General features: G+C 37.8%; 11 protein-coding genes, 3 long non-coding RNA genes and 1 other non-coding gene across 17 annotated transcripts; 4 read left to right on the top strand and 11 right to left on the bottom strand.

Moving 5' to 3' along the window:
• Positions 1-24,220: 24,220 nt before the first annotated feature.
• Positions 24,221-24,293, bottom strand: Trnaa-agc (transfer RNA alanine (anticodon AGC)). Its single transcript has one exon. It is a non-coding gene; the product is annotated as a tRNA-Ala (tRNA).
• Positions 24,294-98,233: 73,940 nt separating this feature from the next.
• On the bottom strand, positions 98,234-102,526 carry LOC135076272 (toll-like receptor 7). Its single transcript, XM_063970753.1, has one exon. The coding sequence runs from the start codon at positions 102,331-102,333 to the stop codon at positions 98,572-98,574; it is 3,762 nt and encodes a 1,253-aa protein (XP_063826823.1). The 5' UTR covers positions 102,334-102,526; the 3' UTR covers positions 98,234-98,571.
• A 2,586-nt stretch (positions 102,527-105,112) lies between these two features.
• Positions 105,113-119,284, bottom strand: LOC135076273 (UDP-N-acetylglucosamine--peptide N-acetylglucosaminyltransferase 110 kDa subunit). Of its 2 annotated transcripts, XM_063970754.1 has the most exons (10): positions 118,992-119,284; positions 118,598-118,808; positions 116,899-117,082; positions 115,186-115,254; positions 113,315-113,511; positions 111,584-113,225; positions 111,206-111,497; positions 110,180-110,360; positions 108,942-109,046; positions 105,113-108,123 (listed from the first exon to the last, which is right to left on the bottom strand). In XM_063970754.1, exons 1-10 carry the CDS (start codon positions 119,152-119,154, stop codon positions 107,964-107,966), a joined length of 3,204 nt encoding a protein of 1,067 aa, XP_063826824.1. In that variant the 5' UTR covers positions 119,155-119,284; the 3' UTR covers positions 105,113-107,963. The 2 variants fall into 2 exon arrangements, with proteins under 2 accessions (XP_063826824.1, XP_063826825.1); XM_063970755.1 differs by lacking the exons at positions 115,186-115,254; positions 116,899-117,082; positions 118,598-118,808; positions 118,992-119,284 and adding an exon at positions 113,941-114,043.
• A 3,340-nt stretch (positions 119,285-122,624) lies between these two features.
• LOC135076270 (protein inturned) lies at positions 122,625-132,118 on the bottom strand. Its single transcript, XM_063970752.1, has 13 exons — positions 131,899-132,118; positions 131,563-131,735; positions 131,327-131,475; positions 130,310-131,236; positions 129,948-130,189; positions 129,734-129,824; positions 129,321-129,504; positions 124,365-124,617; positions 124,039-124,132; positions 123,400-123,485; positions 123,061-123,243; positions 122,826-122,975; positions 122,625-122,751 (listed from the first exon to the last, which is right to left on the bottom strand). The coding sequence occupies exons 1-13, from the start codon at positions 131,997-131,999 to the stop codon at positions 122,646-122,648; spliced, it is 2,739 nt and encodes a 912-aa protein (XP_063826822.1). The 5' UTR covers positions 132,000-132,118; the 3' UTR covers positions 122,625-122,645.
• Positions 132,119-132,403: 285 nt separating this feature from the next.
• Positions 132,404-136,181, top strand: LOC135076274 (uncharacterized). The gene is made up of 10 exons (XM_063970756.1): positions 132,404-133,142; positions 133,229-133,375; positions 133,466-133,552; positions 133,900-134,115; positions 134,311-134,463; positions 134,555-134,780; positions 135,061-135,362; positions 135,441-135,567; positions 135,646-135,738; positions 135,920-136,181. Exons 1-10 carry the CDS (start codon positions 132,852-132,854, stop codon positions 135,973-135,975), a joined length of 1,698 nt encoding a protein of 565 aa, XP_063826826.1. The 5' UTR covers positions 132,404-132,851; the 3' UTR covers positions 135,976-136,181.
• Positions 135,967-137,975, bottom strand: LOC135076275 (uncharacterized). Its single transcript, XM_063970758.1, has 2 exons — positions 137,856-137,975; positions 135,967-137,768 (listed from the first exon to the last, which is right to left on the bottom strand). The coding sequence occupies exon 2, from the start codon at positions 137,706-137,708 to the stop codon at positions 136,875-136,877; it is 834 nt and encodes a 277-aa protein (XP_063826828.1). The 5' UTR covers positions 137,709-137,768; positions 137,856-137,975; the 3' UTR covers positions 135,967-136,874.
• A 440-nt stretch (positions 137,976-138,415) lies between these two features.
• Positions 138,416-159,601, bottom strand: LOC135076267 (exportin-4-like). Its single transcript, XM_063970751.1, has 15 exons — positions 157,162-159,601; positions 156,763-157,041; positions 155,652-156,479; positions 155,391-155,557; positions 154,920-155,078; positions 154,288-154,394; positions 152,574-152,730; positions 151,341-151,500; positions 150,484-150,653; positions 147,902-148,032; positions 143,708-143,859; positions 143,101-143,270; positions 142,808-142,907; positions 142,112-142,321; positions 138,416-141,154 (listed from the first exon to the last, which is right to left on the bottom strand). The coding sequence occupies exons 1-15, from the start codon at positions 157,210-157,212 to the stop codon at positions 140,681-140,683; spliced, it is 3,315 nt and encodes a 1,104-aa protein (XP_063826821.1). The 5' UTR covers positions 157,213-159,601; the 3' UTR covers positions 138,416-140,680.
• A 101-nt stretch (positions 159,602-159,702) lies between these two features.
• On the bottom strand, positions 159,703-162,486 carry LOC135076266 (acetyl-CoA acetyltransferase, mitochondrial). 2 transcript variants are annotated; one of them, XM_063970749.1, is made up of 4 exons: positions 162,222-162,486; positions 161,830-162,024; positions 160,383-161,401; positions 159,703-160,073 (listed from the first exon to the last, which is right to left on the bottom strand). In XM_063970749.1, exons 1-4 carry the CDS (start codon positions 162,279-162,281, stop codon positions 159,803-159,805), a joined length of 1,545 nt encoding a protein of 514 aa, XP_063826819.1. In that variant the 5' UTR covers positions 162,282-162,486; the 3' UTR covers positions 159,703-159,802. The 2 variants fall into 2 exon arrangements, with proteins under 2 accessions (XP_063826819.1, XP_063826820.1); XM_063970750.1 differs by lacking the exon at positions 159,703-160,073 and having other exon boundaries at positions 160,099-161,401; positions 162,222-162,470.
• Positions 162,487-162,719: 233 nt separating this feature from the next.
• On the bottom strand, positions 162,720-164,096 carry LOC135076268 (uncharacterized). The gene is made up of 4 exons (XR_010258230.1): positions 163,779-164,096; positions 163,399-163,691; positions 163,235-163,297; positions 162,720-163,030 (listed from the first exon to the last, which is right to left on the bottom strand). It is a non-coding gene; the product is annotated as an uncharacterized LOC135076268 (long non-coding RNA).
• Positions 164,097-164,699: 603 nt separating this feature from the next.
• On the top strand, positions 164,700-186,371 carry LOC135075991 (sodium-dependent transporter bedraggled). Its single transcript, XM_063970438.1, has 15 exons — positions 164,700-165,074; positions 166,437-167,511; positions 167,664-167,794; positions 167,874-168,155; positions 168,326-168,522; positions 168,949-169,086; positions 169,161-169,395; positions 169,797-170,014; positions 172,380-172,574; positions 173,016-173,394; positions 173,540-173,688; positions 175,132-175,199; positions 175,320-175,446; positions 179,988-180,175; positions 184,109-186,371. The coding sequence occupies exons 2-15, from the start codon at positions 166,484-166,486 to the stop codon at positions 184,536-184,538; spliced, it is 3,765 nt and encodes a 1,254-aa protein (XP_063826508.1). The 5' UTR covers positions 164,700-165,074; positions 166,437-166,483; the 3' UTR covers positions 184,539-186,371.
• On the bottom strand, positions 176,581-178,484 carry LOC135076269 (uncharacterized). The gene is made up of 2 exons (XR_010258231.1): positions 177,486-178,484; positions 176,581-177,305 (listed from the first exon to the last, which is right to left on the bottom strand). It is a non-coding gene; the product is annotated as an uncharacterized LOC135076269 (long non-coding RNA).
• Positions 186,372-186,453: 82 nt separating the features above from the next.
• Positions 186,454-199,833, bottom strand: LOC135075892 (cell division cycle protein 20 homolog). Its single transcript, XM_063970350.1, has 10 exons — positions 199,386-199,833; positions 199,176-199,282; positions 198,603-198,773; positions 198,285-198,378; positions 197,815-198,044; positions 197,281-197,427; positions 196,599-196,726; positions 194,176-194,323; positions 192,855-193,054; positions 186,454-187,165 (listed from the first exon to the last, which is right to left on the bottom strand). Exons 1-10 carry the CDS (start codon positions 199,684-199,686, stop codon positions 187,066-187,068), a joined length of 1,626 nt encoding a protein of 541 aa, XP_063826420.1. The 5' UTR covers positions 199,687-199,833; the 3' UTR covers positions 186,454-187,065.
• Positions 199,834-200,518: 685 nt separating this feature from the next.
• LOC135076265 (uncharacterized) lies at positions 200,519-204,930 on the top strand. Its single transcript, XR_010258229.1, has 2 exons — positions 200,519-201,546; positions 203,167-204,930. It is a non-coding gene; the product is annotated as an uncharacterized LOC135076265 (long non-coding RNA).
• Positions 204,931-204,969: 39 nt separating this feature from the next.
• Positions 204,970-241,119, bottom strand: LOC135076264 (apoptotic protease-activating factor 1). The gene is made up of 21 exons (XM_063970748.1): positions 240,949-241,119; positions 237,590-237,753; positions 235,381-235,608; positions 234,810-235,018; positions 232,798-233,098; positions 231,663-231,895; positions 229,823-230,384; positions 228,794-228,984; positions 227,665-227,782; positions 226,992-227,175; positions 226,357-226,537; positions 225,346-225,512; positions 224,739-224,997; positions 223,833-223,988; positions 211,730-212,009; positions 209,245-209,581; positions 208,378-208,697; positions 207,762-207,899; positions 207,067-207,323; positions 206,044-206,211; positions 204,970-205,126 (listed from the first exon to the last, which is right to left on the bottom strand). The coding sequence occupies exons 2-21, from the start codon at positions 237,725-237,727 to the stop codon at positions 204,970-204,972; spliced, it is 4,584 nt and encodes a 1,527-aa protein (XP_063826818.1). The 5' UTR covers positions 237,728-237,753; positions 240,949-241,119.
• Positions 241,120-274,868: 33,749 nt separating this feature from the next.
• Positions 274,869-279,744, top strand: LOC135076263 (toll-like receptor 6). The gene has a single exon (XM_063970746.1). The coding sequence runs from the start codon at positions 275,069-275,071 to the stop codon at positions 279,089-279,091; it is 4,023 nt and encodes a 1,340-aa protein (XP_063826816.1). The 5' UTR covers positions 274,869-275,068; the 3' UTR covers positions 279,092-279,744.
• Positions 279,745-288,358: the final 8,614 nt, after the last annotated feature.

Raw genomic sequence — 288,358 nt, 5'->3', positions numbered from 1 at the left:
TTCAGTCATTCATCAACCGTTTAGCATAATGCAAGTACCATCGTACATTCAATGACAAACCCACATCACTTAAAACTTTCTTAGATATCGAATGTAGATAGATATGATGAAGTGTTTCGTCACGGGCCATTGCTGCCTCTGAATGGCGGGCATTAGGGCCATTTACATCACTTACATTTAATGGATTGAGCTCATTATTCATTAATAATACACTAATGGTCGAAATTCCGGTACATTAAAGGTTTCTGAACGTATTTGGATTCGAATTGTTACGAGAAAATGTGTACAGAGTAAAGCCCCATTTACAACCAAAATACCAACGACTACCTAGTTAACATTCACAGATTTCTTCTTATAAGATAGATCCCCATAATTGATGTTTACAGTCTGTGATGTATTCCTGTCCTTATAAGTTACATAACCTTTGTTTTGTTACCTGTCAGCCGCTTTGCACTGGAGAGACGAATTCCAACATTAATTTCGAACTCCTCCTATGTTCTTCTGATTAATTTCGTTGCGAGTCCAATGACAGTTTAACTTTCCCCGGGAGCAATTTTTTATTAAACATTTCGGATTGAGTATGCAAAAACAGTAACTAAAACAAATGAATAAATCGTTGCACTACAGCAAACGTGGTCGCCCCAAGCAAACTTGGCGGCGCACTGTAAGAAAATCGGCAAAACCTGGTGCGAGATCAAACGCGAAACTCAAGACCGAACGCGATGGAGGACTGTTGTGGACGCCATTTGCCCCATCTAGGGGACATAGGACCTTAAGTCAAGACTACAACAATAATAAAATTTTATCTAAAGGTAGCAGTAGCCAGCACCAAACAGCTTAAAAAGACTACATACAAACGACACGGAGACGCTGCAAATCGCTCTTAGCAGCTGCTTGTATGCTACACGAGGTATTTATTTATTTAGCGAACGCCGATCCAAGCCAACACAATCGAGCCACAGCCCAATAAAATCAAAAAGCTCAGGTTGATTTAATAATAGGCAATCTTGAGGATTTTTCGTAGTCAAAGAAATCGTAGATAGTGCTTTAGCGGCTTTTTTTTTAAATTCTAACCATTAAGATGTTTTTTAGTTCGAAAGTACTTTAAAATGTGTGGGCAGGCTCCCTAATAGGTAGACCGATCTGGTGAAGGTCACGGGAAGAACTTGGATGCGGACAGCGCAGGACCCGGCGTTATGGAAATCCTTGTAAGAAGAGACCTCTGTCTAGCAGTAGTCGTCATTTGGCTAAAACGAACGATCGAACGAACTTTAAATAAAAATAGATTCATTTAAGAATCACTTGGGTTAGTAACTTTCCAACGTTGAAAATGCTGATCATAACTTTCCAACAAGGAGTAGAACTATAAAATCTTTTGGACAAATCTAAATCTAATAAATCTTTTGGACAATTTCACACAGCGCCAGCTAGCCCCAAAGTAAGCAACTTAATGCTTGTGTTATGGGTGCTAGCTTAACGGATATACTACTTATATATATATTTTTTATATATACATACATATTATACATAGTCACACCCAGACCCGTCACAGAAATTAAAATTCATCATTTCAATTTCTGCCCGGCCGGGAATCGAACCCGGGACCTCTCGGCATAGTAGTCCGTTCTGAACCACTACACCAAACGGCCGACACTACACCAAAAGCTTCATCGTTGTGGTTTAAACAAATGTAACACATTTTTTTAGGACTTTTGTATTCTGGACAAACTGATCTTAACTAGCTGTGACGTAGCCAAGCACTATCAAATGAACGTTGTGCTTTATTTGCGATGCTCTCATTTACAAACAATGCAATCATCCACCGGAGATCCCATCAACGATTATATCTGCAGCACACTTCTGGGGTTCCGTATAATTATTCGAGCTATCGATAAAAATCCAATTAACCTAATAATTACAGTAGGAAAACAAGTGACCGAAGAAATATTTAGTAGGTACCAAACGTCACAATTATCTATTGATAGATCGTATTCATAAGGAATAAATAATACTCGTAGCAGTTCCTTCGTGTTCTGTTTAATTACGTTGCGGCTCCAATGACACCTTAACTTTCCCCCAGGACAAAATTGACTTTCTATTGGTTGGGTTTTTTTTGGCGGTCAAGCGTTAGATCCTGCACAAGAGTTGCAACGGTGGGAACGAGAGGTGGGATTAGTCCCGTTAACAAAATAATAACAAAACTTTTCAGTCTCCTTCAAATCTCCAAGAATTCGAGTCGGCTATATCTGAAAAGAAGCAAAAATTTTAAGGATGGCACAAATGAATCTGACAAAATAAAACCCAAAAACTAACTGAAACATGCAGTAAAACCTACGGGACCCACAAACTTATTCGCAACCCATACAACTAAACGCAGTTAAATGAAAATGAACGTTTTTTATTATTTTCATTCATTCCATTCAACAAGGACGGTCAGCAGGCAAAAAATATTGAATGCAGTGTCCGCGTTGGTTTGTGAGAGAAAGCGGCTCTAATTATTGACAATAAGGCACAACAATAGCTCATTTGAGCCATAGCACACTATCTACGATCTATGACAGTGTGCGAAAACAATCATGAGATTAAATAGAGCAAAAATTATGCAACATTTTCATATAACAACATGGTTATATTTTTTTGTTTAACTTTGTCAAAATGTTGTGCAACAATAAAGATTGTTATTATTATGGATTAAAAACGCAAAAATATGGTATCTTGAGTACAAGATGCTAAGTCAGTTATAGATTATTTCAGATCAGTTATGGGATAATTCTTGGTTTTACTAGCTATACCTGACAAGGCGATGAATCTGTCAGTCAGCAATGTCAATGTCAACTTCTATGGTAAGTACCTACAGCTGGTATCATAAGCCATGCGGACTAAGAACAAGCCTTACCACCAACCATACCGAGGAGAAAATTTTGCCCCTACTGGGAATCGAATCCTAAGGCTAAGTTGCATCATCAAACTTTGACCGTTACTATAACGATAACCGGTGATTTTGTATGGAGTTTGACAGATTTTTGACGTTTGTTACAGTCAAAGTAAGATGATGCAACCCAGCCTAAGTCTTGCATAATTAATTCAAACTACACCACAGCAAGAATGTCATGTTGGCAATACTCATTAAAACATAAGCCAACTAAAAACATACTGCTTAAATACATCTCAGTCATTTTACCAAGAACCCTCAGAATACGGAACAAACCAGAAACCGTCAACGGGCGTAAATGTGTATTCATATAAAGTACTCCAAATCGCACTACTTTGACTTTAGAGCAATCAGTCAATGGCCGGCGCGCGCATTGTTTACATATCCGTCAGATTGACACTTTATAATTAAATTATGCCGTCTTGTGCCGTTCCAACATGTAAGAATGCTACTGGAATTACGAAGAAAGTGCATGGGATCATGTTTTATCCGTAAGTAGCACATTTCCAATTCATTTTAATTAAATAATAATTTTCAAAAAAAATCACGGTTGTATTTTGTAAGTGTTGCCACAGGTCAACGGAATATTTTACCCTACTTTTTTATATTGAATTACATTTGTCTACTTATAAAAAATTCACGCGTTAATTTTGTTAGCGTTACCACAGAATAATGGAATATTTTCCCCATCCTTTTTGTTTTAATTAGTTTTTAGTGTAATTTCATCCATGACATGACAACCTGATTAATTAAATTATAAGTGCCACTTGTGGTCTAAACTGAATAAATATTTTTGATTTTGATTTGATTTCAATATATTGAATTAATTTATAATATTACTCCCTAATAATGAGGAGATAATAAATTACTATCGTGAATTTCATACTTTCCCATTTATTCAAAAGTAAGGCATTGGTATCAACAGATCAGCAGCAGCAATATTTGTATATTTAATAATAATTTTAAGTAATTAATTATTGCTTACATACTTACTCTTATTTTTTTTCAGGATACACAGCCAGAGTTGCCTCGCAATCAAATTTAAGTATTGGTGATGTTTTTGATTTGGATTCTGTTTTTGACTCCAAGAAAAGTTAAACTAAAAGCACTACTGCGCCGTAAACAAATGTTTTGTTGTCGATATGTTTACATCGACGGCAGAAAGCGATTTTGTCGTATCTCAAAAAGTCCGATTTTACACCAGAGCAAAAAAAACTATTTAAAAAATTCATAAATCTTAAATTAAGAAAGTTAGAAAGCTGAAATTTTACATGTTTTGTCTACTAATTAAACTTTATTTAATAAAGGTGATTGGAATAATCTAGAGTTACTACTTCATTGACTTTTGACTAGTTACAGCAATTGATTTTTTAATATCGAGCTGCAGAAATGTTGTATCAGGAAGGTAAAATGTATGGCTTATTTAAGTTGAGTTCAATTCCCAGGCAGCGGATCTGCTGTATCTCAAAGAAACGATAAACTGTACAGGGCTATTTAGCTGTATGGACCTTATAATGAAATCACTTTCTACATTTGAAATGTTTTATCTACAATAAGAGTCAGAGATGTGAAAACAATAAAATACTGTATCTTTTTCTTAACTGTTTTATTTAAATTTTAAGAATGTAATGGCACAAAAAAATCAGTCTGTTTTTTAATTATAATAATCAGTCCGACAAAAATATTCTTCTTTATTAGTTTATCTCTCTTCTTCATTAATTTTAAGAAGCATACACTTTCTCTTTAAAAGTTTAACAATCAGCCTGCCATAGTTTTTCTTCTTCATTAGTTTCAACAATCAATCTGCTAAATTCAGTATTAGTTTTTAAACTAAATAAAAATAATCATCATGTTACTTTTCCTTCTTTGTTCATTAGTTACATAAATCAGTCTGCTATACTTTCTCTTTATTGCTTGCAACAATCACTTACTTATACTTTGTCCTGAGGTTTGCCATTTATTATTTTTAAACACGTAAACAACAAGTGCCGTGTGGGGGGGACGGCCATAAAGAATACTCTTCCCCACCGCCAACAGGAGGCGTGTCGTAATAGGCGACAAAATCCCTGCAGCACCGGACGGGCAGCAGCGTCTGCGTGCGAAACCTCACAAAAAAAAACTGCGATCGCTAACCCGCCTGCCAAGCGTGGCGATTATGGCAAAATCCCCTCATGAAGAGACACAAAAAAACACGGTCCCTAGTCCCCGGCGGCCCTACTATCCCGGGCCACGGTAGCGGTCACGGTAACGTTGGGGCGAGAGGTGCTAAGAATCACCGGGTACCGACAGGCTACCAACCCCGACGACCTCTGGCCCTGGCAACATTTAACACTCGCACGCTGCGGCCTGACGTGAGGCTCGCCGAATTCGAGGAAGAACTGAGCAGGTTGCGGTGGGATATCGTAGGATTATGCGAAGTCCGAAGAGAGGGGGAGGACACCATAATCCTGAAATCCGGAAACCTGCTCTATTTCCGGGAGGGCGACCAACAGTCCCAGGGTGGTGTCGGGTTTATCGTCCACAAGTCCCTTGTCAACAACGTGGTCCAGATCGAGAGTATTTCGGCGAGGGTAGCGTACCTTATACTCAGAATCACCAAACGGTATTCGCTGAAGGTCATACAGGTATACGCACCGACCACGGAACACCCCGACGACGAAGTGGAGACTATATGTATATGAGGTTATTTCCAGAGCCATACATAGCTCCCGGTCCCATTTTACCGTTGTGAAGCTCGAGAGGCGTCGACTGATGAAGTCTACGCTCCGCCCAGCGCCCATCCAACTCCAAAACCCCGAAAGCTTTCAGCTCGAGTTGCAAAATCGTTTCGAATGCCTGGGATTCTTGGGAGACTGCGAAATTGTGGACGAATACAATGACAGGTTCGTGGAAATTGTCCAAACGACTGGGTCTAAGTTCTTTAAAACGCGTCGTTCAAAAGAAACCAAAAAGATCTCTGACCTCACCAATAAACTTATAGAAGAGAGACGAAACTTGGTTCTGCAGTCCTCTAAAGATGCTGCTCAGTATCGGCGTCTTAACAGACAGATCTCCAAGTCTTTGACTCGCGACCTACGCCAATTTAATACAGATCGTATTAAAGAGGCGATTGAGCGTAACAAAGGCTCTAAAGTGTTCGCAAGGGATCTGTCTGTTGGCCAAAGTCAACTGACCAAGCTGAAGACCTAGGATGGCAGAGACATCTCGTCGGGGCCTGAGTTATTGGAAGAAGTTGAGAAGTTCTACGGACAATTATACACGAGTGTACTTCCCAAATCTAGCTGAAGACCCAAAAGCTAGATTCACCCGACACTACACCGAAGATATCCCGGACGTCAGTCTGTACGAGATTAGAATGGCTCTCAAACTGCTGAAAAACAACAAGGCACCGGGTGATGATGTAATCACGGCTGAGCTTCTGAAAGCAGGTGGAACGCCGGTACTAAAGGCTCTTCAGAGGCTGTTCGATTCCGTCATACTTGAGGGAAAAACGCCTACGGCATGGCACAGAAGTGTGGTGAAACTTTTCTTCAAAAAAGGAGACAAAACCTTGTTGAAAAATTTATAGACCTGTCTCACTTCTGAGCCATGTCTACAAGCTGTTTTCGAGAGTCATCACGAATCGTCTCGCACGCAGGCTCGACGACTTCCAGCCTCCCGAACAAGCCGGTTTCCGAAAAGGCTTTAGTACCATATACCACATACATACGCTACGGCAGATTATAATCAGCCACTTTTGCGTTTGTGGACTATGAAAAAGCCTTCGACTGACCTGGGCAGTGCTACAGTCTCTCCAACGGTGCCAAATTGACTATAGATACATCGAAGTGCTGAAGGGCTTGTACGAAAACGCTACAATGTCGGTCCGCCTCCAGGATCAGAACTCGAAACTTATCCAGTTGCAGCGAGGAGTGAGACAGGGAGATGTCATATCTCCGGAACTGTTCACCACCGCCCTGGAAGATGTTTTCAAGCTTCTGGACTGGAGCGGATTCGGCATAAATATCAACGGCGAGTATATCACCCACCTTCGTTTCGCGGACGATATCGTAGTCAGAGCTGAGACCGTGGAGGACCTAAACACAATGCTCGATGGCCTCAGTAGAGCCTCTCAACAAGTGGGTCTTAAAATGAACATGGACAAGACAAAATGCGTGGCCTGGATGCGAGCGGCGCAGGACCGGTCTTTGTGGAAATCCTTGGGGGAGGCCTTTGTCCAGCAGTGGGCGTCTTTTGGCTGAAACGAAACAACAAATAAAAATGTAAAATAATATTTATTTTAAGAATTTACAATTCTGCGTTCTCACTATCGGCGCTAACGCACAACTGCCGCGCGATCAGAATGGCGTATGACGCAGCGGGTGGAGGGGGTTTGTTTTGCTAGAGTGACGTATTACTTGCTGTACACAAAACAAGACTCTATTCTAATGATGTTAGTAAGATTTTCGCTATTAGATGATACGTTTGAAATGCAGTAACTATTTTATAAGTACTCACGTCAGTTCGGCTCATTTGCTGTATGTTCGACATCGTAAGATTTTAGGGCGGCTGAAATGCTGTATCTCCTTAAAAATCAATGTTCGACTCAGAAAAAGAGTGCTGTAACTGTTTAACATACTAGTAGTGTGGTCGTATCTATTTTATTTTCGAAAGTTGCGTTTTTTTGACCAGTTACAGCAATTGGTCAAGTAAATTGTAAAAAAACTGGAAAAAATTCTATGACGTATCTATATTTTTTTTCATCGTAGAAAGACGATACATACACCATTCGACGCGGCTTTTTTTTCTTAATACAATACAATTAAAAGTCATTTTAGCCAATTTTTGAGATACGACATTTCCGCTTTCTGCCGTCGACATAATAAAGAACCTTAAGTTTCTTTTTTGTTTTACTTGGCATTCTAAAATTTATATTCGACTTTTGTAATTGACTTTTAAATAACATATTATACCTACATAAAATATAGTACATATATTACACTATTTAATAGAAATAAATAATCATCTTACACTTAGTTACTTCGGAGTAAAAATTAAATTCATAGGTAGGTAGGTACTATCTATGCCTATGGCCAGTCATGTCGTCTCGTTCTATCGCAAAGAATCACCATTTGATAAGAGCGAGAGCAAAAACGGAAATGGATAGTTAACACTGGCCGTGTGTACTTATTTCACTTACTTATTTTTTACTTGTTTAACATCTCTTTAAAAAATTACATAATTTTACCCCAAAAATGGGGGTGTCACACGGCGCTAGTAACACTAAAGGGGGTAGAGGGGCGCGGGAGGGGAAGTATTTTGGACACAAGTTGCCGCGTAGAAATGTTATCGAACACTCCTTCTGGTTTGTTCTGTATTCTGAGCCAAGAACACGGCTCGTTCATCACAACAACAAACGAGGTTGGTCGCACTGGCAATATCTTCCCTAATTAATCGTTATTGCCCGAACCGGCTATGGGTGTAGACTTCTATGTAATACTAGACAGGCACTGAGATGGTCATAAAGGTCATGAAGTTGTTGCTATGTATCAACAACTCATTATACATAGCGAGATGAGCAGATGTGAGCCCACCAAGATGAGGAATTAACACTCATATCCCATCTCCATTTTGGCCGTGTGAATTTCACAAAAAATCTAATATATCACTCAGGAAAAATTTAGCTTTCTACTTGTGAAAGACTTTTCAAAGTTGGTTCAGTAGTAAATAGTTTCTGGAACTCTCCAGAAATTACTTCCTACAAATAAGTTACAAAGTTTACCTCTCTATATGAGTGTAAAAACCGATAAAACATTATTTTGTTTATATGATTTGTAGTTATTATTAATTGTAGTCCTAGCTTTAACACATTTTTTGTCCTAAACATCTAGTCTAGTATTTTTTCAGTCATTGGTGTATTTGAACCCAACTTAATCCAGACAAATCCACTCGCGACTTCAAAGCAAGCGTCACAAAGTTGATCCTTCCTTGACATCGCAATTTAATATCGTACAAACGTGTAGAACCGTAAACTAAAATAATGCCCGAATACGAGAAATTAGATTTTATGAAGGCTATTATTTGATTAAAATGCGAGTTATGAGCTTCCGTACCCAGCACGTGCGAAATAGATTAATTTGTACTCGTAATTGATTAATTAATGGCACAACGTTTTAATACCATAATAAGCGAAAGTAATCCTGTCTGAACTAATTTTGACGATTTCGAACTTTACATGGACATTCTTCGCATAGATTCATCATCATCATCATCACCATTTCAGCCACAGGACGTCCACTACTGAACATAGCCTCCCCCAATGACTTCCACATCCCCCGATTGGTAGCGGTCTGCATCCAGCGCCTTTGCTACCTTTATGAGGTCGTCGGTCCACTTTATGACTGGACGTCACACGCTGCGTTTTCCAGTACATTACATTACTGACCCGTCAATTCTCATAGATTTTAACTTGACGCATCTTAGAATAAGTATACTCGTACATATACATACTTGCCTTATGTTGCACATCCTACGAGTAAGAAGAAAAAGATTAATAGATAGCTTTATAATACGAAAACTTACATATTTTTACCTAAAACATTATTGCTACCTAGTTGCCTTTTGGTACTCGTTTTTCCTAAACAATTAAACGCTATCCACGGTCAAGGATCCTTCTAACAATTTAAGTTGATACAAATTGTATTGTACTACGCGAGGCCTTGGCTGCTTCACGTTATTGTAACATTATGTCATTCGGCTATAATGCCCAACATTGTATCTCAATTGTCCACGTTAGGTTGTTGTTTAAACATTCATTTTATTATATCACTACGTAACAGGGTTGGCACTTAATATACAAGTATTATTTCATTTTCTGCGCGGATCGACTTCTCGCACTAAGGATTGTCGAATGTTTAATCAAAAGTTGCATTATTTATTATTATAACAGTTTTTAGTCTACTCAAACAAAGTACTTACATAGTTAAACAGACTAGAAACTCATTAAAATAGTTTCAGAGCATCGCGAACTAGAAGTGATACAACTTTTAACAATACCTAATCATAAAATTTCCAATCTCTATTGTAATTATGTACTAACACTTTCGTGGTAAAAAAATCAGAGATGTGTAATTTATTTCACGCATTCATTCATTTACATCACCCACAAGGTGGACCGACGACCTCATAAAGGTAGCCAGGAAGGCGCTGGATACAGGCCGCTACCATTCGGTCATTATTGAAATCATTGCGTGAGGCCTATGTTTAGCAGTGGATGTCTTAATATGGCTGAAATGATGATGATAATGTGTTATTTGTACTTTGATTTATTTCTTAGATAATTTCATACTTAATCTACACTAATATTATAAAGAGGAAAACTTTGTTTGTTTGTTTGTTTGTTTAGTTGTAATGGATAGGCTCTAAAACTACTGGACCGATTTTAAAAATTCTTTCACCATTTGAAAGCTACATAACTCACGAGTAACATAGGCTAAATTTTATTTTGGAAAATAATAGGGTCCCGTAAAATATTTGGGATTTTCATAAGACGTGGAAAAGCGCCATCTATCGTCATTGGTTAAAATCTTCTTGCGCCTGACAAACATTTTTGAGGTACGTAAATATTCATGAAGGCAAAGCTGTCAAACGCCATCTATCGACGTCATTATTAAATTAGTAACTAAATATTACATGTACTATGAATAGCGCTGTTCGTAAATAATATTGAAAATTTAATAAATAAAGATATTTTATGTAATTGAACCATTCACTGTATGTACCTATTTGAATCATTCACTGTGTTTAAACGAGCAAATCAAAGTGTTAATTAGTGACTTTTTACAAACTTCCTTGCAAATTCTTACTATGTGCCGCCATCTACCGAGATGAATATTAGGGTACGGTTCAGCGGCGGACAAATGGGATGGGCGCGTGGGCGATTTTAGTTAAATAGGATAAGAATTACTTCGTTTTTATTTTCTGTATGTAATTTGTTATTTTTTTGGTAGGGTCTTTATTTTAATTAGGTACTTAGAATGGTAGGTACTTATTTAATTTTAATGATAATTACTATAGGTACGTATAATTTTTAGTAGAAAGAAAGGTCATTGAATGACTAAGTGACTCACTGACTCATCACGAAGTCTCAGAAACTACAAGCAAGTCTCAAAAGAGTTCTCATAGGGGTTAATGGTTCCACCTGGCTTTGATCACCAAGATGATCAAAGTGGACTCCAGTTAAATTATTTTTTTAGTGTTCTTTGATCACCTATAAATAAATCATACCTCTGAATTGTCACATACATGTCCAATTTGTTTATTGCGGTTTTTAGAAAATATCAAAAATGTTACAAAACAAAATATTATTATGTAGTACAACAATTGGACATGTGACTATTCAGAGGAGGTGTGATTTGTTTGTAGATGATCAAAGGACACTAAAATAATAATTTAACTAGAGTCTACTTGGCTCACCCAGGACATCGTATCCGTGGGTGATCAAAGGCACAGAATAAATTCAAAGGACACTGAATTATCGCTGTCCACCTGTACATTGTAAGTCCACTTTGATCACCTGGCTGATCAAAGCCAGGTGATCAAAGTGGAATACACCTCCTTTTAGAACGTAGGTAGTCACTAAGACGAAATTTTGCAAAATTCAACCCTTATGGGAGTTAAAAAGGGGGCTCGAAGTTTGTATTGCAGTCCTCGGTTTTTAAAGTAAGAGACTTGAAAGTTAAAATGTATGCTCACTATGATCTCTAGATATTGTGGAGGTGTAGGTACATATACTGTTCGGTACACTGTGGTACTGTGTACACATCGGTTTGCCGACGATATTGTGGTCATGGCAGAATCGTTGGAAGATCTTGGAACAATGCTCGAAGACCTTAATCGATTTTCCCAACAGGTAGGCCTGAGGATGAACATGGACAAAACGAAGCTTATGTCGAATGTCCATGTTGCGCCCTACCCAGTTTCAGTTGGGAGCTCAATTCTCGAGATTGTCGACAAGTAGGTATGTCTACCTCGGACAAACGATACAGCTAGGTAGGTCCAATTTCGAGAAGGAGGTCAATCGTCGAATCCAACTCGGCTGGGCAGCGTTCGAGAAACTATGCAACATCTTTTCGTCCAAAATACCTCAATGCCTGAAGATTAGAGTGTATAACCAATGTGTGTTACCAGTGATAATTTATGGCTCGGAAACGTGGCCTCTCACTATAGGCCTTATACAGAAGCTCAGTTGCACAGCGTGCTATGGAGAGGGCTATGCTAAACGAACCAAAGTCGCTGACATAGCCCGACGGATTAGCAAGCTGAAGTGGCAATGGGCAGGGCACATAGTTCGCAGAACTGATGGCCGATGGGACAGAATGGTTCTGGAATGGAGGTCGCGTTCCGGAAAACGTAGCGTGAGACTTCCACCTACAATGTGGACCGACGACATCGTAAAGGTAGCAGGGAAGCGCTGGACGCAGGCCGCTTCCAATCGATCAACATGGAAAGCATTGGGGGAGGCCTATGTTCAGCAGTGGACGTCCTATGGCTGAAATGGTGGTGGTGGTGGTGGTACATATACTGAAAATGTATCATTAGAAATCAACTACGGGGGCTAAGGAGATAAAAGAAGGGTTGGAAGTTTATAGAAAGTCCTATGTGTTTAAAGTAAGAGAGTTGAAATTTAAAATGTATGCGCTATAGATGCTAAGAGCGGATTTTACGAAACTCCACCCCTAATGGAGTAAAACGAGGTCCACGCGTACGAAGTCGCGGGCGGCCGCTAGTTTTAAATAAATCTAGCTGCAAAATGGCCTGTGTCAACCCTAGCTGGTATGAGAACGCAGCAGGCGCCAACGGCTCGTTTCAATTACGCTGACAATGTTATTTAGCTACCTACAATGCCCTAATAGAATGTTCTCCCTTGAACACTAGCCACTGTGTTAATGTAATATTGACAAAAGATTACGTCATCAACCATCTTACAAAAAATACTGCCACAAAAACTTCTTGACCATGCATTACGAAATTCGCAATTATGTAAAAAGTCTGTTTTTTTCCGAGGTCTATAATTAATTCAAATATTATTTTCATTCTGCAATACAGTTTCCAATGAGACCGGTAATTCTATAGACATTTATTCCGATCCAAACTGCAAAGGAAAGTGAACTAAGAAGAGGCAAAATGCATGGTTACAACTTCAAAGATGTTAATGTTCACAAATTGCCATAACTTTCAATATACAATATTATTATTGGGAAAGAAAAGTATTTTCCGTTACAGAGTTTAAGTTCAAATGTTTGCTAACCTGTGGCTTCTAATTTAGTCTTAATTGGTGCTATTTTCCAATGAAAACGTATACTTAGTCTAATACACAGTCTAATATTAGCAAGTGTACTAAAGTAAGCTATCATTACAGCAATGAAACGAAAGGGCCATTAGATACCTTCATTATGGGCTGTTGTCCAGTATCAAAGCAATTTGGATGTGAAACCTTACAAGTAAGTTTTATTTTTTTCCAATACAGCTGAGTCCTTTTACTGTCGCTCTTTAGGAGTTCCTAAAACATCGGTCGTAAAGGCATTACGGTATTTACGATATTAGTACTAAAACTAACTTATTGATATCTTTGCTAGTCCCATCTTTGATGGCTGATGCTTCTGTTACTGAAGGAAAGTGCGTTAACAACCAGTCATAGTCATTTCGTAAATAGTAATGTTCCTAGCCTGTCAGTTCGCTTTTCCTCAATTTAAAAACGAAAGGAACTAATGATAACTTAAGGAACCTCCTTTAAGCTCTTGCCATGTATTTGCCCCATGGAAATTGATGATCAGTATGGTGGAAGAGACCTTCACCCGGAATCCCTTAGTATTTTAACTTCAACTGCACTGTGCGTCCACGCGCATTGTGAGACCTCATGGTAATGTTTGTGAATACGAGCGTTAGAACAACCTACACCGTAGTGAGGTGATGAGACCATCTCAAGATGGTCTCATTTCATAGCTTCCGATTGTCAATAAAATTCAATATTTTAATATCATAACAAATTACAAAGGAGATAGGCCGACTTTTTGTCATGCCTACGAGTACAAACCGGGTCTGTTTGCCCATTTATAAATGAATACACTTACCTGAGTTTGTTCTACGTAACAAGTTTGGTGTTCCCTCGTCGAATGAATCATCCGACGTCCCATTTCGCGTAATTTAAGAGACAATATTTAACTTAACGACTGTTCCTTGAATTTAGCTGAGCCGGTTTTATTACCACTATAAACTAGCGATGAAACATATTAGTCAGTTACCGCGTCTCATAAATACCGATAACTCATACTTCGCTATGTGTAAAAGAACAACATTTGTCTGGACACTAAATTATTAGAGCTGTTTGTGTTAGCATCATTATAGCGCCATTTCTGTTTTGTTTTCGGATGATTTACGGTTTTCGTTTACGAGCGGGGTTCGTTTTATTTTACAGCGGAATTAGAGCATGGTGGCGTAAAAGAATCAAAGAGCTTATACTAACATTGTTGTGGATTGGGTTATAAATTCAAACACTAGGAAATTGCTTTATCTTTTAATTTATTATAGCGAGATTAAGTACACCTTTTCATTTCCAATATATCGTCACATTTTAAGTTGCATTTTGTTATCAATAGTCAATTATGTTGGAGAACCAGTGACGTCTTAAGAAATTATAATAGGAAAGTCCCTAATAGATCCGCTATAATTCATTTTAATGTCCATGTAAGCTTAATATGTTTATTAAACAAAACAAAAGCTACAAAGACGAACTTAAAAGTCTTTCTAGCACTTTTATAACTTTTAAAAGAGATTTAGTGCTTTTATTTAGCTCCGTCAGCACCCAACAAACTAGGTTTGTGATAATCTCGTTCCGAAAGAACTTAAGTCTTTATTAATTAATCATATTAAACTGATAAGGACTAGTCCTAAGTCACAACTTTTTTAAAGGATTTGCTTCTACTCTTATCATTTAGAAAATAATTCATCTCATAATGACATCGTTTCGTTAAAATCTATCAAAAAGCCGACTACGATGACTGATGCCCGTTTTCATCAATCCCTAGTTTTTAAGTGACTCCTATGAAAACAAAATTCCTGTTAAGTGTTACCATAGGGGTCACTTAAAATTAGGGATTGATGGTGAAAACGTGCATGCTTTTGTCTCATACCAAAGCTTTACACTGTGTAACTGTTTTGAGACAAATAGGAATACTTTCTATACTATTTTGTTATTCTACGGCTAGCCGTAGCATATACCGTAGTCTCAAAGAAAAAGACACACACATCACTCATATAAAAGATCCCATTTTCTCTCGTATTTTCCTAATAAACATCGTAAAAGTAACAAAATAAGGATTAAACTATTCACTCCGGATCAACACTTAATGCTATGAAAATAGCAAATATCAGTGGGGAAAAGCCGAGCGGGCTAAAAAGGCAGTAAGCCGACTTACCAATTTATACGGTGCCCATTCAGCCATACTTTCCCGGGACAGTTTCCGCAAATCCGATTGACCCACTTATAGTTTGGAGAACATTAGTTCGATTTAGAGGCCTTGTACACAGTCAAATGCGGTGTATTAACTGTATGCTTTTATTATCATCATCAGTTTACCTCATTAAGTACCTCCCATTTGAATAGATAGGAGGTCAGTGATAGGTTTTTCGATATATGGCTTTTTAAACTCGAGGAGTCCTTTTAATTTTATCATCAGATGAATCCTTCCTTTCCACCGTAAGAGCCTGACTCGCTCTTATGGAGGATTGGTCCTACAATTCTATACGATTGCTAGATGGCTTGGGATTTCCTCTCATAAAATATTAGAGAGGGTCGGGTGCCTGTCTGTAGTCCACTAAATGACCTGATGACGATGATGATGATCAAAAATGTCGTGCAAGCACCCATTGCACCCCCGCATTCGCTATCGTCCAGTTTGTAATATTCCCGTAAAGAAAGACACAGCGTCAGCATTTATTCGGAGCAGATCACATGAGTAAAGAAACTGTTAAACTTTTGTAATAAAGTCCACTGCTATCATTACGTCGTTTCCCAGTCGAGGCCCCTACATTTTGGTCCTTCGAGCCGGATTTTCTTTTTACTTTTAAGTGTGTAAGGGCTCTTACAGTGCATGTAACGGGAAACTATCAATCATACCGTGACACTAACAGTATAGACGTACACAGCGTATTCCGGTATTTACACCAGGGACCTACAAATGACATTAATCTTGGGACATAATCAGAGACATTAGCGGATAATGTACGGTGTGGGTAGATGCATACTGCTCCAGTTGTGTACTAAATTATTCAATTGTATATGGAGCGGAAATTTAAATGATCATAAATTAGTGGGTTTTGCCGATGTTGTAACTGTTAACGTATTGATGCGAAAGCTGGCATTATATTGCTATTTAAATAGCATCACCGTCTGTAAATAAATTATGCTAATAAAATATGTCGGCACCAGCTGATACAGATTATGTGGTCTCAAGCTATATTTGGGACGTGTATAAGTGCCCTTAAAATTGCCTACATACTCGTAGTAACAAATAATTTGAATCTTTCAGGAAAATCGACGATGAATAAGTATGCGGATTTCCGTAAATTTCAATAAAATCCAAACAATAAGTACCTACTTTAAAAACAAATTCTAGTCTAACTTGAAATAAAATCGTTTCATAATCTATTGTGTAGCAAAGACTTTAGTATCTTACATCCATCAAAAAATAAATAATAATGAATCACAATAAAATCGGCTTCCAATGTCAACAAAATCATTTGAACCTCATTTCCTAACCTCAAATTAGTTATCAAAAAATAACAATCAATAATCGATTTCACGGGCATTTCACCGCGGCGCGGAGCATAATTTTGCCGATACCCATTATAATCGGGATCATTGAATTTTTCCGGTAGTAAAACAAATGGCGCAACACTAATATGATCGCAGACAAACGGCCGACTTCTGCCCGCACGATTTCTTCGTTTATTCTGCAAGTTTACGTACCGTCTATTCGCATGCGTGGTGGAAACTTTTTGAAAATGGGTTACTCGGCCAGGGATTAAGATTTATATGGCCAGGAGGCTTTTTTTTGCTTTGGACTTTTTTCCAAAAATACTTAAAACTCTATCAGCACTTCCTGAAAGGAAAGCCACAAAGCAAGATCTGCTTTTTTCATCCAGCCAATGCTACCGTCTTGCGGTCGTCTGTCCATCGAGCAGGTTTTGTTTGCTGGGATATGGTTTCCATGCGAAGCAGTTTACAGAAATATAGAATAGGGGCAATTTTTTTTATCGTTAGACAACATTTAATTTACCCATACTTGTCTAGAAAACGCTTCAAAATAAAAAAAAACCTTATGGGGTTAAAAATAGGCTTTTAGTAGCACTAGCACAGCATCGCTTCCAAACCTACCCCGCTGTCCACAGACCTTATTATAACCACGAAAAACAAAACAAAATCGAATATCGCTCCGAAACAAAAGCATGTATGCATTAATTTGCCTTATTTATAACCGAGCCCGCTTCTGATACAGCGAACGTTATGAACTAACATTCATATGCGATTGTCGGCGGATAGGTGTCCTGAGAGAAATAAAAGGGAATTTAGGTCAGTGGAGACCGGATTTGAAGATGAGGGTTCTGTATGCTTATTGAAAACCGTTCATTGAGTTTTGGTATTAAATCCTCCCCGTTTATGAAGTTTCTAAATGAGTTGATTAATAAAATATTACTAAGCACCTTCTTTTTATACTGCTAACAGATGGTTATTCCTCTCGTTAACCCCTTGAGAATCCTAACGGTTTTACGCTACCGTAATAGCTGATTAATAAAAATCTTTTTAAACTAGCATTATTATTTATACTGTTGTAACAATAAAAATAAAATATTTTATATTAGACAAAATGCAATGATGACTCATCTGAAATGGCTATGAATGAAAGTATGCGGGTAGGGCAGGAGCGGTCGATATGGAAATCCTTGAGGGAGGATCCTTTGTCCAGCAGTGGACGTCATTTGGCTGAAACGAACGAACGAAAGTATGCAGTACGCGTGAAAATTCTCTCAACTTTGACTTGACAGATCATTTAGGCAGCATAGCAAGTATGCCTTTGCATGCTTTTCGCCTGGCGTATAAAAAAAGCAGGAGCTGAAAATGTGCAAACTTCAGCATGTTCAGACTACACATTAGATGCAAAATAGCACCTATCTCAACCACATAGAATTCCCCAGTGATAAACTTGAAGAAGGTTTTTCCATTCCACTACGGAACCCTTGCATTGTGTTGTGCTATGTCGGCTCAGCAGGGTGCCCTGTCAATGGCGCACCGCATTACCCGGCTTGGTTAATTAGAGTAATGCACAATTAATGTCCGATATGCAAATATTTATTACAATTGGTTACATCAAGCCAGATTTTGAGCTCGTGTATTATGGGTTTCACAAAAGGCAATGAGTTATTTGAGCAAGTATTTTACCCGTGGGCGGGCGGTGTATTGCAAAAAGGTTGCATTATAAATAAATTTAATTAACAATCAAAAATTGTTCAACATCTTACGTACATTTATAATTCAAATTATATTGCTTGACTTAGATTCTAATTTTCCACTACGTTTTATATTTTCGTTACAAACTTAATGTAACTCTATTACAAACATAATAAAATCATCTTCAATGTCACTCACTATTCGCTACCAAGAACTAGCGCGAATGCAATACAAAATACAGTCGCATTTCACTTGTTTGTCGAGTTCAATTTTATTGTAGCAGATAATATCTGCTATAGATGAACTACACTGAACTGTCCTTTATTTGACACTGACACCCCCTGTCAGCACCCACCGTCAATAGCGGATCGCTAGTTCATTCCACCGTGGCAAAAGTCGGAACTAGCCTAGTTCCGACTTTTGCCACGGTGGAAACCATAAAGTTGCACGAAGATGGTGGCGCCCTGCTGTCAATGTCGTCGGTGGGACATTTCAGTGTAGTTCATTTATACAATAAAATTGAACTCCGACCATTGCGACAGGCACAGGTGTTGAATTAAACAAACAGGCAGGTAACATGCAACCTTTACGTAAAATTAAAAGAAAGAAAATTATGCAATCATCGTTTTTATTTGATACTGGCCAGTGACAGCAGGGCCAATAAAAAAACTTCATTCATTTGTTTTTTGGGTTCGCTAAAACCACGGCATCATGTTCCAAATTCAAAAGTAAACACAGATTAAACGTCAAATACGCTGAAACTGAAATCTATCGCAAACAATAGTACGTAGTTAGTACAGTCGTCAGCATATTAAACGGCATTTTTGTCGCAAAATCGCTTTTATTACCACTTCATAAGATATTGACTTTAGTTTGACTGCCGTCCGTGTACGTTGTCCGGACCGGACGCGTCCCATAAATCAGGGCGTTAAAACCGTCCACTTTTACCGACTCTTTGATCAACTGGTGAGGAGTTGCAGGTGAACGGAACTAAGCACCTAACCGCTTGCTATTTCTGGGGCTTTGTTATTAAACAGTATTAACTGCTGGATAGCAAGTTAACTAGCTTTTTGGGCGATTTTCTGGGCGAGCACATTACGTCATAATATCGACAAATAAGTGCTTCTTAGTCTTAGTAAATAAGAAACTAGCGGTTACCTACGGGTTTCATTTGGTTTGTTGCTGATTTGCATTGATGTAGTGTTAGTGTGATGAATACAAGCAAATAATATCCGGAGTAAAAAGCTAATGTCATAGGTTCAAAGATCCTTTAATTTTTTTTTTTTGCTTATTTTTATTTTAGTATTATTTTGTTTATGTTTGTAATTAAAATTACTGGTAGCATTAAAGTAACAACTGTATAAATAGAGACACTTTCAATATTTTCAAAACAGATAATAACGCTTTTCTTAAAAAGTCACTTACCATCTTTTACTACATTCATCATTAAATATTTGGTATCATTTTATACGATAACATTTAATAACAAAGTGAGTTTGACTATCGAATCATTACTCCACATTTTAGACAGTAAAAAAGTGTACAAATACTTTGTACAATATTACACCTCCCCTCCCTAAGTATATTCAACTCTGCAAGTTCTGCAACATTCAAATAAAGGTTTAAATTGCTCGGACACCCGTTGACATTTAGCATTATTTTACGCATGGAGAGGAAATTTTCATCGCATGTTTTGACATTTTAATGTCCCATTTTGTAGGGAACCCGTTTAATGCCAAACGCTTTTGTTCGCGAGTGTCAAGCGATTTATGTTCCCCGAATAATAATTTATTGGGCCTTTTTGTGCCGACGCAAAACGCGATTGTATGTAGAAAAGCGCAGTTTGGATAAATTCGGACTAAAATTGTCAGGTATTTGTTATTGAGTGTACCTACAGCTACAGATCAGTGATTCAGTGGTATTTGTACTTGTAAATGTTAAATTCATTAGGTACAGTCACCCAGGATCATTCGTTTTGGTTGCAAATTAATACTCATGTTACAACACTTAAAACTGTTCTACTTAAGGTAAAAGTGTTTAGCTTAATGTTAAGAAATGGTGCCAGTTAACTTTTTCGACTTATATCGATATCGTTACAAACCTGTCAATAATAACATCATCACCATTTTCATGCTACGGCTGTCCACTGAGAGACACAGGTACTTCAGGATTAAGGAACGACATTGACACAAAGCCTACTTCACTATGAATAATATCTACTAGTGAAACAATCTTAGCAACATTTCACAACGCGCGAAACTACGCTTACGTCATCGCCAGCAATCCTGCATCGCGGTATCGAAGTTTTAGCGGCCGCGTACAATATATCTTTTCGCTACAACCATCGCTTCGGAGTCCGTTTCTACACAGTAAAGCAACTAGGTGCGGAGCTGCTTTTATTCCGCCCTCCGCTAAGGCAGGGGGTGCAAACTGTTGCAGTCGCTGATCCGTCTTTATACACGCCAGGGCTTCAAAAGACCGGCACACGGCACGCGGTCTCACCAGTCCTCTGCCGCGGGATTCATGATCTCGCCTAGCAAAACTTGGAAACCTAGTTTCACCGACTCGAGGCGGAGCGCCTCCCAGAACTGATGTAGTTCATTTGACTCCACCCTTTTACGTTAATTTTTTTTTAGTTGACAAATTGTGAAATTGTGATATTATTATTTTTATTTTTGCATTAAGTCGTAGCTCGTAGGTTTTTTTTATTAATAAAACTTTTGCATTAAAATTAGTTTAAATTGACATTTGGTATGGAAGGTTTTATTTAATTAATTTTTACACTCGGCTTGATTATCGAGCCGGCTCGTTCAAGAAAATTATTTCCCACTACCTGTTGATACGCTTATTATCGTAGTTTAAAATGTTTAAATACTCTTTTTTGCAAACGTACGCAGATTTGTATAAATCGTACGAGTGGCACTCGGGGCAGGTAATATAATTAGCACGGCGATCGATCGTGTAATGGCTACCTAATTGCGCGCGCGCCGCTTCAAATACATTTGGACAGTCGGCTGGTAAAATTGGTGGCCACAAAGACCGTAAAAAAAGCTGCATGCCGTAAAAAAAATGCAAGTTGGTCTCGCCGTAGTAAGTAGGTATGTTACTGGATTTCAGTTTTAAATTGTATTTTTTTATTTATTTTCATTTTCTTGCTACTATGGATGGATGGTTCCATTCCTTTCAATGTTTTTCGTGAGTCTTCCAAAGACTTGGCCCACGGCCCAAGTCGCTGAATTGAATTGTACACAGAAAAAGCATGCATATTTGCATAACATTTTTTACATTTATTGTAAACCGTACTCGTAGCTACTACAGACATAAGTCGAGACAGCGTTCATAGTTCATAGGATTAATTCATCACCCCAACCCAGTCTTCATTAATTTGGATTGTTCTATTCTTTTCACTCAACTTCTTCTAACTTCTAAACTTAGCATACCTAAGCTTCCCTTCTCTTTCAGAAAGCGAAATACCGTCAAGACTACTACTACTACAGCAAAAAAGAAGACCCAAAAATAATGACCATGTATTACGGACGAGGCAGACCAAGATCTCTTACATTTTTGCTGCCAACTATACCTGCCAGTGCATCGACCGTTGGTATTTCGGTGGCGGCTAGGGAATCCGCCATCTATCGTCGCTGGCACTTTGTGCACTAAATTTAAACCCCATTAGATATTAGAATTGGAACTAGATCAGCTATTACGGCAGGCACTAAGGTATTCAACTCAAGAGGACTTAAGACACTACAAAGAATATGTAATAAATCAATTAGAATAATCTTCTAATTTTGTTTTATTCTACTAGCTTTCTTTTGAGCTTCTTGACGGCCTATATCTTACTGAACATGATTTAGTGTCGGATATCGGATAAAACATTTTAATTAAATACTACGAGATTTATTTATACGTACGCACGTACGTAAGAAACATATAAAATAATCATGCACACTATTTTTTGTATGAAGCGAGAGCCGAGTATCGAACTTGCTATCTCTGAAGTAGCACTTAGTAGTAGCCAACTTCGCAACCATCACACCAAATGTAAGTTTAAGTCGAATAACATTGAATTTGATAATAATGATAATAATAAATGATTTGATACCAAATGGTTTATTTCTTTTGATTTGTTGTTAAATTCAATCTCACATCTCATATTTACGAAATTGCCGGAGTCTATTGGCGCGGACTATACCTTAACAATTATTAATTGGTGTCTTTATTCCTAAACGGCTAACGGAAGTCATTATATGCGAGGCTAAACAAAAAGCAGCCGTTCAAGGCACGCCCATGCCACAACCCATGCCATGGCTGTGACAGGGTTGCCAGATTTTAAAACAAAAAGCCGTTTTATTTTTTAAAATAGCGGCAGACAATGAACAATGTTTAACCTGCCAGCGACTCGCGTGCATGTCAATGTGTAAAATAAAATAAAAGTAGGCATAATAACTACATCTCCAGTACATTTTGATACCAAAACAAAGTGAAACGTATGTGTGATTAAATAATAAATTAGATTTGGCTCATTACAACAAGATTTCAAATCCACAAGCTGAGTAACCAGCAATCGCCATAAATAACTTAAAAAACTGGGCAGATATATTTTTTTAAATTAAATTCATAGCATAATTTTTCTTCGTGTAAAAATTGCAGTGGAAAATATTTAATAGCTCAGCTGGCAATACTGGCTAACGAGACAGTTTAAACAATTATTCAAGTAACAAAGGGTCTACAATGAGGCATTGTTCGGCGTCACCTGTCCCCTCGGACACAATTAACACTGATTACTATAATTACATACTTAATTTCGAAACAATCACCCACGTAGGACCACACAAAAACTTCCCGTGAAATCTTGGCGGCGACGCAGCATGCATGACAACTAGTGCGTTTTGTTAATTGCATTCAAAGGGTTAATTAACCTGCTTGAAGATAATTTTGTGACTTTGAAGTGACAGTTGCAACCGCCTGTAGTCCCACTTAGGCGCACACCGTTGATTTTTAGTTGGCCGATAGTTGTGCCCGATTTTAAATTGTATGAAGAATCGGCGGCGCCGCGGCGTAGTGTGCGCACTCCAATACATGCCCATTCTGATCAACTGCCCGACTAAACTGTCGGCCGACGAAAAATCAACGGTGTGCGCCTAGTCTTAGTGAGCGAGTTTAAAAAATGAAAATTTTAGTTTTTGAACGTTTCCCGCTAGGGGCGCTGTACAATCCGTCATACATCAATAATGTCATTTTTGACGCGCTCACTAGTGAGCGCATTTGATGAAAACTCACACTCAGCCCTCTGATCTGGGGGCGTAGTGTTTGATGTAATTAAACGCCGTCGCTAGTGAGCTCGTAAAAAATAACAATAAATGTAATATGACGGATTGTACAGCGCCCCTAGCGGAAACTTTCAAGAACTAAAATTTTCATATGTTTTTAACCCGCTCACTAGTGAGGACTGAGGACGTTTGATGTAAACTCACACTCATCAACCCTCTGATCTGGCATGGTTCTGGCCGCGTTCAACAAAACAAACAAAATTCCACAACACAAAGAAACTACAAAATTCCACCCTACCTACCTACTTTTTTTGCAAAAAAAAATTTTTACAAAAACAAAGTATTTCATATCCGTTAAGTATCGGGTGTCAATAGCACAAGCTTAGTTCGGGACTAAGCTCAATGTGCAATGTAAAAAAAAAGAATCGATATACTTATTTATTTCCAAGGGAATAAAAAGAGAAGAAAAAAAAGAAATATATTATTGGTAAACAACCTAAAACAAAACATCAGACGTCCTTCAGTATTTGGAGGCGCCGGGTATCGATCCCGGTACCTCTCGCATGCTAAGCGAGCGCTCTACCATCTGAGCTACGCCCCCGGTATGAAAGTTGACGAAATACTCGATATGTATCGACGTTTCGTATTTTGTAGTGTAAGTACGTAGTACTTATTATTATTCTGTGGTGTAAGTAGATTTATGACGTAACAAATCTCCGTCCACTGGACCACAATAATTATAAACTATTGTCACCTATTGTTGTGAAACGAGGGGTTAATGGGACTAAAATATGTGTTTTAAAAAATAGGATTGTTTAGGAATTACCACCTCTCAAGCTAAAAAAACATACATTCGAATTAAGCACCTCCTCCTTTTTTTAAAGTCGGTTAAAAAATAATTTATGGTAGAAAATGCAAGTGTAACATTAACCATACACTAAATTAAAGTTTTTGGAACTAAATAATAAAGGCTCAACTACAAAACCATATTTCTGATTCCTTTTAAAACTAACTGTATCTAAAATGTTGAAATCTAGGCGAAGTCGTAGGCAAAGGGCAGTCCGTTATAAAAGTCGACCTAAATAAAATAAAACTACTAATTAAACATCGAATATAAATGTAAAAGCAAAGCATTTTAATAAACTGTTCATGGAACGCAGTTTAAAATTATAACTTACTAGCGGCCGCCCGCGACTTCGTACGCGTGGATCTCGTTTTACTCCATTAGGGGTGGAGTTTCGTAAAATCCGCTATTAGCATCTATAGCGCATACATTTTAAATTTCAACTCTCTTACTTTAAACACAGGACTTTCATAATATAAACTTCCAACCCTCCTTTTATCTCCTTAGCCCCCGTAGTTGATTTCTAATGATACATTTTCAGTATAAGTACCACCACCACCACCACCATTTCAGCCATAGGACGTCCACTGCTGAACATAGGCCTCCCCCAATGCTTTCCATGTTGATCGATTGGAAGCGGCCTGCGTCCAGCGCTTCCCTGCTACCTTTACGATTTCGTCGGTCCACCTTGTAGGTGGAAGTCCCACGCTACGTTTTCCGGTACGCGGCATCCATTCCAGAACCATTCTGCCCCATCGACCATCAGTTCTGCGTACTATGTGCCCTGCCCATTGCCACTTCAGTTTGCTAATCCGTCGGGCTATGTCAGCGACTTTGGTTCGTTTACGGATCTCCTCATTTCTGATTCGATCTCGCAAAGAAACACCAAGCATAGCCCTCTCCATAGCACGCTGTGCAACTGAGCTTCTGTATAAGGCCTATAGTGAGAGGCCACGTTTCCGAGCCACAGTTATCACTGGTAACACACATTGGTTATACACTCTAGTCTTCAGGCATTGAGGTATTTTGGACGAAAAGAAAAGATGTTGCGTAGTTTCCCGAACGCTGCCCAGCCGAGTTGGATTCGACGATTGACCTCCTTCTCGAAATTGGACCTACCTAGCTGTATCGTTTGTCAGAGGTAGACATACCTACTTGTCGACAATCTCGAGAATTGAGCTCCCAACTGAAACTGGGTAGGGCGCAACATGGACATTCGGCATAAGCTTCGTTTTGTCCATGTTCATCCTCAGGCCTACCTGTTGGGAAAATCGATTAAGGTCTTCGAGCATTGTGTCAAGATCTTCCAACGATTCTGCCATGACCACAATATCGTCGGCAAACCGATGTGTACACAGTACCACAGTGTACCGAACAGTATATGTACACCTCCACAATATCTAGAGATCATAGTGAGCATACACTTTAACTTTCAAGTCTCTTACTTTAAAAACCGAGGACTGCAATACAAACTTCTAACCCCCTTTTTAACTCCCATAAGGGTTGAATTTTGCAAAATTTCGTCTTAGTGACTACCTACGTTCTAAAAGGAGGTGTATTCCACTTTGATCACCTGGCTTTGATCAGCCAGGTGATCAAAGTGGACTTACAGCGACAATTTAGTGTCCTTTGAATTTATTCTGTGCCTTTGATCACCCACGGATACGATGTCCTGGGTGAGCCAAGTGGACTCTAGTTAAATTATTATTTTAGTGTCCTTTGATCATCTACAAACAAATCACACCTCCTCTGAATAGTCACTCATGTCCAATTGTTGTACTACATATTTTGTTTTGTAACATTTTTGATATTTTCTAAAAACCGCAATAAACAAATTGGACATGTATGTGACAATTCAGAGGTATGGTTTATTTATAGGTGATCAAAGAACACTAAAAAAATAATTTAACTGGAGTCCACTTTGATCATCTTGGTGATCAAAGCCAGGTGGAATAGACCATTAACCCCTGAGAACTCTTGAGACTTGTAGTTTCTGAGACTTCGTGATGAGTGAGTGAGTCACTTAGTCATTCAATGACCTTTCTTTCTACTAAAATTATACGTACCTATAGTAATTATCATTAAAATCAAATAAGTAAGTAGGTACCTACCAACCTAAGTAATTAAAATAAAGACCCTACCAAAAAATTTACAAATTACATCCAGAAAATAAAAACGAAGTAGGTAATTCTTATCCTATTTAACTACGATCGCCCACGCGCCCATCCCATTTGTCCGCCGCTGAACCGTACCCTAATATTCATCTCGGTAGATGGCGGCACATAGTAAGAATTTGCAAGGAACTTTGTAAAAAGCCACTAATTAACACTTTGATTTCCTCGTTTAAACACAGTGAATGATTCAAATAGGTACATACAGTGAATGGTTCAGTTACATAAAATATCTTTATTTATTAAATTTTCAATATTATTTACGAACAGCGCTATTCATAGTACATGTAATATTTAGTTACTAATTTACTAATGATGTCGATAGATGGCGTTTGACAGCTTTGCCTTCATGAATATTTACGTACCTCAAAAATTTTTGTCAGGCGCAAGAAGATTTTAACCAATGACGATAGATGGCGCTTTTCCACGTCTTATGAAAATCCCAAATATTTTACGGGACCCTACTTTTTTCCAAAATAAAATTTAGCCTATGTTACTCCTGAGTTATGTAGCTTTCGAATGGTGAAAGAATTTTTAAAATCGGTCCAGTAGTTTTTGAGCCTATCCATTACAACTAAACAAACAAACAAACAAACAAACAAACAAACAAAGTTTTCCTCTTTATAATATTAGTGTAGACCAAGCATTTAAATGTCCATGTAGGTATGTTTTACAAAATGAAATTCCCCTTTACAGCAGTATTTGATATAGTCATAGCCATGACATGTTCTGCAATTACTATCGTTGTGATTGACAGCGGAAAGACATGAAACGATTTTTTTTTTCATAATAAAGTATTTTATATTTTCAGTTAAGTAGGTATCTACCTAACTATTATTTGCCGAATTAGTTAGCTTTCGTCCGACTGCCCTAATAGACTGATAGATTTATCACATTCATAACAGCCTACTCGTATTTTCATTTCATCAAAATCCGTCAATCAATTCACATTGTTATTTAAGGTGATAAAGCATCCTGCAATCGAAAACACTTAATTTCTTACCAATGACATAAATACATATTTTCAGATCCCTAACTTGAGAAATGATGATTGAAATAAAAGAAAAAAGTCCCTATTTCACCTTTTATTTACGTCAAAAAAATATCTTCGCTTAGGTAAATGGGCCTAAATTGATTTGGCGGATTAACCCTTCGATCAACAAGGATTAACCATAAAACATAATAACATCAATACCTGTGTCAATACCGATCTCTGAAATGATTATTATAATACCTTGTGGCATATCCTTAGGGCCGATTTTTCAATCGACAGATATCTTTTAACAGAAGAATAAACATGTAATTTTGACATAATTTTCCATACTGAAACTGTTAGGCTGAGTTGCACCACCAAACTTGGACTGTAACTATAACGATAACCGGTGGATTTTGTATGGAGTTTGACAGATTAATTGACGTTTGTTACAGTCAAAGTAAGATGGTGCAACCCAGTCTTAATGTGCCACAACTTATTCTTCAGTTAAAAGTTATCCGACGATTGAAAAATCAGCCCTTAATCATTTTAGCGGTCTTATTGTCGGCCATGAATAAAATTAAAAATCATCATACACGATAATCGCGCACATGCTAGCCCCAGCCCCAGCATTACTCACTGTCTAAAAGCCAGTCCACATACCCACATAGAATACCCCCAACATGAAAGTTAATACAAGCCCGCGATAAGTAATTTATGCCAATACACGACGAATGTGCCCTCAACACGCGAATGTAGTAAAACTTTATCCTTATAAAATCAGTTAAACCTGTATTAATAAAGCAGCGTTGCAATAAATCAGCTCCGTATCAAATCAACAATCTTTTGATTGACGATTTTCCAATTATACCCACGCATAAATATTCCATTTGTTTTGCATACAACGGAATTGAACACGTATTGGGTTTGGACCTTTCGGCGATGTTCAGATGTTTCGAACGGCCAAAGCGTTGTCTGCCACAGCCTAAAAATTCTAACACAATCTTTCGCCAAAACAACCAGACGTTAAAGTGTTAATATTGATAGTATTTTAGGCTATGTCTTATTCGGTTTGTAAATGTTTGTAATGTGAACAGACATTTATAGCGCTATTCAACGAAGCTATTCGATCGGATTGATTTACAAGCTACCTTTGAGTGGGCGGCTATATGACAAGGATATTTTGCCCTCTTAGACCTAATTTATTAACGCAACAACCAAAGTCATTAAACTTAATGCAACTGCGAAATGTTAGTTTCGAAACCAAATCAAAGTGTCGTGATTCTAAAGGCCGTTTAAATAATATTTAGAGATATTAGGTGAATTAGTTTTACATAAACTGAGGATAAATATATTTTAATGTTCAAGAACAAAATCCATATTATTAAAAAAATAATACATGTTAAAATTTCTCTTTTGGAAATACTTCCAAAGTAGATATAAAAACAAATTATTAAATTACCTGACTGTAAAACCTTTTTGTGGTTACTAACATTATCAAATAATAGGTAATTATAGAATTCGTTGATCATAACTTGACCTCGTCCTTTTTTTTCTATTTAAGTAAATCATGGTAAGTATTCAAATTAAGTACCACAATATCTTGCGGTTAAAAATATGTACCTACATAATATGTATTTAAGTAGGTATACATAATTAACCATGACACAAATAAAGCTGTCTATTTGTGGTGTTCAATTTGTTTTGCTTTGAAGCACCTACTTTTAAGAGATTATCTTATTAGCACCATGTATACCCGCAGTAGGATGCAAAACCGCAACTGCACGGGATCTATCGTCTTAAAATCATATTATTACATCATTGTATGAGCAGTACTCATTTACTGCTTAAAACTGTATAAAACATGTTCTTTAAAGTTTTCATAAGTTATACCTAATGTTTTTAATAAATTATGCGTGTTCTAAGATTTAATTTCTGTTAAATAAAATTTATCCAAATCAATTTGAAGAGTCTCAAAACATTTTGTTGTAATATGAACTTCAAATGTAACTCTTAGCTCGATGCAAATATAAGCATGTCTATGATTCAATTTAAATTCATGTTCAAGGAGCCCGTAAAAAAACCGTGAAAAAGTCGGCCGTTTGATGTAGTGGTTCAGAACGGACTACTATGCCGAGAGGTCCCGGGTTCGATTCCCGGTCGGGCAGAAATTGAAATGATGAATTTTAATTTCTGCGACGGGTCTGGGTGTTTTCTATGTATATTATGTATGTATTTACAAAAAAAAATATTTAAGTACGTTTATATCCGTTGTCTAGTACCCATAGTACAAGCTTTGCTTAGTTTGGTACTAGCGGCGCAGTGTAAAATGTCCAAGGATATTAATTATTTATTTATTTACATCAACATGTAAAAAAAATTAAACAAAAAAGGGAGACACAGGGCGACTTCAGTTAACAGCTGGAAAGACGTAAGATTTACACGTTTACACGTTACGTTACGATTCACAGCAACGGAGGAGAACGACATTTATGTCGGATCGGACACGGCGCGGCGCAGGCCGATGAGGTGAGGCGTTTGGCCGTCGGACCGACGCGACGCACGCAGCGCGACGCGTCGGGGCGCAACGCAGCAGTGTCTTCTGAGGACGAACTCCGAAGGCCACCGCTACGCTGCAGGGCAGAATTAGGGCAGCTCTACCCAACCACTGCTTTACTGTAATCTACAATATGGTACACTGGACTCCCCACTTTAGCACTGTATTGGCTGTATCTTATACTAAACTGGAAAAAAAACTTTGATATCGCGATTCAGGTTTCCGAGGGGAGTACGCACACGGCACGGCCACACGCACACATGTTAAGGAATGTGAGAATGGACCGCGCAAAATGAACGATAATATTAAGATTGTTTTTGATGATGACGATTTTTTTTTTTGGTCAACGGATATTACGGACTAGAATTTAAGTTTTGTGTTTTAACAATAAAATAAATTTTTACCGTGTGTGAAAAATAGAACTTCTGAAAAAAATCCAAAATAATAAAAACGTTACATTTTAAATTGTTAAAAACCTAGATTAAGATAAAATGTTGTTTCTTAAAATATACACAAAGATTGAAATAAAGATTTTTTTTTAATTTAATTTTTTTTAATACATACTTATGTACTAGGAGCTATGTCTATTTTTGCGTCTAGTTATAACTTCGAAAATTTTTAAAATAATGGTAAAAAACGTTGTATCTTCTTCCGCTGCGTGACCTTGCCTTGCATGCGACCGGTTTTTTAAGTGAACTTATCAATGGCCGGTGGCGGGTATTAGATCAAATTTTAGGCAAGCAGGAGGACCAACTACTTATTAATATAATCTAACATACCTACACATTACACGCTCATTCATATATGCCAAGGATTTCAGAACATAATTTTAAACTGCACTATTTCTTGTTTACTGTAATTATTGTTATTGACACTTTATTGAGTTTTATTAAACTTGAGAGAATTAAAAAAAAACACTACAATAAATTACAAATGACCAATTATTATACCTGCAGAATAATCAAACAAAAAGCATTGATTCTGCAACTTTCCCCAAGAGATGGATCTAATAAAACCTTTTCATACAAATTCACTTCCATACTTATTAGCTGTTTACTGATAAACAGCTAATAAGTATGGAAGTGATTTTTTTTTTTCATTAAGGATATCGGTCCTGTAGGAAAGTTGTTGCATTTGAATAGGACCTGTATAAAAATTTAAACCAAAACAAAAAGGAAGTCAAATTTGCTACTTCAGTGGGGCAAGTGCAAGCACTTTGTTAGACCATTGACTGTGCAATACAAAGGGTGGTTAGTGACACGCTCGACGAGGTATCAAAATCAGCGCACGCAGTGAGATGTCCCCCCAAACATCTACTACGCGGCGACTAGGGCAGTGTTAGAACAGCGCTGCCGTCACCACTGCTTCACTGTGTAGCAACGGACTCCCGAACGAGTCTCTAAATCACAATTTATATAACCAGCATGGATAAAAACTTCGTCACCGCGATGCAGGTTTGGTATGCAAAATGTACTAGTATCAGAAATATTTCTTCCTCTGTCATGCTTTTTTTATCAATTAAATAACAATTAATTAACGTTAACGTAGTGAAACAATTTTAAAGCAAAATCTTTTAATAATACATAAAAAATACACTTTACTGTCCTATTCTAAAATGGCTCAGTTTATAATACAGCGCCATCTGTCTAAAAATATATGAACGTAGCAAAATAAACACTTGTAAATATGATCATTGAAGGAAGTTATAAGTACCTAACCTTTAAGTTCTTACTAGTAATGATTACTTTTAACTGCCGGTCGGAAAAAATAATACCCATTTTCTATCAATTTAAACTAACGACCACTGGCCATTAACCAAATTAGTGGAAGTAAAACACCTTTTTATGAAAAGAGTGGCGATGTAGGGCGACGACGGCCCGTTTTGCCCGCTGACCTTGGCATTTGACCGGTTATATTGGCTGGCTAGGGCTACCATTGTTATCCTTTAGGTAATGGTAAAGTCCGCCCCGAAATAATTTTAAATCCATGATGACATAAAAAATCATGGAAAAAAATATTTTAATCTCATATTTTACCTATATTTTTGCTATCTTTTTTTACATTCTGTGAAGTTATCACATTGGAAATTGCTTATAGGTGGAAAGTAATGTTAATTTTTTGAATTTTTTACTGTTTTTTTAAGTATTTTTTATATGTAATATTGTTTATGCCTACCTATTAGATGATAAAGTTATTAGGGTAAATAATAGAATAGGTAATTGTTAAATTAATTGTAGATTTGTTATGTTTACAATTTCATTGACTAGCTATATTTTTAACTCACTTTTTCATTCTTATATTCTCAAATCACTTCAAAACGAACAAACAAAAACTTCCATCACCAGTGTCGAAAATTCCGTCTTGTGCTTGATAATCTACGACCTAAATACATAATTGTAGTTTGTTACATATTTCCGGGCGGACTGTACTTCAAGATAATAGCCTATACAAGTATGAATATTTTTCCAACCCTGCTAAACGGAATGACTTTCATAATACTTAAAATATTGGCCAGGTATTGTTTTAAAATAAAATTTTAATTTCAATGATATTTACATAATAATATTACAAAGTATTAAAACTTAGAATCAGGCCAATAAAATGTGTCAATTCATCCATGGGCACATGAAGTTTAGGATTATAACATACGTCATCAACTTCAAGAAAACATAAAGAAAATAATTTAAAAAATCAAAAAGGGAGTCAAATTTGCAACTCCAGTTGTATTTGGAGCAGGGCTCCATGATTGCTACCATTATGGTTATTAATATTATCAGTAATGAACATGCGCGCAGTGAGATGACAACTCACTGCTACTGCGCGTTGGCCGGGGCAGTATTAGAACAGCGCTGCCCCACCACTGCTGTACTGTGTAGCAACGGACTCCCCGGCTTTGAAGCCACAACGACCCTATTTAAAACAAGCTGGGAATAAAACTTCAATATCGCGATTGAGGATAGCGTTTTAACCCTTACTCGTACAAAAATGTGACGTCACATTTAAATAAAACTCTATCAAGTGCCACAAAACTTGCTTTTGCGCAGAGGGGACCACCTAATATACTTAAAACACATTAAAAGGGCAAATTACATCCTTGATGCTAAGGAAATAATGGTCAGTTTTGGTTGTACGAGGTTAATAAAGACAGACCACCCTAAACGAAACAAAGTAACTGAATATGTAGTGCTATTTTATTTAAACTTTTTTTTAATAAATACAATCTTTATCTCAATGTCCACCGATGGGTATTAAACGAGCGAACTCCTCTAGAAAATGGTTTTTGACCAAGATTGCATTTTAAATCATATTGAACTATTTTACAATGGAAGGCGTGAAAACTTTTTAATAATTTCTTTTAATTAAGTAATTATTTTCTTAGGCGTTCAGCATTCAAAGTATTGTAGTTAAAGTCATAGTATAGTCATTTATTCCACAAAAAATAACAGTAACAATAACAGTAAACCATCTACTACGAATGAATTTCGTAACTTGTTCAAATAACTATTTTGCCAATGCTTAATTTTTTTATCGACCTAGCTTTCTACAAAATCATAAATACAGTAGATTTTGGTAATTTAGTACACTTTCGGGGAGTCCGTCTCCGTTATTACTACATGGTCGAACAGCGGCAGAGGCAGCGTTGTTCCTCCGACACTGCATACATAATAACATTAACGACTAAAGTAGTAGACGCATTTTCTTGATAATTACTTGACAAAACTGATTTATCACTGAAAACTGAATCAATAACGTTAAAACAAGAATATTTAAAATAAATACAAAAAGGAAGTCAAATTTGCTACATCAGTGGGGTGAAGTTGTCCTTCTTTCCTCAAGAATGAGTCATCTGAATGAGTTAGCACGCGGCCAATCTGAGTTTCCAACGTATAGCGCCGGGATCTGAACGTGGTGCGATGGCCCTCCAAGCATCGACCTAGTAGAGACCGGGGCAGTATCAGAACAGCGCTGCCCTATCCACTGCTTCACTGTGTAGCAACGGACTCCCTGACTGTTGAACCAAGTCAACCGTATATGTTCCAAACAAGAAAAAAAACTTTGTCACCGCGATGCAGGAATGGTGTGCATAGTTTTGGCAATATTTTATTTTTAAAGTGTTTTGCTCAAAGCAGTTAACTTTTCTTTGTTTTAAATTATTTAATATCGATCAGTCATTATGTTTGAGCGTTAGTGTTAGAAAAAAATCTAAAATACGTCTTAATTTTTTAAATAAATGAGATGCATCAAAATTATAAGGCCTCATTTTAGGGGACAGCGCCATCAATTGTCACTATTAAGAACTAACATTGTAGAGAATGCTTTAGCAGGTAGAGACCACCCTTCGGACAGCTCATTGCAGAATTGTTGCTGATATGCGATTGTATGAACTGTGTCGTGAGTAATAGGGGTTATGTTTCTATCGATATTAATTTGAGCATCGACCCAAGAATCAACAACGCCATCGATTTTTGATGAAACGAACTAAATAAGTAGGTAGGTATGACACCTCTACAAGAAAGTACAGAGCAAGCACCACAAAATGATCTATCATCACGACTTCTGCAAAATAATTAAAATAAAAATTCGTAATAAAATAAGGAATCTGTCAGTACACAAATGATCTACAAAATATCCCCTACTTAAATAAATAAAATATCTGGAACATTATACATTTTTACAAAATAACATAAATGAATTTGGAAATTGGTGAAAATCTTGAACACTTGAATTATGATAGTACCAATTTTTCCTTTCCTTCTTTAATGCTGATATTTTCGGTTATTACTCGCGTAGGTTGGTATTACGTATAGATAAAAGGAAACCATATTTTTTACAATAAATGTAATACCACGACAGTGATACAGTGATTTTGGATTTTGTGGAAGATGTCTTTGTGTGGAACAGGTCTCAGAAAAGATCTTAAAACAAATAAATTGATCCAATTAGGAATAAAACTAACTTGTACCTTATCAATATCTACTGTTCTGTTACTACTGCATTCGAAAAACGAGCTAATGTGACTAGATATGTTGCCATGCAACCCCGTCATGCGGGTAAACCCTACCACCATTGCAGAATAATATATCGTTTTCAAGCCTTATTCATCTCAATTTGTGAGATATCCTTTTTCAGGCTCCAGTCTGTTATCGTAGGCGTAAGTAAGACCTTCATTTGTATATTTCGTCCCATTCACAATATTTGTATCATAATTTTTAAATTACTTAAACTGGTTTAGTTAACGATAACGACTAATGTCATTAATGATAATGCCTCATTACTTTGTTTGGCAATACGTACCTACAATACAATGAAATATAACCATTATTAGAAAGAACATAAAGATTAAACTTGTCTTTTGAGGACCTAGTACAATAAGCTGTCCCAACAGTCTCTACAGATTTTACAAGCGATGACTTTTCTTTAAAACTGAGCCCTTTTGTACTAGCAATAGAGCAAACTTTTAATTATTTCCAAAACATTGAGCCTGCATCGCGATGACAAAGTTTTTGGTCCTGCTTGTTATATATACAAGTATGCTAGGATCACAGTCAGGGAGTCCGTTGCTACACAGTGGAGCAGTGGCGGGGGCAGCGCTGTTCAGATTCTGCCCCAGTCGCCGCGCAGTGGCTGCATGGGGGGACACTCGCTGCGCGCGCCGACTCCGACGCCTCAAGCGTCGCTCTGGCCTCGTGCCGTAGGTACCCCGAATCTTTCAGACACCTCACACGGTGCTCGCGATTGAAACTAAGCCCGACCTAATCGTTGCTTCACCGCACACGAAGAAGTGAACTTCGCTTCACCCCACTTTGACTCCTTTTTGTATTTTTATTATTAATACTTAATCATAATTTTTGTTCATACATTAACATTACCTACCTTAAAATTTCAGTACAATAACAACTTAACAAGGATGATTTGTATTAATTATGATTCAATACGCACAATTGGCCGCATGTCTGAAAGCAATTCATAAAACTAAACAACCAATTAGTAAAATAAAGAAGAGTAGACTAAACAAATTATTACAGCTATTCAGTAGGGCTAGTTCTACACAAAGCAGAACTTGTAATTGTTCGCTCTTGCCTAACTTACCGGATGCATTTAAGCATCCATAGCTCAGGTAAAAAAAATACTTTAAAGATCAAGACAAACAAAGAATAAAAACATTGTGATACCATTGGCTTTGGAAATAAGAGTGATAACTTACTGGTGGCTCTATTTTTTTCCAAAATAAAATTTAGCCTATGTTACTCGTGGATAATGTAGCTTTCGAATGGTGAAAGAATTTTTATGAACGGTCCAGTAGTTTTTGAGCCTATTCATTACAAACAAAAAAACAAAGTTTTTCTCTTTATAATATTAGTGTAGATTAAGTATCTAATATTATATTCTTTCATTTTCATTTCAGATGATATTATGAAAAAACATTTAGTACCTATTTAAATTTTAATCTGACCCAGATTTACATCCAAAATAACCATTTTAAAGCAGTTTTAAAACCATTCTTAAATTACCTAGCCCCGTTACAGCTTAATTTGAGTTTACATTACCTAATATTTCACAATTTCTTTCAATACAAATCAGTAAGATAAAACCTACGCACCCTTGTGGTAACGCCACTGTTCTTGATAACTTAATAATAACGAAATAATTTAATAATTTCATGAAAATGAGAATATCGACCTGTAAAAACTTCTATGTAATTATTAGACAAGCTGTGCTGAATAAAAATATTGGTGAGATTACATAATATTAATTTGTCTTCCTATTAGAAGACAAATTCCCGACTTTACATTGGGCTAAGTTGCCGATCGTTATTATCAACAATTAATTTAATAGATTGATCATCGACAAAAATAATAATACTACGGCAGTGATACTCAGTGATTTATCTACTAAGGCACTACAATATTCAAACACTAGCTAAAGAGACAAAATATATTATCATGCAAGACCTTTAATTTGATGACATTAACAAGCCTTATTCGTCTCAAAATTGTGATTCCTTTTTCAGGCTCCAGCCTGTAATCGTACCTCATGAATTATTTTAGAAGATGTCCTTCAGTAAGTAAGGCCTTCGTGATCGTGCCGTAACTAAGCTATACCTACTATTTATTCTGTGCCTAAGCAGTTCTTTGAATATTTTAGCCCCATTCACTTTATTTGTCTTTTAATTTGTAAAATACCTAAACTGGTTTAGTTAACGATAATGACCGATGTTATTATTGATAGTACCTCATTGTTTTGTTTGGTATACGTACAATACAGTGAAATGTAACCATTATTAGAAAGAACATAAAGATTAAACTTGTCTTTTGAGGACCTAGTACAATAAGCAGTCCCAACAGTCTCTACCTGGTATAGATTTTACAAGCGATGACTTTTCTTTAAAACTGAGCCCTTTTGTACTAGCAATAGAGCAAACTTTTAGATATTTCCAAAACATTGTGCCTGCATCGCGATGACAAAGTTTTAGGCCCTGCTTGTTATATATACAAGTATGCTAGGTTCACAGTCAGGGAGTCCGTTGCTACACAGTGGAGCAGTGGGTGGGGCAGCGCTGTTCAGATTCTGCCCCAGTCGCCGCGCAGTGGCTGCATGGGGGGACACTCGCTGCGCGCGCCGACTCCGACGCCGCATGCGTCTCTCTGGCCTCGTGCCGTACCCCGAATCTTTCAGACACCTCACACGGTGCTCGCGATTGAAACTAAGCCCGACCTAATCGTTGCTTCACCGCACACGAAGAAGTGAACTTCGCTTCACCCCACTGATGTAGCAGCTTTGACTCCTTTTTGTATTTTTATTATTAATACCTAATCATAATTTTTGTTTATACATTAACATTACCTACCTTAAAATTTCAGTACAATAACAACTTAACAAGGATGATTTGTATTAATTATGATTCAATACGCACAATTGGATGCATGTCTGAAAGCAATTCATAAAACTAAACAACCAATTAGTGAAATAAAGAAGAGTAAACAAATTATTACAGCTATTCAGTAGGACTAGTTCTACACAAAGCAGAACTTGTAATTGTTCGCTCTTGCCTAACTTACCGGATGCATTTAAGCATCCATAGCGCAGGTAAAAAATGTACTTTAAAGATAAAGACAAACAAAAAATAAAAACATTGTGATCTGATACCATTGGCTTTGGAAATAAGAGTGATAACTTACTGGTGACTTTATTCAATACGAGTTTGTTATCTAATATTATATTCTTTCATTTTTATTTCAGAAGATATTATAAAAAAACATTTAGTACCTATTTAAATTTTAATTTGACCTAGATTTACATCCAAAATAAGCATTTTAAAGCAGTTTTAAAACCATTCTTAAATCACCTGGCCCCGTTACAGCTTAATTTGAGTTTAAATTACCCAATATTTCACAATTTCTTTCAATACAAATCAGTAAGATAAAACCCTTGTGGTAACGCCACTGTTCTTGAGAACTTAATAATAACGAAATAATTTAATAATTTCATGAAAATGAGAATATTGACCTGTAAAAACTTCTATGTAATTATTAGACAAGCTGTGCTGAATAAAAATATTGGTGAGATTACATAATATTTGTCTTCCTATTAGAAGACAAATTCCCGACTTTACATTGGTCTAAGTTGCCGATCGTTATTATCAACAATTAATTTAATAGATTGATCATCGACAAAAATAATAATACTACGGCAGTGATACTCAGTGATTTATCTACTTAGGCACTACAACATTCAAACACTAGCTAATGAGACAAAATATATTATCATGCAAGACCTTTTGATGACATTAAAACATTATGTATAGCCTGCTCTATTACCATCACAGAATAATATTATGTACATCGTTTTCAAGCCTTATTCGTCTCAAAATTGTGATTCTTTTTCAGTCTCCAGCCTGTAATCGTACCTTATGAATTATTTTAGAAGATGTCCTTCAGTAAGTAAGGCCTTCGTGTCGTGATCGTGCCCTAACTAAGCTATACCTACTATTTATTCTGTGCCTAAGCAGTTCTTTGAATATTTTAGCCCCATTCACTTTATTTGTCTTTTAATTTGTAAAATACCTAAACTGGTTTAGTTAACGATAATGACCGATGTTATTATTGATAGTACCTCACTGTTTTGTTTAGTATACGTACAATACAGTGAAATGTAACCATTATTAGAAAGAACATAAAGATTAAATTTGTCTTTTGAGGACCTAGTACAATAAGCTGTCCCAACAGTCTCTACCTGGTAATACCAGGTTATATACCAGGCTGGTATAGATTTTACAAGCGATGACTTTTCTTTAAAACTGAGCCCTTTTGTACTAGCAATAAAGCAAACTTTTATATTTTCCAAAACATTGAGCCTGCATCGCGATGACAAAGTTTTTGGTCCTGCTTGTTATATAATACAAGTATGCTAAGTTCACAGTCAGGGAGTCCGTTGCTACACAGTGGAGCAGTGGCGGGGGCAGCGCTGTTCTGATTCTGCCCCAGTCGCCTCGAGCCTAGGCCTCGAGCTGTGCCCAGATTCTTTCAGACACCTCACACGGTGCTCGCGATTGAAATTAAGCCCGTTCTAATCCTTGCTTAACCGCAAACGAGGAAGTGAACTTCGCTTCACCCCACTGATGTAGCAGCTTTGACTCCTTTTTGTATTTTTAACCGACTTAAAAAAGGAGGATATTATTAATATTCATAATTTTAGTCCATACATTACGTCATAACTACTTACCATACAATTTTAGTACGATAACAACTATAACTTGTATTAATTACTTTTGCTCGCTCGCGACTAACTTTTTGTTGTATTTTTTAAGCATCCAACACTCAGGTAAAAATTTTACTTTTAGGATCAAGACACAAAAACACAATCATTGGATGTAGATAAGAGCGGTGACCCATTATCGACTAGTGACTTTTTTCTATACGAGTTCATAGCCTATTTTTATACTATTTTTTAATTTTTATTTCCGAGGTGATAATATGAAAAAAAATTAAGTAGGTATTTAAATTTTAATTTGACCTATCCTTCAAAACCTTTCATAAATGACCTAGGTCCAAATTTATTACAGCATATAATTTCACTTTACATTAGCTAATACTATTATTATATTATTCACAGTTTGTTTCACTACAAATCGGTAAGATAAAACGTACGCTTCTTTTTTTGTAGTAACGCCATTTTACTTGAGAATGTAATAATAGTCATCATGTAATATCGACAGAACTTAATAATTTAATGAAAATGAGATTAATCATCCTGAAAAAACTTCTATGTAATATCAGACAGGCTGTGCTAAATTGAAATATTAGTGAGATGTGTATAAAATTTCTCTTCCAAGTCCCGGCTCTACGTTGGGCACTAAGTTGCTAATCGTTATTATCAACTATCAATGTAATAGTTTGATCTTTGATCGACTGCAGTAAATGCAAAAGGTAACAAAGAGATTTTTACCTCTTTTATTAAATTTTGATTTTTGACAAATTACTTCACAAAATACAAATAAATATATCGAGTAAAAATTAAAAAAGGGAGTCAAATCTTCTACATCAGTAAGTTATCAGTCTGCATTTGGGTTTTTACACTTAAGTTCCTAATATTCCTAATACTAGTACTAGTCATATAAATATTCATAGGACAGGTTAAGTTGATTTGTGTCCACTAGTGAGTAAGTTAGTAGTCAGTTCCTTTTTGCCTGTGTAGAAACGGACTCCCAAGTACACGTCGATAACGCAACCATTTATACTGAGCCCAAAAAAAAATGTTGATACCGCGATGTAGGTAACGTATCCAAAACGTAGCCAGGCTTAAGTTAAACTGCGATATTATGGGTTTAATTTCTGTGTTAAGTGTTAGTACATATTTCTAAACATTAATAATTTTTGTAAGCCCATTTTGTACAGTCTATCTAGACAATACTAAAAACATCTGCTTTTAGTGAAGCAACACCGCCATCCCTTGATCATTTAAGGAACTAACTCACCCGGTCGATAACGTGTGCTCAGGGTAGAGGGTTGGACCAGTTTGACTCACAAATCTCACAATAAATTAGCAGACAAGATCTCATACCATAAATTTACATTTTTGAAAAATATTGATCCCCATACTAACTAGCAATCAATTTTGCTTTCCTCTATCTTTACTATAATTTTATTCATCTAAATTGGTTCAGCATTTAATTTTAAGTCTTGTATAGTTGTTGTGGATACTTGTGTATACCCATCGCACACAAACTCACACACACACACACACTCTCTCTCACACACACACACACACACACACACACACACACACACACACACACACACACACACACACACACACATGCACGCACGTACACTTACAAACAGTGAGAATCGACCGTTATTTAAATATTTAAAAATTGTAAGAATTTGCTTCTGTAAAAAACTTCTACTGAAATCTAAAAAGATGATTTTATTTTGCATACTAGTGTTAAAGATTACCTATGTACTTAAATTATCGTAACCAGTGTAAGAAGAGCGGGGCCTCCTGCCACAGGTATATCCATATACTTACTAGGTAGGCCCCAGCCTCAGATTAATGTAAATACCTTCTTGTAAAAGTAAATAAAAAGATTTTATTTTATTTATTTTATTTTATACTGTTGAGCAAAGAACTATAATTTTGCGTTTATTAATAAAAATCTAATTACTAATAGCAAACAATGAGACTCGAAAATAAACTATTATACAAAATGATACCTAGAGACAATTTAGTAATTATTGTTATGAGGTTTTGGCACTTACACTGATCTTTTCGGTTTCTATAACTGATAAAGATAGACCTTGCCTTTTTGTGCTGTAAGGTAGCGCGTTATTAGGTTTTTATAGTAACGCAGTAATTAAATTACAAATATTTTACAAATAATCAATCTAGCACGACCTTTAAAAGACATTTAAGCATGATACATATTTTAAGAAACATTCATAATAATAAAAGACAAAACGAAAGTCAACTCTAAATATCATACATGTTAGCAGAATTTGTTTATAGTTAATACTACAAAAATCAAAATCAAAAATATTTTATTCAATTTAGACCACTGGTGGCATTTATGAACGTCAAAATATAGTAAAATAAAGGTAGCCCTTATGGGGCACTTTACATGTCTCCTTATCTTTTGGGCCCTACCAACAGTACAGAGATAGGCATCAATCGCGAGCGCTTCATAAGGCGCCTGAGAGAATCACAGTCTGCGCGCGCAGAAAGAAGTCACAACATCCAACAGCGCGCGGCGACTAGGGCAAAGTCAGAACAGCGCTGCCCCACCACTGCTTCACTGTGTAGTAGCATCGGACTCCCTTGACAAATACATACCAAAATTGATAGCATATAGGTAAATCGTTGCTCGATAATCGAAACAAAAATTCGAGTAACTATTTGGACCCCATTCTAAATAATTTGTACAAAATAAAAATGTTATTATGTTGGTATATAAATAACTTGGCAAATGCATACAAACGAAAATTACAGAATAAACCAATGAAACTTGTAGACTACTAATTTGAAAGCTTAACAGGATTTGTCTATGCAGTGATTTGTCAGTAAACATTTTCAGTATCTAAACGCCATCACGGCGGCATTAGTCAATAAAACCACAGCTTACTAATAAGTTAAAACGATGTAATGTAGAGTCATAACTCTTACATTACACGACTAATCGCGTGCGCATGAAGATTTCTTTTTAGTATTATAAAATAGTCATCGATGAAGTGAAGAGTGCTATTACAAGGAGTAGAAAGCAATTTACAAATAGTGTTTCTGTCTAGTCCTGATTAATTACGTAGAAAAGTAAGACGGAAAACAATGCAAAGTACATATTTTTCTTTATAATAGCAACATGGTAGAGCACAGAAAATATGCATTTCAACTGTTTAAATTGACGATTATAAATATAAATTAATTTAATAATTAATTATAGTTATCGTAGAAACAACACACAAACAAAGTCCTCACTCTCCCTTGGAACCCATTCCGCAATATCTTTTAGGTACTACTCGTATCTCAAACAAAAAGGTTAAGTTTCTGTTTCTGTTATACATCACACAGGACCTGTTAGTGTTATTAAACCTTTGCAGTAGTCAGCCCGCACTGGTTAATCCACATTCCCTCGTTTCGCGTAGCCGTTGTAGAAAGTCTGCATTCTTTAGTTCCTTCGATTGTCAAGCGATGGCGCTGTGCCTTTACTTTAAGGCCGTCAGCTGGAAAATATAGTAAAAAAAATATATAGAGCTCTGATATTCACATAAAATTACCTACAGTGTGAATATAATCGCTATTCGATATTAAAAACTTGTAGTATTACAATCCCCTTGCATTTAATCGTAGCGTTTTATACTAAAATCATGCATCTCGATATTGAAGTTTTTAATCTGGTTCAGTTTATATACGCCAGCTGTATACGTACTGTTGGGGGTCCGTTTCCACACAGTTAGCTATACAGTGGTAATATGGACACAACAGTTCTGAATTCTGTCCTCACCAAATATCCTGCACTTACTTCTAAGTAAATCAGTCTTATTAGAAATCTCATTAACGGGAAGCGAATCTGTGATGTAAACTTGATCAATAAATGAATAAGTAAATTACACTGATGTAGAAGATTTGACCCCCTTTTTTACATTACACCTGAATCTAGAGCGCAAAGATCTTTTTTTTTAAATAGCTTCTATGTTGCTACATAAGGTGCCAGTTTTTTATTTGGGGTTCGTAGTCCTGACAAGGAAGGAACCCTTATAGTTTCGATATGTCTGTCTGTCTGTCCGAGGTTTTGCTTGGAAACTATTGGCACTAGAGAGCTGCTATTTTGTGAAGGTATGTATGTATATTAATCACGCCGACAAAACGGTACGATAAAATTTTGTAAAAAAAAATTTTTTAGCGTAGCTCCCCTACATGTAAAGAGGGAATGAATTTTTATTCTTCTTCTACCCCATCGTGTGGGGTATCGTTGAATAGGTCTTTTAAAATGGCTTAGGTGTTTATAAGACCATTTTTCGATTTAGGGATCCGTTTGCAAAATGTTAAAGTTTCAAGTGCCAATTTTTGTTCGGCGTCCCAATCTAAAAACTAACCGGTTGGGTTGAAAATCTGAAAAAAAAACATGGTAACAGTGATTTTTATGACCTTTCAAGAAAAACTATAGCGATTAAGATAGATCAGTTAGTTTATGAGTAATAGTCGTTTTACTCATGTATTATAAAATTTCATACTTAATAAAATTCCTTAGAAGAAAATATTGAAAGTGACTTTAGATGGAGTAATTGCTTGCTGAAATATATTGTGTTAACGACGGACAACTACGCGTCTACACTGCGCGTGCACTACACGCACTTGGCTAGTTTATATTAGATTATGTCATCGTGCATACTTACTTTTAAATATGAAAAGAGGTGTAACACCAGTGTATTACTTGCGTTATATCAGTGTCTATGGGTGTTACTTGACTCTACAAAAAGTATAAAAAAGTTAATGTTATGTTTTACTCAGATAACAAATGGTGAAATACTTTTAGCCCACCTGTAACACAAGGGGTTAACATTAAACAATATTTTATATACAACAATAGGCATGCAAGTATTCCTTTAAACATAAAATATGTATAACTGTTTTATTTTGTGACATCTGCTAGCAATTATATGAAAAGAGTAAATAAAGTAAGAAAAACAGTCATGTACTTAGCATATTAGCATAGAATAATGTCACTTATCTACATTCACTTACAGCTCATAATGCATCGCTGTGAGATATCTCTACAATCAAATGGAGCGCCTTTCTCTACCACGTACCTGAGGGCAAGTCCATAAAACTACCTATAACGGCATCCCCCGTCTTACTTACTCACATGGGAATTTAGGGGATGCAAGCGAGACAGACGAGGCCCTTATAGGGATGCATTTCTAGTTCTATGATTTGTCAAGGGATGGCGTTGCCCTTGCTTTTGCATGTTACATCGAAATATATTTGACTATATACCCATTTTACTGATTAAATTTTGATGAAAAATATTATTATTACAATCTGATCATGAATTTAAGAGGATTCTATAGAAATACTTTTAGTAAGAAGTCATCAAAGGTAGTAATTTTGTCAATTTTGTGTGCGGACCCTACATCGCGGTGACAAAGTTTTTTTTCCGACTTTGTATAAATGCATTTGACTTGGTCGTACCTTCGGGAATCCGTCTCTACTCGTTGGAGCGGTGAGCGGGACAGAGCTTATTCGTATCTCTGTCCCATTCGCGACGCAATAGTTCCAGGCCCAGACTATTGTGCTCGCAATCTGACGCCTCTTGGTGTCAAAATTTGAAAGATTCTCAACCAAGAGTCTTTCTCAAGAGAGTCAATGGGGCCGATTGACTCTCACGGGTACCGGCTTACCCCTAAACTGTGCAATGTGGACTAACCTACCGACTTACAACTACATTAAATCACTGGATTAAACACTAGGTTCTCACTAAGTTCCAGTGGTGTGGACGACGCGATTCCCTTTTTGTTTTTAGCCGCAATAATTAATGAGAACAGATTGAGTCGTATTTATATTTGCTGACCGTTTTAAAAGATGTAAAATAAATAGTTTAAATATTATAATCTATACTCTATAATTAATATTGTAAATGCGAAAGTAACTCTATCTGTGTCTTGCTTTCACGCCTAAACCACTGAACCGATTTTAATAAAATTTGGCATAGAGATAGTTTGAGTCTCGAGAAAGGACTCAGGATAGTTTTTATCCCGGTTTTTGAAACAGGGACGCGCGAGATAAAGTTTTTTCTGTGACAGACAAAATTCCACGCGGGCGAAGTCGCGGGCGGAAAGTTACTTTCATAATAAAGAAGTGAAGCAAGTATAACTTCTTCTGCTGTAACATTTGCCCTTGGTGCGATTTGAATACGTAACCGCAGCTGACATTGTAACCCGCTACGCTAACCAACAGGCCAGGCGGCTGTCCAAATAATACTAAAGACTGAAACTCGTCATAAAAATAAAAATGATACTAATAAACAGTCATTTACGGCTCATAATGCTTCGTGAGAAATCTCTTCAATGGGACGTTTCTAACAAACTCTACCACGTGGCCTGGGGGTTGGTCCGAAGACAATAAAAATTATGTTCGGTTCTATCCGTCTTTTTCACTCTCTCTAGGATGCCCGGAATAAGAGCGAGACAGACGAAAACAATAAACCAAAAGTTTTGTGTAGTAGATCCCCTAATGTAGAGGGGTGCAACTCTAGTTCTGTGAGTTGTCAAGGGATGGCGTTGTCCTTACTCAAACAAGTACTTTAAGTAATATTTTATTACATTTTTTGAATATACAGGTATATTTTCAATTAAAAATAAAAATATACAAAAGAACTACCCACCTAAGAATATTGTCAAACAACCCAGTCTGTATTAAGTTCTTAAAATAATGTTTTCACCAATTTTGTATGCGGTCTCTACATCGCGGTGACAAAGTTTTTTTTCCGACTTTGTATAAATGCATTTGACTTGGTCGTACGACGTACCTTCGGGAATCCGTCTCTACTCGTTGGAGCGGTGAGCGGGACAGAGCTTATTCGTATCTCTGTCCCATTCGCGACGCAATAGTTCCAGGCCCAGACTATTGTGCTCGCAATCTGACGCCTCTTGGTGTCAAAATTTGAAAGATTCTCAACCAAGAGTCTTTCTCAAGAGAGTCAATGGGGCCGATTGACTCTCACGGGTACAGGCTTGACCCCTAAACTGTGCAATGTACTAACCTACCGACTTAAAACTACATTATATCACTGGGTTAAACACTAGGTTCTCACTAAGTTCCAGTGGTGTGGAAGACGCGATTCCCTTTTTGTTTTTAGCCGCAATAATTAATGAGAACAGATTGAGTCGTATTTATATTTGCTGACCGTTTTAAAAGATGTAAAATAAATAGTTTAAATATTATAATCTATACTCTATAATTAATATTGTAAATGCGAAAGTAACTCTATCTGTCTGTCTTGCTTTCACGCCTAAACCACTGAACCGATTTTAATAAAATTTGGCATAGAGATAGTTTGAGTCTCGAGAAAGGACTCAGGATAGTTTTTATCCCGGTTTTTGAAACAGGGACGCGCGACATAAAGTTTTTTCTGTGACAGACAAAATTCCACGCGGGCAAAGTCGCGGGCGGAAAGTTACTTTCATAATAAAGAAGTGAAGCAAGTATAACTTCTTCTGCTGTAACATTTGCCCTTGGTGCGATTTGAATACGTAACCGCAGCTGACATTGTAACCCGCTACGCTAACCAACAGGCCAGGCGGCTGTCCAAATAATACTAAAGACTGAAACTCGTCATAAAAATAAAAATGATACTAATAAACAGTCATTTACGGCTCATAATGCTTCGTGAGAAATCTCTTCAATGGGACGTTTCTAACAAACTCTACCACGTGGCCTGGGGGTTGGTCCGAAGACGATAAAATTATGTTCGGTTTTAGCCGTCTTTTTAACTCTCTCTAGGATGCCCGGAATAAGAGCGAGACAGACGAAAACAATAAACCAAAAGTTTTGTGTAGTAGATCCCCTAATGTAGAGGGGTGCAACTCTAGTTCTGTGAGTTGTCAAGGGATGGCGTTGTCCTTACTCAAACAAGTGCTTTAAGTAATATTTTATTATATTTTTTGAATATACAGGTATATTTTCAATTAAAAATAAAAATATACAAGAGAACTACCCACCTAAGAATATTCTCAAATAATCCAGTCTGTACTAAGTTCTTAAAATACTGTTTTCACCAATTTTGTGAGCGGTCTCTACATCGCGGTGACAAAGTTTTTTTTCCGACTTTGTATAAATGCATTTGACTTGGTCGTACCTTCGGGAATCCGTCTCTACTCGTTGGAGCGGTGAACGGGACAGAGCGTATTCGTATCTCTGTCCCATTCGCGACGCAATAGTTCCAGGCCCAGACTATTGTGCTCGCAATCTGACGCCTCTTGGTGTCAAAATTTGAAAGATTCTCAACCAAGAGTCTTTCTCAAGAGAGTCAATGGGGCCGATTGACTCTCACCGGTACTGGCTTGACCCCTAAACTGTGCAATGTACTAACCTACCGACTTAAAACTACATTATATCACTGGATTAAACACTAGGTTCTCACTAAGTTCCAGTGGTGTGGAAGACGCGATTCCCTTTTTGTTTTTAGCCGCAAAAATAAACGAATACAAAATATTGTTTAATTTGTAATTAAGGTTAGTAGGTACTCTAGGTATGTATAGCATAATGTATTATTTATTTCTTTCAATTTCATAATAAAGAACTTCTCGTGCTGTAACATTTGCCATTGGTGCGATTCGAATACGTAACCGCAATTGACATTGTAACCCGCTAGGTCGCTACGCTAACCATGGCCAGGTAAATAATAAACTTGAGATTGAAACTCGTCATAAAAATAAAAATGACGCTAATAAACAGTCATTTGCGGTTCATAATGCTTCATGAGAAATGTCTACATTGGGACGTTATCTAACAAACTCTACTACGTACCTAGGGGTTTGGTCCGAAGACGATAACATTATGTTCGGTTCTATCCGTCTTTTTCACTCTCTCTAGGATGCCCGGAATAAGAGCGAGACAGACGAAAACAATAAACCAAAAGTTTTGTGTAGTAGATCTCCTAATGTAGAGGGGTGCAACTCTAGTTCTGTGAGTTGTCAAGGGATGGCGTTGTCCTTGCTCAAACAAATGCTTAGAGTAATATTTTACTATATTTTTTGAATATACAGGTATATTTTCAATTAAAAATAAAAATATACAAAAGAACTACCCACCTAAGAATATTGTCAAACAACCCAGTCTGTATTAAGTTCTTAAAATAATGTTTTTATACATTTTTTGGGCGGTCTCTACATCGCGGTGACGAAGTTTTTTTTCCGACTTTGTATAAATGCATTTGACTTGGTCGTACTTTCGGGAATCCGTCTCTACTCGTTGGAGCGGTGAGCGGGACAGAGCTTATTCGTATCTCTGTCCCATTCGCGACGCAATAGTTCCAGGCCCAGACTATTGTGCTCGCAATCTGACGCCTCTTGGTGTCAAAATTTGAAAGATTCTCAACCAAGAGTCTTTCTCAAGAGAGTCAATGGGGCCGATTGACTCTCACGGGTACTGGCTTGACCCCTAAACTGTGCAATGTACTAACCTACCGACTTAAAACTACATTAAATCACTGGATTAAACACTAGGTTATCTCACTAAGTTCCAGTGGTGTGGAAGACGCGATTCCCTTTTTGTTTTTAGCCGCAATAATTAATGAGTACAGATTGAGTCGTATTTATATTTATATTTATATTTGCTGACAGTTTTAAAAGATATAAAATAAATAGTTTAAATACTATAATTTCATAATAAAGAAGTAAAGCAAGTATAACTTCTTCTGCTAATATTTTGCCTTGGTGCGATTCGAATACGTAACCGCAGCTGACATTGAGGCCCGTTTCGCTAACCAACAGGCCAGGCGGCTGTCCAAATGATACTAAAGGCTGAAACTCGTCATAAAAATAAAAATGACGCTAATAAACAGTCATTTACGGTTCATAATGCTTCGTGAGAAATCTCTACAATGAGACATTATCTAACAAACTCTACCACGTACCTAGGGGTTGATCCGAAGACGATAGCATTATGTTCGGTTCTATCTGTCTTATTCACTCTCCCCAAGTTGCATGGAATAAGAGCGAGAAAGACGCAAACAACCAACCAAAAGTTTTGTGTAGTAGATCCCCTAAGTAGAGGGGTGCAACTCTAGTTCTGTGAGTTGTCAAAGGATGGCGTTGTCCTTGCTCAAACAAGTGCTTTAAGTAATATTTTACTATAGTTTTGTAATATACAGGTATATTTTCAATTCAAAATAAAAATATACAAAAGAACTATCCACCTAAGAATATTCTCAAACAATCCAGTCTGTATTAAATTCTTAAAATAATGTTTTCACCAATTTTGTGTGCGGTCTCTACATCGCGGTGACAAAGTTTTTTTTCCGACTTTGTATAAATACATTTGACTTGGTCGTACTTTCGGGAATCCGTCTCTACTCATTGGAGTAGTAAGCGGGACAGAGCTTATTCGTATCTCTGTCCCATTCGCGACGCAGTAGTTCTAGGCCCAGACTATTGTGTTCGCAATCTGACGCCTCTTGGTGTCAAAATCTGATGACCATTCTCAATGGTCATCACTCGAAGTCAATGGGGCCTCATTGACCTTCAATGTGCGGTATAGCCTAAAGCCTTAGTTAACACAATAAACTGGTACACTGGTAATGACTAAGCTTCCAATGTTGTAGAAGACGTGATTTCCTTTTTATATTTTTTTATTAAATGCTGAATATTCTTGGCATCAAGTAATCAACTAACTTAATCATAAAACTGACAACAATAAAAATTAACATTCATTTAGTATGTAGGTCTGTAGGTACACAAAATTTATTTGGAATTTAGTGCTGAAAGTTTTGAGCTCAACATGACGTAGAGACATAACAAGGAAAACCGTTATACCCGTAGAACTTACAGTTTAGTTTCATAAGATTAGCCAATAGACTTTAATTTACAATATACATCTTCAATGATAGATTTTGAATATTATTATGGATACTTATTTGTTAAAATGGGGTCTTAGGGAATGTACCAAAATGATAATACAAATAGAAAAATAAATGTCATGATATTGTTTTAAACTTTCATGATCACTAACATTAGAATAATACTACATAGTAGCAATCCCGTTACTTACTATTATGTTATTAATAAATGTCATTAACCATCAGTGCTAATTCGCAGCTAAAATAGTATAAAGTAACGAGAGTCGCTGTCGCGCAATGTCAGACGGCAGTCACGTAATTGATCTATCCGCCTTTTTTTCAAAATAAGTAGTGAAAAATCTAAATGTCTACAGTCATAATATATACTGTTGTGTAGATGGTGAATCAAGTGTTACGATGGTGAAAACCGTGTTAAAAAATTCGTAGTGGTTATAAAGTTATGAGACAAAACAATTCAAAAATATAACATAACGTTATATTTTTGAACATACTTATTGGATCATTACGCATCGCGCGGCCGCCGCGGCCGGCTAGCGCAGCGGTTGCTGAGTCATCCGCCGCACGCATCGAGTCATCGCACGCACCATTGACGCGTTTGCAAAGCGGACACATTACACACAGCAACAAAACGGACAAAATTGGTGATCGAAAAAAAATTTTTTTTTTTGGCTTATTATAAAATTATATTACCAAGAAAACAATGGCAACAAATATGACGCAACGAATGAAAAGGACCCAAAAAACATCAAAAATTATCTGTGACAAATGTAAATCTATAGTCGAACTAAGAGGCACTATTTTGTGTAACTTATGCCAAAAAAGGTATGATTTTGATTGTGCAGGGATGTCAGAAAAATTGTACCAATTAATGACTAGCGAAAAGAAAACACAATGGAAGTGCAATACGTGCCTGAAGAAGAAAAATAAAAAATCTACGGTGAAGCCATCAATTTGCTCCAAGACGAAACCAGGCAAGGCACAACTATTGCCCAACATCTTGAGCCCGTCATCCTCTGGTTTAACGAACTCAACTCCACATAAAAGTGACGAGAGCATTTTTAATGTACCTGTTCAAAACAGTTTTGAGTCACTTTCTGAACCTGCTGAATCGGAGATTGAAGAAGAGGAATCCATGGTATCGCAGCCAGAAAGGCAAAATAGAAGCTGCCCGGAAATAACAATTAATTTGAGGGAAGATTTGAAGGAAATGGAAGACAAAAATACAGAACTGCAAATTAAATTGGATAGTGCAAACAGTCATATTGAGGAGTTATTACTGGAAAACTCAGCTTTAAAGAAACAAATTACTGATTACAAGCTAAGCATAGAAAATTTGAAACAATTATGTACAACAACATCACCACAGTGTAAAAATATAAGCAGCTTGAAAAAAAGACACAAGTCCACAAATAAACTGAAGGACAGCAGCAAGCGGAAGGAATTTGTTCAGAATGAAGCGGATGAATTACATGAATCACTTCAAGAAATCACAACAGCAACAACAAGTCTTCAGGAGTGTTTTCAAGACAACATTGACGAACAGCTCCCAAACGAGGCGAGGAAGCTGTGCTTATTGAGTAGTTATACGCGAGGGAAAATCTTACAAAATGCATTAAACATGATTGATCATACAGAATTATGCCATTACAGAAGTTTAGGTGTTGACATAAAACAGTTATTAAAAGGATTAGATACTAAGTTAGTTGATTTTACTCTTCGTGACTATTGTATAATATTTATAGGAGATGCAGATTTCTATAGAACTCGCAATTATCATGACATTATTAATTTTATAAGAATGACATTACAAAAATTTAATCATACAAACATCATTATTTGTCTGCCTACTTTTAGATACTCAGAACATATGAATTTGTTCAATCAGCGAATTGAGATGTTTAATAGGTTACTGTTCTTAGATAATACGAAATATGAATATGCTTACATTTTAGACTCAAATAGACACCTAAAATATACTTCTGATATGTTCACTGGATCACAGGGCATCTTAAAGAATCACTGTTACAAAACTATTTTTACTGATCTGAATGTATTGATAGCTAAAATTTCCAAATATAATATGCTAGACAATTATATATATCTTGACAACCGAAACAAGAGTCCATCCACAGAGGGAGAAAAAAGGGTTGAGAATTTTTTTCGAGACTAACGGACATTCCTTTCTTAAATTGCTACATCAGAACATTGCGGGATTTTTCTCAAAGCGGGATATATTAGAAGTAGCTTTAACAGAGTTGAATGAAACAGGCAAAAAACCTGACATTATGTGCTTCTCTGAAACTTTTGTGAGGGTTGGCAGTGAAAGCTGTTTAAACCTAACTGGTTATAACATTGCATCGGCGTATTGTAGGAAAAGTGGTAAAAATAGAGGAGGTGTATGTATAATGATTAGAAAGGGACTTAAGTTTAATGAGATAACTGATATCAAACAAATATCACAAGATAAAACCTTTGAGTGTTGTGGTATTAAACTTTTAGGATACAATATTTATATTATTTGTTTATATAGAACCCCAGACTCAAACGTAAATTCTTTTTTGGTATGCTTAGATGACATTTTACATAAATATATTAAAAATCCTAGGACCAAGATAATACTAGCCGGAGATTTAAATATCGATACTTGTAAATTATCAAATAGTAGGTACTAAATATCTTATCGACATAGTTAAAAATTATAATTTGACATTACACATAACTGAACCAACCAGGCTAAAATCCTGTATTGACCACTTAATTAGCAATATTGACGACGCCTTTGCTGAATTACATCATTTGTATCTATCTGACCATAATACATCACAAATGTTGCATATACCAGTACAATATAAGCACGAAAAATCAGTCCTATGTTATATAAATATGAGAGACTATAGTTTTGAAAATTTAAATAAATTTAGAGATCACTTGAAATGTTTATCATTCTCTGATATTGTAAATATGACTGATATGGATAAAGCAATGCTATCATTTCATGGCATTCTGAAAACCATGTATGATTTAAGTTTTCCAATGAAAAAAGTTAAATTAATCTGCAAATATAAAAAACCATCTTGGATAACTAAAGGACTAAGAAAAAGTTGCCAAACTAAAAGAAAATTAAGATATGAATACTATAAATCTAAATCAACAAACAAAAAGCAACAATATAGAATCTATTCAAAACTGCTTCGTAAATGCTTTAGTCTGTCTCAAAAAATATACAATCAGAAGCTAATAAATAAAGCTAAAAACAAATGTAAAATAACATGGAAAATTATTAAAAATGAAACTAACCAATTATCAAATGACATTATAATTGACAATATAACAATAAATAACAAAACAATTAAAAATCCAATTCGAATAGCCGATGAGTTTAACAATTACTTAATAAAATTAACAAATGAAAAGAAGACACTTAAAAACACAAATAAAATTCGTTTAAATAATAGTATATTCCTGGAACCATACACAGTTAGCGAAATAAAAACTATAATCAAATCTCTTAGTAATACAAATGCAACTGGTTATGATGGAATCTCTACAAAAGTAATTAAACATTGCAACGATGAACTTGCTATGCCACTCACTCATCTGATAAATTTATCTTTTGAGACTGGTTGCTTTCCTGAATTGTTAAAATTGTCGATTGTTAGGCCTATCTATAAAAAAGGAGAAAAAACATTGCTAGAAAACTATCGTCCTATAACACTAGTGCCGGTTTTGTCAAAAATCTTCGAGAAGGCCATGAAAGTCAGATTGCTTAGCTATATCTCCAAATTTGGCATACTAAAGAATGAGCAATTTGGATTCCAGGCAAATAGCTCTACAACTCTTGCCATGTTTCATCTGTTGCGTGAAATAAACAGGAATATAAATGCTGGAATACCCACAACAACGGTATTTTTTGATATGACACGAGCTTTTGATTTTGTTTCCCACGACCTACTGCTTCTTAAATTGGAAAACATGGGAGTGCGGGGTTTGGCTCGAAGTTGGTTAGAATCTTACTTGCGGAATAGAAAGCAGGCAGTTGAAATCACTAGCTTAGATAAAAATAACATTGTAATAAATAACAGATCACAGTTTTTAGAGAATGCATGCGGTGTTCCGCAAGGTAGTGTTTTGGGACCTCTACTTTTTATCCTTTACATAAACGACCTTCCTGACGTAACAAATCATAGATGTACACTTTTTGCAGATGATGTTTCGGTAGTAATCCCGTCCACAAAAAAGTCGGAGGAACATGAAACTGACATAAATGGTACAATTGACAAAATAATAACATGGCTAAATGATAACAATTTAACAGTAAATTTAAACAAAACTAATTTTATACAATTTGGGACAAATAGACAGACTAAACAAAAACTTAATATACATTATAATGATATAGACATTCAAGAAGCAGATAGTACTAAATTTTTGGGCGTTATCATAGATGATAACTGTGGCTGGAAGCAACAAATAGGAGCATTACGGGATAAATTAAACCGTTATGTATTTGTTCTGAGAAGACTGCGCTACACATCTACCTTGAATGCTTGTCTTGCAGCATATCATGGATATGTCGGCTCAATTCTGAGGTATGGACTTTTGGTTTGGGGAAATTCTACTGACATGAATTTATTATTTAAAGCGCAAAAAAAATGCGTAAGGGCAATTTGTGGTATGTCCCCTCGTCAATCCTGTGAGCCTGTCTTTAGAAAGCTACAAATATTGCCCCTACCTTGTCTGTACATCCTTGAGGTAGCTTTGTTTGTGAGAAATAATATTAATTTATTCAAAAAGCGAAAAGATGTTGTAAACTTCAATGTTAGAGATCCTAGTCATCTAGTATATGATAGCTTACCTAAACTTAAACATTATCTTGATCAGTGTGATGCCATGTGTGTTAAGATATACAATTGTATCCCGAACCATATCAAAAACCTACCAAATGCAAGATTCAAAAGGTCGCTTATAATATGGCTAAGTGACATGAATTTTTATAGGGTAAAGGACTTTCTTAATATGAGACATTGTAATAAGAAATTTTGACTAATTATTTTTGACATCATATTATTTTAATTGGAAATTGTATTTTTTTTGACATTAATAATTAATCTTCATCATTAACATTATTATTAAATTGTAAATATTTGCATGCCATTTATAGTAAGGTAAAACATGAGCACAATTATTATTATTATCTATCCACATATATGTATATCACCATGTTTTAAGCAAATAAATTTATTTGATTTGATTTATTTATTTGATTTAACTTGGACAATGGGACGCACTAGCGTGATAGAGCGCTCTAATGCTCTTGGCTCTACCACAACCTAACCCTTTTAGAAATTATTCGGATGGCGATGTGGAAATCATTGGGGGAGGCCTATGTTCAGCAGTGGACGCCCTGAGGCTGTAATGATGCATAAAATATTTATTTTCGAACAGACGACAAGAAACGTGAAAAATATGTGTGAGACAACCGAAGTCCGTGGATATTACATTATAGGTCATAATGCTAATTTGATTTTAAGAGGTTCTGCATCGCGGTGACAAAGTTTTTTTTCTGTCTTTGTATTACATTTGGTTTTTTCATACTGTTGGGAATCCATCTTTACTCATTGGAACGGCGAAAGGGGCAGAGTAATCACATCTCTGTCCCATTCGCGACACTATAGTTCTAGGCCCAGACTATCGTGTTCGCTACACGACGCCTCTTGGCTTTAAAATCTTGATGTCCATGTTCAGTGGTCAGTGGCTTGAAAAAGTAAAAAGTCAATAACACTAATTACCAGTACACTAAGTACATCACTGGTAGGTACTCACTAGTTACATTGAGTAGAGAGGGATTCCCTTTTGCCTTTTGGTATAACCGCGGAACAAATCGTCGTTTGTTTTTCTTTTCCTTTCCTCATTAGATTTTTATTGCTCGTTGTTTATATTGTTCAGGAATTCAGGATACATTTGTTTACATGTTTTGATATAATTTCTGATGAAAATAAATCTATTTTTGCTGCCTGTTGCCCATAGTAGGTTTTTTTTATTAAAAAAAATGAAATTGCTTATGAAACATGATTGTAGAGTAGTAAAAGATGTTATATGAAAGTACTAGCTTTTGCCCGCGGCTTCGTTTGTCACAGATCGTCATAAATTATAGCCTATATGTTATTCTGGGTTATAAACAATAATACAGTAAAGTTTCATCAAAATCCTTTTAGTAGTTTTTGCGTGAAAGAGTAACAAACATCCAGACATCCAAACGTTCGCATTTATAATATTAGTAGGAAGTAGGATAGTAGGATTTGAATTGAATGTGTTCTGAATAAGTCAATCCAAAATCACTGAAAAGACCCCAAATACGACGGTATAGAGTTCAAACTTGCCGTTCACAGCTGCCCAAAGAATAGCCCTTACCACGCCCAGCCTTGTGTCGTCACGCTGCACTATTGTATTTGTAGAGATCAGCTGTTTAGTTCCGTAGGGGCACGGGTGATGGCGCTGCCATACTTATTTATGAAAGACATTATTTACCTTTTTTTACAAACCAGAGCTTAGGGCAATCAAATTAATTTTTTTCAAAAAATTAATATTTCATTAGCAAACTGAAAACGATTCAATACCTTTATTTGTTCTGTAATCTGAGTTTGCGCAAGGTCTAAAAAATTAATTAGGTAATTTCAGGAACTGTAGGAATCTCAATTTGTTTAATTTAACATTTTCACTCATTGAAAGAATAAAAAATTGGTGTAAATAAATTATAGCACACAGTTTGCGTTATATACGGCTAAAGACCTAAAAACGAAGCGATTGATCTATTGAAACAAAATAAGTACTGTGCCAAAAGCGTTATCATTGTAATATTAGCATCATTCGTTCCCTAAGTTGCCAAGCGATGGCGTTGTTCCTTTTATCTCGCCCTAAGAATGTCACATCAAACAAAAATAATCATAAATAACACGATATTATCAATGCTCATCAAATTAAATTCCAATATTAAATACTGGCCATAACATTTGTACTATACGGACAAATAAAAAAAGCATCAACGATTTTTTTTAGGTCGCATTGTCTTTTTTTCCGTACAAATCCTGAATCGCGGTGACGAAGTTTTTGATCCCGCTCAGTATATATACAGTTGGATTTGGACTTCGAACGGGGAGTCCGTTGCTACACAGTTAAGTAGTGATGGGGTAGAGCTGCCCTAATTCTCCCCCGCCCGCGCCGACGAATAGTCCGGGTACATTCGCGCGCACCCCGAGGAGGACGGATGAGGTTAACCCTCAATCCTAATCAAGCCGAGAAGCCGCTCGCGGCTTAACACAGAAATGCCCAAGAAACCACGTTTCGAGGAACCGCGAAGTGGTTAGAGATCACTTCACCCAACTGATGTAGCAGAATTGACTCCCTTTTTGGTTTTATTTTTAAGTATTTTCTTTCATCTTTTAGAAGTTCTAAAATATAACCTACTAGGTAATTTATTCATATGAAACTTTTCGAGATGGACGGATGTTTGTAAGATTAACAAAATCTACTGAACGGATTTTGGTGAAACCTTACAATAATATTGTTTTTACATCATAATAAGATAAAAATGCATATTTAACACTAATAATAATTAATTCATCTTTTTGTTACACTATTACGAGTAGTGATAGTAAAATAAGGATTTTAGTCATTACTTTGGATTGGAAGATAAAGTAGAGACATTTTTTATTTTTGTATTTGGGTTAATTTGTAAAGATTTATAATTTTTATTTACACAAACTGAAAACCCCATCACTATCAGATACGAGATTATTCACATCTCGATGAGCAAATTGTGTGAGAGTTACAAACTGAAAAAAAAAACTGTTAAAATATTATTTGTTCTTTGCTAAGAAACCATGACCACATATTTTTTCCTAATAAGTAAATATTTTTGAACAGCATCATGAAGGTTTTTAAGATTAACCCTCCGTGTACGAGGTGACTAAAAGTTACGTCCCGTACCAGGTGGGGTATGACACACCCCAATATACAAAGTGATAAAATTTTCATTCAACATTTTTTAGGTGGAATTTAATATTTAATATTGATTATTTACGTATGCTAATTAGGTTTAAGAAATGCTCTGAGCTGAAAATATGTATTATAACATTTTTATCATAAAAAAACAAAAAGACACAATTTCCGTTGTTCTTGTAATTTAGGAATCAGTTTCCTATGTATAATTTTTAATGAGTGCCTTTAATTATGACAACCGTTTTTATTTAACAAAGAACAAGTATTTACTTATAATTTAAAAGTAAATTAAAAACTGGAAGGGCATAAATTTGTTTTTATCATCGGTTTTCAATTTACCACAATTCTGATGAAAGAAAATGAGTATGCTCAATGCATAAAATGGGAGCGTAACAATTTTATTTATTTATAAAATATGGTATTCCATTTCAGTAGCCCATAAATTGTATCACCAAGTATAAAGTGTAGCCCATAAGTGTATGTTCACATACATCTTTGGATCTCAGTACTAAACTTCCAGATTCGCACTAAAAGTCATCTTATTTGACTAAAAGTGTTTGAAAATTTCAGATACCGTAAAAATCACGAAAAATAATATTTGTATTGAATTTTATTCAATTGACAAAGCTAAAAATATATAAATTACACCAAAACTGTTAGATTTTTTTTAAAACTTTTTAACAACGTCCCGTACCAGGTGGGGTGTGTGACACCCACACGCACTTTAAAGGCATGTAACTCAGTTGGTAGTTACCGCTGGACTGATTTTGCAACGCTGATCGAAGCAGCAGTGTCATAATTCCAGCTACTGAGAATTTCAAATTCAGCACTTGCAATTTTTTAAAATTGTGGCTATTTTTAAAGGACTGGGGTGTGTCACACCCCACCTCGTACAGCGAGGGTTAAAGTAATCTTAACAATTCACATAACAAGGCCGTAAAGTAGCACACTCAAAAAATTACTAACTGTTTTGCCTCTAGTACACGAACAAAATTACACTAGATGGCGCTGTCTTCTGATTATGTTTAACCATGTTAACCAAACCTAGCCATTTTCACTTATTTTTATTCGTAGCTTACTCTAATTTTAAACATTGTAAGGCTTATAGAAAATTCAATTTTGGTTATTTTTTTAAAACCAAAAAAAACCTTTGAACTCCTTTGCGTATTCAAAGTATTGCCCGATTTTGTATGACATTCCTGAAACGCGGTGTTAAAGTTTTTTTTTCCAATTTGGTTAAGTATAAAGAACTGTGAGCCACATTTGGGAGTCCGTTTCTACGCATTTAAGCAGTTTCGGGCTAAGCTGTTCGAACTTGCCCCACACGTGGTTATTACCGGGTGTTTCAAAGGCTTAGGTCTACTAATAATCGTGTCTCGTTACGCGAACCCTAAAAGCAGGTAACTTCCCAAGGAATGATGTAGAAAATTTGTCTCCTTTTTGTTGTATATTTTCTATTTTTACATTTTTATTCTTCCATACAGCATACTTTATTTCTCTATTTTGCCATTTTGGTACTTTTACCCTGTAGTTTAGTTTTAGTTGTCGTTTTTTTAATACGTTTAGCTTGTGATATTTAATCCCTGACGCAAATGTAGAGCGTCAATTTTGTAATTTTAAGTACCTATCATAAAAAAAACATTCACAGCCTTTTTACGATAGTGGTATTAATAAGTAACAAAGTTGATAGTTTTCTTATAATGTTATGTTAATAGTGTATCTTTATAGTAACTCTAGTGTTAAATATTTATGAAATTATTTTAATTTACCGTATTATTATGGTAAATCAACCTTAAGTGGCTAAAAAAGTACAGTGGCCACAAAGGGAGTCTTAACCCTATTTATATTAAGTATTATTATATTAAATAAGTCAACAAATATTATCAGAAATGCCTGCCTGGGCTTTGTCAGCGTCTGCTGCCAATGTTTACGTGTTATTAAATATGAGTCAGCCGGTAAAAGTATAACGAATGAAATTATCATAATTACGTAGTGCATGCGTGCGTACAAAGATAAACACTTAATTATCCCTTATGATAATTTTCTATTGTCTCATTAATTTTCATGTTCCTGGTAGAGCTTTTTCACATTAGTTTTCATAGAAAATTGTTTTAATTTTACTTTTTTCTTGTAAAGGTCAAATACGTGCTGAGATTATCACGCACAGCATGAGTTTCTGGGAAAAAGAAGTATTAATAAGATAAATTAATTAAATACAATATTGTCTATAAAAATAGGATCGACAGGAAGCTTACGGGAACTTTAAACTTGCCTATACAAATGATACTATAATTTTATTTATTGTTTTTAGTTTGATGGGTGGGTGGGTACCCTATCTTATAGGCATTCAGTTCGTTCTAGAAAGAAATCATCCTATCTCTCCATTTATGGCTCTATCGGTACTCTCATACCATATCAGTTGATATCAACAAGTGAAATGATTGTCCGAAAAGGTCGTCGTCTCTAATTTTGTCTTAGTTAGATAGTTATTAGGCAAATCCTCATCCAATGATTTGTAACAGAAGCTACCTCACCACAAAGGTCTAACAACCCACAAAATAACAAGTACATAACCCACCAAAATAGATGGCAAACCAAGTGCAATGCCAACAGCAATATTACCGTCTGCTGTGCGATCGCTGCACTGCTGTGCACACAAGCAGTGCGTGTAAATCGACAGTTGCATTTGCACGCGAACCATGCAGGTGCACCGTTTGTAAGCAAATTGGAAGTTTAGCAAATGTAGCGCCCAAATGAATTGTTCTAAAGGTGAGAATGTAATGCAGTTGTTACAGCTTACGCTGAAGTTGTGTAAATACCAAACACCAAAGAGATAGGTAGCTTATTCTTCTCGTAAGCTATTCTATTAAGGCCCGATTCGACCAAACTTTTATCCGAGAATAACTCCTGGTATAATTGGCACATTGACAGTTTCAGTATGGGAAATATGACGATTTATTCTGAGAATAATATTTACTCTTGTTTGGTCGAATCCACCCTAAATGAATTTTAAATGAACCATGCAGGTGTACCGTTTGTAAGCAAATTGGAAGTTTAGCAAACGTAGCGCCCAAATGAATTGTTCTAAAGGTGAGAATGTAATGCAGTTACAGCTTACGCCGCCGGAGTTGCGTAAATACCAAACACCAATGAGATAGGTAGGTTATTCTTCTCGTAAGCTAATCTATTAAAATGATTTTGAATGAACCATATTGCAGGTGCACCATTTGTAACCAAATTGGATGTACCGACTACCGAACCGCAAACGTAGCGCCCAGCCCAGATGAGAATGCAATACTGTTGTTACAGTTAAGTACAGCTTACGACGCTGAATTTGTGTAAATACCAAATACTAAAAGATCATCATTGTTTCAATTATTTTCTGCATTCAGCTTACTTATTCGCCTAAAATACTGAAATGGACGACAAACACTGATTTTTAGTATTTCCTCAACGATATACAGCAATGGCGCAAATTCCATCTCTACTGTGCTTTAACAGTTGAGTAAGGACACTTACCTATTAACAAATTATACCTTTTACTGGTAACTTACACCACACAATCAGCGTTGACATCTAGTAGTATTTATTAATGATTGATTGTACATACTCTGTGCACTGTGACTCTGCAAGCACAAACAGAACCCAATCACAGTCTGCACTGTACATCATTTACACAACCCCAACGACCAAAACACACTTACCTGGGTGCCGGCCGTTTAGCTAGCCAGATACTGTGTGATCATTCCTAACGCAAGCATGTAAAGGTGGTTCTGCACGGCCACTACAATCGCACCGCCCCAAAATGAATACATTAACCCGAGTACACACGAGCTGTGTAGTACTAAGTTGCAGCGACTGCTTTCTAATCAATGCCCGAATGTACAAGCCGGGTGAGGCCGGGGCTATGCATTTGCATAGAAATTAACCGGCTGCCCGGCTAACCGACATTTCACACAGAATAAATAACTCGGCCAGTTTAGGGCTGCATGCGAAGAGAACCGGGGCGCGGGTGAAGTGTTATTTTTTAGCATGCAACCGGGAAAGGTCGTAAATTTGGGCTTTGCGGCGGATAAAAGGCTGGGGAAAGGCTAAATTATTTTCATGCCGCTTGGATTGTTGGTATTTTTTATGGTCTGAGGGGCTTAACTCTGTGGAAAGTAGTAAGTAACCTTTGTAGGAGCACTCATATTCTCTGGTTGTTATTACAGTGGAGGAGCTTCAATATACGCCTGTTGTTGAATGATGATGCTGTAAAAATGTAAAGAAAAAAGGAAGCAAACAAGGTATAAAAATTAAAGTAAACAAAAACATTACAAAACAAAACATAAACTTCAACATTTACTCATATTATGAACTTTTTTATTACAAACACTCCACCGCAAACCACTAGATGTAAAAGGGTTTTTTACCTCTCTTCTATCAACCCCAACAACATCTCCAATTTTTATTCTAATTATTCTGCAATACGGGCGGGGCACATAGCTCGTAGAGCTGATGGCCGCTGGAGCAGGAAAGTTCTTGAGTGGCGACCACGAGCCTGAAGACGTAGCGTGGGCAGGCCTCCCCCTAGGTGGACCGACGATCTGGTGAGGGTCGCGGGAGGTGCCTGAATGCGAGCGGCGTAGGACCGGTCTTTGTGGAAATCCTTGGGGTAGGCCTTTGTCCAGCAGTGGAACGAACGAACGAACGATTCTGCAATTAAAATGGATATTCTTGCGTATAGCTTCTAACCCTAGCCAAGATAACGGCGCGTGTAGTTGTGGCCTGCAGACAATGTAATCTGTTTGCGACACTAATTTATGGGAACGCGGTACACTGGCGGGTTCTTTAGACGTCACATGGACAAAGAATTTAATGATACCCTCGGAATATCGTTTTCATATGAAGTGCATTTAACTTATTAAACTATTCCAACGAAAATATTAATTCGTATGATGAAAACATTAAAGTTTTGATTTCTGATTCGCTTAATTTTGAAAATCTAAAAATTTGACCTCTAAAAGCCGAACCAAATCACAGTTTTTCTTATGAAACTACTTCGATGAATAAAAAGCAGTTTTCTTTCATGATTTCAATCTTGACCCTGAAATTAAGTTGCATTTATAAGCATACGAGTATTCGCATGACTGACATTGTAAAGACACATAATTTCAAAACTTCCTTTCCTCTGACTGAATTATCTAACCAAAATGCCCTACTAAAGCCTTGCTAACCGGCGTATGAACAAATCGCGTGTATTGTTCGCGCGGGCGCCGCGTGGACAAATTATGCAAGCTACGCAACACGCACATTGTTCGCTGCAGTTGCCGCAGTGAGCCCCGCCGCATCCTGTATGAGTAACTCGTTCAGACAAATACGAGTAGTAAACGAGATGAATGTAATTTTCTAGTTCAGAAGAATACTAATAAAGATTAATATAACTTCCGATGATAAATAATATTTACTAACAGATGGGAGTGATATTACCACTTACTAAACATGGTGTATTGGCAAATCTATAGTCTGCATGTGCTGGGAGATAAATTATTGGGAGATAAGTACGTAGTCTGGTACTACAAAGATTGTCACTATAATTTCAGAAAGTTGCACTCATATTAAATGCCTTTTACATGCGGATCTGGTCCGCATTAAGGCTGTCTGCATTTCATACATGTTTTTCCTATTACGCAGGCTATACGCACACGAAAACAGTCACCGGAAAAAACTTTTCCTAACAACGTCAAAAAATGTAATCGCTTTAGTTTTTTTCAGGCTTTCCATTTATAAATCTTTATGATGATTAGTTACACCGCCTGACTGCACTTATCTATAGCTGCTATAGACAGCTAGAATCTGCTGCCATTTACCAAACTAGGTCTCAAGACAATTCCACTTAACTGCATACCCTGTTAAGTGGAATTGTCTTGAAGCCTATTCATTTAAAGCAATTGGGAATGTTATTGTCCGAAGTGATGAAGCCATTCGTGCTGCAAGAGGTCGTTCAAGCTGACCATCGTGTTACTTGACTATGTGCCTGGTTAGTCTCTTAATTAAGTGTTAAGTAATGCAACGCATACGTACAAGTACATACGTAGATTCTGTAAAACAAATAATACGAGTATGTAAGTTTTTAAGGCGATTGGATTTTTTCAAGTTATCAAAAATTTGGTATGTATATTTTTACACCTTTATAATAATTATATATTCATACTTTATAAACCGAAAAGGTTTTTATAGATGACATTGCATAAGTAATTACTCGTCTCCTATATTTTAGATGATGTTAACATTTTTAGTGAAACACTAAAACTTTTTAGTAGTTTTATTTGCCTCTCATTCGCTTTCACCATTAGCATTTATACGGGTATGTACGAGTATTAAGTACTTATACAATTGCCGTTTGCTGATGCAGCTACATTTTAGATCAGATTTTTTTTCTGAAATCCGTGCGAAATATACGAATATAGATTCAGAAACAAATAAAGCGATCATGACGCCGTTTTCATAACCAGTTGACGTAAATTCTGAGCTCTATTGGGGGTCTAATTCTAAAAACGATACCGATAAATCGACTCTATCTCTCTGTCACTCTCGATCCAACATTTCAGGCTGTAAGAAAGCATATGAATATTAAAAGAAGCCGATTATATCGATACCGTATTCCAGAATAGGTCCCCTGTTGCTCAGTTGATAATAACTTGCGGATTTGTGTTCGATACGTGCCGACGAATAGAATGCGTGTAAGCACAATAGTTTCAGTCGGGGCCAGATTATACAGGACGTGTAATGAAATTCAGATATTCTTCGAAGTTATTTATACAACTTTAGTTATACAACTTAAATATTAATAGAGAAAAATGTCCGCTGAAATTCATTGAACCTATTTTTATGCAGAAAAAGATACATATTTAACCGCAAATCTGAAAAATGCCTGGGGCGATATATGTACGATAGCAAAACTACCCCTATTCTTAGCACGAAGTTAAATTATTTGATACCTCTTTGTTCTCTTTTTTCTTCTGACGGAGTGGTCGTGGTGGTCATGAGTTGTGTTTGATTGTAATCAGATGTTGCTTGGCTTATGATATTACCTACTCTATTGGTGTTGGTTGTCTCAGAAGATCAACAGCTCTAATATCAGCGCCCCAATCAATAAACCGATCCAAGTCGTGTGCCCGCACATTAATCGTGCCATCTAAACCTCATAACAATACAACGCGAACTCGAGTCAGCGCGCACTGATGAACCCGATGACGATATTACACCTCCAGCGATATAAGGTTGAGTGCAGGCACAAATCGACTTCCACGTCTCTATTCTGATCTTGAAACATCACCCGTCCTTGTTTCTTCAGACGTGTCAAAGAAGGATAGCGTCTCTGAAATGTCAGCAAACGTGTCTGAATCAGAATCCAGTTCAACATTACCGGAGGGAGGGCCCCATCATTTCTCTTTATCGGTTCGCGCTCCGCCATCAACACTATCTGGGCGCTCCGTTAAATTTTACGACAGGGACTCATTTGAGACTCGACTGTTACTCATTTTCGATGACACGATTCGTTTCGACCTCCCGTCCTCGAAGTTGTTTTGCGGAGTTATGTTTGAACGGATTTTAATAAATGGTGTTTACTCCCGATTTAATATAGGAGGCGTGCGTGCGAAATCTGTTTTGAATATAAATGGTTGCGTTACTCCATTTTCGAACCTGACTGAACAAACCAGCTATTACAAAGGGATCTGTCATCGCCAGTGTTAGCCAGCCAAACAGTAAATGTTAGCACTAATATCTTATTCCTGGAAACAATAGCAATACATTGTATGCAACTAAAATGCAAACCTAACATTATTTTATCTTTCCACTTGTAAACCGTGGAAGCATTAGCTTGATTAATACTAGAAAACATGGTAATAACAGTAGTTCACGCCACCGTATATCCTCTCGCGCTACCGGGCTGTATTCGATATCCCTTAATAAATACTAGGTATGTAAGTTTGCTTTAGATTTTTACTTCCCACTATCTCCAGCTGTTAAATAAACCTTTGGTAGATGTTATCTTTAACTGAGAACTGTTTTTGTAGTGATTTCCAATAAGAAAAACTATCAAAGAAGATGGAATATTATGGTGACTATCATTTACGAATTTGCACAACACAATACCTATCATCGTTAGGTAATTTAGTCTCTAGGAGCACGACCCTCTTTAGCTTACGAGGCAAATCGAGGATTTGACCTATACGCCCCTTCCTGGTCAGACGGATTGAAAATAACAAAGTACATATATTTATTTTTAAATTGAGCCCTTTTAAGGTCACATCGGTTTTCCTATCACACTTACACGTTTCCCTTAGATGTCCATATTGTCCATAAATAATAATAAAAAAGTTAATTCAATCAAGTTAAAAGAAAAATACCAAACATTTTTGTGTTCCAACATTGTACAAAAACTTCGCCAACCACTCAAAGTTGAAAGTAAACCGACTAATTATGCAATATCTTAAACTTCACAAGACAATTTGGAACCCTCATCGGGCGGCGGGATTTTCCCATAAATTCTTGTAACACTTGCTACCTAAATGAGTTCCCAGATCTTATCTATCTCCCATCTTTGGGGTCGTTACCGAATGTAAAGTAGGTCATGGCGATTCTGGTTACATTTTATAAATGAATAGCAAAAATAAATATACACCATTACAGTGTCAAATGTCATCGTAAAATTGTGAACTCCTTCAGTTTCTAATAATGTGTAAGATTATTATAAACTAAGAGTGAGTTAGTTTACATGAGATTATAATCTATCTAATTACGTTAGTTTATAAACTAGCGGAGATGTAGGTGTGGGTTTGAGGAATGCTGGATTGCAATGACAAATCATTCATAACTTTATCCTACAAGTAATTGCAGTCGAGGTCAAAAGACCAAAAGAGGTATCTAAAGCTAATGACGTTGCTGACCTTAATCTTAAGACAGTGTTGTATTTCACTTTAGAATCATTGCCTGCCTTAGAATAAAACCAGGAAATGCCAAGCATGGAAATAATACCGTACTTGGTCACTTTTGGGACCTTGTACATTGACTTTTAGCGTAAAATGTGGAGTGAGATACAAATGTCGAATGCGTGGGAGTGGTGCGTTGTAACAATACTAGGCAGAGTCCACATTGGAGACAAAGCTGTACATATTTTACCCATCAGTCGTTTTTCTATTTGCTATAGCTAAGTTTCCCAAGCCAGCGTTTTTCTCTATCGCAAATAACAGTACTCGCTGATGCAGCAATAATTAGCGTTTCTAATACCCATTTGCATGGAACTGCCATAACATTTGCATGTGTAGCTTCTGGGTAATTAATTTTCCGAATAAAACCCTTTTTGTACGAAGTAGGTACATAGAGATACACACTCTTTGTTACACCACACAAAACTGAGAAATAAAAGGAATATAAAATGAAACCGCATAATTTAGGTTTAATTCTTGATTAAAATTAACGTTAAAATAGTCAACAATAAGTTTAAAATTTAGTATCTTAAGGGTAAATAGGTGGTAATGAGACTGCGTTGTAGTTACTTGTGTTTTGATACATACCACAAATTATTACCAAGTTCATTAAATCAATCTCTAAATATTTTATACCTTTATTGTTAATTTTATCAGTGTTGGAACTATTAAAATTTTCATCGCCACCCTTTTTCTTTGTTATTTTTATTTATGTTTCTTCTGCTTAATGAAACAAAAAGTACACAACGGCACCTCAACCTAAACACTCTGGGATCTCATGTAGTATAACCGAGTGCATTTTTGAAAAAAAGAACAGTTACAAGTATCAGTTACCTACACTGTGCCTGCACCTTATGACTTCTAAAATTCAGACCATCATCGTGAGCTGGGACCACAATGTTGATTTAAAGCATTCGGTAGAGCTTGGGCGCGGTATACCGCTCACTTGCTAACTGGAGGGCGTGGACCAACTCCGAAAATGATTTAGCCGTGTCAATAGAAACTTGGACTACCGTCAGTTTTTTGACTCTATGTGTGCTGATGTCTTTATGAGAGATGATGTAAACAATAACGTGAAGGTGTGGTGTAGCAGTGTGCTTACCATGAGTTTACGTTAGGTGAGCTCGCTAGCGAATACCTACGTCAAAAAACTCTATGATGATTTTATTTCTTGAAAGTAGCCGCTAGGGGCGCTGCACGATATGTCATACATTTAAAATTTTAAATGTCATTTTTTTACGCAGTCGCTAGCGAGCACACCTAACGTAAACTCATGGTAAGCACACAGATCAAGAATAAGTAATCTTGATAAAAACAACATTGTTATTTGATTCTAAATCTCAACCACAATACCCTGTTGATGCCTTATTAACTTGTTTATTGCAGGTTTTATTTAAAAGTAAATATATTTGAGTTTCTTTGCAAAACTTAATAAGGTCTACTCAATGACAAAAGTAAATACATTACAATGCGAAAAAAATATAAACTTTATTAAAATGAGATCAAAGAGTCATAGCTAACTTAATATGGTTTAATAGCGCATGTTGGCTCATTAAATGTCTGTTTTTATTTTTATTAAATACTAAAATCCTACACAGCGCCCTAACGGCTGGTATTTGATTGTCTAGAGGTACTATAGTCATTGCAATTTACTTGTACGGCTGCACAACTTGACTACAATGATATTTTACCGAGGTCATTAACCTCTTGTCCCTCGCCCACACACAAAACATTGTGGACGCTAGTCATTATGCACAGAACTCATTGTTTCTATCAACTCTCTCTTAAGACTTAACAAACTTACCTCATGACTCACTACAAATCCACTTTGAGGAGTGACTCATCGATTTGATAATGAATACTTAAATTAATTGCAACATGCGTTACATTCGCAGTAACACGCATTTTGGACTCTAATCAGTTGACTTAGAGTCGTCTCTACATAGCAAATTGGGAAGGAAGGGATGCATGTCCCAACTCGCGGGACGTCACGCAAGTCAGCTAGCGGCCCTTGTACCTGTCCCTAATGACAAACAAATGAGTATTGCTACTACCTATTGCGTTTCTGTCCCTGTCAACCCGGTAGTGATAGAAGGAGAGATAACATTCGCCTTGAGTTAATCTATGGTGTTTTCATTGATTCAAACGGACCGGTTTATAGCGTGAATGTGGGGTAACCTTATGTTGGCAAACAATTATATGACGTGTCCCCACGTGTTATTTATGTCGGTGTAACTTAATCTTGCAGTTAGAAAGTTTTGGTTAGTTTGTCATGGTTTTTAGAACCGTTAGTGTTTGATTTATTGGCCGAACGCAACCCACGCGTTTGACCATAAATAAAATCCATCTCTACCTATTATTTTGTGTCAACTCTGGATATCGGTTAATTCTAATTTAAAAGCTTGTCAAATTTATGAATCTCTAATAGTTATGATAATAACAGAAAGAGATATTATGGCAGCGATTTCTCACGCATGGTTTAACTAACCAGTCGCTAACAAAGAAGTTGATAAATTGGGTTCATATTTTTTGATAATGGAATTGAAAGGGTTACGCAATTTAGCAACAACCATTCAAATAAAAACACACATAAGGTTTTAAGAATTACAAAAATACAAAATTAAAATTAGAGGAGGACTGGACTTTTCAAGTTACATACTTGGTAAGTAGTATTTAGTAGTTTCTTGTCCATTAACCACACATCGTATTGAGTTTGTTTACAGGCTTAAATAATATCCCCCAAAGATATTTTGGGCACTCTTGGGAAAATTCGCTATTCAAAAATTGTGCTTTAATGCTAAATTTAGAAAAGCCAAGAATAATGTTTGTTGCGAGCACGGATGTCAGCAAAATGGTACGCCCACGGCTATCACAATTGAAGCCAACGAAGTAGGTCTGGCGGTTGTTGCGGAAGCTGGGCTATAGGTACAAATGCTGGGCTATGCTGCTACAAATAATGTTACTGCTGAACAGAATTTAGTTGTTTCAATCATTTTCGGCACCATTATTATCACATTTAAGATGGTAACCGGAAAATTAAAGGCATTGAAAACAGTTTCTCTAGTTGACAAGGAAAAATATAAAATTAATACTAAACTACTTACACTACGAAATTTAAAAAACCTTTACTACTACAGACCCCTTTTAGTAATTTTATTTATTTATTTAAACTTTTAGCACACATACAGACAATGCACTGTGGCGGACTTAATGCCGTAATGTGGGCCTATGCTGAAAATAATTTCATTCGGTGCTCGTAGCCTACGGCTGAAATGATGATGATATAGGTAGGTAATAGCCATAATATTAAAATACTTTGGCCATCGATGTTAACTAGAAAGAAGACTTTGTCTTGGGAAACCTACTGATTTTACTTTTTTGTGTTCCAACAGATGACGCCATACAATAACTTAACGCAAATAGAAATTCATTTTTGTTTGTCCTTTGCACTTTCACATTTTGTGGCGGATATTAATGTTTTTCTTTTTTATCTTCTCTGCACAAATAAATACTTATTGTTGGATGTAACTTTGGTACTTAAATATGTATTTTCGCTGGATAATTTAGCCTACATTTGGATAAAAATTTATATTCGTTAAGTTCTACACAGCTCTATAATTTTAGTTGTCACCTTTAATTAAGTTTACACTTAGACCGAGTTGCACAATCTAACTTTAACGGTAACTATAACGATAACCGATGTTTTTTGTATGGAGTTTGACAGAATTTTGACGTTTATTAAAGTTAAAGTAAGATGGTGCAACCCAGCCTTAATAAATGTGTCGTTTAATGATGTAAAGTCTTTGTGAATGCTACAACTATAATGTAACCTTGTTAGTGATAAAAAATATGTATTCGTGGTCAACTGCAGTAAACAACCATAAAATTATAGCAAGAAACTCATAATAGATCCAGATTGAATCAGCACGCGCTCCATAACGTTCGCGCACAATTAATTTCGTTTTCACTTATCAACGAGCCGTTATCGCAATAAGCGATGTGTCATAATTCAGTGGTAGCCATTAGCCGAGTGAATGGGACCCGCTGGCGAGGGGCCAACGGGTCTAAACACGCGGAAAAATTGAACTGCTACTTTATTGGATTCACCCTATCCACTGTATTTATAAGGCACCAAGGCTTTTCGATTAGAGCCACAGCACACATTGCTACTTTCAGCATCAGCGTTTTAGCCGCTTTTTAGAATCTGAACTAAATCGAACATTTCATACCGCACACTTAAAAAGTCAATCATGGCGATTGAGTCGCTTTTCGGAAGCTTGACGCATAGGTAGAGTCAGGCCCGTCTTTCCCACTGGGCACTCGGGGCACGTGCTAAGGGCCCTGCGATCGAGGAGGCCCCCGTCTGTTCTCATAAAAGATCTTTCTCCAAATGAGAAGGGCTTCCCTTAATCCTTATGTGCTCAGGGCCACTAGTAGATTAAAGACAGCCCTGTGTAGAGTTGCCAAACGCGCGATTCTGATACCGATTCCCATTATTACCACTTTGATTCCCATTTACCTATCTTTTACAAATAAATGGTTTGATTTGATTTGATTGATTTGAACGCATGAATTCGCAAAATCGCGATGCTTCATCGATACGGTCGCAAAATCGCCGATCGCCGATGCTAAAAGTTGCATGTCTGCTATGGCCCTTAAGGCTATTCGTTACAATGGAAAGTTTGGATCTATAACTTGCCGAAAGTGGAACAAGAAAACCCATTTTTGGTGGAAATAGAGTTGCGTAGATTCGATTAGCTAAGTTTTCAACTGTACATGCTAAGGGACTTACTGATACTTTTGTCTTAATTGCCGCGAAATGACGACAACTGCACTCATCATCATCATCATCATTTCAGCTATAGGACGTCCACTGCTACAATCATTGATTTATTCCATTAGTGATCTTCGTTCTACATATAGCACGAAATTCCTTAACATCATCGCTTTATAAATACAGTTGTTTATTTACTTATTTATTTAATCACACTTTGTATTTTCGATGTTTTGACTACGTATAAGTTAAAATATTTGCAACGACCAATCTACTGCATGGGCGAGTATTGACACAATCGACTACCAGTGATAGATGAACGTACAAACAACGCCACGTCATGCTACACACTGTTGTATCTTCTGCAGTTGTAATAGGGTTGATTTCGCAACAAAAATGTAGAGTCTGATGTTACAATGCCCTATTAAACTTGAATAGCCTCCGTGTGTGCTAAACTTCAATGAGTGCCCACTACCCTCCATTTGTATTGTGAATAATTTACTCCCTATTATTCTCCAGCTTCGATCCTATCCTAATTTGAACGCCGTCAAATCTAGCGTTTGCATACAGTTAGTAATGTTACTGAAAATGTTTCATGTTCCTCTAGTCGACAGCATATCAGACTAGAATTTAATTGAAAATCCCCACATATTGTAATATGACGTTAAATATAATATAAACTCTTTGAATATTAAGGCAAACCCTTTAGTTTGAGAATTCTTATTGAAACAAAAATTTAAGACTGCAAAAAGTATAAAGGTTTCAACTAAAATAGTAAGATAATGGGTCTTAACGCGACGTTTATTAATGACTTACATTATGTACTCACAGCTTGACGTTTATATGTATAAAGGTATAAAGATTTATCAGGCAGGAATGTGACCGAATGAACACCGAGTCAACTCTTTCAATACGCAGAACCTATACCAGCAATTTTTAACTGCATTTAATCTGCCATCATAACATATCACCATATCACAACAGCAATGGACACGTGCGCATTATTTCCATACAAATTACATAACTAATGTCATTACTTCGTAGGTGGTTCGACCGCAAGTGTCGCGGCCTCGAATTACAAAAACCACGGAACCGGAGCTCTTTAATTAGCAGCTCCACAGCTTAACAAGATACCTCACACTGACGCACAGCATCGAACGGGAATGGACTGTATCACGCCTGAAAAAAGGTGCTATTTCTGTCGGCGAAGGGTGGGTACTAGTAAAAACGTTAGTCTTTACATAGGGCGAGTTTTTAGTTCAGTTGGTGACTAGGTTTGGTTTTTGTCGCGGTGGAACTCGAAAACGAAGAAGTTTGAATATAAAGTGCAGGATTAGATTTATAAAGCCTACATGATGAGATTATAAAATTAAATGGTAATAACTCAGTGAAATGTGACTTTTTAGAACTAAATTAAGTACGAGTAACTTTTCATTATAAGGAACTTTCATCTTGATATAGGTAATCTTGAATAGAAAGCCGTTTTATAACAACTGAAAAACTTTAGCACAACTGAAAAAAACGATGCAGTTCAATCATCTTTTTTTTCTACATCAATATTGTTTGTAGCAAATTCCGTTCAAAAGCGAATGCAAAAGGAGGCACCCAATTTCATACTTGCATTTTTTTTTGTTATCCAAACATCGTATTGTGTAAAGACCGCTGTACGTACAGTTGACATCAACTCTGCCAGTTACCAATTAACGCTTTCTTTATCTCGAACGTTCCATTTCATTTGATGCACTGACATTGTGATTTTAAATGATAGCAATTAGCCTGTGATGGGCACTAACCCCGTTACTACGCTAAGTGAATTCCCCTTTTTGTTTCTGTAGATGGGAGATAACAAAAGTTACTGGTTAGTGACGACACCAGACACGCTTATTATAATTCCATTTACTAAGTAAGTTTTATCCAGGATCTTTTGAACATCACTTTTAAGTTTGAGGAGTTGTTTGGTAATATTATTTTTGGAAGTTCCTCTTATTTGAACCCCATGGGATCACTTCTCGGAAATAACCCCATAATGATCATATAATCAAATAAATTTAATCATGGGAAGCCAAAAATTCGGTGATCGCTAATTATTTGCAGTCAGGAAATATCGAGAATGTATTTCTACTGCAGTTTTATTTTTGAATTCGACTGATATTGTGTTAGTAAATCATTAATTCATTAAGTAGAGCTACGAAAATTATAGCGCTAAATAGCGATTTCCTTTCAAATCTTTCTGAAGGAAAAAATGTAGAGGGAATAAGATAGGCCTCCTGACGTTTTTTTAATACTTACTTATGAAGTAATGAAACAGCTAACAGAGTTCGTGTGACGACTACGGATAAGTAACACATTTAAATATTTTATGAAAAATCTTTACTTAGACCTCTAAATAAGAGACTATGAAAATCTTTGTGAAAACAATAAAATAGTTAATTTCAAACCAAGTTTTATGGTCCTATTACATTTTTCAGATCTCTAGCTACGAGTGCGCTTTGCAGAGCCATATCGTAGTAATAATTTGCATTTACTGTTTTGGCACTCAGCGACGAATACACCAGGGGTCTAATTCTGGCACCGGACTTTATCTCGTGCTTACTATGTCGACGCTAAGTTTTTATTGAGGTCGAACTTCTTATAGTCCACGCCAATATTTTACTTTGCGATGTTCGTAATAAGATTTTAATAAAACCACCTTTGTTTTTTTGCCCTGTATCTCACCTTGGTCTCAAAATTACACCTCCTTGCAATCAAAACTACAGCATATAGACTAACTTTATTAGCCTTCTTTGTTTGCAAGAATGCTAATGTCTATTGATGCGGACTGTACGAGATTCGACAAAGGTATTTCAAAGGACTTTTAGGTAAACTCGATCTGGAATTCTAGATTAGTTTTCTGGGTCTCATACAATTTAAGTTTTGTAAAGGTTAGGTCATGTAGACATTAAAATTTATTAATGACTTGATAGTTAGACCTTCCATACGACCTTAAAGATGATAATAATTTGTTATTGGGGTAGGTTTACATTGCTAACGAGATAATGCCCTATCTTCACCTCAAAAAGCTTTGAACAGAAGCTAGAAAAGCGAAAGGTAGAGCCTCAGGGTAGACCAAAAGAGGTGCGTTATCTTTCCCACTAAACTAATTAAAACCAAAGTCATAATAAATTAAGGAAAGTGTGATTTTTGTGTGATGTTTACTAATGTACAAGGCAATAGAGATCATGAACGAGTCGTACCAGATTATCGCAGTCCCCATTGTGTTACCTCATTAAGATAAACCTGTCGTCGTTTCCCCTCGTTAGATCTTGATTTTAAGCCCCATGAAATGACAGTTGCATACAAAAACATGCATGCAACATGCATGCCACAATAGACCTAGAGCGCGATTTTTGTTATTTATACTAAGGAACGAGGTGAAACTATGTAGGTAATATCGTTCGTTTCAGCCAAATGACGTCCACTGCTGGACAAAGGCCTCCTCCAAGGTTTTCCACAATGCACGGTCCTGCGCTGCCCGCATCCAGGCTCTTCCCGCGACCTTTACCAGATCGTCGGTAGGTAATATAAACAAGAACATTCTTTTAATTCTAGTCAATTTATATTCAAAGTAAGCGGCACTTTGACTGGCACATCCACTGTGTTTGTATGGACAGTGGACACAGTAGCATATAGGTACTGTGGTATGGACTATAGTGTGTGGTCATCCCATTCCTGTCAGGTGCTGACATCCGTTGAGCCTAGAATATTATCCTTTTAAATAGTGAGCAATTCAGTTGTGTATAAGAAAGTGAAAAGAAAAGGCTGCGTTTCTCATTTTATTTCAAAGAGTTTTTCGCGGTAATGATAGTGGTAGAGTGGTAACAGTTATAATAATGCTATTATCGAAGAACAATGAAGAAAAGTGTGAAATAAAGAAAGGCGCTCTTGTCTGGCTCGGATCGATATTCCCGTTGAGTTCCCTTGAGCATTGAATTACGTGATCGACCCTTGTATTTCAACGAGTTAGTTAAGTTAGTATTAGGTTATAGGGTAAAGGACTCCTAAGCCGTAAAACTTAAAATAGAGTTTAAAATCGAGGATTGTTTGTGGCAAGCATGAGCTTTATTTCTAGGTAACCAGCGTGTTCGTTCGTTTCAGCCAAATGACGTCCACTGTTGGACAAAGGTCGGGTCCCAAGGATTTTCAAAACAAGCAACTATATGAGTATTTACTTATAATTTTCACATCGCACTGATTAAGCTACTGTTTTTTAGGTTAGCAATACACATCATACATTTCCAATGTCTGCATTATACAAGATAATATACTACTACGAATAAATGAATACTGAATAATTCGCGTCTCATTTATTTTTTAGCTCCACCACATGTCCTCCTAATGCTACCCGTATATTACAGTTGAGAATCGTCAAACCCAAGTTTTGAACATCAAACCGTGTTGGGGTCGCCATAAAAGCCAACTGCGCGTTTCATTCGCGTTTAACGACAAAAATAATTCGTCTAAAAGCCTCCGTCGCCGAGATACTACTATCCTCCTAATTAAAAAGGAAATTATTGTGGTCAACTCCGATATAAATCAAAAGGAAATGACCGCTCGGAACATTTAATCTATGTCATAAATAAGAGCGTTGGCTGTATATAATAAAAATCTATAATTTGAAGTCGTCCATTAAAATTCGTCCAGCATTATTTTGTGGCGCGTCAGTTGAAAGTATAATAACATGTCATTACTTGATCCTTTTAGCTAGGGACTCGGTTTGTAAGCACTCCGCATTTTAATATTTTGAGAACACATTTTTTGTTTCAACGTAATTAGCGTTTTTGTAACTTTTTAAAGCTAAATGACATTACATTTTACATTCAGAGTTTATTCTTTTGTGTTTCAATTTGTGTACTCTCTGAAAATAATACTTTCTGCTATTGTGATTTCAAGCAGAAAAGAGACTTTACTTTGTATGTCGTTTTTTGATAGTGGAAGACCAATAATTATAGTCTTCCACTAGATCAACAGTCTAGATCGATTCCTATCTAAATCTTTAAATTAAATTCATTGAACGTTACATTTATTAAGGTAGAGTGAGCTCACTGTCACGGGGATTCGATGAGAAAATAATAATATAAGAAATCGATTCTTTAGAGTCATAACTCTACAATGAAAGAATCGATTTCTTATATATATTTTTTTTTCTTTAGTGTTTGTGTTTTTGTAAAGGTAAAAAAAAATTATATAAGAAATCGATTCTTTCATTGTAGAGTTATGACTCTAAAGAATCGATTTCTTATATTATTATTTTCTCATCGAATCCCCGTGACAGTGAGCTCACTCTACCTTAATAAATGTAACGTTCAATGAACGTTTCAATTAAAGATTATTTACACTGTAAAAGTTAATTCAAATCATCAGTCGTTGACGCAAACAGCAGTCACGCGCGACTGCACACCTTAATTAACCGAATTTCTTAATTGTACACTCATTGATTCGGTGTAAATTCACAATTTTGGAAGCTTTAAAGCTTGAAATTTTAATAAACAAATATTTATACGAATGTTGAAATTGTCTCGGGCACAATAACGAGTTCAGTTTGGAGTTCACGCGAAATGAAGGCCGTTGGAAATGGCTAGGTATACCTAATAGATTTTATTGTAAGATAGGTACTCGCTTTGTTACCTACGTAAAGTTATAAGTGTGTGTCATTGTAATAGTTTAAAAAAAGTGTATACTATACTATTTTAAATTTTACAGGTAGAGTCCCGTATTGTGTACTTAATTACTATAACCGCTTTTGTACTTTTTCATGTAAATCAATTGAAATCAACATCGACACGACAAAGAAAAAAAAACAATATGATATGCGAACATTTTAATGCCATTGTTAATTTGGCATGGCATTATTTACCTTATCACAACAAGTATCGAAACACGATCGCAGCAATTCGAATCCGCAGCATCTGGCCATAAAACGCGGCATTCTAAGACATATCGCAGATACTTACAACATTTATGGTGCCCCATAAGACCAATAATGAGCACGTAGCAACATACAACCCAATCGTTTATCGACCGTGTTCGTTTCCGAGAAACTGACTTTGCTATACATTTTCTCACGGATGTAAATACTTGAAATGTCTTAAAAGGTCATTAAGCTTGCATTGCAATTGCTACAGCTTTAAAATAAAAGTATGTATTAACAAATCTTATAATGCTTACTTTTCTACATCGTTTAAAACACAATAGCGATTGAAAATGCTGAAGTGATTAAAGTAACAACCTAGGCGTGTGATACAAAATAAAAAAGTAGTCTAGACGCCGCAGATAAAGAAGTCGATACGAAGCATCTCCCACTAGTCTCGGATCACTGTATCACTCCGAACAGTTTACTCGTTGGTGACTGGCAACTTTTTGCCGCAAACCTATCTATTGTGACGCAACGTAACGGCTCCACGGCCCACGGGAGTGTAATTTGATCCGTCGAGATAACTAATTGGTAACGGCAAAGCGTAATGGTACCCACAAAAAACGTAAACAGTCATACAAACACAATCCTTGCCCGACCCCGCCACATAAAGGCCCACATTCTTCAATGTCCCATAACGTAATTCGTTCAGCCGCTAACCAAATTAGCACTCGGAGGCATCGAGAATTATTTACCGTCGAAAGCTTTGACATTCAATTTTCTGACTGATAAATTCGCCGAGTTATCGACTCGAGTTTCGATAAGTCGAAACGTGCCATTACTTTAAATCGCGGCGTGCAATAAAGAAGTCTCCACAATGGCCTCTAAATCTGCTGAGGGGTCAGCCGGCGCTCCCATAGATTCCGCTTAGTCAGCCGCTCTAATTACACCTGAGATCGTCCACAGATTACGTCGTGTACTTGTTCTTCCATTTGTCAAAACACACTTCATAAGTGTGCTCGTATCTATTCGTATCAGTGAGAGATACGTTTCCGGCGCGAATTGTTTGTAGCAGCAATACGGCAGCTGCTTTTTGTAACCTCGTTTTCTAAAGCAATTTAGGGTTCCTTTGACGCGAAAGAAGCAGGGGCTGAAACAGGATTTTGCACTAACAGCAGTATTCACGTCAAGTTTCATCAAAAGATCGCGGACCCTTATGAACCCAACTTAACCGCGGCCGTCAAGCAGACAGTTTATGGGCGGCCGGAGCTGACGCCGCTAAAGATTGTAGCTATCAATTAACAAATTATCCGAGAAGTTATTTATTGTACGTAACTGTAGATAATATCCGGTGATTACGCGGTTCACACTTGCCTCTTGAAATAGATACGCCTATAAATACTGCTTCTCTTTCGTTCGAAAGAATGGGTTAATAATGACTCGGCAAAAAAACTAAGAGGCGGTAATTGTGACATTGAAATAGTGAAACAGAGGCTGGTGTCTCGATTCAATTGAAAGTTCTCGAGGGAAATTCTTGCGTATGTCATACTAGAGAGGGACGTGGCGTGTAATTATGTTCTGGTCTTATAGGGATTCCTTCGGACAATAGCATTCGTAGTTGGCTTCAGTTGATCAGAGTTCCGTTATTTATTTGAGTGTGCGTAATTGTCGGGTCGCCGAATGGCTATTTGTTATCCAATCGAATGATACTGAGGCGAATAATAAATTGGAATTTGTCTCACCTAATTGGTGCACTCGTTGGTTTGTGGAGGGCAAGCAAATTGCGCCTCTCCCGGCAGGCGGCTCGATGGCTCTTGACGCGACGAGCTCCATGCCAAATTGGCCAGGACCTTCATGATTAAATTGAAGAACTTAATGTCTAGTCTATTCATAAATTATTCCACGTTGGACAGAAATTGGATGGCATTTTCATGCTTTTTTTTTCAACTCGCTTCTGAAAGAAGTTTTCCAACTTTAAAAATATTTCTCTTTATGCGTACCGTGTGCATGGTTTGTAACCTAACTATAGGGCTTTATGAGTCGCCATAGGCGTCTGACATGGCTCAATCGGACCGACATTAACACTAAAATTACGAACATATTCTCTTTGGACATGCTTGCTATGATGTTTTAAACAAACTAGGCAAAAGTACACAAAATTAGTTTTAGGTTTAGGGAAAATTAGTTTCAGGGAATCAAACCCAGAATGTTTGAGTCGAGAGAGTCTCGGTCTCACTCTACGCATTTGGTATGCGATATACGAATGTAATAATGTATAATGCCCATTTGGTTGAACATTGCAAGCGGAATCCGAATACAAATATTGCTGAATCGTGTTTATCCTAAAATCAATACATTTATACGTCCACATAAATGCCTGAATAGGCATCATTTTGGCATACATTGTCGTAACATAGATCCTATAAAAATGAAACAGAATCGTCCTCCGTCGCGGCAGGGCGATATTGGGGACCCTCATAAATAAAGTTGGGCTCACACCTGTCCTCTAGGAAAATGTTCGTATTTCAAGAATATTACCTACTTACTCATATCTGTGTATTTCATTCGGAAATACTTCAAGGGAATATATTATTTCCATACACAATGCGGCCTGTTTTCCGAAATATTGACCGATGCGATATTTCACGTTTCGGGTTTAGTTGTTCTGAGATTCAAAGTTTACGGCGTCAAAAAAAACACTATTCACTTTGCATATTAGCACGTTTTATCTTTTTATTGTTTGAGATAAGAACTCCATTTTATACTGAGTGAATAAGGCCCTTCACTGACACTTTTGTGTGCTAGTTCTCTATAATTAACTAAAATAATAACGATAACCGGTGCTTTTTGTATGGAGTTTGACAGATTTTTGAGGTTTGTCAAAGTTAAAGTAAGATGGTGCAAGCCAGCCTATCCTACATTTTTTCTGATAAACATCGCTGGGTCAGCTAGTGTTTAAATAAAATCAACAGTGCAAACTGCTGAGCTCATTTAGACGGTTTTTAAACGACTCTACATTACAAATAAATATTACTTAAATTCACCAAAAAGGGTAATTCAACTAACATAATATAATTTAAATTAGTCGTTATAACGAAACGTTTTTACTCGTAAACCGAGTATAACTAAAACAACGATGTGTATCGGTATTGTACCTCGGACGTGATCCGCGTGGTTCAAGCGAGGTACGGTAAACTACTTATTACCGTAGGGCTGTGAAAAGGTGTAAATCACCGGCATTATTTTAAACAACACCAATCGTCATGGTCTCAGGAACTACATTCTTGTGGTGCCGTGATTCTTACGGGGGCGTCTCTCAACACGCACACCCGCGCCGTAAGAATTATTACAGTTATTACATTATTTTAAAATACAATGTTTTGCTTAGTTGCTCTGTATTTTGAGATTGAACTGCAGGACTTATTGTTGCTTAGGTTGACTTAGCGGTTTTTGCTCCTTTTAAGTTACCTAGGTTTTTGGTGTTTTATTATCTAAGTTCATGCATACACTCAGCGAAGTGATAATTAAAGGATTACTTACTATATTATACCAACGTTATCATCAACAGCCCTTTACAGTCCACTGCTGGACTATGAGCCTCCTCCACTATAGTGGAGGGTTTTGCCATAATCTCCACGCTTGGCAGGCGGGTTGGAGATCGCAGTTTAAAAGATTGATGTTTTTCAGAGAGCGCTGCTGCCCATTCTCTGTTTGATGTGTAGTCCCTAAGTCGCCTCTTACGACACCCGCGGGAAGAGTAGGGGTTGGTGACAAATGTATTCTACTCTGCCGTCACCAACGTTATGTTGATCATGAATATCATAACTATTATTAATAATCCAAATTAAAGATTCCAAATAGGTAATATTCGGCATGGTTTCGAATTCTAATAATTATGCATTTTCAAAGATATAGGAGAAAAAATACATATTATGTGATATTTTTCTCATTAGTTATCATACAATATTGTCACTACCTTTTTTGAACTTTATAGGAAACTAATGCCCGTTTTCACCATCAATCCCTAAATTTTAAGTGACACCTATGGTAACACATAACAGGTATTTAAGACCTATGTTCAGCAATGGACGTCCTATGGCTGAGATGATGATGATGATGAAGGGTCACTTAAAAATTAGGGATTGATGGTGAAAACGGACATAAATCTCTACAAAATGTATTATTTCAGTTGACAACCCTAGTCATTGTAATAGTATTATAACTTAACGGCACGCGCCGCAGTGAATGATCGCATAGTATATTTTTGTTAGGCCACCAACGCAGGGCACCCGTCAGGGATATTACGTGACTGTCAATCGGCATTCCACGTCATGCTACGAGGCTGTTTTAACAAGTAAATACATTGTCAGAGTCCTTTAAGTAACTGCTAACGTGCCTATTTCTATCCTTCGTAGGCGATTGATTGTATTTGCGATAGCTTCAAAGCCTAGGCTGATTCGTACCGCTACTGCCTGAAACAATATGGGAAAATTAATTCACGATACGGGTCTAAATCACTTCTATCCTAAGTCCCAAGCTTGCTAAGTCCAAATCTTGCTAGGTACAGTCTCAACTACTTACATCTTTTCTTTTTTGTAGTCATCAATTTCGCTACCATTTTCAGCGCTACACCTTTAGAACAAGCCATGCCGGCAGTCAGTTCTTTGATTCGTTTCAAAAAGACAGTGATAAATAAATCTACTGGTACAGCTCTACCTTTTTATTTCAAAACGAATCAACAACATCAAACATCGTACTGGCAATCATATCCCGACAAAAAATCGCAAGTCCATTCGAGTATCGAGAAACATACCGATAACTCAACTGGACTTCATAACATATTGATGTGTGGAAAAACGACCGGCGCTCGCGCAGTGTAAAAAGCAGACTCCGGCGTATAACGGCGCTCGGGCCATATACCCTTTGTAATTACCGACAGACGCCATTTATAGAGTTAAAAGATTAGCTCGAACTAATAACCTGTTGTGCCTGGATGATCTAGCGGTTGTTTGATGTTTTGTTTACTTCAATTATCTTTAGTTCGCAGTAGCGAACTGCCTTGATTTTTACCCGACTACGGCAAAGCAAAAGGAGGGTTATGATTTTGACAGGCTATGTATGTATGTATGTATGTATGTAATATGTATGTTCATGTGTACCCTCGTAACTTCTAAACTACTTATCAGAATTCGACAAATGACATATCATTAGAAGCGTCTTAATTGTCCGCTGGTTATAGGCTATATAGGGTTTCACAAAATCTAATGTGGCGCCCTCTAGCGGACAAAACATACAGAGTAAAAAAATAAAGTTAAGAAAAATATGCCGTGTTTGGTATCATTTGAAAGCGCTTTACTTGTACATTTTGAATATATATATATTACTAGCATTTGCTTGTGACTTTACCTGTATTCATGGGCTAATTGCATATAATTCACATCTTTTCGTTCATAGCTTCTTTACTACTTATTAGTTCATCAATTTAACTTTTGTTTTCACAAATACACGTCTTTATCACCAAAATAGTACAAATAATAAAAAGTAAAAAAACTAAAACCCAACTACGACAAAAAACGACGCTGAAAAAGTATAAAACAAGATTTTCAGAATACTAAACTGAACAAAGTTGCTAATGTAGTTGCATAGTAATTTTCATGTTTGGAAAGGCGTAGTCACACGTTACATATACCTACCTACCGTACCACTTTGACAACGTGTGACTGCGGTTTTCCAAACATGAAAATTACTATGCAACTACATTAGCAACTTTGTTCAGTTTAGTATTCTGAAAATCTTGTTTTATACTTTTTCAGCGTCGTTTTTTGTCGTAGTTGGGTTTTAGTTTTTTTACTTTTTAGTTAACGATTAAAATTGCTTATGAAATCAGTTTTAAATGTCAACTTCCCTTTATCAGACTTCTGAAATAGATTTGTTTTAATGAGTAGCTTAGCAATAGCTGGAGTAGGTATAGGAGTTGTAATAATAGAGAGAACGACAGGTGGTAATAATAGTCACGTAACGCGTGCGCAGTGCTACGTGTGGAAAAACATAATGAGAAATTTTATCGATAAAAGTCAAGAAACCTTTAATAAATAAGCTTACTTAAATACTATCTTAGTATTAATATAGAAAAAAGAATTCTCTTTTAAAAAAGATACAATTAGGGTTTACAGCGCATTCAATTTATAGCGAGACGCTAAGACATTAGACCCCATACTAAGTACTACTTTGTTATTTTAGTCCATTTCCACAGTCCACCTCTTTTCAATCCCACCTAACCTATGTAGACAATAGGATTTCCTTCCTTTAAAAGCAGGTACAAACCCTGCTTATCCTAAAGTAACATTATTTTAAGCCAATTAGTTCTTTTTGGTTGTTTAATTCTCTTCGGGCACCTTTAACAGAAACTCCTGATGCAAAACAAACCTCTGAGCTTTTTTATTTCCCCTATTTCACCTAATGCAACTAGGAAAACTTTTATACTAATAAATAAATAAATACTGTAACTGTACACAGCATTGTAATTGTACATGCAAACTATCTACTAGGTACGATGGATAGTTTGCATGTCATACCTATCCCAAAAATGATAAACGTACCTACTTGTACTTATTTCTTTCTTTTTCTTATCACAAAAGTCTGCTACCATACAAAACTATTCAAATAAATCTGCATGTGCTGTAACTGTGTCAAACACTATCAATGGGCAAAGTTTCCAGCATTGATGACGTGTGAGGACGTGAACAATGGCGTGATAGCGTCACGGACGACTATAGAACGCTATAACTCAGTCTCTATGTCTGTCTGTGACTGGCAGTAAGGTTACACGGGAACGTAATCGTTTTTAGGACGCGGCGTCTGATCTGATGCCATATTACCTGATCTGGTACTACGTCAGTGACACATTTTGATTAGTCTTGAAAATAATCAAACGGCCAGAACGAAATCTGATGAAAAGGCATACCCTGCTGGTGGCCTATTTGGCAATCTACTACATATCATCAGAATGTAATCATAGAGAACCTACACGTTAGTAGGTACATACTAGTACTACTGATACTCTTATTTCAAACCTTAATTAATTTTTATCAGTAGCCACAATAGTTCATACTTTTGGTTTTTTGTTCCGCAAGAGTTCAGGTAGGTACCCTTCAGTCAGATTTTAGCCATCAAAGATTGTTTGCATGGCTCTATATTTCTTCAGGTTGAATAAAATTCGCGATATCTTAACCAAGTTAATAACCGCCACAGTAATAATTTGGATTTTTTATTACGTGAATTTTGGGTCATAATTTTCGTACGAATGACAGCACATCAAGCTTAAAGCTGTGGCATCTTAAGTGCTTACAATAAGTGCTATTTTGCTACAAAAAATATCCTGTAGTCTCCTGTACAATCAGGAAAAAGGTTCAAGGATACGCACCGATTATATTCCCTTGTGTATATACCTACTCAGCGCCTAACCCAAGACTGATGGGTAATTAATACGTCACGATTATTGACAACTATTGCTTAAGCTCGGATGTATGTAATTACCCGTCGCGTTAATTTCCGTTCTAAGGATTATCCTAATGGCGGCAAATAGGTTGATCATGTCAGCAATGAGACAATTAATTTATTACCCGCATTCGTCTGCCTACTTAATTGTTGTTAGTTTATGCCTTTTATGACTATTTAGGTTATCTTTTTAACTCTAGCAGGAAATATTGTCGGTTTTTAAGACAAGAATTCTAGAGATACGACTTGAATATTGTCGGCAGATATTTCGCAATTAAATTCAATTGTTTTCAGCTTCTACTTTTCAGGTCTACTCTGGTGTCAGACTCAACGAGCCGCCATTTTAGGGCACAGCTTTTTCAGGCAATCAGGGTGATTTAATATTAAATTGAATAGTCTGACAGCGCGGACAGATAAGTGGCTAAAGCCTGGTACTAAATACCTATACATGTTATAAGTAGGTACACATATCTAATTCAACATAGCCAAGCAGACTCGATATACAGTGACTCTCTGATAATATGGATACAATTATCACTTCACGGGATTTATTGCAACAATACCTATTTTAACGGTAAATAAAATATTTACCCTCCCGACGTTTCGGCTCGGTTGCACGAGTCATGGTCGCGGGCAGACTGAAGAGATGCGGCGTCGTCTGCTCCGGCGCGATGAGTTTTCCTCACCCACCCGCATTTGCACAATATTTTCGTCAGTGGTACAGTCAGTCCGACAAACTACACTAACAGTATCCGGGTTTCTCTGAGACGGCCTAGAAAGCGATTTGTACTTCGTTATCACCGGATTCCACGCTGATGATAGGTTAAATCCATCTTCTCGATTGAAATTCTTATGCTTTTTAATTTCAATGGCTTCACGTATCAACCTAACATGCCTATCAGTTGAGAGGATTTTCGGGTCATGAAGTTCCATCCAGTGATTAACGTCCGAAGTTAACAGATGTTCAGCTATCGCAGATTTGCACGTCTGTCGGTTCTTTACAGCCGCTATGTGTTCTTTGACTCTTTCAGCTATAGATGCAATCGATCTTATAGACACCCGGCGTCTGAAGAGGTAATAATATAATAATTTTATAGTAAAAATGCAACATAATAGTTTAAAATATGGATACAGCCAGAAATAAAGCAGTGTACATATTGAAGTCCTCGACACATTGCTGGCTTTTGTGGTTTTGGTATGTTTAGATACTAAGCACATTCAAATATTGAGTCGAAGGGTCGGCGGCTACAGTGTGTATATTGCCTAAGGTACAGACGTCAGCACATCAAGCTGAAAGTGGCACTTATATGGCTGTAATATGTACTCGTTTGCAACAAAAATATGTATATTATAGTCTAGTGTCGTCGACTGTACCTATATCAATCTCGTTGACGGCCAAAATACCAGACTGTGGCAGTTATTGGGCAACTTCTAACGAGGATGAAATAGTTAAGAGGTTTCAAATCTAATATCGCCTTGGAATCAACGAGTACCGAGGTTGTGGGTTTGTGGCTTAGTTAAAACCACCAGGCTATCTAAAGGTGCTCCTTCATCTGGAGCATTCGTCTGTAATGTAATATTTCAGGTCAGATATTGAGCATTACATTACAATACTACCCTGACTTGATGAGCTTTTGCATGTAACATTTCCCATTTTGGAGGGTATTATCAAGTTGCACACTCTTTTCTCTCTCTCCTTACCAATTCTCGAATCTGTAACATTACAGATTGTGCACTGAAACAGTCAGTCTGGTTAACCACCAAAGAGGAAAGAAGAGGAGACGTGTTAGTCAAAATTCTCAGTTCTTCATCTCTCAACTTCGCTAGGTTTCGAGTCAGAAATCTGATTGGTTATTCCCAACCATCTCCTTTGATTCACACGTCAACACGCTTTGGTGAAAACCGTGCCTTAAACAAACCAACGCAAGTAAGTACCAAGGCTTGTGGCTTAACTCAAGCCACCTGGCATTGTCTTAATGACATCTAGGTAACGATACACCGCTAATCAAGCGTCATTACGCAACAAATAAGCGTTATCATGTAACGGAGGTCGTTACATAACAATAATGCGACACGTATCATCAGATGCAAGCATTCCACCATTAGTGGGGACGTGACTGCGGGGAAAGAAAAAATGGGCAAGCGTGGGCTGTTCCGCGCTGACTGTTCCGCATGGTAATGAATAAACAGTTTTAATTTATTATTTTAAGGCGGCTAGCCCTGTATAACGTATAACCTGTGAGTCTACTTTAGGCAGAAGACCATTAATGAAATAAAGGGTTAGTAGTAGTTTCGCACGAAATTCGTTCGCACGAATGTGCGAAACGTCCCCTTTCAATAAAAATATTTTTTTTGTAGGCGTTTCGCCCGGATATATTAAAAGTATTAAAATCGCCTGCGAATCGAATCGAATCCTTCGAGAACTAGTAATCTCATACTACTAATTCTCGAAGAAGTCGATTCGCACGCGATTTTAATACATCCGGGGCCCGGGCGAAACGCCTACTAAAAAAATGTTAATATTGCAAGGGGACGTTTCGCACGTTCGTGCGAAACTACTACTAACCCAAATTAATATTTATTGGCATTGTTTCGAAGCAAATAACTAAATCATAGAGCATCCATAAGATACATAGAGTACGTGGAGAGAGGACGTGGTTTAAATCAGTCTATATTGTTTCATATTGCCTCAAATAGTCAAACCTGGGACCTACACTACGTTCAATACATTTTGTCATTGGCCAGACCTGGCCAGTTAATAGTTTAGTTAGGCCAGTTTACTGGTTAGTATAACTGTCAGATGCAGAATGCTGATCAGCGGTTTATAATTTAATTTCCAAACACGGACCGCTAAACAATTTGCTATCCCGCTGCATTGTTGAATTTCACCTAATGTTGATTGCCATGAAAATAATATTATATCTGCTAAATTGACGGTTACAGCATATACAGGGTGATAGTTTTATTTAAACGTGCATAGCTAACGTTAAAACTATGAAAAGAAGCGAAAAACGATCGCATAAGTTACGGGACCGATTTATTTCAGGAATAATTTCATCATTTGATTTGTTCTTATGAAGTATCCTACCTAACCAAGAGCCATCTCCTTACTTGGAAAATCACCCTGTATAATCAAACAATAGAATGTTTTCTTACGGTTACATAAGATCAACCTGCGGTTTCACCTTTCTATTTCGGAGAAAATTTTGGATAACGGTGAAACAATTCGCTAAATTTAATCAGACCATTAACTATGACCTTTGTTGGTTGATTGTTTAAATTAAACATTCTAGGTAAAAATATTAAACTTAATCTTAATTTAGTCTTTGTAAGGTATATTTACTGCCGAAAACGTACAAAGGGCTTTCTATTAAACAATATTAACATTAAAATCTACGGAAAATTTGGTGCGCTGTAGGTAAGTAAGGTATATTAAACCAATTTTAATAATTACTATGTAAAAACTACATAGTTAGGGCGTCTAGACGTCTAGCATATTCATTAAAACGTTAGCTACCTTCTTACTTATTTCACAACTATGCCTATTAAGCACAGTTCAACAGCCTTGTTTAACCAAATTATCTTCAGCAGTATAATGTGACAAGAACGCTAACAAGATTAGAGATTTTGACACCTCATTATTCAACAGGTAACAATATAGCCGTCAAATTGAGACACGGCTTCTAAAATACAACTTCTGAATACAAATAAATGTTACACGAACTTCACGCCCACTTTGCACTTCAGTATCCACACTAAATTGATATGGACAGCGAGCCATAACGTATTCATAAGCCGATCTCAATGTTATAACTTGGTTATTTTAAAATATCACCAGTTCACCAGTAAAATAAAATATGAAAAGAAATTACTTACTAACTGAAAAAATCGGTTTTAAAACGCTCGTCAAATCGTTAACGTGATAATAGGTAAATATGATGTTTTTCATTGCATAACTCTAAATCTTGCGTAATTACCGAATAAAGAGTACGTACGTATAATAGAGTCTCCGTTGAGAGTCTTTCCATAGTAATTGGTCATTGTGTCCAAATGTAGCGTCCCTTTAGTGATAATTAGAAGCATTACAAGGTGAAGCAGCTGAAGGCTTTAGTCAGCTAACCTTTTGTATTTCTCACTGTTAGTCATGATTTTCCATTAACTGTGCTGATATTTAAATACTGATTAAGTACCGACATTCTTAGAAACTATGGCGCGTATGATAATTTTGATAAAGATAATTTTTCCATACTATAGTTTAGTATACTTATGTCGTTTTACGCTAGGGCTGCAAACACTGCGAATCAACATTAATCACTTGACTTTTAACCATTTACAAAGTCAACTTGAATTGCTATCCAAAGTGAGTCTGGTTTATAAATATAGGGATGTATTCTCGGAATTGTTCGCCTCGTTTCGTATGCGATAATAGTCTAATAGGATAGTTGGCGCGTGGCAGACGCGTGCGTACTGCGTTGTTCCCAATACGATCGCTATCAGGGTTGGCTGATTATATCAAAGCGGTGAAGCCTATTATTCTACAAAGAACATCAAGTCTGCAATATTCTTACACAAACAACTTCAATATTTGATTGAATTAGCTCTAGGGTTAATGTTTTTATAATCCTTAGAAGGAATGTCTGATAATGTTTTAGAGTATTAAAAGTAAGTAAAGTATGTCAAAAGTCCACTTTTGCATGCCGTGCCATCCTTTAATTAAGATAGTACCTAGTCCTAAGACAAAATATGTATGTAAACTCCTTTGCTTGTTGGTTGTCCTAAATAAATAAATAGAGTAGATAAAGTTTTCATAATTTAAGTTCGCTCTAATACGTAAAGTTAAATTATCCACATAGAGACAAGAATCCTGTAGCTTTGGCGATGTCATTAAACCTAATATTTTTATATGTATGTATGTATAGGTATCCTACAGCTTTAGCCCGGAGCTAAAATACAACCTCCAGACTTATATTTAAGTGCATCCCTTAGAGGCCTGACTGGAGTGAGACGAGAGTGTTTTCAATATTAGGTGTATTTTGGACGAGTGTGAACCCTACTCGAAACAATAGCAAGTACCGATAAAGTTAACACTTGCCAAAAATATACGTCTGCGAATGCGATGTGTACCAGAGTATGTACTTATAGTAGAGTCAGAAATAACTAGGCAAATAACATCAAAGCCACTCTGAACTATTGAGATTTTACTGGTGTTCGTATTTCTGAAAATACTATAAGTGGAAAAATAAACTACACCTGGCATATACGCGTACCTATAGTTGTTGCAATTCACGAGTAGTGAGCTTTACATTCGTTTTTCAAAAGTTTTGATAGACATTACACTATCGTTCTGTGTAGTTACACGTCACACATACAAGTAAAGCTCACTCGCCTTCGTGAGTTGCAAGAACTATAATAATTTAGACAAACAACTCTATGAAATACGTAGAAGTCAAAAAATGTAGATAAGTAGCTGACATGGCTCTATCAAATGAGGCAATTTAACCCTTTAAAGTCCTAACCAACCAAACTTCGTGTATCCTTACGGGGATCGAACCCATCGAAGATTGAGAGAGATCAAATCTCTAGCCACTGGACCTATGGCGCTACAAAATATCATTTCCAGTCAGAGAAAAGCTGAATCATATCCTAGATTAAGTAAACCTAGTGGACTAAAGAAAATCTTTCCATTTGAATGTACTTTCAAAACTTTAAGTTATGTTCGTTCAAATTAAAAGTTTTAATCTTATACAGATTATACCGACACTAGCAGCAACTGTTTGAAAACTTATAAACCCTTATTACATATATACTTTAGTGGATGAAACAAAACTTTTCAGCGCTGAAACTTGGAGTAGTTAATCTAAAAAGTTAAAAGAAAGCCACAACTTGCCACAACCTCGGCAATACATGCAAAATATTCTAACTTCGCGTTAAATTGTCTTGTGGCGGTTAACTTGTATGAAAGTAGACGTCCTTCGTTTTGTCTAGGAAAATTTAAAACATGATAGTAGTTTTAACGTTTTATTCGAAGAATTTCAAATCTCATTTAAACCCTTGATGCAAAGAAATATGTTTGAAGCAGGGATGTCATGGATATGAAGTTTTGGTTATGGATACGGTTACGGATATGAAATCATTTCGAATTATCCGAAAGTTTCGGATTATTTCGGTTATGGATTTTCGCTGACGTACCTACGTATTACTTTACCTACAAGTTACCATAAATATAACAACAAAGTCATTGTGCCTAAAATGCTTTCAACAATGTCGACTGAACAACAGCAAAATTACACCGTCAAGTCTGACTAGTCGCAAAGCAATTTCGACCTACATAAATTCGTTCACTTAAGATTTTCATTAGTCACATTCGCTTGGAATCCACACGCGAGACTTGCTCATTGCTTCTTAATTCACCCGGTGTCAGTTTTAATTCGAAATTCCACTTTAAGTATAGCGTAGAACTATCTAAGGGCTCGTTCCCAATTCAATCCAGTTTTGCGGGATCCAGTAAATACAGAATCCCGCAAAATTGACTGACGTGTGAACGCACACATGTGACAAATTCGAACGAATCGGTTTTTTGCGGGAAACTGCAAACGGGATGTTCGTGTGAACATTAATATTAAAAAAATGTTACCTACTACTAAACGGGATCCTTAAAAAAACAGTCCCTGCAAAAAACGGGATATCTCCGTGGGAGGGAACAAGCCCTTAGTATCGCGTAGAACTAGGTATCTCTCTGATAAAATATCTGCAGTTTTATGATTTTCTTTTGTTTTTTCGTATCCTTCTCCCGCGAACTAATCGACCGCTGTAAATTGATTCTCATGAACTTTTGCTGAAGAAAGAAAAGTAATTTAAGAAAGATTCTTTCGTTGCTAAGACTAATCGTTTGGCACTTTGATTTTATTTACCTAATTTGTGCACTTCATAATACCAGTAGTCAAATCATTTACGAAATAGTAAACTCGTAGCACTGTCTTAGTGTTTGTTAAGATAAATATTTTGTGCTTTCGCTTTAAGGACCGGTAAAATGCTTTTTATGATTGACCAAAACCAGGCAGACGAAACCGCTAATAAAGTTACTCTATCTTGTTTTCATCTAAATAGAAAATTAAAAACATATTTGTCTTAATAATAAAAAGTTTAACGCAACAGTAAAAGTCATTGAGTTTATTCACGCAAAAACAAAACGCCCCACTGTTTTACTGAAGAACAACGAGGTAAGGCCAATAAAACGCAATAAACGTAGTCAATTCTAATATCAATATTTCTTAGTTAGACCAACGAGTGCACCTTAACGCAATAGTGTTAGAGTCGACTTTTCCGCTGTTTTCTTTAACCCGTGACAATTCGCTTTGTCCGAACACCCGTGGAGCCACTCGCGCCAGTAAAGTAGTTAAGCTAACACAATAAAATGTAACTCTAAATTAGCTGCTCGTTTTACAAGCAATAAATTTAATAGGCCCTCACGAGGGGGTTAAGTCACGCTTAAATTTTGAGTTCGCGACAATTTTGTTACGTGACGCGACGCATTGTGCTTCACCCTACACCCTAACACCCAAAAAATAAAGTCTAAATTGGTGATGATGATTTTCGATGTAGGGAAGCTAGTCAGAAATCAAGTTGCGTAATCGAATTTTCTATCATTGGCTTAGGAATAGCCCCCAAGGAAATTACTAGTGGGGTCTTAAGCAATCAACTATCCAATAAGCCACTTTAAAATTATTTTTGCAAATTGCCTAAAGTACTTAATATTTTGAAGCATGAACAAAAGAACTTTGAATAAACTTAACATTGTAAAGTAAGTTTCTTACTGCTTAAAAACTTATTCAATAAGTTAGTCTAGTATTGAACGTGAAAAACTGTAGGAGCCACTCGGCATCGCTTGAAGACATCAAATAAAGTTCAAAGTTAGAAAAACTAATTTGTACCCTCTCTACAACTTACTAGACCTTTTGGTAGTAATTTTGTGAAGTAGGGATTTCTTTTCTTGTACAGGTCAAAAGATGAGTGTGTGAATGTGAATATGAAATCGAATATACTACGAATAGAAAAGCTTATGCAAATATGGTATTTTAGATTTGATTTTATTTGAATTGATTTGTAGGTATAATAAGCTGGGTTTCCTAAACAAACTTTCAGGCATTTTTTTATGAAAAAATTTCTAGGCTTTATTAAAAGTCTAATCTAGTTAACTCTATGCAAGAGTAAAACTAAAAATTGGTCAGCAGTTTGAAAACGTAGTTACTATTGATTGAACATGTTACTTGTTATTCATTTTGTACGTTCATGCCAAATTGCTTATTCTCAATTTAGTTTTTTCTATACTGTATTGTATTGAATATTTACAATTTTCAATGACCTTACCTAACTTATTACACTCGCTCTTATACTTTGTTTAGTTTTAACCTTGCAAAGGTGTCACTAAAGTTCAGTAAAAGGTCGCAGTCGCCAGGTTATTCATTATTGATTTATACCTCTTAGCGATAAGAACCTAAATAGAGTAGCAACAATCCAAACAAGTCTGACCTGATTCTAATACGTAAGGGCAAACTTACATTTAAGATATATTTACCAATAAATACGTAGACACGTAATCCTACTATTCCTACTACTATCCTACTAATATTATAAATGCGAAAGTTTGAATGTCTGGATGTTTGTTACTCTTTCACGCAAAAACTACTGAACGGATTTTGTTGAAACTTTACAGTATTATTGTTTATAACCCAGAATAACATATAGCCTATAATTTATGACGATATGTGACAAACTAAATTTCACGCGGGTAAAGCCGCGGGCAAAACCTAGTGCTTAATACAAGCCATTATATTACATAAGAAATAGCTTAAATAAAAACTTTTCACTTTTCACTGAAAAGCCAATTTATAATACAGTACACTACAGTACTATGCAGTTAAAAAAATATATAAAAAGACCTGAGCTTCGTAAATTAATGTAACCTACATAATGTAAAAGTTTATTGAAAGTAAGGTAAGTTTATCGCCATGACAACAATGTTAACAGCATTTTTGTGTTGTGTTCGGAAGTTGCAAGTAAGAAAGCTTCTCCATGAATGAAGCTTCGGCTTGATCATCACTTTCCATCAGGGTGATGCAATGAGTTATGATAAAACAGTATAAAACTAATTTGGAACATTTTCAGATCCAAGAAAAAAAGCTTTGTGTGTGTTTTGAAGGTTGTATCTAATAAACTGGTTTAATGCGAACATGCGATACAAATACAAAGAGCAGTCTCCACTGGACGGCAGTGGTTTTCAGTTCTAAACAGCCGCAGGCGAAATCCAGTTATAAAATAATACGAAGTTTTTACCCAGAGACACCACAATGACAAGCAAGTTCCCTTTTAATGGTGATGTAATTTAGGAAGGCCTCTGCATCCGGCGTTTTAATTCAATGTAACTGCGCTACGTAAATAAAAGAATACTCGTAAATGGACTATAATGGATGGCCAGCGTACCGTGAATAGATAAATACAACAGGTATAGATATCTACATTGTTTCGGGTCTAGCCAGGCTGAGTTTTATGGGTCGGGTCGGAGGGCCATCGTAAAATACGGAGCGAAATATCTGATTTGATTTTAGAAATTGGATGGGGTGATACCATACTTGCATCATAATATTATGTATAAAAATATACATAAGCAAAACATTACATTTTAGGTGTCCTTCAATATTCAATCATCTATTCCTATCAATTTCCATAATCTTTATTACAGTAATCTTTGAAATCATTGTCTAATATTTCATTTATTTTACTTTTTATTTTAATTTACCCTTTATTGGGCAAGTACTAAACGGACTGAAGAGACTTGTCACTAAAGAATTTTCTATAGAAATCCATACAATGTACCTTAATAAGGAAGTTCAGTTTTTCCCGAAATTAATTCCAGGAAGTTCCAAGATTTCTCTTTATAAGAATCCTTGGGATATCACGTGTTTCAAAGATTATTTGATAATAAAAAATAAACGAATTTAGACCTATTACAATAGTAAAAGATTATTAGTAATTTGGGCAATACAAATTGCTAATAATCTTTAAAAAAATATAGATATATTAGTAATGAAGATACGTCTAAAATCGATCGATACTCTTTCAATTTTCAGACTTTTTATAAAGAACAGCATTTTCGAATATTACTTGGATTTAAACCTGTCGTATCAAGAAGGACCAATTTTACACAGAGATATTTTTCAGTGAGTATTATCTGGAAATCCGGGAAGATTTCCAAATAAAACACATTGAAATTGACGTCTGGAGTGAGTTCTCTAACCACTAAGCAAGAGAGGCGTTATTTTCGTAATAAGTCGAAACCCAATATGAATGCTCTACATTTTCAAAAGGCGCCTCGAAACAATTTTGACAAAGGAATATTCGCCACCCCTACTCACACTTTTCGTTTAATATCAAGGCAACAATATACTTTACCTTCAAGGTACCTACGTACCCTTATAAGAAAACATAAGAAGACCTTACAGTGGGAGAGATTCGTTATTAAAAGAAAACGGGACACTTTCTTAAGAAGAGCGCAAAAGAAAGATAATATTTTCATTACATTACCAGTTAATTAAATTTCCTTTTAGAAGAAACTTCTGCTTTTATAAATGACTATTGGATTAAAATTCTGAATATCACTTCCAACATTATTTCTTCCTATTTCTTTAATTACTTTCTTTTTAAGGGTAGATTTCGAAGTTTTCAATTTCACGATCACATACCGACATCAAGGTTTTTTCGGAAATCAAGGTTCATCACATATCGATAATATTTTCTTTTTCAACTCATTTGCGACTTATTTTTACGAAAGAAAACAGGTATGTAAATACTTATCTTCAAAATGGTTAAGCCATTCAGACGTGAAACGTAACAGACAGAACTACTTTCGCATTTATGATACGAGTATTACAATGGATAACACACAAAACACCAGACATGGAATAGAGACGACTGTTTTATTTACAACCTGACTCGTTTGAACAATTAAATATAAATGAGTATCGTTCTAATAGGATTAGCTTTAGTCTAAAACCTTTCTTTCAAGGCAACACCTACGCCAGAAACAAATACTGCCTACACACATTGAAGTGCTTAGGCATAATAGATCAAGGACTTCAGACAATAGGATAAATTCGTCTTGATATACGTATATGTTGACCTACTTACCGTTAATAGATCGCTCGGATGAATTTTGCTTCAAGTTTGGACTGACTTCCAGTTTCCAATTTGGAGTGTACCTCGCTGATGGACCCAGAATCCAAATTGTCCCTCATCTTGTCTGGATACTTAAATCTTGATCAATCGAGAAAACATTATACTTTTAAATGAACTCTCTATCACACTGCTTTATTGTGACTATTTGATTTGCGGTCAATTCAAAATCCAAATACTTTATCACGAAATTACCACAAACAGATGAAAGCAGACTTTCACTTGATAAGTGAAAATAGTGATTCGTGATATCTACTTTAGCTATAGTACCTACACCTTTACAGTTACCTTTCTGATAAGGAAAAAGTAACATCAGTTAATATTAAAACATTGGGACCCCAAAAATAACACTCGCCTAACTGGTTCCTGATAAATTTCGATGAATTCAGCATCGATGAAGGGTTATATCAAAAGCTAAAATAAACAACGTGTATTTGAAGCAGCCCACAGCATAACGCAGTTCCATTTTCTTATAAAGACATTCGGCGGTCGACTGGTTCCGAGCCTGCCTAAAAAAATACAGAATCGATACACACTTTTTGTCGGCGCCACCGTACTGGAGGCATCTGTCTTTGATATTTATTAGATACGAGATTGCCAAGGCGAATGCAATTTATTGGTGTCTTACCGACGAACATCAATAGAATATTTTACTTCGATTCAACGTTTTCATTTAATATAAAAATAATATGAGCTTGAGCAGCGAAAGCTATTTATGAAGGGCGGCTGTAAATAGGGTATAAAAAGGGTTTGTTTCACATTATTGCGGTACAGCGATATGATAGCTACTGCAGATGTCCTGCCTTTTTCGCCAAATAGCCGGGATGTGAATTGGAGCACTAATGAAACATACAAATGCACGCCCGCGAGTGTGTGCCACATACGGATCATTTTATTTTGTTTACGCGGACCAGCTGCTACATCTCTAGACCGGCTCGTAAAAACTGAATGGAAAACAGAATAAAACATGTACCTATATTTTAATGTCTCCGCTCTCGCAACATTTTTATATCTTCATTCTAAAATTGGTATATCCGGAAGAAAGGCATAGTATTAAAAAATCTCAGTAGCTTTCATAAACTTCTTTAATTACATACCTATACAAACATCAGCCAATTGAATAATTACATCTACACAATAATTTACAGTCTTTCCAATTTAATACTTAAAGAGTTTTTTTTTATTAAAAAAGTAATAAATACGAAGAAGCAAATCGTTAGAAATGCGAAAATTTGGTATCATTGTACAAAAGTTACAAACTAGAAATAGATTTTAAAGTTCTATTATTTACAATGGACGATTTTCGTCTGTAACAAAGGAGGTTTATAGCGGTCGCCTAAGGCTATCTAAGGCTTATGGATCAATTATAGCGAGATCGTTCGAATTTCCTAGAGTTAGGGAGGCTCTACACCAGGTACGTTTGCACAGTGTGCTGCATAACCACAGACTGCGGTTGATGGTGCCGCCCATGGAAATCAGTGGACGAGTAATCCGAATCTATCGTGGAGTATATGTGCTCGGATAGCGGTCGGTCGCACGGCGAGCGCTCCGCCGAGTTTGCCGACTTCCCGCATAGCGTCTGGCAAGTACTGTTCAACACAGACGCGTCCATAGTATAAGTATTAGAATTCCTCCCGTAGTTAAGTCTTTTCAACTTCTGTCCGTGGCGCTTCGACAGTGGCATCGCGTAACGTAACCTTTCCCAAAACCGTTTCTCTTTCCACGTTATCTCCAAACCCGTTTTGAAATACGACTTCAGTTCCGGATCTCGTGGGACGAGCCCTACGGCGACTATTATTAATTTATGCGGGTTCTTTCGAAGCGCTTTCTGTAGGGCCTGTCGAAACTCTATCTGCGACCATTCTGTCGAGATAAAATTCTTTGTTAGGACTACTATGATACGCCTCGAGGCCTCCGTCGCTTCGACCACCAAGTCGGGGAACTGGGCGTACGTGGCTTCGAACTGGGGAACGTCTCTGTAATGCAAACAGAGATGATAAGACGGGTAACCGTTCTCTAATTCCCGAGCTAATGACTCCACAACGAACTCCTCGTCTTTAGGGCTATAACAAATATAAGCGTCATAAAGCTTATCAGCATCTTTAAATGCACCCGCGAGGGGCGAGAGCTTTATACCACAGTTGGAATACAACCACATTCTGCAAGCGTATCTAAACGTAAATACTAAAGCTAATATTAACAAAATGAGCATAAACCCGGTGAGAGCCGATGCCAGTAGCGGCAAGTTGTGGGAAACGAAGAAAGCGCTTATCATTGAACCATCGCTTATTTCGCTACAAACTGTCACATTTAAATTCAATGGCTTCTTCGCCGGTCTTACATTCTCGTTTATACACCACAAGGTATTAACGTCGATTACTTTTTCTACATTCTGCGACACGTACGTTAAGAATCCTTGTAGATATTTACAATCACACGACCAGCTATTGCTACCAATGAATAACGTTTGCAACTTTTTATTATTGTCTAAATGCCATAATCCGTAGTTCACGAGTCTATTTCCATCCAAGCGTAAAACTTCTAAAGCACCTAAAGAGCTAAACGTCTCATTGGAAATGAACTCTATAACATTACTCTGAAGATACAGCTCCTTCAAGTTACTCAATTTCGAAAACTCTAATCCGCGCAATTGTTTGATTTTGTTGTTATCTAAATGTAATATTTTAAGACCACCGAGCCCACTAAAAGTGTTGTTATGAATATGTATGATGTTACTGGAGTTCAAATATATAACAAGGGCTTCGCGCATTGAATTGAAAATAGTTTCATTTAGCTCTGTATAAACATTTCCATCTAAATAAATATGGGTGGAATCCGTTGGAAAATATGGAGGTACGAATTTCAATTGTTTTACAGAACAATCGACGACGCTTGTTGATTTCGTAGAGTCGTGATAACAAGAACAGTTATTTGGACAAACAATTCTACAGTTACAGTTATTGAAATCGCAACAATTGCAGTTTTCAGGGCAGTGATTGTCGTATTTGCACAAAAAGTCTTTGAGGAGCAGAGAGCTGACCGGCAGATACTTCACGCCGCGTACGTAGGATTCCTTGCATATCACATTCTCTAAGTCCATGACGCGCGGGTACTGTCTGGAAGTAATCGAGTTTATGAGCAGAAGCCACTTCATTGTGCAATCGCATCTGAAGGGATTACCACTAATGTAGAACTCTGGCAATGCTCTATCTTCGGGCACTCTCGAAACACGCAAACTATTTACGTCCAAACTTTCAATCTCATTGGCATACATATCGACGCGCGTCAAATTTCTCTTCTCTAAAAACGTATCTGTTTCAATGCTCGAAATGAAATTGTTATTTATAAACAGAAGCTCTACACTGTTTGGTATAGACATCGGCGATAGTGTAACTAAACGATTATGACTCGCGTCTAAGGTTTTTACATGTAACTCGTTTTGAATTTTGTAATAATTGCCGAGTATTTCAATAAAATTGGCGTGAATGTCTAACCACTTGAGGCTGCCTGGTATGAACGCGTAATCGAACCACACCAAATGATTTTCTGATAAATTTAGCCATAACAATTTCGTCAATGCCACAAACACTCCATTTATATCCGAAATAAAGTTACCATCCAACCGAACCGCTTCCAATTGCGTGTTCCTTTGAAAGGTTTCGGTCTCTATCGACTGTATTTTATTTTTCGCCAAATTGAGCACTTGCAGGCTAGGCAAGCCGGAGAACATACCCGCTGTAAGGTTTCCAATTTGATTGTCGATTAAGCGCAAACCGGTCAGCTGCGACAAATTTTGAAACGAACTGTTCATTATCTCAGTTAGTAAGTTCTCCCCCAAGTCTAACGATTTCAATAACGATAATTGTACAATTGCCTCGGGAATTTTAGTTAACTTATTCGAACTTAAATCTAACTCCTTTAAATCAGAACAATTTTTAAAAGCATTCTCACTGACATAAGAAAGTATGTTATTATTTAAATTAAGCTTATTCAATATAAACAGTCCATTAAACATGTGGTCTTCTATGACGTGTAGTTTATTTTGGCCCAGGTTAAGTGTGTGTAAGTTGAATAGTGGTAAAAACGCATTGTCCTCGATGAACCCTATGGTGTTATTGTTCAAGCTGAGTATTTGTAGAAAGAACAGGTCCTTGAACATGTTCCGAGTGATCCGTGAGAGCGCGTTGTGCGACAGGTCGAGCACGATTAATCTTATTAGCCCACCAAACGTTTCATCTTCTATCTGGTCGCTCCTCAATTTGTTCGCCGAAAGATCTAAAACGAGCAATTGTTCCAACCGATTAAATATTCTCTTGGGCAAAGTTTCCAGCTCGTTATTTTGCATATAAATTTCACGAATTTCTCTCGTGTTATAAAACAACCCTTCTGGTAAATAATTTATTGCGTTGTCAGACAGATTTACAACCTTGAGTGAAAGCAAATCACTAAAGACGTCACCCGGCAACTCGCTTATTTTATTGTTTTGGAGGAAGAGTTGCGTGAGGCGTCGTAAATGCAATATCTCCGAGTCCGCCGGCAGCGACATGATGTCGTTGTAGCCCAGGTCGATGGTCTGCAGCGTCGAGCCGCACTTGTGCCCGAAACCCAACTCGTCAACAAACTTGATCTTGTTTCTCGTCAGATTAAGAGAAATTATGTTTTCCAGTGCACAAAACAGGTCGGACGGTATCTTTCTTATGTTGTTGTAGGCCAAGTCCAGCGTGTGCAGCTCTCTCAAGCCGTTGAATGCGCCCAAGGACAGCTCCAGCTCTTTGTTGTTGTTCCACTCGTTGTTCCTGGAGCGGATTCTCAGCGTCTTCAGCCCGCGTAGGCCCTCGAACACGTTGCCGGGCAGCCGGAGTATCTTACAGTTATTAATGGATATCTCCGCCAAACCTTGCATCCTGCCGAAGTGGTGGTCTCGCAGCGTGCTCTCGAGGAACAGCGGGCTGCACCGGATCGCGATCCGCAGCGCGCCGTCCGAGTGCATCGAACCGACGACATCCCTGTCCGACGACAACGTCCGTACATTGCACTCCACCGCACCACTGTCACCGGACACACGGAAACAGGCATCTGCATCGTCAGGCGCTTCCGTAAGCGCCGCGCCCATCACTAAACAAAAGAGTATCGCGTTGATTATCATTTTAAACGGCACTGTGTCCATGTCATTTTCGTCACTTGTCAAATTTCTATGAATGGAGGTCCGTATGATTTAGTCCTCGACCGGCGCTGCTTCATGTTCAGCTGTTCGCGACGCGATACTGTGAGAACGGTTTCGATAACAATGATGTGACGGGGTTGTAAATAGCGCGGTCGTGCGGTCGGCGGTCGCTCGGCACGCTATCCCCCCGCGGAGGCAGGCCCGCGACTGCCGCGTACAATGAAATGCCATGAATGCGCCGCCTTCGGGGAACACTCCGCACCATCGCACCATTCTACTGCCGCATTTTAAGTAAGTAACCCCCGTAGTTTTCGACTTTTGTACAAAACGGAAACCGTTACGTGACTCTGTTTCTATTAATGTTATTAAAATAAATGATCCTGCGGACGGAGTTAATAAATGCAACTGAAAAAGTTAGAAGTTTGTTTTGTTTGGGCATAAAAGCAACGGAAAGGCACTTTACATATTTTTCAAATTTTCATTTTGTTAGATAAAGTTAAAATATTTTTTACTCGGCACTCACCAAGAGATGTTACTCGTATTACAATAATGATGGATTATAAAATCTTAAAGCATTCGGTCCAAGGTTGACAATATTATGCTACTTAGTTATTTTTATGGGGACTGAGATTATTTCGCAGAATCACCGAAGGAATTGTAATCAAGATCCCATTTGCTAAATTATACCGAAACTCGCAAAAAATCTAAAGGTCTAATCCTACCTACTTATTACCAGATAATGCGATGTTCGTTAATTATAGAAATTAACAGGAAACCAAAAACATATTATAAACAAAAATATTAACTACTAATACATGAAATCTTATAGAGTTAAACCACAGTTAAACTTAGATTCAATCAATCCTAATCTCTACCATAACAATAAAATGTGACTTGACTGAGATTATACATCGACATTATACATAGCATGTGTAACATTTACATATGACATTATTTAAACATTGTCAAGGACAGGATTGAAAAGATTTTTAAAAAATTTAATGAAAATATAAAACAAAAAATAAAGATGTCACTTTCAAACAAACGCAACGCAATACGGCATACGGCCTTTCATTTTTGCTCTCTTCATTTAATCAAATCAAAGTAGAGAATCAAACATAAAACTAAAACAGTACCAAATTACTTACTCCGTTTTTAATTGAAATTAATTTGTTGAATGTAGAATCATCGAGCTTTTTGTAACTTAGGCTGAGTTGCACCATCTTACTTTAACGGTAACTATGACGATAACCGGTGCATTTTGTATGGAGTTTGAGATTTTTGACGTTTGTCAAAGTTAAAATAAGATGGTGCAACCCAGCCTTAGTATAATTATGACTTCTATGTGCTTCTATCACGTAGTTTAATGTTTGCCGTTTATTTATAAGTCAATAGCAATACTTATAATATGAACTCAATATAATGATAAAATTAACCAGTTTACGACGATACAGTCAGAATATGAAGACGATACAGTCTTGCTAAAAGCTTGTATAGAGCTTTTTTTCTTGAAGTAAATACAATAGGTTTATTTTCATTCAAACAAAAGTAAGAAAACAATAGTAATGTGAAAATATAAACGTACCTAGTAGGCACATACTGTTAAGTCTCATACCTACCTACATTACCTCCAAATCAAAGGTAAAAGTGCGCGCCCCTCTGTGATTGTCTCAACACGTGGGGGAAAACTTTTAGAATTTTTTCTCGCATATTGAACGAATTTCGTTAAGGCGCGCGCAATTTTAGTTTATACGAACTTTTTACTCTTTTAATTTTGCAAAAACTGGTGTTAGCGTGTGTATTTACTTTACATACAGGTAAGTAAATACTCGTAGTGTGAAGCATAAATTAATAACCCGGTGAGAGTAGTTGTTTGGAAAGCGGTAAACATCGTCGAACAACAAACTTAATAATCACTTTACGATCGATAAGTTTTCTTCATCTAAAATAAGATAACGGGTGGAGTCGCGTGCGCAACTAGTGAGTGTAAAAGACATCAACGACCAACATCGTAGTAAGTCTATCAGAAATGTTATGGATATCCGTAACCGTAACCGAAACTTTCGGATATTCGAAATAAAAAAATATCCGTAACCGTAACAGATTCAAGTTTCGGATGTAGGCAGAGTCAAGCATGTCTACTTATACGCTGATTAAGTATTTTGAAGTGCATGAGCCTTTTTCCATGAGATGATGATAGCTGCAAAGGAGCGTGACAGATGCCAAAGAAATCTCTTCTGTGTCCGTTCTATTCGTAAATAATGAACCGTGTTGGACAACTATTGCAATGAGGGCTATCGTTTTAGCGCTCACCAGTTAGCGCCACTGTAGAGTAAGGTCCTGTCACTTGCTAGTAGCGAAGACAGTGGCACCAATTGGTGAGCGCTAAAGTGGTAGGAGGACTATCGCATTTGCACTCATCAAGATGGCGCCACTGTAGAGTAAGGTACTGTCAATCGCCAGGGGTGCCAACTGTTAAGTATAAAAACGATAGCCCTCATTTGCATTTAAAGCACAGATAATCCATAACCGTAGCCGAAACTTTCGGATATCCGAAATAATAAAAAAATATCCGAAAGGTCGTGGACTAGACTAACGATATACATGGTGTCCCAAAATTAGCACGTCACACTGTCACTGGACTGGGCCTTCGAAGAAGCCTTTATGTCCATAGAAAAGTTTGTGCAGGTCTCTCAAATAGGTATCTATTTTTACAAGCGTTTATCTATGAAGTAGATACTTCCTAATCATAAGAATTAACGAATAAGTAAAACAACAATGATATTTTTATACTTATTATATTTGGAGTTAAAAAGAGTTTCATATTTACAATTTTAAAATCAACTGAATCATAAAAGAAAGAGGTATCGCTTAGGTACGATTTTATAGCTTACACTAATGATTGATTTAGGTCTCTAACAATGGTACTATTCCTTAGATTAGAAAAGAAAACATCAGTCGTCTAATACATGTGTATGTATTACTTTATCTAGTTAATTATGTCAAATGTATCTTAGACGCTCCCCGTGTTTTCTTACTTTTCTTCTTGAGGTAATTTTATTACATTTCATTAGAATTTAATGATATCTACTTTATAACATTTGAAGCTTAATCTGGTATTCGTTTAACAATTGCTAGTATTATGTAATCAACAAAGCTAGTGTGTTTATCCTGTAATTTCATCATGTCGTAATAAATAACCATCATAAATATTTTTAAAGTACTATCTACAAAAACCACCATTCGATGAATTCTCCATTGTATACATTTTCTCATACTCAATCACACACATGACTTTGATGGGTCGAGTATCGATGGGTATATCTTGGACATCATAATGCATTCAAATCGTCTATATTAATACTATCAGAAAAAACTATATCTGTCTTAATTTAATCAGCATAGCCTTTTCGTATCACACTATCACAAATAATTACTTAACCGTAGTATATAGCCCTTATACGTCACCCACAAACAAAAACCACTGAAATTAATTTCGCCGCCTCAGCTCCAGTGCTCGATATTCAGTCTTAATCGGTTGCGGACTTAATATTGTTAATAGCTATTTCTCATTATACTACTCATAACATTCAATCAGTTTTAAAAACATTTCTTGTATTCATAACTTTGCTCAGTGCCTGAGAATGGTTGCAAAACATTCTTTACAACTTGTGTTTTAAAATAACTGTTAATGTATATTAAAACAGTTTTGATCTTTATCATCAAGGAACTCAGTTGTCTATTGTCTAATGTGATGTGTCAAAACCTAAGCGTAGGCGCAGACCATCGATTTTTAGTCGGCCAATAGTTGGGCCCGATTCTAATTTGTATGAATCAATCGTTGTAATGAGCGCACTTCCACGCATTCCCATACTTATCTGCCCGACTGAACTATCGACCGACAAAAAATCGGTGTTCTGTGCCTAGGCTTACAGTCGTCTTACAACAATCCTCTCGATCATGTCTAAATGAGAAAAGTTAAGCATTCATAAAAAGTTATCAACATGTTTGATACGATTTAAAAAAAAATCCATAACACAACAGCACATTAAATCAAAAATAGAGAAAAATAAATTATATTTAATTTTATGTTAGTTAATAACAAATCATGTCTTCCAATTTCATGGTTATATCGCACAGCTAAAACCTACAAAAGCAGTCACACGATATAATATAAAAATAAAGTTTTAAGTAAAACTTTTCTATAGAAAAAATATAGATATTCCTAACGTTAATTGAATTTCGTCACAAGTAGATAAAGAGACAGATCTTTCAAAATACATTCTCAATTCCTTTCATTCAAAGCAAGATCCCAATTGCGATGGTATTGCTTAGTAGTTGATGATACTTACTTACAATACTACGTTGCCTAAGATGTCCTAGTGTCTTATGAATACAATATACTTATGGTAATGGTATAAGCAAAAGTTTGTAAACAGCCAAAGTGGGACAAATGCAGTCAATAATGGTGCTGCTGACTCAATAATGTTAATAGAAAAATATATGTTGGCAATAACTTTACATAAAAGTTTCACACAGCCACATTAATATCAACTACCAAGAGAGATTTCACATAGTATTCATACTAAAGTTCATTTTAAACCCATTGAATTTTTGTCTCGATTTGGTATCTGACTGGGAAACTCGTGAATTCTATTTTTCGACACATTAAGTAAGCACAGCAAGGCCACAACTCTTTACTCTAATGGTTACATATTGACACAAAAGTAAAAAAGTTTTCTACTTGCAATTAGCAAAAGATCACTACACAATGGGGCAAATATTTTAGATCAATAGGCTTGAAACCTATTTGTTGGCCCTTGACTAGAAAACTGTCAAAACGACATGTTTGTGGATGATCCTGTGGCTTCCAATTTTAGATATTGCTTAAAATGTTAATGCTAACACTACAAAATGTCCTTCAGTTCTGCCTTCTTTTCTGCACGATCCTCACTTATCACTTTGTTCAAGAGTCATTTTGTTCACAGTCACTCTGTTAAGCAATAACATCAGACCTGATCAGTTTATAAATAGCAAATAAACAATTTTGTTACACAAAAATCTGGTCGTTTCTGCTGTCATTCTAATGGACCAGCACAGTATAAGTGACAAGACTACAGTGCAAATGGAAGTGTGGTGGACTTTAAACCACTGTATCATTATAAAATATGCGCAAGAGTTAAATTTATATGGGTATAAAATAGGGACGTGTCCCTTCGCTACCCACGTGTCTCAGCGCTCGTCTCCATTGACAAAGCTATAAACATCAATTGCGTATTTCTCATGGAATTACGTAGTCATCAACAAGACAAACTCATGCGCATACTGACACATTATAGTTCAGACGACGGCATCAAACTAACCACTGCGGCATCTTATTTACTTTTTTTTTTTTTTTTTTATGCTAGCCAAGGCAGGTATTTGACCGCAATCGCACCTGGTGTTAAGTGAGATGCAGTCTAAGATGGTACATATCTGCCCTGTAAGTAATAAGAGCGATTTTAGCACTAAAATTTAGTCTGATGTGTACACGAGTCTTAGTATAGCCACTACCACGAAACAAACGTACTGATCAGGTCTGTGTCCGCTTAGCACCAGCGTCGCTTCTTGGCGGAGTTGGCGGGCGCGCTCGCCTATTTGTCCGCGGCCTGTATGTGGTCGGGGCGGTCGCCTCGCGCGAACCGCTGCCACATGCGCGAGTATAGCATTTCCAGGCCGGTCGCGTACGCCTTGCAGTCGAACAATGGGCTCTCCGTCCGGGCCGTCCACACTTTCGCGCGGATCGCTTTTAAACTGAAAGAAAGAGTTCGGGTCAGTATGTTGCTACGAAAATGCATGTTGCTGTTTGTTCCGGCGTTTCTTCTCAGCACTTGCCATAATTATGTTTGTCTCGAAGCGCTGGTAGGGCCCAAAAGATAAGGTATGTGAAGTGCCCCATAAGGGCTACCTTTTCTTTTTTTATTATTTTCTATTGACGTTCATAAGTGCCACTTGTGGTCTAAACTGAATAAATATTTTTGATTTTGATTTTTTTTTATTTTGAAATTTTTACGTGTTTTACTATTTCTATCCTCCCCAACCTGTGTCTGGCCAGTGTGAGGAATGTAGGCCAAATCCTCCATTTGCCTCCGGTAAATCAGTGTCCTCATTGGAGGGTCTCAGGGTCATTCATGCCCGTTTTCACCATCAATCCCTAATTTTTAAGTGACCCCTATGGTAACACATAACAGGAATTTTGTTTTTATAGGGGTCATTTAAAAATTTGAGATTGATGGTGAAAACGGGCATTAGGCTCCTGCAATGGAGACTAATGCCCGTTTTCACCATCAATCCCTAAGTTTCAAGTGACCCCTATTGGTAACACATAATATGAATTTTGTTGGTATAGGGGTCACTTAAAAATTAGGGATTGATGGTGAAAACGGGCATAAATGACCTAATGATGATCATTGGCTATCTCTATACGCTGCTCTAACATGGACTATGGAACCCTCAAAGGTTGGACCAACGCGGCGTCAATAGCGTAATTGTCATGGAAAATAAATCATCAGTGATTCGAGCTAATTCAAACCTTAGGTGTGTAAAAAAATGCAGTGGTTAACCATACTCACTATTCCCTATCAGTTCCTAGTCTTACAGCTATGTCTTGATATTCTTGTCTTGTCCTCGCAATCAGCTCGGGGCATCCAAGTGTGTTAAGTTGTGAAGCTGCCACTCTGTAACAATAAAATTAACTTTAACAAAGCCAATCTCTTACTTTTTATGAGCTAATGTCCCTATGACATCATTGTTTCTTGTGAAGTAGTTTTTATTGGTATTATTGGCTAATGGGGTCAATTGCTTAATTTGGGAGCAAGCTTGCTTTAAACTATGATGCATTACGGTAAGCGTGTTTATTTCATCTGTAGAAAGGAAATACCAGATCACAAACGAATACACGTTCTGTGTCATGATGAACATACTGAACCAATTCATTTTTTACTTTACATACACCCCTTTGAGCTCGCCGATGGAGCGTGCTATGCTCGGGAGTTTCCATCGAATCAGAAATAAGGTCCGCGGTAAAACCTAAGTGCGAAAAATTGCTACAATCAAGTGGCAATAGGCGAGGCACATAGCTCACTCACACAGCTGATGGCCGCTGAGGCAGAAAAGTTCTCGAGTGACGACCAAAGTCTACAATCTGTTGAAAGTTGAAGGTCGCGGAAACTGCCTGATCTCGGGCAGCGCAGGACCGGTAGTTGTGGACACCCTTGGGGAGCCATGCCTTTGTCCAGCAGGACGTCATTTGACTGAAACCACAGAATAATAATAAGTACTACGTACAGAAGTTTTACTTCGCGAAGGTATTTAAAAAAATGTATGCTCAATGTCATTAACAATATGGTGTAATTTAGCTTGTCTCAAGAGTCAAGCAAGTTTGTCAGAAGTTTTGTTGACAAACGTCAGTGATCGGTACTGCGCCGAAGCTATAGGGCTGACTTCGGTAAAATGATGTGACGTGAGGTGCCAATCTGCAGAAAATGGCGGAGGAAATACATGATTTAGCATGAATTATCATGAATAATATTAACTACTTATTTACCTCTCAGTGTCTTCAGGCAACTTAAAAAAGTACATTCTGTGTTTTTATTATTATTTAGGCAGTATTTAGTACACCATTTTCTTTATTTTTTTCCATCATACACAAGAATACGCATGCGTGAGTCAATGTTCGCTCGTATGTGAGGCCTTGTCGAATAGTACTCTTGTAGGGGGCAATCGTGCGTGTTTTGTTTTCGATGTAAACTCGCGGAGATGAACAGGCCTGCTGAAACTAACGAACGGTTTAATAGTTTATTATACTGACCTGGAGGCTAGCGTCTCGCCAGGCAGCGTGACAACAGGCGTGCCAGTCCACAATATGTCCATGCTGGTGGTATGTCCATTACACAGCGGCGTGTCGAGGCACACGTCCGCTAGTTGACCGCGTCGCACGTGCTCCTCCTTCGCTGCTACGTTGGAGAAGATTATTCGGCCGGGCGGGAGACCTGCAATTAATATTTAGTCAGATAAAGTTTACATGGAAACAAGATAGCTTAAAATCGAATCGCATGAATACCTACTTAAAGGCCAATGTGAAACTCACTTAATTTTAAGCTGCATGTATCAAACAAGGCTGTTTCTTTAATAAAGACTAGCTTTCCGCCCGCGGCTTCGCGCGCGTGGACCCCTGAACCCTATGTTTTTCCAAAATTAAATTTAGCCTATGTTACTCATGGATAATGTAGCTTTCGAATGGTGAAAGAATTTTTTAAATCGGCCCAGTACTTTTTGAGCCTATTCATTACAAACATACAAAAATAGGTACAAATCTTTCCTCTTTATAATATTAGTGTAAATAAATAAAATAGGGACCGTGTGAACGTCGTCATCTTATCTTGTCAAATCAAAATCGCTGCGACGCTAATGCTTAGCGACTGCCGAACGCCGGATCTACGCAGCGCTGGCGTCGCGTTATTTAGTTAAAGAGAGTTGTTGCGCCGCGTCGATGCTGCGTAATCGCTGGCGAGACGACGAAACGTTCGAAAAACGCTAGTAAGGAGGCTTGTCAAAGCTTGAAACTATTCTTGACATTGAGTGTCTGTTACTGATTCGACTACATTATAATTTTAAATTAATGAGGGTTTTCGCGATTGAAAAATACGCCAGATTGCAATACGTAGACGGGAGGTCCAAATGCTGCATGATTGGTTATTTTTGATATGACATTGACAGATATATCAAAATCCACCAATCATGCAGCATTTGGACCTCCCGTCTACGTATTGCCATCTGGCGGATTTTTCAATCGCGAAAATGAATTAGAAAACAAAACAGTCGTTATTCTTCTTACCCAGTTGCTGCGCAGTGGCTTGTAGATTCGGCTCGCCCACGGCTGGGAATCTTAACAGCCACAGTACACTGTTAGGCACGTGCTTCAGAATGTACACCCACATATGCAGCGTCAGCGGATCGATCTTGTACAGCTGGTTGAAGTTGCAGTACACTACAGCCTCGTCTGGTAAGCCGTATTGCTGCCGCGTCGTGATAACGATAGACTGTGGCACTTCCTCGCCTGTCGCCGCTTTGTTGTTGGTCTGAGTCGTTGCTAGGCCGTTTTGGAGGATTACGCCGTTGACTGATGTCTAAAAAAATTAAACAAAAATGTGAGTTGATAATGCCTAATTTAAAACAAAATTACTAAGACTGTCAGATTCAGTATGTATCTTACCTGAACTTGTCCCGAAGCGATCATAGTTTCGATTGGAGTAGTAGTAGGCAATTCCGCCACTTTCAGTGAAATTTCCACAGGCCTTGCTGCCCTGACCACTTCCTTGATTTCTTTGATATCCGTAGTTTCCACCAACGGCGAGAGGTCAGTAGCGTTTATTACCGCTACATTGTCGGCTACAATGCCCAAGCTGTTATGAGACTTCACTTTGTCGCTCAGAATAAGGCGCTCCTGCAAGTGCGGGAACATTTGCTTGTGGTCACCAACGAAGTATGTTTGCGGCATGTAAGCTAACTTCTCGCTGTATTGACTGGCCAGTTCTACTGGGGATGTGACTGCATCTGTGACCAAATAGTCCATATAACTCGCGCCACTCGTTCCAGGGTAGCCCAGCCACATGACCTGAACTGGTGCTGGCCTCAACGCGAATATTTCATTCCTCGCGCCTTTCGTGTAACCATTCATGTTGACAAGAATGTGAATACCGTCACCATATATTTTGTCAGCGGCTTTCCCGTTGCACGGCATTTGGGAGAGATCAATGAAGTTCTCCGCTTCCCTAGCGATCTTGGAGCGGAAGGTCGTGCCATCATCTGGGCTTAGAGCATAGCAGAAGATTTCAACCTTAGTACGATCGTGAAGTCCAGGTACCGATTGCATCAAATGAGAAGTCGGGTGGTTCCCGAAGTCACTGCTCACGTAGCCGATGCGGAGTCGGCCTTGTAACTCGCGTGGGAACTTGTAAGGTGGCTTGTGGAGAACCTGGACTTTTTCCAAACACAAGTTAGCGTGGCGAGCCGCGATCGCTTTCCTGAAGTCGTGCGTCAACGGATAAAGCATCGAGTGATGCGGATGAACCGACGGGAGCCTATTCTTTTCGAGTTGTTCGGCGACAATACTGACCAACTTCTTCATGCGCGCTTCGTAGTCCGTCCAGTCGCACACAATCTGAAGACAGTGGGCCAGGTTGCAATATGCATCAGGGAAATCTGGCTTGAGCTTCAGTGCCGTTCTATATGACTGTATAGCCTCGGGGATATTGCCCGAGTCTTTGTGGATGCTAGCCAGGTTGCTGTGAGCGTCGGCGAACGCAGGGTTAATTTGAATGGCTCTAGTGTAGCACTGTAAGGCACCAGCCACGTCTTGCATTTCCTTGAGGGTATTGCCCATGTTGCTGTAGGCATCGGCGAAAGTCGGTTGAATCCGGATCGCCTCCTTGTAATGCATGAGAGCTTCATTGAGCTTGCCTTGCTGTTGCAGTACAGAGGCTAAGTTGCTGTGAGCAGCAGCGAATTCTGGGAACACTTCTAGTGCTTTCAGATACAGCCGCGTCGCTTCTTCGATAAAACCTTGCTCGCGTTTGATATTGGCCAAGTTATTGAGCGAATCTGCGTGGGAGGGGCATAGTCGTAGAGCTGTATTGTAGCACTCCTCCGCATCAGCCACTTGGCCTTTCTCTTTTAGGGCATTTGCCAAGTTACAATACGCGTCAGGGAAGTTGGGTTGCAGTTCTATGGCCCGCCTGTATGTGTCGATAGCCAAGTCAATCAGTCCTTGTTCATAGTATACGCACGCCAGATTGCCGTGGACGACGGCGTTATTAGGCGATAGATTTAGAGCGCGTAAGTAAGCCGCTACAGCCCTGTCGAAAGGAAAAATACGGTTTAGTGCATGTTATAAATTATCGAGACAGTGGTTTTATGAACTAATTTAATTTCTAATTCTTATTACCTGTCAAATATTCTCGCCTCCTTGAGAACGTTTCCCAAGTTGATGTAAGCATCCAAGAAATTAGGGTCCAAGGCCACTGCTTTTTCAAAGTGGTGTATTGCCAACCAGATCTCACTTTGTGCGTTAAACACGCATCCCAAGTTACTCCATGCGACTGCAAAGTCTGGCCTCGTTTCTATGGCTTTCAAGTAACAAGCCTAAACACACGAAAAAATTACAAGTTAATTTCAGGTCCGCATATATCCATAGTGATGATTTTCTGAAATTCGTTACGCCAGTTTTGCAGTAATTACACCAAATGCATTGAATGGCGCTAGGTCATTGTGAGCAAGAAAAATAACCGAGCACCAATCAAGAAACATAGTTACGCCAAATGCACCCTAACGACACGATACTACGCCGAGAGCCACACACATCAGTAGGAAATGCAAACGACGAGAATTTCGATTCAGATTCGTGTTAAAACCCAAATATCAAGACCCGAAACATTTCAACGCGAGAAGCGATATCCACCGCTTTCACTTCCTAGCCGATGAGAAGAGATGCACGACAATGATATGTCAAAGAGAACGAGTTTTATCCAATGACCTGTCAAAACTTAGTTCCTCAAACCTTTCACACTTTACCTGCTGCAGGCATGCTGTCATCGCGGCGGGAATGCGAGTGTGGTACCAACCGTAACCCAGCTAGATACAGCTCCGGTCACACCTACTGTCTTACCAGACAACACCTTGTGAAAATATAATAGAATTAGTTGATTTTGAGTCAAACTAGTTCCCGATTTTCAACTTACAATTGTATTTGCAAATAAAATATTTATGATACAAGAGGATCATTGTCACTCTCGCTGTCTCGAGCAGAGTATAGCGACAGGCGTGAATGTGAATGACCAAATTATATTACAAATAAACAAACTCACTACGTCATACCACTAAATGATATTATCACTACTGACTCCTTTGATCCTCGTAAATGTATAGTAAGTATTCACTACAAGCACAAGGAAAATTTCACTAAATATAAGACAATGAAGCTAGCGGGACCGCATACGGCTGGTTCGTCATAGTGATATTATGGCAATTTAAAAATTAGTGCACCCTCAATTTAATAACCAATATTCTACACATGTAAAAATAAATCTTCATCGTATACATATAATTTAATCTACGCTGACATAGAACAAGGAAAATAATTAATACGAGTATTCAATTATAATGCATTTGCATGTCTGTTGTGTAGTTAATAACACCTGTAGTTAAAGTAATTACAAAAACAAACCACGTCATTTAATTTAACAACGAAACACGAATCCACATAACTCATTTTATTTATTCAGAATTATTTGAGTTAAGTTGCGTGATTGTATGAATATAAAAGAAAACGGGATCGTTTCTCGAATTCTCCTTACATTCTAAGTCAGTATGCAATTCATTTTATTCATGACTAAACCAAAGTAACGTGTAGAATATTGATTTAGTTTTTTACGCAATGGCTGTCGCAAAATATCAATACACGACCACACTCCACTAAAAGATATTTTGCGACTCATATAAAAATAAAAATGAGAGACAAGACAGAAAATGTGTTAATACAGCAAGCAAAGTCGTCATATTTCCGCCTTGTCCTCATAGAAACTTGAATGGTTTAAACAAGCGGAAACTGGGTTTCCATATAGCTCAAAATAGAAAGACATTGTTGAAACCATTACAAAGAGCTCGACGCCAAATGCTGTCCCGAAGGAGGATTTACGCAATTGCAATGTACGCTGGCAAAACGGAGAGTTCACTAATTTGCTGGGGCACAAAGGGAACCGCCGGCGAATCCCGTTAACTTCAGAGCGAACCGGAAAGTGGCGCACAAAACGTATTTACCTTAGCCTCGTCCAGGCGGCCGAGAGCCTTGAGCAAATTGCCCAAGTCGCTCCTAACGCAGTAAAGGTCCTGGAACAATAAGCACTGTTATTACCTATCCACGGAAAGAACTCATAAAACTTGTTCCTGGCAAATATGTTACGTAACGTAATTAAAATCCTTACTCATAGGTCTGTTTAGACTGCTTTTATGGATACTGACTGACAATATTATTTGAAATCTTCAAAACAGATTACTTTGTATTCAACTTGAATAGCATTAGTTATTTCTTTCTAGTAATAAGTACTGAAATAGTGTCCCATGAACCAAGCTATTATAAAAATGTCTCCTCGATTTTTTTCAAGTAGGTAGGCAATGGATAAATTGTATGTGTCAGAGTTACAATAAAATTCTGTGTAATCCTGCATAAGGAGCATCATCTTTCGGCACTGGCAAAATGTATAGTATAATAGTTATAATAACTTCCTTAACAAATCTTGTAGAGAAAAGATAAAAAGAAATATGATAAGGCATATTATTCTTCCAATCAACCTAGTAAACATAACTTTGATCAAGATAACATCTTAAGACCAAAGAATAACTAGTATTGCTGATGTTATCTTTCAGGCCACCAATAATAAGAGCAGGCATTTATTATGCCGTCGATCCGACTAGCAACAGACGCCTGTTTATTAATAATCAAGTTCGTGGCGCGAGACTCGACGACATATTGAATTAATAGGATTACATTTAAATAGACAACGCTCATGGTTATTTTTCAGAATGAATCACATAAAGTGAAGAAATCACTTTGTATCGTTTTGTTAGGACATTTCATACTTGAATCATCTGACTGTCTGTTAACAAAATACTCATGACTCCATGCTTCAGAGTACGCGTTAAGGGCACGTGTTGCAAAAAACGCTTACGCCTCATCGAGTTTTTATAAATGGAATAATCAAGTCTTTTTCTCAGGTCCAAATCATTGCAGAAGAGTTAAGTTTAATAAATAATCTTTTGTATTTGTTAAAAATCAACAAGCAATGTTCATTCAGAATATCATATTCCCATGCATAATAACATAGTCATGTTTAAAAAGAAAATAGGTATTTTACTAAGTTTAGATACCTACATAAACTTTCTTCACACAACTGAGTGAAAGAAAAATGTTGTTGAAAAACAATAATTAGTCTACATTTTTCACCGGCATCATAATAACAAATGTGTCACTTTAGCGTAAACGTAAACAGGCAATGGAAGTTTGGAGTGGAATATTTATAATGGGTATGATGATGACATACAAAGCCAACAATGGGTAATGGACGCGGAAATCGGCGACAAAGTTACGATTATAACTACAATTCAAGGTCACAAAAGATCTTACAAGTAAACAATGACCAATCTATATGTCTATCCATTTATGTTTACCAAAAATAACCTTGTTATTATTAAAAATGAGCTGTTCAATGATAAGGCTTAAAGCCAGATTGTACTTGTTATTTTCCGATTCACATTTATGTTTATATTCTGCTTTTGACTAATATTTTTTCCTAAGTTACATAATGTTGAAACTACATTATCAACTTTTATACTATGATTGTATGTATAGCTATAGGACGTCCACTGCTGAACATAGGCATCCCCCAATACTTTCCATGTTGATCGATTGGTAGCAGACTGCGTCCAGCGCTTCCCTACTACCTGAATAAAAACTATTCTATTTTAAATACTTACAGGGTTATACTGTAATGCAGTGACGTAAGCTTGGACGGCCTGTTCCATGTCCCCGGCAGCCACAAGGGCCGCGGCCAGGTTGATGTACCCATCAATGAAGTCAGGCTTTAGCCTCACCGCGTGCCTGTAGTTCTCCAATGCCTCTTGGAGTTGTCCTCTCTCTTTGTACACATTGCCTAGGTTACTGAGGAATAAAGATTTAAATTGTAATGTTTGTGGGTTTTAAAAACTCAGTGAAAAAGATAACTGCCTAATGAACTGATGTAACAGATAAAATTTATCTTATTATTATCTTTTCAAACCTTTTTATGCAACTAATTCAGAAAGGAGCTGAGTAGTGCTTTCTCATAATTATAAAATGAGTGAGTAATCAATTCTAAATTAGTATCAATTGATAACTTCTTGTTTGCTATCTATTTAAAGCTGTTTACTAATAAGATTAATGCTTGATGTAATGTATGTGTTACGGCTAAAGATAGGTGTGAACATAAACTTAAGATTAGCCGGCTAAACTTAAGTTTATCTGCGACGAGGTGTTAATGTTAGTTTCTTCTATCTTTAGCCGGCTAAACTTAAGTGTAACCGCAGGCCCTTGGCTAAAAATGTAGAAGGAAATGGAAAAGGAAACAATGTAATAATGTTTACTATTTTGACACGAAAACTTTATTAAAAAATAATATTCACTTTCATTACACGTAGACACTTAAAATTTGGAAGGGACGTAGCTTAGGTTCCGTAGGTGCACTAAGAAAGGAATTCCCAAAACTCCCATGGGAACGGGAATCAGCGGGAAAACCGCTTAAGTTAGCTTGAAATTTGGCATGCAGGTACCTAAGTAAACTTAAAGCTTAGTTACAACAGGATATTGCAAAAATCCCACGGGAACGGGAGTAAGCGGGAAAAAAAATTTGTATGTAAAAATCTAAACCGCGTAAGATGGTCATCACAGAATAACAGCGTCATGTTCTGGGTTTTATTTACTACTCCAGAGCATACACATGCTGAGCGGTGGCCAATTTTGGTTCTACCTTGTACTTGATTTTTGTTATTTGTGTGTTATATTTGAAGTTGGAACCAAATAAATGTTTTTCTTTCTTTCTTTCTTTCTAAGATAGATGAAGGGGGTAAAACGGGATCCACGCGTACGAAGTCGCGGGCGGCCGCTAGTCGAAAACATTTTTAGCCGTTTCGTTTTGGCTGATGTGCACATTAGCCGGCTAAAGATGGAATATCACGACGCAAACTAACATGTTATCGAACTTTAGCTGCTTCTCGAAGATAAACTTAAGTTTAGCCGGCTAATCTTAAGTTTATGTTCACAACTATCTTTAGCCGTAACATATGCATTGATTAATTGATCCTGCTAATAAAATGACCTTATTCTTAATAGTCAGAAGGTGCCAAAATAATGTGTACCCATTGCCAATCATTCTTTGAAAATAAGAAATTGAATTAAATACGAGCAATATACTGAGCAAGGCTGTAAACAGTTTTATGCTTCAAAATCTTCATTTCATTCTCATAGGATTTGTTTGGCTTTAAGATAAGTATGATTGATAAGATTATGAATGCTCCAAATGATACACTTTCTATAAAAGTTATAATTTCATGACTGAGAATTCAGCAGGATTGTGAACTAAGTTGTACAACCACATGATATAAGAATTAGGTAAACAAAGGCTAAAAAGGGGTTCTTTACCTGTAAGCTTCTGCAAGTAAAGGATTCTGTTTGATAGCCAGTGTGGAGAAGTGCGCAGACTTGTCCAGCCGGCGACACTGGAAGTGGATGGAAGACAGCAGAAGGAGAACACCAGTGTTCGTGCCATCCTGACGCCATAGCTGCATGCAATGCAGTTCTGCGCTTTCATAATCTCCCGCTTGGTACTCACGATGTGCCAGTTCCAATAGTCCTGAACAAAAGCAAGCTTTATAATTCATCTGAATAAAATCTAGATCGTTACAAACGCACAGATAGACAATAGAACTTGTCCCATGGAAATGACCATCGAAATTTTCCACGACAATGACAAGTGAATGTTGATCTCGAAATTTAACAAATAGAAAACAAATGAATACATAAACTTTACACTCACCCACTGTAGATATTTGCTGAATATCCGACATTTTCAGGATCACGGCATTCGCTGGAACACCGACTATTTGTTGGGGCTGCGTTGTGACAGATTGTGGCACGGCAACATTCGCTTGAGGTTGCATTTTAGTTATCATATTCAATTCACGGTTAACAGTCTGCATAAAACTCACACACACTTAAAGTTAGTCCCTTGAGTCAACAATACTTGATTGAGGTCTAAAATTATTTCTCCATGACGAATTTCGCCACTGCATCGAATTTCCAGAAACCAATCGCACGACGCGGCAGATACCGGAAGCATTGAGTTTTTTTTTTTCATGGAGCTGTAAGATGGTTCTACAGCTACTCTACAATTTATCTGCTCAATATAATATCACTCTTATTGCAACTTGAAAGAGCTTATATTGTAATGACGCATTTTTTATTATTTAAACTGTCTATGGTATATTTATTACATCATTTCCGCTGATGGCGCTGCTGTCGCATTGATTTTGTACATTGTTGAAGCGATTTAAATGCAAGGGAAAATAAACTTTAATGTAGCGTCTTTATGGTCTTCAATCAATACGCCATAATGTAGTATTTTTACAAGTAACTGGCGCCATGGACCTATAAAAAAAGTCGGACGGATTCTCATCAACAAAATACTGTGACATTAGGATACACCAGCTTGCCTGTACGTACAGGCCGGCTCGCACACATTCACACCCTGATACACCACTTCGAGTGCAAACTTCACACAGTTGACACATTTAAGCAGCGAAAAAACAACACGAATACGACATGTCTTGTGTGATGAAATTGTGTAAAAACCGTTCTGTTCGAACAAACAAAAATTAAGGAATCACATTTCACAGGCAAAATAATAATCCAATCACTTATTTCCCGACATTAAAATATTGAAATTAATTGAAATCAAACGTCATTCACTCGAAAAAATAATACGTCAAAGACCAGTGTTCTCAGTTATTTACGTGGGAAAATTACCCGAAATATGGGAAATTAATAATAATTTTAGGACTTTTTAGTTATTTATTACGCATACTATTGAAATAAAATAATTTATCATAATAATTGTGTTTTAATGGGAAATATTTTCATAGGCAAATTTTATCCTTCCCAAAAATGTGGAACTGCAAAATTCAAATTTTCTTACATTGATTGCAAGTCAGTGTCAGGTTGTATGTTAAAAAAAATCTATCAGAGATAATAATATTATATTGATGATGCATAAGATTATGATTATAATGTACACAAGATTCGTAATTTGTAACTGCGTGAATCATTTTTGATCAACATTATGTACATACCCTGACACACTGACTTGCAAACAATGTAAGAAAATTTGAACATTGAAAATTTCGCGCCTTCCTCAACGCATTCACCTTTCATCCTTTTAAAATGGCACGGAATAATTCTGTCTACATTTCCAAGTAACATCTGCCGATCTATGTTTTTCTTAAAATAAATGGGTAAAATGTTTTGGCTAACATGGCATCCCTAAATTCATTCACACAATAGACAAACGCCAAAATTTTGCGTCACAGTTTTGTTGTAGCGCGAGTTCCGTCCGCCTTTTTTTATAGGTCCATGACTGGCGCTAGAGAAGCTTCAATAAATAAATTGTATAAATCATGGACCTATAAAAAAAGGCGGACGGAACTCGCGCTACAACAAAACTGTGACGCAAAATTTTGGCGTTTGTCTATTGTGTGAATGAATTTAGGGATGCCATGTTAGCCAAAACATTTTACCCATTTATTTTAAGAAAAACATAGATCGGCAGATGTTACTTGGAAATGTAGACAGAATTATTCCGTGCCATTTTAAAAGGATGAAAGGTGAATGCGTTGAGGAAGGCGCGAAATTTTCAATGTTCAAATTTTCTTACATTGTTTGCAAGTCAGTGTGTCAGGGTATGTACATAATGTTGATCAAAAATAATTCACGCAGTTACAAATTACGAATCTTGTGTACATTATAATCATAATCTTATGCATCATCAATATAATATTATTATCTCTGATAGATTTTTTTTAACATACAACCTGACACTGACTTGCAATCAATGTAAGAAAATTTGAATTTTGCAGTTCCACATTTTTGGGAAGGATAAAATTTGCCTATGAAAATATTTCCCATTAAAACACAATTATTATGATAAATTATTTTATTTCAATAGTATGCGTAATAAATAACTAAAAAGTCCTAAAATTATTATTAATTTCCCATATTTCGGGTAATTTTCCCACGTAAATAACTGAGAACACTGGTCTTTGACGTATTATTTTTTCGAGTGAATGACGTTTGATTTCAATTAATTTCAATATTTTAATGTCGGGAAATAAGTGATTGGATTATTATTTTGCCTGTGAAATGTGATTCCTTAATTTTTGTTTGTTCGAACAGAACGGTTTTTACACAATTTCATCACACAAGACATGTCGTATTCGTGTTGTTTTTTCGCTGCTTAAATGTGTCAACTGTGTGAAGTTTGCACTCGAAGTGGTGTATCAGGGTGTGAATGTGTGCGAGCCGGCCTGTACGTACAGGCAAGCTGGTGTATCCTAATGTCACAGTATTTTGTTGATGAGAATCCGTCCGACTTTTTTTATAGGTCCATGGTATAAATGTTACGGTTAATGTGATAAATTAAAAATTATTAATAATAACCGGTTATTATAAATAATTACCGACAGTCGCGGTAAAAGTGATAAATTAATCCCATTTAACAGTGATTATTTAATAATTCAACCTTAGTAGGTACTAACAAATTTCATAAAAGAGAACAACATCTTGTGTACGTGCTCGTGTAGGTACAGCCAAACTTTTGAACGTTTTGATATCATATATTAATATAATTTGGCATAATGAGTTTTTAATGTTTCTTGCATAATATTACTTTTCCATGATGCCTATAACATAATGTTTTGATTTAAAGTGAAAAATAGGTTAAGGTGCGGCGGGGGTGGCCCTTGGGCCACCCCTAAGCCGCCTATTTAGTTTTATACACACATAAATGACCTCATATTAATCACATTTACCAGATCATGCGGTGATTATTCATAATAACCGGCGATTATTCATAATTTTCACATTTATCACTTTGACCGTAACATAAATATAAATCAACATAATAATTACTAATTAAGTCCCTCTCTGTTATAATCTGGTTTTAAAGCAAAGCGACCAAAAATATTGTGCATTGGCTTTCGTAAATATACGAACCAAAATCGAGCAAGTTGATTCGTTTCACAACCATTGAGCAACAACCGGTGCGCCATCTATACCTTGTTTTATTTAGCGCTTAAAGCAGAACGTATTTTCTACCAATATCCCTTCAATATTCACAAAAAATGTTTTCAGTTTTAACTGTGTTTGTAAATCGCTTTGTTTGTAATGTTATTTCTTACGATGCTATTAGTAGCATCGTAAGAAATAAATTGGGTACTTGCTTCATGCATGACTGTTATAAATTACTATCTGGTAGAAAGTGCGGGAAATTGGTAAATTAGGATATTTTTTACTAAATTAAGCCCTTGGCAGGTTTGGTTAGCCAGTAAAGTCAGTAGGGATTTGTAGTCATATCGTAACTGAAAATGCGTTTGTTCATATAAAATAGACTTTTTATATTGAGTACATATTAATAATATTATTCTAGATATGATAGTAAATACGCCACTTCAGTCAGATCCTGAGGAACAGATTCGTGATAGCACACATATAATTCTCTTGGCTCTGGTTCGCTGAAAACACGCCTGTAAAATACACAAAATTAATTAATAACGTCTTAAAAATACACACAGTTTATTAAAAAATAAAATAATACTACCCAACAGCCCAAAACTGGAATGACTCATTTTTCTTGTTGATTCCACACTGGCTCAGAATACTGGGCGGTGTTTGAAATAACATTCCATATTCTTTTACAGCGATAAGAATTTTATTTAACGGATTAGCCGGCGCGTGATTCGTTTTAAACCTGTAATTAGATAAGTTCCAATTAAAACATAAATTACTGAATCAACTTCTTAAAAAACTACACAATAATATTTTGATGTCATCACCTTATATTGTGTTGCAATAATTCATGTATTTTTGTGCAGGCTGCCCTGAAAGATTTGATGATGTGTGAATATAACACATTATTGGCTTGGACCTCAATATTTTTCACGGGAGCAATCAGAACACCCTTTGCTGACTCTAGCTGAATAAAGTGAAATAACACGTTCTCTTCGCCAGCTGTTATTCTGGAACAAATATTTTTGTATAAATGACAATAGATACGTTACGAGCGGTTTCTATTTAAAAGCTTTTAATCAATTATAGCCTTCTGATTTTATTATTAGTTCATTTCAGTGTTAGTACACTCAGTTGCTCAAAACTAAGGAATAATAATCACAAACCTGTGAGTAGTCACTTGATCAATTTCATTTAGCAAGGATTTTCTTATGTCAGACACATCAATGCTACTGCTTGCTCTGCTGCCTTCCTGAAAAAGGTAACTTAGATTGTCTTAAACTGTCTTTTAATAACCTTAAAATAAACGTCAATGAAACCTTGACTTATCTAATGAATAAACGTTTATCTGGCCATCAAAGAGGCAAATACATTTATTCCTCAGATACGGTCGTTATTCGTCAAATAGAGCCTATTTGACGATTGAAAAATGCAATATTTTGTTATCTGTCAAATAAACACTATCTGACTGTTTATCTGAAGATTGAAAAATCGGCCCTTAAATGATTTTTGACCTTGTTTATTACTCGTAGAATTTCCAAACTTATGTGACAGAGCAGGACCATATTATTGTAATATGAACAGATGACCAGTGGAGCAGAATAGTTCTCGAGTGGCGACCACGGCACGGAAGAGTGAATAGGCAAGCCTCCTACTCACTCGATGGACCGACAACCTTATGATGAGTGAAGGTTGCAGAGGGCACCTGGATGCGAGCAGCGCAAGACGGATCGTTGTGAAAATCCTTGGGGGAGTAATCCAACGGTGGAAGTCCTTTAGTTGAAACGACAATGTGTTATTATCACCTGTCTATCCCAATCCGAGTCGGATCCAGACGAATCTCTACGATTCCTTTCGCGGTCCGCTCTTCTGCCTTGGACTCTGTCGTCACTGATTTCACTGAAAAAAACATAATAACATTTGTTATTTTAAAATAAGTCGTTATTGATGTCATCAAGAGGAATTTAATGACGCGCTGCCGCATTCGAAACGCTACTACGCTCTCGGCAAGAGAAAAGTCTGACTGAAAAAGAGTCATATATGACGCTTTCTCACTATTTACTGTAAATAATAAATTTCAGTTGTGCCGGTATTTTAGGAGGCACATAATAAAAAAATATTTTCAAAATACCTATTGCTCTTCAAACTGTTAGAATCCTCTGAATAACTGATATCCAGATTGCTGGAGTGCCTATACTGCTTCTGCGGTGCACTGTACCACTGGTTATACAAGCTGTGATGGCTGCCGAAGTTGCTAGTAGAGTTATCGCTGGTACTTGTACCAATGTTTATTTGTTCAGACGAACTGTGACGCTTCTTCATTTCTGACTGGAACTTTGGAAGCTTTAGAGTCGAAGTTTTTAGTGTACCCTCAGATTTGTAATCTGAAAAGATAACATACTTTTTATGAGCAGTTGTTACGCGTTTTTTCAAACATTTATAGCAGCACAAACGTATAACGTCATTTGTTTTCTTTACTCATTGTTGAGAACCAACAAAAGAGTTTTTAATGTTTTTTTACTTTTTCTTACAAACAAAATAAAATCAACTTCTTCACTTTGACAGCTCAAGAAAGTTGTTTTATTAATACATTTTTATCCATATTTTAATTCAATAATTCATACACATACAATAATTAATTTATGTCATAAGCAACATAAATTTGGTGCCGAAACCCATACATCATTTACATTGGTTTTTTTGTGTGCTGCTGGAAAATTATCCCGAGGGCCAACGCCGGCATAGTTGCCGATTGCAGTAGATAATTATGGCTACCCAGGTTTGTGGTGACACTAACCAAAAAACCAAGCTTTTACAAGGGCAGTGCAAGGCCGCTATAACACGATGTGTTACTTTTTTGGACAAAAAGTCAGACCCGAGTGTGTTCGAGTTGACGAACAGAAGGAAAGCAGTAGAAAAAGCGTTCGCGCGCTACCACCAGCTGGCGGACGAGGCCATTCTGCAAGGCCAGGAGGTGTTGGACGGTGACGAGGAGTTCGAGGACCGCTATTACGATGTCCTCTCCCGGATCGACGCTCTTCTGGACCGCCGCAGCAGTGCTTCGCCGCTGGGGTTTGCGAGTGCCGTGGACGCTTCGACGCCGCTGTTCGAGACCACGAGGCTGCCTCCGATAGAAATCCAATCGTTCGATGGTAACAACATCTGTATATACAAGCCATTCATGGAGCTTTTCATGGAATTAATAGGCAGAAACTGTAAGTTATCCAATGTACAAAAATTATATTATTTAAAGGGTTATTTAAAGGGCGAGGCTTTGAATCTTGTAAATAATTTGCCTCTCATAAACCAGTCGTATGATGATGCTATTGCTTTGTTGAATAGGAGATACGACACTAAGGGACTAATGATTAAAACGCATATTAGTGCTATTTTAGATCTGCCTAGTATTACGCGTGGCACTGCCCAGGACATCCGTTCCTTAGTGTCACAGATTTCACAGCAAATGAGCGCGCTACGTAGTTATGATGAACCTGTAGAAAGTTGGGACTCCATATTGGTTTGCGTTATGATGAAAAAATTAGATTCACTGACTGTAAGATTGTTTAATGTAGAGCAGGACTTTCGTAGCATGCCCAGTATAGAGTCGCTGTTGAGTTTTTTAGAAAGACGTGCTATCTCGCTCGAGGCTAGCTCGGCTTGTGACACGAGCCGTACAGAAAGACCTTCGTCGATGTCTTTTCATATTCCAACATGTAATACAAAACCTAATCCAAAGTGTAATAATGCAAAATCAAGAATGATTCCTTGTTTATTGTGTAAAAATGACTATCACAAATTGTACAAATGCCCTACTTTTTTATTGATGACTAATTCAGAAAGGCTTTCATATGTAAATAATTACAATTTATGTAAAATATGTTTAAATAAGCATGCACAAAAATGTAGATACAATTTTACATGTTACTTATGCAAAGAGAATTCGCATAATTCTTTAATACATAATAGCTCATTTGTACAATTAAAACCTGTACATATTAATTCATTGCATGCATCCAACACTGTAAATAATAATTCATGTGAATGTGAATCTGTACATACTGATACAAATAATAATACAAAAATTTTGTTTCCCACTGCTTATTCACACAGGCAAAATAATATGCCTCATGTCATCAAGACTGTATTAGACTCAGGGAGTCAAACTTCATTTTGTAATCAGGCCTTGGTCGTCGTGCCAGGTCTTCATGCAAAAACTTTTCATTCTTTGGGTCAAAGACGGGGTCTAAGTGACTCTGATCCACTCTACACTAATAAGTTGGACTCTAGACCAAAATAAGTCTCATCTTTATGTAAATTTAATTGCTTTTACATTTTATTATCTTTTTATTTTTATACAAAGGAGGAAGCCTGAACCAAGTTTTGTTATTTACATTAGCTTATTAATTTCAATTTCCAAAACCAATAATAATTATTTCATTGTTTATACTTCATTACTTTCGTATTAATGCTAAGTGTTGTGTGTTTCATTGTTTATGTTAAAATCGCATACCTACTATTCGACAATTTAATGTTAAAATTTAGGTTTCATGATTGTTTTGATTTATACACATGAAAATGTTGTCTTTCATAATTGTATTTTAAGAGTACATTGCGAGTTCAGTTATTTTAATTATAAGTTTTTATGCATTGATTGTTTAATACAAATAACTTTTATTCTAGTGCGTGTTGCATTTCGCGCGCGAGACTATGTTGAGAACCAACAAAAGAGTTTTTAATGTTTTTAGGGTTCCGTACCTCAAAAGGAAAAAACGGAACCCTTATAGGATCACTTTGTTGTCCGTCCGTCCTTCTGTCAAGACCCTTTATCTCAAGAACGCGTGAACGTATCAAGCTGAAATTCACATGAAATACTCAGGTCTATTGTCCCTTTAAGCTGTGAAAATATCAAACTTCTAAGCCAAGCCAATCAAAAGATACAGCCGATTATGTCGATATTTTCAACAAATTTTCGACACTCGCAAAGGAATCAAAACCTACAGGATACTTCCCGTAAACTCAGAATCTTGAAATTTGGCATAAAGCATTGTCATATAATGCAAATATAGGAAAAATTGCGAAAATTACATTTTTTTAGTTATATAATATAATAAAAATATTTTAATAAAATGAAACTTACTACCTTATTTCTCACGAACGAATAAAGGTATCAAATTGAAATTTATACCAAATACCTAGATCTATTGTCCCTATAAGAAGTAAAAAAATCAAACTTCTAAGTTAACGCGATCAAAAGATACAGCAGTTTATACCGACACCTTAGACGAATTTCCGTCACACGCTAGGGAATCAAAACCTACAAGGTACTTCCTGTGAACTCAGAATCTTGAAATTCGGCACGAAGCAACGTTATATAGTACAGATAAAGGAAAAATTGCGAAAATGATAAATTTGAAGTTATATAAAATTTAAAATATTATTTTTGCTTACATGACATAAAATATTTTTTTAATAATTATAAACTTACTACCTACCCTTTTTCACATGAACGCGTAGAGATATTAAAGTTGAAATTCATATCAAACACTTCTTAAATCTAATTGCCTCTAAACTGTGAGAAATTCTAAATCAACGCAAAAATTCAAAACGCTGAGGTAGGTACCTACCTATAATGCAAATATAGGAAAAATAAATAAATAAAAAATAATCATACCGCATATTTTTTTTTTATAAAACTCCGGACTTTGACGTAATTTTGGTTTAAGTGAAATGAATGGTGTCCATTGGCATAGCTACAGGTTTTACCTTAGAATACTTGTTTTATATTTGTAGATAGTTACCCTGCCTAAAAAAAAACCCTAGCTACGCCAAAGCTAGCGTTATTTGATAAGGATCAGATATAAACACAAAATAATCTTGCGTGCATACCAATGTTATTTATACCATTTTGCAAGGGGAAAGGGATTTGTGGTTAGCCCTGACTACTTAAGGACAGGAAAAAATCAAATGATACCGCGAGCTAACTACGAACAGCGCCATCTATTGACAACCGTGCGAACTACGTAGTGTCGTTGCTCGGTGATAGGTGTTGCTGATTGCAGCTCATTGTTACAATACTTTTTATTAAAATCGGATTTTATTCCGGAGGTTTTACAATTTCTTACTACTTTCGCAAATCATTACAAATGAAGAAAGGAATTTACGGTGTGGTACCCTCAATGTACAATTAGATTTCGAGCGATACCACTTTTGGGCATTCTCCTTTTAAGTAGTTACTTTCCCCATTATAATGTTATGAATTTCATTTTGCAATAAAAATACCATAGTTATGACTCGATTGTCGTAATGAACGAACTTTGTAAACCTTGCAGGTTTGTACGGAACCCTCGGTGCGCGAGTCCGACTCGCACTTGGCCGGTTTTTTTACTTTTTCTTACAAACAAAATAAAATCAACTTCTTCACTTTGACAGCTCAAGAAAGTTGTTTTATTAATACATTTTTATCCATATTTTAATTCAATAATTCATACACATACAATAATTAATTTATGTCATAAGCAACACTCATTTCAAAACAATTGAAAATCTAATTTTATAGATGACTAGCGGCCGCCCGCGACTTCGTACGCGTGGATCCTGTTTTACCCCTTACCTACTTACTGGGTGGAGTTTTGTAAAATCCGTTCTTAGTGAGCACCTACATTCTTAAAGGAACCCCCATGCAAAATTTGAGACTCTTGTAGTTTCTGAGATTTCGTGATGAGTGAGTCAGTCAGTCAATCAGTGATAAGGTTTACTTTTGTGTGCCTTAAAATAAAAGTATTAAACCTTTGTTTGTCACCATAACTCTATGTTGTCACCTGTCATCCGCTTTGCAATGGAGGGAAGTCGAGCCTTAATTTCGAACTCCTCCTATGTTCTTCTGATTAATTTCGTTGCGGGTCCAATGACAGTTTAACTTTCCCCCGGGACAAACTTGACCTTCATTGGTTGGGTTTTTGTGGTGGTCAAGCTGTAGATACTGGCTACACAGGAGTTGCAGTGGTGGGAACGAGAGGTGGGAATAGTCCCGTGCCTAAAAAGTATTGGTAAACTATGTCATAATTAATACCCATTTGTTGAAACTTACTGCTGTTATCTCGTATTTTCTTGCCAACTTTCGTCAGATACTCTGGAGACGTCTCCAGCTGAGGCATCGTGTTTGATGAGAACCACGACACTAAGTACTTGTTCAAGCCCACATCGTATAGCAGGTCTAAGCAGCTTTCACATTCTTCTACGTAGAAAGGCGATGGTGGCGTTATTCCAGTAGCCTGCAATTTGAGATAGGAATACCGAGTGTGGTGTGGTGTGGATGACACAGGAATTATAGCCCATTAACAAAGGAACTATTGTAGACCAGAGAATGAAGCGGAAATCTATCGACGCTATGCTATGATCTATTGCGTTGTGTATGGGGGCTGAATGGGTTTGTTATTTCTTCCGAATCTTGGTGTTCGCGCTAAAAACTGATAAAACAAGTTTACGTTAGCTGATACTCACATCTTCTGTGCATCCACCTGCTTCCATCAAAGTGGCTAAGAGGAAATGACCCCTGCCCACTAAAAGCAGAAACCATCGCCCGTCAGGTATTCTGAAAGGGGATATGTTATATTATCTAATGTTAAAAATATGTGGGTTCCTATTTGTAACGAAAATGCTTAAGCAAGTAATCAACTGCTTAACTGTGAATGTTACTTGTATGTGTGTTATTTACCTGAATTCATTCCCATCATTTTTATTTTGTTTTCTATGTTCACTGATAAAAACTTCTTTCCATAGCACCAGTTTCTCCAATTCCTTTTCAACACTTAATCTGAGTATTCCAGTCAGTTTTAAATAGGCATTAATTTCTTTTAAGTCATCATCCTGCAAATGTGAACTTAACAAGTGGCCTGAGTAATATAAACAAGACCCAATCACTGTGTACAGTCTTTGAAAATGCTCCACATCATCAGTCTGCAATAAAAGAATAATTAATTAATTTTATAAAAAAATAAATCAATAAGATTTATTCCTTATTCTGTTCCCAGAATTTTCTGGATTCTATTTTATTTAGAAAAGGCCTATGTTACATACCCATTCTCGATAATCAGCAGCCTCCAATTCTGTGATTGCATCATCAATTTGTACTTTAACTTCCAAGGGCAAAGTCACAGCATGAGCAGCTAGCAAATCCTCAACATTTGTGACACTCAAAGCAGTCTTATTTTCAGAACTATTCCTCATACCAACAAGTGATGTTACAAAGATCAGAGAAAATAAGCTGTCCAATTTATCCACATTATTAGGCTTGGTAAAACAACTTTTTAAAGACCCATACAATAGATCTAAAATCCTGACAATATTTTTACAAATTCTTGTTGTAGCAAATAGGTCTACTTCTTTATTAGGAAATGCAATCAGCAATAAGTCACTATAGTATGATGTGTATGAAACATTTATGAGTGTGCCATTGTGCAGAACTGTTGAAGTGATTGGCTCACTAGTGCCTAATGATTTAGGAGCCAAATGGTTGAGTGTGATATATGCACCTCTAGTATTATACAAAAAGTTCTGATTAAATGGTCTAGGATAGCAATACAGTACCCCTTTATCATCATTACTGTTGTATTCAACATCATTGCAACAGATGTATAATATCGAACACATAGAGTCCTTTAAATACTGAGTGAGAGAATTATCTGGTATATTTTTCATAGTAAGCAATTTGTCTATTCCAATATGAAAATCTCCAGATGGAATTTGGAATGTTAATTTTGGGCTGCAATGATCTTCAGCTACTCTTTGTAAGATGTTGTTGATATTATAAGAGTTTACATCTATTCCATTTATTTTTTGTAAATAGTATCCTTTTTTTACTCTTGGTAAATAAATGGCTCTGGATTCTACCAAGAAATCTGCAACTATCAATGTTTTGCCATCAGGATGAGTTTCTAAGCTCAATCCAAATAATTTTTCAATTTGGCAGTTTTTTTCACTTGCAAAGATCATATTTTTGCTGACCTGAAAATTGATTTTGTTGAAATTAAAGTATTGGAACATTAGGAAAGTTTCACTTAGAAAGTCAGAAGTGACCACTTATATTTTACTTACCTGTATAACAATGAACTTGTTATTATCTTCTGCAAGGATGTTTTTATATTGTGCCTGTGCAGCGGATGTACCACCAGCATCTTTCTTTTGTCCATTATTACTTTCTAAGTTCTTTGCTCTCTTCACTTTTAATGCCTTGAATATTCTTCCTGAAAAAGTTAAAAGTTTATAAGTATACTTACTAATATAATTAAATATACAACTATATTAATGAAATATAGCTTTAACTGTATTACCTTTTGTGGAACGTCTGGTGGAAGACCGCTTGAAATTATTCCTCAACTTAAAAGTTTCACAGTTCTCTAAAAGTGGAGATTTTGCATCATTCCCTGCTTCATCGTTGGGCTTGATTTTTATATAAAATAGTTCACCATCTTCTCCTACATCGGAATCCCATTCAGGTACAGAACTATAAATATTTTAAGTTAAGATTAGGACCTAAAATATGTAAACTGTACATGTACACAGAGATGTGATTAAATATGTCAAAGGGTGTGGATTTATAAGCGTAACATTATTACATTGTTTAACGGATCATACTCTGATTTACGCTGAATTTAAACAAAAGTTACCTTTCAGAATCCGAGTATTTCGAGTCGTCCGAAGAGTTAGTCCAATCGTTATCTGAATCACATGGACTTTCGTAACTTATTTTGCTTTTATAGTTATTCATGCTTATTTAAAATCATTCCAGTAAAGTAAACTAGTTTATAATAAACATACAAATTACTGGAAATACTATAAAAAAATAGCAAGAAACTTTGCAACAAGTTTCACGCGAAATGTAAACAAAAAAAGCGTCGCAATTTGACAGCGGAACTGACATTGACAATCATTGACAGCAAATTAACCACAGATTATCATACATGCAAATACCGAAGCCCATTATATACCCAATGCCCAATCACGATGAAACTTCCCCTTTTGGTTCCCTTCCTCCTCTGTTATCGAGGTGACTCGTTGACCATAACCATAACTTTTGGAAGTTGAAATCACTGAGCTTGAAAGGAATACCATGTCATTGTGTATAATCTTTACTAGGTATTTAAAACCTTAATTAAGTACTAACCTAGTGACAAAGCGCGATCACAATGCCAGTAAATCACATGGCATTATCTACCAGTCAACATATTTTTGAGCAATAAATGTAATAATTAGGTAATTATAGTTGGACGGAATTGAGAATGGTCTCAAAATTACCATTTTTATTGATTTTTATTTTCGTAAACCAGAAAAACGAAAAACGTAGACAAAAGCTTCAGTTAGAAGTTGCTCCAGAAACTTTGTCAGAATTTTATCTTTTATCTGACTGACAGACTGACAGATCTCTATTTGGCACAAAATTCAAAAATGGCAAAATTGAAAAATGTTATTTAAAATATTAATTTAACTTTAAAAATGACTAAAGTAAATTGATAACTCCACCTCAACGATGTAAAAACTTGTTTCAATGTTATGCCTGCTTTTTAAGTTTTTCTGCAAATTCAACGCTGAAACCACAGTTCAGCCCAAGTAGTATTTCATTATGTTAATGGACCTTGAAGCTTACGAGACAGATGATGAGTCTACGTATTCATTCACAAATGTTCAAAATGAGAGGAGTTCTGGGGAGCAAGCTAAAGTTAAGGAAAGTGATTTAGGTGACTACCTGGACCCAGACCTTACCCTTGCGTGCCAGACGAAGAAGGCTGATCCATTCTGTGTGCGCTCGCGTCCAGCGTCGTCGAAGAAAGTGGACAACGAGCAGAAAGCCATAGATGCTATTAACTGCTCTCAATGTAAAGATTCTGCGGAACAGCTATATCATGTCAACTATGTATGTTATTTTAGAAAACCATTCCTTAATTTACACGTTTTAAGTGTAATTTTCCGCACAGGCAATTAATCCATCATTTGTTCTAGGATACTATATTAAAACTCAAAGAAAGCACAAGGAAGCTGCTTTGTGTTCTAGAAGAGATACAATCCAAAACACACGCTAAGAATTTTAATCCCAACGATGCCTTCAACTTGAGTAAACTTTTGAAACCTATCCCCCAATCAAATGAGGTTCGTGATTCAATTTTGTACTTACGTATGCCGAAAGTTCTGTCGAACAGTTAGAACTTAATCCTAAAAGCCATCAAAAATTAATTACAGTTGCCGTCCGTCACTGATGTAATCGGAGCTAACGCAATAAAAAAACTTGAAGCACAAGCCAAAACTTTGGATTCAATTTACATACAGGTATAACTTTATCACGATATTACAGGTGTCCTAAAATAGATGAAGCCAAGACGAATAGACGCATCGAACAAGCCTATTTCTTAGGCCCTAATTAATTGGACATACTTAATCAGCCTTGCTACATGCGTCTAATGGTGCGTTCACACTGGGCGAACGAGCTCGCGCGGCAAACTTGACATCCTGCTCACCCTGCTCTTGCTTGGAGCAGGATGTCGAGTTTGCCGCGCGAGCCCGTTCGCCCAGTGTGGACGCACCCTTAAGCCAATGTAGGTACTTCCGTGTCCGGTGTGCAGTGTGTGTGTCGCGCTAATTTTGGCACATCCTGTATATATTGATGAATTTTCCAGGAAGAAGAAGACGACTGTTCAATATACAAAAGGCTGACTAGAAAGTGTCACTGTATGAACCAACACGAGTACAATGACTTCATCATACACTTCAACGAAGACACGAAGTACCGCACCAGTATGGCGGGAGAAATCATCAAGAACTTGCGAATACTCAAAAAGTTTCTGTACATGAATGGAGGATACACTAAAAATGCGCTTTTATTTTTAAATGAAGTAAGTGCATTCAGTTTTAAAACGAATGCTTCGTTTTCTGTGCCAGCGTGCTATCGTGCGTTGCGCGGAATAGCTTTGAACGTAGTTGATCCCGGATTCGATTTCTGGTTTGGTCAAAATCGGATTTAGGCTTTATTGTTTGGTAACTGGATGTTTGTTTAGATGGCTACCTATTTATGGGTTCGTTTTCTACAGGGTCTTTCAGATTGCTCGCACACTGAAAAAGTTGAAATAACCCAAGGCTGCGCCCATGCTGATTTATGCAACGTATTCGATGAGCATTCCATAGTTGTAAATTACATTTCGTGGCCATGTAAAAACGACTATTATGGAGATGCTGTAACTCAGGTAAGAAAAAATTTAATGAAGTCGGTATAAATAGTACGAGAAGACTTTTCTAGTTCTAGTTTTGGAATAAAACTCTACACGAATATTTCAGGCATTAACAGCTGGATTTCTTTATAAGCTTGCGCAGCTTGAAGAAGGAAGAAGATACTTAAATTTCAGTTCAAAGGTTTCTAACGATATTAAGAAAGTCATCAGAAAAAAGTCTGCGTTTATAGAATTCGAGACGGTAGAATCTCTAAATGCCACCCTAAACTTGTTGAATCCACCGTTGAGTCAGAATATAAATGTAACCTACTACTGCAAGCCAATTGATGAAGGTAAACAAAAGAAGTTTATTACCAGGACCCAAAGCGAGGGCCGCACTTGGCCTCAAAGTCAAACTACACTTTTCTTAGGCCACGATCAAAGCAGATTTGATATTAGACATAAGTCTTGCCAAGCAGACTATATTGACGAAATTTGAACACCGTACGAAACATTAGAAAATTGTTATGTATTTTGGAGTGCTTGTAACATAGTTTAGGTAAAGAAATCATATGAATAAGGTTAATCACTTTCAGCGAATGTTACAACTTTTACGGAGATCCTTATTTTTAGGTGTTGGAAAGAAAACAGTGCACACTTTGGTACAATATCGGCAGTTCATGACATTAGACGAAGTTTTTACACATTTGGAACTTTTGCACAATATGAGCAACCGAGAATCGGGGAAGTTCGAACTGATGTCGTTTTTACCAACTTTACTGCTTTTGTTCAAGCGACTGCTCTTGGAGTTCGATAACAGTGAAATGAACATATTAGTGACGAATATACTGAATAACGTTGTATCCAAAAATGTAGTTAAAGAAAAGGATTCGGATTCGCCTAAAACTCTTATAATCGCTGACACAGCAACTGAGGTAATAAACATACCATTTAAATAATTTCTCCACGATTATAAATATTTTTTAGAAATCTATTCAATATTTTACTTTCAGCCTATTCAAATGAAGACTCAGACATCCCAAATTCCGATAAAGAAAGGTAATACAAGAAAAACTAACAAATCAAAATTATGTTTGGGTATAACTCCTCATAAATTCCGAAACCCTTCAAAACGCAAAGGTAAGCCATTATAGGATAAGACTTTTTACGTAAAAACAAGATAAGTAATATTGTGTACTTAATACTTATTTTCTTTAGTTTCAGAGCGTCAATCTGCCCATCCTGAACCTCCATCAGTTTCTAATTTTGATGCTTCAGGATTACTCAGTAGATCCAGAAAGTTCAGTAGAGGTAATATTAAACTTCTTTCAAATAAACTGTTCAAAGTAACATTTAGAACCATTAAGCATTTCATACATCATAAAAAACGTAATTTATAATTTTCAGAATTTGTTGGAATTATTCCCAATAATTTGATCATTTAACTGGTTCTGGAAACATCATTAATATCGATTTTTATTCTATTTTTCAGATGTAAGAAGTTCTGTAATAGTGGTCCCCATTGAAGAAAAAATCGAATTATTATAGAACAAATTATACATGTATTTACTCAAAGTAAAAAGAAAAGCATATCACAAACAAACAAATTGCTAAAGTAACAAGTATAAAATCTAAAGTCTAATAAACTCATAATATAAGTCAGTCACTCATAATCTAAGGGTACTGTGTAAACCCAGGGTCTCTGGCATAATCAATAAATTATACCAGATTGTGATAAATCATACCAGGGTGTACATAGTTCCATAGTTTTCAAAATTTGGTATTAAATTTCACAAGCACTTTAAATTACTATTAGACAACACCCAACAAAAAATAAATAAATAATAATTATAATATCTAATAAGGACAATATTAACAGTCAAAATACATCCAAATAATCTATTGAGTGTCACTATGTAATTTTAAGTATAAAATTTAAATAAATTACCAATAACAATAATACATTTCTTTACTGTATAATATGCAAATAGTTTTATTTATTATTTTACAAATTATTACAAAAATGTTTTATTTTAGAAAAGAGAAAGTGATGTATCATAATTTATAGCTTTTTTCTGCTTTAGCTTTGAATATTTGGTTAGTACAAAAACTGAAGGAATGTTAAATGGGAATTTGTAACTTTGTTACCAGCTATGAGAAAAATTATACACATTTTTGTAAAATTTTTTAACCAAGCACCAATCTATTGAAATTCATTATTGCCCAATACCTATATGATATTTTATCCATAAATTATATTTAATGCATTGTATTGTAATATAACTATGATAACCTTCATGATGCAAGCTGAAATATGAAGTTACAATTGATACCTACATTAAATGCTAGTGGAACCCTTTAAATGCAATACAAATCATTTTATGAATGATTAATATAAAAATAAAAATGTATTCTTAATATCAAGTACTTAGTACAAAAATTCAAAATCAATCAAACTGTCCATCGTCATTGAAGTGGCTACTGCGATGTTGATAGCGCTGGTTATAAGCAATGCTGCGTTTATTCGGTGGAACTGGATTGCTTGGCTTGAAGAACATAGCCAACAATATGTAAAATCCTCCAACTATTTTACTGAAGAAGTCTAACAAACCCAGAAACATGGGTGTAGAATTTTTTATCAGTATTGACATTTCTCTTATCAATGCCAAAATAAAGTTTCCTAGGAAGTTCACAAATGCAGTACTTCCAGTAAATATTGCTATTATAAAAGCAAACAAAAAGGTCACAAATTCTTTAACATTACTGATGGATAAAGCACTCTTTAATGTTACAACTATATCATTGTAAGTCTCACTCAATGTTTCAACACTGCTATCTGGTTTTGTGTCATTCGCTTCTTTGATTTTCTTTATGCTTGATCTAGTTAGTAATGGTTCAATCTCCAAAAATGATTCTGAAATATACCTGATGCATTTTAGGCTTACCATAATTTCCACATCTCTGAATTTAATACTTTTGATTTGAAACCAAAAAGGTCCGAATGGTTGGTTTTCTATCTCCGTACAAAGACACAAACCGGACGTGTTGATCTCCAGTGTTTCAGACTCCGCGATACCTATCCAAGTATTAGGGTATGCAGACCTTAAGGAGTACTGGGCTTCTACTAAATCTCTCTTCAACTCGACTTCGGCGGCACTCACTAATATAATATCACGGTATCCAATCTTCTGGTCAATTAAACGCCTTTCAATGTAACGGCCTAAGAAAATGCGAGCCTTCAATAACTCTTTGACGAAATGTTTAGCCTTTGCTGTTTCCATGTCGTCTTGGCTATCAATATGGGATGACGCCACTGAAGATGAGTTGAATGATGAGGTTTGCTGTAAACGGCTCATTTTTATTATAAAAATACTTTTGAGGAAATAACAAACAACAAAACAAACAGATGACACATAAAAGAATCTTACTATTTTAACGTTCCGTGAAAAACGACCAAGACGACAATTTTATTTGACAAAGAAATTTTATTATGATTAAATTACATTTCTTTGACAATTTTTCATGTTTTTCTAACACGAGAAACAATTTTCTACGAAAAAGCTTTCATTTTGATACATTTCAATCACAATTTCAACGTATATTTAATTTTATAAATTTTTACATTAATCGTTTAAATAATAACGATATTGACATTGACAATGACAGTCATGACATTTACTTTTTTTTCGTGCAATTAGTCCGGGATCGAGGCAATTGCTATTGATCCAACCAAACTTTGGCTCACTGGTTGAATTTTTTGCGTTCCAAAGTTTATTATTCAATTTATGAATTTGATTTCCTACCTAATTAAATCTTTATTTCCATGCATTTCTCTCATTCCATTTGGAGTACAGGCCTCTATACTAATTTGGATACAGAACCGGCCGAGTTTTAGCGGAGGCCCTAATAACAAGGCATGCGTTGGTTGATCAATAAAACAGAAGATAAACAAGAGGAGGGGTATAATGTTTAAAATTAAACAAATGAATGCTTTATGAAATTTGTACAATTTATTCAATGCAATACAGATATTGAAAAGGTATTACCAGGGAGGTATTAAAATATGTTTTGAGTATTTACAACATGGCATTATGTAGATATTTAGTTTCACTGATAAAACAATCATTCCACGAAGGAACTTAAACATCTATTCTATCTATTAGGCCGGCAACGCACCTGTAACGCCCCTGGGTCTGCGGGTGTCTATGGGCGACGGTAATCACTTACCATCAGGTGATCCGTCTGCTCGTTTGCCTCCTATCACATAAAAAAAGAAAAAAAAAAAAATCTCTACGCCTAATAAAATTAACAATAACTAAATAGCCTGACTGTAAATAAAACTAAAATATCAAGCAGGTACAAGTTGGCTGAAAATATCAGGAAGACAAGGTTAATATGGCTGTAATTAAAACGTTATTTAATTATGGTATTGCAAGATTCTTAAGCTCGGGCTACATACAATTCATTAATACGAATATTCGAAACTAGAAATACAATAAAATTGTTTGCTATAAGTCTCTGAGATAACTACAGGATTTACTTAATGTTACTCTCAACTCTCTTTTACGATTAATAAAATTAAATGTTCTTGAAAATATTTTTTCTTACTTCAGTAATATTAAAGTTGCTTATTCGTTTATCAAGTAACGATAGGCACACAATTAGACAAGTTTGAAAACTTACTTAGTGGGAATGATAATTATGATAAATAAAAATTGACATAGTTTGCAAACAATTATAAAATAATGTAGACTTGTTAGTCTAAAAATAAATTAATTGCATCATAAATGTCCGAGTGAGAAATAGATAGGAAGAAAGAGAGAGAGAGAGAGATAGAGAAAGGTATAAACTTAACAATCTATCAAAAACAGACAAATCAATACTTACAACGTCAGTAAAATCACACATATTGGATGCGATGCGACATAATATTTAGAAAGACTAGTTATAAGAAAAATTTATTTCTACATGTGCAGTGACGAGACAAAGAGGTACTTAACATGTATCCTAATGAATTTGGCTGAAAGAAATTGAGATTACAAAGAACTTTCTTTAGACAATGCATCGAAAATTAGCATACCCGCCCAAATGGCAAAAATTACGAGGCTCATTCCAGAAGACACTTTAACGCTAATATATAAGACGGAGTAAAACCTGCAATAAATATTGAAAGTGCATTTTAACACTTCTCATAAAATAATGTAAACTCAATACAGTTTACAAATCCTTATCATAGTAGAAACCACAAATTCTCCTAACTAGCCGTAAGTACTAAGTGTACTTAATAAATCTAACTATATTCATAATTATGTAATACCACAGTAAATCTTTACTTCTGCACTTTACACATTCACAACCACTTTAAAGATTTGTTATAGTTTGTTTTTTTTTTCGTTGTGAACATAAGATAGCAATTTGCTGACGAAACTATAAAATTGACTTTTTGTGTTACTGGCAAAGAATTTTTGAAGAATAGCTACAATAAAATTTTACAGACTCCAAATGCGACTGTGAAAAGTGTAAAAGAAGAGTCATTAATAATTTAGCCAGTCAATTTTGGAGTCATAAAGCACCCTGTTTAACGTTTAGGCCATTAAACGTTTAAAGAATATTTCTTTAGAACAAGCCTTTTCCGCTTATGGCGCTTATATGCCATATTATACACTCTCAAATATTAATTTACACAATAGTGTTTCATTACAAATAAAGTTTACACAGCCCGTGGAGGGACTTTTCAAGACATTAATTTAAGTACACATTTTATCAACATTCGAACACGCAATAAAGTCTCACGAATACGCAAATCATATTAACAATCAAGTCTTCTTAAAACATTTGGTTCAATTTATTTCAATAACTAGTTTCTAAAAATGCCAAAATTACATTAATATGTTAAGATTACGCTAATTTTGTCACCGCGTCGAGTTTAAGATAGCTCGTCCTGAATCACAATTAAAATCTAGTTAAAACATTAACGATATGAATAGGTTATGTCAGATGACGCCAACAGCATGAGGCGTCGTTTCATAATGTCATTCGCTATAAAAGCCTGCAGAGTTGCTACTGCATTTGAATTAGAGATTACACAAGGGCGAGGTCTAGGCCTCGTTCGATTGTCGTTAAACAATCAATATTTAGGAAGTACGCTGCGTTCGAGAGCTTCAGCTTTTTTGATATACCACTGTTGCTCTCGCGCTAATCGTATGACCGACAGGCCGATTAGAAGAAATCACATGCAGTCATCTATTGAAAGTTATTTTACGATGAGGAAGCCGTGCACACTGGCTAGGAACTTATCGAAGTTATCCTGGAAGCGCAGTTTGTGTGGGCGGAGGCCGTCGAAGAGGACTCCGTTGGTGAGTATGCCGAAGGCTTCTTCGAGTCGCGGCACGCTGGCGGGGTCGTTGACCGCGAAGGCCTCGATCAGCTGACGCGCGAGGCCTTCTAGTAGCGCTGGTTTGACACACGTGAGCGCGTATATAGCGGCGCCCGCGGCTGGTATGGAGTCCGGAGGGATTTCCATCTTGATGATCAGCATGAGCAACAGTTCAGCTAGGGTTAGAAGGGACAAAGCGAAGGGGTTGTCGTCACCTAGCGTGCGCGCCTTGTTGGCGAGCCCGACGATGGTGTCGCAGCAGAGAGTTGACACATCGTACGAGACAGCGGTAAGTCCAACGCGTAGTGCCGTCACGACCATGTTGTAGTCTCCGATCGGAAGTGTAGTTAACTGCGGATAGAAAATAAATTATGTTAATTACTAATGAATAAAACCTCGGCTGCAAATTTTCATAAAACAGACAGACACACCCGGTGTAGTAGGATAGTTGACATAAGTAAGGCCCGGTTTCCACCAAGGCGAAGCGGAGCGGAGAAGTGTTTTGAATAACCAATCAGATTTCATTATATTATTTCGATCTTCTTTCCGCCGCTGTCAAATTCAATAGAAAAATTCATCCGCCCGACACATATCTCCTATCTTCTCCGGTCCGCTCCGCCTTGGTGGAAATCGGGCCTAGCTCTCTTTTCTTCTTTCAAGAGTTTATGAGGCAGCACGCAGTGTCGCGTGTGACGTCACGTGCTGACGTCACGGCGGAGGTCACGCACCTGGTCGGCGGCGTCCAGGTCGCGCAGCATCCTGTAGGCGTGGTGCGCGAGCGTGGGCAGCGCCAGCAGTGTCGCGTGTGACGTCACGTGCTGACGTCACGGCAGAGGTCACGCACCTGGTCGGCGGCGTCCAGGTCGCGCAGCATCCTGTAGGCGTGGTGCGCGAGCGTGGGCAGCGCCAGCAGTGTCGCGTGTGACGTCACGTGCTGACGTCACGGCGGAGGGCACGCACCTGGTCGGCGGCGTCCAGGTCGCGCAGCATCCTGTAGGCGTGGTGCGCGAGCGTGGGCAGCGCCAGCAGTGTCGCGTGTGACGTCACGTGCTGACGTCACGGCGGAGGGCACGCACCTGGTCGGCGGCGTCCAGGTCGCGCAGCATCCTGTAGGCGTGGTGCGCGAGCGTGGGCAGCGCCAGCAGTGTCGCGTGTGACGTCACGTGCTGACGTCACGGCGGAGGGCACGCACCTGGTCGGCGGCGTCCAGGTCGCGCAGCATCCTGTAGGCGTGGTGCGCGAGCGTGGGCAGCGCCAGCAGTGTCGCGTGTGACGTCACGTGCTGACGTCACGGCGGAGGGCACGCACCTGGTCGGCGGCGTCCAGGTCGCGCAGCATCCTGTAGGCGTGGTGCGCGAGCGTGGGCAGCGCCAATAGCGCCGGCGTGATGAGTGGTAGTAGCAGGCGCAAACCACGCGCACATGTCTCGCCGACGCCGACGGCGCCTGGTGACGTCGTCGTCCGCTGTGCCCCGCTACGGGCGATGCAGCATATCATTTCCATTAGCGCGCAGATGTCCTGGAAAGACAACGAATTAATAAGCTTGGAGTCTAAAATCCATTCGATGACAAAAATCAATCGACTCTTCAGAGATAATCATCATCATCATCATCATCTCAGCCATAGGACGTCCACTGCTGAACATAGGCCTCCCCCAATGCTTTCCATGCTGCCCGGTTGGTAGCGGCCTGCGTCCAACGCCTTCCTGCTACCTTTATGATGTCGTCGGTCCACCGTCATCTTACCCACACCCACGCAGCGTCAACACGGCCACCAACGCAGCGACGCCAAAACTACGTAGATCCGACGATCGGCTGTATTGGTGACGCCAGCGCTACATAAATTCGGCGATCGGCAGTTTTTTTTATCCACAACGAGGAAGCTCTTGGCCTGTGTCTCACCTGATTGGCGTCACTGCAACACTGAGTCAGCGCCACGTCAACGCTGCGCTTGTATGAGCAAGATGACTACGCTCGAAAGACGCTACTGTAGGGAAGGCCTTACCTCATAAGCTTCTTCTTCGGCATCTTGCGGGATGCTTGATATTTTTCCCGAATTCCACCTCATGTATACTTCGAATGTAGTATTGCACACTTCTAGGAACCTATTGGAACAAGCAACAATTACTAAACATAACTTTTAGTACACTTGAAAAATTTTATGGCAATTTTATTCAAAAAGCTAAGCAACAAGATTTTATAACGTGCCAGATAAGTTAAGCCAGTCGGCTGTTGTCGACGCTTTTTCCAAAGAAGAAGCAACTTTATTCCACCGAAATAAGAATCAAGACGACGTACTTGTTGACATTCTGCGGCTGTACCGAGTGTAACATCCGCTTGGCGCTCTTCGCCAATAGATTGAGAGCTGGCAACACCACGCCAGGGTAGTTATGGTAGCGGAATATGATCCCGGGGACCTTGTCTATGGCGCCGATCAGCATCATAAACTGCTCGTCCATTGATCCCACCTAAAAAAAAATGACGACATTTTTCTCCCAAAAAAGCAATATTTTCTGCCTTCGACGCTTATAAATAACTTCTTGGGCGAGTACATGGAAATGTCCATGTTTGAAGTTCTAGACGCTGTACAAATAGCAAGGACATCAACATTATTTTAACTCTTCTTCTTCTCTATGGATATTGTGTTTAGACGTTTGCCAAAGTCACGTGAGCATAGCCATTACACGGTAGATAAAAATATAAACCTTGGGTTTGAGTAGGTAGTTAGGTATAGTCTAGCGTGCACATCTAGATTTCAACTTTACATACTTGGAAAAAATATTATAACACAGCAAGGTTATCCTTAAAAAATAGAGATTTCTATTTCCGATCTCATTCAAGTATTACCTGACATTCATAGTTTCAAATTACGAGTGATAGAGTGAATACGGCTACAATATTTTACCTCAAGCATTCCTTCAGTGACTCCAATGAAGCAATCCAAAGTGTCCGCTAGCATGTTTCGCACGGGCTCGGTGTCGGATTCCATGTTGATCAGGTTCATAAGCTTCTCCTGTAGCGCTACCGTGCTGGATAGTAGACGATTCCTTACATCTCCTAGGGATATAAAACAGTTTAGTTAAATACAAGGTTGAAAGTCTCTAAGGTAAAGGAAATTAGGCCTGGTTTCCAGTTCCATCAAGGCGGAGCAAAGCCAATCCGATTTCATTCTGGATTCATTCATTATTGGAGAACTAGCTTTCCGCCCGCGGGTTCCCCCGCGTGGCTTTTTGTCTGTCACAGAAAAACTACAGGGTGTCCCTTAATGCAACGTCAAGCCGGAACTGGGTGTTGAGGCAAGTTATGCTGGTTATCAGAAAAAGATAAAAAAAAATCTATGAGGCATTTTGTCAAAATAATAGGCATTTAAAAAAAAACAAAAAAATCTACTCCCGGTGACGGTCTTTTTACTCGTGTTGCCACAAATCTTCACTTTTTCCAAATTTTTTTTTTGTTATGTAACCCTGAATAATGCTTCTCTAAATTGTTATCAAAATTACAAAACCAGCTGCTCCAGCTTAGATGAAAAAAATACATTATTCCCAAAAAATTTTTCAAAATAAAAATTTTGCCTAGTTTAAACTGACTGTACTGAAAACAAAATTTACTACGCGAGTGTGGCAAGTGACGTCATAATTTGGCGCATTTAGTAAGGATTCCAAAATGGTATAACACTTGGTAAATTTTTGCTGTAATTGTCGACAATTTTTGGTTTTTTGGAAATAATCCCGTTTTTAACTTTACTACCTTGGTTAAAAATTATTATTCTAATGTGGCCAAAATTCAAGTTTCTGGCTTAAGTGAGGTGGAGAAGCCATTTTAAAAGGTATGAGCGGAACGGAGAGGGCCATCTTACCAAGCAGGGATGTTATGGATATCCGTAACCGTAACCGAAACTATCGGATATCCAAAATAAAAAATATCCATAACCGTAACCGAAACTGATTCAAAAGTTACGGATAGTTTCGGATAAAGGCGGAGTCTTAAGGGTACAATTCCAAACTGCAAAACTCTATGAAATCTGCAGTATACACGCCGCAGCTGCAATGCCGCGCTGCCGATTTCATAGAGTTTTGCAGTTTGCGGTTGCAGTTTGCGGTCTGCGGCACGTCTTGGAATTGTACCTTAAATCTTAATATTTCTTACCAACTTGTCTGGCATTCCCTGGCACCATCTAATATGCCAGCCTGTTTTACCTTTATCATACATAGGTGTCGTCTTAGTTGGTACATAAAGTAGCTATGTGGGTGACGCAGCATCTTGCTATTGGAATTATACCTACATTTTTTAAATTCTAATAATTCCGTAACCGAAATTATCCGAAACTTTCGGATAATCTGAAATTATTTCATATCCGTGACCGTAACCGAAACCGGTATAATATTATTCTAATATCCGTAACCGTATCTATAACCGAAACTTCATATCCTTATTATCCCTGTTACCAAGTACAAGTGCAGGCAGAGCAGGTAGTAAAGGCGCGCGCGCACGGGTGACTTTTGTCACAGTATGTCAACTACTAATTACTGTCATGGTGACAAAAGTTTCTGTGACTGACTGTACGGTAGTCAGTCACAGAAACTTGAATTTTGGGCACATTAGAATAATAATTTTTAACCAAGGTAGATAAAGTTAAAAACGGGATTATTTCCAAAAAACCAATAATTGTCGACAATTACAGCAAAAATTTACCAAGTGTTATACCATTTTGGAATCCTTACTAAATGCGCCAAATTATGACGTCACTTGCCACACTCGCGTAGTAAAATTTTTTTTCAGTACAGTCAGTTTAAACTAGGCAAAATTCTTATTTTGAAAATTTTTTTGGGAATAATGTATTTTTTTCATTCAAGCTGGAGCAGCTGGTTTTGTAATTTTGATAACAATTTAGAGAAGCATTATTCAGGGTTACATAACAAAAAAAAATTTTGGAAAAAGTGAAGATTTGTGGCAACACGAGTAAAAAGACCGTCACCGGGAGTAGATTTTTTTGTTTTTTTTTAAATGCCTATTATTTTGACAAAATGCCACATAGATTTTTTTTTATATTTTTCTGATAACCAGCATAACTTGCCTCAACACCCAGTTCCGGCTTGACGTTGCATTACGGGACATCCTGTATATCGCGCGCGTCCCTGTTTCAAAAACCTGGATAAAAACTATCATATGTCCTTTCCCGGGACTCAAACTATCTTTATGCCAAATTTCATCAAAATCGGTTCAGTCGTTTAGGCGTGAAAGCAAGACAGACAGAGAGAGTTACTTTCGCATTTATAATATCGTCAGTTGCAGGTTCACTTGGGGTAACTGACAAAATACAGTTTTTCAGTAGAGCCGTTTAAAGTTTTTTTTCGTCTTAAATCGGACATAACTTTTTTCCTATTTAACCTTTTTTGGATCTGTTTTTACAGAAATGCTTAGAATTCTACGCGGTTTTAGATTAAATAAAAAGAATTATCTAATATGTCTTAGTTAAGGAAATAAATTGCAGTTACACCAATGTATTTTTGTACTTTTGACAGTTACACTAATTTTACACCATACTTTTGGAAAAAACATAGGTCAAATTGGTGTAAGTACTGCCCAAATTAAAATAATTTGATGTTTTTGCTGGGTTTTGTTTACTTAGTTGCTGTATAATTTATGTAAAAGTATTAAAAACTAAGAGAATTCATGAAAAAAATAACATTTTGTCGTTTTCTTTGTTTTTTATTTTATTTTATTAGAATTAACTTTTATTTTATTCATTAAAAAATGTTAAAAAAGCCATGGGAATCAAGAAAATATGTGTATTTTAATTTTTTTAAGATAGAAATATTGAAATAACTAAAGTATTACTGTGAAACTAAGTAATTTCAATATTTTTTTAAGCTTTGACTTACGAATACCGTATTTAGCTCTACAGGGCAACTTAAACTGAAAACAAAATGGATTTAATTTCCCACCTCTTTATAGCAATGTTGAATTAAGGTCATGAGTACTACAACAGTAAAAGTAACAGAGTAACAACAGGTTAATGTTAGCAACGCGCAGTGACGCCTAGTTGGCTGGATAGTTGCTTAATTTCAATTATTTTTTTTGTTGAGCTAACTTTGACTTCTTTAACTGATACTGCTGGTATAATAATAATGTAATATGCCTTAAAACTTTCTAAATTCCTATTTTATTTCATGTAGCAAATCAGTGTAATTGCAAAGTTTTGTAGCAAAATTTTTACATTATCACAGATACACCAATTCAACCTGGTAAAATTATTACAATGTCAGTTACACCAAAATTGTGAAGGAAATCTGAAAAGTTCACACCTGAAAATGTCCGTGTAATTGTATTTTTTTTAAAGCTAGAATTTTTTCACGTATACCATTCGAAAGAGCAGAAAAAACTAAGAAAAACTGTATATTTAACTCAAAAACCGTATTTTGTCAGTTACCCCAAGTGAACCTGCAACTGACGATATTAGTATAGATTAAATCTGATTGGTAATTCAAAACATTTCTCCGCTCCGCTACGCCATGGTAGAAACCGGGCCTCAATCGCTTCCATCTTTCATCAGGCGAGATGGAAGCCGAGAGCTTTCCCAGTATGGTAAAAAAAAATACGTGGTGAAAAAGGGCAAGTATGATAAGTTGATCAAAACAAAAGTATATTTTTGAAGCAATGCATTCAATTTTATTATAAACTACCTTTCCGCCCACGGCTTCTCCCGCGTGGAATTTTGTCTGTCACAGAAAAACAATATCGCGCGCGTATTTGCTCACCGTTTAGACCTACCCTGGACTACGACAAACATTTTAAAACCAAAATCAGCTCAATCGGCCCAGCCGTTCTCGAGTTTTAATCAGACTAACGAACATCAATTCATTTTTATTTATATATATAGATAGATAGATTATTTAAAGTCATCATTTAAGCATTATCCTATTCTGTATCATAAAGGTATACGAGTATTTTGGCAGTTGAATTCTTTTTATGCAAGACAAGGCAGGTATTTGACTGCAATCGCACCTGGCGTTAAGTGAGATGTAGTCTAGGATGGTACATATCTGCCCTGTAAGTGCCTATTCACTCTCGCCTTGTTTATTAATGTTTTTTTACTAACCTTCAGCATAAGTGGCACAGATGGCGAAAGCTCTGTGCAACTCTTTCCTCAGTTCACCGGGCAGGTTATTCCCGGATGCTTCCCACGCTACCAGGTTGAGGAACTCCTCGCAACTGGCCAGGGGGTTTTGTCTGGAATAACATCGAACATGTTTATAGAAGAATGTGGAAGTATACACTTTACCATATGACTTCTCATTTAAGTCACTAGACAGACTATATCAACAGCTTGAAACTACGACTGCATAGCAAACTACAATTGAAATGTCAACTATTTAAAATTGTCTGTTTCCAAGAATGACAGTTTTTACAATGTTCGCTTTTCGCACATACTGAAATTATAGAAATGTAAACATTATGAATAGAAGACCTTCTACGACTGCACACATTTTAAATTGAAGACATTTCGATAAAGCTGACAAAATAGTAATGCAAACATGAGTACGTAGACTTTTTGAGAATTGTACATTAAGAAAACCTATATTTAGTATTAGCCCAGCAGGGTCCTAAACTAACGGCTGGCCCTGTAGCCTTATTCACGTAACAAAACTTCAACGACAACAAAACACTGAGTCACGATCGTATCGAGTAATCGTTCTATCAAAATGACCCTTGTGAATACCGATTTAGAACTGTTTTTCAATGGGACGACTTCTGATCGTCAGCGAGATCTTGACTGTCAAAATACGTGATTTTTTTTACCTAGGAAACATCCCTATTGTACATTTTAGGAAAACAGATATTTCCGGCCTGTAGTATTAGCCCAGGGTCCTAAACTTACGGCTGGCCCTGGAGTTGACCACAGGGATGTTCTGGATGTCCGTAACCGTAACCGAAACTTTCGGATATCCGAAATAAAAAAATATCCGTAACCGTAACCGAAACCGGTATAATACTATTCCTATATCCGTAACCGTATCCATAACCGAAACTACATATCTACAGGGTGTTAGGTAAATGGGTATATGAGCCGACACTAGCCCATGTTAACATGGGCATATAAATGGTATGGTGAAGTCAGAAAATTTATATCTTCATTTTAATTATTTTAATCCCAACTAATATTATAAATGCGAAAGTAACTCTGTCTGTCTGTCTGTCTGTCTGTCTGTCTGTCTGTCTGTTACGCTTTCCCGCTTAAACCTCGCAACCGATTTTGATGAAATTTGGCATAGAGATAGTTTGAGTCCCGGGAAAGAACATAGGATAGTTTTTATCCCGGTTTTTGAAACAGGGACGCGCGCGATAAAGTTTTTCTGTGACAGACAAAATTCCACGCGGGCGAAGCCGCGGGCGGAAAGCTAGTTTTCATATAAATCGGATTTTATAAAATTTATTTTGTATGAAAATTAAAAAAATTAAAATGACGATATCAACTTTCTGACCTCACCATACCATTTATATGCCCATGTTTACATGGGCTAGTGTCGGCTCATATACCCATTTACCTAACACCCTGTATAACATCCCATCAGTTGACCGTACATACTTGTGTTGCGCGTGCGCGAGGGTAGGCAGCAGCTGCAGCGCCTGCGCGGCGGCGGCGGGGGTCCTAAACAAATGGGCGGCCCTGGACTTGACCGTACATATGTGATGTATGTACTAACAACCCTTGTATTAATGTGTATGCTCATTTATCCTATAGATATAAGTCGCTTCATTGTATTTTATCATTTATTCAATAAACGGGATTGACTCAGTTCGGGTGTTTGATTATGAACTCCTCATATGGCGACCCATGTCATTCGAGCTGACCGCGCGTGTGTCTAAAGTACTTGTCCGTACATACTTGTGCTGCGCGTGCGCGAGGGTAGTCAGCAGCTGCAGCGCCTGCGCGGCGGCGGCGGGGGTCCTAAGGCCTCAGCCTCGAATTTAGCGGGCAGCGGGGCGGCGGCGGTGGCGGCAGGATCTTATGCGTAAAATCAAATAGACCGGTTCTCGAAAACAGCGGCGCGGGAGCGGGCAACGAGCGGGCAGCGGCGCAGAAGCGGGCAACGAGCGGGCAGCGCATTCCTTCTTTTGCCCACAATAAATCGAGCGTTAGGAATAAATTTGAATCGAAATAAAATTGTCGCCGTTGTTCAGACATTTCGTTTGCGAATATAAACAAATATCTCGACAACACAAACCCGAACACAACACTTCGCCGCTAAAGCGCCGCGCGAGCTGCCCGCTTGTTTCGAGAACGGGTCTGCGTTGCCCGCCCCGCTCCCGCGCCGCTGCCCGCTAAATTCGAGGCTGAGGCCTAAACAAATGGGCGGCCCTGGAGTTGACCGTACATACTTGTGCTGCGCGTGCGCGAGGGTAGTCAGCAGCTGCAGCGCCTGCGCAGCGGCGGCGGGGGTCCTAAACAAACGGGCGGCCCTGGACTTGACCGTACATATGTGATGTATGTACTAACAACCCTTGTATTAATGTGTATGCTCATTTATCCTATAGATATAAGTCGCTTCATCGTATTTTAACATTCATTCAATAAACGGGATTGACTCAGTTCGGGTGTTTGATTATGAACTCCTCATATGGCGACCCATGCCATTCGAGCTGACCGCGCGTGTGTCTAAAGTACTTGACCGTACATACTTGTGCTGCGCGTGCGCGAGGGTAGTCAGCAGCTGCAGCGCCTGCGCGGCGGCGGCGGGCTGGGCGGCCAGGTGGCGCAGGCACGCGCCCGCGCGGCTGGCCAGCCGCGACACCACCCACGACACGCCGCGCGACGACCGCCCGAAAGCGCACTCCAGGATCGGCGACATCTGAGATAAAAGCTTGCATTGTTGTAAAACACCGAACCGTCATCATAGCTGGCTATGACATTGACAAAAGGGCGCTACTATCATACTCGGTTATTAAGTTCACAGCGGACTTATCAACTCGAAAAGGAATCAACACCGTATCGCCTTTCGCGCGCTGTCAAACGCAAGGCGAGGCGTTTACGTTACGGTGCGGATAAGTTTGCGTTGTAGTATGGAGTTTCATACAAAGAATACTGACCGCCTCGAGTTGATACGGTACGATCGCTTTCCGGGTTGATAAAATTGCGACGACTTTTAGTCCCGATTTTTGCCACTTGACGTTGCAAAATCTTTTGAATTTATTACAAATGACAACACGATACTATTCTTGACAACTTTTATGGCGATTATTACTGGTATAACTAAACGTTCGTTTCAACCAAAGGTAATCCTTTACCATCCATTGCTGAGCAAAGGCCTCCCACAAGGGGCCACAAGGATTTCCACAACAACCGGTTCTGCGCTGCCCGCATCCAGATGCTTCATTCACTAGATCATCGATCCACCGAGTGGGAGCCACACGCTATGTTTTCCAGTTCATGGCTCAAGAAATAACTGACAGTTATACCAGCCATGTGCCCCGTCCATTGCATGTTTATAATTTATTATAGCCACAAAAGTAATTCTTCCTAAAACTATTTAACTAACCTCAGAGTAGACTGACGTCTGCGGCATCAGATAAGAGTTGGACCATATCTTCAAAAGCCAAGAGATGGTAGCAGACAGTTCTGGACTGAACACCGTTCCTAAACCAGCTTCCAACGCAGCACATTCCCACGCGCTTATGCGAAGGATTTCACCCATCAACCTAATAAAGGAAAAGTATTTATTAGTATTTTTAAACCTGTTAGACACAAAACTTGTACCATGGGAACAACCTAGATAAAGGCTAACAAACTTAACGCTTTTTCTGGATAGCATTATAGATATAGATCTATTTAGAAAGCACCCAGATGAATACACCCTAATATGATATTATGCTCATTTCAAAATATTGCGCAATATATTAAAGATTTAAAGTGCACAAAAGATCATCATACATTCACTGCATTGTATGATGTAAGATTTGCATAAGTATGTAAAAGATTTCCTAGCATTGTGTCTTCAATCCTCATTCTTTACAAAGCAAGAGGAAAGTTTAACAATAGCGATCTTACATATTCTGTTCATGAATACAAAACATATGTATACAAAAGCGAATAGTCTATTTACCGTTTATTATCTTATCAGTCCCATTCATTTTAAGTGTTGACTATTGTGTGAAATAAAATATACGACTTACGAGACCAAATCAAGATTTTACAAGAATAAAGCCAACCGTTGAAAAGATACAGAATTTAAATTTGCATGACAATAATAGAATCCTTTAGTTGTAAAGGTTGAAGGTGATCTTCACAAGCGTAAGTGGAATTCTACATAGGTAACCGCATTTTTTTATCTTTGTTACTTTCAATTTGACTTATAGGTATGCCAGTCGCACAGCCGCGACAGCAATATAATTACGCGCGAGCGATAAGGATGGGTAGCTAGGGGTCATTGGAGAAAATTCTACGTGCTCACGGACCAGGCTTTATGAGACTGAAATTGGCTAGAGTTAAAAGTAGATCCTTCTGTAACATGTCAATTTATAAACAAAGCTGTTGAGCTTTCTACAATAAAAACAATAGAATTATGCCCGTTTTCATCATCAATCCCTAATATTTAAGTGACCCTTGTGGTAACAGATAACAGGAATTTTGTTTTCATAGGGGTCATTTAAAAATTAGGGATTGATGGTGAAAACGGGCATTAGTCATTCATGTGTATGCTGTAAAATATTGTTGTTTCCCTTTACTTCAGTTTTACAGAAAAAACTTCGCTCACATAAGAGATTGTACTTACTTTAACACCGGGTCGACATTTTCCGTGCTATGGCTCTCCCCAACCAAGTACCTGAGGGAAGCGTCAACATTGGCGTTCTCTCTGATACTGTAGCTTATGATCTCCGGCGGTATCATCACAGTCTCACCCTCTGTGCAGTCTATGGCTAGGAAATGTCCTGAAATAAAATTAAAATCGAAATGAGACGCGTAAGATTTACACACAATTCGGTTAAGTACACTGGTCATTAAAAAATCGACCCACCCGCGACAAGCACTTTCAAACGTATGCATCCCCACTTCCCACCAATATTACTATACTATATTACCATTTAAAAGCCTAGTTCTAAACTTCATTTCATTAAAGGAAAGGTTTTTACCCCAAAAATGTGTCTGTAGAAGAATCCAGAGTCACTTCTTCAAAAAATAGGTAGTTACGCTTAAGCCAACTTTTATGGCTATAAAACTGTTAAGTTGGGATTAATCGCTATCCATCTGTTAAAGAGGACACGTAAGATCATTATTTGGTTTTATAACCATAAAAATTGGTCTAATTGATCCCAGAGGTGAGCCCAAAGTGAGGTCTTTTTTCAAGTTTTTCAAGTCACATTTATTGTATAAATATGTTTATCGTTTATTAGGAAATTAAATGTGTTTTTCTTTAAGGATATTTATTTGGCTTTCAAATAACACCAATATTGTTGGGGCACCATGATTGTGCCTGATTGTGTGATGACCTCCTACTAGGTGGACCGACGATCTGGTAAAGGTCGCGGGAAGAGCCTGGATGCGGGCAGCGCAGGACCGTTCATTGTGGAAAACCTTGGGGGAGGCCTTTGTCCAGCAGTGGACGTCATTTGGCTGAAACAACAACAACAACCATGATTGTGTCAATAGAAACGAGTTTTCCTGTAAAACGTAGGTGGGCCGATTTTTGTGATGACCAGTATATTTACGCTTATCTCAGAAACTACTGTGAGCCTGTGAGGCTACTCCTTAGGGATGTTTCCTGGGTAAACAAGCAAGAGTTTGAATTAGTCCGTCGGTTATTCTAATAAAAAAAACTCGACACTAATTTTTACTTCTTTAAACTAATGGAAATTGAAAGAGATAAAGCGAGCCAAAGTTCAAAAGTAAAGACCCGTGATGTCAAGGCGTGCTTAAAAGTGTAGCATTGTGTGACGTCACGCGTAACTTTAACGCATCATAACTTCGTAATTACTTGTTTGATTGAAAAATAAAAATATACGTGTCCAATATTTTTTAATAATAATTGACAGTGACAGACTAAAAGGTATTTTTTAGGAAACTAGCCTATTACCGTATTACGTCAACTTTTTTTTCTAACACGAAGTTTCTCTACCATACCAATTACTCATTCTATGACGTACTGAATCTAGGCGGGGGAATACGCAACCATACATGAAAAAGCATTGGAAATTCCAAATCTAAAACGTAACACATGTTGCGAGTGCACATGCCTGATATGAATGGAAAATAATGACGGCTGACTCATTCAAATGATTTATCATTACTTCGGGACGAAAGTTAAGTAACATTGTAACCACTTTTCTTTAGTTTCAGTGTCAGACTATGGATTTGAGGGTAGCTAGTCTGATCTTCGTCGACCGCTTAACACTGCTATTAATAAATAAATATTGTGGTGAACCCACTTTTAAAACAAGCGTTTATACGACGAAAATAAAAACAACAAGGGTAAAATAATTAATATTCACCAGTAATCATCAAGATCCAGTGCAAGTCTTCAAACAGGCTCACCAGTTGTTCACCATTGCTTACTGGCAGTTTACCCATGTGCATAAGCTGTAGTTGTCCTTCGAGCCTGTTTTGAAATAAATATTTATTAGTAGCGTGGTAGGGTTCAAAGTTACTAGTAAACTATTTTAAGCGCCAAATCTTTAAACTTGTCTAACATTGTAAGTACCAAAATGAGGTGTAATTAAAATATTATTTTACTATTTACAATATGTTGTATGTAATTTAGATGTACAGACAGAATCATTAAAAGTGTTTTGCTATGAAAAGAAATTCATATTTGGATCATTGTCTCTATGGTCATATCAGACATAGCCAGAGGGTCTGATTCAGTGGTGACTTACTTTCGAGTAAGCCCAGTAAGCAAAAGGTTCTAAAGTCCGGTCGCCGAGCAGACTATATAATTTCGTCCAATGACCCCAATCTACCCGCCACCCGTCGTACAGTCGCGACAGCAATATAATTACGCGCGAGTGATAAGGATGGGTAGCTTTGGGTCATTGGATGTAATTATATTTGCTCGGCGACCGGACTTTAGGACAGATAATTTAAAAGTAGCAAAATCTTTAAAATAGGTATCAATTTCACTCACCTCTTGCTCCTATCTTGCAGCAATGTAAACAGCACGTGGCAGCAATGCGCGGGCGCCTTCCTGGCGATCGCTCCGATCGTCAGCAACACGTTGCTGTGCAGTTTCCGCTCATCTTCCTCGTTGTCATCCTTGATATCTTCTTCTTCAGCCGCTGTACCTCTGTTGATTAATTTTTTTTTGTCAGCCAGCATGAACTGTCAAGTTCCTCAACTAGGTAATTAGGTTGAAAACTAAAATAAGCATATTATAACATACACAACCAACTTCAAACCAATGCTAAGCAGGTTGAGTTAAATATGCATAAATGCTGGAAACAGTTGCAAGAAAAAGAAATAGGAAATTAAATTACATTACTTGTACTTTTCATTTTTTCCTATGCAATGTCTAATAAATTATTTCTCCTCTATTTTACTGTTATGATTTTTTCTTAATAAATAATAAATTCAATACATTACAAATTCAATTATTTACCTTGTCCCATCAGGGGGTGCCAGTCTGCATTGAAGGTAGGTGTTAAAGACTTCTATACAAGGATTCATCAAGGTCTCATTGGAGAATCCATCTGGATCGTGGGCAAGGGAGCTCCATGTGTGCAGGAACTTATTCAGAGACTCCCTCCATACTGTGTCTTCATTTGTCTGTAAAAGTATAAAAAATAATAAACAAAAACAGTTACAGATTAAAAATAAACACAGTAAAAATGTTTTTTTTTATTTTACACCAAATGCTTACCACTTCTTCAACAACTGACGCCCTGATGCATGTACATGTTAAAGATGTCAAATTCTGCAGAAATGCTGGGGGAGTAGATGCTATCATTTGGGGAGCGAAAAACTGAATCAGTCGCCTATAAATATCAGATATCCCAAGCATCTCCCTTTCCACTGGCTGAACATATGCCATCATGTTCATAAAACTATTCACATAGTTCTCCAAATACTGCTGCTTTAAATTACCAACATGGACCACAACACCACTCAAACTAGCCAGTTGCACTAGACATGTTAAAGACGGGTTAGCTAACTCCGGGTTTGACCTCACATACATGTGTATCTCGAAGAATAATGCAATGAGTTCTGGCTGCATTATAGTGTCCCTCCAGCTGAGACTTAAACGCAATGCTGGGGCCGTATCACTTTCGTATATAGCTTCAAATGCACCGATTAACCTCTTTGACAGCAGAGGAGAGACATGGCTCCAGCACAACACTGTTTCAACAATTGTCAGAAGTTGCTTGGTCAGCATAGCTTGCTCCCCTTCAGGCCGGTGTCCAGAGCGGACTATCTGCTCCAAAACACCTACAGTAAAACGGAATATCCTCTTCAAATCAACTCCTTCAAATGACTTCTTGAGTCGAAAGTGAACTTCCCATATGAGCCCAACATCAGCAGACTTTACTGTAATAGCATATTCTTGCATAATGGCTAAAATCAGTGAGCAGGCCAATTTTTGCTGATTTATAGGAGAGCTCAAAATCATTTTTTCTAGTTCACCAATTAATGCTCTCCTTTCTCTGCCTCCATCATCAATGCTGCCTCTCTTGATGATTATAGCAATAGTCTAAAAGACAAAAAAAAAGAATTTTGTACTTATTTAAGGTATCATTCAGGCCAACAAGTCATGAAGGGTTGCATTTTATTTGGAATTGGCACTATAATAAGCAAGTAAACTTTCACTTCAGTTTAATGAATTTATCATACATAAGTTGAGATGTAGAACATGTAGAAAGTAACACATAAAATACTAAATATCCAGTTAAAATGTCTACATAATAACCCTAACATTTGTTAGCCAGTGAACCAAAAAAAAATACTCCCTTAATTTTACAGACAATCATATTTACCTGCAATAACTTCTCTCTCAGGAATGGAGGTGTATCTGACCTAAGAAGAAAATTCAACAAGTATTCCCTCAGGGATGAAATATCATTCTCAGACAATAAGCTCCATTCTCTAATTAACGCTGACTTCAATAACCCAGCTGCCTCAAACAGCACATAGTCAGAAGAAGACTTCTCCAAGAGTTCCCTGCACAGCTGGTAGGGGTTTTTAGTGCTCCGGAATTCCAGGAATACGCTTTCTGCCTGGTGGCGCTGCTGCGATGACACCATTTCTGGCGGTGCCTATAAAAATAATAGATAAACAAAAACACCACGAAGTGGAAACTATTCTACATAATAGAGGCAAGATGTAGATATATAAATATGAAATAAAAACTACAAACAATAGCCAAATTATCTTACCATCAGCATCTGAGCAGCAGTCTCTAATGTTTGTATTGCTGAGTTTTCCATGTTATTATTTTTTATTTAAACAAAATACTGATTGAAGATGAATTAAAAATAGTTCATTCACTACATCTGAAGAGTAATTAGTAATAATACGATTTACTTATTACATTTTTATCGACAAAATTACCACAGAAAATTACCAAATTACGAGTTTCATTTTTTGCAATAAAACGACTGACACTAATGACAGATACAAAAAAAATTCACCACAGACTGCTGAAGCTGAAATGATGTGTCATGTCAAAGCACAGATGAGTTTCCACCCCGTGTGTCAAAGCGTAAAAAGTTGCAGTATGTCAGCATTTATGTAGAGAGGGCTTAGATAAGATTTCCATTTCCATATCGGGCTGGCCATAAGGCCATATGCTGAGATTTTCGCTCACTCACAGCACCTCGCAGAGTCACAGATACTTTTGCACAATATGAAACTGAAACTTGATTTGCTTGCTTAGTCAATCAAGATAATTACTGATATGCTTAGATTAATAAAGCCTGATATGATTCCTCAACCTCAGCATGACCTCATTCATTAATTTCAACATCATTGCAATAATAATCATCATTTCAGCCACAGGACGTCCACTGCTGAACATAGGCCTCCCCCAAAGACTTCTACATCGCACGGTTGGTAACGGCCTGCATCCAGCGCCTTCCTGCTACCTTTAACAGTGACTTAGTTCGTTTACGGATCTCCTCATTTCTGATTTGATCTCGTAAAGAAACACCGAGCATAACAATAATGGTATATAATTATACCTAATTATTTTAGGTAGGCTTCATTAAATTACTTTATACCTTAAGTTTTTCTAAATTACAGAGCAACGAAGTAATTATATGTAGTCATTGTATGTAGGGTAGATTTCAATCATCACCATATAATTTTAGTTTGTCTGACCCACCAGAGATTGAACCCAGGACCTTTAGTAGTACAACTATTGTTCGATTACCTAAATCAGGGCTGTCCAAACCATGGCCGTGCGGCCCGCGGTTTGGATTATTGCGGCCCGTAGAATCTTTTTTATCTTCTGTAATTTTTTCTCAAAGAATACATTCTTTTATTTCTGAAAAGATATAGAACTGCCACTTGATTTTAGCGATTCTGCGGGCTATGTCAGTCACTCTGGTTCTCCTACGGATCTCCTCATTTCTGATTCGATCACGCAGGGAAACTCCGAGCATAGCACGCTCCATCGCTCTTTGGGTGACTTTGAGCCTTCTTATGAGGCCCATAAAATCCGCTAAAATCAAGTGGCAGTGGGCGGGGCACATAGCTCGAAGAGCTGATGGCCGCTGGGGCAGGAAAGTTCTTGAGTGGCGACCACGAGCTGGAAGACGTAGCGTGGGCAGGCCTCCCACTAGGTGGACCGACGATCTGGTGAAGGTCGCGGGAAGTACCTGGATGCAAGCGGCGCAGGACCGGTCTTTGTGGAAATCCTTGGGGGAGGCCTTTGTCCAGCAGTGGACGTCTTTCGGCTGAAACGAACGAACGAACGATAGAACTGCATTCAAAGATTTCCAAAAATTTGCTTGCCACACCCGGGAATCGAACCAACTAAAATCTGTTAAAAATTACACCCTGTATTTTTATTGCATCGATCGTTAGGGTTAAGTATAAGGATGAAATCTCTCTAACAAACTTGATAAATCAAATGAAAGGAAAACTATGAAATCTTAAATTATTTTAATTTTGTACAGAAAATTGTATGGTATGGTAGTAAATTTTCGAAAATCTTTGAATGCAGTTCTCATTCTTTTAAAAAATAAAGGAATGTTTTCTTTCAGTAAAATTTTCTATCTACAGTATTAAGAGTACTTTCCCTCCAGGTGGCATTACAAAATTCCACCCTGTATATTATGGTATTTCGAAATAATGGGTAAGTAGGTAAATCGAAAGTTATGAGTGATTCAGGTCATATAGGATGTGTAGGCTCCGCTCCTACACACAATATTAAATGGGTTGACATACCTTGTAGCTTTCACCAAAAAATATACTTACGAATATTTATAATATCCTTATTTGCTTGGATTGGATTGCTTTGCGTTGCGTATACTTTTTATAATAACTACTAATTATTACCGTGCTATAGATCCTACCTTACTATTATTATTATGCCTCCCTACCTTCTTAAGTATACTTACAAGATCGCAGTTTTCAGGAAAAATTACATTATATTTTAAAAATCTCTTCAATTAAATAAATGCAGCAATTTTCACATATTTCACGAGTCTCATATTGACCGCACGCACCTCGTGCGTGATGTGCCAAAAATTGCGGAGATCCATTTCGAAATGTATTCATCAATAAAGCGAAAAAATATTGCAATTTAATTTTAAAGGTTCCAGAATAACTAATTAATTTAATTTCTAAGCCCTTAACGTATCTGTTTAAATATAATTACCTATACTCCTAACTCCTGCAGTAGCAGGATTAGTTGCCCGTTTTTCAGTTATTCATTTTCAAGGGATACCCTTGATAATAATCAAACAACTGGATACATAGTACGTTGATAGTACTGGTAGCTAATATCATATACTTAAAATGCCTAAATTCATACGCTCTAAAGAATATCGCCATTGCCATCTGACTAATATTTTAATTTTCTTCTTCAATTAATTTTAATCTTCTCTCAAGCAGCTCCTTGTTCAATCTGTGCATACACAAGAATCTTCCATTGAGGAAAAGTACAGGGATGTCATGCCTATACAGACGCAACCACCTTAGATTTTCTTTCTCTGTTATGTCTACTTTTTCAATAGTAATTCTGCTTTTGAATGGTTCTAGTTCTTCCATAACTATGTCACACAGTGGACATGGATTTTTTGTATAAAATGTCAATACAGGTGGCCCATCTAAGGCTTGAGGTCTGGAAAGAAAATTAAATTCTCTCAAACAAAAATAATTAATTTATTTATATCCAGACCATTTCCTTACAGTTACATTTCGTACATATTTACAGGTGATAAAGATTGTTCCATAAAATACTAAATCAATAACAAAGTCATAAAAACATATTACACTCAAAAGGTATAAACTTCATCTATTCACACAAACAAAATTGTTACTGTCATACAGTAGTGACTACCACAATAAAGCAAATCATCTTATAAAGGCACAAGTAGCAGTTATACAATTGTTATTGAACAGCCAATCCATCAATGAATAGCCAACTTACAATTTTTCAATCATAATGGATGATGCACCACCTCCACCATTACAAATAGAGGCCACTCCCTTCTCTCCCTTCTTCAGAGCATGGCATAAGTGTACCACAAGACGGGCACCTGACATGCCAATAGGGTGGCCAATGCTCACAGCTCCTCCATGAACATTTACTTTGGAGGGATCTAATTCCAGTATCTTTTGATTTGCAACAGCCACAACACTGAAGGCTTCATTAATTTCCCAAAGGGCTACATCGTCTTTCTTAACTCCAGTCTTTTGCAAAAGTTTTGGAATGGCAACAGTCGGGGCGATAGGGAAATCAATGGGGTCACATTCTCCATCAGCAAATCCTACAACCCTGGCAATAGGCTTCACATTCAGTCTTTCTGCTGCTTGGGCTGTCATCAGGACAAGAGCTGCAGCCCCATCATTTAAAGTAGAGGCATTACCAGCCGTTACTGTACCATTTTCCCTTTGGAAAACTGTGGCCAACTTGTTAAACTTTTCAAAATTCACCCTTTTGTACTCTTCATCTTCAGCAAAGATAATTGGTGGGGCTCCTCTTTTCTGAGGCACTGGAACTGGTACAAGTTCATCAGCAAAAGCTTTGATTTCATATGCAGCAGCACTCCTCTTATAACTAGAAATGGCATAATCATCTTGTTGTTGTCTTGATATTTCAAATTTTTTGGCTGTATTTTCGGCACAATTACCCATATGGAATTTGTTGTAGACATCTGTGAGGCCATCAAATACTATTCCATCGACCAGCTGCATGCCTCCATATGTGGTTTCACCACGTTTTAGATAGAAGGGGACGTTTGACATAGATTCCATACCGCCAGCTAGAATTACATCTTGGTCGCCGGTCTGTAGTCCTTGTGCAGCGAGCATGACAGACTTCATGCCTGATGCACACACCTTGTTTACAGTTGTACAGACTGTACTCTTGGGAAGTCCAGCAAAAATGACTGCTTGTCTTGCTGGAGCTTGACCCATACTTGCGGAGCAAACATTGCCTATGTATACCTAAAAGTAAAGATTACAATTAAAATGTTATACTTTTGGTTCTAACATAGATTCCAGAGATAGTTAAATGTTGTATTAATAGTTAAATATTATGTATCATGTTTATGTTGATTATGTATGAAATCTTAATAATATTAAAATCATCATTCAGCACTTGACATACTTATTATCCAAATGGATATATTATCAAGTTTGTAATAATCTTTGATTTGTAAATTAATGAGTTTTTTCAATCATGTGATAATAATCTTTCTGTCAGTGATAACACCTACATAAATGTAATTTTTTGAACAAATTATTGTGTTCTTCTTACACATGATTAAAATGACATTAAATTTACATTTAATGGAATTGGGTGCACCATAAAGTTCTAAAAGTAGATCAGCTTAATAACTGTAAAATTAAGTGAAAGTGCACAATCAACTAACCTCTTTAATTTCTTCCTTAGGAATGCCGGCTCTTTCGACGGCTGCCTTTACAGCCACGGCGCCAAGCTCCGAAGCTGACATCGTTGCCAGGCTTCCCCTGAAGGATCCAATTGGAGTCCTGACAGCAGAGGCTATCACCACATCGTTGAGGGAAACTTTTGAAGAATATGCCGCCGCCATCACTTTGAGGAATTGCTAAACAATAAAGAAAAACGTAATGACTTCAAAAACTTGGAATGTTAACACACTACCTACGTGGGTTTTACCGAAAAATGAATGAAATGTATGGCCACCAGCAAACCAGCCAGCTATCTAGTTGGACAACTTATGAGCGACTGTTGGCTGACGTACCGGATTTAACGAAAAACGAAAAGGAAAACTGTTAGAAGTACCTTGTTCAGAACTGGGTGCATTTTGATGCTAATTAAGCTACTTCCTTTCAATAAGATCATTTTGAATGCTTATTAACGTCTACAAGCAACTAAAAGTAAAATGAAATGATTACAACTGGCCGCGAATGATACTTTATCTTTGTAAAAATAAAAATGTATTTACATATAATTATCTCTACAGATATTGCTTGATAAATGTTGCAAATACACCCTAATTCCAATATACATAAAGGCGAAGATAACTTGAGTTGCTAAAACAAGTTTTGTTGAAACAAACTTTGACCCCCGGATCACAGATTAGAGAGTATGTCTAAAGACAGATAGGAAACGGCCCTAGTATTGGTTAAACGATAAACAAACTGGTACCGAGCTAGATTGTCCAGTAGGTGGCGCTGAATACAATATGGCGTCTGCCGCCCACAGATTAAATATACCTGTCATACTTTTTTATGATCCGTTCCTTTTCATGTATTGCGGTTAAAAATAAAACTATTGAAGTATCAAATGAAACTTTATTGATGAAATATAACATGAAATATTTTGTTTACGAAAATCAATAAGCATTAAAACTATTGGATTTTAAAAGATTACAGTTACTGTTGTGATTACAGTAGGTACATTGTTTTAGTTTTTACATAATGTACTCACGGCTTGACATTTGTATGTAACTCATACAAAATAAGTTGCGTTATGACTTATAGTAAAATAGTTTTTAATGTTCTCCATAAATTCACACGTTCACTCTCACTTTGGTTCTGTCCAATCCAATAGCCACTGTAAGCAGGCCAGATCTACACGTTTCTCACCACCTGTAAAATATATGAAATATTTGTAAATTAAGAGCAAAAAGATGCGCATGTCACCGTAAGACTGTAATCTCCTACATCATCTACATTCTACACTAATATTATAAAGAGTACAGCAGATGAACAAGTGATCTGTCTTATCTACCATACCTATCTTACTGTTTTGTTTCTAGATTTGCACTACTTTGTTAAATAAAATTAATTTACCTTGTCAAATGTGTACTTGTCAATCAATTACATGTACATTCACAGAATCTGGATTCCACCAATCTGTAATTAAATAATTAACTTTTATTTGATCCTAGTCGAAAAGCGTCAGAGGATAGTGTTAGAATCATTTTGAGGGTGTTTTAAATTTTAAAGGTACTTACCAAATGTTCTTATCAACAGAAGTTAATATTCATCTAATACAAATCTTCCTAATTTAATGCATTTATGTCATGGCATAACTTGCAAATGAAATGAGTTCATCGTTTGTAATCAAGCATTCTTGGTCTGGTTTTATTGCTTATATAGGTTTCTTCTAAACTTATTTGAATAGGAAGTAAAGGTTGGTTCATCTGGATTTTAAGTAACAGTTGACAATAATGATCAGCACCGGTGATTCCATAGCAAGCACTTTAATTGTAATTGCAGCTTAACACCTTATAAGTTCGATATTAACCTGAAACAAATAGGTACTTAGATTCACTGTATAAAACACGTATCATCATTCACTGTGTCCTGCAATCTATGCCTGCAATGTACCTACGTGTATTGTATTTTGGGTCCAAACTCCAAAGTATGTTGTTACTCCATGAAACGATCCATATTTAGTTTCCATTGATTTAAATGGAGTTATGAATGATATTGTAATGAAGATTTAATCCTTTGTGTGGTTCAATACTTGATAAAACATGATGTTGCTGCAAGCTGCAATAACCTTTCTCGAGTGGATATCTTACTTGAGAGAAATTTCTTCTTAAAACAAACATCAATCCAACTGGCAATCCATGCACATGTAGTTCTTATTAATATTGATTGAGAAATTATTGATTTTAGATAAAATTTGTTTAAAGAAAAACACGTTTTTTCGATGAAAATTTTTGACGTTTTTTTTTTTAATAATGTCACAGTTGTAGACTTGAGACGGAACTAAATTGATTAAAGTGAAAATTACGACTTTGAATTAATATACTTTTAAATAAACATTTCATTTATAGAATGCAAATAGATTCAATAAAATAATTTATAAATAAAAGTTGAAGTTGTAATTCGAAAATGTTTACTAACTTGATTCCAGACACGCAAAAGACCATTGCCATTGTCGCATAAAGGACAACTATAAAAAAAGTCACTTCCTCTCGGAACTGTCAAAAAAATTCACTCTCTATGGAGCTGTCAAACTCTATGGCGTTTCCACCCCGTGCCCCGGATGCCTGACTTGTCGCAATGAATTTTACCGTTTCGTTTTCCAAACTAGATTGAAAGGAATGTTATTTTATACTAATTTATTGAGTTCAAACACAATTTGTATAACTATTTTAGTAATTTTAATCAAAAGCTAAATTATTAAGAAATTATTTTGTTCTATTAATTCCAGAGTACATAAATTAAAAATATTTTTTGTTGCTAGCAATACTTCAGGTGTAGCTAGCTGTCACTTGTCAAATCTCAAAAATGTCAAAAGTTCTGTTCTTTTTCATCATAAAAGTTCTACAATCACAGTAAATGAGGTCTCTTTAAACATTTCGCAAGTTACCTGAAGTCTTCTGAGACACTGATAAAGACTATTTAGGATTCAAAGGAACATGATACATACTTTTACGACCATTTTTTGACGACCATACAATCCGAGGTCGCGATTTTAGTTTTAAGTTTAGATTTATCGATCATCATCACAATTTAAAACAAATGAATTCGAATCACATAGTTAATTGTTCGACAAAAGTCGATTTGTTAACATTTTATCGTGGAATGATGTGCTTGTGTCAAGTGAATTAAGTTTGAGTGTGTCTTCGTTAATTTCACATTCATTAGCTTTTCTTAGAAAAAGCCAGGAAATCAGGTAAGTCTTATTAAAAACGTTTTATTTTTTTAAAATTTCTTCATTAAACATGCATAATTAATCGAATCTAAAGAAAAAACTGTTATAATAAACACTCAGGAGGTATCTTCAAAAGTGATTGTTTATTGTAACATGTTTTTAAAACTTAAAAAGATTGGTAGTCTAAAATGATTTGGTTATGAATGAATATGAATTATTATTTTGAGTTGTGAAAGTAAAACAATTTATAAAACATTTACTTTTTTAGTTATAGATTTATAAACATGCTGTAACTTAATAATTTCAAAAAAAATAAAATAATTAGATAGTTTCAATGTATTTCTAATAATGCTTATGATCTTTATGTCAGAGACTTTAGAAGATGTTTGAAGTGGTTTTTCCTTGAAACATTTTTGGAAAGATTCATGATTAAATAATGTAGGTAGCAATTTTTCTTTTATGGCAAAATATATTTTATGAAATCTGATGATGTAATAAAAGATAATATTATCATTTATCTTGGGGTTATCAGCAACATTTCGAGGTATTTATTTATATTGCACTTGTTGCATCTGTGCCCTATCTTGATTGATTGATAAGAAATTACCTAATTGATACTTAATTGACTGAATTCTGATTAAATTGACAATGAAATCTTGACCACACATAACTGAGGTGAGTCATTTATTTGAAATGATTCAATTCAATTTCGAAAACTAAACCTTTTACATGAAAATTTAATTGTTAAAATGTGGTCTACTTACATATTATACTGCCTGTACAAACATACATTGATAAAATTCAAAATACTTAAGAGCTAAATGAATTAATATTAAAGACGGTCTTTTTTACAGAAGCATTGAAAGCACTATTTTAATTGTTACCACTGATATGTTGATTGTCCTATAATTTATTGTTTATACTTTTTTAACACTAAGTAAGGACATCAATGGATTTACATACCTACAGTGTGATGTGATATAATATTTTTTAACTTTTGTCGTCTTTCATTAATCTCTGTGTTAGTACAGTTTATGCTGTGAAATCATTTTGTCATACAATATTAATCTTTAGTTATGGGTGAGTAAGATTCATATCTGTTTTAAGCAACAAATCATTCAGTTACTCATGTTTACCATGAAGTTTGCATTACCATGTTAATATTTGTCCGTCATTCACGGGTGTTGCTGTAATTAGCCTTATTAGTGAGACAATTCATATGTAAGCATACGGTTTTGAGTTGCCCATTAGTATGAACAAGCTGTGGAAAATTGTAACAAAAAAATATTTTTGTATGTATTCCATCAGTGTCAACAATAAACAAGTGTGTTATAATAGTTGTGGAGAATAGTTTGTGAGTGATCTGGGATCCCATTGTTGCAGGGTTATCTCCAAAAAGAGCTGGCTATGACTTAGGTCATGCAATAAAAATGGAAGTAGTAAATGACGGTAGGTATGAGCAAAGAGAAAATCTACCAGGGAGCAGCGCAGACAGTGATGCTTCTAGCAGCATTTTCGAGAGTAACGATAGCAGTGACGACCTAGACAAAACCTCAGATGATGAGGACCTCAAAGAAGACTTGCAGAAAACAATACCTGAATGCTACAAATCCGATTCAAACTTTTCTTCACAAACAACCAGTGACATCAATGATGAGGAGTTTCAAGCAACAGCTCTGTGCCAATTTATGGATATTTTAAACGATTTGGATGAAGTCCTGGATAAATCTTTACTGGCTTGTCTGGATGATGGCACCAAATCATTTGATAGTGATGAGGAAGATCTGATTTGCAAAATCAAAGAGGTTATTGGTAATCAAGAAGAACTGTCGGATGTCTCCGAGGGGCAGAGCTCTATAGAAGACAATACCCAAGTCGTAGTAGCACAGCATGGTCTCACTCCTTCAGCCCCTCTGTTAGAAGATCTAGATTTTACACAAAGTACCAATGAAAGACCAAGCTTCACCAGTTTTGGTAGGTCCAAAAGCTTCTCAGAGTTGTCTGGTAGTAACAGGCAAGCTTTGGTGTCGTCATTGGAAAGAACTAGTGCAGCAAATAATAATGTGCGTAATTCCATGAGAAGATTGGATCCAATAGTTTTGCCTGCGATCTCGGCGCAGGAGTCGTGCGAGCCGTTGACACTGCCAGTTATTTTGTTTTTGGAGCATCATGTGAATGTGCGGCCGACTAGCGCACCTATACAGTTGCAAGTGACGGCCGCTAACTTGAGCGCTGATGGGAGCTCGGGCCCTTTGATCGTGGGTCGAAGGGCGCTGCTGATGAACAGGACTCTTTCGCTGCCGTCGCCGGGAGAGAGTGACGTCACCACGGGGGACTGGACCGGCCGCAATACGGCTCGAAGCACGGCCAGGAGCACTAGCACATCTAGCTCCTCGATAGATTCATTGGCCGCTATTCCGTCGTCAAATCATCTTGCTGCTGGTCTGAATGATGAGAGGTAAAGTCACCTTAGGAAATTTTTGATGCTTGCGTCATTTGGTGTCACTAAAATTGCGATTAAATTGCCCTATGAATCATAACGCACGAAGTAGGTATAATGAGTAATAAAGATTCTCCTTAAAATTAATTAACATTTACTAACTTTTACAGAATTGATGAGACTGATGAACCTCCTTTTGGAGTGTGGCCTCACAGCATGAGCGCTATGCTGGCATGTCTTAGCTGCACTGTAGGCATATTTAATATTTCAAGGTTTGCCATTCTCAGTGTTCATTTCGGAGGTAAGAATAAGTGATAAAAGTATGCACTTGATAAAATTATTTTTGTTTTACTCTAAATAATATTGATCGTCTTTTTCAGCGAGCTTTATAATACAGTTTTTTGTATTATCATTATTGATTGGCATACCACTATTCACATTATACTTATGTTTGGGCCAAGTACTAGAGTCGGGCCCTGTGGATATGTGGAGAATATCGCCCATATTTCAAGGAGTTGGGGTGTCATTGCTCATCATACAAGCAGTATTGGGCGTCTATAGCATAATAGGACTGTCGTGGATATTCGTGTACTTCAGAGACTCTTTTATTACGTCAGATGACAAATACAAATGGGCACTCCCACACGATTACAGTTTAGAAGGTGAGTGCATTAATTATTCAACTTCCGTCCGTGTCTATTGATGAAAAAATGTCGATATCAAACTTGATTAACGGAAGTGTAGTCGTGAAGGTCGTTCCATCTAAACAATTACTTTTTGCCGACCCAGATACAGATGCAAGTTTACTGATTGATTCCTCGTACAATTACAGAGCCTGGCACAAAAAACGGCACATTCAAGATACAGGAGTCTTTGCCGCAGTATTTCCAAGGGGAGGTGCTACAAAGAAACATCGGGTCCAATACCTCGAATTTCGGCTCAATAAAGTTTCAAGTCGCATTCAATTTAGCTGTAGTGTGGATGATTGTATTCGTCTCGCTCAGCAAAGGGTTGCGGTCATATGGAAAGGTAAATGCTGTGTATATTGCAGTTGTTAGTGTAGTATAAACAATTCATTAGTTACTTATTGTCTAACTAAACGAACAAAGTCTAATGAAGTGGTTTTTGTTCTCTTTCACTTTTTTTACCCTGGATGGAAAAATAAATTCTTTATGAAACATGTTTCACACATGTATCTGTCTGTTCTGTGGCATCGTAATCAACGAAAAATTACAGCTTGAGTATAATTTGTGATCAAGAATCGCGCAATCGACATTAAACGGTTGAATTGATTTTCAATTGTTAACAAAGATTATATTATTGATTTAATTTAATAATTTATTATCCGTACTCACGTAAACATGTCATAATATATTATAAGTACTACGTAAATCGTACCGTAATGTAAGATCGCATATTATGTTTTATTTATTACATTACCTTGAATTGTTTCAGGCTGTTTACATGCTGATATTTTTGCCCATATGCGGCACGCTTGTGTTATGCACGAAATTACTTACGCTCATTCCGTACGATACTGTGACAAATATTTTCTCTGAGACCGAGTGGAGTGAATTCTTTATCAACAGTAACGTAAGTATTTCGAACACATGTTTTTAAGGAAAATTGAACGTTTTCTGTTTGACTTTACGGTTCAAATTTTACAGAGTTGGGCAGCGGCGGCTCAAGAGATATTCTTAACTTGGGGGTTATTAGGAGCGTGTATAATGCAGTTAACATCGCACAAAAATGCCAAGAACAAGACTAGTTCTATGCTGCAAAAGGAGAGCGCGTGCATCGTGGCCTTCACCTTCGCCGTTCTGTTGTTGGGTGCATTCCTCGCGAACACTTGTGTGCAAATATTGAAGAACTACGGCTACGTTTACATACCTGGCAGTTATGGTAAATTATACACAATTTATTCACTTTTACAGTACAATTTTGCTTGAAAAATGAGGGTAAAAATGCGCAATTACAAATGACATGTTAAAGCTAAATGAAAAAGTATGCGCTAGTTTTTTCGCGTCCATTGTTATGTTGAAAAAATGATTAATTACGATTACTTGATTAGATTTCTTTTTTACGAAGTATTTCTAATTGTTTTACAAACTATGTGCATTAGTATAGTATTAATTTGAACTCGTATCATGAATTTTGTTCAAATTCTCATAATTATTCATTATCATCGTCTTACCTGATGTTAGTGTATGAAGTTGCAGTCGTTAGGTGGTATAACATACTAAGTAAATTCCTAATCCCTTATTTTCGATACGGATCTTTTATTTCCGATATTTGTTTTGCAGAAACGGTTAAATCATCGCAGTTTTTGTGGCCGATGTCGGAACCAATGCCAGGGAACGTGGTTTCAACGCCAGTACGCTACATGGGCCACTATAGCAGCTTGGTCGGGGTGACAGTGTGGAAGAATGGCAACACCGCTAGAACGATCAGCGGGTGGCAACCGCTGCAGCTGGCAACACAGGTCGTGCCGGCTACGCTTGCAGTGTTGCCCGCTAACGTTGTGAGTATTCATTTAGAAACAAAAAGATATTATTGAAATTGTTGTCATTGGCGGCTTGCCTAAAAATGAAGTAACCAAAAAATTAGAAGAAGAATAATAATATAATTGCTAAACACCTTAGTTTAACATGAGATTGAGCAATAATAAAGCCAGCGATTTTATACATACACTATAACAGAACAGAAGTTTAACATAATTATGTAGATTATAAGTGAGACGTCTATGAAAATAATGTGACTCGTCTTTAATATACATAATACATATCAAATAGATAACTACTTCTTACCGTAACCAGTTTCCTCTCTAACGCACCTGGTATTGTTAAAACACGTTTTGTAGTAAATTGCCGCTTTAAATACCGTCACGCGAGCGTGTCAAACATAATTATGGCTATTAATAAACGGATCTAGAATTCGTTTCGTATAATTATAATTTGTGTAATATCTCTCTACACTCACGTTACGACTAGTTTACTAATTAATATCTCATCTGCGAATTTAGCGACATAGCACGGTATTTACCCCCTTACTAATAAAACTTACACGCTCGTTGAACAGTGTTTTAAAGTGACGTTCAGTATGGAAATGTCATTTTAAAACAGTGTTCAACAACTGTGTAACTTTTTATTAGTAAGGGGGTTAGTCTTTATTTGACTGCATTTTCTTTTAACGTAGCATACCATTGTCACTAAGCTTCTCCATCTGTGAGACAAGTTGTGTTCTTCTCGTGATCTTCTTTAAGTATCACAAAATACACAAATAATGATCTCTTCGTAGTATCATTTTAATTCAATTAACCGATATACCTGCGATCAAAATTATGAGTCCAGTTTGTTAATACGAACGTAATTAGCTGGTAATCTGATATCTAGCGGTAAAGCCTGTGATGCACAGCTCGAGTTTATAATATGGCGCCATATAACGTTTCCATACAATTAAATGTGTATGTGTAATATCATATGATAAGACAACAGGATTTAATTTTAATTTAAAAGTAGCTTTAAATTAAAAAATGGCTGTTAACATTTCGAAACGTAACGCAGAACTCGCATAGTAGTGTGCCAGAGGCTCAAATGCATACAGCGAGTGGCTATAAACAACTTTAGGTTAATATTTCAGACAACCTGAGTATTAATTAGGCGATTATCACGTTTCCATACAAATTGACATGACGTAGTAATTCCTTCATTATGTGTATGTGTAATATCATATAATTATGATATGACAACAGGATTTAATTTTAATTTAAAAGTAGCTTTAAATTAAAAAATGGCTGTTAACATATCGAAACGTAACGCAGAACTCGCATAGTAGTGTGCCAGAGGCTCAAATGCATACAGCGAGTGGCTATAAACAACTTCAGGTTAATATTTCAGACAACCTGAGTATTAATTAGGCGATTATCACACTGCACCGCGCTCCGCCGCGGTCCGCGTGGCGACATAATAACGAAATACGAATCCCGCCCGCAAACACGTTGTCAGTGTGTTGTGCCGCGCGTGTTTTCTATACAAACTGAGGTACTTGCATATAATGATTAAATCTGTCGTCCCGCGTACCGCGGCGGAGCGCGGTGCAGTGTGATAATCGCCTTAATGCTGCAAATGTACATTTAAACTTACTGCTTGGCGCTTTGCATTATAGAACAATGCATTTATTAATATTATTTAAATTGATTTCAAAACATTGATAAATATTGGCTCCCTTTGGACTTCAATCCAACGCCAGCTAGATTGTGATAAGGATCACTTGGAAAATGTGATATTAATTGTAAACCAAATAAACTATTTTAGTGTTATGCTAGTATTAAAATTATTCCCAAAGTTATAAAAAAATTCGCGCCACACTGCGTGGCATTAGCCAAGACTTTTAGTTGGCCGATAGTTTAATCGGGCTGTTAAACAGTATGTACAATAGGCTAGTTTAGTAAAAAAATTTTTTTAGTCCGTCATGTTTAATATCAAAAAATATTGGACACATATATTTTTATTTGTCAATCTAACAAATAATTACATAGTTATGGTGCGACGTCACAACGTGCGGCACTTTTATGCAAGCATTGACGTCACGGGCCTCTTCTTATGAACTTTGGCGCGCTTTATCCCTTTAAATTTTCATTAGTTTGAAAAAGTGAAAAATACGTGTAGAGTATTTTTTGATAAGTTAACTGACGGACTAATTAAAACTCTTGCTTTTTGACCCAGAAAACATCCCTATTGTACATGTAACTACTTAATACGTGTAAATCAGCCTTTATTTATACCGATTTGGTATCAGCCGATTCTTCATAATTTGAATTGGGCCCAACTAAAAGTGTAGTCTGCGCCTAGACACGTAGGCCCTTAGAATTTCAATTCCTGTTTCAGCTGTCCCCAGCATGGGCGGTGATCTTCTACTTCATCCTGATAATGTTCGGCATCGCGCAGCAACTTGCAATATGGCACTGCGTCATCACAGGCGTTATGGCCATCAATGCGCACGCGCTGCGGGTTTGGGAAACTACTATCACGTTTCTGAGCTGCGTATTTGGACTGGCTATGGGATTGCTGATCAGCACTGATGTGAGTTTATATTTGTTGAAACTTGTGAGTTCCATTCTATTTGGCTATCTTGAAGGTCCGTGTGAAATGTAACGTTACATATTCGAGTTACATCAGTGAGGGAGGAAAACCGGCCATTACAGCGTGCACTTTATAATGATACTAAACGAGTATAAATCAATGAAGGAGGAGAACCGACCATTACAGCGCGCACCTTGTAATGATACAATGTGTAATTATATCAACTAATTCACATGTGTATGCTCACATAATCAAATTTATAATGTAATGTAATGCTTAAAGTCGAATCTATAATGTTACATTACACATGAAAACTCCCAGTGAGGGATCACCTTAAAATAAACTCTTTACATCTGTAAATGGATGACCCAATGATGAGTCAAATACTGGTTCTTGATAAGCGATCATATTGCCTTTGATAAGCAAATTCTTTGTCCACAGGCTGGCATAAAGATAGTCCACTTTATAGACTACGTGTGGACCGGCTCGTGGTGGCAATGCGTGATCCACATCGCGCTGGTTTGCGGCGTATTCGTGGTCCGTGGCCGTCCCTATTCTCCCGACGTCGTGGTCGCGGCGCTATACTCGTCTCGGAACAGATTGTCGGCCACGCTCGCCGCGCTACTGAGCTTCACGTGGACTGTGGTGCTGCCGGTGTTATTGTGCGTGAGTATCGCTGCTAGACTTGTGGTTGTGGTCCACACGCTACTCGCCCGAGGTCGTGGTCGCGGCGCTATACTCGTCTCGGAACAGATTGTCGGCCACGCTCGCCGCGCTACTGAGCTTCACGTGGACTGTGGTGCTGCCGGTGTTATTGTGCGTGAGTATCGCCGCCAGATGTAGTCCACACGCTACTCGCTCGAAGTCGCGGCGCTATACTCGTCCCGCAACCGACTGTCGGCCACGCTCGCCGCGCTACTGAGCTTCACGTGGACTGTGGTGCTGCCGGTGTTATTGTGCGTGAGTATCGCTGCTAGACTTGTGGTTGTGGTCCACACGCTACTCGCCCGAGGTCGTGGTCGCGGCGCTATACTCGTCCCGCAACCGACTGTCGGCCACGCTCGCCGCGCTACTGAGCTTCACGTGGACTGTGGTGCTGCCAGTGTTATTGTGCGTGAGTATCGCTGCTAGACTTGTGGTTGTGGTCCACGCACTACTCGCCAGATGTCGTGGTGGCGGCGCAATACTCGTCTCGGAACAGACTGTCGGCCACGCTCGCCGCGCTACTAAGCTTCACGTGGACTGTGGTGCTGCCAGTGTTGTTATGCGTAAGTATCGCCGCCAGATGTAGTCCACACGCTACTCGCTCGAGGTCGTGGTCGCGGCGCTATACTCGTCCCGCAACCGACTGTCGGCCACGCTCGCCGCGCTACTGAGCTTCACGTGGACTGTGGTGCTGCCAGTGTTGTTATGCGTAAGTATCGCCGCCAGATGTAGTCCACACGCTACTCGCTCGAGGTCGTGGTCGCGGCGCTATACTCGTCCCGCAACCGACTGTCGGCCACGCTCGCCGCGCTACTGAGCTTCACGTGGACTGTGGTGCTGCCAGTGTTGTTATGCGTAAGTATCGCCGCCAGATGTAGTCCACACGCTACTCGCTCGAGGTCGTGGTCGCGGCGCTATACTCGTCCCGCAACCGACTGTCGGCCACGCTCGCCGCGCTACTGAGCTTCACGTGGACTGTGGTGCTGCCGGTGTTATTGTGCGTGAGTATCGCTGCTAGACTTGTGGTTGTGGTCCACACGCTACTCGCCCGACGTCGTGGTCGCGGCGCTATACTCGTCCCGCAACCGACTGTCGGCCACGCTCGCCGCGCTACTGAGCTTCACGTGGACTGTGGTGCTGCCTGTGTTACTGTGCGTAAGTATCGCTGCTATACTTGTGGTTGTGGTCCACACGCTACTCGCCCGAGGTCGTGGTCGCGGCGCTATACTCGTCCCGCACCGACTGTCGGCCACGCTCGCCGCGCTACTGAGCTTCACGTGGACTGTGGTGCTGCCAGTGTTGTTATGCGTAAGTATCGCCGCCAGATGTAGTCTACGCGCTACTCGCCCGACGTCGTGGTCGCGGCGCTATACTCGTCTCGGAACAGATTGTCGGCCACGCTCGCCGCGCTACTGAGCTTCACGTGGACTGTGGTGCTGCCGGTGTTATTGTGCGTGAGTATCGCTGTAAAGTAGCCTAAGATGCGTATAATTGCATCGTTTTGTATGGAAAATGCAGCGTGGGACGTCCACCCACAAGGTGGACCGACGACCTGATAAAGGTAGCAGGAAGGCGCTGGATGCAGGCCGCTACCAACCGTGCGATGTGGAAGTCATTGGGGGAGGTCCTGTGGCTGAAATGATGATGATGTATGGCATTTTATGGATATTAGACGATAAGCCCATACATTTTAAAGTCGCCCTAAAATCGACGATAAGATTATGTCGTGGCGCCGTAGCGCGCAACTTAGTTCGGCGCGCTACTCGCCAGACGTCGTGGTCGCGGTGCTATACTTTAGCGAGAATTTAAAATATTAAGTTACAGTTTTTATTACTTTTTAATTTATTTTCAGACCATCTGCGTCATGGATTTCCGAGTAGGGCAACAGCGTCAACTCTACAGCTGGCGAAAACAAGCTGGGTAAGTTCTGCATGATTTCTTGTTCATATATTATGGTAAATAGACTGAGAAATAATACTTTTAATTAAGCCAAAAGTAAACCCGAAGTCAGAATGTTAACAATCATGTTTTTTCTTATAGATATTGGCCGATATGGACCCGTCAACTTGCCGTAGCGTTACAACAAGGATCTCTACTGCTGATCCCCGTAGCCGCATTCGTACAAACATGGCGCTACATGAACAAAGGACCCCCAGATATACTAGAGGTGAGATTCAATGCTTGTTTGTCTCTTATGAGAGTGAGAGAAATGAATATTGAAATAATCTCGCACATTTGAAAATCCTGCAAATTTTACTTCATGTATTTAGGCTGGTACTAACTTGTAATGGTTCTATATTGGCTCACATAAAATTCTAAATCCTATTCTTTGTCTTACTACCGATTTGTGTTCATAATAATCTCTCTTCATAATTTTATTTTTCATACTTTTTTTATTCATACATTTTTATTACTACCATCGGAGCTCATAACAGTTAGTAATCATAATTTTTTTATCAATGCTGTTACTACTAAGAACCATTTAAAGTACATAATTTTTATTTTCAGATCTTTTTTTTTCATAACATTCATTGATCATATTGTTTTAATTAATAATGTTGTTACTAAGAACATACTTCAACTCATAATGTTGTTGTTCAGAATAATTTACTTTATAACAGACATACTCGTATCTTTAAAAAAATCATATATAATTTAATAGAGTAGATAAGCATGCAGAGCATGCAGCATGCATTGGTATCTCCTCGTCTCCGGCGCTGCGGGATGTGCAGCCCTCCCGCCCTTGCGTAACGAGGCTCAGGCACCCACGCTTGCTTCCGCAGCCTCAGCCGCTTCAGCTCACCCGGGCGCCTGAGCCTCGTTACAGCGGGCGAGGGCTGCCCTCCCTCCGCGCCTCCGGCTTTTAAATTACACTCTAGGGGTAGGGCAGACAAGACTACGTGGAGTCGGTTTTGCAGCGATTCGTTTCTGTCACGTTAGTTTTGTGGCACAAAATATTGCCTGTTTTGGACCATTTCAAATTAATTTAATGTTAAAATACGATTTAATACGAATATAGACATCATGATTTTCAATAATATGGATAAATACACTTATGAGTAATAAAGGGTTATGCCCACTTAGTATGGGACCTTTGGCCTGAGGTGGACAGACATTACAGCATGTAATTTGTTATTTATTAAATAGTCTATACCAGTAAGAAACAGAATATAAATATCATTTTGTATCCAAGTCCTTTAAACATTTTTTTTTGCTTTTTTTTGATTTTTGACTAGAAAGGTTAGAAGCAAAATAAAACACCATTTTTTATTATTATCTCCTTTATTAATTTTCTTTCTTATTTTTAATTTTTTCTTTTTACAATGTAATTATCAAAAAATAAAAATACATTATAAAAACAAAAATCTTAAAAATAGTTAACCCGCTGGCAGCGGAGCAAGGCCCAAACTACCGGTGGTCAGGGTCACAGGCTGAGGAACCTCCGGACAATGCGTGCCGTGCTGAGGATCACCGTCTTTTGAATCTGACCCTTGAGCCAACCATCTAGCGAGAGCTTCTTTAGATGTTGGTCGAAGCTCTTCGCTATTAGCCCGTTTGCCGAGACAACTATCGGGACAATGATCGTCGAGTCAACATCCCACATGGCGGTCACCTCGTGGGCCAAGTCAAGGTATTTGCTTTGTTTTTCCTTCTCGGCCTTCACGAGGTTTTCGTCATGCGGGATGGTGATGTCAACGAGCACTGCCCGACGTTGGGATCGGTCAACCACCACAATATCAGGTTTATTACAATTATTATTATTATTATTATTTTAATCTGACTCATGGGTCAATAAAATATTGTCTAGGAACTAGGCAGGTGGAAATACATGTTCCTGATACCTTGCCCAGCTCAAAAACCACAAAATTGTCATAACATGAGCACAGCAACCTACTGTTATTCGGCCAATATCAGGGCAAATGAATCCTCGTCCCATCATGTGTTTGTTGGGGCTCCACAGCATGTGTAGCAGCTCGATCAGCTCACTGCCACTTAAGAATTACATATTTGGTCAGATCCCCGCAGCTGAAACAAAGAAATTAATTATGGTATCATCCAAAATTCATTCTTTAAGATATTGAGATGTGATGTCAATTTTTATCTATCAGTAAGAAGTATTTGTATAGAAAAAAATATACACTTTGTTCAAATATATCAAGCCAATGTCTTTAATAAAATATAAAAAATAATTATAAAAAAACTTACTTGACGAGGTGAAATCTGTTCCATTATTACATTATTTTCGAATATGTGATTCTCTTTCAGTGTTAATATGCAGTCTATGGAACGTATTTGTAATAAAGACAATCCACGTTAACTGTGACCAGTGCTAGTGGTTGCTTCTTCATTTGAAATATTATTTGTCCTTGATTGGTGCAGAGCCACACCGTGGCCACGGTCCAACATGAGTGACAACATACACTGCTGTTATCAATCTAAAAAAAAAGTTTTATTAGGATTATGGTAATCTACGGTAAAGGTAGTTGATCAAATACATTGTAAAAGGTATTCAACAAGTCCACACGCTCATTCAATAACTTACCAGCTGAGGAGTCATCCACTGACATTATAACCAACTGAACTTAATAAGCTCTAGGCTATGTCGCCTCCTCTGCATCATGTCAGCTATACAATTGATACATATCATAGGTTCCTCATGACATTGAGGAATTGCTAGTTGCATTATCCAAAATCGGGCTGGGGTTAACATTGGGGCTCGGGTCGGAGTCCATACGTAAGCCGTGGTCGGCGTTTAGGCAAGGTTCGATGTCCGAAAGTGAGCCATTGGTCATTGGTTGAGTGAGATTCGTAGTTCGAGAGTATGCCAGGGTCATCGGGAAAGGAAGCATCGAGGACCATGGTCAAAAAAATAAAGACGTCAAAAGGGAAACTTATACAACACTCTTCTGCTTTTATTTTGGCAAAGACTTGGTTTTGAGAACTAAACAACACTCACGATGAAAAATTCAAAACAAAGCGAATGACAGATAACAGCTGTGACAATATTTTCAGTGTTGCCATGCTAATAATGTGGTGATGAATAAAAATAATCGATATAAAAATCGATTATATTTTTTGATGACTCGAAATAAGGTGTATAATAAGGTGTGTGTGAAATAAGGTTTCATTTAGTTATAAATATTTTTGGTAGTGTTATTAGAATATTAAAAAGGTTTTATAAATGTCATTTTAATGAATACGTATTTAAAAAATAATAATTGTCATAGTCGAACAACAATCGATATGAATCGATTCTTACCGATAAGATTCATTTTGGCAACACTGAAATGAGTGTTAAAGACAGGAAGTTGTAATTATCACATAAAGTACTATTTAAATTGGATTTTTATAAAGGCACATTGATACAAAGTTACACTAAGTGAATACTTTAAAAATTAATTAAAAATTTTTGGCAAATTCATATTTTCATTAGCAGCTTGTCCACGCCAGGCCATAAATGAACATTGTACTTTATGAAAACAAATATTAGGATACATCACATTTATGAATATTATAGTTATTTATTCGAATGATTATGAGTTTCGATCATTAGTATAGAAAAATATATGAAAACAAATATTAGTAAAAACTAAGTGTATGATTAGTGATATTATGAATATCAATGATTATGTTTTTAAATATGTAGGTTTTAAATTTTTTATGAAGAATGATCATTATGGTATCAAATTGTATGAGAAATATTTTCGGACCTCCAATGATAGGAATTGAAAAGTTATGTAAGAAAATGCGCTACCACTTGTAATGCATATTAAGATATGGCCTGGTCTGAAATCTACCTATCTCTTTCTGTACTTTTCTTACTTTGATTAGTTACTACAATATGATCTATTAGCTATTTGTTTCTAACTTTTAAATTACTAACTTAGTTGCTTGCTGTAAACTCTTTTTAATTTTATGCTGCTAGGATTTTGGAACTAGTAATTGCACGGAAGAATTGGTAAGTTTTTATAATAGTAAACTATGTTATGAGTAAAGTGAGAGTGAGAGAGATTTGTTGGCTGTCCCTTGTTTTGGTTGCGAACCCCGAGAGAATGTTTGCTCTAAACGCCCACTCTTACAAAGTAAATTATATTTTATCTCTTTGGTCCTATATTAAAAAAAAATTAAGGCCCGGTTTCCACCAAGGCGCAGCAGAGCGGAGAAGTGTTTTGAATAACCAATCAGACATCATTATTTCCATTTCTCTTCACCGCTCTGCGCCGCGTCAAATTTTATAGAAAAAAATTATGGCCCGGCACTTCTCCGCTTTTGGTGGAAACCGGTCCTAAGTCCACCATCACCAAAGAACAATAGGCTAGTTTCCTAAAAAAAATTTGTTAGTCCGTCAATTTTAATATAAAAAAATATTCGACACGTATATTTTTAATTGTCAATCAAACAAATAATTGATTTTAATTGAAAAAAAAAAAAAACATCACAAAGTGCTGCACTTTTACGCACTCTCTGACGTCACGGGCCTTTTTTTAGAACTTTGGCACGCTTTATCTCTTTACATTTTCATTAGTTTTAAAAAGTGAAAAATACGTGTCGAGTAGTTTTTGATAAGCTAACTGACGGACTAATTAAAAATTTAAAACTCTTGCTTTTTTACCCAGGAAACACATCCCTATTGATGTTGCCTTTAATGTTGTGATGCAAACTTAGTTTTTGTGTCCAAAGTCTACCCTAACCGTCGCACGTCCCCAGCGCATCCAAAACCTATACCGGCCTCGTATGGGCGCGGACACCAGCCCGCCGCCCGTGGGGCCGCGGCCGGCCCGCGCCGCGCCCGCGCCCGATCCGCCGCCCAAGTACACGCCACCGCCTTCGTATTCTACTGCTACGGGGGCGCGTCTGCTCAATACTATTAGGAGAAGCTTCAGGACCTTGAGAAGGTAAGCTGGATTTCAGGTTTCCTTAGATACTAACACATTTCGTTGTCTCTGCCAAGAAGACAGAAACGGTCTTGCACGAGTCAGCTAAAAAGTTGCCGCCCGTGGGGACGGCGCCGCGCCCGCGCCCGATCCGCCGCCCAAGTACACGCCCCCGCCTTCGTATTCTACCGCCACTGGGGCGCGCCTGCTCAATACTATTAGGAGGAGCTTCCGGACCTTGAGAAGGTAAGCCCTAGTGAAAAAGGCACACTTGGTTTTCTCAAGACCTTCTTTTCAAGAATGGGTCTATCGTCGCCGCAAGGGCTCGTCTGCTCAACGACTTTGAGAAGGTAAACAAAGCTAGATTTGAGGCTCCCGTAGTGAGATACAGGCACACTTCATTGTCCTTGTCAATAAGAACCCTTTTTCACGAGAACGCCCGCGCTCGACCCGCCGCCCAAGTACACGCCCCCGCCTTCGTATTCTACTGCTACGGGGGCGCGCCTGCTCAATACTATTCGGAGGAGCTTCCGGACCTTGAGAAGGTAAGAATACTAGGCGTTCTTAGGAGAGAAAGGCAAGACAAGAACAATCGCGCCCGACCCGCCGCCCAAATACACGCCCCCGCCTTCGTATTCTACCGCCACGGGGGCGCGCCTGCTCAATACTATTAGGAGGAGCTTCCGGACCTTGAGAAGGTAAGCCCTAGTGAAAAAGGCACACTTGGTTTTCTCAAGACCTTCTTTTCAAGAATGGTTCTATCGTCGCCGCAAGGGCTCATCTGCTCAACACCATGATGAGCCTCCGAACTTTGAGAAGGTAAGCAAAGCTAGATTTGAGGCTCCCATAGTGAGATACAGGCACACTTCATTGTCCTTGTCAATAAGAACCCTTTTTCACGAGAACGCCGCCCAAGTACACGCCCCCGCCTTCGTATTCTACCGCTACGGGGGCGCGCCTGCTCAATACTATTAGGAGGAGCTTCCGGACCTTGAGAAGGTAAGAATACTAGACGTTCGTAGGAGAGAAAGGCAAGACAAGAACAATCGCGCCCGACTTGCCGCCCGAGTACACGCCCCCGCCTTCGTATTCTACTGCTACGGGGGCGCGCCTGCTCAATACTATTAGGAGAAGCTTCCGGACCTTGAGAAGGTAAGCAAAGCTAGATTTGAGGCTCCCATAGAACCCTTTTTCACGAGAACGCCGCCCAAGTACACGCCCCTGCCTTCGTATTCTACCGCTACGGGGGCGCGCCTGCTCAATACTATTAGGAGGAGCTTCCGGACCTTGAGAAGGTAAGCCCTAGTGAAAAAGGCACACTTGGTTTTCTCAAGACCTTCTTTTCAAGAATGGTTCTATCGTCGCCGCAAGGGCTCGTCTGCTCAACACCATGAGGAGCCTCCGGACTTTGAGAAGGTAAACAAAGCTACATTTTAGGCTCCCATAGTGGGATACAGGCACATTTCATTGTCCCTGTCAATAAGAACCCTTTTTCACGAGAATGCCGCCCAAGTACACGCCCCCGCCTTCGTATTCTACTGCTACGGGAGCGCGCCTGCTCAATACTATTAGGAGGAGCTTCCGGACCTTGAGAAGGTAAGCTGGATTTAAGACTTCATTCAGGATAGAGAGAACAAGGCACACTTCATTGTCTCTGTCAGCAGAAAAAGGCACTCTGTCAGCCATAAAGTACACGCCCCCGCCTTCGTATTCTACCGCCACTGGGGCGCGCCTGCTCAATACTATTAGGAGAAGCTTCCGGACCTTGAGAAGGTAAGAGTTTCCTTATGAGAGAAGAAATCACACTTTGTTGTCACTATTAGCCACAAAGTATACGCCTCCGCCTTCGTATTCTACTGCTACTGGGGCGCGCCTGTTCAATACTATTAGGAGGAGCTTCCGGACCTTGAGAAGGTAAGATTTACTTGTCAAAAAACCCCTTTTTCTCAAGAACAGCCCTACCCTTCACTGTAGTCGGAACGGGAACCCACCTGCCAACATCATCAGAAGCTTCCAGACCTCTTGAAGGTAAGAGTTTCCTTACGAGAGATGAAGGCACACTTCTTTGTCTATGTCAAGACAAAAACGGTCGCGCCCGCTCGCCGCTCAAATAAACGCCCCTGTCTTCCTACTCCAGGGCGCGTCTGCTAAACACCATTAGGAAAACTTCCGGACCTTGAATAGGTAAGTTTCTTTACAAGAGAAAAAGGCACACTTTCTTTCTGTCACGAAAACCATATTTCTCGAGATGGGGCTGTCCTTCTTCTTTCTTCGTCGCACCTTGAGCCAGACTGCAGTAAACCATGAGAAGCTTCCAAACGTTAAAGGTAAGCGGGATTTCAGGTTTCCTTAGATACTAGAGCACATTTCGTTGTCTCTGCCAAGAAGCCAGAAACTGTCGTGCACGAGTCAGCTAAAAAGTTGCCGCCCGTGGGGCCCCGCCCGACCCACCGCCCAAGTACACGCCCCCGCCTTCGTATTCTACTGCTACGGGGGCGCGCCTGCTCAATACTATTAGGAGAAGCTTCCGGACCTTGAGAAGGTAAGCAAAGCTAGATTTTAGGCTCCCATAGAACCCTTTTTCACAAGAACGCCGCTCAAGTACACGCCCCTGCCTTCGTATTCTACCGCCACTGGGGCGCGCCTGCTCAATACTATTAGGAGGAGCTTCAGGACCTTGAGAAGGTAAGAATACTAGGCGTTCTTAGGAGAGAAAGGCAAGACAAGAACAATCGCGCCCGACCTGTCGCCCAAGTACGCGCCAAGCCTTCGTATTCTACCGCTACGGGGGCGCGCCTGCTCAATACTATTAGAAGCTTCCGGACCTTGAGAAGGTAAGAATACTAGGCGTTCTTAGGAGAGAAAGGCAAGACAAGAACAATCGCGCCCGACCCAACGCTCAATTCACGCTCCTGTCTTCTTACTCTAGCGCCACGGGAGCGCTATTAGGAGAAGCTTTCAGACCTTGAGAATGTAAGCAAAGCTAGATTTTAGGCTCCCATAGTGAGATACAGGCACACTTCATTGGCACTGTCAATAAGAACCCTTTTTCACGAGAACGCCGCCCAAGTACACGCTCCCGCCTTCGTATTCTACAGCTACGGGGGCGCGCCTGCTCAATACTATTAGGAGGAGCTTCTAGAACCTTGAGAAGGTAAGATGTACTTGTCAAAAAACCCCTTTTTCTCAAAAAGTAAATATTCCTACTCTCCCGTTGTTGCCACGAGAACCCGCTTGCTCAGACCTTCAGGAAAAGCTTCCGCCCTTTGAGAAGCTAAGCTGGATTTCAACTGGATTTGTAGAGGTAAAGGCACTGTGTGGTTCAAAAAGTCCACTTTTTCTCAAGAACGTCTGCGCCAGACCCGCCAAGTACATGCCCCGGCCTTCCAACTTCATGGGGCGCTCCTGCTAATACTATCAGGAGTAGCTTCCGGACCTTGAGAAGGTAAGAATTATTTATTTTCCGTATAATGGTACACTTCCTTATCTCCCACGCACGTCGCAACCAGAAATGTATATACACCCCCTTTTAGTTTAATGCCACGGGCGCTCAACACTATTTTACCTTTCGGAGCTTGAGGTAAGCAGACTGGACTTTGATAACACGAAAAAGACACTAAGATCAATTCGTTTTCTACGTGAAGAAGACACTTCAAAAACAGCCTCGCCGTCTTCTGTTCTGTTCGTCTTCTTTTGGAACCTATCTGCTCAACATCATCACGAGAAACTTTTCAAAGCTGGATTTTAAGAAAGTTTGCTTTTTCGCAGTTCGAAAATATTCCTTTTTTATTCAAGAACAGCCTCGCCTTCTCCGTCGCTACTTGAGCCAGACTGGTAGAACCACGGAGGTCTAAGATATTTTCAAGCTATAAAAAATAAAAAAAACATGTAGGTATAGAACAAATGGTAAAGCGATTTACGGCGCATATTTAGTAACCCAAACATTATTTTCAGAATAACCTCATCCCACACTCAATCACTAACAGAAGATACATCACAAATACCAATCACGCTGAGCGAAAGCGTAGACCGCGAGCGGCAAATTTCGTTGGAATCTCAGCCACCAGAATACAGCGGGGTCTTCACCGCGCCTTCCATCACCATCACCGATGAAACCGACTCCCGGAACAGTCGGGCTCGCTCGTCGACGTCCAGGAACTCTTTATCTCTAACTAGAGACTACCTCAGACGGTCGTTCGTTCGAAAAAGCGACTCAGCAAAGAGTATTCGCTCGAGTCTCCGCCGCAGTTTTAAGTTCGGGCAACTGTCCGGCAGCCACGAGCGATTGGTTCGCGCGGCAGAACCTATGTCCAGCACGCTTGCCATGTCAACGGTACTTGACGCGTCAGAACCTCATGCGCGGAGCCGCGCCTCTGTCATATAATAGGGATGTAGACATCGCTTTTTATGAACTACCTACCTTAATGATTTTTTTTGTAAATATTCCGTCAGCTATTATATTATCTCCGAAGTAGTAAGTAGTTTAATTTTAGCACTTTAATGTTTTTAAATGCCCTTAAGGTGTCAAATGTCTTGGAATTTTATTAACGGTGTTCTCATCCCTATTATAATTAATTATTAAACACGAATTTTGTTAATGTGATCCAGCATTCTAGATATTATTCAACATTTTTACAGCGATGATATCTCGAAATTAATAGTCAATGGTCATATTGCCTATTCCTGAACCGCCTGTGAGGCATCACAACCATATTTTTATATTATTTTTGTGTGTAAACACATACTAGTTTTTAAGCGAGTCTAATGATGCTTTTTGTTGTATAGTCGAGAGTTACGAAGGTATGACCCGGGATTAGAGTACACGTAGATTAAATGTGTGAATTATTTTTGGTCCTGACTATACATTTTATTTACAGCCGGTTTAGTACTGTCGACGTATCCAAATGATTTATTGACACAATAATAAAGACATGCAGATGTTTTTAGTGCCTAAATATTAACTGCTGAGAATACGAATAATATATTTCAAGCCGACTGTATGTTGAACTTTTAACTTAACTGTAGGTACTTAACTTAATAATAATAATGAATCAGACAATAGTCTTTCGTAATTATCTTAAACCAGAATCTCAGAATCTTCACTATTTTATTAATGTGTTATTTTCGTTTTTTTTTTTTGTAAGCACAATCGTGAGCCATGTAGATAGTTTTACAATGAAATATACCTTACGATTAGAAATTTAATCACTTAATGATGTATACTTAATGAATTTGATAATAAATACAGAGCTTAGATGTGTTTAAGATTTTTAATTAATATTGAAGTTGTGAAGCCATCGTTATAAGTATTAAAATCAGACTAGAAATGTGTTCTCGTTAGATTAAGTTAAGTGAAATATATTTTCTAAATTGCATAGACGATTGTCGTTGACTGAACTCAATAAGAATGTCAGTGTGTTTGTTGAATGCGCAGTTTGTTTTATTGATGTGGCGAATAATTTCTAAATTTTAATTTGTAATGATCTGTTTTAATTAAAATGATTCATTTAACATCACAATCTTACTAAGTTTTAGTATTAATACGTTTAAGATGTTCGATTGGTAATTCGTTTTGTGATATGCATGCCACTTGTGTGATTCGCCACTAGAAAATCAGACTCATTTATTTCGTAAATGTGATGCATGACTATCGATTGTACGTATTAATTAGAACTAGTTTATTTTGTCACTATCGAAGTTCAAATAACAATAACCAATATTACAAGCTGTTATGTACTTAATTGAATTAATTTTAGCAAATATATTTTTAAAGGTTGTGATTTGTTTTTTTACTAACAAAATATAATATGTACGATAGTTTTTCATCATTGATCGATAGTTGTGTAAAAGACAAACTAGGGTATAATTTCTGTTCAGTGTAAAGTACAATGAAGTTAGAAATAGTTTAACACTTTGGTTGTTCAATAATTATATGGCAGCTTAATTAAGTTCCTTCACGCATTTAAAAATTATATTAAATTGTTAATTGAAATTTGGTTTTAGCTCTAGTCACTACACATTCTTCCATGCATCAGTTTTATTAAACATCACAATTTTGTCTACATTTTATTTAAGTATTATGAAATTTATAGCACATTTTTATCGCACTATTAATTTTAATCTCTTTATTATACATTTAATTTTGCTTGTTCTTTATACATTCCACATTGTTGCAATATTAACGAATTAGATAAGTAATAAAAATCTTTTTACGTCATACATTAGTTTCATTTCAAATTCACGTTTTGTTTGTATACTAGTTTTGTGTGTTGTTTTACGCGAATTAATAGAAATTAATATTTAAATATCAAATACTTTATTAGATCAAAGACAAGGTTACAATAAAATCAAAATTCATTTCATACTTAAATGTAGAAAGTGTTCACAATAAAATGAGGTAAGAGGCGCATAATAGTTTTACAAAGTACTTAAAACAAAGAAGCCGAGGTGATGAAATGTTGTCATAGAACTAAGCTAAAGGTATCGAAGATAAGAAGAAAACGAAACACGAAAGTCAGAAAAAGGCGGACTCGAGAAAAGAAACGAAACGTCGCGATCCACATTTTACAACCTCAACTTCTCACGCTCGTCTAAAACATAAGATGATCTAAATATCTTCCCAATACCGCGCGTCACGTAAATCTACACTTTATCAAAACAGCGTCAAATTGAATAGAACCGAAATTAATATGATGTCATGATTACATAGAATTAAGTTTTAGATTAATCACAGAGATTTGAAAAACATACAACAATAGACATTGATAGATAAAATATCTAAATTGTTGACAAAACCAACAGTGGTTAGTTAAAAACTAGCTTACTAACAATAATTGTAAAGATCACATTATTATTTCAGTCATTCTAGTTCACCTAGCAGTCAAGCATTAATTAATGGCATCCAAGTAGTTTTACCTAATCAATGAATTGAGATTTAGTAATGACTTAGCTGCTTTAGAGTCGGTGGGTTCCTTCTTTTTCGCGGGATCCAACATGAAGCATTTCCAAAGGCTGAAACAAGACATTTCTTATTAAGGTCGGATTACATTTTTAGGGTTCTAGTTTTAATGATTTAGTATCCTTAGTACAACACTAGTTCCGTCGGGCGATGAGCTCCGTCATGCCATTTTCAGCCGTATGACTTCAACAATAGGGTTCAAACTCACCGCAAGTCTCATCAGCGCCGGCAGACAATACTGTAGTACCATCAGGCGACAGTGCTAAGTGTAACACGCGCGCCATATGGCCCGTTAGCTTCGTCATGCCATTTCCGACCGTATGACATGGACGATAGGGTTCAAACTCACCGCAAGGTCTCGTCGGCGCCGGCGGACAATACTGTAGTACCATCAGGCGACAGCGCGAGGTGTAGTACGCGCCATGTGGCCGTGCGCTTCGTCATGCCATTTCCGACCGTATAACATGGACAATAGGGTTCAAACTCACCGCAAGGTGTCGTCGGCGCTGGCGGACAATACTGTAGTACCATCAGGCGACAGTGCTAAGTGTAACACCCGCGCCATGTAGCCCGTTAGCTTCGTCATGCCTAGAGATGGGTAAGTGCTAATAATCCGATTAATAGCAATTGGCTAGTAACGGATTAAAAGCAGTTATTAGCCATTAATAGCCAATAATAGCCGATTTCAGATGGTAACCCTGCTATTAATGTTATACTAATGATTAAACATATCCCTTCATAGTTTACAAATTTAGCACTTGAAATTTGGAAGGGACGTAGCTTAGGTACCGCAGAGGTGCATTAAGAAAGGAATACCCGAAATTCCCACGGGCACGGGAATTAGCGGGAAAATCCTTTTGTATGAAAAATCTAAACCGCTTAAGTTAGACGCTTGAAATTTGGCATGCAGGTACCTTAGTAAACTTAAAGCTTAGTTACAAGAGGATATTGCAAAATTCCCACGGAAACGGGAGTTAGCGGGAAAAAAACATTTGTATGAAAAAATCTAAACCACGTAAGATAGACGCTTGAAATTTGGCATGCTGGTACCTTAGTAAAGTCAAAGCTTAGTTACAAGAGGATATTGCAAAATTCCCACGGGAACGGGAGTTAGCGGGAAAAAACATTTGTATAAAAAAATCTAAACCACGTAAGATAGACGCTTGAAATTTGGCATGCAGGTACCTTAGTAAACTCAAAGCTTAGTTACAAGAGGATATTGCAAAATTCCCACGGGAACGGGAGTTAGCGGGAAAAAACATTTGTATGAAAAAATCTAAACCGCGTAAGATAGATGTAGGGGCTAAAACGGGATCCACGCGTACGGAATCGCGGGCGGCCGCTAGTCTAAATATATAAAAGGAGAAACTGACTGACTTAGTGACATATCAACGCACAGCCTAAACGGCTGAACATATGCACTTGAAATTTGGAAGGGACGTAGCTTAGGTACCGTAGAGGTGCACTAAGAAAGGAATTCCCGAAATTCCTACGGGAACGGGAATTAGCGGGAAAATCCTTTGGTATGAAAAATCTAAACCGCTTAAGTTAGACGCTTGAAATGTGGCATGCAGGTACCTTAGTAAACTTAAAGCTTAATTACAACAGAATATTGAAAAATTCCAACGGGAACGGGAGTTAGCGGGAAAAAACATTTGTATGAAAAAATCTAAACCGCGTAAGATAGATGAAGGGGGTTAAACGGGATCCACGCGTACGAAGTCGCGGGCGGCCGCTAGTACAGTATGAGTCTTGAGAAAGTGCATATATGAAAATAGGCGGAACTACTAAACCTATTTTTATCGATAAAAAAAGTCAAAAAATATCTGAGTTTTTATTATTTATTGACATTTTCTGGGTATTTTACGTATTTTTTTAGTATCGCCTGTTATTAAGCACTAGCGGCCGCCCGCGACTTCGTACGCGTGGATCCCGTTTTACCCCCTTCATCTATCTTACGCGGTTTAGATTTTTTCATACAAATGTTTTTTCTTAACTCTCGTTCTCGTGGGAATTTTGGAAAATCCTGTTGTAACTAAGCTTTAAGTTTACTAAGGTACCTGCATGCCAAATTTCAAGCGTCTAACTTAAGCGGTTTACTTTTTTCATACAAAAGGATTTTCCAGCTAATTCCCAATACCGTGGGAATTTCGGGAATTCCTTGTTGTAACTAAGCTTTGAGTTTACTAATGTACCTACATGCCAAATTTCAAGCGTCTGACTTAAGCGGTTTAGATTTTTCATACAAAAGGATTTTCCCGCTAATTCCCGTTCCCGTGGGAATATCAGGAATTCCTTGTTGTAACTAAGCTTTAAGTTTACTAATGTACCTACATGCCAAATTTCAAGCGTCTAACTTAAGCGGTTTAGATTTTTCATACACAAGGATTTTCCCGCTAATTCCCGTTCCCTTGGGAATTTTGGTAATTCCTTTCTTAGTGCACCTCTACGGTATTTAAGCTACGTCCCTTCCAAATTTCAAGTGCCTACGTTTAGCCGTTTAGGCTGTGCGTTGATCTGTCACTAAGTCAGTCAGTTTCTCCTTTTATATATTTAGATTCTTTTTTAACTACAATGTCGTTTATATAAATTACATTGATGTTTTTTAGTTCTTTTTTGTTTCTTTGAGTAATATTTGATTTTAATATTGATTTGATTTTAAAGGTGGAAGAAAAAACGTAAGAAACTATTAATAGCAGGGTTACTAGCCAATGGATGGCTAATAATGGCTATTAATAGATAATAATCAGTTATTATCCAAACTAGCTGGCTACAAACCCATCTCTAGTCATGCCATTTCCAGCCGTATGACATTAACAATAGGGTTCAAACTCACCGCAAGGTCTCATCAGCGCCGGCAGACAATACTGTAGTACCATCAGGCGACAGTGCTAAGTGTAACACCCGCGCTATGTAGCCCGTTAGCTTCGTCATGCTATTTCCGACCATATGACATGGACGATAGGGTTCAAACTCACCGCAAGGTCTCATCAGCGCCGGCAGACAATACTGTAGTACCATCAGGCGACAGTGCTAAGTGTAACACCCGCGCTATGTAGCCCGTTAGCTTCGTCATGCTATTTCCGACCATATGACATGGACGATAGGGTTCAAACTCACCGCAAGGTCTCATCAGCGCCGGCAGACAATACTGTAGTACCATCAGGCGACAGTGCTAAGTGTAACACCCGCGCTATGTAGCCCGTTAGCTTCGTCATGCTATTTCCGACCATATGACATGGACGATAGGGTTCAAACTCACCGCAAGGTCTCATCAGCGCCGGCAGACAATACTGTAGTACCATCAGGCGACAGTGCTAAGTGTAACACGCGCGCCATATGGCCCGTTAGCTTCGTCATGCCATTTCCGACCGTATAACATGATTTATAAGGCTCAAACTCACCGCAAGGTCTCGTCGGCGCCAGCAGACAATACTGTAGTACCATCAGGCGACAGTGCGAGGTGTAGTACGCGCGCCATATGACCCTTTAGCTTCGTCATGCTATATCCGACCGTACAACATGGGCGATAGGGTTCAAACTCACCGCAAGGTCTCGTCGGCGCCAGCAGACAATACTGTAGTACCATCAGGCGACAGTGCTAAGTGTAACACGCGCGCCAAATGGCCGTAAGCTTCGTCATGCCATTTCCGACCGTATGACATGGACGATAGGGTTCAAACTCACCGCAAGGTCTCTTCGGCGCCAGCAGACAATACTGTAGTACCATCAGGCGACAGTGCGAGGTGTAGTACGCGCGCCATGTGGCCCGTTAGCTTCGTCATGCCATTTCCGATCGTATGACATGGACGATAAGGTTCAAACTCACCGCAAGGTCTCGTCGGCGTCAGCAGACAATACTGTAGTGCCATCAGGCGACAGTGCTAAGAGCTCTTACACACGAGCAGCACATTGACGACAGCAAAGGCGACCGCAGTCGCCGTCACTTGTCGGCAGCTAGCCGTCGACGTGCCCGCAGCAAGCTGTCGACACGTCGACGTCTGCCGTCGACGAGTCGACAGCTTGCTGCGACGACCGTGTCGGCGTACGTCTTTGTACAGGAGCCAGCCAGTTGAAAATGGATTTCATTGAAGAAACACTGTTGTTGCATTTACTCCGTCGTCGTCGACGAAAGAGAAAGAACCGGTCATTGTGGGTTTAAGAAATGTTATTGAATAGAGAACGAGACTACACACACCGACACCCATGCTCTATTTTTTAATGTTTTATTATGGTAGCCTTCTAAATTCGAGTTCCATATTATTTCATTGTTTTTGACAGCACTAATTTTTTAGCAATTCCGAATCAATTTGTTCGGAACTCATTAGGTGTGCGTGTAAGCTCCTGGACTACTGACAGTTGACCTTCAAAATGGCGGAGGCGGCTAGCTGTCGCCACCTGCCGGCGGCAGCCGCGAACGCGTCGACAGCACGTCGGCAGCATGTCGACAGCTAGCCGTCGCCTTCTGACGTCGACTGCAGTTACATGCGTCGACAGCAAAATGCTGTTCGTGTGTAAGAACCCTAAGTGTAACACGCGCGCCATATGGCCGGTGAGCTTCGTCATGCTATTTCCGACCGTATAACATGGGCGATAGGGTTCAAACTCACCGCAAGGTCTCATCAGGGCCGGCAGACAATACTGTAGTACCATCAGGCGACAGCGCGAGGTGTAGTACGCGCGCCATATGGCCGTTAGCTTCGTCATGCCATTTCCAGCCGTATGCCGTGAGTAATAGGGTTCAAACTCACCACAAGGTTTCGTCGGCGCCTGCGGACAGCACTGTAGTACCATCAGGCGACAGCGCGAGGTGTAGTACGCGCGCCATGTAGCCCGTTAGCTTCGTCATGCCATTTCCAGCCGTATGACTTGAATTATAGGGTTCAAACTCACCGCAAGGTCTCGTCGGCGCCGGCAGACAATACTGTAGTGCCATCAGGCGACAGTGCTAGGTGTAGTACGCGCCATGTGGCCGGTAAACTTCGTCATACCATTTCCAGCCGTATGACATGAAGAATAAGGTTCAAACTCACCGCAAGGTCTCATCAGCGCCGGCAGACAATACTGTAGTACCATCAGGCGACAGTGCTAGGTGTAGTACGCGCGCCATGTGGCCGTAAGCTTTGTCATGCCATTTCCAGCCGTATGACTTAAACAATAGGGTTCAAACTCACCGCAAGGTCTCATCAGCGCCAGCAGACAATACTGTAGTACCATCAGGCGACAGTGCGAGGTGTAGTGGGCGCGCCATATGGCCCGTTAGCTTCGTCATGCCATTTCCAGCCGTATGACATACAAAATAAGGTTCAAACTCACCGCAAGGTCTCATCAGCGCCGGCAGACAATACTGTAGTACCATCAGGCGACAGTGCTAGGTGTAGTACGCGCGCCACATGGTCCGTTAGCTTCGTCATGCCATTTCCAGCCGTATTACATGAAGAAAAGGGTTCAAACTCACCGCAAGGTCTCGTCGGCGCCAGCAGACAATACTGTAGTACCATTAGGCGACAGCGCGAGGTGAAGTACGCGCGCCATGTGGCCCGTTAGCTTCGTCATACCATTTCCAGCAGTATGCCATGGACAATAGGGTTCAAACTCACCGCAAGGTCTCGTCGGCGCCAGCAGACAATACTGTAGTACCATCAGGCGACAGTGCGAGGTTTAGTGCGCACGCCATATGGCCCGTTAGCTTCGTCATGCCATTTCCGACCGTATGACATGGACGATAGGGTTCAAACTCACCGCAAGGTCTCGTCGGCGCCGGCAGACAGTACTGTAGTTCCGTCCGGTGATAGTGCAAGATGTAGTACGCGCGCCATATGGCCGGTGAGCTCGGCCACTCGAGACATAAGCGGGTACTTCCAGATGACGAGTTGGTTGTTTGCGTAGCCGTGGCCCGAGATTAACTCTTTGTAGTGTGTGCTCCAGACGATTGAGCACACCTGGGGAAGATAACGAGTAAGAATTTAGTTAAGTGAATTTTAAAACTAGGTAAATTGGTTCTAAACAAATTCATTCCTAGATACAGGTGAATAAATACATCTCTGGTGGAAAAGCAGCCTTAAACTCGAACTAGTGAGTAGGCTCCTGTCTGTCACTCGCCAGTGGCGCCAGCTGGTGAGATTACATAAGACCGCGGACAAATCAACCGTTAGCAGAGTTGTAACATTAGGCTTAGACCAGTGTCCTGTCAATATAGACGTTCAATATCTCGTTTCCCCAGTACCTGGATCCATAACCAGATCATAATCATAACAAATCTTTATTTGCGTAAAATGTGGGTACAATGTTTATGGTATTGGTTTAGCGCAGGACTGGTTGTTGTGGAAATCCTTAGGGATGTTTATCCAGCAATGGATATCATCATCATTTCAGCCACAGGTTGTCCACTGCTGAACATAGGCCTGCATCCAGGGCCTTCCTGCTGCCTTATTAAGGTTATCGCGCATTATCAACCCAGAAAGGGATTGTAACCGTATCAACTCGAATCGGTCAGTATTCTTTGTATGAAACTCCATACTGCAACGCACATTTATCCGCACCGTAACGTAAATGCTTCGTCTCGAAAGGCGATGCGGTTACGATCTCATTCCAGGTTGACGACTTTAACCCTTTCTAAGGTAGTGGCAATATAGTTGCTATCGTAAATTCAACCTTACACCCTTGTCTTAAGGTCTAAACATCTATACTAATATTATAAATGCGAAAGTAACTCTGTCTGTCTTTTACGCCTAAACCACGGAACCGATTTTGATGAAATTTGGCATAGAGATAGTTTGAGTCCCGGGAAAGGACATAGGATAGTTTTATCCCGGTTTTTGAAACAGGGACGCGCGCGAAAAAGATTTCCCGTGACAGAAAAAAATTCACGCGGGCGAAGTCGCGGGCGGAAAGCTAGTAAATAATATTTTGACGCTAGATAACTAGTGGGGTTAGCACTAGCATTTTTTTGTTATTATCAACCGATAATTATCCTTTCGAACCCTGCATTGGAAATGAGTATCGAAAAATTTGGGTTCAATGTTTATGGTGTTAGTTTAGCGCAGGATGAAACGCTGTTTACCTGCGACTTGGTGTCGACGGTGTTGAGGTTGGCGCCGGTGTTGACGTTCCAGATGCGGATGGTGCGGTCCGCCGTGCCGCCGCCCGACGCCAGCACGCCCGCGCTCCAGGGACACCAGGCCAGCCCCTTCACGGCCGCCAGGTGCTGGCTGGAAACAATGATTCCTTATATTATAAGGCTTATAGCAACGAGGTAAAAAAAAGGCACGTCACTTCTTACTAAAGAGGACATAAGGGACAAAAAAAAAAGCGCACTGAGGGCATCTAAGCACGCCGCCAACATAATTATAGCTAATGGCTACACGTCCATCTGTGGGCCTTTAAGTCATCGCACTTCGCGTCGAGTTCAGATGTGAGCTGCTCCTCGAACTCAAAGCATAATGACCAGATAAAGACATTTGGGTAATAAGAATACACATTTGGGCGGGTCACAGTGCTCCTCGTAAAATGCAAAAACTTCACGGGCACCAGACCCTTCACCGCGACTAGGCACTAGCTGTCAGTGATTACAAAGCAACGAGTTAGAGATGTGGGGCAGTAAAGTGACGCCGCCCGACGCCAGCACGCCCGCGCTCCAAGGACACCACGCGAGCCCCTTCACGGCGGCCAGGTGCTGGCTGGAAACGATGATTGTAACTTATACAAACGAGATTTGGGTATTGGTATTGGGTAAAGTTCGTAAGCACCAGCTCCATGGGCACCAAGCTAGGCCCTTCACGGCCGCCAGGTGCTGGCTGGAAACGCAATGGTTATTTATAACAACAAGGTAAACATAAGGCGCACGTCACTTTTTATTGCTGCTTAGTATTGTTGCTTAACAACAACTCCACGGGCACCATGCCAGCCATTTACAACGGGCTAGGTGCTGACTGAAATGACAATAATATCTTATAGCATAATAATAAGATACGACGAACAAAATAGGCATTTAAGCTGTACGGCGCTTGATATACTACGACGAGATTGCTTACTTATACCAAACGAGATAAAGACACATTTGGGAAGCCAGATAAGATGTAATACACATTTGAGCAGCACGTCATTTATAAAACTCCACGGGCACCATGCCAGCCTCCTGACGGAGCCTAGATGCTGGCTGCAATGACAGTGATTACAAAGCAACGAGTTAAGAGATGTGGGGCAGTAAAGTGCCGCCGCCCGACGCCAACACGCCCGCGCTCCACGGACACCAGGCTAGGCCCTTCACGGCGGCTAGATGCTGGCTGCAAACGACAATAACTTCACTACATAGTATAAAACAAAGTCGGTTTTGACTATCGCGCTCGGTAAAAACCACTTTTGACTGGAAAAATCAATCAAGTGATATTGACCAAGGGCATCAGTGGACGCCAGCACGCCCGCGCTCCACCGGCACCAGGCGAGCCCCTTCACGGCCGCCAGGTGCTGGCTGGAATGATGATGGTTACTTATACCAACGAGAATGCTTACTTATACCAAGCATTTGGGAAACTAGATAGCCATTTGAGCGGCGCGTCATTTACAATGGCTCCACGGGCACCAGGCTAGCATCTTGACGGCGGCTAGATGCTAAAGTAAGGTCGCCGATCACGTAGAATTTCGTCCAATGACTCCGAGCTACCCATCCTTATCGCTCGTGCGTAATTATATTGCTGTCGCGCTCGCACACTCACTGCGGGCGCCCGTCGCACAGTCGCGACAGTAATATAATTACGCGTGGGCGATAAGGATGGGGGGTAGCTAGCTTGGGGTCATTGGACGAAATTCTACGTGCTCAGCGACCGGACTATAGCTGCAATCACAATGATTACTTAAGGCAAAGAGATAGAGATATGGGGTATTAAAGTGCCGCCGCCCGACGCCAGCACGCCCGCGCTCCAGGGACACCAGGCTAGCCCCTTCACGGCCGCCAGGTGCTGGTTGCAATGATTATGTATGGCAATAGGTAAAGATATGGAATATGGATTATATGGAATGGCAATAAACGTTCAGACTTTATCCAAGCGGCGTGTCACGTCACTTATTATGACTGGCTGGTAATATCACACTTTTAGCAACGAGATAAAGGTAGGGAGCTATATCCATTTGGGTGAAGTATTTGAGCAGTGCGACACGTCACTTATTATGCAATAATATCACGGGCACTACGCGAAAGCTCGGTGCGGGCTGCGGTCACACGCGCTTACTTTAGGCAACAAGGTAAAACAGAGTAAGAGGCAATACCTATTTGGTGGAATCCTTTTTTTTTATCTCAGGTAGTAGTCTCTGTCCATACCTACTGAGAGAGAAGCCAGCAATTTATGACTCACTAAAAACTTGGTGTGTTCTCTTTGCTGCTTTGTGGTCGACGATTTGAGCAAAATTATTGCTTTCTCATTGACGGTGGTGAAATGGTTAATAAAAGGGGAGGGAGAGGTGAGAATAATGTTTTATGTAGTTACTTACTTGAAAGAGTACAGGTACTGTGGCTGGGAATAGTGCTGCCCTTGGACAATAGGCCAGATGTTAAGCAAGTTGTCATTTCCACCAGATGCCAGATATCGACCGTCAGGCGACCATTTCAAGCCGCAAATCTGTAATAAATAATTGAGTTTAATTTATAACTTACGCTCGAAAAAGCTGTTCAAAATCGAAAAAACAATCTGAAAAGCTGAACTTTAAGTGCTGTGCGCAGATACGAAGCAATTGAGCACGATTAGAATAAATCGGCAAAATGGACACGATCGCAACCTTAATAATTTGACTTTACACTTTGTAATGTAATTGCACCATCCTTGGATGATCTGTGAGGTAGTCACAACGTTTTTGGCGGCTAGATCGGCACTTACTCCAATTATTCATCAACCGTCGGCCGTTTGGTGTAGTGGTTCGGAACGGATTACTATGCCGAGAGGTCCCGGGTTCTAATTTCAGCCGTTCAGAAATTGAAATGATGAATTTTAATTTGTGACGCTGACGGGTCTGGGTGTTACTATGTACTATAAGAATGTATTAAAAAAAAGTATTTAAGTACATTTATCCGTTGTCTAGTACCCATAGTACAAGCTTTGCTTAGTTTGGGACTAGAAGCGTAGTGTAAAATGTCCAAGGATATTTATTATTATTTATTTATTATTAACCCGCTTACCTCTTGCGAGTGCGCGGCGAGCGTGGCGACGGCGTGGTCGCGCTGTCGCACGTCGTGGTGCACGATGTTCCCGTCGCGCGCGCCCGACGACACGATGTACATGTTCCAAGCCAGCGAGCCCACGCGCCCTGTGTGCCCGTCCATCACCTGGAAAGAGGAGTTGAATGTTAAATGCCACGATTGTGTCATGACAAAATTTTGTCGAGCCACACTTAAGCGACGCTGTTGCGCGGTAAACATTTTGTACTATTGCGGGTTACGCGAAGTAATAGAGATACATAAATGCGGATACCTGTGGCACAGTCAATGTCAAATAGTTCGTGACAGTCAAAGTGACCAAGGAGTTGACAACACAACCTTATTCTAACTGTAACGAGTTGCGAAGTTTATTGGCTAATTTGGGTGTCACGAACTATTTGACGCTGACTGTACCCATGTGCTGACAATATAATGTAACTATTCTTATCACAATGGTTACATGCTTTGTATAATATTTTTAATATTTTTTTTTACATGCTTAATTACACTACTCACCCTCAATCTTTTGATCCTCTCACAATCCCACAACTCGACAGTGGCAGACGAGGTTCCCACAGCAAGATGGGAGCCACCACCTTGAACCCAGCCCACAGAGCAGACGGTTTCAGAGCCTTCTAGAGTGAGCAGTTGCTCAATTTGCCCCGTTCCAGCATTCCATAAGTACACTGAGCTTCCTAAAGCTACTGCTAGAATGTTGGAAGCACTCCAATCTACTAGATTTAGATCTGTGAACAAAGAATTTGGTATAAACAACACTATGATGGAACTTTCTGACATTTAATCTTGGTTATTGACCATAACATGAATGGATAACATTAATCAATCAACACCCCATTTGACTGATTACATCTTTATAGGGCCTTATTTATGGGTATTAGAAAGTCACAAGTCTAGAGTAAGTTCAGAAAAAACTTAACTAAATATGAGTATGTTGAATAAATATGAATAACTATTTATGATCTTACAATAATCGTCCAAAATGTCCGGTGCATCCAAAATCCTGTCAGGAGCTTGAGGTATGTATCTTGTTGTATTTTTCACTGATGATGGAACTTTGGCCTGCAAATTGATCACATTTGAGACAATGACACTGAAAAGCATATTTACAATAATGAATTTTGAACTAAAATTAAATTGCTTTTGCACAAAATATTAGTTTATGTAACCTGAAAACACCAATGACAAAAATTTGTTACAAAACAAAGTATGTAAACGATATGGTGAGAGTATTTTACATGAAGATTAGTAATGAATAAAAGCAGCCAGCGTTTAGCGTTTGATACCTGTGAATACACTACTCTTAGTCTGTTCTGGTAGCCCTCCGGAGCGGCAGGGGCCTTACAGGTGTACTGCAGGAGTCTCCCCGGCTCTGTGTCAGTGAGAGCCCTACCGATGGCTTCACCGGCAGCCGTCTGCGCTACTACCTCTTCCCCTTTGTCTTCTTCGCGGCTCATCTAAAAGAGTTAAATGAATTTATTATGTTAACAGAAGTTAAATGTGTATTGATATGGAGCATGCTTCAGCATAAAATCAAGAAACTCAAATGTTTTAATAAAACATTAGATTTTTTTATGATGACAAACAAGTTAGGCCCTTTTCACATGTTCCGGTTGCCGGCTAACTGGCGCCGAGTACCCGGTGGTGAAGTGTATGGGCATGCCGGATTAATTACGCCGGAACATGTGAAAGCTACGTACCATGCCCATACACTTCACCACCGGATACCCGGCAACCGGGACGTGTGAAAAGGGCCTTACTCTTAATATTTCCTGCAGATTCACTGAATATTTAGTAGCAAATGGAAGAACAATTGATTAGAAACTCAGTGAAAAGATTTGTTCCAATATCTCACTTACCATATAGTGGCACAAGTCATAGTTGGAGTTACTTCGGGATGGAATGAATCGGTCAGCTTTGTTAGGGGTCTTGGAGGCTTTGTTTGGTGTGGGAGTGGTGGAGCGACCTGTCGAATAATACGAGATATTTAATTGTTATAAATGGCCCTTGAATTTTATTGACACATGGTCTTAATAATAAAGTAAATAAATAGTGGAATTTAACCTTACCTGGGCTCTTTGTCTTAGAGGGTGTTTTCTTTCCTTTTTTGTTTTCATTTCGTGTTGGAGTTTTATTACTGGAGAGTACACTATTGTTACAACTTTGGTTGGCGGATATCGACAACTTTTGCATGGACTGGTTGCATGTACTGAGGTTGATATTCGATATATTTTTGAATGATGCGCTTAGCGATGGATTGTGATTCTCATTGTTGGTCTTCTTCACCCATCGCTGAAGAGGGCCACGAGTTATCGGGCCATCTATTGTAGCCAAACTTTTCAAATCGTTCAAGTAGTTGAATTGTGCCATTTTTCATGCACTAAGCACAAACGCACACAACAAAGTTAGTAGACAGAGTAATCGTCAATCGCAGTAAATTTTATTTCGTAAAAACATCAGACAATATAAATAAAATATTTATCGTCGATCATCAACACAATAAAAATCGCAATTTTTTCAACTGCAAAATGACAGTTATAACCGGAAGCCGTTGGAAATTTGAAATTCTATTCCAAGTTTTTTTTATTCGATTACGGCTTGGCATACCGTTGTTTTACCTAAGTTAATGCCACGGCTATATTTGCGTTTTTGGTAAAAGTTGTAATTCGAGGCATACATCAAGGTTACAACTTAGGGAGACGTTATTTAAATATTACTTTAAAAACTCTTGAGTTACGTTATAGCTATTACTCCTGCGAGGTTGCTGATGTTATGAAAGAGCGACAAATTATTATTTTTCACAACTGAATTTTGCCTGCGGCTTTGCTCGCATGAAATTCAATTCAGTTTGTTAAACAGAAAAAATCGAATTACCTACTTTGCACGCATTGTTGTAACTTGGTCAATGAACTGTATATCATAGTACATGTTATTCTGATGTGTAAACAACAAATTATGTACTCAAGTCTCATCAAAATCCATCTAGTAGTTTTTGCGTGAAAGAGTAATAATCATCTAGCCACACAGGCATGGCATGGTAGACGAAAACAAGCATTGTAATGATTGATCATCATGACTGTATTCCTGACCCTGTTGTCCTCACGATTTTTGTCGTTGTTTGACAGGAATACAGGATGATTGTAACTGATAGTTGATGACCGCTAGGATTTGGGGTAAATATAAATAAAACACAAGATTATGAAAATCTGTATATTTCTAGGTTCGTTCATAAAATAAACTTGTATCTAAATAATCGAAAAATATAAATTTAATTACGTAAAAGTGCATTCTGTTGTTCTAATGCATAATACAACATTTTAAAATCACTGAACATAATACACTTTGCTATGGCATATCAGAATGTTGATTTTAATACATTTATTAATTATTACGTCCTATTATAATTTACTATGTAAAATAATCATGATTGGAATTAAAAATAATATTGTTCGTATAACATTGTTCTAAATTAATTAAAACTAGGAACAGAAAAGAAATGCTGAATTGAGCACATTTTTAACATAATCTTTCACCCCATTATTCACGAAAACTTAAAACAATACTAATTTCAATGCGATAAAATGAGACAAAAAATAAAATTCAAGTTAAAAAATGGGGTTAGTCTTATAAAAATATTTTAGATATGTCAGCACACAAAGATTTCACTATATGATACTTCTGATTGAGATTTACAAAATCTATTTTCCAGAAACTAAGTACAAAATATTTATTATAGTTATGCATTGACAGTAGTTAGGCGGAAGATTTTTATGAATTGCAATATTTATTGTATGAAGTTTTTAAAACATTTTCCGATTAGAATAAACAGCTCGTAAAAGCACTAAAACGAATGAATTTAAAATATTAAAGGATTAAAGATTAAAATTAATGAATTACTAAGCGATATTTTTTAAAAATTAACATAATAATCAACAAGTAAGGAAAATGATTCAATTCATACAACATTAAAATGATATGGCGCAAACATTATGCCTACATCGTGAACAGTTTTCGTTCCATTAAACATAGCACCATTACATTACTTAACAGTTACTTAGATTACTATTATTTACACAGAGATCTCATATAGACTACATCACATTAGATAGCTATACTAACGCGAACCACTGAGATGGCACAAACGGCGAGAATATTATAAGTTTTGAGTCATACGCCGTATGATTTATAAGGTTTGGTTTTATAATAGTTTGAGTTTTTTCAATAGGGTAGGTATTAGAGATGAGACGTATTTACTAGAACAGATCCACACACTAGGTATTTTACAGTACTAGGCGGCACCTATTCCAATTTTTTAAATACTTGATCCACCTAGTATTTTATAAATTACACGATTTCCGACCCTACCACCAAAGTAATAGAGGTTATTATTGCGTAATCCGTAGTCGTGTATTACGCGCACCTAGTATTTCTCGCTAAGCTTATGTGCGAACGTAGAGATTCACTCCGTCTCTGTCTGACCAAACAAATGGCAATGCCAGATTTTGTATGGAAGGTGGCGTCTTTTTTTTTATTGCGCTGATTCTGCTGCATACTGATGTCTGGAGCCTTTAATGGGTGGTATTGTTTGTTCACACATACAATGTCACCATTTTGTTGCAATTTCTTACAAAACTTGCGCGCACAAAGCAAATCTAGTATGAAAATCATCAAACTTCTAATGCTCGTAACTCAGTTCAGACTGAGTTTAGAGGTATACATGTCATAGTAAGTTTGGTTTATTACACTATTTTGTAATCAAAAAACAAAGATTGGTCGATGACCGCGCGAAAAAAAAAGACGCCAATTTCCGGCATTGTCTTTTGAGCGCGACGAAGCAAACGCACACAAACGTAGTCAAAACATATTCATGTAAATAAGAAAAAATATGTAAATATTTTTATGAAATCGATATCTTTTAAATACGCCAACTTTTAAGTTGACAGTCCTAAGCCTGTTAAAGTATGAAGGGAGGAATTATTATTCAATTTCAAATTGCATTATTCATACTACGGTTGTATCTTTTAAAAAAAAATTGTATTTTAAAGTCATATTACGTGGATTAGTCCGCACTAGTCGCGTCAAGTATGCTAAATTACTACGTACTAGGTGGAATAGGTATTTGGATCGAGTATTAATAAATACTAGGAATAGGTGCACCTAGTATCAAATTTACCTAAACTCTGATTTTTAATTCGACGGAATTTTGACATTTCAGAAGTGTTGCTAACATTGAAACATTCCCACTAAGAATGGAGAGCATTTTCACAAATTAAAAAATAATCCTTTCGTGAATTTAAGGTTTCACTTGAAAAACTAAGGCTTAAAAATGTACTGATCATTTCAAAATGGTTATTTGATTTTTTATTATCATATTTTTGAAGTTACAAAAAAAATTGGGAAATTATTTTTCTATTACTGGACTCCCTGGCCAATAATCCATGGGTTACAAACCTTTTTTATGAAAATCCTTTTGTTAATAAAATCTTAGCTTCATAAAATAACCAATTTAACAAGATGCCAATTTTATAATCCAAGTTGATTAAGATATCGATAATGATGGTGGATGATCAATACATATTTTCGTTTACGATAATATGTTGTTTTACTGTGTTAAAAACACGTTTTTTTCTATTTAATCTCTAAAATGTACATAATAATTAGTGTACATTGATTTCACAAAACAAACAATAGTTAATTCTTGTAAGTTGTACTTGATGAAATTTCATTTCATATTATTTATTAATAATTCAAAGCAAAAAAGGCTTATTACCTCTGAATTGTCAAAAAATGACAGCTGTCAGAATTCCGTCGAATTAAAAATCGGACTATAGTATAACCCATCTCTAGTAGGTATATGTATCGATTTTATAAATTTGATAATTAGTACCACCAATCAACGGATTATATCGTCAAACCATAATGGGTTAGTAGAAATGTATACCCCTACTGTGTATTGGGTAAATGCTCATTCATGCACATAATGCGTTTGTTTTCTGGAACCAAATAGTGGTAACAAAGTTTGAGACAGTTTGGTGGTGTTAGGTACCTGAATTATGATTATCGTAAATATACCCCATTTAGATAATAATATATTAAAAATCATATTTTGTGACACGTTTTGCGACATCTACGAGATTGGTGGGATAAACATCATCTCTGTCAAAATAAAATTAATTTCAATAAGGTTGTACAATTTACTAAATTACGGGATTCTTTTTATTATTTAGATCTACTTACATTTATGATGAAGACACATAGTTGTGCGTTTTATTACTTATTGTCCTTTTCGGACATTATTTTATTAATTTAATTTTTTTATTCATCTAATTTAGTGCGACGTAGTATGGCATACGGATCTTTTTAAAATATAGAATAGTGCAAGGTTGTGGTGCTTGTACGTTGTGGTTGAGCCAGCCCACATTCACAAAATCCGTTAACCCCCGCCATATCATTTACGCCGACTTTTTCACTAATTTTGATAAGCACTTTCATATAATTTATAGACACCTATATCACCATGATAAATGAGCAATATTTAATCGTTGTTATAAGCAAATTAGGAGCTCAGTTCAATCTCATCAAATCTAAAGATATTATTTAATTTTGAGCAAATTCGTATTGAAATATAAAAAGGCAAGCGCTATTAACCGTATGCAAAGGTTACTTTCAATTAGATTTAGTATAAACTGACTTGTATGTTATCAGTAATCAGCATGAATTCTAAATTTTTGCTTTTTTACAAAACTTTTCATTATGATTGTGCTAAGTAAAGTTAAAGATTAGTATAAGCAATAATATAGTTAACCAAATTATGCATTCTGGTTGTAAGTAAATTGTCTAAAATAAGAAATGCCCACCCCCAAATATAAAATACACCTACCATCATCAAAATTAAAATAAATTGAATTAATAGAAATCATTGGACTAATATGCACTAAAAATCTCAAGAATATTTGTTTACATTTTACTAAAAATAGCCCGGGAGCATTTTATTTTACGTCTACGAAATTAATCTAACGTTTCTATTGCTTACGCGCTTGATTTAAATGCTAGTCGGTTATGTTACTCGAATAATGTAACAACCATTGCACGAATATCACACACTAAATACTCTTCCCTATATCGGTATAAAAATAATTCAAAGAGAGCATGGGGATCTGAGAATCTTATTTGTGTTGGCCTATAGTTAATTGACAGTATCTTGGCTTTATCACAAGAGTGATCGATTTGCAATATCAATACTCTTATTAATATCAGTACAGATTTCTTGCCATGCTACAAAATGGGAGTGTTGTAGGAAGACAACGTTGATCAGACTATTTCATATATCAGTGTTAAATTGATTTCATTTGTAACGATTCAAATTGTGAATACTGATATTGTATTAAATATTTAAAGTAGAAATCATTACTCACACAATTCGCAACGGTGCGATTAGAGTACTTGTATTGACTTGTCGATTTATTATTTTTAGCAGCAACATTGTCACTATGAAACGTCAAAGTGACATTTGGTGTAAGTTTATAAGCCAACGTTTTTCTAGCAACATTCAGCTGTATTACCTTGGATTTAGAATCCAAGCTTAGCGTCTAGAGCGTAGACTGTATATAAAAATAAATGCGTTTGGCAGTATGTGTTGCAGTTAGGATAGTGTTACGTGTCTTGTATGGCGTTCATGACGTGAACTCGGCCTGAATTGTCGACGGTCACGAAGCAGGAGAATTTCTCGTCGTGGCAGATCTTCTTTGCGCTCATTCCTGTTAGTTTGATGCACGCTAGTATTTCCTTCTTCTTTGATCCCTCCTTGTATCTGGAATTCGGGAAATGAGAATAAAAATACGGTTTCAAAAACCGGGATGCAAACTATCCTATGTCCTTTCCCGGGACTCAAACTATCTCTATGCCAAATCTCATCAAAATCGGATGTGGTTTAGGCGTGAAAGCAAGACAGACAGACAGAGTTACTTTCGCATTTATAATATTAGTATAGACTAGCGGCTGCCCGCGACTTCGTACGCGTGGATCCCGTTTTACCCCCTTCATCTATCTTACGCGATTTAGATTTTTTCATACAAATTTTTTTTCCCGCTGACTCCCGTTCCCGTGGGAATTTTGCAATATCCTGTTGTACCTAAGCTTTAAGTTTACTAAGGTACCTGCATGCCAAATTTCAAGCGTCTAACTTAAGCGGTTTAGATTTTTCATACAAAAGGATTTTCCCGCTAATTCCCGTTCCCGTGGGAATTCCTAAGTATACTATAACCTGCCCAGGAGTAAGAAGAATAATTGTACCAAGTTTCGTTAAAATCCGTCGAGTAGTTTTTGTTTCTACATATAAGGAACATACAGACAGACAGAGACAGACAGACAAAAATTTTACTGATTGCATTTTTGGCATCAGTATCGATCACTAATCACCCTCTGATAGTTATTTTGAAAATATATCTCATGTACAGAATTGACCTCTCTACAGATTTATTATAAGTATAGATTTAAAATATAAGCGTTTTACACTTCTGTCGGGTAAATACAGTTCTATCTTGGTCCCGAAAAGGCCCTATTTTGCGTGTGATTGACAATGAATGAAAATGATGAAGTCATCAATAAATTATTTTACATAATATTCTAGAGTAAATGAACATATTGATCAAATACAATTTGTCCCAATATCACACTGTCTCGTACTGAACAAAGTTTTTCTAACTAGACAAAGGATAAGTTACTTACTTTTTCCCCTTCCACAGAAGTTTAAAGCAATCTTGCGATTGGAATGATCCGTTGCCGAAGAAGAAATTACTGTTCGATGAACCTATGGAGAGGTTTTCCATAGCCTCGTGCAGGTCAACTTTGCTCTCCATAGGACTAGCCAAAGGCGTCATCACATTACGTCCAGTCCTGTGAAAAGTAGACAAATGAATTATAGGTTTTGCTTATTATTTACACTTTATTGCACCAAGGGCGGTGAAATGGCAGATTTTATGACAAACAGTATTTTACAATCAAATTATCTAGGCGAAGTGAATCATAATTATGTTAATTAAAAAAAAAAATCGATAAAGATTTAAGCTCAAGCGATTGGCTTTGGCTTTATCGAAATTAGAAGACCCGAAAATATGTTGATTCATACTAAATAAATACTCGTCAGTAAATGGTTGGACCAACGACATAAGTAACAAACCTCCAGTAACTCTTGTTAGCCCGCATCTTCATGATATAAGTGACGTTCCACCACACGATCTCCGAGGCCATAGTAACAAGCACCAGTGGGGTATTGTCTTCATCTGTTACATCGGGGGGAGACAGGGGCGGACCTTAACTCAATGGAATACAAACCTCCAGTAACTCTTGTTAGCCCGCATCTTCATGATATAAGTGACGTTCCACCACACGATCTCCGAGGCCATAGTAACAAGCACCAGTGGGGTGTTGTCTTCATCTGTTACATCGGGGGGAGACAGGGGCGGACCATGCACTGGTATAAGTAAGTAACAAACCTCCAGCAACTCTTGTTAGCTCGCATCTTCAGTGGGGCGTTGTCTTCATCTGTTACATCGGGGGGAGACAGGGGCGAACCTTAACTCAATGGAATACAAACCTCCAGTAACTCTTGTTAGCCCGCATCTTCATGATATAAGTGACGTTCCACCACACGATCTCCGAGGCCATAGTAACAAGCACCAGTGGGGTATTGTCTTCATCTGTGACATCGGGGGGAGACAGGGGCGGACCTTAACTCAATGGAATACAAACCTCCAGTAACTCTTGTTAGCCCGCATCTTCATGATATAAGTGACGTTCCACCACACGATTTCCGAGGCCATAGTAACAAGCACCAGTGGGGTATTGTCTTCATCTGTGACATCGGGGGGAGACAGGGGCGTGGCGGGCGACTGGCAGTTGGCACTACGGTAGAGGCGGTCGGGCACGGGCGAGAAGGAACAACAGTGGACCGGGGTCTTGTGGTGTTTTAGTAGACGCAGCTGACGTTTGCCCGGGACGTTCCATACCTGAAAAGTTAATGTGGTGGGTAATTAGTAACGCTTTTATACTGAGAAAATGCTATACAATTTAGTACGCTTGGAAATAAAAGTCATCCAGTTAATTAGACCGAGGTGGAATTATGTAAAGCAATCGTTATCATTTGACAGTTCATAACGTAAGATTATTCTGTCAAACGCTTTGTTTAACTGACTTTATCGTATGTTATGAACTGTCATATGATTACGATTGCTTTACACAATTCCACCTCAGGCTAAATCTCAGGATCTTGTGTTACTAATCGAAATAACAAGTATTTATTCAGTTTAAAGTTTATACAGAAAAATCTAAAATTACACTAGGATCGCCGGAGACAATATTAGTAAAGGTCTTAACCATTATAAATGAAAAAAACTTAACGTAATGTTTAAACCAAATGGTTCATATTATTTCGTGTGCTTACTTACCACAACATCTCCAGAATCCAAACCCATCGCCAGTATAAACCCGTCCTCTGATAAATCACACGATGTAATTCGATTGTTCAGTCTGTAGTCTTGAATTTGGTTGAGTTCAACTTGGTCGCCTACTTTTAACTCGAATGTCTAAAATAAATAAAATCAACATAATAAATAAAAGAATAAACTCGTGTATAATAAGTAATATGATTACAAATATTTAGACGTAAAAATGGCGTTGAATTTTTTATTAAGAAGGAAGAACTAGGCTACCCTTTTATCTTTCGGGGGATGTATGTTTATAACCAAAAAAAATTAACATTCAATTCTGACTGCAGTAAAGTGAATTGAATGTTTAAATTTTTGATAAATACTTTCTGTAATCTATACTAATATTATAAAGCTGAAGAGTTTGTTTGTTTACTTGAACGCGCTAATCTCTGGAACCACTGGTCCGATTTGTAAAATTCCTTCAGTGTTAGATAGCCCATTTATCGAGGAACGCTATAGGCTATACAACATCACGCTACGATCAATAGGAGCAGAGCAATAATGAAAAATGTTGCGAAAACGATTATTCCACATGAGTAAAGTCGCAGTAAAAACTTAAAATAATACCACTTACTGTAAAACCAGTCTTAAAATCGTCGCATATAGCCAGCACATTCTTCTTATACGCAGCACAAGTCACATGAGCGTCACTCTGCCTAGGGTTCAATATGCAGACCATTTTGTTCGCCTCTTGACTCCACAGTTTCACCAGTGCGTTGCTTTCCACAGTAATGAAACCCACGTCCCGTATGTAGAAACAGTCTACTAAGCCGCAGACTCCACGTAGGCGACTTTTGCCGTCGTGGTTGAAATACCCTCGGCTTCGAGAAGTCTGGCTTGATTCGCTGCCCGAACTGGACAGGTTGTCCGCTTGGCTGCTTTTTTTCTTTATACCTGTAAGGTTTTATGAAAAAGAGCAGATATTTATGTCTTCGTGGACTATGTATTATGCGATTTTGTCATTAGGAATACGAAATGTATTCATAGGTAGTCCTGTATTGAATATATGTGGGATTGTGAGATTGTTCTATTGAAAATAATGGTTTTATTCGTTCTTAATTTTATTAAAATCGTCTTACAAAATCGTACATCTTTTCACAGACAGCTAACGTCATCCAACCAAATCTGTCATCTCACTATAAAGAACATAACTAAAAATAAAAACTAAACCAAACTCCTTATTCCCACATATATTGAAATGATAGCTTTAAATACCTCTAAGGCTGAGTTGCACCACCTAACTTTGACCGTAACTATAACGATAACCGGTGCTTTTGTATGGAGTTTGACAGATTTTTGACGTTTGTCAAAGTTAAAGTAAGATGGTGCAACCCAGTCTAAGTATTTATATTATACGATAACTGAGGAGTTATCGAATAAATAGGACAATATTCGAGGGACTATTGCCGAATAAACAATGAGTTTTAATTTTACTGCTTACCCTGTATATCATTAAGTATCTCCTGCGATCCAAGATGCACCTTTTCACACTGCATCATCTCAGTTTGCCAATCACCGTCATTGGTCAACCTGTATGCCATCAGGGAGTTTTTGCTGCCAACTATCAACAATTGCGGGTTGACGAAATTTAAATATTGCACTGAACTGTACATATTCATTATGTCTTCGGTCTCTTTGGATCTAAGGGCGTATTTCTTCACGATACCAGATCGGAGGCCGTATATGACATAGAGATTGCAAGGGGAGATCTTGATCGTGGTGATTTCTTCTTCAGGTTGAGTTATTATTTCTGTGAGCACCTTTCTGCCGCGCATTACCTGGAAATAAAGAGAAATAAATATTTTTTGTTTAATTGGCTTGATTACGGGCCTTTCTAAGCTAAGGCTAGGCACCACTAGTTCTACTGGAACGACTAACTGGTGCCTTATGAGAGTGGTGAACGTAGCATTTTGCGCCTTATGCACATGCGTGTAGAGATCAATCTTACCTGTATATTGATCTTGTCATCGACTACCGCTAGTAGAGGCATAGTGGCGCCAGGGCTGTTACAAAGCCCGCGTAGGTTGAGTGGTTTAATGCAACGGCGGTCTAGGCTAAGGCTAGGCACCACCGGCCGCTTGGGGGCACCAGTGTTCTGGGACGACTGGTGTCTCTTGGAGTTGGAAGACGTAGCATTTTGCATCTTATGCATATGCCTATAGAGATCAATCTTACCTGTATGTTGCTCTTGTCATCGACTACCGCTAGCAGAGGCATAGTGGTGCCAGGACTATTACAAAGCCCGCGTAGGTTGAGACGTTTGATGCAGCGGCGGTCCAGGCTAAGGCTAGGCACCACCGGCCGCTTGGGGGCACCACTGTTTTGGGATGACTGTGTGTCTCTTGGGAGTGGTAGATGTAGCATTTTGCGCCCTATGCACATGCGTGTAGAGATCAATCTTACCTGTATGTTGCTCTTGTCATCGACGACAGCTAGTAGAGGCATAGTGGCGCCAGGACTATTACAAAGCCCGCGCAAGTTGAGTGGTTTGATGCAGCGGCGGTCTAGGCTAAGACTAGGCACCAGCGGCCGCTTGGGGGCGCCAGTTTGAACGACTGTACCTATTGGGAGTGATAGACGTAGCATTTTGCGCCTTATGCACATGCGTGTAGAGATCAATCTTACCTGTATGTTACTCTTGTCATCGACCACAGCTAGCAGAGGCATAGTGGCGTCAGGGCTATTACAAAGCCCGCGTAGGTTGAGTGGCTTGATACAACGGCGGTCTAGGCTAAGGCTAGGCACCACCGGCCGCTTGGGGGCGCCATTGTGCTCGGACGACTGGTGTCTTGTGGTGTTGGAGGACGTAGCATTTTGCGTCTTATGCATATGCCTATAGAGATCAATCTTACCTGTATATTGCTCTTATCATCAACCACGGCTAGGAGAGGCATAGTGGCGCCAGGGCTGTTACAAAGCCCGCGCAGGTTGAGTGGCTTGATGCAACGGCGGTCTAGGCTAAGGCTAGGCACCACCGGCCGCTTGGGGGCGCCAGTTTGAACGACTGTACCTCTTGGGAGTGGTAGACGTAGCATTTTGCGCCTTATGCACATGCATGTAAAGATCAATCTTACCTGTATGTTACTCTTGTCATCGACCACAGCTAGTAGAGGCATAGTGGCGCCAGGGCTGTTACAAAGTCCGCGCAGGTTGAGTGGCTTGATGCAGCGGCGGTCTAGGCTAAGGCTAGGCACCACCGGCCGCTTGGGGTAGCATTTTGCGCCTTATGCGCATGCGTGTAGAGATCAATCTTACCTGTATGTTACTCTTGTCATCGACGACAGCTAGAAGAGGCATAGTGGCGCCAGGGCTATTGCAAAGCCCGCGCAGGTTGAGAGGTTTGATGCAACGGCGGTCTAGGCTAAGGCTAGGCACCACCGGCCGCTTGGGGGAACCACTGTTCTGGGACGACTGGTGTCTTTTGGGGTTGGAGGACGTAGCATTTTGCGCCTTATGCGCAAGCGTGTAGAGATCAATCTTACCTGTATGTTACTCTTGTCATCGACTACCGCTAGCAGAGGCATAGTGGCGCCAGGGCTATTACAAAGCCCGCGCAGGTTAAGTGGCTTGATGCAACGGCGGTCTAGGCTAAGGCTAGGCACCACTGGCCGCTTGGGCGCGCCAGTTTGAACGACTGTACCTCTTGGGAGTGGTAGATGTAGCATTTTGCGCCTTATGCATATGCCTATAGAGATCAATCTTACCTGTATATTGCTCTTATCATCAACCACGGCTAGGAGAGGCATAGTGGCGCCAGGGCTATTGCAAAGCCCGCGTAGGTTGAGTGGTTTGATACAACGGCGGTCTAGGCTAAGGCTAGGCACCACCGGCCGCTTGGGGGCGCCAGTTTGAACGACTGTACCTCTTGGGAGTGGTAGACGTAGCATTTTGCGCCTTATGCATATGCCTATAGAGATCAATTTTACCTGTATATTGCTCTTATCATCAACCACGGCTAGCAGCGGCATAGTGGCGCCAGGGCTGTTACAAAGCCCGCGCAGGTTGAGTGGTTTGATGCAGCGGCGGTCTAGGCTAAGGCTAGGCACCACCGGCCGCTTGGGGGCACCAGTGTGCTGAAACGACTGGTGTCTCTTAGGAGTTGTGGAGGCGCTTTGTACGGTGCTGTTTGTGGCTGTGGTACTCGGTGTCTGAGGAGACACAGCGATGTTGAAGCTTACGTCGAATCTCTTTGTGAGGCGGACTTTTCTGTAAAATAATATAATAATAGTTAAGTGTCAAATCTATATTTATAAAAGCGAAAGGTCACTGACTGATTGACTCACTCAGAAACTACAAGTGCTAGGAGTCTCAAAGGACAATGTTCGTTCTCCATACATTGTTCGCCTAAGAACCAACAATTTTGACATATTACTACCCGAAAGCGAAATAATACGATTCTGTGTGTAAGAACAATGATTCCTGATGGACACTTGCCATAAAATTAATGATTAAGAATATTAAATCACAGCGATTTTCTGTCGTTTATGACAACATGGCGTCTAATGTATTGTGTGAATGTATGAACACCGATTCGCGAAAAATGTTTTGTATTGTCGTCACGCCGAGTCGCAGCCAAATAGTATAAAATAATAGAACAAGTTTTAGAAATACAACTCGGCATTCCACTTTTATAATATGCCCACATATTGCACGTAAATAAACAACATGAATCGTAGGTTGTTTCCACCCTTGTCATCTGACACATGAAATAAACTCCTATTGTATTATAGATATCGAAGCCGAATCGTATATAATAATAGAATGGGTTTTGGAGATCACTCGGGGTTCCACTTTTATAAAATACCTACATATTGCATATAAATAACACGAATCATGAGTTTTCTTTTCACCATTTACATCTGACACGAGATAACAAACTCCTATCTCCATGACTACCGTCGTAGTCTATGCCAAAGACTACAATATTTTAAGCAAGAAGTTTCAAACCTTAGCGGCTACAGTAACCCCTGGGCCACATACATCGTGATAACATTCGGTCGACACCGGAACGAAGTCTTGCGATTATGCAAAAAAGCACCGTATTCTAGTGCGGCTATATCACGTTCAACCGGGGTTTTAATTCGACTAAAGTCCTGACTAAAGACTGGAAGAAAATACGCCGCATTGTATGAGCACTTCGTGTTCGTTAAAGCGGCTTCAGATCTAGAGCCTACATAGTTTTCTTTCCAATAATATCCGCAAGTAGCGCTGCATGATCTTTACAACAAAAACGGCAATAGTTATTAAGGTGCCAAAATTATATGATTACTTTGGCACGGTATTATACACGTTCGAAGATTTGTCATTTTCATTCATTTCATCATCATCATCATCATTTCAGCCACAGGACGTCCACTACTGAACATAGGCCTCCCCCAATGACTTCCACATCGCACGGTTGGTAGCGGCCTGCATCCAGCGCCTTCCCGCTACCTTTATCAGGTCGTCGGTCCACCTTGTGGGTGGACGTCCCACGCTGCGTTTTCATTCATTTATTATTTTCTTAAAGTGCCGGAAAAAAATAGTTTCTAGCTGTCCCAGCAACTTCGTCAATAAAAAGTTGTCTTGTGTTATCTTTAAAATCGTAATATTAATTTCTGAACGTATCCTGTTTGACACCTAATAATATTATTTGACATAGCTGGCTCGGCGAATTTCGGCAAATTAATTTTGACATTGCAGAATATGACTTTTGATAGGTTCATCATAGAATTCGGCGGGGATTTTCTCCTCATAGAATTCGGCGGGGATTCCTCACGGAGGAAGTTCGAAAAATGGCGGAACAAGATCTTATAATAATGCAAGGCCGAAGCTGTAACGCGCGTGCTCCTACGTGTAATCCGGCGAGTATACAATAAATAGTAATGTCTGGTAAATAGTGGTAATACGTATCGTTCGTTCGTTCGTTTCAGCCGAAAAGACGTCCACTGCTGGACAAAGGCCTCCCCCAAGGATTTCCACGAAGACCGATCCTGCACCGCTCGCATACAGGCACCTCCCGCGACCTTCACCAGATCGTCGGTCCACCTAGTGGGAGGCCTGCCCACGCTATGTCTTTCGGCTCGTGGTCGCCACTCAAGAACTTTCCTGCCCCAGCGGCCATCAGTTCTACGAGCTATGTGCCCCGCCCCGTCTATGTCTATATGCGCTACGATTACAGGGTATCATTTTGCATAGTCGCAAGACTTCACTCCGCTGCTGTCAAATCAATGTCGCATAATGTTATCGCAATGTGTGTGGCCCTTGGCCAAATCACAGAAGCCTATGCGAAGAAAGAGCACTTGAATGACAATTAAAATCAGGGTTACCATTTTATAAGATCTCCTCACTATTGAGGGTAACAAAGTAACATTAATAATCTAGCCATTAATTACATTTATTACCTATACGAGAAAGTAAAGCAACATGCGGTTTTATTTTAATTTGTAAAATATTTGTAACAGTTTGTTCTAAGTTTAGTTTTACAACAGTATTGCTGTTTCAGCTGTCACTGTGAAGCTTTGGGAAAATAAATAAATAGAAAAAATATTAATATAAATATTTATTTAAGTTTTTATGTTCATTATCATAATATGCCAATTTAAGTTACACTGTGTGACAGTCTTTGACACTAAACAAACTCTTCAGCTTAATAATACCTACCTACAGGGCGTTTTTATAGTTACTCTTGCTGATGAAACAAGAAGGGTTGATTCTACTACTGAAATACAACTACTTTTCTTACAGGACGAATATCAAATTCTCAAAAAAATTCACATCCTCGTGATGGTGATAATTTCTATGGAGAGGTTTTTTTTATATTCGGTCTCTTGGGATAAGTTATTCCATTTGAGCAGTAGAATTAATCCTTTTTATTTGATCACATATAAAAATAACACAAGTGTTTAGGAAAACTTCTTCTTTGGTATGGTATCACCACGGAGTTATAATGGCGGCAACTCTGTATCACTGACTTGTAACTTTCAAACAGTATGAATAATAAGGGCACCACATTGGTTTTCTTTCTGAAAAAAGGCTTTCACTTTTAGTACTAACCCTTTAGCACTATTTCATTGAAATAAAAATACAATAAACGCACAGAAGACTGAAATTGAGTCAACTGACGTGACATTTATAATTTGTTGACATTATGACAGTTTGACAAGACTAGGGATTGAAAAAGTTTTAATTGAAAAAGTAAAATGACAATTTATTAAAACGATTCACAAGGATATAATCGATTAAAAATATTTATAAAATGTTCTGATACTTGCCTGTAGCGATTATCCAATCCTGGTTTCTACTGAAAAACTACCTCGTGGCAAGATTTTAATAAATAATAAAATCTTTATCTTCTCTTTCACAATCTATAAAAGTTCATTTGGTCTATTATTATACATACATGTGCTATGAATGAGGGTTTTCGCGATTGAAAAATCCGCGAGATGGCAATACGTAGACGCGAGGTCCAAATGCTGCATGATTGGTGGATTTAGACATATCTGTGAATGTCATGTCAAAAATAACCAATCATGCAGCATTTGGACCTCACGTCTACGTATTGCCATCTGGCGGATTTTTCAATCGCGAAAACCCTGATTGGCATAGATTATGAGAGACTGGCAACTATACTAGGTTGATATTATATGTTTCTCTCACTTCAACTGGCATTGGATTCAACATCGGATTCTGACACTTTTACAGTTATGATACCATGAATATCAGTTTATGGTCCTAATTATTTTTATTTTATTTACGACCTTCGACCAGTTGGACACTTTAAATAGCTTCTTGTAATAGTGTCAATATCTTTTTAGCTTTTAACGCAAATCTAGTCTTCAAAGCAGTTTAATCGATTTATTTTATTTTCTAAATCGATATTTTATTGTCTATGATGGCCGCAGGAACATCACTATACATGGACTCCCAGCAATAAAGTACGGTAATGCCTCGTACAGATTTTATCGGCAAAAATTATGGAACTTGATAGGTTTTAGACCATGCCACGCACCAAAACGTCCGGAAGTTGTAATAGTATTATAGAATAAACGTTAAAAGACTTATTAATTTAATTTTTCAATGCTTAACCTTTTAGCCGCCGGGCCCACTGGTATCAAAACGTGCCACTGGCGCCGCAACTCTTTTTCAACTCTTTGACGTTAGTGATGGGGAATCTGCTTTACGATAGTTTTATTTCAAGATGCGTTTTGGTGTAAAAAAACGTGTAATATGTATGTATTTATTTGTATATTTGTAAAATAAATATAAAAAAAAGAATAGTTTCAATAAATAGATAATTATTTCATAGCTTAATCAATAAAAAACAGGTTGAGAAAAAACGAAACTTTTTTTTTAAATTCAGCAGAATATCGATATTTTCAATCCCTATTTAACCTTGACAAAGCAGTACGTCGCGTATAAACGACCCCGGCACAGTAAGACGCGTTATTTTTATTAGTTTTAGTGACGAGGTAACTCGATCAAATGGATGTCGATAAATTGATGAATTTTAACGAATAAATTCCAACCACTGCATAATTTATTTATTGATTTAATTAATAGAATTAGCTTTAAAATAGTATTTTTTTCTTTATTATTTAACTAATGTTTTATAACTATTTAACAAGTTCATGGACACGAAATAATCAAATGCGGCTAAAAGTACTGTACGATTTTATTCGCTACCTGCATTTTGTATGCTCATACGTAGAACGCAACCGAGTAAGTAAGATTTTGATTTTATTTATTTATTATCAGCCCGTTTCAGTTTTGCATGGATGGACATTTATTTGCAAACTATCAGAAAAAAAATTCAGTATTTCTGAAGTCAGTTAATTTTTTTATTACTTTGATAATATTAGTTATTCTACAAAGTATCGGTTTGTTATTTTGCGTTATTTTGCACTAGCAATTAGTCACGAACTACCCACTTGTAAGTAAATATTCATCATACGATAAAATTATCAACTTACCCTCACTATTCCAAACTTCCGTGCGTCTATGACGTCATAAGCGGTCGTGTATTCCCGACTCCGGCGCTGGAGCATGTTAAGAAAACGTTGAATACTCCGCACTGCTAGTGTTGTGCAAGTTTCCAAATCTTTGCGTTTTTCTATCATCGTTTACTTAAAATTTATATCGTATTACAATTTAAATAATTCGTCTGTTTAATTCATAACGTTGTACTTATCTTTCTGTATTTAAATCTACATAAACTAAAACGAATTTATACATTTTCATTATAATTAATTTCCATTTCATTAAAATGATGGGAAGATTTTACTACAACACTATGGTCTTTTATTAACGACTGCGGCGCTGAGGTCCTAAAATAATATTGCTTTGTGCGATGTGAAATTATGGTGTTAGTTTTTTTTAAATATGTCACGTTTAATAGGTGCAATGAAGTCCGAATTCATGAATTAAAACAATGTGTTCAAAGTATTGGATTTTTTATTATTATCTTTCTCATGGATCGTCTCATTCCCTTAGAATAGAGCGGCAAAAATTCAGTCTGCTATGCCCGACTCCGGCGCTAGTGCCCCCAAATTCTGTTGTCGGTCATACGCGACTGCGGCGGTTAATGGGTTAAGTGTCCATTAGAATGAAAGGGTGCTTAATGTATTAAAAAAATTAGAAAATAATTATGATGGGTTAATGTTTTTGGGCGGTTTTTAGGCGATTTCTGACAATGTCCTTTACACATTCTGGGAGTGAGTAGTCAATGCGAATAAACGCTCAACGGTTGGAATGTGCAGGTGTCAAAATGTCCATACGGACCGGCTGTTAGTGTGGCAAAAAGGAAGGAGCGAACGCGGAGCGCCTGGACGAGGTCGAGAAGAGGCTGGAGGCGGTGGGGCGCGTGCAGACGGAGGCGGGCACCGGCGCCGGGTCGGGAGTCGTCGCGGCGCTGGAGCGAACCGTCGCCGAGCTCAAGCTGGAGCTCAACGACCGCGACCAGGACGCGCTCCTCGCGGACCTGGAGATCGGCGGCCTCCCGGACGAGAAGGGCGAGAACGTCTTCCACAGCGTCGCCGTGCTCGCCGGCCGCCTCGGGGTGACCCTGGAGGAGCGGGACGTCGTGTTCGCGGAGCGCGTGGGTGCGCCCCCGGCCGAGACCGGCGGGGCCCGCCCGCGCCGCGTGGTGGTGCGCCTGGCGCGCCGCCAGCTGCGCGACGACCTGCTGCGGGCCGCGCGCGTGCGTCGCGGCTCTACGGGCGAGGGCGGCGGCCGGGTGTACATCAACGAGCGCCTGACTCGCTCCAATCGGCAGCTGTTCTACCGGGTGCGTGAGGAGTGTCGCAAGCAGCAGTGGAGATACTCTTGGACGAGACGGGGACGTGTGTTCGTTCGTAAGAGTGACGGATCGCAGGTCTTCCATCTTCGATCCTTAGATGATTTCGCCAGAGTGTTTGGACCTCTTGTTTTTTGACTTTTAGATTTCTGGAAGGTGAAATTAGGGCTCATGTATTTTGTGCATATTTGTCATGCATTCTATACGATGCACAATGTCAATGTGTTCGTGCGCGCAACATTAAAGTCGCTATATTATTGCTGTGTAATATCGATTGGTAACTGTAATGATAATCTGTTTAAAATAGCTTATAATAATTATTATTATTGTTATTGTATCTTGGCTGTCGGCACAGTGCAAACTTGTTTATTCAAATTCATTGCCTTGAACACCTTTATAAACTGGCGTCATGTCTCATTAGTAAAATTATATTTAATTAATTCTAAATTCATTCTAATATCATTTGCTTTTACATTTCAATTTGATAAGTGTAAATATCTTACATTTGGTTTCTTGAACCCCGGATCACTTGGAACGCGGCATGAGGAGTTTCTGGCTGCGCTGGAGAGTCATTCTGTCGATATCATGGCCCTGAACGAGACGTGGTTAAGACATGGTGAGGAAGGGCGAGCGCCGCTGCCGGCCGGTTATAGGCTTCGCCATGTACCGCGTCCCGCGGGTGTCCGTGCGCGTGGCGGAGGAGTGGGCTTTTATATCCGCAACGGTATCTATGCCAGGCAAATACAGCTTCCACAGGGAACCACTGTTGAGCAGATGTGGCTGAGCGTCACATTGAACGGGGTCAAGCTGGCCATTGGTACCGCGTATCGTCCACCTTGGTTGTGCGTGGATACCTTTATTGATGCGTTGGCCGAATCTGTGAGTTCACTTGCCACGTTTGAACATGTTATACTTATGGGAGATTTTAACATTAATTTGCTTGCTTCTAATGACCCCAGCACCGCGAAATTAACATCTTTCCTTCAATCCTTGAGTCTCGATCAGTACGTTACCCAGCCCACCCACTTCACTAATCACTCTGAAACCTTGCTGGATATAGTTTGTAGCACCACTAGAGTTTTCGAGGTATCTGTCGATTATATACCTGAACTGAGTAGTCACGCTTTTATATCATTCAAGTTGCGTTTAAATAAGCCTAAATCGGCCCCAAAGTGGATTTCTTATAGACCGCTCAAAGACATTGATTTCGTAGAGTTTGACGCTCTTGTCAACACTATCTTATGGGATCGGCTACTGGGCGAAGATGTAAATGAGGCAGTTCCTTCTTTTAATGCATATATATTGCACATTTTCAATATTTATGCGCCTGTTATCAAATCGTGTATTAAAAATCGTAGTTATCCTTGGATAACCCCGACAATCCGAGAAATGATAAAATTAAGAAATAAAGCCCATGCTAAAAGTCGCAATACTGGGCTCGAGAGTGACATTAAATATTATAAAGAAATGAAATCTGTGGTAAACAAAGCTCTGCATTCTGAAAAGTCCGCATTCTTCAAATTTGCAATTAGCCGAAAATCTAATAATCCAAAGGAATTATGGAAGAACATCAAAACGCATATTGCTGACTTCAATAATAGATCGTTTTCCTTGCCCTCTGGTATCGGTGGTCCAGATGAAATTAATCAGCATTTTCTGAATATTCCTGGCAGCAAAAATGTTCCTCTTTCTGAACTTACCTATTATGAGTTCCATCGTTTCGGACCTGCGTCCTTCAGACTCTCTCCCGTTGACGAATCCTGCGTCTCCAAAATAATTATGAGTATCTCGTCTAATGCGGAAGGTGCAGATGGTATTACACGCGATATGATACTATTGACTTTGCCAAAAACACTTAAAGTTATTACCGCACTTGTTAATAAATCTATTCAATCTTGTGTTTTCCCTGATGTATGGAAAGAGGCCATAGTGAAACCTATACCTAAAAACAACACCCCTAATGAGGTAAAAGACCTCAGACCAATTAGCATTCATCCTTTCATGTCAAAGATTATAGAAAAAATTGTGTGCCAGCAGCTAACGGAGTATCTTGACAGCAGCAACATTTTGCCTCAAAAGCAGTCTGGGTTTAGAAGCGGCCGTAGCACAGCCACTGCTCTGTTGGATGTTGTCGACGATGTCCTGGCTGCGGAGGATAGAGGTAATGGGTCTATACTTGCCCTTTTAGATTTTTCTCGCGCATTCGACTCAATAGACCATAAACTCCTTGTTTCTAAAATGGCATATTATGGGTTCCACCGAAACACTATTGAATGGTTCTCCAGCTACCTCACTAATCGTTCGCAACGGGTTGAGATCTGCAGCGAAACCGGTATCAGATCGCGGTCCGAGGCTGCCCTACTCACCCGCGGCGTTCCTCAGGGATCTATTTTGGGGCCAATTCTTTTTATATTGTACAGTGCGGATTTGGTGAACTGTATAAGGCATTGTAATTATCATCTTTATGCCGATGATTTACAGATTTACCACTCTTTCCATCCAGATGGGACTCTTAATGCACTTAGCATTATTAATGAGGACTTGACAAGAATCAGCAACTGGGCAAACAATAATTCTTTGCTTCTAAACCCTTGTAAGTCTCAGTTTCTGGTGCTGGGCTCTAGGAACCAAATAAATAAAATTAACACGTTTCCTCTTGAGGTCAGGATTGGAGAAACTGTTATCAAACAAGTGACAGAGGCCCGAAATCTTGGAGTTCTTATGGACAGTCGTCTAAAATTTCACAATCACGTTTTGGTGACAGTCAAAAACTGTTTTTATAGACTTAAAGTTCTATATAGGATTCGTAATTATTTAGATATCGACATAAGAGTTAAACTTTGTGAAGCATTAATACTTTCCAAATTAAATTACGCGGATACGGTCATGGGCGAGTGTATTTTCGGATATACGAGGAAACTTATTCAGCGCGTCCAGAACTCATGTGCTAGATTCTGTTTTCACGTTCCGCCAAGGGCTCACATCACCCCATTTCTTAACCAAGGAAACCTATTGAACATGACGTCTAGGCGCTCACTTCACTTTGCATGTATGTTATTTGGTATTGTACAAAGGAAATCGCCGCCCTACTTGTATGAAAAGCTTTCATTTTCTCAACGTAGAATCAGACTTGCTTCTCGGATGGTTTGTCCCAGTCACAGCAGTGCGGCATTTCGTGGCAGTTTTCGTTATTCTGCCACGAAGTGCTGGAACAATATACCACCACCTATAAGGTGTTGTCCTAGTATCGGATCTTTTCGTGTTAGATATAAGGGTTACTTGCTAAATTTACAAAAGGAATCTTAAATTATTAAAAAAAAAAAAAAAAACAGGTATTTAGTTCAGTATATCATAATATCACCATTATTATTTTTTCTGGGACCTACCATTTATTATTATTATTCTTACGCATGAATATTTTGATTATTTTTTCGCTTGGTGTGCGGACGAAGGTGCATCGTGTTAAACGCTTTGACATCATAATTACTTTCTTGTGATGGGAGCTGTTTTGCAATCGGAGTGTGTGGCCTGATGTGCTGTCGACTGTACCTACCTAGTCTTTGTTCATTAAGTAACAGTGTTGTATTCTTCGCCTACCAGTAAGGAAATCGGTGTGTTTTTTTTAGTGATAACTGTGTTACTTGTACTGCAACCGGAGTAGTATTGCTGTGTTATAGCAGTGCCTCTTGCCCTCCGAGTATCCACGGAAGACCAGCGTCGTGGTGTCCCTTACGACACCTCGACATGATGCTGAGTGGATACCGTTTCGGTGACACGCACATTACCTACTCTCTTTACTTTTGTTAAATATTTTTGATTTGTGTCGCTGAATAAAATATTTCATTTTCATTTTCATTTTCAAAAAGTATGAACGTCGAAATGAGCAATGGTTAAAATTAGAGTTGCCACGAATAGTAAAATTTGTCGGCCGTTTGGTGTAGTGGTTCAGAACGGACTACTATGCCGAGAGGTCCCGGGTTCGATTCCCGGCCGGGCAGAAATTGAAATGATGAATTTTAATTTCTGTGACGGGTCTGGGTGTGACTATGTATAATATTTATGTATTTAAAAAAAAAAGTATATAAGTAGTATATCCGTTAAGCTAGCACCCATAACACAAGCATTAAGTTGCTTACTTTGGGGCTAGCTGGCGCTGTGTGAAATTGTCCAAAGATTTATTATTTATTATATTAGTGGAGAAGAATACTGTGGCAAATGAGATGGATTTTTATTTGAAATCAAATCGACTAGATCAGAAAGCTGATCCTTACAAGTGGTGGTCAGCTAATGAAAAACAATACCCAAACCTCTCGAAATTTGCTAAAGTTTATCTTTCTTCTCCCGGGAGTAGCGTGTATAGTGAGAGGTTGTATTCTGAAGCTGGTATCATTTATGATGAAAAGCGTAATCGTTTGCTACCGTCAAATGCTGAAAAGCTTGTTTTTACCCATCACAACTTACCGCTTATTAATTTTACTTGTTAAAGTATTGTAATTTGATAATAAAGACAAATCTTGATTAATATGATGTGTCTTTTTTTCCATGATTTGGTATTCGGTATTCGGCCGAATAGTACCTATTATTCGGCCGAATACCGAATACCAAACAAAGTGGCCGAATAGGCCGAATACCGAATAGTAGCCGAATATTCGTGGCATGTCTAGTTAAAATGATCTGAAGTTAAAATGTCTTCGGGTTTATTCGAACAAGCGTCTTATTGTATAATAGCTAACGTGAACACGTGTTTAAATGCATCAAGGTAAAAGTGTCCAAAAATCTTTATTGGCTGGTCTACAAGAACATTGAACATTTTGACATTTAATTTTATTAATTAAATCATGAGCACAATATATCCAGTTGATCATTTTATCTATCACACCTTTTGTTGTACTTGCATTTTGTGATGTGTACCATTTGTCACTAAACCATTGTAACCATGGTAATAATGTACATTTTGACACTGAGACTTTTTGACGTTCATACTTTTTGCCACACTGACAGCCGGTCCGTATGGACATTTTGACACCTGCACATTCCAACCGTTGAGCGTTTTTTCGCATTGACTACCCACTCCCAGAATGATTTTACATGGGGTTCCTTTTAAAACGTAGGTGTTCACTAAGAACGGATTGTACGAAAGGGGGTGAAACCACGCTTATGAAGTCGCGGGCGGTCGCTTGTATTTTATTATCACCCAAAGAGCGATGGAGCGGGCTATACACGAAGTTTTTCTGCGGATCGAATCAGAAATGACATAGCTCATGGAATTGCCAAACTTAATTGGCAGTGGGCGAGCATATTAGCTCGTAAAGCTGATGGCCGTTGGGGCTGAAAAGTTCTCGAGTGGCGACCACGATTCGGAAGACGTGGAGGGTAGTAGTCCACCCACTATGTGGACCGACGATCTGGTGAAGGTCTCGGGAAATACTTGGATGTCGGTCGTTTTGGAAATTATTGGGGAAGGCCTTTGTCCAGCAGTGGAAATTATTTGGCTGTAGCGAACCTACGAGCAAGTGTGTATTTTTTATCTGAAACTAGCTGACCCGGCGAACTTTGTTCCGCCTTAATGGCAATAAATAAGCAGACTTTTTTTTTAATTTCGAACGGGATAATAAGTATCCTATGTCCTTCTCCTGGCTCTAAACTACCTCCCTGACAATTTTCAGCTAAATCGGTTCAGCCGTTCTTGAGTTATAAGTGGAGTAACTAACATGACTTTCTTTTATATATATAGATTAACAATGAAATGAACTTACCCGTTCTTCTGGGTCTGCTGCAATACATAAGTCGGTTCCAGGTTCCACACTTTGGCGGAGTTTTCAATAGTTCCGGTCCCGGTAAGCAGTACGTCTGAGCCCGGCTCGAAGTCGTTCCAAACGGCTATTTCACTGACATCCATTGATACTACATTTCTAAAAAATAAATTAAAATGTTTTATTATAATATCCCGCGGGTATCGTAAGAGGCGATTTAGGGACTACACATCAAACAGAGAACGGGCAGCAACGCTCTCATAAACATCAATCTTTTATACAGCGATCTTTAACCCGCCTGCCAAGCGTGGGGATTATGGCAAAACCCTCCATTATAGTGGATGAGGCTCATAGTCCAGCAGTGGACTGTAAAGGGCTGTTGATGATGATGATTTTATAATCATCATCATCAACAGCCCTTTACAGTTTACAGTTTCAATATTATTATTGAAGACCTTTTGGCGTAGTTGACGTCGATGCGGGCATACGTTATCACTTGGATGGAAAAAGAAAGGAAACGAGTTTGCAAATCTTGAGATCCTGGAGTTGCAAAAACTTTGACGCCCGTATTCACAAATGATACTTGCTTAAGTAAAGCAGCAAATCGAACCCACAGCGTTGAATAGAGCTCTGTGATTGGTTCGTGTGTCACCCTGTGCGTCCACGCGTACTGTGAGACCTCATAGTAATGTTTGTGAATACGGGCGTGAATCTTATCACATTCAACCACAGGCACACAGGTTGTCATTACCCCTCATTGTTATACGGACGCTAGCACATCAGACTTACATTTTTGTTGCAATATCGCCCGTTACAACCACATAAGACACCGTGTTTATTTTGATGTGCTGTCGTCTGTTATATTTCCTCTCTATCAACGATTTTTAAAAGTATCAATAAAATTCTTACCCCCTCCGATTTTCCAAGTCAAATATTCGTGAATTGGTCTTCAAGTCTATACAGATGACCCGGCTATCGTCCGTCGAAGCGAACAGCAAAGTGCCAATCTTGTTAACGACTATGGTCAGGAATAAAAGATTGTCCTTCACGTCTTTGGCCTCAATAATTTTGTTGCACATACACGTATTGCTTTGGTAGTTTATTTGATACAGGTGTTGCGTTATTTCTTTCGCTTTTAGGGTGATGATTTTGATGGTCTTGTGGTGACCTGTAAGAAATATCGTTTTAGTTTGGGGCTAAAAACTAATTTAGTAAATACATGATTGCTTGGTCATGCCATATTTTGAGCCTTGAATAAATCTTAAAAAAATGATAATAAAGAGATGAGATGGAGATAAAGCTCTCTTTTCATATTACATTTCTTCATACACTTAACAATTTCATGGCGCAAGTATACTATGTCGAAAATTGGCCGAGACGTAATAGTGTGAACACCATCTCGGTTACTTTCTCCTTTCCCCACCCGTGATTCGCCCATACTTCGATCGATGTTCTAGCGCTTCGTCTCGGTCATAGTTCATAGTGTACTTGCGCCATTAGAGATTTAATTACTGACTTGGAACAATTAATATGTTGAGCACCGGCCCAGTTTCCTTTATGGTCATGATCTTGTCCTTGCTCGTCTGGTCGATGACGAACAGATAGTTGGCGCCGTTGCTGACCACAGCCGCGATCAAGTAGTTGTCGTAGTTGCATGGAGCGCAACATAGTATCTCTTGGTCCCTGTGAATGACACATGCATTATAAAGATGGTTAGGTATAAATATAGGTCGCGCAGCAAGAGTTGAGGCGATCAACACAAGCAAATATTTCTGTTTAAGGTGACGGCGTCGAAATCTTGCGTATTCCGACTGATTTGTGTATTCAGACGGCTTAGTGTTAAGTTTACATCAAACGTCGTCACTTGCGAGCGCGTTAAAAAAATATAATTATGATGATTTTAGTTCTTGAAAGTTTCCGCTAGGGGCGCTGTACAATCCGTCATACATTTTGTCCTTATTTACACAGTCGATATCGAATGCGTTTGATGTAAACTCACACTACGCCCCCTGAATTCAAATATTACATCAGTGTGAGTATATTCGCCTCAACTTACGTTGTGCGACCTATACCTAGATTAGGAATTTGTGTTTTATTCCTTTGCGTTTTAAACTTCAAGTTTGTTAAGACGTCATGAAAAGTACAGTTTACATATCGCCAAGATGAGAATTGTTGGGAGAAAGTTTTAATATGAATCAAATCAAATTATTTATAATAAATAATAAATCTTTGGACAATTTCACACAGCGCCAGCTAGCCCCAAAGTAAGCAACTAAATTATATACTTTTTTTTTAAGTACATACATATTATACATAGTAACACCCAGACCCGTCACAGAAATTAAAATTCATCATTTCAATTTCTGCCCGGCCGGGAATCGAACCCGGGACCTCTCGGCATAGTAGTGCGTTCTGAACCACTATTTATTCAGATTGATGATACTAAATAATAGAAAGGGCCTAACCCTTTCTATTATTTAGTATCATCAATCTGGATGTGTTTTCGACTGTCGATTTATCCACTCACCTGTCAAAATTGTCGAACACCTTTAGCACCGTCCCATCGACGTTGTAAAGCACAATCATCTTGGCTGTGTGCGCGATTAACACCTCGTGATGGTTGGCCCAGCGGCAGTTCAGGAATAAACCCAGCTTGGGCTGTATCGTGCAGTTGCTTGGACAGTTGTTGTTGTATAGTTCCTCGTTTTCTGGTAAATAATGGGGAATATTTCAGATGCTGTTATATGGAAACTACGCACTGCATTCTATCAAAATCTGATATTGTCGGTTTGCTATAGTATTGATTGTATGAGATTTTTTAAACATTCGCAAAGCCTTAATAATCGACTGAATTCGATATCAGTCAAGTATATATCCTAAATTAATTACAGGTCAAGTGCTTCTTTTGATAATTTTGCATTCAACTTCACTAGCGCATAGGTGTATGGAAAATTTATACTTTTCATAATTACTACAAATATTTAAATAGAACAATACTACAAAATACATTAAAGAGAAAAGCGAACAAAAAACCAATAGTAGTTTCTAATAATAATTTGACACAGACAGACAACAGGACGATAAACAAACGTAGCATAAGATTAGAACTTAAAATATGAGTGAGTTTGTGTGAGGACGTATCTTTGAATTGTGTGTACAAACCTTCATCAATGACGTCATCAGTCTCCTCCCTCTCGACGTCATCAATGAACCACATCTTGATGACGCCGTCAAAAGACAGCGCTGCCACTTGCGGCGGATTCATGGGGCATGCACCAATCCATTTAATACCGTACTCTGATCCGTTCAGTTCTTTCTTTAGTTTGTTAGTGGGTATATGGAAGAACTGCAAGTGTGGTGCACAACAAGTCAGTACGGTGTTTGTTAAAACTAACACTGTGATAGTTTGCTTCAAACAAGACGGTAATAGAATCGATTTCAAAGTAAACATAACTGCAAGTCAAGTTAAATTGAAACGAAAAGAGATATTGAACGCTTATTAAAAATGACTCTAAATTATTATTTATGAATAATCTGACGTAATAATGTTATAGCTGCCAGCAGGAGCATAAAGAATATCGTGCAGTAGCATTTTGAGTTTGTAAGGTTAGCCATCATAATGATGATGGAACATCAGTTTTGATTTTAAATATTTTTGGTTTGTTTGAAGCAAACCAATAACATATAAATTAAGTGTAGGTGACATAATTACATAAATTAAGTCAATTTCCACAACAAAAAAATTTAATGTGAGAGTGAATCAATCATGTGTTACAATTACAATAATATTATTTGCTAACATTATATTCTCAAATAATAGTGTGTGTATCCTTACCTTTACAAGCCCAGTAAAAGTACCAACAAGCACATAGTCGCCGAGAAAGCACACAGCTGAGATATTCTCTTTCACGTCAATGGTAGAGTGTTTTATTTCTTCGACATCTTGTTCATGCCTGAAAAAATAATCGTAGATTAAAATCAAATGCATATTTATGTGATATTAATATTAACTACGAATACTACGATATTAATATAGAAGTAAGTATTCCTTACGACACCTCGGCATGATGTTGAGTGGACACGCACATTACCTACTTTATTTAGTTTTAGTGTTGTATCATTTTCTTGATTTTGTTTTGAGTCGCTGAATAAAAAAATACATTTCGTTTAAATATAAGAAAAACCGTACCTACTACTTGTGTAAGTGTCAAATTACATGGCTGAAGATAACTTTTAACAGGCAGGTTTTTTTTTTCTTTATTTGATTTGCAGACAACAATTACATGATATACATATCACCGTAACAATACCCACAAGTTCCCACGGTTTTCCAACAATATTTATTTTATATTTTGATGTGCCATTTTCTTGATTACAGGTAAGTTCTTACCGGTTTACGGTAATTTACATTGTTAAGTTGCGTGTAAGTAAGATACCCTCAAGATGTCATACAAAATGCTTGTAAAACCACACTCTGAGCACGCTACTGTGTAAGTATGTCATGTAACTCGGGAAATTTTCTTGACTCAACTCAGTAACTCTGGCACAAGCATCCACTCATTGAGTTAACTCAAAATTCCAGAAATGGGTTAAGAATAAAATTCCTTTAATATCATAAGTATTGGGCTTTTTGGAAACACATTTTGAAGGAGTGAGTTAATATACCCTGCACAGTGAACTGTGTTAGCGTAATGATACTAACGAATATAGGTACCCCTTATCCTAGGGGACTGAGAAAATAGGTTTCGTGTTGATTTGTTTACCCATTTACATGTTATGAGCTGCAGATTAATTTCAAATCTGGGGTACAACATTTTTCTAATCAAAAAGTTAGCATCAGTAATTCGACATACTCAACTGTCTTATAGATTATCTGGAAGAGATCGCTCTTCACACCTTTTTTCTTAATTCCTTTCCTTTCTTGTTTTATGTTGTGTGCAATAAAATGTTATCTATTTACTTACAAGAATTCAAAGTACAGTTCCTTCTTCGCAACGCTTTGCCGAGCCAAATCCCAGGCTTTTGTGTAGAGAATGCCAGTCGACTCGTGCTGAAGTATGCTTTGAACTATGTCGGTGCTAGGGTACCGGTACAAGTCTATGCCATGGGTACTGATGTACGCTCTGATGCTGCAAAGAAGGTCCCTATCAAGGGTCTGCAAAAAACAACTGTATTTTAAAAAAGTTTGGTTAAAACGATTACAAAGCATTGCACATACTGGAACCTCTTTTTAATATAATTATTGCCTGTGTTAGGATCTCAAAAACATAATTCAAATAAATATATTAATTCAAACTTCCTATGAAGAGCTTGAAATATGGAGTCTTGATAACAAAAAGATGCTTTAGTTGATTCATATTATTATGTATAATGGAATAATATAAGCGCTAATGATTCTAGACATAAATAAATGAACCACATTACATTAATTTTGCAGCTGCAAGATTCGAACCCACAACCGTAGATGGTGTTGCAGTGTAAGTACCACCAGACAGCTGTCTTTGTGATTATTTTAATAAAACATAGAACAAAATAATGCGATTCACTGTTTGTGATAATACCAATTGACTATTTGCGTCTCATTTGCAAGCCGTGCGAAAATTAATTTTATGAAGATAAACACAACATTTTATGTTATTAAATTACAATTGTGTTTATCCTTATTTGATAACACTCAATGGTAAATATTACAACGCACATGTATGGGAAAGTCATTATTTGTATTTATTGTAAAGATTTTTGTTTTTGTTAAATCTTGAGCAACAGGTTCCGAAAAATAGCTCTTAAAAAGATTTTAGACATTGAGAAATTAGTGTAAATAGTATTTTAATGTTAGAGAAATAAAAGTAGAATGAACTAATTAAAATAATAATGTTACAAGGTAAACAAATAACAATGGTTTGAATAAAAAAATCTAAACCACAAAAATGGTTTGAACTAATTAGCGAGCCGATAATGGCGCATGCGTCATAGTACGTCTTCATTATACTCACATCGTTTACTATTTGCGTTTCATACTTTTGTAAGTCCAGTATCACGTCCGCAGGTCCAGTGAGCCTTACTTTGTTCCCAAGAAACTTCAGATCCAAATACAACTTGTTGAACAATGACCATCTGTTGTTGAGATTCTTCGTGTTCAATATGTGGTAGCCGATGTAAAACGCTATGTAACCATCGTCCGTTATTTCAACAGGCAGCTGCTTATTCACATCATACTGGTAGCTCTTCAGAAAATCGCTATGCAATTTCTTTTTGTCTTCATCACTCAATAATGTGCCTTTTAAGTACGTCATAATAAGGTCGTGAACTTCATACATGTAGTTCCTCTGATCGTGATCGTAAATTTCTATAATGAGAGATTTGACACGGAGTTTCCTCATGATCATTTCGACATCGCTCGTCTCCTTATTCCAGAGTTTGGATAGAACTCTAACGGATACTTTAACGTTATCTGGCAAGATGGCTAGCATTTTGAAAAGTGGTAGGATATTTGGTTGCAATGAGTTTATGCAGACCTCTATTGTTTTCATTTGGTTGTCGTTATGCCTCAACAAGCTGTGAATAATGATTATCTACATGACTATGTGCAATTAAATTTTAGGAGTGGGATGTATGTCTGTTGCATGCCTAATTTATTAATAACTGCATTTTGACCGAGTGGCATCGAAATATTTACAGACATGGAAGTGAGGTAGTAAGTAGTAGAGATGAAACGGATAGTTGTTTGGCCGGATACCGGATACCGGATATCCGGCGAGCTGCTAGGCCGGATAGCCGGATATCCGGCGGCCGGATAGTTGGCCCATTGTCTTGTTGCATGTCGTGACGAGTTTAGCGCCGCACAGGTGCTTCGAACGCGATCAGTGGGTCTGGTAGACTGGACAAGTCACACTTTTCGAAAATCGAATTTCGGTTGCCATCGTGAGTGTTTGATTGAATAGCTAAAATTAAATTAGTTTACTCGCTGCGTAATCTGACTGAACTGCATCATGTCATCAGATTATCTGCATGAGTGAAAAAAAGATCGCTTGTTTTATTTGGCAATATTTCGACATTAACAGATATTTACTATTTATACAATGTATTCGTCATTAGAGTGAATAGCCTAGAAAAAGAAATTAGTTTTTTGAAAGGCCTCAATATGTTTTTTTTTGTAACTTTTTGGACTTTAAATAAAAGCTGTCATTATCATAAGCCATTTTTATTGATATTTACCTCAAAGATTAATGTATTTAATTTTATTATAGGAAATTGTCGTAGTTTTTTAATATCCGGTATCCGGCCGGATAGTGAGTTACTATCCGGTATCCGGCCGGATAGTAAAAATAGGCCGGATATCCGGCCTACCGGATAGTTACCGGATATCCGTTTCATCTCTAGTAAGTAGTGTAAAAAATCGAAAATTTATATCTATGTCTTCCACTCATTAAAGCATTCCATAGTAAAAGAAAGAAATATTATCTAGCTAGAGGATTAAAAATAGCAGAAGATATTAGTTTACTTAGCCATTTAATGTTGATGATGTGTAAGACTGTAATAGACTGAAATTCTGGATAGGTGACAATAGAAAAAATATGAATGTTTTCATAGACAACCTACTCAAATGTGAATGTGATAGATAATATGAAGGACATTTCAATGCAGTGTTGGAGAATATACAGTGTACAAAAAACAGCAGGACTAAATTAATAATACAGGAATGAGTAAAAAGATAACAGTGCTCACTGTGATAGGTTTCAAGCTAAATAAATAAATACAGTAGTTAATACTGCGTAGAAAAAAAAACTTGTTTATGGAGATCGTGTATAATGAAAGTTACGTGGAAATACTTACTATAGGAAGTCCTTTTTTTCGAGCTGTTTCAAATAATAGTTCCACCGTTTATGATCATGGATCAGTCTCTCTTTGTCTTCGGCTAGCTGGGCCCCGATGAGACCAATGTTAAAAGGGCTGCCTTTGCACGCATCATGGAACTTCTTGGCTTGTCTGGGCAACTGCGAGACGTCGAGATCAACATACGAAGCCAGCAGCTTTAAGGTTTCTTCCTCTTTGAGACTGTTTTCTACCTAAAAATAAGAAATGTTATCATACAGTTGTGATTTGACATTGCAATATTGTATTATTTAAGTAACATTTTAAATTTTTAAGTAAGCATTGACTTATTAAGACTAAGACACATGACAACATGTTTGTTTTGTAATACAACTGAGGCCCGGTTTCCACAAAGGTGAACAACCAATCAGATGTCGTTCAAATTTAATGAAATTGACAGAATTAAATCTGATTGGTTATTCAAAACATTCTCCGCTCCGCTCCGCCATTGTGGAACGAGGGCCTAAGAGGAATTGACATTTGAAATTCATGCCAATTGCTGGTATAATCATGTGAAGTTGTTGAAAGTGAACAGTTGTGGAAGTGCGTACATAAACTCATTGGAGTGATGCCCGCGCAAATCTCCTTGACTCGACCCTCAGGCATTATCGAATCAAATGCAAATTGAACAACGCGGGAATGACCACATAATACCTGTTTGAATATTGAGTAGCCAGTGAATGAAATGTTGTCACAAACCAATCGTACGCAGTGTTGACAGATATAGTATTTGGCATGATGGCTGTAAAGACATTTTAGGCTATTTGGAGTGTAAATCGTGGTAGGGTAGAGTCATACAGCCATGCAGTGATATTAGAATGATTTGGCCGGAGAATCGGTCTTCTACATGGTCTCATACAAATACGCACGTATAGATCAAGCCTCGTGCACGCTATATGGCAATAGTGATATCTTACTCATCGCTCAAATGATAAACTTTTTACACACATAACGGTAACATTTGAGCAGTTATTATTTACCGTACACAGTGGCTGATAAGACAGTGAAATTATACGAAAAATATTGTGATAATCATATCAACTCAATATAAACAAGCAAATAGAATATACGCTGCTTGAATGAATCATTCACTTACCTTGATAATCAGCGGCTGAAAACTGGAAACGACCTCGGAGTCTCGGGTCGTTACTAATATCTTGCATCCGATATCGAACGCTTCGACGCAAAGTTTCTCATTGACCTCATCTAGCACCAACAGGGCTTCCTTGAGAACCTGTTCCGAGAACTGCGACTTCAACCTGTCCCTCAGTTCTAACCAGGTCCACTCGTAACTGGACAGGGAGTGCGAGTCCATGTTGGAGCCTAAACTTGACATTGACATTGTGGAGTTCATGTGTGAGGTGCGAGTGTATATCGACGATGCCCTTCGGTATAATCTGTTGGCAAAAGATATGCATTTTATACTTCACGAATCAGAAATTAGTTTTATCATTTTAGTTCTTGATAGGAAGGTTGAAATCAGATCAACAATCATTTCTAAAGTTTTGAAAACATATTTTCCGATATTCTTACTAATAATAAAAATGCGAAAGCAACTCTGCCTGTGTCGCTTTCACGCCTAAACTGCTAAACCGATTTTTGATGAAATTTGGCATAGAAATAGTTTGAGTCCCAGAAAAGGACATAGGATAGTTTTTATTTCGGTTTTTGAACGGGACGAATTGAGGAACGCGCGCGATAATTTTTCTGTGACATAAAATTTCATGCAGGCAAAGCCGCGGCCGGAAAGCTAGTATGTTATACTTCGACGAATGCCCCACCAAGGATTTAAACAGTTTTATTTTATACAACCTTTATTTATTACCCCATAACAGCTCAAATTGGTAGTTGGATCGAGATATTTTTAGAAGATGGCTCAGAGAATGATAAATTACTGTCTACTTCAGAAAATTAGCTTCATTAGTACTTTGGGAGGCGTGTAGGCGAATCACACGACAGAACTCAATCACTTATGTTTAGTTTAAAAACTTTTGTTAATATGATTTTGTTTGCTACCGTTTGAAATTGAAACCAGTGTCTTACTTTCATAATATCTTCGAAACTTGTTTACACTGCTAAATTTGGCACATGCATCGTATTATCATTGCCTACAAACAAGTTTCGAGCTGGATCACCGAATACTACGCGCAATACATAATGATGATTGAACAATCGTGGACAATATTTCACTCCCACACTGCAGATACATATTTGGACGATTCTTTATTTCGTGTATTGGAAACACCATGATGACTCACAGATTTAGGATAATGTATTGAACTTGAATAGAATAATTATCTAAGTACTGATATTACTAATAAACTACAAATAGAAGAACAAACCAAAATGAGTTTAAATTACAGCTTGGATTTGAGACCTTGAAAATTAATTTCAAATAAAAGCAAGGCATTTTCCTCATTAGTTAAACAATTACTGTGATTTTACGTGTAAATGTTTGCTGAAGCTGGTTTCAAAACCAGGGTAAACCCAAGATATTAAATGAGACATAGCCATTTAATTGAACCATCACCTTATTTTACATAATTAGTGCATCCTAATCAACGATACACTTCGACTATAGATGAGAATTACTCACTTATTTTGCTGTGCTATGACGTCATATTTCGTCTTACATTTTGCCAGATTGAGCCAGAATACAACTCCGTTGAAGTTGTTGGTGATAAGTTCGGAGTTATCGCGGAGGACGCTGATCACTGCGGAAGTCTTCCCAGAGCCAGACATGCCGTGCAGAGTCAGAAATTACTTACTTATTTTGCTGTGCAATGACGTCATCTTCAGTCTTGCAGTTTGCCAGATTGAGCCAGAATACAACCCCGTTGAAGTTGTTGGTGATAAGTTCGGAGTTATCGCGGAGGACGCTGATCACCGCTGAAGTCTTTCCAGAGCCAGACATGCCGTGCAGTCAGATATTACTTACTTATTTTGCTGTGCTATGACGTCATCTTCAGTCTTGCAGTTTGCCAGATTGAGCCAGAATACAACCCCGTTGAAGTTGTTGGTGATAAGTTCGGAGTTATCGCGGAGGACGCTGATCACCGCTGAAGTCTTTCCAGAGCCAGACATGCCGTGCAGTCAGATATTACTTACTTATTTTGCTGTGCTATGACGTCATCTTCAGTCTTGCAGTTTGCCAGATTGAGCCAGAATACAACCCCGTTGAAGTTGTTGGTGATAAGTTCGGAGTTATCGCGGAGGACGCTGATCACCGCTGAAGTCTTCCCAGAGCCAGACATGCCGTGCAGGGCCAGGATCTTGTGCCGGGCAAGGACAATCAATCTTGTTTCTATTTCTTTTTCCTGTGGCAAGTTTCATATGCGATTAAGGACACTTTATTTCTTTTACAGGAGCTTTTGCATTGCAAATAAGTAGGAAGTTTGATTGTTTACTCAGCTAAAATAAAAGTTACAGAAAAAAACTACTTCGATTAATTATCCAACGGCTTAAAAACGATAATATTGTGTTAAGACCTTTTTTCACTAGCCGAATTTGATTTGTTTGTTTTATTTTGTTTGTCGTTTCTTTTCGGAATCTCGAGACAGTGGTAAAGTAAGAAAGGAAGGTGTTAAAAACGAAATCGTTTTGCGAAGAACGTAAATGAACTTTTATAAAGACATGCAAAAACTAATAATCAAGAATTTATATTTTAAAAGATATTTACCAAAGTCGTTCTCCTGACATAGTGCATAGGCAGCCTCGGGACATCGCCACGGCTCAGGCTGTCCTCAAAGCTTTCGTTCAGCATTGGCTCGTTGTTTTCCACCACCAGTTTTTTCCAGAGCCAATCGTAGTCCTTAGCCAGGCAGTCGACAAACGCCTCGAACGTACTGTTGGTGCCATACGCCAGTAAGTAGTCAACTATATACCTCGCGCGGTCTTTCCGACTTTTCTGCAATGTACAGCAATTTACATAAAAGGTCGCATTATCTTTTGTGTGTGTGAGCTAATGTCACAAAGTGGTTATAACAGAAGGACGCAGACCAATTACCATGCACTTAAAGATAAATAGAACACAAGGTAAACTAACAGTTACGCAAACAGTGAAATGGAATAGAAAAGCCTACGATTGTCATTTGGACTCTCCTCCTAAATACTTCGACAAGGATTTATGATATTAGAACTATGACCACAGAATAATAATAAGTACTACGTACAGAAGTTTTACTTCGCGAAGGTATTTAAAAAAATGTATGCTCAATGTCATTAACAATATGGTGTAATTTAGCTTGTCTCAAGAGTCAAGCAAGTTTGTCAGAAGTTTTGTTGACAAACGTCAGTGATCGGTACTGCGCCGAAGCTATAGGGCTGACTTCGGTAAAATGATGTGACGTGAGGTGCCAATCTGCAGAAAATGGCGGAGGAAATACATGATTTAGCATGAATTATCATGAATAATATTAACTACTTATTTACCTCTCAGTGTCTTGAGGCAACTTAAAAAAGTACATTCTGTGTTTTTATTATTATTTAGGCAGTTAAATACTGCACAGTATTTAGTACACCATTTTCTTTATTTTTTTCCATCATACACAAGAATACGCGTGCGTGAGTCAATGTTCGCTCGTATGTGAGGCCTTGTCGAATAGTACTCTTGTAGGGGGCAATCGTGCGTGTTTTGTTTTCGATGTAAACTCGCGGAGATGAACAGGCCTGCTATGACTAATAAGGATACGTCACAGATATGGTCAGTGTTAATTCAATCCTACGAATTGGGTATGGATGGAGATAATGATATTACGTGTTATTGATAACTGACGTTGCAAGTGTAATAACAGATAGGTAATATGATTTCTTTAAAGCTTAATTATGTTTTATGTGACGTTGCAAGTTGTATGCAAACAGATATGATTTATTTAAAGCTTAATTTCTTCTAAACTTGCCTGATAACAGCCGTTAAAAATAGTTTGACAAACAATCTATTTGTGAGTAGTTGAAGTCAATTTAGGTAATGATGTTTCATCTCATTTGAATAAGTATGTCGCAAATCATAGCGTGCTTGCGTGTTACTATCTGTAACGAATAACTGACCATAGTTGGTCTGATAATTCTGATGGAAAATCTAAAGGTGTTCTTCCACCGGGGCGAATCACGAGAATGTAACAATATGTAGGTACCTACTGGATTAGATTCTGAGCGTTATGCTTTGACGTAAAGCTAAAAGACTTGTTTGTATACGCATAACTCCCAGTGAAAAAGCACCTCAAATATAAACGTCTCAGATGTCACACCTGTTACAATTTTTCAACTATTCGTAATTCGTATGTATAGCTATAGTTTCTGCCGGTATTGGTATAGGTTTAAGTTCGTCACAGTCCGATCATATGACGAATATAGGTATAAATCTAAATGCCTCGCTGTCTATTCTACTGATAAAACAGCAAACAAAACACTGAATGAGGGCTATCGTTTTAGCGCTCACCAGTTAGCGCTACTGTAGAGTAAGGTCCTGTCACTTGCTAGTAGCGAAGACAGTGGCACCAACTGGTGAGCGCGAAAGTGGTAGGAGGACTATCGCATTTGCACTCGTCAAGATGGCGCCACTGTAGAGTAAGGTCCTGTCAATCGCCAGGGGTGCCAACTGTTAAGTATTAAAACGATAGCCTTCATTGATTTCGTCGTGGCTGAGTAGTTATTGAGAATTAACGCGAATGGTACAAAAACCATCCTAACAATAAGTTGTTAGGATGGTTTTTGTACCATTACCATTAGCAAGAGACTTATCTCTTGCTTGTTGTGGTGATTCACATAACGGTAATCCAACGTTAGTTAGTTGAGTGTGATTTTGACGACATCTAGGCACCTACATTAAAAATATCATGGTTTGGATCTGTGTCATTTCAAATCAATTTAAATAAGCGATGGCTCCATACCCGGTTGATTATCTCGTCGAACTCATGGCCCGTGATCACTTGCTTCGCGAAGAGGGCGTCGACGATGAACTCGACATCCAGATCCTTTACGATGTCGAGCTGGTAGCGCTGAAGCAGCTGCCTTTTCTTGTTGTCCATCGTGTTTGTTTGCGCCTTTGTGGCATCTGGAAAAATATGTACATTACCCATCGTGATCTACAGAAGAAGATAATGTTGCGGGTCCAATGAGAGCTAAACTTTCCCGCGGGGTAAACTTGACCTTCACTGGTTGGGTTTTTATTGGCGGTAAAGCTGCAGATCCTGGCTACACAGGAGTTGCAGCGGTGAAGGGCACGATAGGTGGGAATAGTCCCATACATACGACAGCACGTCTAGCTAAGCACTGTGGCCTCCTAAGTTCGTTTATAATAGGGGCGATATTGCAACAAAAAAGTTTGTCTTTACATTATTGGAATATGCTTCGATCCCTAGATGTAAAAGCGCTCATTTACCAGGAACATTTACGTGTAATGTAGCAGTAAACTATTACATGTAAACAACATACAACAACAGTATAATGGAGAGTAATGTTTTGAAATAAAGCTCTATTTTGATGCTCCCAGTGGTAAGCGTTTACAAGTCGCTAATTCGTATCTTGCACTGTCCTATCACAAACAATGCTGCCTGTATAAGGTCTCTCCGTCCATAGGCGTTAGTGCAATTCACGTCTCTGCAAGTCTCGGCAATATTGAATATTGATAATTTACGAACACAACGATCGCGAAAGCATGGCATTAAAGGGCAGCAAAGTGAATTAACTAAGCGCTTCAACAGACTATTTGTCTAAATGGATCTAAATGTAGATAATAACTTAATGACTATAGAAAATAATAGTAATGCGTATTTTACTGAACGGTAAGTGACTCGCATTATCAGGATTGGAAGTAAATAAAACAAAACGATGTTTCTAGTATGTTGCTGTTTTCCATAAGGCCATAGAAATCAAACTTTACCTTGAATAAAAAATAGAACACACTTGAAATGACCGCTGCTACTAAAAGACCACTTGACTTTTTAAACCGAAGTTTTAAATGGCTCTAAAAATACCGCAACATTAGTGTGGCCGGAGATTAAGATTCAAACTGAGTAATTCTTAACATTGCGCGACCTTGCGTATTAGTGCCACCTACATAATAAATAGTCAAACACGTCAAAAATGCGAGAAGAGTGGCGTTGACCGCGCTCTGGCCTCTGACGGCCAAGGCCGCTATTAATTGGGAATTTTTGGGAAATTAGTAAACATCAAATAAATGACATAATATACAAGTTCTTATAATCACACAATGACTTATTAAAATTTCTTAGCGATTAGAGTCGCTTCTTAAACTAAATTATTAATAAACAACTTGAAAAAATCAAACTGCCTAAGGCGGGAAATCGTGGGTTCAATTCCCGCCTTAGGCAGTTAGGTTTTTCAAGTTGTTTATTTAATCACACAATAGTTTTGTGGCTGACAAAACAACACATTTGACGAATGACATATTAATTTTATTTATTTATTAAACTCATCATTATAGCGAGATGCCAATAACCAGAGTATTAAACACGTGATAAAAGGAGAGTTTAAAACTCAGGTTACCAGATCAAATTCTTCTTACATGATTAAGATCATGGTTGTTCCTTAATGTCAATTTGTAATTTTGTGATAAAATTAATTTATTTAGGTACCCAGTCTTTCTATGGAAGAGTTTTAAATACTTGATGCAGAGTTTCCTTTTGTAGTTAACTGGCCTGTTGACCTCGAACAACTTATTTTAGTAGGAGTATATTATGCTAGTAGGTACGTCTGGCTGGATGAGTTTATTGATAGTTCTATCTATCCAGTAACTAAAATGATTAAAAAGCTTTTAGAGTTTAGAATCACACTTATGCGAATGTGACTAAGTCTGTGTTCACCATTCAATTCCTATGATTTATTTACTTACTGCATAATTTCAATGCACAATTTATATGCTGTAAGAGTCCCAGACCTGATTCCTTTTCTATTTTTAGGTCAAGGTTAGCTTATCTTTGTATTGTTCTCTACGATAATTGTTGCCGGATGTGGTAAAATGATAAAGTGACCAATCAATTATTTGTAAAAAGTTGAAGTGGTATGATTTTATAGCTTAATATTATCTTGAAAGTACGCTAACTATCAGTAGAGTAGTTATGAATAAAATAACAAGTGCATGACAAACAACAAGTTTTAACAAGTTCGAATATGTTATTTAATATCTTATTGTGTTTTAGAAAGTTATTTATCATTTTATGGGTTGTTTATTATTGTGTTATCTTGTGGCTTTATTTACTAAAGAAGTGTTAGCACTGTAATTTGAAAGCTCATAAAGTATTTGATACCTACTATAGAAAAAAGTTTAATCTGTGAGTAGTGTTAGTTAGAACATGGTTAAATTTGAAATACCACAAACTTTTTCTTCAAATAATAACAATTTATACCTAGGTATTTTTTAAATGCTGTTTTTATACTAACCAGAGTAGGTACATTATCAAATTAATGAATAAATTAATCCAGAATTTGGCAAAAAAGATCCACTACCTTATCTAAACAATGGGTCAATTGATTCCCCATCTTCCCTTATTAATATTGTGTGGTTAAAATTATTTATAAATTAAATTACATTTGAAACAAAAGAAAAAAGAACTGGCTGGTTATAAGAGAACTAAGGCAATATCTCTTACAAATGAGATGATTAGGTGATAAATCAGTGAATCCCCCAAAGTTTTGAAGGAAAGTTGATGAATGATATCCTGTCTAAATTTACATACCAATGACAATGAGTCATTGCAAAATCACATAAAAAAGTGCAGGTATTTGTATCCCTCATGGCATGGTGTTATTGTTTCAGATATGCAATGTTTCTCTCATCGAATCTAGTTTTGATTCTGATGAATGGTTCTAGATATAAAATCCCAAGACAGCCGTTTATAAATGCTACATGTTATTGTGTCAGCAAGGTTGCTGACACAATAACATGTTGGTGAATTGAAAAATAAATAAGTAAAAATAACTGTGTTCAAAACCTTTATCTAAAGTCATCACACTTATTTGTTAATTTTTTCATTTATGAAGCAGTAGGGATATAAAAATAAGTAGCAATAGTGACAAAAAAATGTTTTGATGAATCAAAGCTTTCATCAAATTATAATTTTTTGGGTAAGCATTGCAGTGACAATGTTATCATCAGTTTAAGTTACTAAATGAAGTACTGACCAAGCAATCACTTAAACATTTCGTTAATTTAGATGTATTTTCGTATGAAGTAAACATTTTTGACTATCATAACCGCCAACAAAGTTTCAAATCAACAACTACTTACCCCTTGTTTACTATGTTTTGATCATTTCGTGAATTTTGCACTTGCACGACTGCCTTTGATCCCACAACTTAATTTGTTTCTAAATACAAGAACTGTTACTATCAACATCAACCTCACTCAAAATAACAAAGCAAACAAAGTGCATTCACCACTCGTGCATCTACAAAAATCACTGAATGACATAAATGCATCTTTCCGTTTTCTTTTTCATTTTAATCTATCAAAATGTTATCAACGTCAAAGCCTGTTTGTTGATTGGTCAATAATAAATTATAGTTGAATCGGATTGGCTGTTAGTATTGTCACTTTTCTCGTTTGTTTTCATTGCACTACTAATTTCAAGCTCTGGACAACTGTATTTTAGCCATTTAGAAGAATCGCCTGTCGCCGCGACAGCAGGCTTAACAGCAGGATAAAGTCGTTTTAGTTTTGTTTAATTTTCCAAAGTGTTATTCCAAATAGGTAAGTGTGTAATAATTTATTGTGGATTACTAACCTAATAACGTGTATGAGTGTAGGCAAATAAAACGAAGCAGTGCTTAATCAATCACATTTCAAATTCTTTCAAGAAGTCAGTGTGATCTTAGTAAAACGCCACATCTTATACTGAATCTCAAGGGGAAGCAGAGATAATAATTATGTATTATAATATCATTAAATAAATAGCATTAGTTTCACAAAAGAAATAAGGATTTGACTGTATAGACGAGATCCGAAGTCGTAAAACTGTCATAAAAAAACAAAACAGGATTTTTTGGCAGTCCGCGCGCGGGATATTTTAAATGCATGCAGCAATAATGGCGGGAAAGTGGAGAGTCGTGTGAGCAGTTATGATAAAAACTAGCTTTTGCCCGCGGCTTCACCCGCGTGAAATTTAGTGTTATTGTGGGTTATAAAAAATAATACTGTAAAGTTTCATCAAAATCCGTACAGTAGTTTTTGCATGAAAGAGTAACAAACATGTTGACATCCAGACATCCATACAAACTTTCCCATTTATAATATTAGTAGGAAGTAGGATTTAAGACGTACAAAACATCTATGTACTTATAATAAATCTGTAGAGAGGTCAATTCTGTACATGAAATATATTTTGAAAATAACTATCAGGGGTGATTAGTGATCGATACTGATGCCAAAAATGCAATCAGTAAATTTTTTGTCTGTCTGTCTCTGTCTGTCTGTATGTTCCTTATAGAAACAAAAACTACTCGACGGATTTTAACGAAACTTGGTACAATTATTCTTCATACTCCTGGGTAGGTTATATTATAGTATATTTAGGAATTCCCACGAAAAACCGGAATTAGCGGGAAAATCCTTTTGTATGAAAAATCTAAACCGCTTAAGTTAGACGCTTGAAATTTGGCATGCAGGTACCTTAGTAAACTTAAAGCTTAGTTACAACAGGATATTGCAAAATTCCCACGGGAACGGGAGTTAGCGGGAAAAAACATTTGTATAATAAAATCTAAACCGCGTAAGATAGCATGAAGGGGGTAAAACGGGATCCACGCGTACGAAGTCGCGGACGGCCGCTAGTAATAAATAATAATAAATAAATATCCATGGACATTTTACACTACTACGCTTCTAGTCCCAAACTAAGCAAAGCTTGTCAAAGCTTGTACTATGAGTACTAGAAGACAACAGATATACCTAAACATACTTAAATACTTTTTTATTTGTAAATAAAATACATACATAATATACATTAGTAACACCATTATGTAAGCAAATTAATTGAAATGGTGCAACATTAGTCATTTACATTACCATTATCTCAAGAAGTCCGCGTGAGGTCTAAGTAAAGTGATAGAATCAAAAAATCAAAATCAAAATCAAAAATATTTATTCAGTTTAGACCACAAGTGGCACTTATGAACGTCAATAGAAAATAATAAAAAAAGAAAAGGTAGCCCTTATGGGGCACTTTACATGTCTCCTTATCTTTTGGGCCCTACCAGCGCTTCGAGACAAACATATGGCAAGTGCTGAGAAGAAACGCCGGAACAAACTCAGTCACCACTTATTGCCAGGAATTATTTATCTAACGGTAAGAATAGTCAAATTTAAGGCCGGGTAGCAGAGAAAATGGCGAAAATGAGGTTTTCATTTTTCATTTTTGAGGTACTAAACAGTAAAATTAAAGGCTAAGATTTTTATTGGGCATAGAAGAGGATATTTTCTAGGGCTATTAACGGATAGAAACACGATTTGATGAAGTTGACTCGATAGAATAAATTCCCAAAGTTACCTCTATTCGTTTTCTATTTATGGTTTTATTTTTAAAATAAACGATTTGAGATTCTAAATCTTTTACTAAACTAAAGTTCAGAAATAACTTGAGGGCTTTTAACGGATGAAATTTTTATATTGCGTCTTATTTAGTTACAATGTTATAAAATGTGGAAAAAATCGTCCATGACGGCTTGGACAATCTCAATCAGTCGCGCGGTGGCGCTTACGGAGGACGGACGCGTGTCAGTTTTTTGGCCGTGACAGTTCGCGATTTGTCAATATTTTTGACAATGATGACTTTGATGAGTCACAGTATAATAATATCAGTGTTACTGGAGAAAGCTTAAATTTTTGATAATTAAAAATTATCAATTTTGTCTACCTATTGAAATTTAAATCGTTCGCATGCTTTTAAACGAAGACTCTACTCATGGTACATTCCTCAAATATGAGACAAAACCAATGAGTTAAATATTCGCTTTTGAAATGATAACACAAGATTTCTTCAGCTTCAAACTTATATTTCAGCAAAACAAAACATGCAACGACAACCGAAAAAGGCGGGGTTGAATCAATGACAAAATGACACCAAATGTCAAATAAAAAAAACAAACCATGGCAAGGACATCTAGTCATACAGCCTACTTTTAAAATTTAATTCCAACACTCCCACTAAATTTTATAACATCTTATGATATACATAAGCTTAAAGTTAACCTATTAACATCTCTTAAACTAATAGAAATATTCAAAGGTATACATAATAAGTACACAACAAAAAAAACTACACATACCTACTATGTGTTCAACTTAACAGTGTATTCTATACAACATAACAGTATATTCTAAAAATATATAACAAAAGATACCCATCAATTATCAGACAATATTACATCTCTTATGTGTTGAAATCTAGAAGTAGGGAGAGCCTTTGTCAAAATATCAGCCAATTGTTCAGAACTTGGCACATACTTAATACTGATCAAGTTATGCTGTACCTTCTCTCTAATAAAGTTAAATTTAACATCAATATGTTTTGTTTTTTTTATGATATACTGGATTATTTATTAATTTAATTGTACTCTGGTTATCAATACATAAAGTTGTGCAATTTACATTAATATCAATTTCTTTAAAGAATTGTTTCAACCATAAAAGATTTTTGGCGGCCTCACATCCAGCCATAAACTCGGCCTCGGTGGTTGATAATGCAATACAAGACTGCTTCTGACTAGCCCAAGATACAGGACCACCATTTAACATAAAAATATAGCCAGTAGTAGACTTTCTGGTGTCTAGATCCCCAGCATAATCAGAATCTGAATATCCCATTAAATTTTCATGACCTTGATACTTGATACATAAATCTTTAGTTTTAATAAGATAACGAATTATTCTTTTAAGCTGTGTAACATGTTTAGAGTTGCGCGCGAGCGTCTGCGCGAGTAAACGCATATTTGTTCGATCCGTGTTTATCTGCCTCAAACGTGTGTAAAAGTCTCGAGTTGCACAGTGAAGTTACACCATCTTGAAGCTTGAGCTGCGAACTTTAAAGTGAGGTGTTCTGTTCTCAAATCGCTCGATTTTTACGCGAGTTCTGAGCCAATTTAGTTCAAAAGTAAATCTATAACGGCCGTGAACGTGACCTACCTCAACAAGGACACTGTTAACGCTCAGCTGTTGACTGCACCCGACTTGTTCCGATTGACCGCCGAGCGCGCCCGAGGTTTTGACGCATCGATCTACCGAGAAACTGAAGGACGCCGTTCCTGTGTCGTGTGACGTCAGTGGCTTTGCCCGTATTGACAGCCCATCGGGGGGCCCTGAGTACGTAAACACAAAGCGGGGCAGTAAAACAAATACTTTTGAGGAGTCATTGGCGGATGATACTTATTGTCTTGATAGCATTCGGTTAATAATGCGAGAGGAACTTCTTAGGGCCTTGGATGAACGCCTGCCAGAACTTACTAGCAAAATTGTCAAGGAGCTGACTGCACCAATGTGTCAGGCGATCACTGAGTTGACCGAAAAAGTTGGAAAGTTGGAATCAAAGGTACATTTATTGGAAAATAAAATTACTAATACTGTTGATGTAGCCGCTCCTGTGCCTATGAGGACCGGAAAGCCACCTTCTGTCGCCGGGCGAAGCCGCGTCGGGACCACGTCTGCCCCTCAGAAGGCAACAGGGCAGCACTTACCAACTGGGAGAGACTCCAATCAAGTCGCTGCGCAAGTGCTTCTGCGGAGCCTGCGGATGTTGCTTCTGCCACACTTCCATTGAGCCAAGGCGACGAGGTTTGGACAGAGGTAACTAGAAGACCCATTCGCGTGTCTCGCGTTACACGTGGTACTGCCAGCCCTGGTTCAACCGGGCTTGAACCATCTGAACGTCGCCGATTTGTGCACCTGTTTTACGTGAAGGCTGGCACCACTGAGGCGCAGGTGCGCGAACATTTGACGTCAGTTTGTGGAGCGGACGTGTGCACCGTAGAAGTACTACAGCCTAGGGGCGACTATGCGTCATTCAAGCTGAGTGTTCCATCAAGACTGGCCGATACTGTCATGTCTCCTGCAAACTGGGCAGAAGATATTTGTGTTAAGCCCTGGAGGCAGAATTTTCGTTCCAAACCCAAGGATAACTAAACGTCAAGTATTAAATCTAGGGGTATATTATCAGAACGTTAGAGGCCTTAGAAGTAAAACTGAGACCTTTTATAATAATATTTGTTCATCAAGCGGTTTTGACTTAATTGCATTAACGGAAACATTTCTTAATAGCTCAGTTCTCAATTCTGAATTGTTTCCTCAGGGATATCTCGTATTCAGGAAAGATCGATTAGGAGATGCTGGCTGGGGGGGAGTTATGCTTGCTGTAAGTGAAACATGCTCAGCTAAATTAGTTACTGACCTTGATGGCCTCACTTGTGATAAAGAATTGATTTTTGTCTTAGTTAACCGCAAAAATATTAAAATTTTGGTCTGTGTAGTATATTTACCACCTAATTGTAGTGAAGAGCAATATTTGAATGTTTTGACGTGTATAGAAAACGCTACGTGTAAATACTCTGCTTTAAATCTTTTAATAATGGGCGATTTTAATTTATACTCATGTAATAACTCTGTAAGAAGGCAATTTGAATGTTTTTTGAATTTTTGTAACTTACGTCAACTTAACCCAGTTCTAAATTGTAATGGTCGCGCCTTAGATCTAGTGCTGTCCAATTTGAGGCCTGAGGAGCTGGTGGTGTCTGGTGATGTCGAGCCACTGGTGCCGCCGGACACCCAACACCCACCTCTTGAGATCACTCTAACCATGCCCTGTGGCTCGTTCCCTTGTGGCGCTAGTAATACCGTCCCACTACATACCTGCCCTGCGCCCGAGTGGGATTTCCGTAAAGCTGATTTTCCCAAACTCTATGATGACATCTGTAACATTGACTGGACCCACACGCTAGCGCAAACAAACGTTGATTATGCCACAGAATGTATGTACGATGTACTCGGGAAGGTTTTAGCTAGTAGTGTACCATTAAAAAATCATAAAGGGTCTCCTCTGAGGGGTCCATATTCGGTTGCATAAAAAATATTGTCATAATTTAAGAGTGCATAAAGTTTTTTGGCATACTCATCATTTCGCATAACGCTCATACAGAATAAATCATAAGGCATATATTTTTTTGCCATAACCCCTTTTATTATAATAATATTTTGGTATATATTCTTTCTGTATTCTTGTTTTTTTAATAACGATTTCTAGGCATAACATTTTTTGGCATCTAAACCAATGCCATAAATATTTCCATTCATAATATACAAAATACCATAATGTTAACAAAATATGAAATATAAAAATGTTATACATATAAAATATAAGTTAACAATTAATATAAATAGACAAACAAGCATGCAAACAAGCATGCAATCAAACAGCAAGCATGCAAGCAAGCTGCAAGCATGTAAGCAAGCAGCAAGCAAGCATGCAAGCAAGCATGCAAGCAAGCAGCAAGCATGCAATCAAGCAGCAAGCACGCAAGCATGCAGGCAAACAGCAAGGAAGCATGCATGCAAGCAAGGATGCAAGCAAGCAAGCATGCAAGCAAGCATTAGGATTGCCTTATCTCCGGCGCTGCGGGAAGTGCGGTCCTTCCGCTCTGGCGTAACATATACCCGGCATGCCATGCTCGCTTCCGCAGCTTCGGCTTGCTGGTCGCCTTCGGCGACCAGCCTCAGCCGCTCCAGCTCGCACGGCTGCCGGATATATGTTACAGCGAGCGAGGACCGCACTCCCTCCGCGCCTCCGGCTTTTAAATTACACTCTAGTATAGGGCAGACTAGTACCACGTGGAAGAGACCACGGCCAGTCGGGATCTACATAATTCCAGACCAGGCAAGCTTAATGTTGTAAAAGAAATGTCGACTGTATATGTGCGTTATAATAGATAAGAGGGATTCGAGATCAAACAGAATGTATTTTCACGAGCTTAAGTTTTCTAAGAGACAGGTCAAAAATTAAGAACAAAAATGACAATGACACAGAGAATTTAGTTTTTACAAATCTATAGGCCGAAAGAGTATTAAAGGTGGAAGGAGGATCGTTCGCAACATCACAAATACATAATTATTTACTCTTCAATATTGGTTGTTCTTATAGACAATATTTATGACTTTAAATGTTATACATAATTAAATTATGTTTATTGTATTTTATTCAAAACAAACTTTAGGAATATAAAAATTATGTTCTTTACATTTATGATTATTTAAATTATGGTATTGAAAATTAGAGAAAGTTATTATTATGCCTAAGAAACCATTATGCATTTAGAAAACTATGCATATCAAAGTTTATGCGAAAAAACTTTATGCAAATACTGTTATGCCAAACTAAATTATGATGAAAAATGTTATGCGTCTGAGAGGGCACCCCCTCTGAGGTACTACCCTCCGTGGTATACACCAGAGATAAAATATAAATTAAAAATAAAATACTTCCATCACCGTAAATATAAACAATTAGGATTGCAATTTAATCTTGAGGTATTTCAATATTATAGGAGTCATATAAAGACACTCATTCGCGAAGCGTATCTAAAATATAAGCAATCAATTGAAGCCGGTATAAGATCAGACCCAAAAAAATTCTGGAAGTTCGTTGGCGAAAGACGTGCGAGCGGGCGGCAGTATTATAACGATTATCAATATCAAGGTGTCACTGTTGCTGAGCAGGATGTAGCTTCTACGTTTGCAAAATATTTCCATTCAGTGTTTTCGAAGGACACTCCGTTGCTTGACGCGGACGCCGCGTCCGCTGTTTGCGGTGCCGGAGGTCAATGTGATTCGGCGAGAATAGGTGTTTATCGCATAACTTTAGCTGACTTAAAGTATGCTGTACGTCGACTAAAACCCACGTCCGCCGTTGGTCCTGACCGTTTGCCCGCTTTTCTTGTTAGGGATTGCGCCACGGCTCTTGAATTGCCTTTGCTCCATTTGTTCAATCTCTGCATAGGAAACTGTAGCTACCCTCTGCAGTGGAAGGTATCCAGGGTAACCCCTGTTTCAAAGAGTGGACAATCGAACGATATCACTGATTTTAGACCCATAGCTGTTTTGTCAACCTTCGCAAAAATATTTGAATCAATACTTAATAGACAGATAACTCAACAGATGAAGGTTTATTTTGACGAATCCCAGCATGGCTTTAGGTCAGCACGATCGACAACTACAAACCATATAGTATTCCTCGACTACATAGTGCCTAAATTGGACCAACATCTGCAGGTTGACGCGGCTTATTTTGATTTTAGGAAAGCGTTCGATGTGGTTAATAACGACGTTCTCTTAAATAAGCTCTCCCTGGTCGGTTTTACTCCGAAGTTGTTGCATTTCTTTGCCAACTATCTTAAAGATCGCAGACAGTACGTTCAAATGAGCGGCCAACAATCTGAAGAGTACTATACAAGGTCGGGAGTGAGTCAGGGCAGTACTCTTGGGCCGACCTTGTTTCTGATCATGATAAATGATCTACCCAAAAGGCTCCGACACGCTAATTGCCTAATGTTTGCAGATGATTTAAAACTCTACTTGAAAGTTAGCGAGGAAAGGGATTGTATATTACTGCAGCAGGACATTCAAGCTGTGCTTGAGTGGAGTGTAGAAAATAAATTGGACCTAAACGTATCTAAGAGCAAAGTGATTACTTTCTCAAGACTTCATGATACCTTGTTTTACTCATATGCCTTAGGAGATCGGCCTCTGGAGAGGGTAACCCAGATCAGAGACTTGGGTTTGATGATGGACACTGCACTGAATTTTCGCGAGCATATTGTTGCAACTTGCAAAAGTGCTAACAGAGTGTTGGGGTTCATAATGAGAACAGCGTCTCAGTTTAGAACTGTTGGTCTGGCTGTGATGCTATATAACGCTTACGTCCGTAGCAAGTTGGAGTATGGGGCAGTGGTCTGGTCTCCTCGAGAGAAAAAGTATTCAGAAATGTTAGAGAAAGTCCAACGTAAGTTTTCCAGATATCTTTACAAACGAACTTTTGGGTATTACCCGTTTCTGTTTCCCTCCCTTTTTGTATCTGGCATGGTTGGTCTTGATACTCTTGAGCTGAGGCGTAAAGTGTCGGTAGCAATTCACTACTACTTATTGCTGCGTAGCAAAATAGAAAATCCTGTCGTGCTTCGTAGTATTAGTTTATTTGTTCCAAATAATTACACACGTACGGGTCGTCGTCAGCACCGCCTGTTCTGTGCCCCCGATGGCCTGCGCACACTGCATGCTAACAACACACCGACTCCCAGGGCACTCTGTCTTTTAAACATGTTTACGCAAACCGTCCAAGACGTCGACATCTTTGCCAACTCCTTAGAGTGTTTTGTAAAAAAATTAAGATTGTATTTGTCTACTAACCATAAATAGATATAAGTACTTACTAACATTAAATGTAATTTCAAATTGGCAATGTGAGCGCTTTGGATATAAATCTGTAAGCTCACTTGCATTTCAATTAAATAAATAAATAAATAAATAAATAAATAAATAAATAAACTCGGTCTATTAATATATCTACTTAATAGATTAACACCAAATGAAATATCTGGCCTAGTTGCTGTGGACAAAAACAATAATGACCCTATGGCCTCTCTATAAGGAAAATCAATCTTCTCATTATCATCATCACCTTTAGTTATTTGAACATTTACATCAACAGGTGTATTACAGGGGTGTGCTGTACTCATATTAAATTTGTCTATTATTTGCTCAATATATTGTTTTTGATAGATACATACAGAATTATCAGATTTTAAAATTTCCAGACCAACAAAGCGGCTTAAACTCAATTCTTTGATATTAAATCCTTGCTTTAAGTAGTTTACAATTTGATCTAATACTGTATTTGACTGAGACATTATCAAAGCATCATCAACATATAAAATTAGCAAGGCTTTAACATCATTAAAGTTTCCTACAAACACACAATTATCTGCATGTGACTGAACAAATCCAAACTTTAATAAAAAATCTGTAATCTTTTTGTTCCAACAACTGGACGCCTGTTTTAAGCCATATAAGGATTTGTTCAGCTTACAAATTTTATTTGAAGGTGCCTTTACCCCATCAGGGATTTCCATAAAAATGTCCTCCTCTAAATCCCCATACAAAAAAGCTGTTTTAACATCTAACTGTCTTATTTTCCAGTTATATTCAGCAGACATAGACAAAAGTATCCTTATTGACTCATACCTCGTGGTGGGGGAAAATATTTCCTTGTAATCTATTCCCTCAACTTGTGTGAAACCACGGGCACAAAGTCTAGCCTTATATCTGTCAACTTCACCATTTTGGTTTCTTTTGATATCAAAAACCCATTTCGATGTTATAGTTCTCTGATCTGCCTTATCAACATAACTCCATGTATCATTGGTGTGATGAGCCTCTAGTTCTTCATTAATTGCTTCTAGCCATAGTTTATATTCCTTACTATTAACTGCTTCATCATAAGTAACAGGTACATTTAGCTCTAATAAGTTGGCCTCAAAAATTTGATTCCTTCGTGGTCGTAGAGTAACATTTGAATCGCATATGTTAGAATAATCTATTTCTCGTGAAGGTTCATATGTCTCATCTTGTTCATCAACAGCAGAGTATGTACTATTATCACTTTCACTGCTCTGATCAATCAAATTCCTCTCTGAGTGATCTGTTATCTCTTCATTTTCTTGGCATTCATTATCATCACAAATGAAAATCCGTGATTCATTCCTTATAATCTCAGGACTTTTCTGTTCATTAAAAATTACATTTCTTGAAACTGTAATTCTTTTAGTGTTCGGGTCATACATTTTGTAATTGTTATTATCATAGCCAACTAACATCATTTTGTGGCTTTTACAATCCAGCTTTGTTCTCAACTGATCAGGTACATGGACATATCCTTCACACCCAAAAACTCTGATATGATCCAAGGCAGGTTTTACACCACTCCACAGTTCTATAGGTGTCATATTAGGAGTTTGGCTAGAGGATGTGCGATTCAATAAGTAAACAGCACAGTTGACTGCTTCTGCCCACAGATTGAGTGGTAGACTACGGGCATACAGCATGGACCTAGCACTTTCTACAATTGTCCTGATTTCTCTTTCAGCCCGACCGTTTTGTTCAGGAGTGTAAGGGGCTGTGAGTTCATGAGAGATACCTTCACTGTCTAAATATTCTTTAAAGTCTTTGCTTATGTATTCTCCACCATTATCAGTATGAAATGTGCGCACACCATGTGAAAAAAAGTTTTTGATTTTTGCATTATATTTTTTAAAACAGTTCAACACATCACACTTGTTTTTTAGAAAGTACACATATCTAAAACTTGTCGCAGCATCTTTAAAAATGACAAAATATTTCATACCTTGTACAGACGGCACATTGAATGGTCCACAAACATCACTGTAAACAACATCACCTGGTTGCAGTGGTCCCCTGTTGGATTTCTGGAATGGTTGACGAGCATGCTTGCCTAAAGCACAACCCTCACATACAAACTTGTCACTGTCTGATAAGTCCACACCAGTTATCACATTCTTTTTACACATTTTCTCAATTTCTTTGACATTCAAGTGTCCTAAACGTTCATGCCATGTTTTTAAGTCCAATTTTTGCACAACATTACACACAGGATTTTGAACTGTTTTCACTTTTAACTCATATAGATTGTTACTTTGTAAAGATGCACACATCACTATTTTATTGTCTTTGTAAATCAAAGCATCAGCTTCTTTCTTCACAATAATATAGCCTTGCCTTGTCACAGCTCCTTCAGACAAAAGGTTTCTTCTCAGGTTTGGTACATAAAGCACCTTTTTCAAGATACTTGTCTCCCACTGTCCATTGACACACCTACTAATCAGAACATTTCCTTCTCCTATCACTTCTATTGCTTCTTGATTTCCTAATTTCAGTGGAGATCCAGTATATTCATACAGTTCCACAAAACTTTCTCGTTTGTAACACATGTGAGCAGAGGCACCGCTGTCCAATATCCATTTGCTGCTCTCATCATCATCTTTCCAGTTAGCACTTGCTACATTGAAAGCTAACATGTTTCTCTCCCCTTCATTTTGTTTTTGTTTGGGAGCTCGGCAATCTCTTGCGAAGTGACCTCGCTTTCCACAATTGTAACATATAAAACGGTGTGATTTCTCTTCTGATACTTTATTTGCCTTAGAAGATGGGACAGGTTTTCTTTTTGCACTCTGTTTTGCCACTAATAAAGCTGTTTCATTCTCATCTTCAACATTCAAGCTGGCCTCCTCGTCCAATAATCGAGCAGTCAAGTTGATTATTGTTTGTTTACTTGAATCAAGTGACATCCAGGCCTGACGGAGAGATCTGTATTTAGGAGGTAGTGTACTCAGTATCTTGGTTATAATTGCAGTATCACTGATATCTTCTCCATTTTCTTTTAGCTGTTTAGCCAAACTTTCAACTTTTGCTATATGTTGAGCAATGCTATCTGCCGGCGACATTTTGTATTGGTAAAAGCGTTCATGCAACATCATTTTGGTCATTTCCGATTTTTGTTCATAGATGGATTCGAGTTTGGTCATCACCTCAAGCGCCGTTTCACAGTTCTCAATGAGTGCTACTTGTTTCAGATCCATTGCAGACGTCATTATAAACATTGCCATCCCGTCATCTTTATTCCACTGAGTGGCATTTGTTTCTGATTTTGGCGTGTTGATGTCTAGCCCTTTGGCACGCAGGGCGCATTTTATCTGGAATTTCCATTGCTTAAAGTTGGAGCCATCGAATTTTTCAAGATTGATTGCTTTTCCAAATTCCATTTTGAGGTTGTGAACAACACGCGTGCAGTGACGCTTTTGTTGTCCAGCATATGAAACTATTTCACTACTTTCTGCTCTTTGTTTATCACTCGCGTGGGTCTGGGCCCATAACCTATTTGCTTTTGAAATGATAACACAAGATTTCTTCAGCTTCAAACTTATATTTCAGCAAAACAAAACATGCAACGACAACCGAAAAAGGCGGGGTTGAATCAATGACAAAATGACACCAAATGTCAAATAAAAAAAACAAACCATGGCAAGGACATCTAGTCATACAGCCTACTTTTAAAATTTAATTCCAACATTAAAATTACATTATAATAGTACCACAGAATAATAATAAGTACTACGTACAGAAGTTTTACTTCGCGAAGGTATTTAAAAAAATGTATGCTCAATGTCAATAACAATATGGTGTAATTTAGCCTGTCTCAAGAGTCAAGCACCATTTTGTTGACAAACGTCAGTGATCGGCACTGCGCCGAAGCTATAGGGCTGACTTCGGTAAAATGATGTGACGTGAGGTGCCAAACTGCGGAAAATGGCGGAGGAAATACAAATTATCATAAATAATTTTAACTACTTATTTACCTCTCAGTGTCTTGAGGCAACTTAAAAAAATACATTCTGTGTTTTTATTATTATTTAGGCAGTTAAATACTGCACAGTATTTAGTACACCATTTTCTTTATTTTCTTCCATCATACACAAGAATACGCGTGCGTAAGTCAATGTTCGCTCGTATGTGAGGCCTTGTCGAATAGTATCCTGTAGGTGGGATATCGTGCGTGTTTTGTTTTCGATGTAAACTCGCGGAGATGAACAGGCCTGATAGTACCTACATACAATCGTCTTACACTCTTTAGAAGAGCACACTGACACAAATAAATAATAAAAAATACTGTCTAAGGTCTGTAGCTAAAGGTCTAAGCTGTAAGATAGAAGAATCTTCTAGCCAAAAAGATGGCAGATGCAACAGATGTCAACGGATTTAAAACTGGAGTTCATATGACTCCTTGTAGACTTGAGTCTCTAGAGCGTCCCTTCCTCCACCATGCGTAAGAATTTTCACAAAAATACTGTCTAAGGTCTGTAGCTAAAGGTCTAAGCTAAGCTGCAAGATAGAAGAATCTTCTAGCCAAAAAGATGGCAGATGCAGCAGATGTCAACGGATTTAAAACTGGAGTTCATGTGACTCCTTGTAGACTTGAGTGTCTAGAGCGTCCCTTCCTCCACCATGCGTAAGAATTTTCACAAAAATACTGTCTAAGGCCTGTAGCTAAAGGTCTAAGCCGTAAGATAGAAGAATCTTATAGCCAAAACATGGCAGATGCAGCAGATGTCAACGGATTTAAAACTTGGAGTTCATGTGACTCCTTCTAGACTTGAGTCTCTAGAGCGTCCCTTCCTCCACCATGCGTAAAAGTTTTCCAAAAATACTGTCTGAGGTCTGTAATAAAAGTCTAAACTGCAAGGTAAGAGAAACTTTTAGCCAAAAACATGGTAGATGCAGCATATATCAACGGATTTAAGACTGGACTGGCACCACCTTGCAATGTCATCCTCTCATTGTTATCTGTAATGTAAATGATTTTTAAAATGTATTTAAAAAATAAAATGTTCGTTTTATTATTTCAATAATCTGACCTCTCAACTCAACTACACTACACAAACACCTTTGTTCGCAACTGTACTGACGAAACCTCGATATTATACCGTTCATTTAAGATGGCAAGCTTTTTGCTGCGGTAATGCACTCCAGGTAACCGTGTGTGATGCTTATTGCTCATAGTGATTTTCGATACAGAGCCCCGTACATACGTTATACATAAATTATGGAAAGAAAACACCCAGACCAATACAAACAAATATGTATGCAATTTTAGTATGATATTTTTATTTATTAATAAACAAAAAGACTGAACAAAATTGATGCGTGTACTGATTAATGTAATTAACCACATGCAAAGCTTTGTGAATTGCAACAACTATAATTTATTATCCAAGCTCTAAATAATCGCTACTACGAGTAACTGATCATAAAATGATTTTCCTATCGCTCAAGCTCCCGAGGATCTACCGATAGGTCGGGTGACGTAATCTTGAAATTCTTTTAGCCAGCGCGGAACTTCCGGAAGGTCGGGTGACGCCACGCCTCTTTGAACCGGGTGCGTGACAGTTTATATAAGTTTATATGATATAAATTCATTTCAATAACGTTCATATTGTATAATAAACGTATGTTATAATAACACTTGATATAATTTTTAACATATAATGTTTACTTCATATAATAAATCATTTCTAATAATATCATTTCAGATACCAATCACAACGCATAAAGACATTTGATATAAACCTTACTTAATCTAAGACTCATTTGATGTAATTTTGTTTAATATAAATATTATTTCACATAACCATTACTTGTAATAAATATTATTTGTTATACTCTTTAATTGATATAATTTCTGATAGATATAACTTTAAGTATGTTCTTTTTTAGCTTGACTTATAAATGACTTTAGTGACAAAAACGAATCGCCGTAAAACCGACTCCACGTAGTCTTGTCTGCCCTACCCCTAGAGTGTAATTTAGAAGCGCGTAGGCACGGATTAGCACGCGAGGGACCGCCAGAGCCCCGCAGTGCCGGAGCCGTGACAGAAGTCTCAAGTTTTTAGTCAAATTTGCATGCTGCATGCCTGCATGCCTGCATGCCTGCTTGCTTGCTTGCTTGCCTGCTTGCTTGCTTGCTTGCTTGCTTGCTTGATTGCTTGCCTGCTTGCTTGCTTGCTTGCTTGCCTGCTTGCTAGCTTGCTTGCCTGCTTGCTTGCCTGCATGCTAGCTTGCTTGCTTGCTGCATGCAATGCTTATTATAACAAATGAACTTTATATAAAATTATTATTGTTATATGATTTAAGTTTTATAGGAAAAGATTTTTATCTCATTTGATTGTTCGACATTTCTTTTTTATATGATTTGAATGTTATTTGTTTTAAATAGTATACATTGTAAGTTTTATAGAAAATATTCACTATATCAAACCATTTTATATCAGTTAATAGTTATTTGTCTTAAAATTATTCGTTTTAAAATTATATTATTCGTTTATTATAGTAAATAATTATTATATTAAACGATTTTATATAATTTGATGTTATATCCTCTAAGTATTATATGATATGTAGTTATATCATACATTACACACCCCTTTGAACCGTGTTTACATTGGCAGTTATATTCTATATTTATTCGATTCTAAAATATATTCCCAAAAATTTTGAAAGTTGTTTTAATTTGTATCACTTGGATATGATTTGTATTAAAAAGTGCTGTGAGTGTGACGCTTGAACGGAAGGAACTCAACCTAACCTAACCAACTGCGTATTTCTAAACTGCGTATTTCTATACTGTGTAGCCGCGAGAGCTCTTTGGCGCGCTGTCTTCGGCGAAGTATTGCGCGCGCAGATTTTGACAGCGCGAAATACCTACTTTAGCAGAAATACCAAGCCTTAAGTACATCAAATATGTGCAGACTGAACTGACCACGTATCCTTGTCATCAATATAGTCTCGAACCTTGTAGTACCCTTTGGACATAAGGGTATTTTTTATATGTATCTTAAATTTGTTTATTGGCAATTCGACAAGGTTGTGTGGTATTTTGTTAAATATGGTAATACATTTCCCCAAGAATGAATTACCTATCTTATGCAACCTAAATGATGGAACAGCAAGTTTATTCTTATGTCTCGTGTTAAATGAGTGGACGTCACTTTTCTTAGTAAATAAATGATATGTTTACGGACATACATAATGTTATCAAATATGTATTGCGAAGCCACAGTCAATATATATAGTCAGTCAATATATATATAGAGTGGGACCAGTGTGCTTACCATGGGTTTACGTTAGGTGTGCTCGCTAGCGAATACGTCAAAAAAATCTATGACGATTTTATTTCTTAAAAGTAGCCGCTAGGGGCGCTGCACAATATGTCATACATTTAATGTCATTTTTTTACGGAGTCGCTAGCGAGCACACCTAACGTAAACTCATGGTAAGCACACAGACCATTCTGGGGGTAATAGGTACGCGCATGTTTTACTAGATCATCGATGAATTTGAGATTCAAGAACCAATTTTTATATTCCTCATTCCTTAACAAACATCATAACAAGCATTTTTTTTTATTGCACGTAGCCGTATCTACCTAAATAAAATATTGTGCGCTGAACGTTATAAGTACCTATAAGTAAGTAGATAGTACTTTTACCACAGCTAGGCTAAATGAATGGTGAACTTTTAGTTCGAAGAATCCGCTAAAGACATATAATAATCATCTACTTTTAGATGATGTGTAAATAATTATTTTGTTATAATAAGTAGCCATAATATCAGCAGTAATCTTTATAAGGTTTTAATAAATCTTCATTGGGAAGTTTGTAGGTGGGTATTTAGGTAAATTAAAGACATTTTTGACTTAAGTAGCTACACATAATTATAAACTTACTGTATAAGTATAAATAATAAATAAAATCTGATCAAGGAGGCGTATTAATTTGCGGTGAAATATTTTAATTCGCTGCGTCCAGGTATAGCAGATGGTTATCACAAAAACTTTTCTTCAATGTCCTTACTGTAAACAAGGTCTCTTTTGAGGTTTTGTAACGCGCTCATGAATGGCGGTGTGTGTGGCTTTTAATAAGATTTATTGTAACTGATCTTGTTTTGACATTCACAATGGCACGGACGACGCGGCAAACGACGCCTTTGTGTGGTCTCCCAAGACCATTGTAAGTTGGCAAAGTCAAAAATAGTTTGTAAACACACCTGGTCTTGCACATAAAAGGATAGTTTCCCTTTCTACTTAATAGCGTCAAATTATTTTTAACGAATTTATGTGGAAATTCATAATTTTGTTCTAAGTTCTTCAAAACCGAATATATGTCAGGTAGAGAGTAGGTAGGTAAATATTAAGGATGTTACAAGTTATTGGTAGTTAAAACGTGTGACGTGTTTAAACACGCAACATACGAGATAACAGTGAAACTCCCTTGAGTTACGGTAATGCTCCTACTGATACCGCGACACTCTCAAAACATGATACACCATACATACCCGATGCCTTAAGTTTAATCTTAATAGCTCATACCTTGTAAAGATGTCCACTTTCACGTCACTAAAAGTCGATTGTTGTTAAATTTTATGAGACATTAAATAAAATAGTAACTCAAGATAATTACAGGCTAGAATTTAAGTCAAAGTATTCGTCTATTCAGATTTAACGAGGGCATATATCCTAGTCAAACACCGTAAGGTTTCCTGACCTCTATGAATGTCATGTTTGGTTGATTGCGAGGATCTGATTATTAGCGTATTCGCTCGTAAATTACTTGTGTACCTAGATAATGAGAATGCCAATTAGCATTCTTGTCAAGAATGGGAAGTAATTACTGAAATAGGCATAATAATTATGGCAAAATTTACCGTCAGGCCACGTTTGTAATGAAGGAGGAACAATTCCGTCTAGGCGTTCGAAAGGTGTAAGGACTAACTACCTGCCATATATAGGGGATTCATTGTCTTGTTATGGGAAAGGAGCTTAGGAATTTAAATGTGTCTATTTGCTAGCGCTGTACATAATGCATTTCGTGGCGGCTGCATTCAGAAGCGCATGTTGTACTAATGGTTGAATGTGGTGAAATACGTTGAATCGCGTTGATTCCTAAATAGGTACTGTTTATAGTAAATACATATAATAAGCTGGAGATGTGACGGCTTTTCCTACTGTATGAATCGTTTATTGCAATTAACTTTATATTATTATTTTGAATCTTATCGATAAGTGTGGCCATTAAGTTGTCTATATAAATAAACGTACTATGTTGGTCGTTTTACGAGTAAATAACACAATACGAGTACATTGGTATATTTTGCATGCCTATTACATTTCATGAGATGCTAAGGGGCCAGAGGGTTGAGAGGCAATACGTGGGATAAAAACTAAAAGCATTAGGCGGATGTAAGTACATACCAGGCTGCTCTACCAACATCTAAAAGGAATCACATTAAACTAATGGACATAGAAATGGCCGATTTCGGAGCAAATGTAACTATCGAATCGAACCTACGAACTTTACGCTGGTTTTACACCGAGCTTCTTTGCCGAACTAGAATACGTCTTTTTGCTGAATTTTTGAATTTTTTTTTAATGTTTCAGCATATTTGTGAAATCCAATGAAGCTTTTTACTGGATTTTATTAAGAAAACACTTACCTATCATCTGCTGCCCGGTACTTTGCTTGCATATATCTAAGTAAGAAGTTAAAATACAAGCAGCTAAAGTACCTAATGAATTAAATGAAATACGTTTCCATAAACATTAACAGCTACATCATCATCAGTGTAGAGCGGTTAAAAAAGTGGGTATTTCCTTAAAAATCCAACTTTTCTTCTCTAAGTACCTTCCTTCATGCTTATTAAGCCTACTTGCAGATATTCTGTGACTGTGACCAATAGGTACATTCCTTTGCCTTTGCGAAGTACAGACGGAGGCTAAGCTTACAATAAAATAATTGAACATCCTTTCCCATCTTTCCTTGCTATGTGCCAGCATTGCAGGATTAAACCACATCTTCTTGTGTCATTCAATAGTTCTTTTGAACATTGTCAAAAGCCGCAAATCTTCACAGATATTTTGAAAGAACGAGCAACGGTGTGACAACAATGATCACATTGAGGTAAATGTATGATTTCGGAATCTGTGCACGTCCATGATTGGTCATTTCAGTATATCTCTGTTAGACGCCGCGCGAATCCGGAATGAATTACGGGAATTGTTTATAACTCGATACCCGATTTTGTTCGCTCTCTAGATAAAAACGCAGGAATTAAAGGTACCGATGTCGCCGATGGAATAGCAAAATGCTCATTTGGTGACTCCGAAAGAAAGGAAGAGCGTAGTGGTTTGTTTTCAGCAGAGTTCTTTTGTTTTCTTGGGCATGATATTTATAAATGTTACAATAGATATAAGGTTTCGAGGCGACAGGAGATTGTTATACAAAGAAGTGAAACGGGAAACGCTTTTCTCAACACTGCAGTTTGTAACTTCGTAGCCTTAGCAAGTAGTTTTCAGGTATCCAATGCTTTCAGGAATTCCACGAATTGGATTTAAAGGAAAAAAATGAAGTCAGTATATCGAAAAAACTGTTGTATTTATAAAACTTAACTCAAGGCTCAAGGTGCAATCTAGGTATACTTACACGAATCTTAACACACCATTTAGATAGAGCATTATGCCTGTAAACGTATTTCAGGTGGCGATGAGTATATGTACTCGTAGTAGGTAGGTATGTAGGTATGCAGTGCAGATTGGTACTATACCTATCTACAGATAAAGCCTGCTTAAGTAAGATGGATGGAATGTGTGAGAGGGTCTACTGTCAATCAGTTTGATGGTCCAAATATACTCTACCAGTGCAAGACTTAGCACGGATTCTCTAAATAGCACTCTCCATTCGTTTTGAGTTTGACAAGAGAAGTTAATTACTTTTCACAACAAATTAGCGTTTTCACTTGTTTTATTTAATCCTAGGTAAACATCATTTATTTAAATTATTTTTTACAAAATAAAGAGTAGGTATACCTAAAGATTTTGCGTAATGTCGGGGTCCAAAGCTTCCGAAACATGGAAGTCACATCACATTTTAATGAGCCCGTTCCGTGTGAAAAATGGTCACCTCCACGATCAAATGGCCATTCGCCTCAGCGCTGGGAGTATTTACGAGCGCTGACCAATAGCTTTAATACATCATCCGTCACCTCCGCCATTTTACTGACCATTAACCGGGCTTACACGGTTTAATTTTCGACTTACCCCCAATTTCCATTGATTGTGCCTAATCACGACCCACGGACAAGATAATCCCTGAATTTATTGGCTATAACCTAAACTGTTGTTAGCCGAATTGCCATTGCGGCGTAGATTTATAAAGTTCAGTGCTAATGAAATTATATTGAATAGTAATAAATTGCTACAATGTTGGGGTGACCACAATGGTGTTAACAATGGTCCTTATTTGGGCTAAACGGTCACAACAGACGGCCACCCTAACGGTGGTAGAGATGGGCTGAACGTTACCGGACTCGAGTAGGTACGGGTTTTTTACTACGCTACTCTTGTTTCAAAATAATACTCAACTTACGAGTATCTACTTTACTCTTTTTCATCATCATTATTATTGTATATTCTAATGATGCGCGTTACCACCACTGTTATCCCAATCCCAACGGGATTATAATAACTGATGACTATGGACTTTACACCATATTTTCATAGAGTTGCAACTTGTTCTCTTTCAAAATTACAGCTAGGTACTCTGCAGAGGGCCTTTGTTCAGATTTCTGGACTTAGAATATTAACTAAGCTGCTTTTCAACTCAGTTACTCTTACTCGAGTTATTGTACCTGTAAAACCCAGCCGTTGGCACATCACTACTAATCGGGTGTGTGTGTCCATTGAAGCAAGGTGCAGCACATCAAGGTTGTAATTTATGGCAATGCGTTGTCATTGTCACATTATGTGTGTAAATAGTGGTTAGACCACACATCTTAGGAGTTGTGAAAAAGAGAATTACGCTTTAATGTTTGCAAATTGTGACAGTTACTTAGGTATAAAAGACCTCAACAAACCCATAATTCATGATTCTGGTGAAGTCGAAGAAAAGATTCCTTTAAAGATGAATTTTTTGCTTTGTATAGCTGTCTCAAAGTGATAAGTTAGGACCCAAATTGCTAATTGATGATAACGTTCAATACCCTGCAAATTGAAGTTAATCAGAATTTAATAAATGCATGAATCCAAAGGCGTTACTTTGGATTGAAATCAAAAGGAACAACACTGTGTTTTTAAAGATTAATGGACCTCTTTGAATAACTACTCCGATACAAAGTAAGGACTTTGGATTTACCATTCGAGTGGTCATTAAGGTCGAATACAGCCTCAGTGTTTATTCCAAGAAAAACTGTCAAATCAGAGACATTATTTGTATGAAGAGCTGCATCATGCACTTGTCCGGATCACAATGCGGACAAATTGAAAATAACAAACGGTGCAGTCCAACCGGAATCGTAATTAGAGAATCGTTTTATGAAATATCTCAGGTTATTCTCACGAGCTTCCATTTGGTACATGACGCGTCTAAAATTCCTGTGGACAAAGCACGCCGGGCCAGGAGCGTAGGTAGCGAGCCTTCCGTCAATATGGCAGACAGCGGGACACTATTGTCACTGGCCCTTTGTGCCCTGACGCTGCGAAGCGCTGACCAAAAATCATTAATTTTGTATCACAAAGCAGGAACCCACAAATCGAAGGTCTGAAAAAAATTAGGTCCCATTCAGGAGCGGTCAGTGACACACGGTCGGTGGCGGCCGCGGCCCTCATTTCGATTTGAGTTTTAATTATGCAGCGGGTTGGGGTCGGAACTTCAGATAGCCAAGTAGTTTATGGTCTAACTCGTGAACTGTAACTTTGGTGTTAGACCTTATGTAAGCTATTATTGCTCTTACTTGGAACAGTACCAGAAGGTCCCACCGAAAACACTTGGAATCATTCTTGAGAATTCTCACCAATGTCCTGATACTAAGTTTTCCAAAGCTAATTCCTATTGAAAGTGTTCGGTACTTGAATTGAGGAAAACCGTCTCATTAGTTAGGAAGCTTTTTTCTTTGAAAATGCTAAATAACATGTATTACTCAATCCACTTAACTAGGCTAATAGTTAGCTGTAACAAAGAAACTTGTTTCCGCGTAAGTCATATGCCTATTTAAAGGCACGTGTCTAGAGACCGCATATAATTGAAACAGTAGCTTTTTGTACTTGAGTGTACGCGGGACAGTCGTCGACAGAAGTTAAAGTACCTACTTATACTGGTTTATCTTTATGGTTATTAGAAATGAGTTACCTATACTACCAAATACTCCTCCTCCAGAAAATGTTTAACTAAAGTGGAATACTTATACTGTCTCGTAAAAACAAGTTACTGTCTCAAAAGATAGGTTGTAACTACCTATAACTGTAATTATACCTTCAAAATAAAATAAAATCAGAGTTATTTTATAGGTTACTAGGTAGTTAGCTGCAATATGTGACTATAATGCGGTTGTGTTTTCCATAATTTCACTAAAAATTAAACATTATTATCTGCAACATCATCATTTCAGCCATAGGATCTCCACTGTTAAACATAGACTTCTTACATTAGTCACAACAAGGTACAGGAGAAAAAACGAAGAGCCTAAACACTTTTGCGGTTAACCATACGTTGTTGAACTAGACTAAACTCCTTTAAGAGTTGTTGTTGTTATAAATGTTTTTTTGTGATTAATGTCAACGTTAAAGCAAAGGCCCGTATTTAGTGCAGCCGAACTGAATGCCGTGACAAAACGGACCGGATTAACCAGAACTATAAAACACGCAACAAAATAAAACTTTCAGCTTACTGTTTACAGATCGCGTCTAATTATTTATTAAAATCCCCACATAAATTATATTTATCTGACTAGCAAAGAATATTTTTAGGGTTCCACATAATACAGTTTGTTTTGTAATTTGTAGAACGTGTAACATTTATCTAAAGTTGTAAACTTTGAGAACAGCTTAGAGCCTATCTAAGATTACATTATTTTTCAATTAGCATAATTATTGAACATACAAATGAAATCAATGAATAAATAAATAAATAAATAAGTAATAGTTCTCCTAATAGGATGCTATTCTAATGCTTTCTAGTATTGATTACTGAAAGCTGTAATACATTATTTTTATTACTCTAGCGACTTGCGTGTTTTTTAAGATATTAGAGTATACATTAGCCTCACGGAACCAACCACCATAAAACGTCCCCAGACAGCCATAGTCCCCGTAAGCAGCTTCTATCACCAAAATATTTAAACAAACCGTTCAACTATCAATAACGTGCAGCGGAACAAATGCGATTAAACTAGTCGAGGAGACTGCACAGATGTTGGGGCCGCATTAAAAAGCACTAAACAAAAAATCTCTTTGTGTTCGCGAAATTCGTTTTAACCCGTAAACCGGAATCCGCGGGCCCTTCGAACGAATAATGCTAATCATAATGGCATTACATTCATTCGCCAGATTTCGTCAAGTATCCCAACATTGGTCGTGGATTCTCATCATTTTTTTGTCGTCCCGATGCTTTTCTCATTACAAAACAGAAATCTAATCTGAATGGCGGCAGACGCTTTATTTGCTAATTTAAAAATGCGATTCCGAGATTCAGCTAATTGACCAAATGACATTAGCAAATTACGGCGCCTTCCGTAAGTGGCGAATCACTCCGGGAACATTAATTTACTTTCACAATTCTTGGCGCTTCACAATAATGACTTTCGATTTAATATTGGTAATTCTTAATGAGATTTGACAGATTTTCGATAAAAATTTTCTATAAAAATTGTGCTTAAAAATGATATATGAAAATATGGACAAATTGCCAAAAAGCTTAATTTTAATCCAGTTGAACCATTCATAACATACAAATATATAATTTCAAATACTATTTTAGATAATTTATTGTGTTATTATTAAAATTTTGATGTATATTTTAGAACAGGACCCAGACGTGATTAAATAACGCCACATTTGGCCACAAATCCCCCGGATATCGCTACAATATGACCCTAATGGTGGTACAAACCGCCATTATTAGCTGAACTGATACAAAATATTTTGACGTTTGCCACCAAATACGCATGGGTCCTAAGGGACCGCGCCCATTAAAGCCAGGAGAGGACTGAAAGGCAGACAGCAACGAAGATCGATTCGATTTATGCGTTTTTTGCGGCAACACAATAGAGCGCAGTTATTGACAGATAATAGATTTGCGGAGTAACAGTTGGCGGGAATCGGTGTAATGTGGTTAGTTATGGTGATCAAAATCACATGTTCATTTCATTCGATGTCATTAAGTCGGTGGCACATAAATAACACCAGAATAAAGGTTCATTAAAATTTTTGCTACAACAAAGTAACACGGACATAATTTAATATTTCATACGAAAATTGCAGAGAACGTCAAACTGAAATATTTAGTGGTTTTAATTTTAAAATTCATGAGCTGATTGGTTAATTGATATAACGAGTATACATATAGCTATTAAGTAGAGTTGATGCTTAGAGTTAAAGTTAGTGAACTAAGTTTTCCAAGTAAAGTATTCGCGAGAAAGTACATTCTGTATAAAATCTATCTCCTGAACTATTAGTATCACAACATTCTGCCTAGTAGAACTTAGAGTATCTATCTATTACAGCATAGCGTTACATAAGCCCCTAAATGTACCAATCAGTTTCCGCAGATTGTGTTCACATTAAAGCTTTTAGCAGACTATGGGTACATGCATGTGTTATAGAACAGTATACAACTCTAGGTTTCCAAGTGGGTATACTATAGGATTTGTTGGTACTTACGAAATACGGCTTGATATTAGCTCAAATAACTTCAATAACCTTAATAGAGGATAGTAGATATTGATACAGTGCAACATTCGTGGTAGTTTAACACTCTACTTGCGGATGTAGAGAATCATCAAGCTAATAGACATAATGAATGAAATTCTGTATTTATGAGTTAGGAAGAGCGAATCTCTTTTGTCATATTTTATTTATATACACAATAGTTATGTATTATTTTACTAGTAAAAATCCAAGAACTATGTCAGATCAAGCTGCGCCGTTGTGAAAACGCCTGCCATCAACTCGTGCGCATTGAGTAGACTGCGTATGCTTCTGCAGCGAGTGAACTGTTGATTTGCTAGTCGTAGTTAACTTTGCATAACAAAAGGTACATAAAGCTACTAATGTTGTTTTTAAGCTTTTGATGAGTGGTAGAATACTAGTGTACCATATGTAAGTATATAAATTGACTGCTACAGCGTTTCAGTTTGTAGCTGTGTCAAAATGAGATCATCGGGGCTGCAAGTGACTTCTAGACTTGTCTGATGACCGTTTTCACCATCAATCCCTAATTTTTAAGTGACCCCTATGAATACAAAATTCCTGTTATGTGTTACCATGGGAGTCACTTAAAAATTAGGGATTGATGGTGAAAACAGGCATGATACTATTATAAATATTACCTTGTACTTATATGAATACCGGAAGTGTAACATGTTTTTGGTAGCTTTATTCTTGAGTGCAGTTCAGAGTCCTTGAGCTTTTGTTGAATAGTGTCCTACAATTGTTGAAATATGGCAGTAAGAAACACATTAACGGTAAGTAGTCATCTGATACAAACAGGACTTATATCAACGAGTGAGAATATGCCAGGTTAACTCTACTAGTAATTGCTGTAATTTATTGTTAAATCACCATAATATATGTATGTCATATTACGAAACTTATATCGAAAATTCATTTAAATCGAAAGTTTATTCAGGCACGTTTTAAAAAGTTTATCACAACAAATTGCAAGGGCCATTGAATAATATGGCTTATCGGGCGTGGACACTGCCATCATTCATTAGTAGGATCACACGCGTCGGCTTTGGACGGGGATTTTATTTTTCAGACCATGATTGTCAAACGGGTTTGTAAATTTACTATTTTACATTATTGCCACCAAGCTATATCCTTCTTCCATCACGTAGTTTTACGCACGAATTCACATAAATAGATTCTTAGGTAGGTTTCTCAGAATTAAAATCTACAAATTCAACTCCACTGTCCGACTGATAAATTATAAAGACGCCCAACTTGGCTTGGACTGACAATCCCATTTCCACGTCTCTTCACTCGTCAGTTCGTCGCCAGGGTTACGCAGGATGCTCGCGTAATAAAAAGTAGATCTAACATTTTCAGCGGGTTACTCATCAACCGTTTTAGCCAGACCCTTCATATTCAACTAAATGCCGCCTCGCCGGTGTTTGTAACAAGACTTGTTAAGACGTGGGAGTTCAAGTTACGTTGGTATTTTTGTAAGAATCCAGTGTGGCTGTTTAGATTTATAACTTCCTGAGTGCGCGTGAGCACTGCACTCGATGACGAGATGAAATGCACTATGAAATGCTTTACGATCCTTGTTTTAGGCTAAATCACAAATGGAATGCGGCTCTACGTAAATCTTCGGTTATAGGAGACCGTATTTTATGGGGCTCAGTACAGCTGAAACCAGCTAAGTGACGTGTTTTACATTAACAGTGCGACGTGAATAAAAAATAAGTGTTTCCATCACTGTTTGACAGTTATTAGTTTAGTTAGCTGCAGGGGGTAAAAGCACAATAAAGAAAAATGTGATTTATATTTTTCAAATATGTCGGTCTTATAGGTCGGTGACTTCAAAATACTGGGATGTATGTTTACGTGCATATTTCATATTCTAAAAGATAGTATTACGCACGTTTTCAGTGTTATCCACTGAATATCTACACCGTCACGTCATGAAGTGTACTGTCATAAGATAAGGCCAAATTGAGGTAACTACATAGTTAGATGATGCTCATTTATTATGTAGAATCTATCTATTTCTGAATTTACTAAGATTTGTATGTGGATTCATTCGAGTAGATTTCGATGGGCTAATAAACTACGAGTATTATAAATAACATTAAATCGTGTACGTAAGTTTTTCAGCGGAGGAACTATAAGTACGCAATATGTATAGTATCAACCGCCATCATGTCTCACATCCTTTACCAAGTTTCGACGATTCATTACATGACATAAATTCAGCAAAATGTTATTATTTCATCTCCCAGTCGTGAAAGTTTGATCGTGATTAATCCAAAGCTCCAAATGCTGAGATGTCGACTGAGCTGTTCGCTGCTATTGTTGGGACATCGCGAAAATTTATGTTGGACGATCATGATCTGAAATATGGGCAATGTAGAGACGACGGCACATGTAAGTTTGTACGTAAATGAGTGTACATTGTAAGGCTGGGTTTACTTTAACTTTGACAACCGTCAAAAATCTGTCAAAATCCATACAAAAACACTAGGTGGTGTAATTCAGCCTTAGTATTTATTTTTAAATACGGTGGGCTACGTCTACTTTTATACATAGATCAACGTGTTAAAATTAAATTATGGCACTTTACTAGATCCAAAACCAACAAGTTTGGCTATAAAATCACTGTTTGACTCTTTAACTTCTAACGTAACCCTTACCCCGGTTTTTGAATTAGGATTTTTACTCTATTTTTTAGCTTTTACTGGCCCATTTATTGTCCTGAAGCAGTGGTAGGGTTAATACTGGGACGTGTAAAAGTGCTTGTTTTATGAGTTTTTTACTATTGGTGTTAACAAGGTCTTTCAATTTAATTCACTCTGTCAAATAAAGCTACTGCACAATCTGCGTTCGCGCAAAACCTGTCGCTACGGTTCCTGCCAGTTGTTGATAGATGGCGTTGTGCGTACGAAACGTTATAAAAAGCTCCCATCGATGTCGGTTAGCTTTCTCACAAGCACTGTAGAGTTACTTTTAACTTTGTATTCATGTTTTGGCTAATTTATATAACGTTATTAGGCGCAAAAATGAATAGATGAATGGTGAAAAGTATATAGTTTTGTAAAATTACTTGATTATGAGCTTTTTTTTACTCATATGCACTAATACTTGTAGTAAAAACAAAACATTAGGAATCGCTAAATAACACGGTGGATACCTAGTTAACTGCTATATAATAAATAAATTAATTTTATTAATAGACAAATATTGGTATTCTACTATACCTAATGAGTAGCCTCACTTAAAATAAGCTTTGTAAGTAATTTACTAAAGTGTTAAATCCGCATGATTTCACGTTCAAAGAATGTACGACAAAACAATATAAACACTTCATGACTCGTATTAAAAAACGGCGGAAGCGGCGTTTGAGAGCACTCGTTTAGATCAGTTAACCCTTTGCGAGACAGTATTGCGTGCCGACAAGAACTAATAAACCCTTTGCAATCCGCCGCTTTCACGAATGCGTTTTGGTATTTGGTATTTAATAACAATAAAATGTAAAGCGCCAATAAAAATCAATGCTATCTGAAATCGAAGCGGAAACGATTTTAAAGATTTGAAGGAATTTTTTGTGAGAAAATCGTCGATAAGAAGTTTTAAGCGTCGCTCATTCAGTACAAATTGAATATCTGAAATTCCTTTATTAGAGTTAAACTTGGCTGCATTCCATAAAATACAATAAAAACCTACTTAGTCTAAGAATAGTTTCATAGATTTAAGGGCACTATTTTAGTGACCGTAACATCACATTGCCTAAATCCTTAATTTTTTACAATAACCTTTTATTGAAAAATTGGCACGAAACTTTACCAGTGTTAGATTGGCGAAAACTCAAACAATCAATATTGAGCATAGTAATGGAATTACAATGTTGAAATTACGCGCCGAACTATTTCACATTGAAGCTTTTGGCACAAAAGCCTTTTTTCTTATCCTGTACACATAAACATCTGTGGACCTGTGGTCATGTCTAGACAGGTTGTAAATAGGTACCTATAATCCTTTTTCGAGACAGACGCTCGTCTATTGTTTATTATTGTATTGAAATTGTCTGATGTTCAAATGTGTCCAGGTTCATATTTGGGTGAATATCAACAAACTCGTTTTTTGCCTAATTCCGGTGGCGAATTTTAATTTCCACTTTCCAAAACTTTTTTGTGGCAGAAATAATAGTAATTAACTTGTATTATTCAATGATATGGTAGAGATCAAAATATTATTAATACTTCTCGAGATATGTCAATTTGAAATTATCAAGAGCCACCGAAATTGTATTTGAGCCACCGGAATTAAGAACCAATCCACCGAAATTTATTTATACAGCGGACTTCGGAATGTTACGGATGATTGTCTCAAATTACTTATTTGTAATCGATTAAGTATTATTATCCAGTAAAGATGTTTATAATGAAAAACAATATTCAGGCCTGTGTTGTGACCCTAAAAAAGCATCAAATCTTCCCACGTGAGTCGTAATAGCCGACTAAGGAATCAAAATACTGGAGGGTGGGCTGCAGCATCTTTCCGGGTATTATACTACCATACTGGAACTACCAACCAGCCTGCTAAGCATGGTGATAACGGCAAAATCCCTCCATAGAGAACAAATCCAAAACTTTCTGGCTCTAGCTGCCAACAGCCCCGTTATTCTAGAGTCATCACAAAGACATCATACATGACCCTCAAACCCAGAAACCAACTCTAGTCCCGGGAGGGCGACCAACTGCCCCAGGTTGGTGTTAGGTTTATCTTCCATAAGTAAAAATATTGGTCCAGGCTAGCCAAGTTTTCATGATGGTATCATACCTATCCTATACTCAGAATTACGCAACTAATTATTCGCTAAAGACCATGCGAACTGGAGATTAAGTATGAAGATATTTCTAGATCTATACCAGCTACTGAACTAACACATTACATATTTGTGACAGGGTAATTTAACGGAAAACTATGCAAACCTAGCGACAATGAGCTAGATGAAAGTAGTACAATTAAGAAACGGAGGACTAAATCCAGCCAGCCTCATAGAGAGAGAAGGCCTAGCAAAAGATGCCAGAACTGTAAAAGCGTACTGAGCTGCACCCTAATAGTACTGCAAAAATCAAAATGTAGTAATCATTTTTAGACGAACAGGCAATTCAATCACATTTGCATTCTCCGATCACCACACAGCTTATGACCGCAGTCTATGAAGGAACACTATCTGCGGTTGCGATCCTCATCAGTGAGGGACCGAGGAAGAAGAAGAAGTCATCACCGAAATAGAAGAATGCCGAATAAAAGATGCTCAAAAGCTGTCGACTGATGAAGCCTAAGCCACGACCAGTGCCAATCCAGCTCCAAAGACCTACGAATTTTCATCTCGAGTGGCAGAATAGATTGCAACCTACGAGACTAGGGAAATTTTAGCTGTTTCAGGACTATTCTCATCTGTTTTTAAGATTCTGCTTAGTATCGATGTATAAATAGCTATCCAAGTTCTCACGCTGATACAAAGTGTATTATAGAGACGATTTTTTTGTAATAAATCGAAAGTATGTATTTGCGAGGACCAAATTGAATATACCAACATGAATAACGAGGATAGCAGAACCATTTTGGTAAATGCCTAAGCTGCTAGGAGAGATTAAGAAGCACTACTAGTAATTAGGCTGAAGATCGAGATTATTCCGACACTTTAGCGAAGATATCCTAGACTTTAGCTTGAGTGAGATTAGAATGCCCTATTAAAAACAACAAGGTATGTACCAGGAGATAATGAAATCACAACTGAGCTTATGAAATCAGATGGAATGCTAGTACTAAAGTTCTCTTAAATACCACCATGTTTATTGGTCGATAAACCAAAAAATAAGACATGGTGGTGGTGCTAGAGACTGGAATGGAATGGACGTTGGCGATGGTCCAGAGTCAGGTGAGGCAGCTTTTTCCTGAAACATCCAGTCTCCCAGACAACCTCATTTTCGAAAAGACGTTTGTAATACTACGTACATATTTAATGCTGCGTCAAATTATGCAGAAGACTGAGGACTATAATCAGTCATTATTATTGGCCTTTTTGTACCTTCTTCGATTCGGTCAAGACCTGGGCTGTGCTACAGTCTCTTTAATGGCGTCAAATTGACTGTCGATACATGCAACTTCTGAAGTATTTGTATGAAAACTTCATCATATCAGCCCTCCCCCAAGATCAGAACTCGAAACTTATCTGATTGCTGCGAGGGTTCAGAGTTGGAGACACCATAATCTCTTAAAGTCTTCATTACCTCCCACTTAGAGGTTTTCAAGCTTCTGAGCTAGACCGAGCTCAGTATCAAGATACGGCGAGTAAATCACACAACTTCGATTCACTGACGATATTGTAGTTATGACTGAGACCTTAGTAGACCTAGGTACAATGCTCCAGAGCCAATAAGACCAATTCCGGCAATAGATTCGCCACCGGAGCCACCGAAATTGCGCCACCGGAATTGAAAAACTGTTACAAAATTCAAATTATAAAGAAAACTATAATTCTGATCAATAATTTCTGTATGCAGATACAACAAAACACCAAACTTTAATCATGTTAAAGAATCGTTTAGCATCTAAGTAAGTAGCTTTCACTCATACACTTGCCAGCGAAATTGAAAAATTTTGTATTCCTGTGCCGCTGATACTAATATTTACGGGTCTGCTGGAAAAACAATACCACAAGTCGCAAGTCTTTATAGCCCGATCAGGAGGACACAGTTGAGTGATGCAGGGAAGAAGAACTCTACGTCTCTCAAAGCTTCTTTGGAGAAGTAAGAGAGTGTCGAAATTGAGCCACTGTAATTGCTTTTTTTCGTGGGACAGTTTTGAAAGGCTATTTAAAACACTTAAAATATGAAATATCACATTTCTTTCATATCATTTGGAAGTCTTATTTAATGTATTTTATGGCTATAATATTTTTAAATTACTAGAATCCCCGAGAAAGAAGGAATAACACAATTTATGAGTAGAAATAGAGTTAGGACGCGCCACCGCTATTAGATTTTGGGTCTTTGAAAATTTTTTTAGTACATAAAATAACTACCTATTGTCCTGAAGACTTTGCTATCGTGTAAAACGCTGTATAAACTATATACAGAAAAAAAATCATCGCTCTAGTTACATTTCTCCCATCGATTCTCAGCTCCGCCGCGTAAAAAACGTGTTTGGGATATTCACCCATTTGGTTTTTGAATATAATTTGTAGTTTAAGCCAAACGCTGTTGGTGAGTTTGTTTCTTACATGGTTTTATTAATATTTCATGTAGGTACCAAATATTTGGCATGACTTTATTTTTCAATATTTAATAAACCGGATCTATGCAGTTATAGTTGTTGCAATTCACGAAAGCGAGTGAGCTTGCATGTGTGGTGGCTCGCTATCGCTACTGTTAGTTTTTCAAAGATTTTTATAGACATTATAATATGTTATATGCATGTACACGTACACACACAAGTAAAACTCACTCGCCTTCGTGAGTTGCAAGAACTATAACTACACGAGCATCACTTTAGAATACTTTACCTAGAGATAGCCTATCTATTATTGAATTTACAATGTTATTCCGTCTATATCAGTGTATTTTACAATTATGTTTTAATTGACAGGTAAATTTCATCATCATGAAACTTCAATCAATTTCAGTTCTCTGCTGGATTAATTCCAGAAATTGGTAGAGCTTAGCTCTACGAGTGCCAGAGAGCCGGTTTATTTATTATTTATTAAAAAGGGGCACGAAATGAATATTTAAACATCGACGGATCGATGGTTGGGTCATAAATATTTATACATGAATAGTCTGGTAATTATTGTTGTTTGACTCTACACTTAACGACAATAATTAGTTAATTACACATTAAATCAATCATTACTGTGAAAACATGCCCATTATGGCGTACCTTAGTACTTACATGATTAACTCACATAAAGGTTTACCTCTTTCCAGTAAATTGGATCCCAATGACGTCATTAGGTGAGCAATTTGACAAGTACAAGATAAGGTATCGCGAGTGAACTATGCGTCACGATGCAGGTACGTCCCACATTCAACAAAGAGTTTGAATAACTTTACAGATTACAGAATATCCCAGGATTAGAGTTCTAGAACTCTTTGTTCGTTATCGTGGGGAATAGATAAAGATGCAACGCAATGCAACACCTGACTAGTTTTGATAACGTGCCTAATGTTGCTAATGTTAATGCAATCAGGATATCCTGTTGCATTTATCATTCGCTGTTTGAATATGATAAGGTGAATTTTTAAAAAATACTTACAAATACATATTTGCAATGGTTGTAGGCATGTAGGTTTGTAGATGATGAGATCATGAGACAGCTATCAGCTAGAGTGGTTGATAGTAAAATGTAGACGATAGTCCAAATATTAGACAAAACATCAGATATTTAAAATTTTGAACGTAAAGTTGTAAATGTTGAGTTTAGTTCAACAGCATCTTAAAGAAGCTTAAAGTTTTGTATACAATATGTAACTGGCAAATTGAATTTTATTTGTATGCAGCTACTAACTGTGAAGTAAACGATAGAAATCATAGTGTTCACACGCCTTCAGAATAGCCATTGAAATTTTATGATTAACGCAAAACAAACAAAGTTGTACTTCCATGTTTATAAAAGCTCGCAAAGCGCGCTCCTGTTCATGCCAATCTCGTGGCGGCCAACTTGTTGCCGTAACGAGCGAGTGCTCCGATCGGACCTCTCTGTCGGGGGAGGAGCGAGCGAGCGCGGGGAGCGTGCCGGCCGGTCGCTCAACTCGCTCCTCTGTCAGTCAGTCGCTCACAAGTACTCGAGAGTGGCGTGCGTTTCGTCCATATCCCCTCTCGAGCCGTTATGTGTCGTACTTCGAAACAAGTTTGACGGGAAATTCGTAAAGTTTCCCGAGCGCGCCCGGACTAACGTAGCGATGAGCGCGATAATAGCGAAACAAACAGTGACGATTTGAATAAAGTGACAGTTAAAGTGAGTTATTCGAGATGTTATCGATGGGATTATTGGCTGTGTGGTGTGCGGCGTTTTGGATGTGGTCGGGCGCCGACGGGGCGTCGCTGACGAGCCGGGTGGCGGAGGCTCCGCAGGAGTGCGAGTGGCAGCGCGTGTCGGGCGCCGCCGGGGAGCCCACGCGCGTGCAGCTGGCGTGCTCGCTGCGCACCGCGGCCGGCGCCACCGAGCTGCTGGCCGGCCTCACCAACTCGCAGGCGCAGCGCATCACCGCGCTCGACCTGCACTGCACCGACACCCTGTTCTTCGAAAGCTCCCTGGACGTCGGACGAAGAAAAGAGGAAGGAACTGAACTCTTATCACGCTTCCACAATCTGAAAGAACTCAGAATAGAGTCCTGCAAGATCCGATATGTACCCTCCGCGGTGCTGTCGCCGCTCAGTGGCCTCCGAAGCCTCAGCATCCGGACTCACAACACTGACTGGTCTGCGATGTCTATGGAATTCCATCGGGACACGTTCAGAGGCCTCACTGACTTGAGAAGTTTGGATTTGGGTGACAACAACATCTGGGTCTTGCCATCTGAAATATTCTGCCCTCTCTACAACTTGAAGGAATTGAATGTTACTCAAAACCGATTGCAAGACATTTCAAACCTTGGATTTTCCGACTGGGGCAATGGTCCAACTGCACCCGGCAAATCGTGCAACACCGTGCTAGAGACGCTGGATATGTCGCATAATGAAATCAGTGGCTTACCAGATAACGGTTTGTCAAGCTTGCGCGCGCTACAGAAACTGTTTTTGCAAAACAACAGGATATCGAATGTGGCGGATAGAGCTTTTGTGGGACTGAATGACTTGCAAATACTGAATTTGTCTACCAATGCACTGACTGCACTCCCACCTGAAATGTTTCAGTCATCGAGGGATATCAAACAGATATACTTGAACAATAATTCGTTAAGTGTTCTCGCGCCTGGACTTCTCGAAGGATTAGATCAGTTGCAAATATTGGATTTGTCTGTGAATGAGTTGACTAGTGAGTGGATAAACAGAGATACGTTTTCGGGACTAGTTCGCTTAATAGTTTTAAACTTATCGCATAACAGAATTACAAAAATAGACGCGTTACTATTTCAAGACCTGAATAACTTACAATTCCTAAGTTTGGAGTTTAATAATGTAGCGCGCATTGCAGACGGAGCTTTTTCCAATTTGAAAAATCTTCACTCTCTCTCCTTGGCTCACAACAACATAATTGAAGTAGACAGCAGTCACTTTTCAAACTTATACGTATTGAATCAATTATTCCTCGATGGAAACAGAATTACAAAAGTTGACCTGCGCTCTTTTGAAAACATCACCAAACTTCACGATTTGGGCCTTAGTGGAAACCAGTTATCCGAAGTACCGGAAGCCATAAAGACGTTGAGATTCTTAACTTCTCTCGACTTAGGCATGAATAGAATAACTAAAGTGACAATTTCACATTTCGAAGGATTAGATGACTTGTACGGCTTGAGACTGGTGGGAAACAAAATCGAGAAGATATCTAAGGATACTTTTGCTGCTTTACCATCTCTACAAATACTGAATTTGGCTTCAAACAACATAGATCAAATAGATGATGGCGCTTTTGCAGCGAACCAACAACTAAAAGCGATTGGCTTGGATGGCAACAAACTTGTCGACTTAAAAGGCATATTTACAAACACTCAACCTCTTGTTTGGTTAAACGTTTCCAACAATGAACTGTTATGGTTTGATTATAGCCACATACCATCCAACTTAGAATGGCTTGACATGCACGAAAACAAAATAGAAAAGCTGGAAGACACATACGGCGTGAAAGAATCGTGTAATATCAAAATGCTAGATGTTAGTTACAACAAAATCAGAAGCATTGATGAATTTTCATTCCCAAGTAGCATTGAAACAGCTGTATTGAATAACAATTACATTGAAAAAATAAGTCCCGGAACATTTCTACAAAAGTACAACCTTAACAAAATTATGCTTTACTCCAATAAGATAAAGACATTAGAGGCGGCGGCTTTCGCGATATCAGCTGTTCCGGAGGAGAAAGATTTACCCGAGTTCTATGTAAGCGAGAATCCATTTGCGTGCGACTGTACAATGGAATGGCTGCAGAGAATTAACCAATTAAGTGACCCCAGGCAGCGCCCGCGAGTAATGGATTTAGAAAGTGTAAGATGCTCTTTAACCCATTCACGAACCAAATCGGATGTGCTCTTACTCGAAGTCAAATCATCAGAATTTTTATGCGAGTACGATTCACATTGTTTCACCCTTTGCCATTGTTGTGACTTTGATGCCTGTGACTGCAAGATGACTTGTCCAGATAGATGCTCGTGTTATCACGATCTCACCTGGAACTCCAACGTGGTCGATTGTTCCGAAGCCGGCTACGATCACGTGCCGGACCGAATACCGATGGACGCGACCGAAATATACTTGGATGGTAACGATCTAAAAGAATTGGGAAATCACGTTTTCATCGGCAAAAAGAGATTACAAGTTCTATATCTCAATAACAGCAACATAAACACAATACAAAATAGAACATTTAACGGGATCGATTCATTACGTGTGCTTCATTTGGAAAACAATAACTTGGAGGTGTTAAGAAACACGCAGTTCACAAGATTGCAAAACTTGAATGAACTATACCTACGCAATAACAAAATAAAGGTTATAGAGAATGATACATTTAATTACCTGCCCTCTCTGGAATACTTGGACCTTGACAACAACGGTTATGTTGATTACATGCCATGGAGAGTCATTACCGACAACAATCCTCGCACGCGTGTGTCTGTAGATGGGAACAACTGGATATGCGATTGTAAAGACGTAGCTCAGCTGAATCAATGGTTAATAAAAAAATCAAAAGATACCGAGACCATGATGTGCTACTTTGCTCACGGGCAGCCAATGAATAAAACTATTGCGACTGTAGCGAAGGAATGTAAAACCGAGATTACTACCGAAGAAACCGGGACGGAGACTCTAAAGCGATTATTCATCGAATCGAATGACGGAGTCGAAAATTACATTCCATATATCGCGGCGGTATTGATAATAGTAATTATACTTTTATTAATGTGCGCACTTCTTTTTATGTTCCGAGAAGATTTCAAATTGTGGATGCATTCGAAATATGGTATTAGAGTATTCAGTTCCACGCCTAAGGACATGAATGACAATAAAAACAAGCGATTCGACGCGTTTTTTGTGTACAATCCCCGAGATGAAGACTTCGTGACTCGTGCAGTGAGCTCAGGGTTGGAGAACTCGGGACATTCATTGTGTTTACAGCACCGAGACTTGCAACTGATCGAGCGGCGATCGGGCGATAGTTTAGTGAGTGCATCGGAAAGTTCAAAAAGACTTGTGATAGTGTTATCAATAAACTTTTTACAGCAAGAGTGGTACGCGCCCGAGTCAAAGGCGGCCGTACAAAGTGCTATCAACTCAGTGAACGTTAGACATAGACGCCAGAAGATAATATTTCTCGTAACGACAGACTTGAGTGCCATAAACATAGATCCGGACTTGAAAGTGTTGCTTAAAACGTGTACAGTGATAGTGTGGGGTGAGAGGAACTGTTGGGAGAAGCTAAATTTTCGGTTACCGGATGTGGACGTGACCCTGCCGAATCGGACGCTTCATAATGCGAATAATATGAAAAGTGGTAATAGGGAAGGTTTCGGGCGTCACGGGAACTTGAGGTATACGGCGCCGCCGACGTCTCACGACCCGTGGTACAAGTACGGGATGGCTCCGCCGATCCTGATGATGTCGAGCCCGATGCATTCGACCAGCGCGAGCGCGGAGGTGTCGGCGCGCAGTACGGAGGACGAGACGTGTTCAGTGGCCAGTAGCGAGGGCCGGCCCGACGACCGGCTCCCGCATCACCATAGCTACGTCTCAATAGACAACCACCAGTGTGAGGAGCGGCCCCTAAGGCCCCCCCAACAAATCCCCATGTCAAACACTAGGCCTAGTAACATGAGAAAGACTTACTTTGTGTAATTATAAAACTAAAATGTGATGTGTTTACGTAAACTGTACTATAGGATCTAAACCTTGTATTGCATCTCTATTGTAATGAATGTAAGCTTTTATAAATTAGTTGGTGCTCTAAATGCGAAAATTTGAAAGCATAATGTTGATGAACTCTTGATTTTGATGTACTAAAAGTACTTCTTGTGTTTAGGAGATTCGCATGTGTTGATTTATTATAATATTTATTTATTGTACCTGTCTTCAGTCATCGCATTTGCCTATCACTGCGTATACTCATAAGCATTTAAGATACCCACAAACATTCCCTGATTTTGTATTTTCTATGTGCATGTGTAACTGTTACTTACTGTAAGAGGTTCCTGATAAAAAACCTGAATTATGTAATTACAGGATGAAGTAATGACTACTATGTGATAATATTAGGTACTTATGTTAAAGACTACGCTGTAAAATTAACTAGAAATTGTATATTTGTACCATAATTTGTAATATAATATCGTTGAAGAACTGAACTGTACCCTAGTCAATTGTAAATATTTAGATTGTAAGTTTTTAGGTAAAAAAATAATTTTGTGATGTAATTTTTAGCTAGAACATAAAAACGTATTTATTACGCTTCCAATCACAGAGTATGAATAAATTAATTATTTTGTCTACTATATTGGCTTTTATTAAGGATCCCTTGTAGTCTAAAATTAATAATACACACCATATTCTTTACACATTATCGAAGACTTCATTAAAAATCCATATCAACCATCTATACAGGTGATTGAATAGGGTAGAGCCAGTGTCAGAGAGTTTTTATATTGACATAATCAATTTACTGAATCGCTTTGTTCGCTCATCTACGCTCAAATGTATAAATATTTATTTTATCTAAATTGATCGACTTGGATAAGATCACGCGCGCGGCTCCGTACGATTTTAATTTAAAAGTCGTCCGCGACAGTGCGCGCGCGTCTGTTGCCCGCTGCGAAACTATAAATCATCATCCGACTATGAATATACAGCGGTTTAATTGACTTTTGATTGCGCTGCTACGTCACTTCATTGTTAGGATGTATCATGTAACTGGAGCAATCGATTATGTCGTCTCATCTAACACATAGAGGCGCAAAAGGACAGTCCAAATGATAGAGCGTACCATTTTAAATCGAATCAAGATACACTCCAGTCTCTACACTGATTAGATGATTTACACATTTACAGCATCAATTTCTAGATAAGATAGGAACAATCATAATCTTTATGCAGATTTGTTATTTTTTGTTAGGCACATCTGATGTTACTCATATCTCGTACGTGTAGTTTTTTGGATGATACATAATAATTATGCAGATTTTACTTTAGAATATTAGCTCTACCATAATCGTTACGACGAGAGTAATTAACTGAACCACTGACAATGAATATAATACATTTATTACACGGAATCAACATAACCATCTCACTAATTCATCTAAGACTAATCGTAGCCGATTACTAGCCGATCACACATAATTTGTTTTTCGAATGCATTTAATGTTAATTCAAAGGTTAATTCGTCTTGATATATTATCTCTACAACAAATCGTTGTTCATTTGTTTATAAAACGAATAATATTTTATCAATAAGCGAGTAAAACCCGAACGTCTCAATCAAATTAGTCATGTAACACTATCCGAAGGCGAGCGTCGAACGTTGTGTATCCCAAGGATCTAAATTGTGGCCATCAAGGCCCGTGTCCCCGCCACACTAGGCCATCTATTTGCGCCAACATTCCCACAACATGAACACTCATCACCTTTTTTTCGTGCAATACGATACCTCGATCGTTTATTGCCGAGACCATTCGAAACCAGTTCTAAACGTAACCGAGACATTGTGGACTAACTTCAGAAATATCCAAAGAGGTGACAATTGATTATACGCCACGCTGAGACAAAAAGCGGAATCGCTCGATTAGTTATGTCGTCGCGACGCGTAGGCCGACTGGAAACAATAGATTGGTTCTGGTTTATGATTCTATAAACGTTTATGTCCCTATAAACGGCCTTTTAGCTTTTGGTGGAGCACAGATTGCGATGTTATCACTATGAGGACAGGTTTATTATGAAAGTGTTCAACAGCATCAGCTAAAATGATACGAATAGGTTTCATTCAATTTTACATGAACGAGAATTCGAATGGAGTTCATTGATTATCCGAACAAATAAAAAAGGTAATAAACTTAAAGCTATGTCATCAGTAGATCATTAATGATGGTTGTGGAATCGTAGTCGTGATTGCCCATAGCTATTTGAAATCGTAAATGTTGGTAAGAAGGCCGGCTAATGAAATATTAAAGAAACACTGATGGTTCTGCGTAGGATGCTCTATGTCATAATAAGAAAATTCCGTTACCGCTCTATTTGTATAAACAAATATTGTATTTATATGATACTAAATTTTAAATGAATGTTATTTGTATGTGGAAGAAAGTTTTCACCGTTAAATATTTAACTAAGAAACGATTCGATCGAACGATAACGAATTCATAAATTTTAGAAAAAGCACCAAAGGTAATTTTAAAGCAATTTTATTTGGTACACAAAATTCAGGTTTTAATCAAGTTAGGATTTCATTTATCACTGTGTTAGGTAAGGCATTGCTGAAATAATAACATAGAATTAAGGAAGTTTGTTAATAACCTGACTGTGAAGCAAACTTTGTCAGATATACTTAAACAAGCAAAGGCTTAGGAATTTGCTGCTATACTCAGTAATTATGTGCCTAAACTTCCAATTTACCGATTGATTTTACTCGTAGCTTCTAGAGAAGGCTGTATAATTGGAGCTGTCGAAATGACTAACAAATAAGGCGTTTCCAAATAATAGTGAGTAAAGATTAATGTAAGCCTGAACTAGTTGGATTTAGTTAGGCTCGGGAGCTGTTCGTAATTATTGAGAATACAGCTGCTTCCTGCGGGGGCGGAGTTAGGGTTTTTTTAAACGAATGTACCGCCGTTATTGGCTGAAGGAAGGGAAGACATCAGGAATTACAAATTTAAATTCGCAGGGGAATAGAGCGTGAGGGCGCGGAATGTCTCGCATATGTTCCTTATCGTAATGAGGTCGTTAGGTTGTTTTTTATCAACTGTTTAGTTTGAAGGAAATGCCGGAATGTCGCCGTGACGAAACAAACAGTGTGTTTTTTATCAAAGTTTCGGCTTTCGTTGTTAATTTGTGACAATCATCACTAGGTATATTTTTATTATTTACAGTTAATTCTATATTTGACACTGTTGCGGAAACTTAAACTATTATTAATGTACGGACATTTGTTGCTGAAAATATGGAATTAATTTTTACTCTAATAAAGGGTATTTATAGATACTGTATATAAAGGTAGCAAAGTTCCAAACACACTCGTACCGTTAATTTCATTTGTGAAGCAACCCACAATATAACTTGGGTGGCTCGCGATCGGCCGGCTGTGATAGGCCATTTAATTATCATCGTAGATCAAAGATGATCACCAAACCCCTAATTTCTATTTTTGATAAATTCAAGGGAGAACATACAAAACATCTGTGGGCAATTAGTCATACAAATCCGGTTATTAAAGGATTATCTTTGTATTTTAAGAGGGGTTTGAAAGAATGCTACTTTGGGATAAGGGTAAGCCATGCTGAGATTTGCGCCACATTTTTGGACGTGCTAAGTGAGGCTGGCGGGAGATAAAAGCCTATGTCTGGGTAAACAAAAGTTTCTAAACAGAAGTAAGTAGTGTGACTCACTGTTTTCAGCCTGTTTTTATGCGTATAAGGGTAGGAGACGACGCAATATTCGTTAAGTATTAATAGGTTTCGATTCGGCAAAGTGGTATGTAACATTGTCGTCACAACAGACATTTATGGGTGAAGTGAGTATATTATAACGACTTTGATTTATTGTAACAACATTTAAACCATGAAAAAGTATTCAGATACCTACCTGTTCTATACAAAGTAGTCGATGTAAAAGAGTTTTTTTAATCCACTACAAGTAAGTTCTTGGCCTGCATCTCACCTGATGGAAAGTGATGATCAATTTTTATCAAGAGACTGGGAAAATATATGACTGTTACTCTTACTTGTAATTTAATATATTTTTTTCAGTATATTACAATTCGAATTGAGTAGTTAATGTAAATAAGGACGGCCTTATGCAGTCTAGTTCTTTACATCACAATTTCCTTGTGGCATTTTTTTAACTTACCATGTTTTAAATATGGCTAGTTCAAAACACAATGATGAGTAAACCTGTGTAAACTCAATCACTGCATAGCCGCTCGTATATTATAATATGTAAGTATTGTGACACACATTTTATGAGTGCGAGTGGAGTGAGACGTCACACGGCGACGCGGGTCGCGTGGGTGTTGTCTTATAATAATGCGAGCCTTAAAACTATGTCTGGTGGGGGGATGACGATAGGAAATATCGATATAAATATCCGAATTTATGACTCTTTTATAAAGCTAAAAATATAAGTAGTTCATCATCATTTTAGCCACAGGACGTTCACAGCTAAACATAGGCCTCCCTCAACGCGATTCTATATCGCCCGGTTGGTAGCGGCCTGCATCAAGTACCTATAAGTAGTTCCCTATCAACAAACATCAGGTTTATCGGACCTTCTAGTGAAATTATTTATTTTACAAGGTTTTTCCTGCGGCCTCGTCCACCTGTAATTCAGTGTGTCTTGAACACGCGCGACCTGCACTGAAACAGCCATCGTTAAAACTGTACTGAAACTTCTTTTATTTTAAACTTATAGTAATGATGAAAGTTCAATCAATACCGAAATGCAAATTATTTCAGCGGTTTAGACGTGAAAAGGTAACAAACGAACTGATAAAGTTACTTTCGGCCCTTTACAACGTTATTAGTGGATTTTTCAATTGTTTGTAATAAAATATACAAAATTCTTTATTATCTATATCGATATTTAGTCAACGTCGATGTAAATCGATCATCTCTAGTATGATATTCGCAGCCTATTCAGCGAACGTGCAAATCTGATAGAAGAATAGCGATGGGTTGCCTTAACAAAATGTAGGCGGATGATATGAATATCAAAGCCCATTTAATGTGATGCGCAAAAGTGCGTACAATCGATCGCGAAAATATCTACGAATATTTAGCCAACCTTGCACGTACCCATATTGAAAGATGTACGCATATTTTCACACCTGACTGTAATATTAATGTATTATCATATCAAAATAATAAGTCATTGTTCTAAAAGATTTTGGGTGAATAAATTATATGGTAGGTATCATATTTTTTCTAGCTTCACTTATATGCTGTTAAAAGTGACTTGACTTATGAATTAGTAAACTAAGTGGCAATTTATTTTACATTAAGTAATAAAAAAAAAAAAAAAAAAACTTTTTTAAAAACAAGCTTTTATTCAGAATTTCGAAAGCTTGTATCGCGCATGGAATTTATCTTTTTCTTTTTCTCTGTTTGCGCTACAAGCTTTCGAAATTCAGAATAAAAGCTTGTTTTTAAAAAAGTTTATTTTTATTATTATTTTATTTTACACTTTTTAGTTAAATCTTAATCTCAGGACCCTGGACATTATCTAACACTAAAGTGCTCGAAAAGACAAATCTAACGAACCCAAACTCGATGAGTTTCCGCCGTTTTGTTTAGGAGTTCCTATGGCCACCTCCCGACTCCATCATCAGACCAGCTCAATGGTACCATAACATTGCATTGTCATCGTACTTACATAAGTATACCAAATTTCAGCTCAATCGGTTGAGGACAAGTGGTCTTAAATTCAGTTACAAGATTTGTCCCACACATACTAACAAGTGAAGTCAATATAAAGCTTGTAAAAAGCTTGTAAAAATACACAAAAGTTTAAAGAAACTTTGTAAGTTTTCAACTGTTTGTTTCTAACACTCGTTGTACATAGTTAAAAATGAGTGTTACAAGACAACCATAAAAGTTATGGGAAATTCTGACATCTGGCTCTTAAAATTTAAGTGGCGATCAATAAAACGCCAAGCGCTGGCTAGAAGCTAAACCAACTTGACATATGCATGGGTTTGTTGGGGTTGCACTTGTCAAAATCGTATTGAATATGCTGATTAGCGAGCACATAGCCACAATAGTTGGTTCGTTAAAATTGAACCCGAGGAATTGCAAGGGGAGCGTGTGGTGAACGACAAAAAATAATTTGATTTATTTGATACACACACAACCTGTTATAAGTTTTTATTTTATCATAAATAATATCTTTCACTTCAGTGTCTATAACTATGAATTGAAATAGGTATCTTTGACTCGTTGTGTTTTGTATTTTAATGATTTTTAAGTAGGCTTATTAACCCACTTAGTATGAATTTTGCCTAGGCGACTGTATTTCGCAATAAATCGTAAACTGCTTTGACTTGCTATTCTAAATGGCTTCATATTTTGTTATTTAAGAGCGCATTGTATTTAAAGTTGAACTCGTTTTAAATATGAATTATGATTTGTTTTCTACTACGTGTTTAACCAAAAAATAATTTAATTAATTATACAGCTTATTATTTCTAAAGGATTTAAAGAAAATATGTTTTCAGGGTGAAAGCTAATTTAACTCAAAGAGAGCAAAAATGATTGCAATAATTTGTTTCCATTTTAATTAAAAACCAAAAAAGCTACCGTTCCATTCTTTCTCAATCTCCATCTAGTAGATTTCGTAGTTTATTTATCCCATATTGCTCTAGTGTCCCAGCCTTCCCTAGGGACTAGGGTCACCATCCGTTCGGATACAATACGGTCATGTCTGGACTGTTGGCCTTCCATACACAAAAACAATTGAAGATTTTCGATTTAGATGTGAAAACAAATAGCATCAGCTATCCAAAAAAGGATCATAACGTTTTTTAAGTCAGTGCTGTGATTCATAGCATTGGAAATGTCCGGCTATTTGTAGTTTTTAAGTTTTAATAAAGTGGCGACCACGGGCCGGGGTTCGCGGGAAGAACCTGGATGCGGGCAGCGCAGGACAGGTCGTTTGGAAATCCTTGGGGGAGGCCTTTGTCCAGCAGTGGAAGTCATTTGACTGGAGCGAGCGATGATTATGAATGGTCACCCCAGTCAGGACCCTGTCTCGCCGCTCCCCCAATGCAAGTTATTCTGCTTTTTATTTCGGTCACGGTGCTTGCATTACGTAATTAGCGGTAGCTTATTGGAAGCCAGGGACGTCCTGTCGGTTTCAAATTATGATTAACTGTATAACAATGTTTAGAATGGTAGGAAAATTAATAAGGCGCCGATAATAATAGGTATTATGGGTAGCAGATACTTAGTTATTTGAAAAGTTATGTGTTGAATGAGACTTGCGTGTGGCTTTAGAAATAACGTCTTACGTAGTTATTTGTAAAGTAGGTCCCGTATTACTTATAATTGTTCAGTTATTTCTCAGGTATTCAGGTGACGTTATCCGGTATTCAGTATGGTAAAATCTTGGTAAAGTAACGTTTTATAGTTATTAATAATTCGATTCGGACGGTAGTTTGGAATTCGAGAGTAGTCCAATGTCTTCGTTCTGTCGCGATGCTCCCTTTTAATTTAGGTTTCTATTGAGCATTTTGGTGGAATATCATTGTGAATCTGTTCAGGGAAGTTGTTAATGTGTACTCATATGTAAATTGGTGAAAAATGTGGATCAAGCAACATATACATATACAAGCTGGACCCGGAACAAGATCTACCTCGAGCAGTGGTTCACACACGAGGTAAGTACTCATAGATTTACTTCTTTTTCTTGTTTTTCCTTACTCTGCGTACATATCGTGGACATTAACAGTAGTTCTGTTTATTTAATTGGTTGAAAATCTGTAGTTTAGGAAAATTATTGAACTAGGAAGATAAGTTGATTTACTCAACGAATTGTACATCATGATATTTAACAAATTTTTAAAGCTACATTTGTTAAGTACTTACAACTTAATAAATAATTAAAATTTGTACTACCACTTATCTCCACTCGCGCTCTAATTAATTTCCATTCTGACCATAAAAAATAGCCCAATCGTGTACACTTGTTTTGTTAATAAAAAATATCAATTATTAACAAGTGGCCACAAGTGCGGCGTCCATCATTCATATACTATTGCGTTCAAATTATTAGGGTTGCGTATTGTGCTAACGGACCCCAATAAATAAAACGCACATTTGGCGTGGCAGGCGACACAAAAGATTAAAAAACAAGCGCATAAAAAACATCCGCGGTTATCTATTCGCTATCTAGTTCAAGTTACATGTACAGATGTTACAAATAATAATCCCTCAGCGAAGCGCCCTGTCACGAAGCTTTCTCCTAGAAAAAAGTAACATTACCTGAACGGTAACATTTAGGACGAGAGGGATTGGTTCCGTTAAGTAAATATACGAAAATAGTTAGGAATTCCATTCCGAATAACGAATTGTTTTTTGGGATTTGTCTGCGCGTTCGAGATGGCTCTTCACGTCAAGAGAGATGACTCTACGTTTGTGTTTACTATTTTTAGACAACTTGACGTCAATTGACTAACGTTTTGAAACCTCCAAGAATCATAAACAATATTCTTCTATTAAATATGCAATATTAATATATCGATTCTTGGGAACAAACCTTATTAAACAACCTTTCAAATTATCTGTATTACTTATTTCCCACAGTCTTACAAGTTACTTCATCAATTTCTCTCTATTCTTTATACTCGTAGATATTTCTTTTATGCAATAAGCAATCAGTGTTGCTGTCTTGATTCATTTGCAAAATACTATAGTTATTATAAATCTTATCATACAACTTGTGAAATATTTGGAGACTTTCTTGGGAACTTTGCGCTTTCGTTATTTTTTTTTCTTATTCGTTGACGTTTGTGAATGATTTTGATCCTTCACATTTGCGTTTTCGGGTGCAGATCAGTAGCAACAAGTTGGGTTTGTTTCCTGTTTCGATACACGCCCATCTGCGATTGCTAACAAATCGCTCACGAAAATATCACGTTACGGCCCTTTCAGAGCGCGGATGCTGAGCTTTGGGAGATTTAGGGTGCCTTTTTTGTATTATTAGGGATCCGCGTGACGGTTTGTAAATTGATCACGTGAATAAATATTATTCATACTTTTGGAAGGCCTAAGAAGTCGGTCCGATAGAGCTATGTTAGCTGGCTGCATATAAAAGTATGACACCAACATTTTGACAATTGATTTGTATATCTCATACGGTCGTGATAGAAGAAAACGATGTAATAAACGTAGTCGCTTATACTCGTAT

This window comes from Ostrinia nubilalis, chromosome 11 (genome assembly GCF_963855985.1).
Source record: "Ostrinia nubilalis chromosome 11, ilOstNubi1.1, whole genome shotgun sequence".
In the NCBI taxonomy this organism is placed as follows: domain Eukaryota; kingdom Metazoa; phylum Arthropoda; class Insecta; order Lepidoptera; family Crambidae; genus Ostrinia; species Ostrinia nubilalis.
This window is presented reverse-complemented; position numbering and strand designations above follow the sequence as displayed.

Bases quoted from the DNA above. Each gene is read 5' to 3' on its own strand.
- LOC135076272 (XM_063970753.1), bottom strand. From the start codon at position 102,333: ATGGACACAGTGCCGTTTAAAATGATAATCAACGCGATACTCTTTTGT.
- LOC135076273 (XM_063970754.1), bottom strand. From the start codon at position 119,154: ATGCAGACTGTTAACCGTGAATTGAATATGATAACTAAAATGCAACCT. The intron at 113,512-115,185 runs GTAAATACGTTT...TCGTGTGTTTAG, and splicing joins GCCGCCTGGACGAGGCTAAG to GCTTGTTACTTGAAAGCCAT. The intron at 108,124-108,941 runs GTGAGTATGGTT...TCTTTCTTTCAG, and splicing joins CTAGGAACTGATAGGGAATA to TTTAAAAGCGATCCGCGCGA.
- LOC135076270 (XM_063970752.1), bottom strand. From the start codon at position 131,999: ATGAATAACTATAAAAGCAAAATAAGTTACGAAAGTCCATGTGATTCA. The intron at 130,190-130,309 runs GTATGTAACATA...CTTTTATTGCAG, and splicing joins CTGCTGATTATCGAGAATGG to ACTGATGATGTGGAGCATTT. The intron at 122,752-122,825 runs GTAGTATTATTT...TGTATTTTACAG, and splicing joins TTCCAGTTTTGGGCTGTTGG to GCGTGTTTTCAGCGAACCAG.
- LOC135076274 (XM_063970756.1), top strand. From the start codon at position 132,852: ATGTTAATGGACCTTGAAGCTTACGAGACAGATGATGAGTCTACGTAT. The intron at 133,553-133,899 runs GTATAACTTTAT...TGAATTTTCCAG, and splicing joins TGGATTCAATTTACATACAG to GAAGAAGAAGACGACTGTTC. The intron at 134,116-134,310 runs GTAAGTGCATTC...CGTTTTCTACAG, and splicing joins CGCTTTTATTTTTAAATGAA to GGTCTTTCAGATTGCTCGCA.
- LOC135076275 (XM_063970758.1), bottom strand. From the start codon at position 137,708: ATGGAAACAGCAAAGGCTAAACATTTCGTCAAAGAGTTATTGAAGGCT.
- LOC135076267 (XM_063970751.1), bottom strand. From the start codon at position 157,212: ATGGAAAACTCAGCAATACAAACATTAGAGACTGCTGCTCAGATGCTG. The intron at 155,558-155,651 runs GTAAGCATTTGG...ATACTTTTACAG, and splicing joins CGTCAGTTGTTGAAGAAGTG to ACAAATGAAGACACAGTATG. The intron at 142,322-142,807 runs GTAAGGCCTTCC...TTGTCTTTCCAG, and splicing joins CCGAAGAAGAAGCTTATGAG to GACATCTGCGCGCTAATGGA.
- LOC135076266 (XM_063970749.1), bottom strand. From the start codon at position 162,281: ATGATCTTATTGAAAGGAAGTAGCTTAATTAGCATCAAAATGCACCCA. The intron at 162,025-162,221 runs GTACTTCTAACA...TTTATTGTTTAG, and splicing joins TGCACCCAGTTCTGAACAAG to CAATTCCTCAAAGTGATGGC. The intron at 161,402-161,829 runs GTTAGTTGATTG...CTTTACTTTTAG, and splicing joins CTAAGGAAGAAATTAAAGAG to GTATACATAGGCAATGTTTG.
- LOC135075991 (XM_063970438.1), top strand. From the start codon at position 166,484: ATGGAAGTAGTAAATGACGGTAGGTATGAGCAAAGAGAAAATCTACCA. The intron at 167,512-167,663 runs GTAAAGTCACCT...TAACTTTTACAG, and splicing joins GCTGGTCTGAATGATGAGAG to AATTGATGAGACTGATGAAC. The intron at 169,396-169,796 runs GTAAATTATACA...TTTGTTTTGCAG, and splicing joins TTACATACCTGGCAGTTATG to AAACGGTTAAATCATCGCAG.
- LOC135075892 (XM_063970350.1), bottom strand. From the start codon at position 199,686: ATGGCACAATTCAACTACTTGAACGATTTGAAAAGTTTGGCTACAATA. The intron at 198,045-198,284 runs GTAAGATCATAA...CTTTGTTCACAG, and splicing joins GGACATTTTGGACGATTATT to ATCTAAATCTAGTAGATTGG. The intron at 193,055-194,175 runs GTAAACAGCGTT...TATCTTCCCCAG, and splicing joins CCGTCGACACCAAGTCGCAG to GTGTGCTCAATCGTCTGGAG.
- LOC135076264 (XM_063970748.1), bottom strand. From the start codon at position 237,727: ATGGACAACAAGAAAAGGCAGCTGCTTCAGCGCTACCAGCTCGACATC. The intron at 208,698-209,244 runs GTAAGCAGTAAA...AAAACCTTACAG, and splicing joins GATACTTAATGATATACAGG to GTATAAAGAAAAAAAGCAGC. The intron at 205,127-206,043 runs GTAAGTAACTTA...CCCGAATTCCAG, and splicing joins CTTCTGTGGAAGGGGAAAAA to ATACAAGGAGGGATCAAAGA.
- LOC135076263 (XM_063970746.1), top strand. From the start codon at position 275,069: ATGTTATCGATGGGATTATTGGCTGTGTGGTGTGCGGCGTTTTGGATG.